The following is a 288,358-nucleotide window of genomic DNA, read 5'->3' as shown; positions in this document are numbered from 1 at the left end:
TGAAGCACAGAAAGGTGAAGTGATTTGTCCAAGGTCACATGGCATGTACTCTTATCTACCTACTACTTTACTGGTGCATACACTGTCCCAGTGGAATAACTATTGGCAGGGTTGAGAGGATGCTAGTGGCACTTCATCCACCACTATAAGCAATTCCCCTAATAATAATACTTGTGGTATTTCTTAAGCACCTACTATCAGTCAATCAACCAATTGATGGTATTTATTGAACCCTTACTATGTAGAGCACTGTACTAAGCACTTGGGAGAGTTCAGTACAACAGGGTTAGCAGACACCTTTCCTACCCACAATGAGCTTACTAGGTGCGAAGCTCTGTACTGAGTCCGGGGGTAGATATGAGATAATAAAGTCAGTCATGTTCCTGTCTCATGTGGGGCTTACAGTATAAGAAGAGAAAGAAAGGCCCATCTTATACTTACCCTCACCTGCTTTGATTCTGCCTTCTCTGCCAACTGGAAGCAATATTCCTCCATCCTTATTGACTCCCACATCCATTGCCCATGACAGCTATTTCAGAATTTTAACACTCTCCTCAAATCCCCTGTCACTCTGCCTCCGGATCTCTTGCCTCAATGCCCTTGCCACATACTTCATCAATAAAATTGAAGCAATAATACATGATCTCCCTAAAATGTGCCCTGCTACTCTGCAGCCCCTCTCTCCTCTTGCCCCCTCTTTAATTCCCCCAATTTTTCTAGAAATATCACGAGATCCCCCACCTCCTCTCAAAATCTACCCTTTCCACTGCCCCTTCCCTTCTTTCTTCCCTGATTGCCATTTTCAACCTGCCACTTTCCAATGGCTCTTCCTCCACAGCTTTCAAAAAAGCATATGTAAGCCCTAACCTAAAAATCCCTCTTCCTTGACCCCTTGAGTGAGTTGTCTAAAATTTCTGCCTTTACTTCCTCTCCTCCAATTCTCTCCTTGACCCCCCTCTGATCTGGTTTCCACCCCTTTCACTCCCCAAAAACCTCCCTCTTTTAGGACAGTAATGACCTCCATCTTGCCAAATCCGAGAGCCTCCACTCCATCCTAATCCTCCTCAGCCTCTCAGGTGCCTCCCCCTTCTCCTGAAAATATTATCTAACCTTGGCTTCACTGACATTGTCCTCTCCAATTCTTCTTCTATCTCTCTGGCCACTCAATCTCAGTCTCTTTTGTGGGCTCCTCCTCTGCCTCCCACCCCCTAAATGTGAGACTCCCTCAAAGCTCAGTTCTAGGTCCCCTTCCATTCTCTACTTACACACACTTGCTCCCACAGCTTCAACTCCCATCTCTCTTTCAACTCACACATCCAAGCTGTCACCAAATCCTGTCGGTTCTACTTTCTCAACATCACTAAAATCTGCCCTTTCCTCTCCATCCAAACTGCTACCACACTGATCCAAGCATTTAATATATCCTTCCTTAATTACAGCATCAGCTTCCTTGCTCAACTCCCTCCTTTCTCTCCCCACTCCAGTCCTTACTTCACACTACTACCCTGATCATTTGTCTAAAAGCACGTTCAATCCATTTCTCCCCATTCCTCAAGAACCTCCAGTGGTTGCCCATCCAACACTGCATCGAACAGAAACTACTTATCATTGACTTTAAGGCACTCAGTGGGCTCTCCCGCTTCTACTTTACTTGGTTGATTTCCCATTACAATCCAGCCTACACACTGTGATGCTCAAACACTAGATTACTCATGGTACCTCGTCTATCTGGTTGCCAACCCCTTGCCCATGTCCTGCCTCAGGTTCTGGAACTCCCTCCCTCTTCATATATGGGAGACTATTCACTCTCTTCACCTTCAAAGCCTTATTAAAATCACATATCCTTCATGACGCCTTCCCTGAATAAGCCCCCATTTCCCCCACTCCCTCTACCTCCTGTGTAAAAGCAATGCACTTGGGTCTGTACCTTTTAAGAACTGATATTCACCCTAGCCTCAGACTCCCAGCACTTATGCTCATATCTGAAATTTATTTTAATGTCTGTCCCTGCCTCTAGACTGAAAAACCTTTATGGGCAGGGGATATGTCTACCAACTCTGTGCTATTGTATTCTCCCCAGCTTTTATTACAGTACTCTGCACACCATTATCACTCAATAAACACCACTGATGAATTGATTCCTGTCCTCTGTGTAAAACTGAATTCTGATTTTATAGGTGTACACATGCTAAACAATGCTTTTTCAGAACAATTTTGTAGAATCAGTGCCTTACGTATGAATAAGCATCCTTTATATATATCACATAACAATCCAGGTTCAACCTATATAGTCAGTGAAAGGGTTGGTAACAATCCAGACTTTGACCTATATAGTCAGTGAAAGTGATTATGGCATCTGTGCTCAAGAAAGAATTCAAAGATCCAGGTAGGAGGGTATTCATCTGATTGAAATATGTGCTGCTGTCACAACTGTGTGTTTCCCATTTTCCCCAGTCAGATGATCAGAAGCATCTTTATCCGTGAACTGTAGCGATTTCCCTAGCATCACTGCCTTATGTGAAGACATGATTATTTCACTGTTTCTATGATCAGAGGTTGTGGTCCCCATTTTTACAGATGATGTAACTGAGGCACAGAGAAGTGAATTGACCTGCCCAAGGCCACACAGCAGAATGGTGGCAGTCAGGAATAGAACCCTGGTCCTTCTGACACCTAGGTCTGAGCTCTATCCATTAGGCCTCACTACTTCCCGAGTTAACAATTTAACATTCTCTTACCTTACCCTTCTTCTCCTCCTCTCCCACCACTCTCTCCTGTTCCTGCCTCCTTTGACCCTAATCTAGTCCCACTTGATTGAACCAGATTCCTTATCATATTATACATTTCTCTGCTAGACTGCAAGCTCCTTGAGGGCAGGGATTGTCTCTACTAACTCAATTACAATAATAATAATGATAATAATAATAATAATGATAATAACAATAATTATTTGGGCATTTGTTAAGCACTTACTATGTGCCCAACACTGTCCTCAAGGTGAGGTAATGATAAGATAATTAGGTCAGACACAGTCCCTGTCCTACATGGGGCTCACAGTCTAAGTATGGCTGAACTCTCTCAAGAGCTTACCACAGTGCTCTGCACAAAGTAAGAGCAGGGAAACCGTGCTGTCTAGTAAAAGCAGCATGGCCTAAAGGGTAGAGCACAGGCTGGGAGTTAGAACCTGGGTTCTAATCCCAGCTCTGCCACTTTGCTGTGTGACCTTGGTCAGGCCACTTTATTTCACTGTGCCTCAGTTACCTCATCTGTAAAAATGGGGATTAAGACTATGAGCCCCCTGTGAGACCTGGACTGCATCCATGATTAGCTTGCATATACCCCAGTGCTTAGTACTGTACCTGGCACATAGTAAAAGCTCAACATTTACCATAAAAATAAAATAAAATAAAATTGATTAGCCAAAATGTCAGGTTAGAACTGTGCATTGGTTCACATTCCCTTTCCTCTTGCTACTTAGATCATGTGGTGCAAAACACAGTAATGTCCTCACATTGGGGACTTTCAGAGTTTCCTTATGAAACACATCCTTATGAAAGAGGATTCTGTAGCAGGAGAAAAGTGTAGTCTATTCATTTGAGACTGCTGCCCAGTTTTCATTAAACTTACTATCCTTCTTTGGCCCTATCCTGATCCCATTCAATTTCTGAGGAGGAGGACACATAATGATTTCATAATGATTGCATAGTGAAATATTATTTGAAAGAAGTAAAAATGGTAATATTCATTTATACTAGCCATATTTTAAAATCTGGACATGTGTATCCTTCTTTAGAAACCTCCACTTTAGCTATCAAAACATTTTTAAACCCTGACAAGTGAATGTACCATCTGTACTTTCTATTTCACACACAGCTTTTCTGCTAATAATAATAATTATTATGGTATTGGTTAAGCGCTTACTATGTGCCAGGAACTGTACTAAGGTGCTGGGGTGGATACAAGCAAATCTGCTTGACACAGTCCCTGTCCCACAGTCTCAATCCTCATTTTATAGATGAGGTAACTGAAGCACAGAGAAGTAAAGTGACTTCCCCAAGATCACAGAGCAGACAGGTAGCATAGCCTGGATTAGAATCCAGGACCTTCTGACTCTCAGGCACATGCTCTATTCATTATACCATGCTGCTTCCTCATGGACATACCTCTTTTGCAATTTCTTTAAGTGTTTTCCCATTCATTTATGGGGAAAAGTTGCTTCCTAATGATATGTTATCCTTGATTCAATTAGAAATTTTTCATTCATTCATTCGACCGCATTTATTAAGCACTTACTGTGTGCAGAGCACTGTACTAACTGCTTGGGAAAGTACAATACAACAATAAACTTCTTAACTTCTATTTGCCACAGGTAACTCATCTGTAAAATGGGGATTCAGCATCTTGCCCAAGGCCACACAGAAGATTCATTCATTGATTCATTCAATCGTATTTATTGAGCGCTTACTGTGTGCAGAGCAGTGTACTTCAAGCACTGCTTGAAATCCTGACTGAATTGGCTGGGTTGTGTGCCCTTGCCTGATGAATGTGGAAATGAATGCAATGGAAAAACCTTCTCCTCAGGTCAGTTTTGTAGTCAGCTCAGGCAAATGGTCAGTAAAAAGCAGGAAACTGCTCTGTTCTCCAATGTCTTATTTGTTGTCCTGGCAATTGCAGATCAATATGACTGGAGCAGTTAGCTTCTCCCACTAGACTGTGAGCTTGTTGTAGGCAGAGAATGTGTCTATTTATTGTTTTACTGTACTCTCCCAACTGCTTAGCACAATGCTCTGCACACAGTAAGCACTCAATAAACACAATCAAATGAATGAATGACAAAGCAGTATGTCACTAATAAAGCAACAGCCCAAATCTCAAAATATGATAATGACCACTAAAAAGCCTTCCTTACATCAACAGTAGTAATTTCTAGATCATATATTTATTGCAGCTCCTCATCCAACAGTGTTGAAGATGGACAGGATTCTGGAACAGAAACCCTCTTCTAGAAACCATATTGTAGGGCAAGTGAAACAAACCGAGAGTAGATGCCTGAGCCCAGTTTCTTATGAGAAATGGCCGCCATAGATCTCTTTCCAAAACAACAGGACAGTGAAGAGTTATGGATGAGGATTCACACACATCTTGGAGAGGGACTGCCTTAGTCGAGTGCTCTGCACACAGTTAAGCACTCAATAAATACCACTGATTGACTGCCTCAGATTGAAGAGTCATGCTCTAATGTGTTCAGTTTGGAAGACCACCCTTTCAGAAGCCCAACACCTGCAGCACGATGACAGAATTGCTGTCGTGGGAAGTTTTTGTAATGATGCTGATGACATTCACAGTCCAACATTTCAAGAATTAATTTACAGCAAAAATGAATCTTTGACCAAAGAATAGATCATTGCAGTGAATGATTGATATCCAGCTAATCAGCTATAAACCATGTGGCCCTACCCAAGTCAGTGTATACACAGACCTTACAGGCATTATTCACTGCTGTGTTGGTTTCATAACTCATGGTGAGGTGATTTCTGAAGGCCAGAGTATATATTTCTCTGTGATAGAGCTGGGAGACAGGCAGGGAAAAAGTAAACAGCATGGGCTGAAAAAGGGTCTTGTAAGCAACATGCTTTAACATACTTCACAAAAGACAAAAACATGTATCCTTGGGAGGAAATAAGGATACATTAAGGATGGCTACACAAACAGGCTTCTACATATGAGTGTTTCACCTGTGAAGTCACATTATTATTGAGATGCAGGTGGATATTTAATAACTGAATGTGGACTCTAGACTCTAGACTGTTAGCTCATTGTGGACAGGGAATGTGTCTGATTATTGTTGACCTATACTCTTCCAGGAGCTTAGTACAGTGCTCTGCACACAGTATGCACTCAATAAATACAATTGAATGAATGAATAAATAACTACCATTTATCTATTTGGCAAATAAAATAGAACAGGAAGGATTAGATTGGAAACCTGATTGTGAGGCCCATGTGGGACAGGGACTGTATCCAATCTGATTACCTTCTATCTTCTGCCTCAGTGCTTAGAACAGTGCGTGGCACAGAGTTAACACTTTTCAAATTCCACGAGTCAGTAGTGGTAGTAGTAGTATTTAGCTTCTGAGCTCCCTCCTGAGGGCTCTACCTTGCAAAGCCACAAGAGGTCATCAGTGACATCTCCTCTTGCCAGTTGTAGCTCCAAACATCCATCCTCAATCGTATTTATTGAGCGCTTACTGTGTGCAGAGCACTGTACTAAGCGCTTGGGAAGTACAAATTGGCAACATATAGAGACAGTCCCTACCCAACATTGGGCTCACAGTCTAAAAGTCTAAATCCATCGCATTCCCTCTGTGCATCCACTTCACTGCTTTTCTTACCTTATATTGTTGCCTGGAGGATACCACCAATAACACACTGCTTTGTCACCTCATTGCACATTAGAGAGTAAAATGTGGTCAAATCCTGCGGATACTGGCTACTGGCTATGTATTTCTCTCTGTTTCTTTTTCCTCCCTCTCTGCCTTTTGGTAGCTGTTTTCTTTTCCCCTCTTTGTCACATTTCCTGTATGGACAGTTATTTTTTTCTTTGCAAATATTTATTATTGAGGTTAGCTGTCATATGACACTTTCCTTTTCTGTCTCCTTTTGTTAATCATAGTAATTGTGGTCTTTGTTAAGCAAATACTATGTGAAAAGCACCATATTAAATGCTGGGGTAGAAACAAGATAATCAGGTCCCACATGGAGAACTGGTATTGAATCCCCATTTTGCAAATGAGAGAACTGAGGCACAGATAAGTTAAGTAACCTACACAAGGCCACATGGCAGATCGGTGGGGAGCTGGGATAAGATTCCGGATCCTCTGACTCCCAGGCAAATGACCTTTCCACTAGGCCACCCTGCTTTTGTTCTAGAGTTCTTGCTTTTACCATACGTCTTTAACACCCTCATTTCCATAATGGGAGAAGACCTGGCTCATTTTCATTTATTTTTTTTTTAGTATTTGTTAAGTGCTTACTATGTGCCAGGCACTATACTAAGCACTACGTTCCTGTGGCTAAGGAGCCTAGATAGCAAGGGAATTTGCAGCATTGGAAATGAGTCTTTAGGGTTAGGTTCTGACATGGCTTTAAAAGAAATGTGTTCTTTTATGTTATCTACTTATCTCCTTTTTCTATCTTTAACCACTCTTTTTCTCCCTCCATTTTCCTCTCCTTCCCCTTTTCACCATCATCTATGATCTCTTCTTTCTTCTCTGAATATACGTTTCAGATCTAGTTCAGTTTGTCACATATCCTTTCTACTTTTAATAGGTCTGTTTCATAGACTCTTTGATTGTTTTTCTCCTCTGTGCTTTGGCATTCTGAAGTCACTTCGTTTTTCAGGACCTCAGTGCCCTTATCTGTAAAATGGAGAATAAGACTGTGAGCCCCATGTGGGACAGGGACTGTCCAACCCAATTTTCTAGTATCCACCTCAGCGCTTAGTACAGGGCCTGGCACATAGTAAGCACTTAACAAATACCATAATTATCATTATTATCATTACCCTTCCCCATGATCTGCCAGTCTTTAACATTCCTACTCTTCCGCACCAAAGCAGCATCCCTCTCCTCTCCTCTCGTATTTATTGAATGCTTACTATATGCAGACCACTGTACTAAGCATTTCGGAGACTGCAATATAACAGAATTGGTAGACATGTTCCCTGCTCACAATGATCTTACAGTCTAGAAGGCACAGAATGGGTCTGTTATACTGTCATATTGTACTCACCCAAGAACTTGGTACAGTGCTCTGCACACAGTAAGTGCTCAATAAATACGAATGAATGAATGAATGAATGAATGAATGAATGAATGAATGAAAATTCTTATTCCGGGTCAATGGGGGATAATTTTCAGTTTAGCCTTTTGATTGCTTTATCTCCTTTTCTCCATCAGTTGAAAAATGAAGTAATTCATCTTACAGTCTCTGTACCATGAGCTTGTCTCTCTAGACTGTGAGCTCGTAATGTGTCTATTGTTATATTGTACTCTGCCAAGTGCTTAATACAGTGCGTTGCATACGGTAAGTGCTCAATAAATATGACTGAATGAATGAATGAATGAATTACAGTCAGGATCATTATGAGGATGAATGAGAAGCCCATCAGGAGAGATCCTCTATAATGGCAAGTATGATTCAAGAATGGATTTGAAGAGAACCATATGACACAAAGGCTGAATTCTATGGTGAGGTTTCTTAACAACATTCTAAGATTTTCTAAGGTCACTACTAAGATTTCCATTACAAAAAATACAAACGGATTTGTTTGACTAAAACTGGAAAGTTCTCACAAACTGTTAGTTCCAGGACATTCTTTGATGGATTGGGCACTAAGGATCTAATCCTTTTTTTATGGTTTATCACAGAACTGGGCAATTTGTGCATACTTAGTCATAATCACTTCTAGTACAGTCCTCTAGCATATACTTGTTGAGTGAGAGAGAGAGACACTGCCATCCAAAATGACAGATAGACCATAGTCCCTTTATTCTGGTGTTTTAGCAAGAGGCTTAAAGCTTTGCCAGTTGCCAACTTTGTGACCTTGTGCAAATACTTCATTTCTCTGTGCTTCAGTTTCCTCAACTGTAAAATGGGGATTCTAGGCCTAATTTCCCTCCTACTTAGACTGTGAGGCCCATTTGGGACAGGGACTGTTTCTGAACTGATTAATTTATATCTACTCTAGTGCTTAAAACAGTGATTGACACATAATAAGCTCTTAAATACTATAACAAAAGGCATGTGGCACAGATGCCAACCTTAAATGGGTACCTGCTGGTGACCACTGATTATTGTAAAGGGCTTAAAATCACTTGTCACCTAGCACATTTCTCCTTTACTGAGGCAATGTTTTTGTCTCAAAAGACTTTATAACACAATGGTATATACTGCACTTGGGTCTGTGACCTTCAGGCATTTGATAGTCACCCCACCCTGAGCCCCACAGCACTTATGTACATATCTATAAATTACATATTACAAATTGTTCATTTATATTAATGTCTGCCTCCCATCTAACACCTTTGAGCAGGGAAAGTGGAAGCAGCATGGCTCAGTAGAAAGAGTACGGGCTTTGGAGTCAGAGGTCATGGGTTTAAATCCCAGCTCCGCCACTTGTCAGCTGTGTGACTTCGGGAAAGTCAATTAACTTCTCTGTGTCTCGGTTACCTCATCTGTAAAATGGGGATTAACACTGTGAGCCCCACATGAGCTCCTGATCACCTTGTATCCTCCCCAACGCAAGCGCTTAACAAATGCCATCATCATTATTATTATTATTATTATTATTATTATTACAAACTCTGTTGCATTGTACTCTCCCAAGCCTTTGTACAATGCTCTGCACAGGGTAAGTGCTACCACTGATGATGATGATGATAATAAAGATGTTGATGATGGTAGATGTAATATCAGAATAACAATCTCAAGCTCATGTTCCCAATTCTTAGTATCAATGGAGTAACTTTAACCTTCCTCGGGCCACTTCTGCAACGTGTTTAGGTGATAAGCATGCCATAAAAGATCATGTTGGAGGTATTAATAATAATAATTATGGTATTTGTTAAGTGCTTACTATGTACCAGGCACTGTACTAGGTGCTGGGGTGGATACAAGCAAGCTGGGTTGGACACAATCCCTATCCCACAAGGGGCTCACATTCTCAATCCCCATTTTACAAATGAGGTAACTGAGGCAAAGAGAAGTGAAATGACTTGCCCAAGGTCACAAGGCAGATGAGTGGCAGATCTGGGATTAGAAATCATGGCCCCTGACTACTGTGCTCTTTCCACTAGACCACACTGTTTCTCTGCACCTGCAAATCTGCATCTGAATCTGCAAATAGTAGCTCATGGATAAGAATCTATACCACGTTTGATCTTCAATCAATCAGTGGCATTTATTCAGCACTTACTATGTGCCGAGCACTGTTCTAAGCACTTGGGGGAGTACAAGTGATGTTATATTGTTGTCCTCCAACACCCAGCAGTGCTCTGGAAAGGTTCAACATGATGGTTATCCTTTGAGGCACAATTACACTTCCTCTGATGCTCATGGACATTCCTCTGGTCTGTGTGCTTGCTGTGGGCAGGGAATGTGTCTGTTTGTTGTATTGTACTCTCCCAGGTGCTTGGTACAGTGCTTTGCATACAGTAAGCTCTCGATAAATATGCCTGACTGAATAATAATAATAACAATAATAATGGCATTTATTAATAGCTTACTATGTGCAAAGCACTGTACTAAGCGCTGGGGAGGTTACAAGGTGATCAGGTTGTCCCACGGGGGTGCTCACAGTCTTAATCCCCATTTTACAGATGTGGTAACTGAGGCCCAGAGAAGTGAAGTGACTTGTCCAAAGGCACACAGCTGACAATTGGTGGAGCCTGGATTTGAACCCATGACCTCTGACTCCAGAGCCCAAGCTCTTTCCACTGCACCACGCTGCTTCTCTTAAGAGTTCTGTCTCTCTTGTAGAAAACCTTGAGGTCCCTCCACTCCAGGAAGCTGCACATCTTGGGCTTGCGGGCCAGAATCACCTGCATCAGCTCCCCGGACCATCTTCTTGTGTTCCCTGTCAGACGTGGCCAGGTACCACTTTTGCAGTCGCAGCTTTCCTTGCCGGGAATGAATGAATGAATGAACTCCTAAGGCTCTTGTTCCTGACTCCAGATTCTGCACAGTAGATCAGTAGGCTTTCTGGTGAGTTTGTGCCCACCATTATTGCTTACCGTGAACAGGAGTACCACCTGACCCAATGGCTTTTCACTCTGAAGTTTGAAGGTGTAGCAGACACAGCACAGGCCTGGGAGTGAGTAGGTTCTCACCCCAGCTCAGCCACTTGCCTCTTGTGTGACCTTGAACAAGTCACTTCACTTTTCGGGACCTCAGTCTCCTCATCGGTAAAATGAGGACTGAGACTGTAAGCCCCAAGTGGGTCAACCTGATTAGCTTGCATCCACCTCAGTGCTTAATACAGTGCCTGGCACATAGCAAGTGCTTAACTAATAATAATAATGATGTCATTTGTTAAGTGCTTACTATGTGTGAAGCACGGTTCTCAGCGCTGCGGGGATACAAGGTGATCAGGTTGTCCCACGTGGGGCTCACAGTCTTAATCCTCATTTTACAGATGAGGTAACTGAGGCTCTGAGAAGTTAAGTGACTTGCCCAAGGTCACACAGCAGACAGGTGGCGGAGCTGGGATTAGAACCCATTACCTCTGACTCCCAAGCCCGTGCTCTTTCCACTGAGCCACGCTGCTTCTCTAATCAATACCATAATTATTATTATTAATTCTGACATAGCTGGTGCTAGCAGGAGATAATCAAGTGTAGGAAACCGCTCCAGATCAAGAAGGTCCGAGGTAATCGAGAACTTGGTTGAAATGTTCAACCCACCTGATCAGAGCCGTCCCATGACTGATCAATCATTGTGACTATCCTCAATTTTCGCCATCCACTACTTCTCCTAAATCTAATTTCCATGGGCTGGCTTGTAATGTGCTTCTAAATACGCTGGTGTTTTTATTTTTTATATCCAAGTTCCCATTGTTTTGTGTGGTCTCCAGCAGCTGCTTGGCAGCATGATCTTTTCGTCAACCCACTTGCAGTGTTTTCTCCTGGTGAAGCCAAGAACATCTGCAGGTGAATTACGTAGAGTGTCCTTAAATACTGACCATGCTCGAGATTTGTGTGGCTAGAATCTGAGAATGAGTCAAAAACTTGATCTATTCTGCCAACGAGCCAGACTCAAAGCTAGTTTGGTGAACTTTTGATGGTGGCACTGGGAAAGTAGCCACTCAGTGCTCACTCTATTGTCCACGAGGTGATGGACAGACAGCACATATGTATGAAGCAGATTAGCCTAGTAGAAATAGCCCAGGCTTGGGAGTCAGAAGACCTATGTCCTAATCCCATCTCTACCACTGCTGACTAGTTGAACCTGGGCAAGTCGCTTAACTTCTCTGTGTCTCAGTTACCTCATCTGTAAAATGGAGATAAGCCCTTGAGCCCCACGTGGAACATGCGCTGTGTCCTACCTGATTATCACTGATTAGTTTAATACAGTGCCTGGTACATATAAGCGCTTAATATGTACAGTTGAAAAATGTGCTTTGTTGCCACTTGGAACATCTGCTAATCAAGTGAGATAACTGACTGAGAAAAAAGAGAGCATAAGAGAGGGAGCTATTTGAATAATTTCCTCTTAAGAGAGATTAGATTGAGGAATGATTGTAAAGAGTGGGAGGTAGCTGTAATAGGAAGATACACTTAATATGTGGCAAAGAGGAGAGGGGTTGCTCACTTGTGGAGAAAGTTTAGGAAGATTGAGGTGCCAAATGATGTAGGACAAACTTTACCTGAATCCACTGTGCAACAGATTGTATCATGGACTCCATCCTACCTCTCTAATCTTTAGGCAAAAAGCAACGTGGCTAGTGAAAAGAACATGAGCCTAGAAGTCAGAGAACTGGATTCTATTACTAGCTCTGCCACATATCTGCTGTGTGACCATTGGCAAGTCACTTCTTTGTGCCTCAGTTACCGTATCTGTAAAATTGAGAGTAAAACTGTGAGGTCCACGTGGGACATGGACTGCATCCAAGCTGATTATCTTGGATCTACCCCAGCACTTAGTACAGTGCCTGGCACACAATAAACACTTAACAAACACCATTACAAAATATGCATGTTGTCAATTCCTTCCATTCACTTTCATCTATTTTCAACGCTCCCTATCCTCTGACTCTTCTTCAGCTTTCAAACAGGCTCAAGTCTCTCCAGTACTGGTTAAAAAACTATCTGGCTCTTTAATAATAATGATATTAATGATGGTATTTGTTAAGTGCTTACTAAGTGTCAAGTAGTGTTCTAAGCACTGCGGTAGATACAAGCAAATCAAGTTGGACACAGTCCGTGTCTGACATGGGACTCAAAGTCTTAATCCCCATTTTACAGATGAGATAACTGAGGCACAGAGAAGTGAAGTGACTTGCCCGTGGTAACATAGCAGACAAGAGGTGGAGCTGGGATTAGAACCCAGGTCCTTCTGACTCCCAGGACTGTGCTGTATCCACTAGGTCACGCTGCTTCCTCCTTTTATCATACTTTCTAGCTGACATCTTATCTTGCTATCATCATCTGTAATCCGGTCATTCTTTCTCAGTCTCTTTTGCAGGCTCCTCCTCCCCCTCCCATCCCCTTACTGTGGGGGTTCCCCAAGGTTCAGTGCTTGGTCCCCTTCTGTTCTCAATATACACTCACTCCCTTGGTGACCTCATTCGCTCCCACGGCTTCAACTATCATCTCTACGCTGATGACACCCCCCACCACCCGCCCGCCACCTAAAGCTCAACATGTCGAAGACTGAGCTCCTTGTCTTCCCTCCCAAACCTTGTCCTCTCCCTGACTTTCTCATCTCTGTTGACGGCACTACCATCCTTCCCGTCTCACAAGCCCGCAACCTTGGTGTCATCCTCGACTCCGCTCTCTCATTCACCCCTCACATCCAAGCCGTCACCAAAACCTGCCGGTCTCAGCTCCGCAACATTGCCAAGATCCGCCCTTTCCTCTCCATCCAAACTGCTACCCTGCTCATTCAAGCTCTCATCCTATCCCGTCTGGACTACTGCACTAGCCTTCTCTCTGATCTCCCATCCTCGTGTCTCTCTCCACTTCAATCCATACTTAATGCTGCTGCCCGGATTATCTTTGTCCAGAAACGCTCTGGACATATTACTCCCCTCCTCAAAAATCTCCAGTGGCTACCGATCAATCTGCGCATCAGGCAGAAACTCCTCACCCTGGGCTTCAAGGCTCTCCATCACCTCGCCCCCTCCTACCTCACCTCCCTTCTCTCCTTCTACAGCCCAGCCCGCAACCTCCGCTCCTCCACCGCTAATCTCCTCACTGTACCTCGCTCTCGCCTGTCCCGCCATCGACCCCCGGCCCACGTCATCCCCCGGGCCTGGAATGCCCTTCCTCTGCCCATCTGCCAAGCTAGCTCTCTTCCTCCCTTCAAGGCCCTGCTGAGAGCTCACCTCCTCCAGGAGGCCTTCCCAGACTGAGCCCCTTCTTTCCTCTCCCCCTCGTCCCCCTCTCCATCCCCCCGTCTTACCTCCTTCCCTTCCCCACAGCACCTGTATATATGTATATATGGTTGTACATATTTATTACTCTATTTATTTATTTATTTATTTATTTTACTTGTACATTTCTATCCTACTTATTTTATTTTGTTGGTATGTTTGGTTCTGTTCTCTGTCTCCCCCTTTTAGACTGTGAGCCCACTGTTGGGTAGGGACTGTCTCTATGTGATGCCAATTTGTACTTCCCAAGCGCTTAGTACAGTGCTCTGCACATAGTAAGCGCTCAATAAATACGATTGATTGATTGATTGATTGATCATCATCATCAATCGCATTTATTGAGCGCTTACTATGTGCAGAGCACTGTACTAAGTGCTTGGGAAGTACAAATTGGCAAAATATAGAGACAGTCCCTACCCAACAGTGGGCTCACAGTCTAAAAGGGGGAGACAGAGAACAAAACCAAACATACTAACAAAATAAAATAAATAGAATAGATATGTACAAGTAAAATAAATACTTGTATTGTACAGTACTTGTATTGTACTTGTATAAATACTTGTACAGCGCTATGCCCTTTCTTACATAATTCCCCCAGTGGACTCTGAATACCCACTTCCTCTAAATCCTGTTTGCCATTTAAACCCACGAAATTTTATTTTTCACCCTCTTCATTCACTGAAGGTTTCGGCTGATCTCCTTTCATGAAATTCAACGGTCTTTACTCTGTCCTGCACCTTCCTGGCTAATGGTCTTTTTTCATCCCAAACAAACTTTCTAATGTTTATTACTCTCTTCTCTCCTTCTTCTCTGTCCTCCACTTACACTTTCCCCTGCTTCCAGCAACACTATTTGTCCCTGGCTTCCTCAAACAACTTCTGTCCCTTTTCTAAGTTCTCCTAAAAACTCTGCTCCTTCAGGAGGATTTTCCTTATTAATACCACCATCTTTTTGGTCAACAATTCCTACAGGCATCTCAGCACGCATACATTTATCTGTTCAAGCGTGCGTCTATAAGTCATATCAATTTCCTTACTCCTATTTCTGGCATATTCATCAATTCGTGGACACTTGTCTCCCTAATGAGATCCTAGATTATAGAGTTTGAGTCTTACTTCTTTGATGTTTCCCAAGTTCCTAGTATAGTTCTCTGTGTTAGGTGATATCCTCACAATGATATCTTGGATCAAAATCAAAAATGTCATTCCTCTGGGACAGATCCAAATTAATTGAAGTGTTAGCAGATCTCTGAGAAGTACTGAGAAAGGCTTCTATAAGCCAGTTAGTGATCTGGTATACATCTCATAAAGGGGTCAGTATTCACACACCCATATAAAGGGGTTTAATGCAGAGAAGGATGGAAGCTAACAGAAAAAAAGGAAGGACTAACAAAGCTCCAGGTTTCCTAACGCCTTGTCTAGTGTTTTCCACAAAAAAGTTACACAAGGTACTAAAGGACTCATTTGCCCAAATGGAGGTCTTTACAGAAACAACAACAACAACAATAAAAAACCATGGATTTCCCAAAAAACACCCCCAGGCACCAGTAAAGAGAAAGAGTATGAGAGAGAAAATGACTTACTTAATCTGCTTTCTAATGCTCAAGTCTCCAAGGTACCTGGGTTTGAAGGAAGTGCAGGGAAATGCCTTGTGGGAAGTGTAATCTCTGAAGGTGGGCTTGTTTCTTCTGGTTCCTCTTTAGGAACTGGCCATGACCTTTGCCTCCTGGGAAATGTAGTTTCCTTAGGGAAAATTACCTACTTTTCCTCTCAATCCCCCAGGTCCACCTCCAAACAATATATTAGTGCTTTGTTTGCAAGGCAATGCAGCACAAAGCACTACACACAATAATAGGTGCTCAAAAAATTGCCCAGGTGAGCCTCATGCAGGACAAGGACTGTGTCTGACCTGATTGACTTGTATCTACCCCAGTGCTTAGATAAGCGTTGGTCACATAGTAAGTGCTTAACAAATAAAATAATGATAATTAAAACAAATACTTGTATGCAGCTGTATGAATCACTCGTTACATTGTAAGCAGCACACATGGATGTCTTGCAACAGTTCAACTCTTCCAGGTGCTTAGTAAATGCCTAGCACTGAGTCCTAAATAAATGTCATTGATTGATCCATTGATCAATTGGTGGTTGCAGTGAATTGTTTGCCTTTCGAATCCAGGTGGTAGGTTTAGCAGGTCTGCTAAATGTTCTACTATACTCTCCCAAGTGCTTAGTACAGTATTCTGCACATAGTAAGCACTCAATATATTTGATTGATTTATTTTGTTGATTCATGTCACTGTTTGGGGCACATGTACTGGGAAGCAGCAACATGGGATGGAGGTGGGGAGTTCTGGGAGAGATGTGTCTATTGAGTCGCTAGATATCGGAGACAACTCAACGACATAAGACAGGACAAGCCAAACTGATGAGAGTAACAGCAAATTGCTCTGTCTTAGAAATAAGCATTCAATCCTTCATTTAAGCTTCTTACCAGTTATGGGAGGACAGAGACAATACTCTTGACTCTAGACATTTGAGTCTCAGTGACCCTGGTACCTTTTAAGCCAACCACACTGCCCTTGAGCTGCAAAATTGTCAGATAGAGAAATATAGTGAAATAAAATTCAACCTGGATGGAAGCTGTTTAAGAAAGAGCCATGAGTTCGCAGGAATCTATTCCAAGTGATGAAGTAGGTGGCATTCCTCTTAATGAATCACTGCTCCACCAACGCCTCAACCTGGTGTCAGAGCACTGGCCTGTTTGAAATGTATTTTTCACATGATAAGTAATAGTAATATAGGCAACATTTGTGGTCATAAAGGATGTCCAGGAACCTTTCACCAGTATAGAGTTATTGACCCTTGTGTGCTGGCCAAAAACTAATTTTTGTTTTGTGCTGCTCTCTTTTGAATCCCTCTTTCAATTGCCTGAGGCTTTCTCCTTTACTTCCTGTTTGATTCTGTTGTTTAGTGTTGCTATGCCTGCTTAAACAGCTGCTCCACTCTACCCAAAAGGTGGATGTGATAATTACCTCACTGATTCTTCAAATTGCAGCTCATTATTTGAAAGCCTAAATCAGTGACTATATAACTGTGTTCATGGCCAAACTGTAATTTTACCCAAATGCTATTTCTTTGTTTTCAGTTTTGGGGGTACTTTTTCTTGCTAATTCTGTCAAAAGAGTCCTCTGTGCTGCTGTAAATAATGATGATGATATTTGTTAAGCACTTACTATTTGTCAAACACTAAGTGCTGGAGTAGATAAAAGCTCAATTGGGTTTGATACGATTCCTGTCCCACATGAGGCTCACAATCTTAATCGCCATTTTACAGATAAAGTAACTGAGGTACAGAGAAGTTAGGAGACTTGCCCAAGGTCATGCAGCAGACAAGTGGCAGAACCGGGATTAGAACCCACCTCTTCTGACTCCCAAGCCCATGTTCTTTCCACTAAGCCATGCTGCTTCTCTATCAATGGTACTTATTGAGCACTTGCTGTGTACAGAGCACTGTACTAAGCCCTTGGAAGAACACAATGTAACAGAGTTGGTAGAACAAGCCATGCCCACCGGATCTTCTTCTTCTTCCTCTTAACTGAAAATGAATTTACTGTTTTTCTCCCTTGATTAAATGGTGAGCTTCTTGAGAATCAGGATCAAGTTTATTAATTTTCTTGTACTTTCTTGAGTGCATAGAATAGTGCTCTGGACACAGTAGGCTCTCAGAAAATTTTATTAAATCAATACCATAGTCAGTGGGATTTATTGAGCATTTGCTGTATGCAGGGCCTTGTTCTTAGCACCTGGGAAAGTACAACAGAGCTGATAGATCTTATTCTTGCCCACAGCGAGTTTATGGTCTAGAGCTATCACATTTGTATCTCTAAGTAAATTTCACAGTATCCCCAAGTTGAAAACCAGAACCTGTCCAACCCCTGGCAGAATCTTGATTAAGGATGTTGGCAAGGAGCAAACATATTTTTCCGCAGGAAGTTCCAATTTTGCTCCCAATCTCCATTCGGAAGGTTCACACTGAGTACATTTCCAAAGATGCCAGATATTAAAACTTGAGACTCATTAAGACTCATGCTTAGGAACCTAGTAACACTACAATGAAGCCTGGGTTCACTTTGGTGCATCAGCTGATAGAATTTCAGGCTTTGCTATTTCCCAGACTGGTTTCTTCACCTCCTTCCAAGGTCCTAATAAAATGGCAAGGATATACTGGATCAGAGTGTAGGCAAACTCATGGAAAAGTCAGGACACACTCATAGAGAAGCAGTGTAATGTGGTGGATAGAGCCTGGGTCTGAGAGCCAGAAAGACTCAGGTTCTAATCCTTGCTCCACAACATAATAATAAAGGTATTTGTTAAGCACTTACTGTGTGCCAAGCACTGTTCTAAGCGTGGGGGTAAATACAAGGTCATCAGGTTGTCCCACGTGGGGCTCACTGTCTTAATCCCCATTTTACAGATGAGGTAACTGGGGCACAGAGAAGTGAAGTGACTTGCCCAAAGTGACACAGCTGACAATTGGCGGAGCTCAGTTTTGAACCTATGACCTCTGACTCCCAAGCCTGTGCTCTTTCCATTAAGCCACGCAGCTTCTCATCTCTGCTGTGTGACATTGGGCAAGTCAATTCACTTCTCTGTGCTTCAGTTACCTCATCTGCAAAATGGGTATCAAGACCGTGAGCCCCGTTTGGGACAATGAATTCTTGTATCCACCCCAGTGTTTAGTACAGTGCCTGGCACACTGTAAGTGCTTAACAAATGCTATCATTATTATTACTCATGACGACGCAATGTACACATCCTCAAACTACTGCTTTTCAGCCCTTTGGTACTACATTTTGTTTTTCCCTTCTGTCCATTTTGTTTACTAGCTGTTGAAGAAGACAGTCAATCAGTCAATCAATCAATGGATTTTATTGAGCACTTATTATGTGCAGCGCACTGTACTAACACTGTGAGAAAACAAATAGGTACCATAATCCTTTTGGATTCAGATTTGCCTCTGTTGCACACAAGCTAAAAGGTTCTGGGCTTTTCATGAAGTTTGTGATATTTGTAGAGGTGGGGGGCACTTTGCCATTCATTTGGGATTATCTGAAGTCATAAATAGCCTCCCTATAATGTCATTCCCAGAAATACCACAACCAGAAGTCAGTGCTGCAGGGAATCAAGTTACTACAGAGTCCAGTAACTTCTCTAACTCTAGAGGGATAATTCCAGGAAGTATCACTTTCTGAGTCAGGATTTGAAGGAATGTCATCTTGAATGGTGGAACCAAAAATACCCCTTAGATCTCCTTGACTACAAAATGTGACTAATTTATCTGTCCTTTTCAGATTAAAAACAGTAATAATCTATGTCTTTTTTTCCCAGGGATTTCATAATCCTTCATAGAATATCTATAAACACCAGGTGACTCGATATTGTCACTCGTCTCTACTCAGACACAGACCTGGTTTCGGCCCTCAGTATTCACTACTTCTGAGAATTTGGCCATCCTCATTGAAACTTCTTTTGCACTGTGTAGCAGGGAGTACCTAAACATAAATGTAATTATAATTTACAGAACCCCTCTCAGGGTCACTCCTCAAGAGTGTACAGTACTCTACCAGTCTCGACTACGGGAGGGAGAGTCAGGCAGAAGCATACCCATTCCATTCCTAGCTTGGACAGTGGCTAGGGAATGGAAGGCAAACTGCTGCAAGTCAAAACTCATCTGTGCTGGGCAGTAATGGCATTGGAGAGAGTCGAGAGTGGAGACTCAAGTTTACTGCATGTAAGGAGGCAATGGTAAACCACTTCTGTATTTTTAGCAAGAAAACTCTATGAATACACTACCGAATGATTGCAGATGGAGGTGGGGTGTTCTGGGAGAGATGTGTCCATGGAGTCGCTATGGGTCAGAAACAACTCGATGGCATAAGACAAGACAATTTATAGAAAGAAGCTTCTGGGAAAATATTGCATTATTTGCAGGGTATCATTTGGCAAGCAGCATGGCCTAGTGGAAACAGCATTGTCCTGGGAGTCAAAAAACCTGGGTTCTAGTCCTGGATCCTCCAGTCACCTGCTGGGTGACGTTGGGCCAGTCCCTAACTTCTCTGTGCCTTAGTTCCATCATCTGCAAAATGGGGATTCAATACTTGCTCTTACTGCTACTTACTCTGTGAGCCCCATGTTGGACCTGACTCTACTGTCCAGTGCTAAGGACGGTGCTTGGCATATAGTAAGCACTTAATGTATCACAGCTATTATCATTATTATTCAGTCAGTCAATAGTATTTATTGGGCATTTGCTGTGTGCAGAGCACTGTATTAAGAACTTGGGAGAGTTCAACAGAACAATAGAACAGACATATTCTCTGCTCACAATGAGCTTACAGTCCAGAGGGGAAGACAGACATTAATATAAATAAATAAAATTACAGATATGTTTGTAAGTGCTGAAGGTTGTGGGGAGAGGAGGATCAAGAAAGGGAGCAAGTCAAGGTGGTGTAGAAGGGAATGGGAGAAAGTGAAAGGAGGGCTTTGCCAGGGAAGGCCTCTTGAAGGAAAAACATAAGAAAGCATCCTGGATATGGCTCAAAAATCTCGTTCGTTGGGTAATAGTGCATTTTAGCAGGAGACTAAAGTGGATAAGTAGGAGAGGGAGTGTGGACTGAGAAACTGAAAGTAAGTGGTCAGGAGTTTCTGTTTGACGCAGTGAGATTAGAGAACAAGTGGAGGTTTATGAGGAATGTGGAGATGTGCAAAAAATCTTCTGGAAAACAATGATCTGGACAGCAGCACGAAGTATGTACCAAAGAGGGGAGAGACTGGAGGCAGGGAAGATCAGGGAGGAGGCTGAAGTGGTAATCAAATTGGGATATGACGAACTAAATTTATCTTGGAAGATTAGGAAGATAATAAATAACAGTAATTGTGGTATTTGTTGAGCATGCACTGTATGCCAACCACTGTTTTAAGCATTAAAATAGATACATGATAATCAGGTGGGATACAATCCCTACCCCACAAGGCACTCAGACAATCCCTGCCCACAAACGGCTCACGTTAGAACCAGGATTAAAACCCTTGTCTTCAGACTCCAAGATCCATAATTTTTCCTCTAGGGCACACTGCTTGTAGTCTCCCAAGAACATGGTGCAGTGCTCTATAGGCCCCTTAAACCGTAATAATAATACTAATTGATAGTTACGGCATTTGTTAAGCACATTATAGCAGAAATAACATTAACCAGTGAGAGCAGTAACACCCTTTAAGAGCAATATCATCATTCATTCACTCATTCAATCATATTTATTGATCACTTACTGTGTGCAGAGCACTGTACTAAGCATTTGGGAAGTACAAATCGGCAACATATGGAGATGGTCCCTACCGAACAACGGGCTCACAGTCTAGAAGGGGGAGACAGACAACAAAACAAAACAAGTAGACAAGTGTCAATACCATCAGAATAAATACAATTATAGCTATATACACATCATTAATCAAATAGAGTAATAAATATGTACAAATATGCACAAGTGCTGTGGGGAGGGGAAGGGGGTAGGGCAGGGGGAGGAGGGAGGTAGGGAGGAGAGGAGGAGGAGAGGAAATAGCAGATTGTGTTGTATTCCTGCTAATCAGGGTTTTGTATATGTCCATGGTGGTGGAAATGGAGAAGCAGAGTGGCTTAGTGGAAAGAGCACAGGCCTAGGAATCAGAGGATTTGGGTTCTATCCCGATTCCAACATTTTGCTTGTGTCACCTTGGGTAAGTCACTTAACTTCTCAGGGACTCAGTTAGTTCATCTGTAAAATGGGGATTAAGACTGTGAGTCCTCTGAGGGACTACTCCAGCGCTTAGTACAGTGACTGGCACAAACCAAGCATTTAACAAATATCAATAAAAATAAAGTGGTTTTGGCCTAGTACGCAATCACCAGCATGCCCTTCTTGACCCACTGCTTTCGTCTGCTTCTTCTCAGTTCTCTCCACAACATGTTCTCATCTTGGAGGCCCAAATCCCTTCCAAACTGCTGCTCTTTGCTGCTGCTGCTGCTGCTGCTGTGTGTGTGTGTGTGTGTGTGTGTGTGTGTGTGTGTGTGTGTGTGGTTTGACACTTTAGTGAATGCCAATCTTCTGCGAGAACTTGCCAAAACATTTACAGTATTCTGTATTTGAAGACACTCTTTGGCCTTCCACTCTGGCATAGAGAAATAGTCCCAACATGCTTTAAGAAGATAGTCTGAACCTGGATCCCAATCATCAGTAATGACCTTTGCTCTGACTCTTTAAAATGTCTCCAAGCCAAAGAGAAGTATATATTACTTCACGTGATTTGTTAGTGCTCCACTGCATACTTGCTAGAAGGTCACTTTCCAATGGAAACATGACAAGTTCAACCACCTAATTAATATGTAATTCAATGTAACTGGTTAAATCATATTTGTCAGCACATGTATTAGAAATGTCAAAGAACTGTATATTAATTTAGTTGCTCATTTTGTGAGAAAGTAGTCTAGAGGTAAAGCAAATATGAGAGAAGACATTTTATTTGGGGGACTTGGACAAAAGTATTCCTCATTTCGCTTCTTTACCAAAGTCCTATCATGGAATAAACTCATACCAATTGTCAATGACTAATTTTTTTCAGAAAACAATGTTTTATCATATGTAATCCATTAAAATAACAAAGCAAGACACTAGGGATAATCAAGTTAGTGTCTACACAATGAAAATGAAGTTCAAATGAACTGAAGTGGTTATGTGCTCAATGAAAACAGATTCTCTTGAGAAATTGTGGCAAAAATTCAGGTTTCTACTTGGTGCCTCAGAAACTGTTTCTCCTCCATTTTATATATTCTTCATAACTTATCTGGTTATCTCACCCCTAGAGTTTAGCACAGCGTCTGACACACAGTGAGCACTTAATAAAATACAAATTAGCTATAAATGAAACTGTGGGACAAGAAGTTAAGTAGCAAGTCTAGGTGAGGTTCCTCTATTTTTGTTCCATGTTTTTCAAGAGAAAGTTCCATTTTAACTAGAGGGGTGGTGAGGGGCACACGGGAAATCAGATCCTCAGAAATGAAGTGAAAACAGGGTGGGTGGTAGTACTACACCAGATGAAAGCGGAGGCAGACACTATTAGTTCCACCTCCGAGTCTGTTCCAGATATCCTGACATCACCACTTCTCTCTGATTGAATGGGAGCACTTGGATTGCCCTCCCTTCACCCCTGCTCTCTGGGGGTGGCTTCCAAACAGACTTCAGTGTCTAGAAGGAAAGAGTACTTTGGGGGATTCGTTCATTCAACTGTATTTATTAAATGCTTACTGTGTGCAGAGCACTGTATGAAGCACTTGGGAAAGTAAAAGACAACAACAAACAGTGACATTACCTGAGCTCACAGCCTAGAAGATATATAGGCTTGGATGATTCTCTTCCCAAATTAGCAGTTGTTAAGGAAACCTATATCTAGGCCTTTTTCTTTTGGCATTTGTTAAGCACTTACTATGGGCCAAGACACTGTACTAAACACTGGGGTAGATTCATTCATTCATTCACTCATTCAATCATATTCATTCATTCATTCAATCATATTCATTGAGCACTTACTGTGTGCAGAGCACTGTATTAAGCGCTTGGGAGAATACAATATAACAATAAATGGACACATTCCCTGTCCATAATGAGTTTACAGTCTAGAGTTTACAGTCTTTTAGACTGTGAGCCCACTGTTGGGTAGGGACTGTCTCTATATGTTGCCAACTTGTACTTCCCAAGCGCTTAGTACAGTGCTCTGCACACAATAAGTGCTCAATAAATATGATTGATTGATTGATTGATTGATTAGAGGCAGAGAGACCGACATCAATACAAGTAAATGAATGACAGATATGTACATAAGCGCTGCGGGTCTGGGAAACGGAAAGAACAAAGGGAGGAAGTCAGGATGGCACAGAAGGGAGTGGAAGAAGAGGAAAGGAGGGGTTAGTCTGGGAAGGCATCTTGGAGGAGATGCACCCTCAATAAGGCTTCAAAGGGGGGAAAATAATTGTTTGCCGGATTTGATGAGGGAGGGAGTTTCTGGCCAGAGGCAGGATTTGGGCTAGGGGTCAGTGGTGAGATAGGTGAGATATATTTATGTATTTATTTATTATTTATGTATTTATTTATTTATTGAGCACTTACCGTGTGCAGAGCACTGTACTAAGTGCTTGGGAGATTATAATATAACAATAAACAGTCACACTGACCACAACGAGCTACAAGGTAGTCATATTGGACATAGTCCCTGTCCCACATGGGGCTGACAGACTTAATCCTCATTCTACAGATGAGGGAACCAAGGCACAGAGAAGTTAAGTGACTTGCCCAAGGCCCCACAGCAGAGAGATGCAGGAGATGGGGTTAGGACCCAGGTCATTCTGACTCCCAGACCTGTATTCTATCCACTAGACCATGATGCTTCTTTTAGGATGAGCGGGACACAAACAAATGACACGATAGAACCATCAGCTTGCTTCCGTAAGCCTTAACTTGAATTGATCTTAAATGGAATAAAAACCACCGGCTGTCAATCTTCCATCTGTTATATTGGAAATGAGGCTTAGGTTGGAAGGACTGTGAAGGAGCAGACAATATTCCAATTTATTTAACCTGCGGCACAGCTCATTTGTTAACTGACCTTATTCTAGTGAAACTGACAGACCTATTTTCTGAGCAATTTCGTGCTGTGAAGCAAATTTCTTGTTCAGTCAATAGCACTGTATGTGTCCATGTTACCTCCCTTCTCCAAAAGGTGCTTGCCCGTGTTTTGTTCAGTTTTCTGAGATTAAATTGAAATATTACAAGCAGGTTGAAAGTTTCAGGTAAAGATGTTATGGGATTTAACAGTATTGTATTTACCTAAGTGCTTAGTTGAGTGCTATTCACACAATAAACACTCCATAAAATACTACTGCTTGATTTAACAGTCACATACTAGTTACATGATGTCTGAGCAAACCTTATTAAAATCACATTTCTCCCAGAAGTCTTCCCTGACTTAACCCTCATCTGTTCCTCCCTCTCCCTTCTGTGTCACCTATGGACTTGGATCTGTACCCTTTAAGCACTTAAGCACTTATTCACCCCACACTCTCCCCTTCAGCACTTTGGTACATATCTGTATTTTATTTTAACATCTGTCTCCCGGTGTACCCTGTTAGCTCTTTATGGGCAGGGAATGTGTCTACCAACTCTTGTATTGTACTCTTCCCTAGCTCTTAGTACAGTCATTGTATGCGCTCAAGAAATATAACTGATTGATTAAGGATAATAGGTTCACCTTTACAATATTGCATAGATCCACATTTTGTAAATGCTTTCCATCCTTGGATCATGAAGCTAAATTGATTAGTAACTTCCGTTTCCTTGTGATACATTGTTAAAACTATAAAGCAAGCTGATTTGGAAACATGGAAACGTTTCTGTATTTGATTTCACTAATGACAGTATTTTAATTATAGAATCCTTAGCACTGGAGATTTGTGCAGAAACAATCATCTTCCCTTAAAGAATCACACACCTAACCAAATGCTAGTTGACATTTCCTTTATTTATAGTGGAACTTTCAAAATTTCTCATCTTTTGAAGATATCCACACAAAAATGTTGTTTCGGGTTTACATTAGAAAGATGCATTTCACATATATATATAGTACATGTATATATATATATATATATATGTATAAAGAGCAAAATATATAGCATTAGGCAGTATCATTCTCTTAAAAGAGTTAAACCGAAGGATTTAAGGAAGCAAAAGTTAAAAAGATTTTAAGTCCCCTGCAACTTTCTTCACTGTTCTCGAGATTTGAAGACTAAAATGCAGATAGATTCACCAGAACTAACATATTTGGCAAAAATATAACTTAAACATTGAAAAAAGCTACATTTAACACCTTTCTTTCAAAAATCATATCATAATCAAACATCAAAAGCAAAAAGCGATTGTTAATGCAACGACAGCTTTTAAATACGTTTTCTTGTAAAGTGGCAAAAGAGTGTTCACAAATATACAATTCCGATGAAATCCTTATATACAAATTGCCCGAGCTTTAGCCTTCCGCTTCCCCATTTGAAAGATCCTGCTCTCAAGCAGCTGGGGCTGGAGGGTGTGTGGGAAAGCAGTAGCTGGATTTGGACTCCACAGTTCATAGCACGTGATAGATGAGCCTGGAGTTAGGGGCTCCCGGTGTTCCTGGCTGGGAATCAGTGCTTGCAATTGGAGAGAGGGAGGCATGGTCCGGGAGAGGAAGCCCAGGCTGATCACATGAGGAGATTCGATCCACTATACTGGATAAACAGTCCAAGCTGGACAACGCAGAACTTTTTTCTGTGGAGTAGACTGCAGAGAGGCAGAGAGATAGACAATGTAATGTATGTCACAATAGATCCTGGTAGCTGCCTCTTGAACTCTCTGTCCCCTCTTCTGAAGCTCAAAAGCTGTATTTTTAAGGCACGGTCTTTGAGTTGATTTAGAGCAAAAACAACAACGACAAAGCAAACTTTGATGATTCAGGAAAAATCTCTATTTTTCTTCTCTAAATTTCAGAAACACTGTCTTTGAGTCACATGGCCATCAAGGGGAAAGAAACATAGTACAGAAAGGTGATGCTTAGTCTACAAGTTTTCAGTTTGTTAAACTGTTGGACACCTTCATGACAACTCAGTAAGCAGAGACCAGGCGAAGTGTCCTGCTATTTGCTGATACGGCATAGCAAGGGACCCACGTGTATATGGGTCATGTGATTCAGGTAATCCACTGAGAAATTGAGAAGCAGCGTGGCCTAGTGGATAGAGCACAGGCCTGGGAGTCAGAAGGGCCTGGGTTCAGCTCTGCCACTAATCTGCTGTGTGACCTTGGGCAAGTCATTTCACTTCTCTGTGCTTCAGTTACCTCATCTGTAAAATGGGCATTAAAACTATCAGTCCCATGTGGAACACAGACTGTGTTTGACTTGATTTGCTTGTATCTACCCTAGTGCTTAGTTCAGTGCCTGGTCCACAGTAAGTGTGAGACACAAGGACACCAAAAATGTCAGATTCAGGATATCCAATACTTGAAGATTTTTTTCCAGAGAGCTCCAACTTAGTCCAACTGCAGGAGGAAGAGAGACAAAGCACACAGAAGGGAGATGGGCACAGATGATCAGGGAAAGGTAGAAATCTGCTGATTTTCTCCAAGGACCAGGCGAATCAGAGAAAGGACATCATTGGGCCTTGGTTGAAGAGCCAGAGAGAGAAGAGAAGGGAACAAGGAGATGTAATTTCAAATAAAGTTTGAAAAGGGATTAAAAAGAAGTAGAAAGGGGGAGGAGGAGTGTGTCAAGGAGCTACATAAGAAATGATGGTGGGAAAACTAGACTGTGAGCCCGTTGTTGGGTAGGGACTATCTCTACATATTGCTGACTTGCACTTCCCAAGCGCTTAGTACAGGGCTCTGCACACAGTAAGAGCTCAATAAATACGATTGAATGAATGAATGATGAAAATGGGGCTCTGGGTTTGAAGGGAGAAGAAGAAAGAGGAGGTGCAGAATGTTAGATCCTAAAAGCCTTGACAAACAAGCAGTGCATAAAGAGGGTCAGAGAGGGAAAGAGAAGGGGAGAAGGGTGGGGGAGGCAGAAGCTGGGCAAGGAGAGGGTGTAATTAATAAGAAAAATACTTTAAAAATAAAAAATATAACTCAAATGCTTCAGAGCAGAATAGATTGAGGAACTGATTCATTGAGGGACACCACCAGAGTAAGGTATACAATCAGAGTCGTTGCCTTCAGCAAAAGGTCTTTTCCCAAAAAATCTATGTAAACAAGCAAATCCACCAAGAAAAACAGAGAGGGAAGCAAGGATGCTGTCCCCCAAAGCCTTTGCAAACAAACTAGCAGGACATCCTAGTGCTAAAGCTGATGGGCTCTCGGAGACATAGCTGAATGCTGATGCTTCCCTGCACCTCCCCCCTCGCTCTCCCCAACCCCATCTCCCCAACTCTTGCCTTTTTGAAAGTGTTTTCATTCCTCCCTCCTCCTCCTCCTCCCGCTGAGTATGATCAACGCCTTCTCCCTCCCTACCCCCCAGTTTGCTTTAGCTTTGTTTATTGTGGGCCTTGAAATAAGAGTGTGGTCCTCTGAGCTACTTACCCTACGACCTTTTGTGGAGGCCCTACCTGGGATCGGATGCCTTATTCTGGCCCTTCCCGGCATAAACAACTCTGTATGCATTCTGATTCTAGAGGGTTTTGACTGTATTTTTCCACTCTGAAGAGCTCTTTTTATTAGCAGCAGCATCCACTCCCTCTCCTCCGTCCTGAGAATGAGCACACCTTCCACCCCCCAGCTTTGCCAAGGTGTTGCAGTTTTCTAGACAAATGTCAGGAATGGTTTCCTTGAGCGTAACCAACCTCAGTGGTTCTTACCGTTAGGAATTTCTGGGCAGTAGGAACTGTCAAAGCTGCTGTTTCTCCTGGACCAGACGGGACTGTTGCATTCAGTCTGAAACAAACAAGGGAAGACATTTGCATCTGTCGGTCACTGAACTGAGCCCCTGAGCCTACACATTCTCAACCCTCTGATTAAATGTCTCCTATTCAGGTCTGCCAGGCCCAGGGTAGACCTGGTTCTGAGATGGGCTCAGTTTCAATGATACAGAACATGATGTGAGATAATCAAGGACGCAGAGAGGACAGAAAGAAAGTTGAAGCCCACAGGTCTATGCACCAATTAACCACAAAGAATGGATTGGAGCCAGCAGGAACCCACAAGAATTTAGCAGTTCTGCACTTTCCCAGGGTAAATGTCGCATGAAAAACTGGCACTGAAGGAAGCAATGTGCTGAGGAAAAAAATTCATTCAATCGCATTTACTGAGCGCTTACTGTGTGCAAAGCACTGTACTAAGTGCTTAAGAATGCAGCCGCTGTCCCTTCTCGACCAGGCTGGCAGTGCAGGGGCTGGGATTATATGTGGGTACATGGTTTTTTTTTCCATTTCTTCATCAGACCATAAAATGTGGGCAATCAAAATGACAGTTCCCCTTCTCTCATTCTCCATGGGTGGCAGGGCAGGTGACTCTATTTTGGAAATGAACTGTAGTGGAGAAAATATCTAATTGCTCTCAGAAAGCCACCTGGAGTTTGGTAATTTAAGCGACTTTCCTTCTCAGCAGTGGCTTCACAGAGTTGCACCTTTTGATTGAAAAACTCTCCCTGCCCTCCTCTCCCCCAACTACCGCATAAGCTGCTCCTTCAGTAAGTGCATGGCAACTTCCCGTTTGGAAGCCGGCTGCAGTCTATGCGCATTCCTGGAAATATCACTAAGTTTGGAGTCACTGGACCCATTAAAACTGCTTAATGGTCTTAAAAGGAAAGGGGGAAGAGGACCAAATATTCCCCATCCCATCCCTCTCCCGTTCCTTACCATCCCATCGGAGCAATTGGAGGTGGGGCTGGTGGGTTCGGAGCAGCTCTGCCCCGGAAGGCTGTAGTAGTTTTCAACCTGTTCTCTCAGCAGCTCCTGCAGGCTCTCGATGTATCGGATGGCATTTCTGAGGATCTCCACCTTGGGCAGTCTCTGGTTGGGGTTGGCCGTGGTGCATCGCTTCAGCATCTCAAACGCCTGGTTCACTTTCTTCAGCCTCCTCCTCTCCCGCATGGTGGCTGCCTTCCTCCTGTCCATGGTGGTGGACTTCCTCTTACATGCTTTGCAAGCCCACATCAGGCAGTGGCCTGCCTGGTGGTGGCCCACGGGGGCCCTGACGTGCTCCTCTTCATCCGAGCCTTGGAGGTCCACTTTGTGGGCTTCGAACGCAGACATTCTGGGCTCAAACCTGTCCCCAAACTCACCCTCAGGGGAAGGGATGCAGGATCTGTCATAGAAGTACTCAGAGGGAGAGAACTGGCAACTATCCATCATTTCCATTCTGGCCCAGAAGAGATATGGTTTGCGCCTGGACCGGAGAGAGCGAGTCTAAAGGGAAAATCACACCGGAGAGAGCGAGTCTAAAGGGAAAATCACACCAGCGTTCCAACTGGGCAATTTCCTCAGTAATTAGTGAGCCGGGAGGGCTAGTGTCCCAAGCACAGATGCACGGGTTCCTTATATATTCATGGAGGGGTAGGCTGGTCCACAGTGGCTACTCATTATTAGCATATCCCACTGCAACCCCTACTGGGGACTGTCTGGGTAAACCTCAACCTCCAGCCCCAGGAGACAGTTTGCTGTTTACTGCTCCTTTTGACTACTTAATGATTTTACTGCATTTCTTTTGAGTGGAAGGGGATTTTTGCTTTCTTTTCCTCAGTTCCTCTAATCTCTCACAGGTTAACCCAGACAAGAGATTAATGCTGGGTAAAAATCTGAACAAAGAAACTTTATGAACTGGAAAGTTTAGGCAATTTTCCACATCCATGAAACTGGCTACTTTTACAAGCATCGATGGAAAAACTAGATATTCAGGGGGCCTGAATGTCTCAAGACTCGTGCTAAATACCTAAACTGGATGTTTCTTTTTCCCAGTTTCGTCAGTTCTAGGGAAATAGACTGAATAACTTGGGTTCAATCAATGTGAATTGATGAGAGGTTTTCCCTTTCCTTATGTGGGTTCGGATGTGTCATATTCCAAGGTCTATACCATGCTGGGAAATGTATTCCTTTCTGAATGATAAGAAAGGGGCAGTATTCAAAGGGGAAAGGGAGCAGAGTAAGCTTCTAGTGTGGAATGGAAGAAAGTAGAGGACTGTTAAGTTATTATATGAAATTCAGGGAATCAAGCACAAAAAAGTATGCTCCCATAAAAGCCCCCCACTTCTAGTTTCTTGCCCCTTTACCGCTCTGACCTGGTGTTTCTACAGACATAACAGTGGAGCTGTGCTTAGAGTTGGCTAATTTTCTGCTTTCAGGCAAACTTTCACCGTTACAGATGTGTCCCAGCTGCCAGAGCAAGCCCTCCTGCTAGTGTAAAATTTCTAACCCCACAATCCCTGAGTAACTTCACACATAGCGGTGACAAAAGCCTGCCAGAAAGCTAGCCACAGACCACCGAAACTGTGTTGAGGAGAGAGGTTCTAGGAGAAAGACGACATGTCATTAAAGTGGTAATGAAACCATTAACAAGCGTTTGTCAGAGCACAGGACCCTTTGACCACATTCAGATACGTTTTGGTTTTTTTTGTATTTTTTTTTTTTTTACTTTGAGACTAATGAGCATTCGAGGGTAAAAATTAGTTATGGGCACTATCTGTCAGAAGTCCAGTTTCCTGGGTTGCTCTGCAAACCTAGAAGAAGAGGGGATGACTCACTTAGCCATCCTGTCCAGTAAGTGTTCCTTCATGAAGTTTTGTTTGGAGGATTTTGTTTTTGTTTTCTCAAACTCTGTTTTCCTAAAAGTGTCTAGGCTTGGGGGGCTCCTGCATCAGAAATAGTAAGAAAACTGCTGTTTTGTTCTGGTTTTCTTTTTTTCTTTGAGAGTTAAATCTGTCAGGGAGGTACAGGTTGCCAAAGAAGAGGCTAGCCAGTTCCAACAGTTATTGTCGATTGCAGGGCTTCCACTAGCCCAAGCAAAGCAGCTCTTTGCCCAAGAGAGAGCCATCCCAAGGGCCATGCAATCCTCTGGCTTGTTGTGACTACATCTGCAGTTTATTTAGGGCTGTAAAAAGGGACAGGGTCTTTGAAATGAATCCTGTATTAGGGGAGCATAAACCTGATGAAGGAATAGTTACAGAAAACCAAGGATCCGAGTTCAGCCTGTTCCCTTGAAGTCAAGAAGAGCAAGAAATGGGCTTCATGATGTTTGAAGTCCTAGAATGAAGTTTCCAGCACTTCCCACCCTGGGATCATTGAGCCCCCAAAACTGATTCTGACCGGGCTGCTTTGCTGGATCGTGGATCCCAGAAAATTTGATTTAGCACATGCGACTGAGCTGCTTATAATTTATGCTGTGGGAACTAACTACCTTGATCATTTAGTTTTAAGCCTGGGCCAGAGTTCACACTTCCGGCTTAGTCACCTTTCAGCAGACTCCTCCTACCAAGTAGTTGTATTGAGTACAACACTAAAATCTCAAGACTCAGAATATTTTCTGTCTTCTTTCATTTGGAATGTGAATGTCCCATCTGCAGGTGAGAGAGCTGCTTAGCTGGGCAGTCACCCTAGAGATTTGGGAGATCTTTCTTATTCTTCCTCCTCACCTCTTCCTCCCCCTCACCCTCCTTGCCCTTTTCATTCTCCTCCTCTTTCTCCATTTCCTCCTTTCCCTTCTCCTCACTCTCCTTCACTCCCTTCTCCTCTTCCTCCTCTTCCTTCTCTTCTGCTTTCTTCCCCTCCTTCTCCTCCTCTTCCCTTCCCTTTTCCTTCTGTTCCTCCTCTTCCCCCCTCCTCTTCCTCCTTCCTTTCCTCCTCCTCCTCTTTTCCTTCTCCGCTTTTTCTCTTCTCACTCTCTCCTGCTCCTTCCCTTTCCTTTCCTACTCTTTCTCCTCTATCCTGCATGCTCTTGGGGATGAGAACCCAGGGTGGATGTGAGGATGGGGGAAGGGAATTGGGGAGGGGAGTTGAGGAGGGCGGAGACACTGTCACTCAGAGGTTGTGTCATTAGTAACCTCAGAGAGTACAGCTCTTTGGTAAAGTGATCCCACAACAAATTTGCCAAGAGTACAGAGAGTGAGGGGAACTCAAGGAACAGAGCAAATACGAACCCCAGCCTGGTTAATGGGGCTTGAGAGATTTGGGAAGGGAAACAGAGTCTGAGGCTGCAGGACTCCAGAGACCCAAGTGCTGAAAATGGAATGGCAGGACACCAAAACAAGCTCTAGACAAAACTTTAAACTGCTGTCGAAAGCGAGGAGAGAAAGAGATCAAAAAATAGGAGGAAATCTTCAAAGAGGAAAAGAAGCCAGAATTTCAAAGACAGAGGGGCTCTGCAGCTTTTTGCCTCTCTAGGGAGACATTAAAAAGGAAGAAAAAAATGGGGAGTTGCAGGTTGAGCAGAGTTTTTTTTTTTAAGTGTGTTATTTGTACCACCTCATTATTCCAGACCTTGCTCTTGTCTCTTCTGAAATTGTGTGGTGCTTTGTTTCACTAAAAGGAAAGTGTTATTTGGATGAAGAGGATGTTCAATCAATGAAGTCAATCTTTTCCTGTAGGAAAACAGCAAAAGAACCCTGCCACTGAGTTAATTGAAAAATGAAAAACTCAAATGCATCTAAAACTGCTAATTTTGAACAGGAGAGAACAGGTTATGTGGCAAAGGAGGCACGAAAAATGATAGTTGCTTTATTTTGATGGCCTGTACTTTTTAAAAATAATTTCTAATAACTAATAATCTTTAATTTCCAAAAAGTACATGATTAAAAGAAATCTGATTCCGATAATAACCTTAGAGCTGTATACTGTGAGGGTACCTACATACCCAGAACATATTAAAAAGTCTCAACTTTCACTAGTCGACTTTGGGCTTCAACAATAAGAAATATATCTCCCTGTGCTTGCTTGGATGTTTTTTAGAACTAATTTTTGATGGTCTTTGGGAATACTTCCAACGCCTGCTTTCCACCCCGCCCCCCCCCCCACCAACAAAATTTGGTAACCAGAGAGATGATTGGGCCCCCTGATTCTTGTAAAGGAAAATGTCAAAATGTCAAAAAAAAAAGCTACCTAAAGCTTTGGATGGTTAGTTTTGTTAGGGACAAAGGTCACTTCAGCCCCCTAAAACCAGAGTGACAGCCCTCAGAACTATAGAGAACAGGAAAAAGAGGTCTATTCAAAACTCACTAGGAACTCCACCTAATGAGTCAAACCTTATTGGGGGCATAAAAAATATGCACCATTTTAGTGGGTATTAGAGAATTTCAAAATGCCAAACTGTGCTAAACTTTTGGCTTCTTCAAGCTCTGGGAACCAGGGACACCTATGTAAACACATTAGTACCTGCAAGAGCTGTTGGAAGAATTTGTGGAGAAGACAGCTGAAGAAGGCATTGGCCTCTGCTTGGATACTGGGACTCCCAAGAGAGATCAAAAGAATTAGGACACTTAGCATCCTTGAGAATGGAAAAAGTAGCTAGTTTCTGCTGAAGAATTGTGCGTAAGCACATGGCACAGTATTCACTTTCTCCCCAAATCACCAGAATCTGGATTCAAACTAGACAAACCTTCAACTGTAACCAAAATATCGAGGAAAAAATGTACAGCATTTGATCTCTTGCCATTATATTTGGAAATTTCTGGGGGCTGAGAAAAAAAAGAATCTCAGCCTTTTGGGGAAATGTTACTTGTCAGTCTAAAACATTCCAGCTTAGTTTAATGAATGTGGAATGTACACAAATGGCTTGAGCTCCTTATTCTGACACAGGCAGAAATGAATATGCAAAACAATGCCAGCTCCACCACTTGTCTGCTGGGTGACCTTGGACAAGTCACATAACTTATCTGTGCCTCAGTTACCTCATCTGTAAAATGGGGACTAAGACTGTGAGCCCCATGTGGGACAGGGACTGTGTCCAAACCGAGTTTCTTGTATCTACCTTGGCGCTTAGTACAGTGCCGGGCACATAGTAAACGCTTAACAAAGGCCATTAAAAAAAAGGCACTAAACACTTTGGTTGGTTAGGTTGGTTAGGGACAAAGGACACTTCAGCCCCCTAAAACCAGAGTGACAGCCCTCAGAACTATAGAATGTCATCAGGGAATGAAAGCCCAGAAAAAGTGTCAACGTGAAAGCTGAATAGGGATCGGATTTTTTCAAGTGATAGAGAAAAAGGCAGCTGGGAATGGATTCAAGAAGCTGGGGTTCATCTATTTGTTTTTTTGAAGTTAGTGATCTAGAGCAGAAAGAAAATTGCTTTCACTGCTTTAAACTTGATAACTCTGCACCTCATCCCCTTTTGAAAGAGACTGAGATTAAATCACAAACTTCTTAACTTTATCAACTGATATTACTTCTAGATTTTCATCTGCCAGAGCCCAGTTTGCTTTGGTTTGGATTTAGTAAAGATTATCATTATTAATATCAAACAAAAACATTTAAATTACAGCCACACTGAGAACTCTCACTAGAAAGCCTTACATGGCAGCTACAGCCATGGGGGTCATTTAGAGTCTTTGGGAAATATTTGCTTTATTTAACGAAGAACTTTCTATAAAGAAACTTTGTCCAAACAATTTCTCATGTTGCTCTGCTCCTGGAGAAACAGTAGACTTAATTTGCAAATGCAGAACCAGAAAACTGACTTAAATCCCGTAGCAATAATATCTCTCCTACACAGGACAGCACAGGGGTCCTTTCATGTGTTACACTTACATAAACTTCATAGAGTAATCTCAAGAATGAATGCATATCCATTTGCACTGCTAGCTGTCATTTACAAAACAGGGTGTCTTATCTTAGATATAGGCTAGCAGGGTGAGTCCACACTATTTCCAAAGGAAGATATAAAAAATATATGCATTTAGATATGCAGTTTGTACATTCCCTTTGCTTCTTTTACTGCAAAGACTGATGCATTAAAGAGACCCTTGCCATTTGCCCTCTAGTTGGCAGCTTGCAAACTTCTCACTCTTGTAAGTTTGATAAAGTGCTTTATGGAAGCACTTATCAGGGAGAGAAAAGTTCTCACATATTCTCTTGTCAAATGACTATTCCCCTACATGAGAGGAGGAAAAAAAGTGTTTTTGAATTTCTTCCCTTCTGCAAAGAGATCACAATGATCACCATGTGTCCCAAACCACCTTAGTTCAGTTTGTTTTTCCACGGCTGGTCTTAACTACTTCTTCTTTTACTGCCTCTAACACGCTAAAGCACTGTTGGGTTGGATGAGCTGACCCTCAAGATTTCCTGAAAGGGAGCCTTCTGGTTTTATCTCCAAAACTTTGAATTTTTACCGCAGTATATGGATCCTGAAATGTTCTCCTTCACAAAATTATAAACAATCTGGTGCAAAGCATTATATTTTGAAAGATGGGAATGTTGGTGACCGAGCATTTGAGGAGGCAGCTGACAGAGGGCAATGAAGACCACCACATCCAAAATTCTCCTTAGAACTACAAGCGGAGGAAAATGGAATCCCTAGTCCTAAATTTCATTATATATCTTTAGTGCTGAATTGTACTTTCCAAGAGTTTAGGACAGTGCTCTTCACACAGTAAGTGCTCAATAAATATGACTGAAGGAATGACTTAGCAGATGCACCTCACAGGATGATGTGCTGACAGGAGAATATAAATATAATGGTAATAATAATTATTATTATTGTATTTGTAAACGCTGTGTGCCAGGCACTGTACTAAATGCTGGTTTGGATGCATACGTAAAAAGCTGAAATTGCTGGTATTTCTCCTGGCATTATGAGCAGGTATTTTTCTGGTAAGGGAGTCAGGAAGTCACAGTAATAATATAAGGAGACAAAGATGTCACATAATGGCAAAGACTATCCCTGCATCTTCACTCCCTCATTACCTCAATTTCTTGGTGGTCACCTCTTCCTGAGATTATAAACAAATCTGACCCACACTGTTAAAGCCTTACTAAGAAAAGTTCCTGGAATTTCCAGCCCTCACTCAGGCTTTGTAGTTTGGACCCACTAAAGGGCTTCATGTGTTGATGCTTTTGTTGTTGCTCTTCCCTTTCAACAATTAACTCTTTCTTCTCCTTAAGATGCTTCTAAGAAGCAACATTCTTCCCAGCCGTCTAATTTTCTTTTTCTTTCCCTGCAACCTGGAGAGGCTGACTTCTCAGATCCTTTGATTTCAATTATATTAGGCAACAAAATGTGTCAGACTGCCTGGGTTCAAGTTCTTTAAGAGTCTAGCTGAATTCAATAATAATAATAATAATAATAATAATAATAGTATTTGTTAAGCACTTACTATGTGCCAGGCACTGTTCTAAGTGCTGGGGTATATACAAGATAATCAGGTTGTCCCACGTGGGGCTCACAGTCTTAATCCCCATTTTACAGATGAGGTAACTGAGGCACAGAGAAGCTAAGTGGCTTTCCCAAGGTCACACGACTGACAGGTGGTTTAGCCTGGATTAGGACCTCTGACTCCCAAATCCATGCTCTTTCCACTAGCCATGCTGCTTCTCTTAAAACTTAAAAAAACTAAAAGAAAAACCTAAAAAGAAAAGGAAAAGAAAAAGAAAACCTAAAAGAGACCTTAAAAAAATGTAAAAGAGGAGGCAGGGGGATGGGTCAGATATTGAAAAGTGACAGATAAATAAGGCCGGTCAGTTGTTCTGTAAAAGTCAAATCGTATAAGAAATATAACTCAGTTAAAGGGTAGGTTAAGGAATTGTGCAAGTAAAAACTGGTGAAACAGTTTGTGGCTGGTGGAGCTGTGAATTCCTTGATCATTAAGGCAAATTGGCCCTGCCAGAAGCAGTATATGTTGTAACACCATGCCTGAGGCACACTTAAAATTTGGCTTGGAGTAACAACCATAGCACAATAACTGTGGTATTTGTTAAGCACTTACTAGGCACCAAGCACCACGCTAAGTACTAGGCTGGATACCACATAACCAGGTCAGACACAGGTAACAGGAATTGAATCTCCATTTTACAAATGAGAAAACTGAGGAATTGACAAGTTAAGTGGCTTGCCCAGGGTCATGCAGCAGGCAAGTAGTGGAACCCAGAACTCCTAACTCCCAGGCCTGGGTTCTTTCTATTAGGCCAGGAAAAGCCAGAAAGATGTAGATTCTCAATTTTTAATGCTGCAGTTCTAATCAGGAAATAATCATAATCCTGAGGAAATTTTTCAAACATTGAACTAATTCCATTACAGTAGATTTATTCAGAGCCCCTCAAGTCACTGTGATGTATCTAGGAACCAAATTGAAGCATGGTGGAAGAGGCAAATCTTAGTAATGGAAATCCATTTTATTTCAAAACACAAGAATCCTCTAGCATTGTACGTACAATCCCATGTTGCACATTTTCAATATATTTGTCGTGTTTACAAAAGAAGTACTAAAATTATTTACAAAAATACAAAGCCATTAAATAACACTAATATTGAAATATAACTTTTCCACTTCAGTTTATTCAGGAATGAATCTATCTTTGTGTATGAGACAAAAATATATTACCATGACAAAAGTAAATATATCAAATAAAAAGACGTAGGTGGTCTATGCAAATGAAGTTCAAAAGATAAAAATCAGAGGCATCAATCTGAATGCTCACAAATGTTTGAGGAAATTTTCTCTTCATAGGAAATTTCAGATCTATTCAGCTTTTTATCAATTTTTGCGGACAATTCCCTAAACGTTGGCTTAATATTTCAGAGTAGGAAAAAACAACCTGTCTTCTGTGTTCAAAATAGGACCAGAGATCAAGTAGATTTACTTCTCCGCCACATCCTCCATGCTAGGTAACTTAGAGTCTTCAGAGGAAATACTGTCCACTATTGAAGAGAGGCAGCGGAGGCTGCTGGAGCCCGAGGATTCAACCACAGAGCTTCCTGATTTAAGGAAGAATAGTATTAAAGTGAGGCAACAAGTCCCACTGAACTGAACAAGCAAGCGAAAGAGATCTCGATAATTCCAAACTCCAGGGCTTTATTAGATTAGGAAGTTCTAATGTAAGGGGACGTGAAATATTTCACCCATTTAATAATGACGATAATTATGGCATTTTTTAAGCATTTACTATGTGCCACACACTGTTCTGAGCACTGGGGTAGATACAAGGTAATCAGATTGTCCCACATGGGGCTCAAAGTCTTAATCCCCATTTTACAGATGACTAAGGCACAGTGAAGTTAAGTGACTTACCCAAGGTCACACAGAAGACAAGTAGTGGAACCAGAATTAGAACCCACAAGCTCGTGCTTTTGCCACTAGGCCATTTCTCTTCCCTTACCAGTCTCCCTTCCAAACGTACATGCATGTGTGCATGAGCACGCAAACACACACACACACACACACACACACACACACACACACACACACAGAGTTTTACTTTACCTTCCTTGGGCCTGATTGCTAGTACTCTGGAATGATCTGAAGCATTTTGCCAATCAGAGCTGCAGGTACTCAGGAAATCAGAGCCGGGGAGCTGGAATAATAATAATAATAATAATAATATGGACAGTTAATAATTATGGCATTTGTTTATTATGTGTCAAGCACTGTTCTAAGCATTGCAGTAGATGCAAGTTAATCAGAGATACAGTCCTTGTCTGAAATGGGGCTCAAAGTTCAAGTGGGAAGAAGATCACATATTGGATCTCCATTTTACAGATTAGGAAAATGAGGTATGGAAATGTGAAGTAACTTGTCCAAGGTAACACACACAGCAGGAAAGTGGCAGAACTGGAATTAGAACCCAGGGCCTCTGGTTCCCATGCCTGTGATCTATCCCTTAGACCACACTAAACAAAAAACACAAAAGTCAGGGACACAGTCCCTGTCCCAAATGGGATTCACAGTCTAAGTGGGAAGGGGATTAGATATTAGACCGCATTTTAGAAATGAGGAAAATGAGGCATAGAGAAGTGAAGTGACTTGTCCAAAGTCATTCACAGAGCCGGGAATTGGCAGAGCTGGGATTTGAACCCAGGTCCTCTGGTTCCCATGCCTGTACTCTTTCCATTATCTCCTAAATAGAAAGCACACACAAAAAAAACTCCAAAAAATGCAACAACCCCAAACCAGTGATTAAACATAGACTCTACTTCTCTGCTCTTGCCACTAAGCCATTGTGGATGATGGAGAAAGTAGCCCTGCTCTCTAAACTGGGGATTCCATTCCCCATTTCCAAGACTAAGGAGTCCCCCCATTCGTCATCATCATGCCCACCTGGGAATGGGCGGGAAGGGGAGGCAAGTGGAAGGAAAGTGGCATGAGCGGCCGAATTTCATCATGAGGCAGGGACTCAGCGAGAGCGTGGTCTTACGTTTCCGAGCTTGGGGCTGCAGTTGAAGGGATCTGCCCCAGCCTCCTGCATCTTGTCCTGCTGATCAAGCCGGTGGAGCAGGTCCTGCAGCCGCTCGATGTAGCTGATGGCACTCCTGAGGATCTCCACCTTGGGCAGCCTCTGGTTGGGGTTTGCCACGGTCCGTCGCTTCAGGGCCTCGAAGGCCTCATTGATCTTCTTCAGCCTCCTCCGCTCGCGCAAGGTGGCCGCTTTGCGTCGGTCCGTGGGGGCAGACTTCCTCTTGCATGTCTTGCAAGCCCAGATCAAACACTGGCCAGGGCAGTGAGGGGTCTGCAGGCCGGGGGGGGCCAGGACGTGCTCCTCTCCCCCGCTGTCACTCCCGGCCTCGGGGGGCATTTGGTCCTGGCAAGGGGACAGGGGTCCGTCGCTCCCTGGGTACAAGGGCGAGCCCTCTGCCATCTCCAGTTGCTGCAGAGCTCCATTTTCTCCATCCAAGTAGAAGAAATAGGAACCCGTTTCGAAAAGGTCCATCATCATGCTCTCCCTGCTTGCCTGTAGGTCTGTCTGAGTTGGGTGCTGGGCTCAAAAACCCAGAGGAACCACCCAGATGGCATTTAATTAGTGCAGTGACATAAGTCCCCTAGCTTTATATATAGTAGCGGCTGAAACTCAATCCAGCTTTTAGCTGTTGCAGTGTATCACCCCCTCTCAGCCTGATCCACGACCCTTGTCTTCCCAGCACCCGCCTTGGGAAGGAAACTAGGACTTTTCATCGACCAGAACTAGAAGCAAGTCTCCACCACTGAAATTCCAAAGCCTGACAAACCACCGGGTGGATCCGCTCCCAATTCCAAAGGGTTTGAGCCTACTTGCTTTTCTGAGTGACCCTAAAACAGTCAGGCCTTTAACCCTGTTCCTCTCTGCCCCCTCCCCCATGTGCCTGCTAAGTATAGGTCAACACAGAGAGGTTTCAAAGGCAATAACCATTACTCCAAATAGACCAGATAATATTTTCAGAATGGTTCCATCTATTTTCTCCTTCCCCCTCCCTTTGAAAGATGCCATTCCTGTGATTAAAATCATTAGGCTCCTCCCAAGGTTAGAAATTGTGTTCCGATTTCAGCCCCATTAACAGAAAATAAGTCTCTCCTCTCTCTTCCTAATAATTGTGGTGTTTGTTAAGTGCTTACTATGTGCCAGGCACTGTACTAAGCACTGGCATAGATAATTGAGTTGGACACAGTCCCTGTCCCACCTGTGGTTTAGACTTTTAATCCCTATTTTACAGATGAGGTAACTGAGGCAAAGAGAAGTGACTTCTCGAAGGTCACACAACAACACATGTATAAAACGATATGAAACATATATATGTTATTTATTTATATGCTCATTTATATTAATGTCTGTCTTCCCCTCTAGACTGTGAGCTCATGTGGGCAGGAATGTGACTGTTGTTGTACTCTCCCAAGCTCTTAGTACAGTGCTTTGCACAGAGTAAGCCCTCAAAAACTATGACCTATAATTAATAATCTGCCTTCCCTTTTGATTGAATGAACAACAGACACATGGCAGATGTGGGATTAGAACACAGGCCCTTCTGGCTCCCAAACCCCTACTCTATCCACTAAGCCACACTGCTTCCTAGGATTGTTAAATGATTTAAGGACTTTGTCTTCCTTAGAATTCCAGTGTGATGTGTCTTCCTGACACCTACAAGGGAGGTGAGTATAGGAAGTGGTACTTGTGGGAGAATTAGGAAGAGACTAGGAGGAGGGCAATCAGCTACATTTCTGTTTATTCACGTCCAAAATGCTTTGGAATCTTGTACCAGGTGGTTGGGACAGGCAAGAAAGGGCTCTGGAGCAGGTGTCAGGATGGATATCCTCAACAGCTGAGTAGAATCTATTTTTCAAATGTCTGTAGGGATTTCACCTTAGTAGCCACCTTTACACAATTGAGGGTGGGCAGGAATGCTGAGTTGTCTGAGATGCTCAGTGGCTAAGTGATAGACTAAAAACTCAGGTAATTAGGAATCTAATCCACACTCTGACATTAATATCCTTTGTGACCTATAATTAATAATCTGCCTTCCCTTTTGATTTATCAGTTGAATAAAGAGCTCTGAAGCAACATAGCCTAGTGGAAAGAGCACAGGTCTGGGAGCCAGAGGAACTGGGTTCTATTCCTGTTCCTGCCACTGGTCTGCTTTGTAACCCTGGGCATTCATTCATTCATTCAATCGTATTTATTGAGCGCTTACTGTGTGCAGAGAACTGTACTAAGCGCTTGGGAAGTACAAGTTGGCAACATATAGAGACAGTCCCTACCCAACAGTGGGCTCACTGTCTAGAAGGGGGAGACAGACAACAAAACAAACCATATTAACAAAATAAAATAAATAGAATTAATATGTACAAGTAAAATAAATAGAGTAATAAATATGTACAAACATATATACATATATACAGGTGCTGTGGGGAGGGGAAGGAGGAGGAGGTTGGGGGGATGGGGAGGGGGAGGAGAGGAAGAGGAAGGACGGGGCTCAGTCTGGGAAGGCCTCCATGGAAGGCATGGTGTAGTGGGTAAAGCAAGGCCCTGGGAATCAGGAGGTCATAGGCTCTAATCCCAGCTCTGCCACTCATCTCCCGTGTAACCTTGGGTAAGTCACTTAATTTCAATGTCCCTCAGTTGCCTCATCTGTAAAATGGGGATTGAAACAGTGACCCCACGTGGACAGGCACTGTGTCCAACCCGACTTGCTTGTAACTACCCCAGCACTTAGTACAATGCCTGGCAAATGGTAAGCACTGAACAAATACCATAATTATATTATTATTATTAATTTCTTTGTGCTCCAGGTTCCTCATCTGTAAAATGGGACTGTGAACCCCAGGTGGGACAGAGACTGAGTCCAACTTGATTATCTCATATCCACCCCAGCACTTTGAACAGTGATTGACTCATAGTAAGCATTAAACAAATACCATAATAATTATTATTATTTTGAAAGGCTCACCTATCTAAGAACCCAAAAACTGTGGAACCCAGGAACCTAGACACAGCCATCTTTGGCAATGACAAAGCTCCATTAACCTCTCTTGGTGGCTTTCTAGATTTTGCTTGTCTTTCATTGTACTTTCCTGGAGGTCTAACCATTGGAATGCTTCCACTTCCTCCTATGATATTTGGGGAATTTTTTTTATAAGATTCCACCTCCTCCACTAGAAGTTTCTAGAAACAGTTCAAATAAGAACTGCCCTGTTACCATTAACACTCGAATGCTGGAACACTACAAAATGGGATACAAATTACCATTGGTTTGGTATTTCGATGACGCTCAAAAGGAGTGACATACTATAAAAAAGTCTCAGCGTGGACATGCCTACAAGGGTTGCATGTGGCAATGTCAGCCCCTTTCACCTCCTTCCCCTCTCTCCCAGCTAAGGATGCCAGAGAAACATCTGGCTTTCTGATACAACCTGCTTTGTACTTTGTTGTAATTGTTTATTGGGTTCACTCCCATTTCAGATGGTCTCAAGCAGCTGAAATGCTGGAATGGGAACAATCTGTAGAAACATCTAAACTTGACTGTACTGGGGCAGGCATGAGTCAAATTATTTTAAAGACACTAGTCTTCTCAGGATCTCAAATAACTTTAAGGATATGATTGCTTTATTCTCCCATCAGCAATCTGAGTAAAGGATATGTAAAATTATTTCTCCTTTTGCATTGTGGGCAGGGAACGTTTCTACCAATTCTGTATTTTCTCAAGCATCCAGGAAGTGCTCAATAATTATGATTGATTGATTTCATATGGGAAAACTAAGATGCAGTTGGTGACTTGTTCACAAGGTACCAGATTTCTTCAAAGAAGAATTGTAAAAAAATGGAATAAATTGATTTAGGGGGGTACAGTAAGGATCATTAAATGATTTTAAGTTCCTACATCTCATTCAGTGAAAAGCAACTGAGACCAAATCAGTAATTAAATTGAGCTTTTACAGTTTTCAAATATCTACAACCATATTGTTCTAACTTTATGTTTAGATTTGGAAAATGCGCTTTTCCAACATGTCAAAGGCAACAGCTTCAGTGAAACTAACCAGGACTCATTAAATTTTGTTTTTCATTTGAGTGAAAAAAACAACAGTAAGACACCATTTTTTTCACACTTCTAAAAATGATCATTTCTGGGTTTGAGAATTAAAGAGAAATTTCAGACCAGGAGGATTTTTCCAAGGGGTTATATTTTTCCACCTGGAAAAATGCTATAGGAACTTTAATCTCTTCATAAATAATAATAATATGCATAGCACAAAATATATAGCCCCCCATGACTAGGTTTTACAACTTTAGCTGAGTTCAGAAATCTTATACCTTTTTACAATGAGTGTTTTCCTTATAGTTATGACCTTCAATGTTTATGTGTGCACTTAGTAATTACAAAAAGTATGTATTTGTTTTCAATGGTTTATGTTGGATATGTATCTAGCTATCTGAATCTGTATGTTTATTCAGGAGAATTTTTATTGGAAGATGTTAAATCATCATGGAAGTTCATCTTTGGAAAGGTTTGAAAAAAGTTTATCATAGATTCTTGTTAAATATATCAGATAATTTTTTTTCTTCATTGCTTTTACATTTATGCCTTTACGAACTTCATTTGTTTTACAGGTTCTAGTCTTTGACTAAAAGTGCTGCCATTGAAGTGAAGTAGATGTCTCCAGCCTGGAATGGTATTTCATTACCTGTCTTTGTTTGGGTAGTTATGACATACAGAGTCCTCAATGGCAGATGCTACACTATCTGTCAAGGCTGCAATGGCAAATAGTCACCCCTGAAAAAACACATTTATTTTCCTAAAGTTTTTCTTTTGGGAATCATGTATCCAGTCAGACAGAGAGAGCAATCTCATTGTATATTACAGAAGGCAGATTTTTTTTCTTGCGCTGTCTGCACTATTTTGGCAAGTTGAAGGTAGCAATTATTTTAATTTTCCTTAGAAAGGTATGTATACAGGACAATGAAGATATTTTATACATGTGCAATAAGAACCTGCACCACATATGCTGACATGGGGATAAAACAGGAGATCATGTTGATTTTGTCCTTTTCTGATGCCTATTATCAGTCAGTAAGAGCTATTGTTAGTTTTTCCTAATAAACATAATTTTGTTATTTATTTGCACTCAAATAAACTAATGTGAAATAGTGAAGGACAAATGTAATATCCTCAGAGTGATTCAGATCCATTTTTCTAGACAAAGAACTTATTTAAAACCTGAAGTTTTGATTTAAAAAAAGAACTTAAAGTGATTTTTTTCTACGATATTTTACAAAACTGAGGCAATTCTGAATTTCGACAGGTGGTTCTTTTCATAAAAATACCCGTGTGCTGTTTTCCACAGAAGTAATTGTCATAGATTACTTAGCTCAAGAACTATGCAGCATGGCTTTTTTATGACTTCTTTTCAGTGGAGCTCTAATTAAGAAAAACAAATTTAAATTTGTTTAAATTTAAACAAAAATATCATTTTAATTATCTGGGAATAGATGCAGCATGGCTAGTGTGTAGAGTACAGGCCCTGTGAGTCAGAGGACCTAGGTTCTAATCTCAGCTCTGCTGCTTGCCTGCTGTGTGACCTAGGGAAAGTCACTTCAGTTCTTGAGGCCTTGGTTTCCTCATCTGTAAAATGGGGATTCAATATCTGTTCTCCCTCCTGCTTAGACTATGAACCTCATGTAGGTCAGGGTGGTTTCCAACCTGATTATCTTCTATCTACCCCAGTACTTAGTACATTGCTTGGAACATAATAGAGTTTTAACAAATACCATTATTATCCTTACTATATAGCAACATATAAAATAATATACATATTTAGTGTGATACTAATACTAATAAATAATTATAATAATTCATTGATTTATGCTGTTAGCAAAATTCCATGTTAGATATAAATTTGGGTTGACCCTTCGTAATAACGATTCTGGTATTTGTTAAGCACTTACTACGTGCAAGGCACTGTGTAAGTGCTAGGGTAGATACAAGATTATCAGATTGGACACGGTTCCTGTCCCACATGGGGCTCACTGTTTTAATCCCCATTTTAGAGATGAGGTTAATAAGCCACAGAGAACTGATGTGACTTGCCCAAGATCACACAGCAGACAAGCAGAAGGAGACTTAGAACCCAGGTCGTTCTGATGCCCAGACCAGTGCTGTATCCACTAGAACTTGCTGCTTCTCATAATTCACTGCAGACACTAACTTGTCAGAATATGGCCTGTAACCCTCCATTTTTTAAGTTTATACTTAGCACATGACTTTTGCCATGACTTTTTCAAACCAGAGTAAAATCTTTTTGGTGTTTTGTTTTCCTGGAGACTGTGGTGCAATGACCCTCAGCACCTCTGTAACTTGTCTTTATCTTTCTATTGCCTGTAATTTATTATAATGTCTGTCACTCTTGCTAGTTTTTAAATTCCTTTGAGGGCAGCAGATCCTGTCTGCTTACCGTATTCAATCGTATTTATTTACTGAACACTTACTGTGTGCAGAGCACTATACTAAGTGCTTGGGAGAGTACAATATAACAATAAACAGACACATTCCCTGCCCACAACGAGCTTACAGTCTAGATAGGAAGAGAGACATAAATATAAATAACTAAATAAATTACAGATATGTACATAAGTGCTCTGGGGCTAGGAGTGGGGGTGAATACTGTACACATCCCAATATGTGCACAAGAAACTGCTCAATAGATCGCACTGATTGATTGAGTGATAATTCTCCCAAGGAACTAATAATCACAGTATTTATTGAGCATCCAACCACTGGTTGAAAAGCACTGTACTAAGCTCTTGGAAAGTACAAGATAAAGAAGTAAGTTCTCTCTTTGTACTCTAACTGAGGAAATGAGACCTTGATAGAATCACTTCCTTAGTCACTGCTCACCTGCCCATCACCTCCTTACCCATATGCCAACAACTACAGGCCTTCTGTTTGCCTCTGCATAGCCACAGATGGGCAAGTGGTCAATTGTTGTGGATGAGAAAGAGAACACAAAGAGAATTCTGCAAAAAGCAACTGTTTTAAACCAAATACAACCCTTGAGCTGATTCAGCTCCTTTTCTTTCAGTTGTTTTCCTTACTGTCAGTTTCAGTACTGATCAAATCATGAGTTGTTTTCCTGCAAAAATCTCCTAAAATACCAAGATGAATTTTGCCATTTCCTCTGCTGGCACAGATTGTTAGTGGTTTGTAAGAAATCACTATGATGATACGGAAGCATCAATCCTTAGCGATAACTCCACTTTGCTGGTTTGGAAACAGCATGTATTAATTATAAATTTGAACATACGTATATGTGTATAATTATAATATAGTATGGTTTACATCTAGGTTTTGTTATGTTAACTAGGTTTTCTTCCATACTCTTATTTTATTCGTGATATCTCAACAGGCCAATAGTATTATATCACAGGCCAAGTAAGTGACAATCCCTCTCTCAAGCACACAAATGAGATCATATAATACTGTGGAGGCAGATTAAGGTCCTAGTGGCCCCAAGTTAGTGTAAGCTAAAAAAGCCTACCAAAATAAAATATAGTATTAAAATATAATTGTTTTGAATTCAGACAAGCAATAATCCACTTAAGCATTTTCAATTCTTTCCCTTAAATGCATTCTGCTAAACCTTTCATCATTCTTTCAGTCCCTTTGGCCTGACTCTTTGCTTTCCTATCCCTCCTTGTCATCAGTCAATTAATCAATCAGTAGTATGAATTGAGTACATACTGCGGGCTGGGCACTGTATGAAGGAAGACTTGGGAACTTACAGTAGAATTAGTACATCTGATCTCTGCTCACATGGAGCCACAATCAATAAATTACAGATAAGAGGAAGAAATATGTACAAAAATTCTGTAGGGGATTGTGAGTCCTTATGTGCTCAGATGGCATGGAAGGGTTAAAGAAACAGCATTGCCTAACGGATTGAGCACGGGACTGGGAGTCTGAAGGATGTGGGTTCTAATCCTGGTCCACCACTTGTTTGCTTTGTGACCTTGGGCAAGTCACTTCACTTCTCTGGGCCTCTGTTATCTCATCTGTAAAATGCAGATCAAGACTATGAGTCTCATGTGGGACAGGGACTGTGTCCAACCTGATTAGGTTATATCTACCGCACTGCTTAATACAGTGCCTGGCACTTAGGAAGCATTTAACAAATACCACAAAAAATTGGTTGTACCTGTTCTACATATTTTTGGCAATAAATGAACACACTAGCACAAGCATTGCTATTTTTAGGTGAATATGTTTGGGGAACCTAAGTGAGACAAAAATATGATCTTTAGGAAGACCATTTTCTGTCTTCTTTCTTGCCTTTCAGCAAAGACAGCAAGAAAAACAGAGACAGAGGAACAAGGAGAGAAGAAGAGGGGTAGGAACTGGGAGGCCAAAGCAGTGGAGACAGTGGGTCAGAGAAAGAAAATGGGACCAAAAGAGAGGGGGTAGTGAAAAGGAGAGGAGCAGAAAGATGGAGGAGGATGACACCTACACACACACAAACATACACAGGGAGACATACACTAACATGCATCCTTAGGGACATGGACTGTGTCCAACCTGATTATCTTGTATCTCCCCCAGTGTTCTGAGCAGTGCCTGGCACATAGCAAGTGCTTAACAAATACCATAAAATAAAATGGGGAGTCCATACCTCTTTTCCTTCCTAGATAGATTAGGCCTTATGTGGTACCTGACTATCTTGGATTTAGCTCAGCACTTAGTACATTGCTTGGCACATAGTAAGCACTTTCACATTATTGTTACATGAGGTACACAGCCAGGGGAAAGGGAGGACAAGTATTGAATCCCCAGCTTACAGATTTGGAAACAGAAGCACAAAGACATTTAAGTGAGATACGCAGTCACACAGTAGGCAAGTGGCAGAGACTGGATTAGAAACCAGGTCCCTTGACTTCCATACACATACTTTTCCTACTAGACCACTCTGGTTCCCCTAGAAGCCTTCTTGGACCACTTGATCATAATGGATGTGGCCATATTTCTGGGCTCGAATGGCCCCTGTGATGAGGAGGAGACAGTTCCGAGTGCTTGTTCTAAGGAAGGGCAAATCTTAGCCTGGAGGGCTTTTTTAGCTTTCACTAACCTGGGGCCACTAGGACCTTAATCTTCCTCCACAGTATTACATGATCCCATGTGCGTGCTTGAGAGAAGTACTATCACTTACTCAACCTGTGATATAATGCTATCGGCCTGTTGAGATTTTGCATCACATTACAAACTCAGATATGATTTACTGCTCACTAACACCGCTAGGCTTCTTTCAGCATTTTCTCCTTTTCATGTTTCCTTGGCTCACCAAATGTTTCAGGTTACTTGCCTGGGAGGGCGTTAGATTTTTATTTTTCCAAGGTGAATTTCATTCTGCTGCTTCTTTAAAACACTTATTTTCTCTAGTTCTCAGATATCACCAGGGTCATCCTTCAATTGAGGTTCTCATTTTATCTGTAAAATTCTGTGTGTTTGACATTGGAATGCTGGTGAAATTTGTCAGCAGGAGAAGTAAGAAGAAGTGGCTTGAAGAGACATTGAATTTCTTAGGAAGTACTTAGGAAGACATGTGATCTGAATACTGCCTTAGACGGGATCCAGTTGGAAAGGATCATTCTATACTCGATGTTTGTCTCCCTGATTTCTAGTTCACCTCATTGTTGAAACGAATTAGAAGGGAAAATATTTTCCCTGATAACCCAAACAATCTTTCTGAGATTGCATGGTCCTGTCTTGTTCAAGAAAACCCAGGAAAATGGACTCTAGCTATTAGAGTGCATGCTATAATGACTTTCACTATTCAAAATGTCTTGAGGGAGATGTAAGAGCTGAAAATGATATCCCAAATTTAAGCTTTGAATAAAAGCAGCTATTGGAATCCCAATTCTCTAATATAATGATTCTCTGAGACATAACAAGACCAGCACAAAAGGTTAGATCAGTTTTAACGCTGTAACAACACAACACTGCTTTAAAATCCAAAGGCCTTATATACAAGAATCAGGAACTACTGAACTCTAAATTTACCTTTTGCTAGTGTGGAAATAGAAAAAGCAACTCTTTGTGGAGTTTATGGGGAGAAATCAGGGTGAAGACTAAGCGTTCTCTTCATTCGCAGGTAAGATGGCTATTTTTCTGACTTCATATATGACAATCTAGGTTTCAGCCGATCCACATTGTGAAAATGGCAGCCAGGCTATGAGGACGTTGCGGGGGTGGAAACATGACTTTGGAGGGGCACAGTGGCCACCATAAGCACAGTGCCTACTGCTGGGCCACGGGCAAATCTTTGGGCAAAGCTTAACGTGGGCATACAGAATGCACAGGCCCTGACCTAGATGAAAACCTTGAGGTACATACGTAAGCCCAAGCTTGCTCTCTAGAGTGTAAGCTCGTTGAGGGCAGGGAATGCTTCTGTTTATTGTTGTAGTGTACTCTCCCCAGTGCTTAGTCCAGTGCTCTGCACACAGTAAGTACTCCATAAAACTGTGTTATTTAAGCACTTACTGTGTGCCAGACACTGAACTAAGCACTGGGGGTTGAATACAAGCAAATGAGGTTGGACACACTCCCTGTCCTACATCGGGCTCACAGTCTTAATCTCCATTTTATAGATGAAGTAACTGAGGCACAGAGAAGTGAAGTGACTTACCCAAGGTCACACAGTAGACAAGTGGCGGGGCCAGGATTAGAACCCATGACCTTCTGACTCCCAGGCCCGAGCTCTATCCACTAGGCCATGCTGCTTCGAATATGATTGACTGACTAACTGATCCCTTATTTTGTGAAGCACACAGGCAGTATGTGCTAAATTAATAAAATTGATTGATTGATTGATGGTGACTCTTCACCTTCTAAAATAGGAAAATAATACTAAAGGCATTTGATAAGCACTTACTATACACCAAGCTCTGGGGATTGATCAATCAATCAATCAGTGGTAATTATTGAGAACTTACTGTCTGCAGAGCACTGTATTAAGCACTTAAGAGAGTTCAATACAACAGAGTTTGCCTACAAGTTTCCTGCCCATAAGGTTATGGTCTAGAGGGGGTGATAGATGCTAAAATAATTTACAGATATGTATTTAGGTGGTAAGTTCCCTGCCCACAAGGAGCTTACAGTCTATGGGGGGTGATAGATGCTAAAGTGATTTACAGATATGTACATAAATGGCATGAGGGTGAGGTGAATAACAAGAATTTAAAGGATGCAGATCTAATTGCATGGGTGAGGCAGAAGGAAGAGGAAATAGGGGAAATGAAGGGTTAGTTGGGGAAAGCTTCTTGGATAAGATCTGATTTTATTAAGTCTTTGAAGGTGGGGAGAGCTGTGGTCTGTCACATATGAAAGGTCGCTATCACACGTGTGGTTCACAGTGTAAAGGGGAAGGGAAAAATGGGATTTAATCCCCATTTTACAGATAAAGAAACTGAGGCACCGAAAACTTAAGTGACACTTAAGCAAAGCGGCAGAGCCAGCATTAGAACCTAGGTCTCCTGACTCAATCAATCAATCAGTGGTATTTATTGAGAATTTACTATGTGTAGAGCACTATATTAAGCTCTTAGGAAGGTACTAGCAGATACGTTCCCAGCCTAAAATGAGCTTACACCAGTGCTCATTTCACTAGGTCACACTGCTTCTCAAGGAAAGGGACCAGAACCCTCCCAGACTGGTGGCTGATCTAATAATAATTCATTCATTCATTCAATCATATTTATTGAGCACTTACTGTGTGCAGAGCACTGTACTAAGCGCTTGGGAAGTACAAGTTGGCAACATAGAGACGGTCCCTACCCAACAGTGGGCTCACAGTCTAGAATAATAATTGAGGTATTTGTTAAGTGCTTACTATGTGCCAGACACTTTACTAAGTGCTGGGGTGGGTACAAGCAAATCAGGTTGGACACAGTCCCTGTTCCACATCAGCTCACAGTCTTTATCCCCATTTTGCAGATGAAGTAGTTGAGGCACAGAGAAGTGAAGTGACTTGCCCGAGGCCACACAGCAGACAAATAGCAGAATAGGGACTAGATCCCATGGTCTTCCGACTCCCAGGCCAGTGCTCTATCCACCAGGCCATACTACAAAGTCCATATCAGGCTCGTGTCCTTAGAGACTCCTGGGACAGTATGCTCATCGATTTGGTTTATGGATTCATTAGAGCCACTAGTTCAGCATAGAAAAATGTGTCCAATATTCGATCTTCACCAAACCAGTAACAATCTTATGCCTTCCACTTCTTACAACTACAAAATTCTCAGCCAAACGTCTGAGCTGTATTGCTTTGTGACGTTAAAACATTAGACAGCATTCAAAAGGTTTTCTTGATTTTCCTAAAGACACACTTTGATCGAAGAATCAGTACCGCGCTGAGGGGGGAGTTACTTTATGAATTTGTTCAAAGAAAAAAGAACCGATTCTCTGCTGTTGGATATCAACAAAATCGGGGCCTGGCACAGTCCATTAATACAGCATTCTTTTCCGCTAAGCACGTTAATGCACACTGTGACAAGCATGACGCCTATGATGGATTTTTTTGGGTAAAGTATGAGACTTTTTTCATCCAGACAGGGGCTCTATTAACATGGTTTCCTCAAGTCCACTTCTAACTTTCAAATCCTCCAGGCATTGACACCAACTGTCCACTCTGACACTTGCTCATTATTTTGTTTTCAATGGGCCAATTCTCCTTTTCTCAGCTGTTGCTGAAATGTTATGTTTTACAACGCCTCCTGATAAGACTCTTTGTTGACCGTCCTTTCATTTTTCAGACACCCAAATAACCCAAAGCCTAAAGTATTTACCAGATTCATTAGAACAGTTTACCTCTTGTTCCAAGTCAGCCCTCAAAAGGAAAACTTCCACTCGAACCCTTGAAAAGTGAAAAAAGCAATATCAATTAGTTCTATAGATCAATACTTAATGGTTCCAACAAGAGTAAATCCATGTCACATTTATTTTCCCAACCTGTATCCTATCACACCCGACTCCAGAGAATCGAATAGGTTTGTGGTATTTATTTACCCTGGTACATAGTACGTGCCTAATAAATGTCACTTAAAAAAAGCACTTAACTCTGTGTCAAGCACTATAATAATCACTAGGATAGATACAAGATCATCAGGTTGACGCAGTTCATTCTTTCACTTGGGGCTCACAGTCTTAATCCCCATTTTACAGATGAGGTAACTGAGGCACAGAGAAGTTAAAGGACTTGCCCAAAGTCACACAGCAGACAAGTTGCAGAACAGGGATTAGAACCCAGGTCCTTCTGACTCCCGAGCCCATGCTCTATCCACTAGGCTACTCTGCTTCTCAATAGATTTCCAATTCTAAAGCATCCACAGAAAACCTTTGTTTCTTTGGGGATAGCTGTGTATGTGGGGACATGAGATCATTTGACAGCAGCAGTTGGGTGAATGAATATGTCTCTGAGCAAACAAAGAATTGTCACTTTATTCCTGTTTGCCCTACTAATTTTGCCCTCGTGATTGTAAGGCCCTATGAATTTTGAAGTGTGCAGGTATGAAAACTGATCATTCTGCTTAGAAAAATGTCAGTAAATTTTTGGGGGGTTAATAAAAAGTGTAATAAGGACTAGAAAGCAAAGTGATCATTTTGTGCAGAATAAAGGTGATAATTATGGCATTTATTAATTATGTACTAGCTGCCAAGCACTGTGCTAGCTAGAGGCTGCAGAATAATTAGATTGAAACATAGCCCCTGACCTTCAAAGGACTCAATTCTAAAAAGTAGCTAAAGGAGTAGTGTAAACAAGTGGGTAGAGCATGGGCCTGAGAGTAGGAAGGATCTGGGTTCCAATCCTGTTCCTCCATTTTTCTCCTATGTAAACTTCTCTGTGCCTCAGTCATCATATCCGAAAAGTGGGGATTAGGAGTGTGAGACCCATGTGAGACAGGAACTGTGTCTTGTATCTACTCCAGTGCTTAATACAGTGCCTGGCACATAGTAAGCTCTTAAAAAAATCATTAAAAGTAAAAAAAAAAAAAAAAAAAGGCGGGGATAACAGGAATAAAAGACTGCCTGACTCCTGAAATCACATCTCCTCTAGGAAGCCTTTTGTGATTTGTTTCCCATCTTCCAGTTCTATGTGGGGAGATGGATACTTGTAGTGGGGCATCCTGGGGACTGCCATGGGGCCTGCAGCTGCCACCCAGTTCAATCCAGCCCTGGAGCTGAGTGACACAGGTTGTTCTGGAGAGAATTTGGTGGCCGAGGGGGCACAGTGCTATCACCCTGTGGTCCAGGCAACCAGCCTCCTTCCCAGGGCTGGGGCCGGGGCTTTCGTAGTGGAGCAGGGAGCGTGTCCCTGCCCGCTGACACTGCCATCACCACCACTGGTGGACGGTCCACCCTTGTTTCCTCTCTCTCAGGATATAGCCAAGACCTGGACAGCAGAGAAAACTCCCTACTTCAGCTTCTTTTCCAGAGCCTTTTGGGGTATCCTACCATCACTCAGTTCCTTCACACTCCCACCATGTGAAGCTGTGTTCAGGTGAGCATAGTTTAAATGCTCAGAGACTGACTTCATTCCAGTTGGATGTTTCCATCCTGCCTTGCTCCTTGATTTTGGCTTGGCCCTCAAGTGACAGTACTGGAACAGCTTCAGAAGCTGGAGGGGTTTTTCGTACTGAGTCCAGGCCCCACAACCTTATAGAAAGACAAGGAAGCATTACATTAGCTATAAGGCACTGAATCAACTCTCTCCCTCAAGTGGAAAGAGCACAGGCTTGGAAGTCAGAGAACCTTGGTTCTAATCCTGGGTCTGCTACTTGTCTGCTGTGTGACCTTGGGCAATCCACTTACCTTCTCTTTGCTTCAGTTGCCTCATCTGTAAAATGGGGATTAAGACTGTGAGCCCCACATGGTACAACCTAATTACCTTGTATCTACCCCAGTGCTTAGAACCGAGCTTGGCACATAGTAAACACTTAACAAATACCATTATTATTATTATTATTATTATTATTATCCCTCTCCCACTATACCTCAGTTTGTTTGCATCCTTTGCGCCACTCGTGGCTACCTGGCCACTGTGCCTGTAATGATAACAATATTAATGATAATAATGATAATAACATTTATTAAGCACTTACCGTTTGCCAAGCACTAAGTGCTGGAGGAGATACAAGATAGGTCCAATAGGGGACTCATAGTCTAAGGAAGAACAGGTATTTGATCCTCATTTTACAGATGATGAACTGAGGCAAAGAGAAGGTGAGTGATTTGCCCAAGATCACTTAGCAAACAATTGCCTAGTGGCATTTATTGAGTGCTTCTAAGTGGCATTTCTCTAAGTACTTGGGAAGATATATCTTAATCAGGCTGGATACAGTCCCTGTGCCACATTGATCTCACAGCCTAAGTAGGAAGGAGAGCAGGTATTTAATCCCCATTTTACAGAACAGAAAATTGAGGCATAACAAAAATTAAGTGACTTGCCCAAGATCACTCAGCCAGCAATTGGAAGAGCCAGGATTACATCATGGCCTTTCTCACTGCCAACCTCTTATTCTCACCCTCCCTTCTTCCTGGTAATCCTCTTTGCTTCGCATCTTGCAGACTACTGTTCTCCCCATCTTCAAAGTCCTTCTGAAATCACATCTCCTCCAGGAGGCCTTCCCTGATTAATCTCTAGTTGTACCAACCTGTTTCCCAACCTAATGCCACTTCAGGCTTCCCTGGCACCTAGACATACACCTCCTCCCGCCACCACCACCACCCCCGCCGGCCCCCTCCCTTACTATAGTATTTAGGTATATATCTTTAGGATCTGTTGCTTCTGTCTACCTATAATTTATATGTGTTACCTCCCCCATTAGATTTCAAGCTCCTTAAGGTCAGGGATCATTTCTTTTAACTCCTATTGTACACACCCAGGCAGTTAGTACAGTACTTGGCATAGAATAAGTGCATAGAGTAAATGCTATTAAGTGATAGATACCACTCTGTAACCTTCAGTATGATCTGAATAGTAATACTAATCATGGTATTTGCTAAGTGCTTACTATGTTCCAGGCACTGTTGGGACTGCTGGGGTTGGACACAGTCCCTGTTCCAAATATGGCTCACAATCTTTATCCCTGTTATACAGATGAGGGAACTGAGGCACAGAGAAGCTGAGTGACCTGCCCAAGGTCACACAGCAGACAAGTGGCAAAGGTGGGATTAGAACCCATGACTGTGAATCTCAGGACTGTGCGCCATCCACTAGGGCATGCTTCTTCTCTAATTATAATTGTGGTATTTGCTAAGTGCTTACTATATGAGGAAGCAGATTTTACCCAAAGTTCCACCGTCCCTTCAGCTCTGTCCAGATTTAGCCCTTGGCTTTCATCACCTTGCTCACTCCCTGCTCTTCTACGGAGCATTTGAACGTGAAGCAGTCAGGGAGGACTGGGGTTTCACTGGAGGTTAATTTGGTAGGCATCAAATACAACAGAAGTTTTATCTCAAAGCCCATGTTTTCTATAGTTAAAAGCATGCTGTTTTTTTCAAGCTGCCATTTGAGAAGCTTTTTTATGGTATTTGTTAAGTGCCTACTATGTGCCAGTCACTGCATTAAGTGCTGGGGTAGATAATAATAATAATAATAATAATGGCATTTATTAAGTGCTTACTATGTGCAAAGCACTGTTCTAAGCACTGGGGAGGTTACAAAGTGATCAGGTTGTCTCACTAGGGGCTCACAGTCTTAATCCTCATTTTACAGATGAGGTAACTAAGGCCCAGAGAAGTTAAGTGACTTGCCCAAAGTTACACAGTTGACAATTGGAAGAGCCAGGATTTGAACCCATGATCTCCGACTCCAAAGCCCGTGCTCTTTCCACTGAGCCACGCTGCTTCTCTAGATACAAGCTTATCATGTTGGACACAGTCCACGTCCCATGTAGGGCCCATAATCTTAATCCCCATTTTAGAGATGAGGTAATTGAAGCACAGAGCAGTTAAGTGACTTGCCCAAGGACACAGAGTAGACAAATGGAAGAGTTGGGAGTAGAGCCCAGGTCCTTATGACTTCCGGGCCTGTGTTCTATCCATTAGGCCACGCCGTTTCAATACTTCAAGCGTTCTAGGAATTATTCGCTGGCTAATAAATAAAATCACAAGAAGCACCTGCAAAATTCTTCCATATGATTTGTCAAAATTGGTTTAAGTACATGGACACTAAAGGAGCAACACTAAAGCTCCAACATGAAATTGGAGCTCTGGAGAATGATTTGCCATTGATTGGAACAGCTGTGTGACTTGCCTTTCTGGCTCTGCTTTAGAACACATTTTTGTCCATTACATTTGTAGTTGAAATACACGGTGAATTTTCCTGCAAAATCCTTTGCCAGCTACTCATTAAACTCTCCCCTGTTTATAAAGCATGACGGTTCATGACCAATTTTCTACTTAACTGCATCAATTTGGTAAAGGAATTCAGGATTGAAAAGAGAGAGGAATGATAATCATAAGGGCTTGCCTGCATAGTGCCTTTTGGCTGGATTAAATTGCGTATTACTTGGCATGAAAAGTTCTGACATTTTCAGCAAACACTTCAGAAATCGGAACATAAGCATACTTTACCCATATCACAGTCTTGAAAATGCAACTTATTATTCACCTATGGCCATGGGACAACCTACATTTTACCAACTATTTGCACTTTGCTGTGGAGAGCAATCAGCTTTTAGCAAATTTTCTGGCCTTCTACATGTTTTTTGGAGGCTGATATAGTTAGCATGATAAATGTTCTTCATCTTAGGGTTTAGAAATTAAAGAAGCTAATGACTAAGGAAGGATAATGACATTATAAACACAGGTATGTAGTGTTTACTCCAATGAAGAGTTGAATTCCCTGTTCAAGATAAGGGCCATCTCCCCATCCCCATTCTAACGCAGCCTCACAGAAGGTATACATCTAAATTTTAAATTCACTCCATCATCTTCTCATAAGGCACAGGGAAGGAGAGGCAGTGTTGCCTAGTGGAGAGAGCCTACAGGCCTGAGAGACAGAGGACCTTGGTTCTAATCCCAGCTCCACCACTTGCTTGCTGTGTTACCTTGGGCAATTCCTGGATGTCTCTGTTTCATCATCTGAAAAATGGGAGATAAATACCTATTCTCCCACCCCCTTATACTTTGAGCCACTTGTGGAACAAGGAATGTACCCAACTGGATGAATCTGAAGGTACCCTAGCACTTAATACAGCTCTTGACACTTGGTAAGAGTTCAACAAATGCCACATTTTTTAAGTGACTTGCCCAATGTCACACAGCAGGCAATCGGCAGGGCTGGTATTGGAACCCAGGCCCTCTGATTCCCAGGCCTATAGGTTCTTTCCACTAGGAAACACTGCTCTTCATGTACCTGCTCTTGCTGTTTATGTAGAAGAATTTCTCCTTCATTTACACAAACTGAAAGAGGTTGTGGATGCAATAGACACTTTCCAGACCTCTTTGGTGGTGTGTTACAGAAACATAATTCCTCAAACTGATTTCTTTAATCATTGTCAGCTCAGGGACTCAGGAAATATTTCATTATCATTACTGAGCTGACAATCAATGTTAATCAGTAGTATTTATTGAGCACTCACTGTGAGTAGAATACAGTACTAAGCACACTAGAGAATACAGTAGAACAGAGTTGGTAGGATTCTTTAGGGGATATGAAAAAAAGTGGCTAAGGTTTAGCTTAAAAGACCCTAAAGAGTCTATAAAAATGCCCACACAATCAAAATACGACTACATTTTGATATTCTCTCCTATTAAGATCAGGAAAATACAAGGAAATATAAATATATATATATATATATATATCACATTTTCAGTGGCCTTCAATCCAGGTTCAGCATTGACACAAAAACAACTGCACTTTGTATAAAAATTTCCCAATCTGCAAACCATTGTTTCAAATCTAACTACAAGATTTTTCAAAAACAATTTTAAGTAACATCACAATGAAACTCCATAAAATTTCATTGAATCATTCAAGCCTAATAATTGAATTTATCTTCTATTACAGAATAACTGGACGTTAAAAAAAATCCAATTTTACTATTCAGCTCCCATACCTGCATTTACTAGAGTCTGTTAAGCATTATCCATGACTGGGTGCAGCATTGAGCATCATTTTTGTGGAAAAGGGACTAAAAAATCTACTTAGATTTCAAATGAGGGAGAAACTATTAAACAGTGATGCTATTCTGAATTGACATTTAAATCTCAAATATTTCAGGGACAGAGGAAAAGCAACAAATGATTTACTAAAAAAAACCTTAGGGTTCTTAAGAATAATTAGGTTTTAAATTCATTTGTTTGTGTTTCTTGTCAAGGTACCAGAATAGTTTAGTGGATTGAGGATGGGCTTGGGAGTCAGTGGACCTGGGTTCTAATCCCAGATCTGCCATTTGTCTGCCGTATGACTTTGGGCAAGTCACTTAATTGCTCTGTACCATCTGTAAATGAGGACTAAGACTGTGGGCCCTAAGTGGTGCATGAACTGTGTCCAACCTATTTACTTGTAGCTACCCCAGATTTTAGTACAGTGCCTGGCACATAGTAGTGCTTAAGAAATAATACTTAAACAATAAAAGGAGCAAGGCAGAACCAGCTGAATTACCTCCTTGGTCTGCCTTTGTCTGTGCCTGGGGAGAAGCCAGGTTTAGGAAGGTTTAGTCAATCAGTTGATTCTGAATCAAGTTGCCTACACTTTCTGTTCTTTGTCCTGGTTATGGAATAATAGCACTTTTAACATAGTCTTTATATTGTTTCTCTTTCCTGTTTGTAGTCCAGGCTCTGTTAAATGCAACTTTCTTTATGCTGCCGGTGACACCAGCTTTGCCATAAATGGTGGGATTTATTAAAGCCTTAAAATTTAGCACTAACCCTTCTCCCTGTGATTTCCATTAACATATACTTTATTTTGCTAAACCTTATAGTCATGCAATCTTCAGAATATTTCTATTCTTGTTTTAAGATTGTCATTGATCTAAGACTCATAAACAAGAGTAGTCAGTATAAATCCCAGTCCCCAGAATTTCTGATCCTTGGAAGCCTAGGCTTACTCCAGTGTCCAAAGTGAAATGTGAACATGTCAATAAATGGCATTTATTGAAACTCCTTGTGGCTAGGAAACATGTCTACTAACTGTTGTATTGTACTCTCAAAAACTCTGTATGCGTTATCCAACCTTGGCTTCACGGACTCTGTCCTCTCCAGGTTCTCCTCATCTCTCTGGCCGTACATTCTCAGTCTCCTTCATGGGCTCCTCCCCCCCTTCCTATCTCTTTACTGTAGGGGTTCCTCAAGGGTCAGTTCTTGGTCCCTTTCTGTTCTCCATCTATACTCTATACTCACTCCCTTGGTGAACTCATTTGCTCCCACAGCTTCAACTATCATCTCTATGCAGACGACACACAAATCTACATCTCCCCTGTACTCTCTCCCTCCCTCCAGGCTCGTTTCTCCTCCTGCCTTCAGGACGTTTCCACCTGGATGTCTGCCTGCCACCTAAAGTTCAATATGTCCAAGCCTGAGCTCCTTATCTTCCCTCCCAAACCCTGCCCTCTCCCTGACTTTCCCGTCACTGTGGATGGCACTACCATCCTTCCTGTCTCACAAGCCCGCAACCTTGGTGTCATCCTTGACTCCACTCTCTCATTCACCCCTCACAACCAATCTGTTACCAAAACCTGCCAATCTCACCTTCACAACATCACCAAGATCTGCCCTTTCCTCTTAAAAGACAAAATCAATCACATTTATTGAGCACTTACTGTGTGCAGTGCACTCTACTAAGCGTTTGGGAGATTATAACAGCAATAAAACAGGCACATTCTGGGTGCACAATGAGCTTACAGTCTAGAGAGGGAGACAGACGTTGATATAAATGAATAAATAAATGATATGTACCCAGTGCTGTGGTGTTGGAGGGGTGATGGTGAATAAAGGAATGAAGTAAGGGTGATGCAGAAAAGAGTTGGAAAACAGGAAATGAGGGCTTAAGGAAGGCTTCTTGGAGGAGATATGCCTTCAATAAGACTTTGAAAGAAGGGGGAGTAATTCTCTGTTGGATATGAAAAGGTAGGTTGTTCCTGGCCAGAGGCAGGACGTGGGTGAGAGGTCAGAGGTGTGATAGAGGAGACTGAGGAACAGTGAGTAGGTAGGCATTAGAAGAGCAAAGTGTGCAGGCTGGGTTATAGTAGAAGTGTAGTGAGGTGAAGTCTGAGGGGGCGAAGCGATCGAGTGATTTAAAGCCATTGGTGAGGAGTTTGTGTTTGATCCAGAGGTGGGTGGGCAGCACCTGGAGGTTCTTAAGGAGTGGGAAAACATGGACTGAACGTTTTTGTAGAAAAATGATACATACAAAGGTATGAACTTTGTCCTCCATTAAAGGGAGGCCTGAGTTTCCTTTTCAAGTTGGGAATGTCTTTCGATACCCATTTCACTAACACACTCCCTTGTAATGGAGGGTATCAAAGTAAAATAATAAAGTAATAATAATAGAATAATATTGTTACATTTTAAAATGATCATTTTAGTTGTCTACCACATGCCTATACCCAGTTCCACCATACTATGATACACATTTTGGCTACAAGTTTTTTTTAGGGACACAGGATTCCTAGTCTGGTAAGGTGAGTCTGTTGGGATAGAGTGTGCTATGTCACAGTCAGTGAATATTAGAGGTGATTTTTCTTTAGTGCACATTTTGGGGACCACCATGGCTTAGAAGAAAGAGCCAGGGACTGGGAGTCAGAGGCCCTGGGTTCTAATCCGGCTTTCCCACTTGAATGCTGTGTGACCTTGGGCAAATCACTTCACTTCTCTGTGCCTGAGGTTCTTCAACTGTAAAATTGGAGAATAAATGCATGTTCTCCCTCCTACTTAGACTGTAAACCCCAAACGGAACAGGGACTATGTATGACCTGTGCTTACTACAGTGCTTGCCACACAGTAAGTACTTAACAAATATCACAATTGTTATTATTATTGCAAAAGCACAATCCTCACCTTATATGAGAACTGGATATTCTCACCTATATATAAATAGTTTAAAAGAATGGTCAAAAATGTTTTCCACTCTATTTGGACCATCAAATATTTGAACAAACTTTCATCGGCATGGTACTACTGAGTAATTTTTACTGAGGAATCTATAACATGAGTTATCAATATACACATGTCCTAGTAAATGACTAAATCAAAGAAGATTTGAATAATGCTACATGTTTTCAGAGTCTGGAATTGCTCTTTCTTGTCATTACCTAGTGTACTGTAAACTCATTAAGAAAAAGGAGTTCTAATCAGCAGCACAAGTTTGGGAGTCAGAAGGTCATGGGTTGTAATCTTGACTCTGCCACTTGTTTGCTGTGTGACCCAAGGCAAGTCACTTAACTTCTCTGGGCCTCAGATTCCACATCTGTGAAATGGGGATTAAGACTGTGAGCCTCATTGTGGGACAGGGACTATGTTCAACGTGCTTGACTTGTATCTACCTCAACAATCAGAACAGTGCTTGGCTTAGGTCATGACTTAGATCATGACTAATAATAATAATAATAATTACTGTTGTTATTATTATTATTATTACTATTAATCATAATCTAAGAGCCAAAGATTTACTCAGTTCCCATTTTCTTACAGGATTCCTAGCTCAGTCTACACTATTAACAAAAACCCATGTAATTCAAGGTATTTAGAATTAACCTAATCCTCACTGACTGGCAGACAACTATTGGCTAGACTATTTCAAGCCACTAGTGGAAGAGAGAAACACTATTTGGATAAGATTTTTTCGAGCCACATCATGGTAAATAGTAATTGTACAAGCAAATGATAGTTGTTTGTTTTGTTTTATGGTATTTGTTAAGTGGTTACTATGTTCCAGGCACTGTAATGAATGCTGGGGTAGATCAGGTTGGACACAGTCCATGACCCACATGGGACTCACAATCTTAATCCCCATTTTACAGATGAGGTAACTGAGGCACAGAGAAGTGAAGTGACTTGTCAAAGGTCACACAGCAGACACTGTTCTACACCCATGAATTCTATATTCTTCAGCTATGACGTATGAAGCAGCGTGGCTCAGTGGAAAGAGGCTTTGGTGTCAGAGGTCATGGGTTCCAATCCCGACTCTGCCAACTGTCAGCTGTGTGACTTTGGGCAAGTCACAACTTCTCTGTGCCTCAGTTCCCTCACCTGTAAAATGGGGATTAAGACTGTGAGCCCCATGTGGGACAACCTGATCACCCTGTATCCCCCCAGCGCTTAGAACAGTGCTTTGCACATAGTAAGTGCTTAACAAATACCATTATTATTATTATTATTATTACACAATCTACACAAGATATGAAGTAGTTTTACTTTCATACATCACCAAATACTTTGCTGTAATTCCTTTTGCGGGGTGAAAAAGATCAAGCTCTCACTTTGGTGAGAATCCCATATACAGTATTATTTGAAATGAGACTGAGATCCTTTTAAATTAGTTGAGAAGAACAACCCATAAAATGAACACTGTCTAGTATAAACATTGCATTTATTAGACATGAAAAATTTGCCTGTACGTACATTACGGCATCTTTCTAAAGTGGAATTTTTAATGGAAATTTATTTTGACATTTCCATTCAAAATACAGTAGCGTGCAACTCACATTAAAATGACTGAACAAACTTTAAAATATCTGCAGTTCAACAGAGTCAGGTTATTAGTTTTCATGAAAAAAAAAACCTGCTTCTTAGGAGAAGCTAAGGACTACATAGAGCAGCTTCATGGTAATACCATGCAAGCCTGTACTTAGTGCAATGGAGTGAAAAAGACATACTTTTGTGCCGCATCTTTTAAAATCTATGTTTTGCCTCGAGAGCTGAAGTTCCTCACTTTTCCTCCTGACACCCTGGAGCATTAACATTAAGGCATCCAGTTGAGATGATTTCATTCAAACTTTTCTCATAATCTCTTTGGCACTACTGAGCACATTAGATGATTAAATCAAGATTATTAGTTTACAAATATATACCACACAATATATTTTTATTAGTCCTTCTATATGTTTCTGGAGAAATTCTTCAAAAATATTAAGAATAAACCCTAAACACAATGTACAGCACTCCAATAAATGCATTTTGTGTCTGAAATATAAAAGGAAACAACTAATGGTTACAGCTGAAAAGTGATAAAAGTTCATGGGAAGGAGAGATCCTCCTTTATCACTCACAATGTGTAACTGCAAACACTTTTTTTTTCCAACTGATGATCACAAAGCAGTTTAAATAGCCCTAAGTGTCCCTGAAGAGCTACTGTGTGTTGTGTAAAAGCGGAATAATCCCTAAAGTGTCAGGGGGTAACAGTTCAGCTGTTCAGGATCAGGAGATACATCTCAGCACTCATAAAATAGAAGATTCAAAACCCAAGAACATACATTTAAGGAAAGATCATTAGGCAGTACTGGAAGGAATTCACCAGAAATGTCAACAACCTGGCAGTCGCAATATCTCTACTGGATAATGTTGATCATTTTAAATTTAAAACCAAGCCCAAAGAATAGGACAAATTCACACTGAATAATTTGTGCGAAGATGACTTGATTTATTTGGCTTATTTTTAAGATTTTAGAAGAGAACTGCAAAAAAACTCATTTTTTTCAGAGAACCCAATCTCCTAAATATGTATCATAGAAGCTGTGCAAAACATTTTAGACTATGTGCAAAATTCCTTAACCCTGCAAGAAGTTTCTTTCCTGAACATTCTCATTAACTGAGTATTCCATTTACCAACGCATATTAAGAAGAGAGGATACATCCGTTTGTTTTTAAGTTGGTGAATACTAATTCAGATTAATTGGGAAGTCATTTTGGCCCATAAAACTCCAGATGTTTTCTCTTCCTGAAAATTTACATGGTGGTTTCTTCCCATTCGAGCTCAACATCACCTAGAGTACAAAAAGAAAGCATTAAAAGATAGATCAGATGAGAATGTTTCCAAAATTTTCAGTGATTAAAAACACATAGAGAGCATTGCTTCAGCCCTAACTTAGGTTAAAAGGAAACAGAGGGTTTGATGATTGTCCTAATCAAGGTTTTAATTCTTGTTAATGTGCACTTATTGATACTAAGAATGAATAGATCTGTTTGGGGAAAAAGTTGCTGGAACAGTATGTCTCTGCATACCCTCCATAGCGTCCAAAGAATCCATCTTCTGAAGTGCAGAATAATTTACAAAACAGATGGACTGGTTGCTTCCTTTGCTTGACAACAGGTCCAAGATGCACTGGTGCAAGAAAATATACTGGGCCTAGATGTAGAAGGAAAGATACAAATTATGTAGTTGGTTGGGGTAAAGGAAACTGTTACAAACTGAGATAACTGGGGTATTTGTTAAGTGCTTACATGTATCAAGTCCTGTTCTAAGCACCGGGGAACATACAAGAAAATCAGGTTGGGCACAGTCCCTGTCCTACATGGGGCTCACAGTCTAAATAGGAGGGAGAACAGGTATTGAATCCTCATTTTACAGAAAAGGTAAATTAAGGCACAGAGAAGTTACGGGACTTGCCCAATGTCACATAGCAGGCACGTGGTAGAGCAGGAATTAGAAGTCAGGTCCTCTGACTCCCACGCCCATGCTCTTTCCACTAGTCAGCACTGCTCTTCAGATTACTTAAAAAAAATACACAGCCTAAAGTTATTGGATTCATGTGTAAGTATATAATATATACAATATACAACATGTGATATGTAAGTGAGAAATATGTGCTAGTGTTACTCTATTATAATCTATCCTTTCAACATATCGAAGGCAAATCTGGGAGCATAATCTGGTAACGTCTGCCTTTACAGACATATCCTGACGTGAATGTTTCTTCCTCAGCTGGACATGATGATTAGAAAGACGTTAGACACATTAATCCAAATGCATATGTGTTTCACCGGTTTAATTTGATCTCCTTGAGAAACTAAGGAACTCTTTCTAATTGTGTCTGGCAGAGATGTGCTAATTATAGCACAGAAGCATGAGATCGGGCCATGTGAAGTAGTGGATCCTTCTGGAAGAAGCATGGGCCTATGAGTCACAGGACCTGGGTTTTAATCCTAGCTTCACCGCTTGACGGCTGCATGACCTTGGGTTGGTTACTTAACTGCACGGTGCTTCTGTTTCTTTCTCTGTAAAATGGAGATTTAGTACCTGTTCTCTCTAATAGACTGTGAGCCCCATGTGGGACAAGAACTATGTCTAATCTGAATATCTTGCACTTACCACAGCATGTAGTACAGTGTTTGGCACATAGTGCTTAATAAATATTATCATTATTTTTGTTGTTGTTATTATTGCAATCATGCAGTGCATAACCCTTGCAATGAACTTATGAATAGAGCAATAATACTATACAATAAAATGCAAGTATCTTTTCCAACCTCACATCAGGCTATGTAAACACAGCATGTCTTTCCCATGTAAGCAACACTATTTTATTTTATTGAGTGATATCATGTCCATTTCAGAGTGTCAAGCAGTGTTAAAAGGGCTTAGTGTAGCTAGTCACACCAAGGATGTGGCAGAGGATAAATGGATGTCAATCAGTCAATCGTATTTATTGAGAGCTTACTGTGTGCAAAGCACTGTACTAAGTACTTGGGAGAGTATGATACAACAATAAACGGACACAATCCCAGCCCATAACAGTCTAGATGGGGGATGCCTTAGAGTGGCATCTTCGTTCAACTTCAGGTCTACTGGAAATCTTCTAGGAAGAGAAGAGAGTAATGAGGAAAATTTGGTTTCAAGCAAATTGATTGCAGAGTGAAAGGAGGACACCAGACGTCATGGCCATCATCTTTAGCTCAACCACAGCAGATGGCTGATGTCACTGATTTCCTGTTTGAATTACTGATGAATGAGTGCTACTGGGAAGCTGGGTATTCTGCTGTGTGCTCTACACACACTCAATAAATACGATCGAATCACTGAATGTATTTTGAAGGGAATTGATAACCCAGGCCAGGGAATATATTTCATGTTGTATTTTCTCACTTTAGTACATGCACTGTACCCAATGGCATTCAAAACTCGTAACCTGGTGGAAAAAGCATGGGCCTGTATATCAGAAGGACTTGCGTTCTAATCCCGACTCTACCGCTTGCCTGCTATGTGACCTTGGGCAAATCACTTCACTTCTCTGTGCCTCAGTTCCCTCACCTGTAAAATGGGGTTTAAGACAGTGAGCCCCGTGTGGGGCAGGGACTGTGTCCAACCTGATTAGCTTGTACCTACCCTAGCACTTAGAACAGTGCTTGACACAGAATAAGCACTTAATAAATACCATCATTATTAAAGCACATCAACACTATTACCCACATGACATGGCTTGAAATGACCTGAAAATCCACCGCGACACAAACAAAAACCCCTGCAGTTATTTCCACTCTGTTATTTTTACTATAATACCATAACCCACTTAGCTTTTCTGAGGTGGGTTTTATTCAAAGGATACATATAATGATGACTATAAGTTTTCTTTATAATAAAATTGTGCAAATCACAAGCTGTGATTGCCCATCTGCTGTTAAATTGTCCACTTCTTATCCTGCTGGAAACAGAGTTATAGAGGGACAAACCTGGGAAGATGGGCATCTGATGGTGACAAAGAACATGCGGACACAAGAAAATTGGGGCCTTCTAAGTGTGGTTCTGCTCTTTGATGATAATTCTGATTTAGTTAATCACTTACTTTGTGTGTGTGTGTGTGTGTGTGTGTGTGTATGTTTGTGGGCTCATGTGTGTTTGTAGGAAAAGGGGGCAGGAGGAGGGGAAGAAGAAAGGAACAAACAGAAAAATAAGGAAAGCAGAGAGCAGTTTCATTTCCAAACATAATTCATTTGGGGGTTTTTTGTTGGTATTGGTTAAAGCACTTACTCTGTGCTAGGCATAATGCCGAGATAGTGATATCCTATCTATGCAACAGCTACTTCACCACATCTAGTCCTCAAATTTGCATTTTTCCCAGTGCTCAGTATAGTACATTGCACCCAGTAGGTGTTGACTAAATATTATTTCTACTACGACTACAATTTGGGTAAGTAAATCATGTTCTTTGCTGAGCTGACATCTTATTGTCTCCACGGCCTGTAGCCATTTTAGAGACTGCTTCTCCTATCTCCTGCCCAAAGTCTCTGCTCAAAAAAGACAACCCAACTCCTGATTGCCAAAAGTCATTTCAGTGAAACACCACCTTTCCAGGAAGAAAAAATGAAGGAGAGATATTAGCGCTGCAGAATGTTGGGAAAATTCTGTTCTTTTTTCTCTTTACCCACTGTGAAAGGGGGAAGGAGAATGGGATGGCCTTTCTATTCTGAGCCAACTTGTTCAGCAGCATTTTTCGAATTTCTGAGGTGCAATTGTTATTAGTTTCTGTCTTTGTCTTCCCCTCCGGACTGTGAGTTCCTTTAGGCAGTTCAGAGACACGTAGAAAAAAGTGAGCAATTAACATGATTCAGCATGGCATAATGGATAGAACATGGGCCTGGGAGTCAGAAGGTCATGGGTTCTAATCCTGGCTCCTCTGCTTGTCTGCTGTGTGGCCTTGGACAAGTCATTTCACTTCACTGGGCCTCAATTACCTCATCTGTAAAATGGGGATTGAGATGATAAACTCCACAGGGGCAGGGACTGTGTCCAATCTGATTTGTCTGTATCCACCCCAGTGCTTAGTACAGTGCCTGGCACACAGTAAGCGCTTAAATACCATAATTATATTATAATTCAGAACAAGGAAAGAAAAAGTAAAATCAACAGCATCAGCAACAACCAAAGAAAAATAAGTTAGTTTCTAGGTGTTCTCTGGTTCCTCACCACTCATATTGTGAGCCCCTAGAGGGTCAGGAGTACTGTCTAATTCCCACCTGTGTTTCTTTCCCATCTTAGTACATGCTGAGTACGTAGTAATCACTTAAGTACTACTACTACTTCTGCTCCAGGGAAATACTTATTTGGGAGAAACTGCCACAATAACCCACATACATTTGGAAAGTTTACGAAGGACAGGGCTTCAGCCCCATTTGAGGCAGGTCTGCCCCCTGGTGACAGTGGACTGGGAAGGAGGGAGTTCTCAGGGTTTTCAGGGGGTTCCCCACTGTGGATTCTGCATCTCTGGTAGCCAGGGTAAATACTGCTAGTCCAGACTACAGCCTGGTTTGATGATCACTTCAAGGTCATTTGTCATACCAATTCCCAGGTAAGTGACTGGAAGGCAGGAGCTTTTATTCCTATAGTATGCTCCCAAGAGGCTGGAACAATGCTCTGCACAGAATCAATACTCAATAAATGTTGCTGCTGATGATGAGGATGATTACAGTGCTCTGCACACAGTAAGTGCTCAATAAATATGGTTGAATGAATGAATGAGTGACTGTGAGATTGGGAACTGCACTGGCCATTTTTCAGAAGTTTGTCAGTCAAAAGGCGCAACTGAAAGAAGTAACTTGCATCTATCTGCTTGGGGATGTTACCCTCAATCTATCAATCAATAGTATTTATTGAGCCCTTACTATGTGCAGAGCACTGTACTAAGAACTTGGGAGTGAGTGTACAGTACAACAGAATTAGCAGACACGATCTCTGCCCATTAACGGGCTTACAGGCTAGAGGGGGAGACATATGATAATATGAATGACGAAGGAATTTATAATATATAATTTAAGGATATGTACATAGTAGCTGTGGAGTTGGGAGTGGGGAGAATAGCAAATGACCACAGATCAAGATCCAAGTGCATAGATGACACAGAAGGGAGAGTAAGAGTTGAAAAATAGAGCTTAATGGAAAGACCTCTTGGAGTAGATGTGATCTTATGATGCTTTGAAGGAGGAGAGAGTGGTAATTTGGTGGACTTGGAGGGGGAGGGAATTCCAGGCTATGGGGAAAATGTGGGGAAAAAGATGGGTGGCAAATTAGACGAGATCAGGGCATACTGAATAGGCTGGCACTAAGGGAGCAAAGTGTGCAGGCTGGGCTGTAGTAGAAGATCAGTGAGGTGAGGTAGGAGGGGGCGAGTTGACTGAGTGCTTTAAAGCCAATGGTAAGGAGTTTCTGTTACATGTGGAGGTGGATGGGCAGCCATTGGAGGTTCTTAAGGAGTAGGGAGACATGGACTAGACGTTTTTGCAGAAAAATGATCTGTGCAGCAGAGTGAAGTATAAACTGGAGTGCAGAGAGACAGGAGGTCAGCGAGTAGGCAGCCAAGGCAGGAAAGTGTGTTTGGATCGGCATGGTAGCTGTTAGTATGGAGAGAAAAAGGGTGGATTTTAGCAATGCTGTGAAAGTAGAACTGAAGGGATTTGGTGACAGGCTGAATACACCATTATTGAAGGCACATCTCCTCCAAGAGGCCTTCCCACACTAAGCCCCACTTTTCCTCATCTCCCTCTCCCTTCTGCATCACCCTGACTTGTTCCCTTTGCTCTTTCACCCCCTCCCAGCCTCACAGCACTTATGTTTGTATCTGCAATTTATTTATTTGTAATGATGTCTGCCTCCCCTGCTCTAGACTATGGTCAGTGAATGTGTCCATTTATTGTTGTATTGTACTTTTCCAAGCACTTGGTACGGTGCTCCCCATACAGTAAGTTCTTAATAAATATGACTGAATGAATGAGAGAAATGAGTCAAGCATAACGCCAAGGTTACAGACTTGTGAGACAGAAAGATAGTGGTATTGTCTACAATGATGGGAAATAGCGGGGAGGACAGATTTGGGGTGGGAAGATAAGCAGTTCAGTTTTAGACATGCTTAGTTTGTGGTGTCAGCAGGACATCCAGGTTGAGAGATTCTGAAGTAAGGAGGAAATATGAGATTGCAGGAAGGAGAGAGGTCAGGGCTGGAGATGTAGATATGGGAATCATTGCATAGAGATGGCAACTGAAGCCATGGGAGCTTACTCCTACTGAAATTTGGCTTTTTAAAAAATTTCCAACACTACGTTTCATTGTTTTGCACACAGTAAATGCTCGATAAATATGACTGAATGAATTGGTTTGCTAAAGATGGATAGAAACAGAAATATTATCCTGGGAGAAAAAAATGGAGGCCTTCCCAGACTGAGCCCCCTCCTTCCTCTCCCCCTCCTCCCCACCCCCCCAACCATACCTCCTTCCCCTTCCCACAGCACCTGTATATATGTATATGTTTGTACATATTTATTACTCCATTTATTTCTTTTATTTGTACATATTTATTCTATTTATTTTATTTTGTTAATATGTTTTGTTTTGTTGTCTGTCTCCCCCTTCTAGACTGTGAGCCTGCTGTTGGGTAGGGACTGTCTCTATATGTTGCCAACTTGTACTTCCCAAGCACTTAGTACAGTGCTCTGCACACAGTAAGCGCTCAATAAATACGATTGAATGAATGAATGAATGAAAAAGGTGAACCAGGTTTTGAAAATACTTATTTGGTGAATGATGGTGAAACCTATCTAGGAACCATTAAACAATGGAACAAAAGTCCCAAAATGTGTGTTCTACAAGACCTTAGAGTCTCTAACGCCATATTTTGACTATCTCTGGTCTTTGCCATTGAGCTCCTTAAGTAAAATCTCAGTTTGAAAAATTACTCTTTTCCCCAAAGAATGAGATGATAATGAGTTCATCGCTTCTAATATCTTACCAGATTCTGTACAATGCACATTCTTTCACTTCTCAGTTCAGCAACAAGACCATATATATCCACAAAATCATGGTCATTTATATGTTGAGTTAAGTGGTCCAGAGCAATAAAAACCCCAGTTCGTCCAACTCCAGCACTAAAAAAAGGAAATAAAATATATTATTAATGCTTTACTTTTCAGTACTCTTGCTATGTATACAATATGATCTCAGTAAATATGTGAGCTGGAAGAAGAGAGAAGACAAACACACATTCTGAACATGCTAAACATGCTAATCTGTCTTGTTTTGAAGAGTTAGCCTGGAAGTATCTCTCTAGGCTAGGTTTTGAAGTAATATTAAGGATCTTCTCTTTTTCTACTTAGACACTGAAATGTCAATTGCTTTTCCTGTGGGTCATGAAGGCAGAAGACAGTGATGCGTAAAGATAGGTTGATTCAAGTGCTAAAATGCAGTGGGTGCTTAACACAGAGACAAGCCTAGGTTCCATTCTCTCAGTTAACAGAAACAAGATGAAGTAGCTGGCAAAAATCTAAGGTGATGATGAAATCCTACCAGAAAGAAGCATAAAGCAGTTGTGACAACAATCTGGCCAACAGCAGCCATTTCCAGCTGTCTTCAGGAAAGTTTGGGGGGTGAAGTGAATTCTGAAGAGAAGTTTGAAGGAGACTAGACAAAAAAACTTAGGAGAAGAAGCACGGTCTAGTGGAAAGAGCTTGGGTCTCGGAATCAGAGTCAGTCAGTCAGTCAATCATATTTATTCAGAGTTTATTGTGTGTAGAGAAGTCTGTATTGTACAATACAATATATTGCTTGTATTCACACCAGCACTTAGTACAGTGTGTCACATGGCAAATGCTTAACAAATACCACAATTACCACTATTATTATTAATATAACAATATGACAGATATATTCACTGCCCACAGTGAGTTTACAGTCTAGAAGGGGAATCCAGAGGCCCTGAGTTCTAATCCCAGATAATCAGGTTGCTCCATGTGGGGCTAACAGTCTTAATCCCTATTTTACAGATGAGGTAACTGAGGCACAGAGAAATTAAGTGCCTTGCCCAAAGTTGCACAGCAGACAAGTGGCAGAGCAGGGATTAGAACCCACGTCCTCTGCCTCCAAAGCCCGTGCTCTTTCCACTAAGCCATGCTGCCTTGCCCTTCAAACTGTAGGCTTCTGGTAGGCAGGAAATGTGTCTACTGACTCTGTTTTGTGGTACTCTCCCAAGTTCATACTACAATGCTCTGCATAGAGTAAGCAGTCAATAAATATGATTAACTGATTAATAATGTGCCTGCCCAGTTTTGTCCTTCCTGATTGAAAAATCTGCCTCCATACATTCAACTGAAGATCTGGAACCTTTGCATAGTCCCTGAATATTACTAAAAATACCTATTTAATTTGAATTGTTACATAATCAACATTTGAGGTATAAATTAATGGAGCATACACAGAATTATTTTCTATCATATTTAACTATTTTATGGTATTTGGTAAGCACTATTTGCCAGGCACTGTACTAAGTACTGGGATAGATACAAGCTAATCAGGGTGGACACAGTCCCTGTCCCAAGCGAGGCTCACAGCCTTAATCCCCATTTGACAGATGAGGTAACTGAGGCACAGAGAAGTGAAGTGACTTATCCAAGATCACACGCAAATGGCAGAGTCAGAATTAGAACCTTCTGACTCTCACTCAGGCCTGGGCTTGATCACTTAGACCACGTTGCTTTCCCATTTTGATTTAACTTGATCATCTTGTTACAGATATGCTGACCCTAATTTTGTCTGTTCCATAAACACCACAGATGGACTGAGATGAAGGAGTGATTGATACCTAATAGCTCAGTTTCCATTAGTTGCATCTACAATTTATTGAGGACAGTGCAATTGTGGAAAGCTCCTTGTGGTAAAACAGTAATAATAATGATGGCATTTATTAAGCGCTTACTATGTGCAAAGCACTGTTCTAAGCGCTGGGGAGGTTACAAGGTGATCAGGTTGTCCTACGGGGGGCTCACAGTCTTAATCCCCATTTTACAGATGAGGGAACTGAGGCACAGAGAAGTTAAGTGACTTGCCCAAAGTCACACAGCTGACAATTGGCAGAGCTGGGATTTGAACCCATGACCTCTGACTCCCAAACCCGTGCTCTTTCCACTGAGCCACGCTGCTACTCTTAGGGAACATGTCTCTTCTTAACTTTGTATTTCCTAAACGGTCAGTACAGTACACAGCATCAAGTGGACGCTCACTAAACGCTACAATGGACAAAACTGAAAATGCACATGTTGCAATCCTGCAAGATTTTAATGGTGACTATTTCTGATCACTGATTAAAAAGTCAGCAAGCCCAATGTCATATTTAAATCTAAAGTCCTATTTATAAGGGTTTATAAGGATTTATTATGCAAGCAATCACCAAAACCTGCCGGTCTCACCCCCACAACATTGCCAAGATCCGCCCTTTCCTCTCCATCCAAACCGCTACCCTGCTCGTTCAAGCTCTCATCCTATCCCGTCTGGATTACTGTATCAGCCTTCTCTCCAATCCTCCTGTCTCTCCCCTCTTCAATCCATACTTCACGCCGCTGCCCGGATTGTTTTTGTCCAGAAACGCTCTGGGCATGTTACTCCCCTCCTCAAAAATCTCCAGTGGCTACCAATCAACCTACGCATCAAGCAGAAACCCTCAGCTTCAAGGCTCTCCATCACCTCGCCCCCTCCTACCTCACCTCCCTTCTCTCCATCTACAGCCCAGCCTGCACCCTCCACTCCTCTGCTATCCCCAGCCCACGTCATCCCCCTGGCCTGGAATGCCCTCCCTCCGCCAAGCTAGCTCTTTTCCTCCCTTCAAAGCCCTACAGAGAGCTCACCTCCTCCAGGAGGCCTTCCCAGACTGAGCCCCCTCCTTCCTTTCCCCCTCCTCCCCCTCTTCATCCCCCCCGCCTTACCTCCTTCCCCTCCCACAGCACCTGTATATATGTATATATGTTTGTATGTATTTATTACTCTATTTATTTATTTATTTTGTACATATTTATTCTAGTTATTTTATTTTCTTAATAAGTTTTGTTTTGTTCTCTGTCTCCCCCTTCCAGACTGTGAGCCCACTGTTGGGTAGGGAACGTCTCTATATGTTGCCAACTTGTACTTCCCAAGCGCTTAGTTCAGTGCTCTACACACACTAAGCGCTCAGTAAATACGATTGAATGAATGAATGAATAACCAATGTAGACATGCTTACCTGCAGTGGATGATCATAGGTGTGGTGTCATGGGCTCTGTTTGCACGAATCAACTTCACAAAGTGAATTAATGGCGTGCTGTTTTCAGGGACTCCATGTTCAGGCCAAGCTGTGAAGTTACACTGGCGAACCATCATACAATCCCCATGCTGGAAAACATATGGAATTTTTAAGTATTACAAATATCACACAATGAAATTGGGAAGACTTCAACTATAGTAGGTAGAATTGTGCCCTGCAAATTACCCTCTGTTAAAAACGCTGAACTTGCTCCCAATAATTTTCATTCAATCATATTTATTGAGCACTTCCTGTGTGCAAAGCACTGTACTAAGCACCAGGGAAGGTACAATAGAACCACAAACAGGTGCATTCCAGCCCACGACGAGATCTTAGACGAACCTACACTTCTTGGACTACAGAATCCTAGGGAAGTCTGGGTAAGAGGACACATAGACATAAGTAGGAGTAGAAGGAGGGGTGGAACTCCATCAATCAATCAGTAAATCCTTCAATTGTATTTATTGAGGACTTACTGGATACAGAGAACTGTACTAAGCATTTGGGAGAGTACAATATAACAGAATTGGTAGACATGTTCCCTGCCCACAAGAAGCTCATGAGGGTGACCAATTGATAACAGGAATCCTGAAGTGGGCTCTGAGATGTGATTGGTGGTTCATGGCTACACAGACATTTCTCTTGTCTGTGCAGAGCAATTCTTGATATTACTAGTGTAGCATCAAAGGTTAGGCATGGAAGGTGTGTATAAGACACAGTATTTTTTCTACTCAAATGTCCTTCCAAAATATTCCTGGCTTGGGTATTTTGGGACATGATATCATTGAAGACTTGCTATCGCTTCAACAAAGGGAAACTATTTTCTCACATAGTAGAAATAATTGACCTGTATTAATTCATTCATATTTATTGAGTGCTTACTCTGTGCAGAGCACTGTACAGTGCTTGGCACATAGTAAAGCACTTAATGAGTACAGGAACTATTATTATTATTATGATTACAAGATTACTTAAAGCAGCATCTACAGTTTTTCATCCATAATTGTGATGTAGGAAGGTTATGGGTTGAAAATCAGAGAAAGGGTGCTTTGGAGAAGGGATTTTAATGGAATTATGCCTGAGGGTCGATTTGTAAAAATTCAAATTCAAAATTCAAAAAGTATCAAAAACTCAGTTTGCTAGTAAGATAAAATGAATCTGACAGCTTCATGAATGGGATATTGCCTGGGTACAAGTATATTGAAAGGCACATGGCTGAAAAATAGTATACAACCTTCATTTCAATACAACTTTTGTTTAAATAAAGGAATTTAAATACTACTGAAAGTTTTTATTTTATACTGCTTTCATTCCATTGAGAATTCGCCCTTAGCTATGTGGGTGAGAAATATTGAGAAGGGGAGCAGAGAAACATTGAGGAGATCTGAAATTTAGCTCTAGCTCAAAAAGGCTTGGTGGAAGTGATGCTTAATTTAAAAGAAGGCTATTCAAGAACAGCTGTTAGGAAATACTTTTACTTGAGACCCTCTCCCCCGCCTCTTCCAACCCATTTATTTTATGATTCCAGGTTTTCTTTTTTACCCTTTCAATTTTCAGATCTCTGATGGTCCAATCTATTTGGATATCTTCCAGTAATTTAGTAATCACTATATCTCCAAAGACTGTTACTGGTTTGTTATCTTCTGGCCAGTACTGGTGACATCTGATCTATATTCAAAAGGAAATTATCGGTCATAACAGGAATTCAGAACATACCTTGTAGTCTTATCACACTGAAATGACACAATGAACTAGAAGTGCTTTACACATTTTTAAAAAGTAGTGATAATGTATTATTTGTACACTCATTAATAAAAAAGACAATTAATTCACAAATAACTTACCCGTCCTTTTTCAAAGCACTGTGTGAGCATTACTAAGGTTTTTGCTCTAGTTTCCCAGACCATTCTCCAAAAATCTCCTACAGTTCCTGGCAATGGGCCTTGGGTAGCAATGAATTCATTTGGACACAGGTAGCCCTAGAAATTGTGAAATAAAGACTGGCAATCATTGAAAAGACTTATATAGAAAATCTAACTCTTGTGTTCTTACCTACCTTCTTAAAGTGGCCTATATTGAAAATTGCACATTTAATTATAGATATGGGTAATCACTCATGTCCTGTTTTCCCATTCCCTTCTGCATCACCCTTGCACTTTTTTTAATGGCATTTATTAAGTGCTTACTATGTGAAAAGCACTGTTCTAAGCGCTGGGAAGGTTACAAGGTGATCAGGTTGTCCCATGGGGGGTTCACAGTCTTCATCCCCATTTTACAGTTGAGGTAACTGAGGCACAGAGAAGTTAAGTGACTTGCCAAAAGTCACACAGCTGACAATTGGCGGAGCCGGGATTTGAACCCATGACCTCTGACTCCAAAACCCGGGCTCTTTCCACTGAGCCACGCTGCTTCTCCTTGGATTTGCACCTTTTATTCATCCTCCCCTCAGCCCCACAGCACTTTATTAATTCCATCATATTTAGTACGGAAACTGTACTAAGCGCTTGGGCAAGTACAATAATATACAGACACATTCCTTGCTCACAATGAGCTTAAAGTCCAAGTACATATCCATATTTTATATTAATGTCTGTCTTCCCTTTTAGACTGTAAATTCCTTGTGGGCAGGGAAAGTGTCTATCAACTCTGTTATACAATTCACTTCCAAGCATTCAGTATAGTGTACTGCGCACAGTAAATGCTTAATAAATATGATTGATTGATTGACAGAGAAAAGGAGAGTTGCTCTTCATATACAGAAATATTGTTCCTGATGGTGAGAGTTTAATCTGAAACATCATGGGCAACCAACAATCCTTTTTCATGTTTGTACTAGGTAGTCCCTGGCTACACTGCTGCAACTGCCCCTTGCACTTGCAAATCTTCAAATCTGCTTCCTGAAACCATGGTCACCCCACACCTAGATTGAAGGAGGTCTATCTTAAGTACAGAGTGGACTAAGTGCTTGGGAGAATAGAATAGCGTAAATAAGCATGATCCCTGTCCTGGAGGGGCTTACAATCTAGTTGGGGAGACAGATTTTAAAATGAATTATAGATAGGAGAAATCTGCAGAGTATAAGGATATGTTTATAAGTGCTGTGAGGCGGGTGGCGGGGGCGGAGGGAAGCGGAGGTGCATATATAACAAAGTGCCTGATTTTTCTGAGAATCTGGGATATTACATGTGCCTGGACAAGCACTGTGGTTATTTGGATGGAGAAATAGATGGAGAGCCTGGAAATGTTGTGAGGGCAATTCACAGGACTCAGCGACAGACTAAATGAGCAAACAATAAGTGCTCAACATATAAAAAATTGATTGAATTAAAAGGCATAGAGTCAAATATAATTCCATGGTTCTGGGCTTCAGAACCTGGGAGGATAAATCGTGTTGTCTACTGTGATTGGGACAATATGATTTGTGGATCTGGGAGGAAAGATGAAAATTTTAGTTTGGGATATGTTGAGTTTGTGGTGCCAACAAGATGTCTTAGAGGCAGTAGAAAATGTAAGATTACAGAGGAGTGTGAGGTCAAGGATAATGAAAAAGATATGGGAATCATCTGCATAGAGATAGTTAAAGCCATGGGAGGAGTTGAGCTGCCCAAGGGAGTTGTTCTTAAGATACAGGGGCCCAAATCAGAGCCTTGCCGAATATGCACACTTAAGAGGGTGGGAGGCAGAGGAAGAACCTGTCAAAGAAACTGAAAAGGATCAACTAGCAAGGCAAGAGGAGAGCCAGGTAAGAACTGTTTCAGTAAAATCAATTTTAGATATGTTTTCCATTGGGGAATAAAAGAGTTAACACTGAGGTGCCCCTGATGGGGGGGGTTCCCGTTTATCAGAGGGAGCAGCTTCCCCAGATAATAGCAACAAATTATATCCTGTGTATGTGCTGGGGAATACCTTGAGACACTTCACAGAGAGACTTGCTGGCGCGAACTGGAAATTGACCAAGAACTCTATCGTGATGTATCACGTATAAACTGACCTGGGGTCTCACCATGGTGACAGAACATAATCGGTGACAAAGATGACAATTATTATGTAGCAAGAGACTCATTTGAATAGGCAGACCAAGTGTACTGTGAAGTGGACCACGTGGGTGAGAAGGGATGTGACAAATATCACTCTGCCTTCTGTGTGGCATTAACACGAACTGTGGGCAATAAGACAAGAGCCCAGGTGCAGGACAGGGTTTTGTTTTTTTCAGTCTGTGTGCAGAGCACTGTAGTAAGTGCTTGGGAAAGTACACTGTGACAGTAAATAGACACATTTCCTGCCCACAGCAAGCTCTCTACTTGGATGTCACACTGTCACCTCAAACATTTAAAACAGGACTTCTTATTTTCCCACCCAAATCCTGTCCTCCTCCTGACATTCCCATGACTGTAGATGGCACCACCATCCTTCCTATCTCTTAATCCCTTAACCTTAGCATTATCCTTGACTCCCCTCTCTTCTTCAACGTACATATTCAATCCATCACTAAATCTTGTCAGTTTCACCTTCACAACATTGCTAAAATCTACCCTTTCCTCTACATCCTAACAGCTATTTACGTTAATCCAATAACTTATCCTATCCTGCCTTGATTACTGTATCAGGCTTCTTGTTGACCTCCTAGCCTCCTGTCTCTCCCCCACTCTAGTCCATACTTGGCTGTGAGGCCCTGATCACAATTTTGTGATCATTTGTGATCACAAATGATCACATTTTTCTACAAAACCGTTCAGTCCATATTTCCCCTCTCCTTAAGAACCTCCAGTGGCTGCCCATCCACCTCCGCATCAAACAGTAACTCCTCCCCATTGGCTTTAAAGCACTCAATCACCTTGACCCCTCCTACCTCACCTCCCTACTCTCCTTCTACAACCCAGCCTGCACACTCGCTCCTTTAATGCATCACTAATGTTCACTCAAAGAGAAGACAGTTACTGCCAGGAAGAATGAATTTGAGGTTCCCTAAGTAGGCCTTGCACTAGGATTTCCAACAATGGAACTCCACAGCAGGGAGAATGTATACTGTGGAGATGATCCGGGACTGAGATGTGGGGTATGAGATCAATGAAGGGACAGGAGTGTGAGGGAGCTGATTCTGGTGTTGGAAGTGGAGCTGAGGGAATAGATTTGTGTTAGCAGGAGAGTGGGGACTGAGTAAGAAGTTCAATTGAAGTTCATATGATGGCTTGGGATAAGCACAGGTCTAGAGATGGGAGATCTCTGCATGCACAGAGAACAGTTTTGAAAGGAGAGAGTGTGGGAGAGAAGGCAGAGTTAACTCTTGATGTAACTAGCCACACTGTATGGATGAGCTTTCTCAGGCCAGTCAAATGTGGTATAAATGCCTGAGCCCAGTTAGTTTTGAGCTATTACTGTTCCTGGCATTAAATTGGTGATTCTGATTTAATTTATCAAAGTTTAATTTTTAAAATGCTTCTGAAGGAACATCTTGCACACTGTTGTTCAAGCGACAGTACTGGCTTAATTTATTTAGATAACAGAGTGCTTCATTCAGCAGGAATGGGAAGGTGGAGAAAGATATGAGTTTGGCTCACAAGTGAATTGTACAAATTCAGCTGTATAATGTAAAGGATAAGAGGTGAGAACAGTACTATAATTGAAACTGTGCAACTCAACCATAGTTAATTCGCTATTACTATAACTAAGTTAACTATTACTAACTTGCACAGTCTGGCCTGAGAAAACTATTTATTGCCCTTTAGCTTTCTACAAAGGACAGAGATAATGCTACTCACTTAACTCATGTTAAAGAAAAACAAATACATTTTCTGAGTGCTTTTGAAACCCTCTCCTGTCCCCAAAGCATTTTGCAAGGATGAGATCATTTCAGAAGTTTAAAAAATAATTTTGTCTACATTAGGCACATTCTAATTGGCTTTTCTTTTTGAAAAAAGCACGTACCATTCAAAGTCAGATAAGATTAAGACATTAAAAACATTGGGAGCAACAAGATTTCCACAGCTTAAAATGACTTATTGTAGTAACAGTATTAGAGGCTTAAACTAAACATATTGCATGACTATAAATGGTAACTTACAGAAACATAGCTGGCATTGATATAATCAGATCCTGGTATACTTGGATCAGCCAAAAGCTTCACCCTGTTATTATTATCTTTCAAAGAAAAATACAGAGAATTAAGGAAAAAATAGAATTCACCATTACAGAAATTAGCCTTCTAATTATTTAAATTGAAGTCCCCATTTTTCAATCTGTTTCAGGTAATCAAAACTATTTGACTTCATATAAGAGGATGTGGAAAGTTTAGGAGGATATTACAAACTGAACTTGAGCCGAATAAGGATGCTTGAATAATTTCAAGTTCTTAAAAATGAGTTGCCTACATAACAGTTGATGCTATTTCTAGTTCATTCATTCATTCATTCAATCATATTTATTGAGCGCTTACTGTGTGCAGAGCACTGTATTAAGCACTTGGGAAGTACAAGTTGGCAACATAGTTGGCCTTCTACCCAGTTCACCTCAATTGAATTGCATACCAGTCAGTCAATTAGTTGCACTTATTGAGCTATTACTATGTGCAGAACACTGTACTATTTATTTTGTTAATGATGTGCATATAGCTTTAATTCTATTTGTTCTGACGATTTTGACACCCGTCTACATGCTTCGTTTTGTTATTTGTCTCCCCCTTCTAGACTGTGAGCCCGTTGTTGGGTGGCGACCGTCTCTATATGTTGCTGCCTTGTACTTCCCAAATGCTTAGTACAGTGCCCTGCAAACAGTAAGCACTCAGTAAATACAACTGAATGAATGAATGTACTAAGCACTTGGGAGACTATAACAGTAATCACATTCCCTGCCCACAACGAGTTTACAGGACCACCAGCCTGCCACTTTTCCCCCAATTTGTGGTGCTAATTAAAATTTGGATTCATTAACTTAGAAAAACTAAGGGAGGAAGGAAGGTATCAACAGGTGTTTTTAATCATCATTTCACAGTGGGAAAGAAGGGTGAGAGGAGAGCTATAGTGGCAAAGAGAAGCTGAGCAACTAGCCCAAGATCATATAGTGCAGCTGTGAGTCCCTTAACCCACATCTAATGCTCTTTTCACGAGCCTTTGTCTCACATACTAATGGTATTACAGAAATTGCTGCTGATGTAGAATATACTGCTGGCTTTACCCGACATGCCAGAATACTAAAATTCTACATTTCTGGAGCATAATTGAAACTATTTAACAAATTATCAACAAGTATGATTAGCTGTCATCTGTAAGGCACAATATAGAATACGTGTTGAATTCAGGAGTAGATACTAGGAACAGCTGTTGGAAAAATTTAATATAACAGAGTATACCTACATTAACAGAGGAATGTTTTGTAACCCCTTTCACATCTCTGCTAAGTCTTGAAACAATAACGACATTTCTCATCTTATTAACTGAAAAATGAGGCAGTATTGACGAGAGAGAGAGACAGATTCCTGTTTCCTTTGATAAAATCTATCCTGGCTTTTGAAATCATCATACGTTAAGCCAAGATCTTTAATGGAAGTCAAGGTAAAACACTTGTAAGGAACCAAAAGAAAGCATCACGATGCTGCTAAGGAAAACTAATAAACACACATGTCACACGTGGATTTTACACTTAAGAAAACCTTTCTCTTTTCATTTGGGTAAAAGCCAGAGAAGAATGTTAAAGAGGTTAGTTACTTGGGTTAAATTACAAAGCTAAGAAACTACTAGGTCTACAGTTTCTTGCACCTGCATAACTGAAGTCTGCGGAGCAAGTTAAAAGTCATTTACATATCCTAAACTTTAGTCTCCACCCCATGTCCAATGAAAGAAACATTATTTGAAAATCAATGTTCTAAGAACTGTCACTGTAATTTGTATTCATTTAACAACCTGTTGATTTTTAAAAAATAATAAGCTCCAGATTAGTGACAAAAGAGTTGAAAAGCAAAGAAGGGAGACTCAATGAACTCACATACATGGCTTAATGTTTGGAAATCGATTCTTTGCCCTGTTCCAGGGAAGATCAGCATCCGTTGAAGAGAGATCCTGGAGGAATTTGGGTAGTTCCTATGGAATATATTTATTTAAAGGTTTACAATTATGTAAAATATTTACAATGACACAACAAACGGACTAACCCAATACCATTCTATTATGTGGGAACAATTCTCTGGCCTAAATATTTTATTTACTTGCACAGATGGAATTATTAAGAAGCATTTCACAGTCTCATCCACCTTCATCACACCAACAGTGTCAGAGACAAAGCTGTCAGGTTGAACAATATGAGCTTACTTGAACTTTCACCTTTAAAATCTTGGTTAAAGTCAGACTATCACCTTCTGTGAGTTTTTTTTAGTCTTCATGAAGCCATATAATGTGGTAACCAGGTTAGCAACTCCACTCTTCATTATGAAAAATGTCTTTTCTCAGCTTCTGTAGCTTAAGAGAACTGTTTGCCACACCATGGTGATTACTAAGTATTTTATCAGACAGAGACAACAAGCAATTATTTAATGCCCACTGATCAGTCTGGGAAGGAAGGTACTAAGTGATTTATTTGTTTATCCTCCACGGGCAGCTTGGTTTTATGGCTGTTACAGTGACACTATCCATTGCCAATTACAGGAGATAATAACATTTATTTTCTGTACTTGCATCCCTAACCTGAAAGAGAAATACTTATTGTTTTCAATTATTTGACCCACCAGATATCAAGTCACTTCACTTCTCTGTGCCTTAGTTACCTCATCCGTGAAATGGGGATTAAGACCGTGAGCCCAATGTGGGACATGGACTGTGTCTAGCCTGATTTTCGTGTACCTACCCCAGGACTTAGTACAATGTCTGGCACTTGGTAAGCACTTAATAAATACCATTAAAAAATGAGTGACTCTGGGTAAGTCAGACCTTCTTTGGGCTCTTATTTATGTGTAAATTTGAGTTATTAATAAGTGTTGGGAGAAGAACTATATTTAAGTTTAAAAACCTGATTTGATATTATTATAATTATTAGCTTTCTTCATGCAATTCAGCTGCCTACCTGTCATCAATCACCATTTACTCAAGTGACCAACTAGCCCTTCAACCTAGTATTTTTTAGAAATTGGCAACTTCCAAGTAAACCATGAAAAAATTCCCATAGACTGCTAAGGTTTAACTTGTTTTAAAATGTTTTGCTTAGCTTGGACAGTGGGACCTTCAGGCAATCAATCTGTAGTATTTACTGGTATTGGAGAAGCAGTGTGGCTGGGTGGAAAGGGCATGGATCTGGAAGTCAAAGAGCCTGTGTTCAAATTCCTGCTCTGCCACTTGTCTACTGAGTGACCTTGGCCAAGTCACTTCACATAGTAAGTACATATATAATAATATATTGAGCATTTACTGGTTGCAGAGCACTGTTCTCTGAGAGCTAGGGAGAGTAGGATAGAGTAGAGATGGTAGATATGGTCTCTGCCCTCAAGGAATTTACAATCTAGTGGAGCACCTTAAAATCTACTGCAAAATCTTCCTTATGTTCCTTAACCAGCTCAATTTCTATTGACTAGTTCCATCTGGGTTATGGGAACCTCATCAGTAGTTACAGAGTGAGGAAGAGAGTCAATTAGCAAGAGGAGAAGAGGACACATTCTATGATCTCTACTTGCTTACCCTATGATCGAGACATGATGGAGGAAAATCCAACGTAAGCATAAGATGCACAAAACTAGGTACAAAGTGTCAAGCTGAATACTTTCTTGGTGAGGAATCAGGTGGTGGGAGGCCTGCTGGCTTTGAGAAAGTTGTAGGATGGATATGAGGCTGTAATTTCTGAGCTTCCAAGTGTAGCAAGAGAGAACATTTGGAGAGAAAAACCTTGCTTAGGCAGTTGGGCCAAAAGAGTAAGCTAATCCATAAGGGATATGGTGCAGATCAGACAGACAGACAGGAGGGAGTCACTGTTGGGTTTTGATAAGTGTGAGCCGTGACTAAAGCAGCATGAGAAGATGAATTTATCAGCAGCTTCTAGTGATGTTAAGAATAAAAAGGATGGAGGCACAGAGGACAGAAAAGCAAAAGCGTTCAGATGATAATCAGGGCCTAAACCATGGCTGATATCAAAATTAAGATGGAATTTGCATTTTTTTTAATAATGAGAAGTTTAGAGGATATGGCAAAGTGGAGGAGGCAGATCCAAGGTTTCAAAGCCAGTGGTAAGGAAAATGGACAAAGGGGAAAGTTCAGTGGGAGGTCAAGTAAATCCATCTTTCCTACAGTGCAAATGAGAGACTGGAATTGATAAAAATTGATCATAACTACTAATTACTTGTCTGTTGTGTGACCTTGGGCAAGTCACTTAACTTCTCTGTGCCTCAGTGAGGACTAAAACTGTGAGCTCCTCTTGGTACAGGTACTGTGACCAACCTGAAAGTTTGTATCTACCCCAGTGCTTAATACTAATAATGTTGGTATTTGTTAAGCACTTGCTCTGTGCAAAGCACTGTTCTAAGCACTGGAGGGATAAAAGGTGATCAGGTTGTCCCATTTGGGGATCACAGTCTTAATCCCCATTTTACAGATGAGGGAACTGAGGCATACTTGCCCAAAGTCACACAGCTGACAATTGGCAGAGCTGGGATTTGAACCCATGACTTCTGACTCCCAAGCCCATGCTCTTTCCACTGAGCCACGCTGCTTCTACAGTTCCTGACACATAGTAAGTGTTTAACAAACACCATTTAAATAAAAAAGAAAATAAAAAATTAAGGGCCACTGCTACTAAACATTTTGTCTCACTATGGCTAAACTTTATCTGGTAATAAAATTGATCAATCAGTCAATGATATTTATTGAGCACTTACTGTGTGCAAAGCCCTGTACTAAGCACTTGAGAGAGTACAGTACAATAAAGTAGGAGGAGATAAACCCTTTCAAATTGTAGCTTGCAACCAGTCTTCATCTTAGAAAGCAGCTACCGATAGGAAATTAACTCACTAACTTTATCACATATAGTAAAAGGCACTAGAGAGATATCTGTGTTGATACTACCCATTAAAAGGGAAAAAGACTATTAGACAACTTCTCTCACAGCACTTTTCTCATCTGAAAGTGTTGAGCATTTCCTGAAATAAAAAGACAAGAGTGGAAACAGTAAACTTGTCAATTGATGGGATAGACACCAAGTGGAGAAAACAAATGAGGTACTGAGAATATTAAGAAATGCCCTTGACCTGGTTCATACATGGCTTATTGTATCTGTACTGGGATGTGTTGCTAGTAGCAGCCAAGGAATGTGATTCACCCTCAGAACTCATCAATCTACACTTTAGCACCTTCTATACTCATACTTCTCTCTATCAGAATACATCCAAGCCAATGTTTTCTTTTTAATATAGGCTCAATAGCACAAATAAGTGTATAATAATGGAACAGCTTCATGCAAGATTCACAGATCATTGCTGGGAAAACTAATACCGGGTAAAACATACCCTTTAATCCCTATATTGATGAAAATTATAGTGCTAAAAAGCAGTACCATAAGTTTTCCTAATATTATAGAAGTTAAACATACTTTGGAGCCCCCATATCGTATGGAAATTCTAGTGCTGAAATTAGTTTTAGATGTTTCCCCCAATACGTGAAGATGCTATTGCTAGTAAAACTTTTCAACCGCTGTCATAATGTAATCATAAGTTCTCCTGTTTTATTGAAAGTACAATTCTAAGCCTTAAAAAAAGGAAGTTCTTCCTGCATTACTGCTAAGAAGAATTTTATGGTACCACTGGATTTATTAAGTCTAGATTAATATCACTAAAGTGGCAAAACCAAAAAGCTGTGGGAAATACCATTAATTTTCTCAATTGTGTTATCATTCTGGGAGGCTAAAACATTATAAATAATGAGTAGAAAAGTCAATTATTTGATGCTTCAGTTTCATAGGTTGCAATAAGCAGTCTGTGAAAAATAATATGAACCTTAAATGAAAATTTTGGAGATTGGAACTTTTTTTAGGGAAAGTGGCAGGAAGTTGTAAAATGCCAAAGATACTTAAAAGATGTGAGTCAAAATATCAGATAGCCACATTAAAATGAAATATAATAAAAAACACAATATACAAATTAACAAAAATAAAATAAGATTTAAACATGACCATTCTATTTGCACTTAAGGCTTTGCCTTTATAAACACTGAATACCAAACTACAGTAACTTGAAGTATTTCAAAGCCATAAAGTTGGCAGGTTTCTCAATCACATAATATATATATATCACACACAGAATGTCCTCTTTCCCTGTTTACCCCTCCAAAATGATTGAAATATATTTAATCAAATATCACAGTTTTTGGAAGATATACTGCATAAAATTTGGGGTTGAAATACACATACCCTGAATCTCCATGATGAAACCCTTCAAAACCAACCAAAACATAAATGGAAAAGAAGATTAAATCCAAAACTAAACTGTAAACATTGACCTGCAGAAATAACGAGAATGTTACTCAAAAACTGGCTTCTGCAGTTGCTTAAAGAGTACAGAAGAATCACAAGTATGCTGTCATTGCAGGGAGGTCTAAAAAAGATCACCTTTGCTGACACACTAGGTGAATAATTCTGATCAGGTTGCAGTAAGGACTGCACAGTCCAAATCAGTGTAACATTACTATCTAAACAATCAACCTGGTAATTGGGTATTGATTATCAAGGCCAGAGTCCTTCATGCCCTCGCATGCTTAAAATGGACATGAAATGTGTCACATGAAACGACTGGAAGCCTTGCAATGTTGTGACAACTGCTAGTAACATACCGAAAATTCTTCTTGAAACTTTAGGTTGTTGTTTGTGCAGAGCTCTTCAACATGTTGTAGGAAGGATTTCTTGCTTATTGGCCTCAAAGTAAAGAAAGAGATAAAATAGACATGTTTCCAGTTTCACTTGGTTTGTACACACTGCTTGAAAATTGCAAAACAGTGGGTCTGCATGAGTTCAATGCCATTTCACCGCATTTAAGAATGGGCCTCGTTTTCTTCCTATCTGATTCAAAACGTTCGCTTCCATGCTACAAACAAATATCATTCTACGTGAACCTGCAAATAATTTTAGTTTAAAAGCTTAATATTCCATCTCCCTTTCTATGCCATTATAAATGCATAAAGTTGTTATCACTGAATCTAAAGTACATAATACCTCTTTGTCACACAGAAAACATTTTATACATTTCAGGGTTTTAGAAGTTATAAAATATTGCAGTGACCTCATTCTCATAATGACATGGTTTTTAAACCCCAACGAGTTTAAATATCCCTGTATTACTTCCCAAGCTAAAACACAGACATGCAGGCTTCACCCCAGAGAGAGAGAAAGCATTTCTCCAGTTACCATGCAATTAGTCATGCTTTTATGATTTATACCCAGTGTGGAAGTTTCTCTAATAAACACCCCAGGAGGAACCACACATTAAGATTCATCAAATCAGCGAATCCAAGCCAAAGTTAATATATTTAATCAACTTACTTGATGGATTTTCTATAGCTAAGTAACCTGTAACAGAAATTATGTTAATGGATAAGGAGTTGGTGCAACATGGCAATATTTTAGAGGGGAAACAAAAAACTGTAAAGAATCAGAACTAATCTGAAATCACAGTTAAACATGTTGGCTTCATAATTCAATTCTTGAATAAAAATATATTTTACTGTATTCACCTAAGTTATGCATTTGTAGGGGTGTGCATCATGTAAATATTCCTATGCCTTTTGACGATATACTGAGCGTATATATTGGCATTCCATTACTTTGTCAGAATGGCTTACGCCTCTGTTTAACTACATGAAATGTACAGAAAATACCCAAAAGCAAAAGGAGTTAAGTTCCTAAAGTGATTAACTTTATCAAGTCCAAAATTAGTTCCCTATTTCAGATGTAATCATCAATATATTTCATTTGTATAACTAGACAACAACCTTGTAAACAGTGAAAATCATATTCATAAAAGTTCTCCAGTTATATATTATGTTTTGCTACAACTAAGATAATTTATTTTTTGTACAGTATTTGTTAAGCACTCACTGTATGCCAGGCACTGTTCTAAGTGCTGGGGTAGATATAAAGTAATCAAGTTGGACACAGTCCTTAGCCCACCTAGGGTCCAAACCCCCATTTTACAGATGAGGTAACTGAGGCACAGAGAGGTGAAGTGACTTTCCCAAGATCACACAGCAGACAAGTGGCAGAGCTGAGATTAGAACCCACGTCTTTCTGACTCCCAGGCCCAAGCTTTACCCGCTAGGCCATGCTGTTTCTTTTCATTTTTAATAAATACTTAGAAGATAGTACCAAGACATCTCAGGTTGTATACCAATTTATTGTAAAGTAGACAAACAGTGATAATGAATGATCATCGCATTCCCTTGTCACAACTTACTTTTACAAGTCAGCTATTCTCTGCCATGCTAGCAACTACTAGAGCTTATTTAGTCTAGTCTCCTTGGCACTCATGTAAATGTTTCTTTATTTTGACTCTTCTATTTGTAAATATTTTTATCTTTGCCAGGCCATTTGCTACTTTCCAAGCACCTAATAAAGTACACTGTACCAAATAGGCACTTAATAAATGCCACTAAGATTTTCCCTTACAGGATTGAAATTCCTTTGGCCTGCTACCAGAATATATCAAAATAAGATGTGACAAGGATGTTAAAGAATAATGAAGGATAAAATGTTTTATTGGAACAAAATATAGTCAAATGCCACGGACAGTTGCCTGACAATATTTGGTAATGCTATACCCACAGTTTCACTTAAGCATACTGGTTCAAATCTGAGTAGTTGAGTGTTGTATTCAGAAGTTTATGGGAAATAATTTAGTGCTCCAAGCTCAATTTCTAGTTCCTATATTAAAACCCACACTATTTTCCTTTCTGGTGTCAAAAATGAAAAAAAAAAAACAGGTAATGATTTGTTATGAAGCCACTGGACCTGCTCTGTGACCTTGGGCAAGTCACTTAACTTCTCTGAGCCTCAGTTTCCTCATCTGCAAACTGGGTATTCAATATCTATTTTCCCTCCTACTTAGACTGTGAGCCCCTTATGGGACCTGGTAATCTTGTATCTACCCCAGTACTTAGTAGAGGCTTAATAAATGCCACGATTATTTTTAGCATTCTTATAGAAAATAATAAGAGGTCCAGGTAGTGTTCTCGGTCAGAATTCTCCTCTTTCTTCTTGAAACATCTTTTGGTCAATCATGCTTTAGAGAGGATTAAGGAAGCCAGATACCCAAAACATCCTGATTGCTAATCATATAATTCAGTAATGTCACTCCGAAGAGGGAAAGACTTTTTCGAAAGTGCATCCAGCACCCTTTCTCTGTGAGAAGTATTTCATCAGGTACACCTTGGGCTCCTCAAAGGCTGGAATTGTGTTTATTAATTTATATTGTACTCTTCCAAGTGCTGAGTACTTAGTAAATATTATTGTTGGATTGACTGATTGGTTTAGTTCTGCTGAATGCCACAATGTTGACTTACCTGATGAGTTTAGGGCATCAAGCAGTATTGAGGTTTGAATAACTATTGTTATCCCAGTCAAGTAATGGAGAGACATTCTTGTGGTTTTCTTTTTATTCATTAGTTTTCCATTTGTTACAATGTTACACAATGGCAGTGACTACACTGAATCAAGATAGCAATCAATCATATTAACATATAAACAATAGCATGGAAACTTTCTGCTTTAGCTAGGGAAATGACTTTCTTCCTTTCCAATTCATCTATAATTCATTCATTCAATCAGAGAAGCAGCGTGGCCCAGTGGAAAGAGCCCGGGCTTTGAAGTCAGAGGTAATGGGTTCAAATCCAGGCTCTGCCAATTGTCAGCTATGTGACTCTGGGCAAGTCACTTAACTTCTCTGTGCCTCAGTTCCCTCATCTGTAAAATGGGGATTAAGACTGTGAGCCCCACGTGGCACAATCTGATTATCTTGTAACCCCCCGCGCTTAGAACAGTGCTTTGCACATAGTAAGTGCTTAACAAATACCAAAATTGTTATTATTATTATTATTATTAAATCATATTTATTGAGTGTTTACTGTGTGCAGAGCACCATACTAAGCGCTTGGGAGAGTACAATACAACAATGAATAGACACATTCCCTGCTCATAATGATCTTAAAGTCTTGGGAAGGAGGAGGAGACAGACATCAACGTAAATAAATTACAGATATGTATATAAGTGTTGTGGGGCTGGGAGTGGGGAAGAACAGAGGGAGCAAGTCAGGGTGATGTAGAAGGCAGTAGAAGATGAAAAGGGTAGGGGGGCTTAGTCTGGGAAGGCCTCTTGAAGAAGATGTGTCTTCAATAAGGCTTTGAAGTGGGGGAGAGTAATTGTCAGATTTGAGGAGGGAGGGCATTCCTGGACAGAGGCAGGATGTGGGCTAGGAGTCAGTCACAATATAGGTGAGATAGAGGCACAGTGAGAAGCTGAGCACTAGAGGGGTGAAGTGTGCAGGCTGGGTTGTAGAAAGAGTAAAGAGGCAGATGCTTCTAAGATCCTTGATTATTGTCTCCTTTTGATTCTATACACTACTGAATATCCATTCAATCACTGAATCAAGATATCAAGGCTCTTGGAATTGTGAATGTAATATGTGCTTAGTACAGTGCTCCGCACACAGTAAGCACTCAATAAATATGACTGAATGAATGAATGAATGAATGAAGAGAGAAAAAATCACTATGTTCAAGAAGAGGAGACTTCTGACTGTGAATACTACCTATAGCTCTTATTGCTTTCCATAATAAAAATAAAAATAATTATGGAATTTGTTAAACCCTCATCCATGCTGAGACAGCAAAAGCTTAGTTACCAATTAAGAAATCAATATATATGGAGATGTTTGGTACTAGCAATATCACTAGATAGCAAACAATTGCATTCATTTGCATTTGGCAAAACCGGGTTCACTGAAATATTTTATATATTTTTAAAATTTTAAAAAAAGAATATTTGGGGTTCCTCAATCTGGCAATCACATCAATACTACTACATCGAGGTGCTCATTCCCATACGTCAATGACAAAAGTTAATATTTTAAATAAAAAAGGAAAATAAATCTATAATAAAGAAATATTAGCTTTCCTAAATTGTGATATTTTTTAAGGGCAGTATCTCATGTCTGGGACTTTGTGTTTTAAATCCATCAAAAACCCAAATTCCACTCAGATTACTCCTGATAGATCTAGTAAGAAACCATTTATTTTTGTTGGCAGTGGTGATTGAATACTATATTGTCACAGACTCAGCTTTCTCTCAAGGTCAAACACTTGAAATCTATGGGGAACTAAAATATGATCCAAATAAATAGCACTGATAGGAGCCAACAGGAAGAATGCACTGAGCTTGGGAAAAACTAAACATCTATTTAATCCATCAGTTGTATGGGGGTTCAATTGATTAAAAGCAAATAAAAATGATTGTTTAATTAAACAGTGATCTTAGATAAATTTAATGAAATGGAAAATTAAGATTATATTCCATTGGTAAGGATACGATTTTTGCCAGAAATGTATTTTTCCCCTACATCTCACTAATCAGAGCAGAAGAATAGTGTCTTTTTTGATGGAATTTGTTAAGTACTTACTATGTGCCAAGCACTGATCTAAGCGCTGATACATGGCTATCAGGTTGGACACAGTCACTGTCCTGCATAGGGCTCACAGTCTAGGTAGGAGGGAGTAGGATTTAATTCCCTTTTTTACAGATGAGGTAACTGAGGCACAGAAATGTTATGTGATTTGCCGAGGGTCACACAGCAGACATGCTGAAGAGCCAGGATTAGAATCCAGGTTCTCTGACTCCCAGGCCTGTGTTCTTCCCATTAGGCTATGCTGCTTTCCTCTGTTCATCTCCATTCCTTCCATTAATCAATCAAATAATCATACTAACACCTAAACAATTCCACTGAAACTTCCTGATTCAGTACTGAGTCTTGACTTTTGTCCTTTCCAATGCATCTGTTCAGACATGAGCTTCTAAGATCCTATATTATTCTCCCTTTTTTGATTCTATACACTGTAATGAATTTCTATTCAAAGTTGGTCATTTATCATCAGTATTTGAGCACTTTCTCAAATATCTTTTACTCTCCGTCTTTACACCATGGTAATCCCTTGCTTTATTCAAACTTTTCTTCTTTTTCCATTATATCGATATTCATGATTTAATTTTATCTCTAAACTTGAAGAAAGCTCTAAAACCAAACTTCACTAAAAAGTTTTGAACTTTGAAATTGACATATTCTTCTCTTTTTTAATGACCTACTGGATTCTAAGAGCTATTTCTTTCCAATTCAAGAATTAACAAAGTATTTTCTTTAAATATCAATTCTTTTTAGAATCAAAGGCAGCCCAACAGACCAGGATATATCATACTCTCCAATTCTTTAAAAACCTCAAATGGTTGCCCGTCTACCTCACATTAAACAGAAACTCCTCACTCTTGGGTTTAAGGCATTCAAATCGGCTCTCTTCCTCCTACCTCACCTCACTGACTTCCTACTGTAAGCCAACCCATACATTCTGCTTCTCTTAAACAAGCTACTCTTTGTAAATTGATCTATTCCACCATCAACCTTACTTTCTCCCTCAGGCCTGGAACTCCCTCTTACTTGCTACCGAACAGTCCACCACCATTACTTTCAAAACCCTCCTAAAGGCACATCTCCTCCAAGAGCTCTTCCCAAACTAAACAGTTTATTTTTCCTATTCACCCTCTCCTCTGGAGCGACTATGAACTTGTCACCTCGATAGTGCTGAGTTCTAATCTCAGCTCCACCACTTGTCTAATGTGTGATCTTGGGCAAATCACTTCACTTCTCTGTGTCTCAGTTCCCTCATCTGCAAAATGGGAATTCAATACCTGTTCTCCTTCCTACTCATTCTGTGAGGCCTTTGTGGGACCTGATTACCTTGTATCTACCCCAGCCTAGGTACATTTCTATTACTCTATTGTATTGTATTGTTTGTGTCTATATGGGACACAAACATTAAAATAAATTACAGATAGTGCTGTACTGTGGAGTGCTGTGGAGTTGAGGGTGGGTGAAAATAGTGTACAGATTCAAGTTCAGTGGTGATGCAGAAGGGATATGGAGTAGGGGAAATGAGGGCTTAGTCAGGGAAGGCCTTTTGGAATAAATGTGATTGTACAAAGGTTTTGAAAGTGGGGAGAGGAAGGGATCATCTGTCAGATACAAAAGGGATGGGGGGAGTTACAAGCCAGAGGTAGGACATGGTGAGGGGTGAAGAGAGGCAGAGAGATAGAAGAGATGGAGGTACTTAAATAACTAGGCTGGTGTGAGGAGTTAAGTGAAAGAGGAATGAAGTTGGTTCAACCTTCACAACCTCTCTAGAATATATCTCTTCCTCTCCATCCAAACTGCTACCATGCTGATCCAAAACACTTTTTCTATCTAGTCTTGACTTGATATGACTCCTCTAGATTGTACACTTGTAGGCAGGGAATGTGTCTACCAATTCTGTTTTTATTGTATTCTCCCAAGCAGTGCTCTGCATATAGTAAGCATGCAATGAATATGACTAATCGATTGATTGACTACTGATCTCTTCCTTGTCTCCAGCCTCACCCTTCTCCAGTCCAAACTTCACATTTGTTAAATGCTTACTACATGCCAAGCACTGTACTAAACCCTGGGGTAGATGCAGGACAATCACATCCCAAATAGGGCTCAGAGGATGAGTAGGAAAGAGAACAGGTATTGAATTCCCATTTTGTAGAAGAGGGAATAGAGGCACAGAGAAGTGAATTAAGAGAAGCAGTGTGTCTAAGTGGAAAGAACCCGGGCTTTGGAGTCAGAGGTCATGGGTTCAAATCCCGGGTCTGCCAATTGTCAGCTGTGTGACTTTGGGCAACTCACTTAATTTCTCTGTGCCTCAGTCACCTCATCTGTAAAATAGGGATTAAGACTGAGAGCCCCCCGTGGGACAACCTGATCACCTTGTAACCTCCCCAGCACTTAGAACAGTGCTTTGCACATAGTAAGTGCTTAATAAATGCCATCATTATCCTTATTATTATTATTATTTGCCCAAGATCACACAGGAGACAAGTGGTGGAGCTGAGATTAGAACCCAGCATATCGGACTTCTGTGATCTTTCCAGTAGGCCACGCTGCAAGAATTGTTCTACACAGACTTTCACTCTTCTTAAAAGCCTTCAATTCATTCATTCAATCATATTTATTGAGCACTTACTATGTGCAGCGCACTGTACGAAGCGCTTGAGCACCGTTATCTCTGCATCAAAAAGAAACTCCTCACAATCAGGCTTCATGGTGCTCAATCAGCTCTCTTCCTCCTATTCACCCTGGCTCCTCTCCTACTTCATCCTAGGCTTCACTTCACTTGTCTAACACCCATCTACTTCCTGTGCCTTCCTCTCATCTCTTGCCATCAACTCCTCGCTTAGGCCCTGTTCACTGCCTATTCCTCCCCCATTCCTATCTGGCAGACCACCACTCTTCCCATTTTCCAAACCCTACTAAAATCATGTCTCTTCAAGGAAGTCTTCTTTAACAAACCTCTGATCTTCCTACCTCAGTAATCCTTCCTTCCACATCATCAATGCCTTTAAGTCCATACAACCCTTATATGTACATATCTTTATACTCTGTGGTTTACCCGTTACTTGAAATTGAGCCCAGGAAGTGCTCAGTAAAATACCACTGACTAATTATTTGAGAAAAAGGGTCTAAACTATAGAGCTCTCTTCCCAAGCGCTTAGTACAGTGCACTGCACATAGTAAGCGCTCAATAAATACGATTGATTGATTGATTGATTTTGCAGCCCTATACTAGGTACCTGGATATTCAGAAGATAGAGTCATTCATTCATTCAATCATATTTATTGAACGCTTACTGTGTGCAGAGCACTGTACTAAGCACTTGGGAAGTACAAGTTTGCAACTCATAGATGACTCATTGCTTTAATTATTTTTTCAATAACCCTAATAATTTATTCAGAAAACATGACCTTAGTCGTATGTTGGATCAGTGCTCTATCAGTCTTCAATCAATCATATTTACTGAGTACTTACTATGTGCAGAGCATTGTAGCAAGCACTTGTGAGAGTACAATATAACAGTTAGTAGACCCGTTCACAGTCCACAATGATCTTACAGTCTAGAAGGGAATATAGACATTAATATAAACAAATGAATTACAGGTATGCCCACAAGTGTCGTGGAGCTGAGGGAGGGGTGAATGAAGGGTGAAATTCCAAGAACAAGGGTGAGGCAAAAGGGAGGAGAAGAGGAAATGAAGTCTTAGTAGGGGAAATGCTTCTTGGTGGAGAGGTGCTTTTAAGAAGGATTTGAAAGTCAGGAAAGTGATCATCTGTCAGATATGAAGAGGGAGGGTGCTTCAGGCCAGAGGCAGGATGTGGATAGCAAGATAGATGTGATCAAAGTACAGTGATCTGATTAGCACTAGAGGAGTGAAGTGTGTGGGCTGGGTTGCAACAGGAAATCAGATTGAGTCATTTGACTTATTGATTGATTGATTGAGTACTTTAAAGGCTATGGAAAGTAGTTTCTGTTTGACGCAGAGGTGGAGGGCAACAATTGGAGGTTCTTGGAGATTGGACTGAACGTTTTTGTAGAAAATGATCCAGGCAGCTGAGTGATGTATGGGCTGGAATGGGGAGAGACAGGAGGCAGGTAGATCAGCAAGAAGGCTGATGCAAAAATCAAGGTGAAATAGGATAAATGCTTGAATTAATGTGGTAGCAGTTCAAGTAGAGAGGAGAGGGGAGAATTTAGAAATGCTGTGAAGTTTGAACTGACAGGATTTGGATACAGGTTGAATACGTGGGTTGAATGAGAGAGATGAGTCCAGGCTAATGCCAAGATAGCAGGCTTGTGAGACAGGAAGGATGGTGTTGCTGTCTACACTGATGTTGGTTCTACCTAATCCTGTCAGTTCTACCTTCACAACACTGCTAATATCTGCCCCTTCCTCTCCATCCCAATTGGTACCACATTAATGCAAGCACTTATTCTATCCCTCCTTGATTATTGGATCAGCCTCCTTGCTGATCTCCCTACTTCCTGTCTCTCCCCACTCCAGTCCATACTGTATTCTGCTGCCCGGATCATTTTCCTTCAAAAATATTCAAACCATCTTTCCCCACTCCTCAAGAAGCTCCAGTGGTTGCCCATCCACCTCTGTGTCAAACAAAAACTCCTCATCATTGGCTTGAAAGCACTTAACCTTGACCCCTCCTACTTCGGTTCGTTATTCTCCTACTATAACCCAGCCCACACACTTTGTTCCTTTAATATTAACTTACTGTACCTTGATCTCATCTAACTCATCACTGACCTCTTGCCCACATCCTACCTCTGGCCTGGTGAACCCTCACTCCTCATATCAGACAGATAATGATAACAATAATAATGATGGTATTTGTTGAGTGCGTACTTTGTGCCAGGCACTGTACTAAGTGCTGAAGTGGATACAAGCAAATCGAGTTGGAACCCGTGCCTGTCCCATGTGGGGCTCAAAGTCTCAATCTCCATTTTACAGATGAGGTAACTGAAGTCCAGAGTAGTGAAGTGACTTGCTCAAGGTCACACAGCAGACAAGTGGTGGAGCTGGGATTAAAACCCATGACCTTCTAACTCCCAGGATTGTACTCTAGCCACTACAACATGCTGCTTCTCAAGCATACAGATAATTGCTCTCCCGCGTTTCAAAGCTTTATTGAAGGCATATCTTCTTCAAGCAGCCTTCTGTGACTAAGCTCTTCCCTCCTCTCCTCCCATTACCTTCTGCATCACCCTGACTTGCTCCCTTCATTCATCCTCACTCCCATCCCTACATAAGTACATATATGTAATTTATTTATTCATTTGTCTGTCTGTCTCACCCTCTAGACTATGATCTCGTTGTGGCAGGGAATGCATCTGTTCATTGTTATATTGTACTTTCCCAAGCACTTACTACGTGTTTTACAGACAGTAAGTATTCAATAAATATGCTTGAATGAATGAATGAAGATGGGAAAGTCATGGGGTGGACAGGGACAGGGTTTAGGTGGGAATGTGAGGAGTTCTGTTTTGGACATGTTAGTTTGAGGTGTTGGCAACTACAAATGTCCTGAAGGCAGGAGAAAATGTGAGACTGCACAGAAGGAGCAATATCAGGCTGGAGCTGTAGATTTGGGAGCCATCTTCCTAAAGCCAAGTTCTGACCATTTGGGTTCATTTTTATTTCTCTGACTAGTCTTGCCTCATTGGGCCAAGTTTTTCCTAGATGATATGTAATATCGCATAATACAGCATATGGTAAATTTTGAGATGTATTCTAGTTTCAAAAGAAATATGGTCATGATCTTGTAATCTACAGTGGAATGAACAAATCAGAAGATGTAAAATCTAATAACTATTCTCAGTAAAGTAAAGAAAATATGAGATCTGGGATATGTAAAAGGAGATGGATTGGATAAACGTAACGTAATTTAAAGATACACATTCCAAAGGCAAAATAAAAACTGTAAAAATTGGTGTGAAAATAGGAAAAGCATCAAAAATACAATTTGGTGCCTTGTTGGATACTCACAAATGTACTAAATTCAGTCAAATTGATTTTAGTCTAGCTGCTCAATTTGTAGAGTACAAAACACTAAAAATGATTTCTTGATGCAGTGTTTGAAGTGAAACTACGATTTAATAATGCTAAATTAGAAAGCACAGTCCATACTTGCAGATATGGTCACTAATATGAATCACTGAGGAGTAGAAAACACTTCATATCTAACTCTGAATTCATATTACTGAATCTGAAGTTCAGTAACTCATTCTGAATGCTTCATGATATAAGGAAAAAAGATCATCTCAAAACTAGTGTAGCAAGCTTACTTCTACCACTAATAATCTCATAGTCAATGTGACTGTTATCTAAACAAATGTAAATGGTCACAAAACACATCAGTCCGATTTCCAAGGGCAACAGTGGTAAAACTCTAACTCGTACCATGGGCATTTCTTCCTCAGAATATTTGACAGACACTTTATTGCCTTAACAACTGATTTCTGAATTTCAAACAGAAGATACAAACTAAGATATCTCCAGGGGCAGAGGGCAGAGGCTGATCCACGAGTTGATGGACAGGATGACGATTCTGCTGACAGAACTGTTTCACCTATTGGATGTGCTAACAATGAAGGTGAAGAGGTGGACATGAAGTCTCTCAGTGAGAACTTAATGAAGAAGAGCTGGGTGACATATGACAGCCCCAGGATCAGCGGGAGTCAATAACTGGGGTTCTTGGGCATCTTTAAAGAGTCTTATTGCTTCTGTCTGGACGCAATGCCTTTCCTGAAACCGACTCCTCTGACAGGAAATCAAAGGAGTGGAGACTCTGGTGAACTCTCCTATGTCCTTGGTTGGACGTTTTACAAGTAAACTAGAGAAGCAGCGTGGCTCAGTGGATAGATCACAGGCCCGGGGGTCTGAAAAACCTGGATTAATCAATCAATCAATCATATTTATTGAGCGCTTACTGTGTGCAGAGCACTGTACTAAGCGCTTGGGAAGTACAAGTTGGCAACATATAGAGACAGTCCCTACCCAACAGTGGGCTCACAGTCTAGAATATAATAATGTTGGTATTGGCTAAGTGCTTACTATGTGCCAAGCACTGTTCTAATAATAATAATATAATAATAATAATAATAATGTTGGTATTGGTTAAGCGCTTACTATGTGCCAAGCACTGTTCTAAGCACTGGGGTAGATACAAGGCAATTAGGTGGTCCCACGTAGGGCTCACAGTCTTCATCCCCATTTTACAGATGAGGGAACTGAGGCCCAGAGAAGTGAAGTGACTTGCCCAAAGTCACCCAGCTGACAAGTGGTGGAGCTGGGATTCAAACCCGTGATCTCTGACTCCAAAGCCCGGGCTCTTTCCACTGAGCCACGCTACAATCCCAGTTCTGACACTTGTCTACTGTGTGGCCTTGGGAAGGTCACAACTTCTCTGTGCCTCAGCTATCTCATCTTTAAAATGGGGATTAAGATTGTGAGCCTCATGTGGGACATGGATTGTGTCCAACCTGATTTGCTTGTATCAACCCCAGTGCTTAATATAATGCTTGACACATAGTAAATGCTTAACAAATACCATTAAAAAAACCAACTTCAATTTGGATGACTTTTAGATGGCACATAAAGGACCTAACAAACTAAAAGTGTTTGGGCAAAGGGAGGGAATGCCCTCCTTTTGCCCATCCGCCAAGCTAGCTCTCTTCCTCCCTTCAAGGCCCTACTGAGAGCTCACCTCCTCCAGGAGGCCTTCCCAGACTGAGCCCCTTCCTTCCTCTCCCCCTCGTCCGCCTCTCCATCCCCCTCATCTTACCTCCTTCCCTTCCCCACAGCACCTGTATATATGTATATATGTTTGTACATATTTATTACTCCATTTATTTATTTATTTTACTTGTATATATCTAGTCTATTTATTTTATTTTGTTAGTATAGTTTTGTTCTCTTTCTCCCTCTTTTAGACTGTGAGCCCACTGCTGGGTAAGGACTGTCTCTATATGTTGCCAACTTGTACTTCCCAAGCGCTTAGTACAGTGCTCTGCACACAGTAAGCGCTCAATAAATACGATTGAATGAATGAATGAACGCCGGGGTGGCTCCCAAGGAGATCGGGTTGGACGCAGGCCTTGTCCCGCAGTGGGCTCTTACCATGTGTATTACTCTATTTATTTATTTATCTTATATTACTCTTTATTTACTTATTTTATTTGTACATGTTTATTCTATTTATTTTATTTTGTTAATATGTTTTGTTTTGTTGTCTGTCTCCCCCTTCTAGACTGTGAACCCACTGTTGGGTAGGGACCGTCTCTATATGTTGCCGATTTGTATTTCCCAAGCGCTTAGTACAGTGCTCTGCACACAGTAAGCACTCAATAAATACGATTGAATGAATGAATGAATGAATGAATGAATGAATGAAAGAGTGCTTACTGTAGCCTAGAATATATACCCCAAAGTTCCTAAGAGTAGCTTGGATGAAAAATTCTCATACCATGCACAAACTATTCATTACAATAATCTCATTCAAATTCACCCATAATTTGAAGGTGGTAGACTGTGAGGGATTAATAATATTATTAATTATTAATATTAATAATTACAGATTATTAATATTGTATTTGTTAAGCGTTTACTAGGTGTTAAGCACTGTTCTAAGTTCTGAGCACTATTCTAAGTGCTGAACACTGTTTAAATTGTGATCTGGGTAATTGCATGAGGCAAAACCACTGAACACAAATAAATAATTATATATCTAGTGTATGATACCTTTGCCACACTCATTTTCACAGCTTTAATTTGCACATCTTCAAAATATGGGAGGCTTAAAATTCACTTCAAACTGCTCAATAATTTAACAGTATAACTATCAAACAAGCTGCCAACCCAACAGCAATCACAGCAAGATTCTGCAAAAGGACAATCACTTACTGAATGACAAATATCTCCTTGCGTCTAAAGAAAAATGAAGAGTATCTGGAAATAAAGATCCATTGTTGATTGAACGCACAAAATTACTATACTGCTCTTTTTCAGTCTGTGTGAGAAAGCGTGCTGAATTACTACTTCTCCCAGACTTGTAAGAAATCCAACGTTGGATTCCGAAACACCGATCATTTGTAATAAGTGGAAATTCTGAGACCCAAGTGAAATATCAAGTTTTCAGACTATTCAGAGATCCAATTCTAGTTCATGCTCAAAAGTATATCAAAAAATGTTTCGGTCATCAACAAGCACTGATTTATCATTAAAAAACTAAGATGTCATTGAAAAACATTGCACAAAATGAGGCTCTCACAGAATGCTCTACATATATGGTGATTTCCCCAGTGTGGTCAACTGGAACTCTGGGGGCCATGGGGTCATTTTGGCCCTGTCATTTGAACTAGTTTGAAAATAAAGCCATCTTTTCACATCACAACCCAGAAATCTAAATATCAGGGAAACAAAGGGATCGATAATATCAGATTCTTCTTTTGAAGCGGGCTCATTATTTACTTTGGCTTGCAATTTTCACTTTGGAAGAATATCACGCTTCACTGCTCACTAAGGAAATGGCCAGCCATATGATTTCATACCACATAATGTACTGTACAGTTGTTGTTTTTTTTAAATATTATTTGTTAAGTGCTTACTTTGTGCCAGGCACTGTACTAAGCACTGAGGGAGATGCAAGCTTAGCAGGTTGAACACAGAACTTAGAGCTCACAGCCTTAATGCCCGTTTTACAGAAGAGAGAACTGAGGCACAGCGGAGTGAATTGACTTGCCTAAGGACACAAGCAGAATAGCAGAACTAGTATTAGAACACAGGACATTCAGAGTCCAGGCCCATGCCGTATCCACTAAGCTATACTGCTTAACATAGTAAGATATATTTATGACTTTCAGTATTTTGTTTAGGATTGTCATTTTACTCACAAATTATGTTCCGGGTGGGGTTCTGAGGGTGAAAAGAATGCCATATTTCTTTCTCCCAATTAAAATATGCAAATTTGAAAGATATTTGTGGGTCTTAAAAGAAATGGCCTGAAGTTTTAAGAGGCATTAAATACAATCTGAAAAGGCAAAACTGTTTTGCAAGTTTGATGACATCAGGAGAGTCACTGGTGAAATGGGATTGGAAGACAAATGCTTTGCAGGCTGAAAATGTTCTTAATTTATCTGTAAAGCTCAGTTAAGTTTATATTTTCAAGAGGGGTAATTAACAATTTGCACTTTATGTGCAACTGAGTTTTTCTAAAGCAAAACCTGTTTTAAGGGACTAGCCACAGGATTAGTCTAAATCGCTGCCTATGAAAGTAGGATTTAACCCAAATGTCTAGGAAAGTTCAGGAACAACATTGAGGAAATATTGATTTTTAGATCTGCAAAACTGTGAAAAAAGCAATATGCACATATGCTAACTTGAATTTTAAAATCTGTTGATGTATGTTAAATAATTTTCCTTGACCGAGAATTAAGTTAGAAGATGCACATTAAAACTCTTAGATTACCAACAACAGCATGATGAAATGCAGCAAATAGCTAGTACTGATTTTTAGACATATTTATTTAATGGAGTACAATCCTTTGAGGGTAAACTAAAAATTTATTTTTAAAATTAGAGAACTGACACATTATTGCACTCAAAAGCACACAAAATTTTCTCTCTGGCAACTCTAAATGTTTGATTTTGTGTTTTTATGCCTTATTGTTATTGATAACGAATAATCACAAAAATGTAGAATGAAGAGGAACATTTAATAAAAACAGACTAAAATAGTAGCTTATGAGGATTTGAGTAACTTTGAGAGAAAATAATTGTATATAAATTCTACAGCTGCACAGGTCACTGGAGTTGGGTCAGGGTGGCAAATACCTTATAAGTGATCATCTATAAACTGAACAGATTATTTGACAGGAGCTCAGGTAGAGGTTAAAAATGAAAAAAATAACCTTCTTAAGGAGATTTCCATAATAGAAAAATCCCTGGGTTTTTGGGAATGCGGAAAGGTTAGCATTTAACCAGTAGAAAACACATTTCAGTAGGGCTTGCTAGAATACTTTCATGAGTAGAAATTGTTTCATATGTATAATCACCTACGGTGCTTGGAAATTCTCAATTTACCTTTTCATATGTGTACAATGCTGCCTCTTCACCCTAATACATCTCATTTTGTATCTTAAATGTCTATCTAGAGTTTTTTTAAGATTTGCAATAAAATAGTATTCAATAATGACTTCAAAGTAGTACATTTGCATTAATAGCTTGGACAGCTTTCTCTGCAGCTAAAAATAATATGAACAAATAATTACCAGTGAAATATGGCACAAAGATTACGGCTCTGTAAGGGTTGGATGTCCAGAACCAATTAAGTGTTTTGTGCCTTTTAGGACAATTTGAGAAATTTTAATAATTTGAAAATAACTCGCAGCTCTTATAGGGGCAGAATACTCCCAGGTTTTTTTTTCCTACTCTAAAAATCAGAGAGATTAAGTGATTCTCTGGACACCAGTGAGGAGTGTGTAGAAGCGAGAGGTCATCCTTTGAAAGAGGATCTCAGTGACCTGTGTAAATAGAAGCACCACAAACACTTCCAACAAGCATAGGTCAGGAGTGGGTCATGGCTACAGACTCTTTGGACTACTGTTTGACCAAAGGAGAATGCTTACCTAGTTAATCTCTCATCCTGCAGTTCCAAGTCTGCCACCGTGATGAACTGATCCAGCTTGAATTTAGTGTCAATAATTTCTGCATCCCGAGGGGAATATGTGCCTCCCTCTTTCTGTTTCTGCCGGATTCTAAATGAGAATAACAACAAAGAGCATTTAATACAGAAATTCTATATGTATTTTTATAAGAAGTGAATGTTCTATCACCATTATGGGATGAAATGGCTCTTCAAAATATTTAGTAGAGGAGAGGCAAAATTAAATGGTTAAATCAGAATTTCAGAAATTAGGCCATTTATTTCAAGGCAAAATGTTGTGCAGAAACTATGCCAACTGTCTGTACAATTCACTAAATCGGGCATTTTCTAATATAATAATTTGTTGCACATAGGTAAAATCAGCTGACTGGAATTGCTATTAGTAGTATAAGACTTTAAAAATACTAGGAAGCCAAATACATATTACAGTGAATATCTATTTCTCTTGTGATATATAGTGCAGTGTCATTTTGATAATAATAATATTTTTGGTATTTGTTAAGCACTTAATATATGCCAAGCATTGTAATAAAACCTGGGACAGATACAAGTTAATCAAGTTCCACATGGGGCTCACAGTGTAAGTAGGAGGGAGAACAAGTATTGTATCCCCATTCTGCAGATGAAGGAATTGACGCACAGAGAAGTGAAGTGCCTTGCCCAAGGTCACACAGATGGCAAGTGGCAGAACTCGGATTACAACCCAGGTCCTCTAACTTCCAGGCCTGTGCTCTTTCCACTAGACCACACTGCTTCTCTGATTCAGTAATGCCTCAAACCTAGCTCCTCAATGCTCTAATTGAGAACCAGCACTAGAGAGTTCTTCAGTTTTCCACAAGTCACAACATCAGGGAAATGGGAATTATGGAATCCCAAGTTTTACTGGGAGTGGGGAGTGTGAAAGGTGGAGTGGGAGCTGAGAGAGCCCTGTCCTGCTCCCAAGAAATCAGGGAATTAAGTCATTTCAGCAGAGAGAAAAATTGAGGTATCCTTCACTTAACAAAAACATGAAATTTGATTCACATCAATGAGTGCCCTCCCCCTTTGGTAACATACAAAAATACAAAGCAGTGGAAATTATAACCTGTCAAAAAACCAACAGGTGGACTATAGATATGGTGAGTCATTAAAGGCAATGCTTCTGTAATTCATTCAATTGCATTTATTGTGCGCTTACTGAGTGCAAAGCATTGTAATAATGTAATGCATCAAAATAATGCAATAAAAAGAGGTGAGTATATTACGTAAAATCGGTGAAGTAATCTGTCCAGAATAGTGGGCAAAGGTTATCTCCACTTTATTGTCCAAATAAGTGACTCACATATTGATAGTTGCCAATAGTTGAGAGGTCTAGAGGAGAGCAATGTATATAATTAAAGCTATGGAAAATGACAAGGGGAGGATTATTTCGTCTAAAAAAGGTAAGACTGTATAAATTGAGTCTTTAGTTGTGCAAAGATTGAACTAGAACATCTCCATTTCCTCAAGAGAATTTGGACTAGTTAAAGAAAAGATGGCTTGAAGGATGGGGATAGAGGAAAGCACATAAAGGTATTCCTTCTCCCCTTTGATTTTTTGGGGGGTGCTTAGGTCGTTCCCTTTAGCACAAAGGGGAAACTTAAACTTGTTTGGTAAATTGTGCAGAATTTCCTGTCAGATGATTATTATATTGATAGGCCTGAAGGTATAAATAAGAACATGAACAGTATCATATTATACCTAAACTATACTATAAATATATCTTACCTTGCAAATGCATAAATAGCTGCCCCAAGAAGAATTATGGAAAGGATACACAAAGTAACTGACAGAGTGATTTCGACCATCCTTTCTGATGCTGCATCACCTGCATGGGAAAGAAGAAAATTTTGATATTGAAAATAAGTTCTTACATGCTTTAAGAAAAAAGAAAATCATTTTTCTTCAAGTTAAGCTTACTGCCTTTAAACAGTGACGTGGGGAATGTTGAGTTTTCCAACAGCGGTCATTAATATTTCTATTAAAGTTTTCCAACATATGCTGAGGAGAATCTGAATTGTTTTCTCTTTGGACTTACATCTAAGATACACGCTTGGAAAAAAAAAAACCAAAACAACAAAGCACAACGTGGAAAGGTGGAAAGGAATCTGGATGGCTATGAGGCTTTCTGGTGATAGATATGGACCTTAAAATAGATACCATCGTTATCACCTGGTTCTTCCAAACTGCAATTCAGTTCTACGATTTTAAAGCAAGTTGTAGCTTTAAAGTATTGCTATATTTTGATATAATGAATCAGTCAACAGATATCATTCATTATATGCTTCAGAAGAGTGAATCACAGAGATGTGATGGGGAGAACTGATTAATGGTGCCAGTAAGGAAACTGGGATTACATAGTTGAGGTTTTCTGGACCTCTTCTCCTTCTGAGGGTGGGTGAGACTACTCCCCTTCCCTGCTGGGCATGAGGGAAAACATCCCTGGTTACTGGGGCAGTGGCAGTGGCACAGGATTTGAGATTCACTTCAAAATACTGCAACTGACTTCATCTTGGAATTTTTTTAAGGTATTTGTTAAACACTTATTATGTTTCAGGCACTGTACTAAGCACTGGGGTAGATACAAGCCAATCAGATTGGACACAGTCCCTGTCCCACATTGGACTCACAGTCTTAATCCCCATTTTACAGATTACTGAGGCACAGAGAAGTTTGGTGATTTGCCTAAGGATACACAGTAGACATGTGGCGGAGCCTGGATTAGAAACCAGGTCCTTCTGACTCCCAGGCCCATAACCTATCCAGTAGGCTACATTGCTTTCTTTACAAATATCACCAAAGAATTATAGAGCTGAAGGTGTGTCATTCAATCCAACAGAGTTCTAAGAATCTGCTGCCCACTTCCCACAGTATTTTATAATTTTCACTATCAAGAAGCTATTTCTTTGGTGAAACAAATCCTCTCCAGTAGAAATATAACCCATTTATACTTGTAGTTATCTAAGGGTATGGCATACTACTGTCGTAATAAAAAGGAATACTCTCTGGCCTGTGACCTTATTGAATTTCATTCTGCTTTAATGGAGCTACTTTTTTTACAAAATCATCATCCAAGTTACATTTTGATTTTACAAATGTCTAAAAAGGGAAAAGCTCTTCAGAATGAGAATAAGATAAGCAACTGTTTTCTGACACAGCTCATTGTAGAGGTAAGAAGGAAAAATCATATACTGGGATTATTGCCGGGAAACGACAGGATCTGGTGAAAGAGTTGTTTATGTGGGAGACCCAGTTTTAGTAGTGGCCACCACCCAATGACAATTAATGCTTTTCCTGGGCCATGAAAGAGGAGGTGGGACCCCAAAGCCAACACAAAACAATTTACATTTATTAAAAAAAACTACAAAAAAATGCCAACTTAAATTACGAAGTAGCTAAAAATTTTAGCTAAAAGAAAGAGTACTTAACTAGAACTCCTGAAGCTTTTTAAACATGCTCACTGTCTTATAGGCCCAGGTAAAATGTGTGCTATTGAGACACAAACACCGGAGACCAACAGAAATCCTGCATAGTAGGGCAAAGAATGTGTCAAAGAGACTATATCATCCTTCCCTTATACAGTTCACCTGACTGGGAAGAACATGAAAGTTCATAAAGAGTGACATGCTGGGTAAAAACAGACTTTGAAGAATACTTATTCAAGGGATGTCAAAACTAAAAACAAAAGACTCTCCAAATATATCAGCTTATATACTTTATGATGGGGATATATAGGGATGAAAAGGAGATAGAAGAGAGGCTCAATTAATTAGTTCCATCATGGCTGGGGAAGATGTGAGAGATTTCCCACTTGCAAATTGTTTTTGGTAGCAGACAGGTCAGGGGGAATTGGATCAGACTGTGGTGACCACACAGAATGTTCTACTTCATCAAATTGGTGTAGAAGAGAAAACACCAGGACTGACTGACATTTGAAGTTTTTGAAACTGATGTTGGAGAACACCTTGGCAAGAGTATTTTAATGAAATTACAACTCCTCTAAGAGACCTTCCCAAATTAAGCCCTCTTTTCCCCTACTCCCTCACTCCAACTTCAGCCCCACAGTACTTACGGACATAGCCAAACCATATTTATTTATATTAATGTCTGACTGCCCCCATTGACTATCAACTCCTTTGGAGCAGGAAATGTGTCTACCAACTGTGTTGTATTGTATTATCTCAAGAGCTTAGTACGGTGCCCTGCACACAGAAAGCACTCAATAAATAGCATTAATTGACTGATTAATAAAGTACTGCCACCAACAGCACTGTACTTAGAGAATGATGAATTGCCAATGTACCTCCCTGAAGTGACCCAGGGGATTTTACAGACTGGTGAGTTTTACTCTTCTGTACTTGAACCATTAGTAGGATTTATAATTAGATTCCCAGATCTACCTCTTGCTCTCCTCCAAATGGCTCCAACCCTAGGCCAACTATACTTAACTTTGCTACCCAGATCATTTTTCCACAGAGCCATTCAGTCCACGTTTCCCCACTCTTCTAGAACCTCCAGTGGTTATCCATTCACCTCTGCAACAAAAAGAAACTTCCACTATTGGCTTTGAAGCAGTCCATCATCTTGCCCTCTCAGACATTACCTTGCTGCCCTACTACTACAGTCCAGCCTAGACACTTCACTTCTCTAATTCCAAACTACTCACTGTAAGTCAATCATCTATATTGCCTATGACCCCTAATTCCAAACTACTCACTGTAAGTCAATCTTATCTATATTGCCTATGACCCCTCACCCACATCCTGTCTCTGACCTGGAACTCCCTCCCCACTTCATATCCAACTGACAATCTCTCTGCCTAACTTCAAGGCTTTATTAAAAAACACATCTCCTCCAAGATATCTTCCCAGATGCCTTTGCACTTGGATTTATACCCCACCCTCAGCCTTAAAGCACAGCATGGCATAGTTGATACAGCATGGGCCTGGGAGCCAGAAGGTCATGGGTTCTAATGCCGCCTCTGCCACTTGTCTGCTTTGTGTCCTTGAGCAAGTCACTTCACTTCTCTGGGCCTCGGTTACCTCATCTGGAAAATGAGGATTAAGACTTTGAGCCCCCAGTAGGACAACCTGACTATCTTGTACCTACCCCAATGCTTAGAACAGTGCTTGGCATTTAGTAAGCACTTAACAAATACCATAGTTATTATTATTATTGTGCACATTTCCTTAATTCATTTATTTATATTAATTTTTGTCTCTCCATCTCGACTGTAAGCTCCTCATGGGAAGGGAAGTGGCTATCAACTCTTTTATACTGTACTCTCTCAAGCACTTAGTACAGTGTCCTGTACACAGTAAATGCTCAGTAAATGCGACTGACTGACTGATTGGGAGAATACAATAGAATTAGCAGACATGATCCCTGCCCTCAAAGTGTTTACAATTCTAGCTGCATACAAAGACACCAAAATAAATTACAAGCATTGAGTAGTAACAGAGCAAAAAGATGTGTACCCAAGTGTTATGAGTGTGTTTAAATACATTCCAGTCTCTTTCTTTTCCAGTCTGTATTTCACTCTGTTTTCCTGATCATTTTTATAAAACACAGTTCTGCACAAATCTTTCCATCCCTCAGAACCTTCAATGGCTAGCGATTCTTCAGCACATCATCATACAGACATACAGTCACTTGAATAGCTCTCGTACTTAATCTCTACTGTCTTCTCCCACTCTATCCCAGTTTGCAGTCTTCATCCTCCCAATCACACTTTCCCACTGTGTTTTGTTTCCAACTCTGATCTCCAACCCCTATTCACATGCTTTCTATTCCCCAGCACTCTCTCCTCCTTCAAATCCACCAGACCACAGCTCTCTTTATCTTAAAAGCCCTTCTGAAATATCTCATCCAGGATTTCCCCAGTGATTTACTTTTCTCTCTTCAGGTCCCATATTCCCAAGTAGCCCTTCTGTTATTGTAGTGGAAAGAGCAGCTCTCTGGGTTGACAGATTGTGAGCCCCTCAAAGGACAGGGTTGGACACAGTCACTGTCCCACAAAGGCCCCTTGTAGACTGTAGCTCCTTGGGGAAAGGGAATGTGTCTACCAACTTTGTTATAATGTACCCTCCCAAGTGCTTAGTATTGTGCTTCATGAGGTGCCTGGAACAGGGGGTTGCAATGAATTGCTCAAGTTTATAATACTAAACTCTTTTGGGTGATGAATGCCATTCAGATGATGATAAAATGCAGGTAGAGCTAATAAAGTGAAGGGAGTAGGATGACAAATGGCAGATGAAAGCAAATGCAAAATAATGAATCCACCTAGGGAAAATAATTCAAATTACAACTACCTAGTGGGGAACTCTGAGCTACCTGTCAAGACTCAATAACCAGATCTTTGAGTAATTGTTTGCTTTTTCACAAAGCAGCAGTCTCCAAAAATGCTGGTATCATTAGGAAATGTACAGAGGACAAAATAAATGGCCTGGTTTACCACAATATTAATACGGTGGTGTCCTTAACTAGGACATTGTGTACAATTCTGGTCACTGAATTTTAGGAAGGCTCCCTACCCCTTACACACTTCATATTCACCAATCTCCAGCCCCACAGCAATTAAGTACCTACCCTTATGCCCTCCCATTTTCCCTAACTGTAATTTATTTTAATGTTTGTCTCCCCATCTAGACTGTAAGCTTCTCATTCATTCATTTCATTCAATCATATTTTTTGAGTGCTTACTGTGTGCAGAGCACTGTACTAAGCGCTTGGAAAGTACAAGTTGGCAACATATAGAGATGGTCACTACCCAACAATGGGCTCACAGTCTAGAAGGGGACAGAGATTGCACCTACCCACTCTATTGCACTGTACTTCCCTAAAATCTTACTACAGTGCTCTACATATAGTAAGTGCTCAGTAAATTCTTTGAGTAATAGCATTTCTTCTGCTATTGTCTTTCAAGTACGAGCAACCCAGCTCAAATTAGAACTGTGGAAAAACACAAATCCTCCTGCTCATTACAAGAAAACTGCATCCACGTTCTTGAACAGAATGATTCCTATACAAATGCAAGCATGGGCTTGCATTGAAGCCTGGCAAGGCTTAAATTATTCCATGAACTTACATTTTTCCTTTTTTAGACACAAGACATTTTCCCTGATACAGGGTAATATATCCTGGGAGTGTTTGATTGTAAGCTTCTCAATGGCAAGGATGACATGTACTTCCTCTGTGTACTCACCCAAGTGCTTAGTATAGTGTTCATCACACAATAGGTGTTCAATAAATACCACTGATTGATTTCTCAGTCATACACAATGATATGCACTACGTCTTGGCATTTGTTCTTGCATATTAAAATTTTGACTGGAAAATGAATATTCTAGATCATTCCTAAATCTGAGCCCACACCATGTCTGAGACCACAATTTCTGAGAGGAAGAAAGAGGCACATGTAGTTGAGGCCAGTATCCTCTTGGCAGTTGAACAGGATTTTAGTGACAGGGAATGTCATAATAATAATAACAATAATAATAATAGTATTTGTTAAGTGCTTTCTATGTGCCAAGCACTGTACTAAGCACTGGTGGAGATACAAAGTTATTAGGTTGTCCAGGTGGGGCTCACAGTCTTAATCTCCATTTTCCAGATGAGGTACCTGAGGTACAGATAATAATAATAATAATAATAGCATTTATTGAGCACTTACTATGTGCAAAGCACTGTTCTATGTGCTGGGGGGATACAAGGTGATCAGGTTGTCCCATGGGGGGCTCACAGGCAATCCCCATTTTACAGATGAGGTAACTGAGGCACAAAGAAGTTAAGAGACTTGCCCAAAGTCACACAGCATACAAGTGGCGGAGCCAGGATTAGAACCCATGACCTCTGACTCCCAAGCCCGTGCTCCTTCCACTAAGCCAGGCTTCATGTGTCCTTATTTGTCACGGAGGCAATGAATTCACTATATTAGCTTCCTATTTGTTTTGGCTCCTGGGAATGTCTATTTACCTATTTATTTCTGAGAACTAGGTGCCTTCTAGTGGATAGAGCATGGGCCTGGGAGTCAGGAGGATCTGGGTTCTAATCCCAGCTCTGCCACTTGTCTGCTGTGTGACTTTGGACAAGTCACTTTACTTCTCTGTGCTCAGTTACCTCATCTGTAAAATGGCAATTAAGACTGTGAGTCCAATGTGGGACAGGGACTGTGTCCAATGTGATTAGCTTGTTCCTACCCTAGACCTTACAGCAGTGCTTAATACACAGTAAGCGCTTAATGAACAGCATCATTTTCTTTTCTTTAGGGTCTGCAGGAATCCATAAAGGGAGAGAAAACGGGGGAAAAGAGAGATCTTATCACGGAGTCTGGACTTTAAGAGATCTAGGACAAAGACGGCAAGAAGACGGTAGAGACTAGCAACATCGATATGCATCAGACTTCCCTTCGGGCTTCCTCTTTACCCTTTTCAGGTATCGGATTTCTCTTCTGGATTAATCGCTTTCCCCTGATGAATCCCACCCATTAAAATCCTTCTGTTTGATATTAAAGCTCAGGGTTTCTTGGTATTCCTTCTAAAGGACTTAGTAGGGTTAGTCTAAACATTTGAGTAGCAAGAAGTATATTCCCACTGAAACCACGTGTTTGATCTCTCCTTTTGTTTCATTATAGACCACGCAGACAATCCAAATGGATCAGGGAAAGAAAGTTTTGGAAAAATGAACTCAATATGCTCGGATTTACTTGCATTCTGTTAAGTTCTTCCACAAAGGGTGGGTGATATGGCATTTGTGATAAATGTTCCATATCTCTATAAACACATATCCCCGATAAAAATTTTCCGTAGAGCAAATGAATTTCCCTGTGGGCCTTTGGTTTTCAAAAAGACATCAAGACCATTCAATATCAGGGAAGTTTTTCAAACAAGAGGTGAAACAAGAGGTGTTGTCTCAAAAGAAAACAATCACAGAGTGCCCTAGCCATAGGGTGTTGAATTTCCTCTTGTTCAGATCTACTGCACGTTTAATGAGAGCTCTGCAAGGTGTGGAAAAGAGGATCTGTTTTTCACATCAAAAGCACTCTACTATATCCTGGCTATTTGACCTAAACAACACTAAAACCAGGAGCTCTAAATTCAGTGAACTACGGAAGATCTTAAATATCACTAGTTTTAGACATAATGTTTCTGTGCAAAGTACTGATTGTTGGATGCTGTGTGGAATTATATATTTCACAGATTGAAGCAAGGTTTAAATACCACCTTTGTGTCTGAATGAATAGCATAACATCTAGCAGGAACTCAGTGACTTGCAAATAAAACTGTAAACTGCACATAGTCAAATAAGGAAAATGATGATTTGGAGAAAGGCCATTTAGAAACCTGCAATTGATTCAATTTATAGGCTATATATAGTGGTTAATTTGAACAGAAGTTTATATGGTGAATTTTGAAGAACTATTTCATTTTCCCCATAAGTCATAAAGACCAGTTTTCCTTTATTAAAATTCTACTTGCTTAGATACTTTGTGGAAGGGAATAAGGTGACAATCATTACAACAACATACCAATAGTATTGTATTTCTGGAAAAAGGGCAATTATATATATAGAGGTATATAATTTCACACTCCTGAGAACAAAAGTTTATTTACTCACCCAAAGTACATCTACAGTATAATAGTAAATGTAATGATATATAATAATGGCTTTTATTAAGCACTTGCTATATTATAAGCACTGTGCTAACAGTTAAGTATTTGTTTCTAATTTCTGTTCAACTCAAGTGACATTAAAACCACAGACTGGAGCATGAGCCAGAATATTTCCTTTTATTTCCAAGATTTGAAGTGTGGCCTAGAAATAATAGGACCAGGATTCTAATCCTGACTCTAATACATACCTGCTATGTGACCTTGAGTTAACTTTTCCATGCCGCATTTTCCTCATTTAATAATGATAGTGGCATTTTTTAAATAGTTACTATGTGTCAGGCATTGTACTAAGCACTGGGGTAGATATAAGATAATTGGGTTGGACACAGTCCCTGTTCCACATGGGACTAACAGCCTTAATCCCCATTTTACAGATGAGGAAACTGAAGCACAGAGAAGTGAAGTGACTTGCCCGAGGACATTCAGCAGACAAGTGGCAGAGCTGGGATTAGAATCCAGGCCCTCTAACTCCAGGCCCATGCTTTTTCCACTAGGCTACACTGCTTCTCAAAATGGGAATAAATACCTGTATTCTAATAATCTGAACTCTGGACAGGGACTGGGTCATATCTGCTTATTCCAGCACTTAGTATAGTATTTTGCACATGGTAAGGGCTTACCAAAGACAATTATTATCTTTATTATTATTATCATTCTAAAAATCAAACAAGGACTAATAGGGTAAAAATCAAAAAATATTTCATAATATAAACATTTATCTAAAAATGGATTTAATTTCAGAAGAGGATATGCTGTTTAAATATCTACCGTGATTGCCACCAACATTATCGTCCCCTTAAATTGTACTCAGTCCTCTCATTCTATCCCTCCCACCTACATTTTTCTGTGTAATACACTACAGGTTCACAAATCCCTCAATACCTTCCACAGCCATGATTAAAATCAAGCTCCTATCCTCTCCTGCCTCCAATATAATGATAGTCTTCTTGTGAACTTTCCCACCTTGTTCTCTCTCCTCTAGAGTCCATCTTACATAGACCAGTGCAGATAATATTTCTGAAATGCCAGTTAGATTGCCCTTCATCAGTTAACACCAATTGTTTTTCAGATTCTACTTAATCTCCTAAATGTTGGATTCCTCAGACCTGCCTGACCTCTTCTCCTTCAACCTCAGCTCAATAGCAGTCATTCATTCAATCATATTTATTGAGCGATTAGAGCATTGTATGCTTGGAAAAGTACAATATAACAATGGACACATTCCCTGCCCACAACGAGCTTTCTATGGTCCTCCTAAACCCTCGCTTTGAATTCCCTTCGCAACCATTCCACTTCAACAAATCACACCCATCTTCTTTTCAAAACTCGACTAAAAACCAAGCATTCACTTGAAGCCTTCTTGACTAAACCTTGGTTACACCATGCCTTAACTAGTGAAGAGAAAGAACATAACCACTGCATTTTGGAACATGTGACTGTACTTAACGACAGCAAGTTTTTTTCAAAAGAAGAATAGCATTCATTGCTTGTGACATGAAAAGATACATCAGTGCTTAAAAGATGGCATTTAAGGAAGCTAGAAGACCTATGTATTGCTCTCCCAAACAGAGTTGGGGTGTACTTCTGAAAAGTCACTTGAAGTTTGGCTTTGCAATCCTTATTCTCTTATTTCCAAAATCTGTCCAGAGCAGCCCTGATTAATGACTTACACGCTGCCTTTAAAGCAAAATGGCTTTCCTAAAATAGATGGCATATGGGCTGCTCAACTGACAAATTGAAATGAAGCTCACTTATTGTTCTGTCCTCTCCCAAATGTTTAGTACAATGCCCTGCAAGCAGTAAGCACCTAATAAATGCCACTGATTGATTGATCTAGGAGTAGATTATTTAGAATGCAGATGGGATCATTATAATAGTTTCAAAACAATCATAATTGTGAGCTCCTGATTCCTAGGAAAGTACTCTTTCCACTGGACCAACTACAGGGCTGGTGATATATGAAATCCTCCACTGTGACTTTGCACATACAACTTAAACTACCCAGTAAGTTTGGGAGAATAACTTTCTCTTTTTTAATGGATAAATATCAAAGGCCCAACCGTTACACAAAATCCTTTCAAAGGTTGTGTCAGAAAGCCATGACTACAGAAAAACTTAGTCCAAGGTAATTTGAGACTAACACATATTTCAACTAAATCATGTTTCACAATGTTCTTCTCAATATGAGGTTTCAGCAATGATTTACCTATCTGGACTGTAGGCTTCATAAAAGTTTCACAAACAAACATGAATTTCAGAAATATTCTTCTAAATAAAACATTACATATTTTTTTCTTCTTATTAGTTGTGATAAACTAAGACTATCACATTAATCCTTATGATAAGTAAATTATGGAATACTGTAATAATACAGATATATGCTCAGTATTTAAAATTGAAAGTAATTTAAAATGTACATAGGTGAGTGACCAAGGCATTTTCCATTTATAACTTTACAAATAGAAGTTTTCTTACCCAGTGTTTTGACAGGATCGGAGTATTCAGAGTCAGTAAACTGTCCTTTAATATTTGTGGCTCTAAATTTAAATCTATAAATGATTAAATGAAATTATTAGCCATGACTTTTTAACAGTCCTTTACCACTTTGAAAATAATTCATTAACATAAAAATCAGTTTACAGCATGGAACCTTAGAAACCTGCCATCAGAATGATATGTGTACAGAAACAGATGAAATGCATACTGATGCATTTCAGTATGTTTTGTTGTGTTTTTTAAATGATTTTTTTAATGCTTACTATTTACCAGGTACTGTGCAAAGTACTGGGGTAAACACAAGATAATCAGGTTGGAAACACAGCCTTAATCCCTACTTTGCAGATGAGGTAACTGAGGCACAGAGAAGTGATTTGCCCAAGGTCACACAGCAGACAAGTCGTGGAGCTGGAATTAGAACCCATGAAAGAAAACCAAATGGTACTTAAATGTAGTCAAATAAAATATCTTTCTTTTTCTATAATACAGGAGATTACATCTATAAAAGTGAAGAATTTCCTTTTTAAGATAAATGAACTTGCTCTTTATGATTTAAATCATAAACCTACCTAGGATACTGTGTAGCATACTGAGTGACCAACTGGTCTTGTAGGTGTGAACAGAGTGCTCTAAAGCAGTTGATGCCTGAATGATAGACCAATATGTCCATTAAAGCTGAGCAACTAAATACAAAAAGACCCACTGCCATGATTGTGGGATGTCATTAAACTGTAAGCTTCTGGTAAGCAGGGACTGTGTCTGTTTATTGTTGTAATGTACTCTCTCAAGCACTTAGTACAGTGCTCTGCATACTCTAAGCTCTCAAAAATTAACTGACTTCCATTTCTGTGCTTCTCTGATGTTTTAATCAAAAGTGAACAAAAGCAGGTAGATTAGTATAGAACTGGGGTTAAACTGCAAATCTGGTCATGTATGTCTGCTTAAAAAGAAAATCTTAACTTTTAAATGACAAAACAAATTCAATATTTTAACCTGGAGAATTCCTTCAGTGTTACCACTCACTTTGTTATTCATTCATTCATTTGATCGTACTTATTGAGTGCTTACTGTGTGCAAAGCACTGTGCTAAGCGCTAGTGGGGTTAGTGGAAAGGTCACGGGCTTGGGAGTCAGAGGTCACGGGTTCTAATCCCACCTTTACCACTTGTCAGCTGTATGACTTTGGGCAAGTCACTTAACTTCTCTGTGCCTTAGTTACCTCATCTGTAAAATGGGGATTAAGACTGTGAGCCCCACGTGGGACGATCTGATTACCTTGTATCTAACTCAGGGCTTAGAACAGTACTTGGCACATAGCAGGCGCTTAACAAATACCAGCATTATTATTAATAGTAGTAGTAGTATAACTCTGGCTTAAGTGCTTGAGTAATTAACTTGCAGAATCATTATCATTATTAGACTAATAGATACTCAATCCATTATTTAGATGAGGAAATAAAAAGTATTTATCACTTAAAAATCTCCCATGGACATAACCATATTCTTTATAAAATCCTGATTTTGCTTCAGCTGCACTTTATCCAAACATTCAGGAAAAGTCTGAAGCTCCAAAGAAACTCCATCTGCAAGTACCTTCCTCAGCAAGCTTCAGAAGGAACAATACAACAAAGTACAACTCAGAAGCACGGTATATATAACACTCAAAATGAATCTTCCATGTGGACAAAAAAGTAGGCCTGTGGTACTCACAAGTACTGTTTTTTGGGTTTCAGGGGGCCATTGCAAATTTGGTCTTCATTCCCTGGTATCATGCATGCATGATCAGCGCCTATGACATATACATCTTCTTTGCCACTCAATAGACTTCTTCCTTCTGAACATGGTGGGTTTGGAAAGCCTTCGTTTGTAAAATATGGCCTTGGTTTCTTGAAGTAGGCATCATACCACTTAGTAACATTTCCATCATGCTGAACTAATTCCATAAAATCAAAGGGGCATTTAAAATCATACAAGTTAAACGTGACAGTAATTTTCCCTTATGAAGACAATTTTGGAGAATAACCACTATTTTAAGAACTAAAGAAACCACTATTTATATGAAATATATATTTTCACAATATTTTGTCACTATTTGGGGTATCAATAACAAGCCTCGATGTCCATGGTATATTCATTAATACATGAGAAACACAAAATCTAATTACATCAAAACTGAAAAATCACTTCTCTATTGTAAGTGGCTGAATTCAAATTAATGGACTCCTTTCCTCTCTCTGCATCTTCTACTATTTCTGTGATCATTCAGGCACAATGAGAGGAAAAAGCTTTTCCTTTTTCCTCCCTACTTTCTAGCTCCAATTCCATGGCAATATTTCAAAATTTTCATGAAATCTCTAATTGGGAAGAAAAGTGGTGGCTATTTTGACTAACTCTAAGCTCAATGTCTAACTGCAAATTGGCCTCGATACTCCTACCACGAATCCAAAAAAGCTCTTCTAAAATCCCACCTCCCCAAGCAAGCCTACCTTGATTAATTCCTAATACCACAACCATGTGATTATTCTCATCTTCCATACTTATGTATATATGCATATTCAATTGTACACTCAAGTATTTATTCTTATTCCTTTATTTGTAAATATGTTTCTAACTCCCATACTAAAGTATAAACTCCTTGAAGACAGAGAACATGGATTTTCCTATTATTATGGCACACTGCAGTCAGTGATTGTTCAAAAAATATCATTGCTACTCCTACTATTACAAATGGCAGATTTTTGCACACACCCAGCTGCTAGTACTGGCCTCCACTACTCTGACATTGTAATTTCCATCACTTCAGGGAGTATTAGTCTAGGCAAACTGTTCCTGAATGTTCAGCAGCTAAACATTCTGGACCAGGTTACAGAAATAGACCTTGGTTTACAAGTGTAACCAAGATGGTGACCAATCCATACGTTGACTCTGACTAGACCTCATTATTCCAGTCATAAATCCTAGTACAGAGGGGTTAACCAGACCGTTGAAGACACTGGGTTAGTGAGGTCTTCTGTGACTTTATGGCAGCCTGCTTTTCCCCTATGGAAAGGGGGATCAATCAATCAATTGTATTTCTTGAGCCCTTACTGTGGGCAATGCACTGTTCTAAGTGCTTGGGAGAATACAATATAATGGAGTTGGTAAAAACATTCCCTATCCAAAACAAGCTTACAGTCTAGCGGGTGAGAACTAGATCCCATACTTAAAAGAGCTCTCACCACAACATCCAATAAGTTATAAGACATAATGATAGTTTTGGGTACCTCCTGCCTCTGCTACAAGTACTTGTATATTTTTGATCGGTCCGTGGTCATCATTGTAGTAACAGACTGGCATCTTGATCGTGAGAGTTGTCGAGGTAACAAGTAGAGTTCCAGATGTATCATATACAGGGATGGGTTTATTTTTGGGCTGTGCTGGTGCTGTAACAGAAGAGAAATTCAAAACGGTGCTTTCTGGTGTGTTAGAAAACAAAACTTACAAATGTGTGTTTGTGGAAGGGATGATGTCCACAAATTCAAAACATGAAATGAACCATTTCCGTAGCAAAATACTGAAGGTAGTTAAAACCCAGTTCAGGACTCATCATGTCTGGCCTTGGAAGTAATGGTAAGGGGAAGCAGCAAAGGACAGCAAAGCAAAGCAGCAAAGTATAGTATAACAATAATAATAATAAAAATAATGGTATTTGTTAAGTTCTTCTTTTGTGCCAGGCACTGTACTAAGCACTAGATAGGCTAGACACCTAGGATATATTAAGACTGTGAGCCCCTAGAGGGACAGGGACTGTGTCCAATCTAATTTGCTTTTATCCATCCCAGCACTTAATACAGAGTAAGTGCTTAACAAATACCACAATTATTATTATTACATCACTGAGATAAGAAAAATACAGAATCAATCAATCAATGGCATTTGCTGAGCACTTACTCTGTGCACAACACTGTACTAAGCTCTTGGGAGATGGTACAATAGAGTTAGTAGACATCACCACTGTCCACAAGGAGCTTATGGTCTAGAGGAGGAGTCAGATATTAACATACATGACAGATACATGCATAAGTGTCGGGATGAAGCTGAGGTGAAATCAAGTGCTTAAGGGGGACAAATTCAACTGCATAGGTGATGTGGAGAGGGAGTAGGGGAAATGAGGGCTTAATCAGAGAACACCTTTTGGAGAAGATATATGATTTTAATAAGACTTTAGAGGTGGGAAGGGTAGTGGTCTGTTAAATATGGAGAGGGAGGGAGCTCCAGGCCCGAGAGAAAATGTGGAGGCAAGGGGTCAGTGGCAAGACGGACAAGATGGTGTTTCAGTGAGTAGGTTGGGATTAGATGAGTGAATGTGTGTGTAGGGAAAGGCACCTAATCAAACATGAACAGTTAAAATCACCTCCTATCAAATTAAAATCAACAGTCGCTGCTGCTCATGAATGAAAATGTTTTATGCAAAAGATTGATTTACTCCTGAGGGTGGGTGGATTAACCTAAAAAAGAATCCTCTGAAGGTTGTGCTATCCCTAAATGCAGGAAAAGGAACTGGACTCAATATTTAGTTGCCTTGATTGATCAGAGCCTGAAAAGAGTCAGTGTGACCCGGTTATCCATAAATTTCAAGAATGTTGTTTACCAGAAAAAAAATAGAAAAAGTCAAAATATTTAAGTACAGTGGAAACTACTAGACAGAAAATTAACCTTTCTCAAACTATATAACAGTGTAAAAAATTTAACTGGAGTTTTGAAACACTACTAGGTTCCTTCACTAAAAGTGGATGAGCAAATTTAATAATCTGTAGTATTTATTGAGCACTTACTGTGCGCAGAGCACTGAACCAAGAAGAGATTGAGATACTACAATATAACAGAGTTGGTAGACATGTTTTCTGCCCACAATGAGCTTACGGACTAGAGGGAAAGACAGAACATTAGTATAAATAAATGAATTATGGAAATGTGCAAAACCATTGAAATGTATCAAGCAACTATAGTTAAAATACTCTAAATAATGATGAGGAGAACTGTGAGTAAGGAGTGTGGAGTTCTTTATTCATTATTTCCCAAGGATCTTGGAGAGTACACTGCACCAAATGGTCACTCAATAAATACCAACATTACTACAATTTGTAGGGAGGAAGATAACCAGATATAACCATGAATAAGAAATCATGTGAAACAGAAATCATTCAACAGTCATTGATGTCTACATGTAACAAATCTAAAAAAACAAAAAAAATCTTTTCATATAATAATAATAATAAGAATAATGATGGCATTTGTTAAGCGCTTACTATGTGCAAAGCACTGTTCTAAGCGCTGGGGGGATACAAGGTGATCAGGTTGTCCCACGTGGGGCTCACAGTCTTAATCCCCATTTTACAGGTGAGGGAACTGAGGCTCAGAGAACTTAAGTGACTTGCCCAAGGTCACACAGCAGACATGTGGCAGAGCCGGGATTCAAACCCATATGAAACCTTGTTCCTTTCCAAAGCTAACCCTAAACTGTGAATATGTTTTGGGATTAAAAAAGAGATTTATTATGGCCACACTACTTATACTTCAAAATGTACTTGCTGTTGTATTTAGAAAATTACAATGACCAACAAAAGGTGGAAAATGTTTGCAGAGGTTATACATTAAGATAAATTATAAAGAAACTAAATAAATGAGGTTCAGTTTGGATGTGTCACAAAGAAAATTATCTTATCCTTTGAGGGACTAGATCATAATTAACTGTAATAGATAAGATATATTTCAAGGGTAATTGGCTAACGATGTCTATTACCCTGAGATTAGACATATTAGTGTGAATACATAAGGGTCACTTCGGTTAAGAAAAATGTAAGAGAAGAGTGAGAGATGTTTTGTATTCCCACAATACAAGTGTACAAATGTACTAAAATTGCATAATTGATTATGTACAAACTGAAATCTTATAAAGCAAATCAAAAACATCAAAGTTGCCTGCGTGAAGATGAAGTTGATTGGGAAGTAGTAAAGAGAGAAGTGGAGAGAAAGAGGGAAATAAATGTAAAGAGAAGTGGCATGGGATTCAGAGGACCTGGGTTCTAATATTGACTCCAAAACATACCTTCTATGTGACCTTGGACAAATCACTTAATTTCTCTATGTTTCAGTTACCTCATCTGCAAATGGGAATTAAGACTGAAAGCCCACTTGGGACCAAGGTTGTGTCCATGCTGATTAGTTTGTATCTACCCAGTGCTTAGTACAATGCCTGGCATATAGTAAAGAGCTTAACAGATAGCATTAAAAAAAAGTAGAAAGATCTTAGTCAAATATGGGAATTGGCATGAAGTATAATATGGAAACCATTTTTAATTATGTATTCCTTCTCAAGTGTAATTATCTCAGTTGCCTACGTTTACAAAATACTTAACACCATCTAAGGGAAGCAGCACGATCTAGAGGGGAAAAAAATGGGTCTGGGAGACAGAGGGCCTGGGTTCTAATCCAGGCTCTGCCACCTGCTTACAGTGTGACTTTGGAGAAGTCACTTAACTTCTCTGTGCCTCTGTTTCCTCAACTGTGAAGTGGGAATTCAATACTAGGTCTTCTTCCTACTTAGACTGTGAGCCCCATGAGGGACAGGGACTGTGTCCAACCTGATTTACTTGTATTTTCTCCAGTACTTAAAACAGCACTTGACACATAGAAAGCACTTAAATACCAAAGTTAATCAGTTGAGGTATGCTATACTAAATGTCATTTCCTGTAGTGAAGTGATTTCCAAGATATTTGTGATACCACCAAATGGTTTAAGTTGAAGACGGGATAAAAATAGCTAAAAATGATTTTGGGCCCCTATTTAGCACCCAAATTTTGATGAGATTAAATTTGGGGAGGAAAGTTAGAAAGTCCTCCAACAACTTTGGAAATGAAATCATTGAGAAGAAAAATACTTAATAAAGACAATTTGTCTAAATTAAAGAGGGATGACAAAATTAGGTTGTAAAATTTGAAATACTGGAAAGATAATGCTAGAGTAATCTGATGAGAAGAGCCAAGGTTGCATGAGGATAAAATGAAAAACGGATCTACAGAAGGATAAGGAAACATTTATCATTGCTTCATACTGAAAATAAAAAATCAAATAAGCTTAGATGATGAGATTTGGGGGGAAAAACCATCCTAAAAGGAAGATGAATGAGTTTATCCTACATAATCCACAATAAAGGTGAAAATGGGAAAAATGGTTTAATGAAATAATAAGAAAATAAGAAAGAAAAGGAGCTTTGAAATTGTCAGGATTAAAAGGCATTCTGAAAGGCTAAAGGAATCATTCAAAATGTAGACATAATGGGAGGAAATGTACAAATACAAAATATACATTACTTTTATTTTCCATAATAGAGTCTATTCCCTTATAAGGGGGATGGAGTTTACATTGTTGATGAACACATTAAGGAAAACTTGAGTTACAAAATACAGTCTTTGATCTACATGTGTACAAACATTTCTTCCAGCATGGTGCTTTGTCCTATTAAGATAGACACACATTGCCCAAAGACAGAGTAATGAAAACTGCATTAATTTAAAGATGATTTTAGGTTCATAGGTCATTCTCTTAAGAATTAGGAGAGCTCCATGAGAAGAAGTCATGTAGCCGAGACCAGCAATCCAAGTAGAGAAGTGTAAGAGAAATGTTCACTGGTTAATATTGAAACCTACACATTACCTTTTTTTTAATGGTACTAATTGAGTGCTTTATGTGTCAAACACTGTTTTAAGCACTAGGGTAGTTACAAGTTAATTAGATTGGACACATAGCCTGTCCCACATGGGGCTCACAGTCTAGGAGGGAGAACAAGAGAACTGAGGCACAGAGAAGTGAAGTGACTTGCCCAAGGTTACACAGCAAACAATAGGCAGAGCTGGGATCAGAACACAGTTCATCTTACTCCCAGACCTGTGCTCTTTCCACTAGGCCATGCTGCTTCTCTTGTTATTGGTTTAATAAAACATGCACAACATGCTGGTTTGCTTCTCACTGAAAGACCAGAGAACAGAATGAATATGGCCCACAAGACTGGACCAGTGCAGAGGCTTTAACAACAATAATAATAATATTAACAATAATGATATTTGTTAAACGCTTACTATGTGCCAGACACTGTAGTGAATGCTGGGGTAGACACATGCAAGTCAGGATGGATGCAAACCCTGTCCCATGTGGGGCTCACAGTCTCTATCTGCATTTTACAGATGAAGTAACTGAGGCACAGAAAAGTGAAGTGACTTGCCCAAGGTCACACAAGAGACAAGCGGCGGAGCCAGGATTAGAACCCATGACCTTCTGACTCCAGGCCCATGCTCTAACCACTACAACACGCTACCACTTGTGTGGCCCTGCCTCCAGTTCTGCCTTGTTCCCTCACTCCCTGCCACAGACCCAGCTATGGGAATGGAGATAGAAATAATTGGGCAGGTTGGGAGCAGCTGTTACTGTAACCGACACCATTTTTTTTTATATGGTTAAGCACTTACTATGTGCCCTAAGAGCTGGAATCAGGTTGGACAAAGTCCATGTCCCACATGGGGCTCGCAGTCTCAATTCCCAATTTACAGATGAGGTAACTGAGGCACAGAGAAATGAAGCGACTCACCCAAGGTCACACAGCTGACAAGCAGCAGAGCTAGGATTAGAAATCAGTTCCTTATCTCTCTATCCACTATGTCATTCTGCTTTTCACCCTTCCCTTCCCTTTCTTTTCATCTGGAAGATGGGGAGTCTGAGGAATTCGAGGTCTACCTCTACTGACCCTGGGGTCTGTGGACCATGACCAGAGCTGGGCTTCTGTAAGGAAAAGCTTCAGACTCTGGGTCCCTACCTTCAGGATGTAAGGTCAAGTTGCCCATTCTAGGGTATAATTGGCACATACATTATTTATCAACATTTTTAGGCATTTTGTTTCAAAGTGTTGACTTTAAGCTTAATTTGAATTGAAAAGTTAGAATATAGTTCATTTTTCATGAGAATTATAGGTATTTCAAGGAAAAATTACTCACGGTACTTACCCTTCATGTCCATTGTTATTTTCATCTGAACTTTCGGCCCTGCGCCTGCACTATTGACAGCATATACCTGCAATGATGAACCATGGCATTTTAATCCTGAAAGTTCCAAATTTCTATGACTTTTGAATATGATATATGTGCTGAATATAGTTTTACCTGAAATATACTTGACTACAAAGAGGAACACAACAAAATCCAAAATGCGTTATGATTATAATTCAAATGAGAGTTTTTGATAATATGCGATAGAATCACTTTTGCTATCTAAATCCTTAATTACAGTAACCTTAATTTAAAACTATCCAAGGTACTGGGTTTTAAATTCAAAATTGAGATCTTTTTAATTAATGTAATCAACATCACAAAAATTACCAGAACAGTGAATGCTAAAAATGCTTGTTGTGGAAGTTATGCATATGAAATCTGTTAAGAGCATTTTCTGGCAGGAAGACTAAACAGTGGATGGAAAAATAATAAAACAGGAATGATTATGAGGATGACTATTGCTCAGGAGAATGTCTAGAGGACATTAGCCAGAGACAAATGTTCCTCCAAAAGTAGATTACAGCTCTCTTCCTCTGCCTGGAGAGCTCTCTCACTCAATCAATGGCATTTACTGAGTGTTTGCAGTAAGCATGGCACTATACTAAGTGCTTTCAAGAGTACAACATAACAGAGTTGAGAGATATGTTGCCCACAAGAAGCAGCATGGCCTAGTGGATACAGCATGGGCCTGGGAGTCAGGGGACCTGAGTTCTAATCCTGGCTCTGCCATTGGTCTGCTGCGTTACCTTGGGCAGGTCACTTAACTTCTATCTGTCTCAGTTACCTCATCTGTAAATGGGGATTAAAACTGTGAGCTCTATGAGGGACAGGAACTGTGTCCAACCTGATTATCTTGTATCTATTCCAGAGCTTAGTACTTAGCTATGTACTTAGCACACAGTAAGTGCTTAACAGATAGCATGAAAAATATGAAAAAAAGCCACAATAACTCAAATCTTCTTAGAAAGGAAGCCTCATTATGGCAACTGTGACCCAAACATCTACAACACCTTATTTTTTTGTCTTGAATAATCATTGAGTATTCTAAGATAAATTACCCAATAAACATCAATCATCACTAATTTTGTTTTGTTTTGGTTTTTGGTTTTTTATGGAATTTGTTAAAATTTTACTATGTGCCAGGCATAGTACTAAGTGCTGGGATAGATTTAAGATAATCAGGTTGGACACAGTCCATGAACCCAGGTCCTCTGACGCCCAGGCCCATGTTCCTTCCATTAGGTCATGCTGCTGCTTTGCTCATCAATGGTATTTGATGTATTCATTCATTTATTCAATCGTATTTATTGAGCACTTACTGTATGCAAAGCACTGTACTAAGTGCTTGGGAAGTACAAGTTGATAACATACAGAGACGGTCCCTACCCAACAACGGGCTCACAGTCTAAAAGGGGGAGGCAGACAACAAAACAAAACATGTGGACAGGTGTCCAGTCGTCAGAATAAATAGAAGTAAAGCTAGATGCACATCATTAACAAAATAAATAGAATAGTATGTACAAGTAAAATAAATAGAGTAATAAATCTGTACAAACATATATACAGGTGCTGTGGGCAGGGGAAGGAGGTAGGGCGGGGGGGGCGGGGAGGGGGAGAGGAAAAAGGGGGCTCAGTCTGGGAAGGCCTCCTGGAGGAGGTGAGTTCTCAGTAGGGCTTTGAAGGGAGGAAGAGAGCTAGCTTGGCGGATGTGTGGGAGGGAGGGCATTCCAGGCCGGGGGAGGACGTGGGCTGGGGGTCGACGACGGCGGGACAGGCGAGAACGAGGCACAGTGAGGAGGTTAGCAGCAGAGGAGCAGAGGGTGCGGGCTGGGCTGTAGAAGGAAAGAAGGGAGGTGAGGTAGGAGGGGGAGAGGTGATGGAGAGCCTTGAAGCCGAGAGTGAGGATTTTTTGCCTGATGCATAGGTTGACTGGTAGCCACTGGAGATTTTTGAGGAGGGGGATAACATGCCCAGAGCGTTTCTGCACAGAGATGACCCGGGCAGCAGCTTGAAGTATAGAGTATATGTATTCATTAAGTTCTTACTCTGTGTAGATCACTGTACTAAGCACTTGGGAAAGTACTGTACAGAGTTGGCAGACATGTCCCCTGCCCAAAACGAGTTTACAGTCTAGACATCCACACGGTTACAACCCAACCAGGTTTTAATAAGAAAACAAATTGGAAATTTCACCTCGATACACTCATTTTCACCTAGGAGGTCAAGAAGAGCAACAGAAAATAAGTGGAAATGTAATTCTGTTCTAGAAAGAATGTTTATAGGATTGTGCTGATGAATAATTTTGTAATTTGATGATGAAAATCTAAACATCATATAACTTACACTTATGTTATATGTATGCCCGCCTTTTAGCCCCTCTAACATTGCAATGACCGAAGAGTTTGTCTTTTGGATAATACTCAGGTTGTGAATCTGGAAAGTAGTGGGATCATCATCTCTGTATACCATAGCTTGGTATACTTGAATAATTCCATCAGATTCAGCCGGAGGAAGGAAGGTTAGCTGAAATTTTGTAACTTCTCCTGGCATCTTCTGATAGGTCATGTTGCTAGGTGGCTCTTTGGGCACTAAAATGAAGTAGGAGAGCAATTACACTAATACATGCAATTTTTCGTTTTAAATCAGAAAACACTATAGGTCTGAAACAGATTGTTTTATAATTTTTATATGTCATTTGTTGAGTGCTTACTATTTGCTAAACACTGTGTTAAGTGCTGGGGTAGATGCAAGAGAATCAGGTCCCATGTGGGGCTCACAGGCTAAGCAGGAGGGAGAACAAGGACCGAATTTCCATTTCTCAGATGAGGGAGCCGAGGCACAGAGAAGTTAAGTGACTTGCCAAGGTCTCACAGCAGACAAGTGGAGGAATTAGGATTAGAACTCAGATTCTCTGACTTCAGAATCACAATAGCTGCCAGCACCATTTACTCCTTCCAAAGCCAAATTTGGCCAAATTGACCAAATGAAGTGGAAAGTCAAGCCAATCATCCAGATAACTGGAACTCTCCAGTTTGGCTGGCTATATTTATCAGGCACACTGGAAAAGTCTCCACTTTACTTCTCCTGGTTATAATGAGAATGAACAAACATAAATATAAAATGAATGTTTTCTCCATGCTGGGAGAAGCAGTGTGCCTAGTGGATTGAGCACAGGCTTGGAAGCAGGAAAAACCAGGGTTCTTAGCCTTGGTCTGCCATTTGTCTACTGGGTGACCTTGGGCAAGTCAATCAAATTCTCTGTGCCTCGGTTACCTCATCAGGAAGATGAGGATTAAGACTATGAGTTCCATGTGGGACACGGACTGTGTCCAACTTGATTAGCTTGTACAATGCAGAGCAATAGTAAGCACTTAACAAATACCACCCCCAATCAATCAATCATATTTATTGAGCGCTTACTGTGTGCAGAGCACTGTACTAAGCGCTTGGGAAGTACAAGTTGGCAACACATACAGTCCCTACCCAACAGTGGGCTCACAGTCTAGAAGAGTGGGCTCACAGTCTAGAAGAGTGGGCTCACAGGCTAGTGGTTTGTAACAATGTTTCATTTGACTTCATGTAAGTGTTTATTATTGAATCATTAGTTCAGAAAAAACATATATTTCAAGTTTAAGGTTTTAATTTCCTGTTAAATTGTAAGCTCCTCCATTGTAGCTTCTCAAGGAAAAGAACCTTGTCATATTCTTTAATTTCATTCTTCCAAGACCTTAATACAGAATTCTGCTCTCAACAGAAGCTCAGTAAAAACCAGTGAATGACTGAATGGCCACAAATATAGAAAATCAAAATAAGAGCATTTTCCATTATATAATTATAAATAATAGCTTACCTGTTTCCAAGGTAGACACAATTATTCTAGCACTTGACTTGCCTTCTATGCGTGCTGCACTGACGTTTCCAGTAAAAGCCGTGATTACTACAGAATATCTTGTAAATGCCTTTAAATCGGTAATTTCTATGGTTTTATTCTCCAAATTTTCTTTGATGAATGAAACATTATAATAATCACTATCTACCTGTAGGGAATAAGAGCCAACATGGAATAAAAATGAAATCTAAAGTAGTCAATGACCCCTTGATCATTTTAAACAAACATCAAACTCTAAATTTTGAATATTCACTCAGATATTCTCAGCATTCATTCATTCATTCATTCAATCGTATTTATTGAGTGCTTACTGTGTGCACAGCACTGTACTAAGTACTTGGGAAGTACAAGTCAGCAACATATAGAGACGGTCCCTACCCAACAACGGGCTCACAGTCAAGAAGGGGGAGACAGACAACAAAACAAAACATATAGACAGGTGTCAAAATAGTCAGAACAAATAGAATTATAGCTATACGCACATCATTAACAAAATAAATAGAATAGTAAATATGTACAGGTAAAATAAATACAAATATATACAAGTGCTGTGGGGAGGGGAAGGGGGGGGATGGGAAGGAGGAGAGGAAAAAGGGGGCTCAGTCTGGGAAAGCCTCCTGGAGAAAGTGAGCTCTCAGTAGGGCTTTGAAGGGAGGAAGAGAGCTAGATTGGCAGATGTGTGGAGGGAGGGCATTCCAGGCCAGGGGAAGGATGTGGGCCAGGGTGGGGGTCAACGGCGGGACAGGCGAGAATGAGGTACAGTGAGGAGGTTAGTGGCAGAGGAGCGAAGGGTCCTGGTTGGGCTGTAGAGGAGAGAAGGGAGGGGCGAGGTGATGGAGAGCCTTGAAGCTGAGAGTGGGGGGAGGGGAGGGGAGGGGAGAGAGAGAGAGAGAGAGAGAGAGAGAGAGAGAGAGAGTAATTCCATTCATTCATTCATTCAATTGTACTTATTGAGCATTTACTCTAGGCATGGCATTCATTCAGTAGTATTTATTGAGCACTTGCTGTGTGCAGAGTACTGTACTAAGCACTTAGAAAGTACAATTCAGCAATAAAGAGAGGCAAACCCTGCCCATACTGGGCTTACGGTCTAAAAAGCACTTACTAAGCATTTGGGAGAGTACAATACAACAACAGACAAATTCTCTGCCCACAATGAGCTCACAGTCTAGAGGGCAACTGCACATTCACTTTTTATTCTGATTACTCCATTTATAAAGTATTTTTTACAAATATACTCTTCTCCCTTGTAAGAGAGTAAGACCATTTTGGAGAGGAGATTTTGTGCTTCGCCTGTATTTCCCTGCACTATTAGAAAGTGTATTTTATCAAGTAGGCACTCAATAAATGAACACCGTTAATACTCTGACTTCTACCTTGACTACTATGACTATTACTACTACTACTAGTCTACTATTATGAGCCTACTACCACTACTAATATTGCTACTTTGACGACAACTACTACTACCACTAGTTCTACTGCATGCATCATGTATAGATTAATACAAGTTATTTAACTTCTGAGATTTTCATTTGACGCTATTAATTCAGACATAGCACATGGTAATTATAACACTGACTTGTTTCCAAGTAAAAAGGGAGGAGAAAGTAAATAACTTTATAATTTTTGCTGCAATATTTTTTAAAGTACACCCGGTGGGCTTAAGAATGTGTGTTCTCCAAAGACATTAAGGTAGCAATACAGTAGTTTCCCTAGTGGGTTAAATGTATATTAAATGCAGCTGTTAGAGAATTATGTTAGTTCAAGCATACTTTTTCTTTGACAGATGTGTTTTCTATTCCCACTGAGAATTAACCTTAACTCAAGTTCCTGATGCATAGAACAGGCATTCATATCCTGAACTGACCATCAAAAGACAAAGTACTTCTTCATATCTCACTATTAGAAACATGACTTGAGACATTTGCAAGCAGGCTGTAAATATAGCACATATTAAACACGCTTTCTGGTCTACCTCCCCAAAAGCGTCAGGTACATCATGATGTAATGGGCCAAATGAACAACCGAATGATAATCTTACACTCCAAAAACATGAATGGCAAATGTTTATTACAACAAAATCCAGATTTACCACATCTGGATTTCTTTTTTCCCCTTGGTAAAACCAAAAAAGACAACAAAATAATATGTACAACTTATTGACAACAGTGAAGTAGTTATGAATTTGGAATTTTACTACCTGATTCTATGATGAGGACAATTCATTTTCCAGCAGGCAATTCTTAATATCCTACAGCAACAGATCACTGTACAAAAGGCATTCACCAGAGCAAGAAGTAATTTCTGGCAAATAGCACAATAATATGAAACATTATTTTCTTAAAAACTGAGTCAAGAGGCTAGGATTCCAGTTCGAGCACTTCTCCGAACTCATGCTACATGTGGACATGCCATTTCACTTCCTTTTGTATCCATATTTCTAATCTAACTTGTCGGTAAAGAAACCCCTTTCTCTCAAACAAGGAAATTGTGAGGATAAATAAAATACCAAAAATGAAGGGCTCTTCAGGAAAGTTCATGTTTAAATAACCTGGGCACTGCCCAGATCCAAGATCAACTGTGTGGTCGTTTTGCACCTATGCCATTATTTTCAGAGCTCCTGCCTTTCCTAACCACATCTATGATAGCAGTGTAACATTTTCTCAGTGTGGCTGGAAGAATTGAGGACTATCTTCTTGAAGCAGGTGTACATGCTTTCTTCAAATAGGGAATAAGGAAGTAGGCACCGTCCCTGATAGAGCACGGGCTTGTGAGTCAGAGGTCATGGGTTCTAATCCTAGCTCCGCCACTTGTCGGCTGTGTGACTTTGGGCAAGTCACTTAACTCCTCTGGGCCTCAGTTACCTCATCTGGAAAATGGGGAATAGGATTGTGAGCCCCACGTGGGACAACCTGATCACCTTGTATCCCCCCAGCGCTTAGAACAGTGCTTCGCACATAGTAAGCACTTAACAAATACCATTATTATTATTATTACTGCTGAGTGACAGGCTGACAAATAATCAAACTGCCCTGAGCCACAGCCCTGGACAAAATATAGTCTTGTTTGATAAAAATGCCCCCAGATTTAGAAGTGGTGTGAATGCAGATCTGACTTTTACTTCAGCAGAAGTAAGCTGTCATGTCAACCTTCCCAGGACTCTGGAGCTGGTGACCAGGTACTTCCCCTACTATTCCCCTCACCACCTCCCACCACCATACACCGCTCCACAGCCTCTCTCATTCTGTTCCCTCCTACACTGCAACCACAGTTTCAGAAAAATGTTTTTCCCAGTTTCCCAAACATGACTCCCCTTCACATTTCCAACCCCAGTGCCCTGAATCTTCTCTCATTCTCCAGGACTTTTCCTACCACTCCATCCTGAAAGTTTTCTGAATTTCTTCAAGGTACATTTCATGGGCAAGGCAGCCCTCATTTTTGTAATGTCATTTTTGAAGCACTTACTATGTGCCAGACACTGTACCAAGTGCTAGGGTAGATAAAAGGTAATCAAGTCGGACACAGTCCCCGTCCCATGTTGGACTCACAGTCTTAATCCCCATTTCACAGATATGGTAACAGGCACAAAGAAGTTAAATAACTTGCACAAGGCCACACAGCAGATTAGTGGCAGAGCTAGGGTTAGAAATCCAGGTCCTTCTGACTCCCAGCCCCATACTCTTTCCACTAGGCCATGCTGCTTCAGTCCCTTCCCCGTTGTACCTTAGAAACTCCAACACAGGTGTGAAGATGGGGCCAGGCTGGGATGGGATGAAGAAGGGGAAGGGGAGGGCAGTCCCCACCAAGAGAGGTGGTCCGGCCTATCCCGCGCAGCTGTGGGGGTCCTGGGGAGGGACCAGCTTTAGCTGTGAACCAGAAATAAGATCAGGGCTGGGAGGGGAGGAAGGAGCTCCCACAGGAATAGTGGTGGGGGGATTCTGGGGGTGGGAGAATTGGGAGGAGGCATGGAGGCTGTGGAACATGGGGAAAAGTGTTTAAAGTGGTGGTGAAGGGCGATGGAGTGGGAGAGGCCGGAAGGGCTGTACAGTGCTCTGCATACAGTAAGCATTCAATACATATGATTGAATTAATGAATGAATGACCAGAGGGAGCAAGATTCCAGTTAGCAGCCATGGATGTTCAACTGGACTAGCATGGCTCCCATACTTCCTATTGTGGAACTGATTAGTAAACTCGCTGTGGGCCAGGAGTGAGTCTACCAACTTGGTTATACTGTATTGTTTTCTCTCCCAAGTGCTCAATATAGTACTCTACACATAGTAAGCATTCAAAAAACATGATTGATTTCATTTGGGATATGAAAAAATTAAGCAGGATATCAAAAAAAACCCAGATGCCAATACAATACGGGCTACTTTTCCAATGTAAACCTCCACTGGTATTAGAACAATGAAGAATGCCAAAACTCCCAGAACTAGACTTTATGTGCTGAGAGCCAGAAGTAGGAAGGGAAAGTGTTGCTTAAATGTTAGCTCAGGCTCTTCTTCAGCATATGACAAAACTAGGAAATGCCTCAGGATTTCAAGTCCTATTTATTTCTGCATATAAGAAGGAAGGGCAGAGATCTGACAGCCTAAGCGATTGTGCGATTTCACTGTTCTCCACCATGGCAAGATCTAAACTGGATTCCTCCTGGATCGACTCCTGAGGAACATAGCTACCTAGTTTTCCCACAATTTGCCATGTGGCTTCCACACACTACTTGAGTCTCCAGAAAGAGCTCTGCTGAACTTCAGTTATAAGATTCTGAGAACAGCATCAGATCCCATTTGGTTTATCCATAGGTCTTATTGAAGCATCTGTCATGAAGAGTAGACCTGGGCTTTGGCAATTACTAAAAAACACTGGCCAACCTGAGAAGTTTAGGGAAAAGCTGGCTAGCAGTTTGGCCTACCAGAAAAAAAAGCACACATTTAAGAATCAGAGGACCTGGGTTCCAATTCAGGCCATGCTTCTTGCCTGCTTGTGTGATCTTGGGCACATCACATAATGTCTCTGTGCCTCTGCCCCTGATATATTATCTATCCACTCCTTGCTGTCACTGAGATCTGTCTTGCTCCTGATGACACTGCAGTGCCAACTACTTTTTCTCAAGATGCCTTCGCCCACTTTTAGCAATTCACATGGCAGGATGGAGGAATCAACCTCCCTTCCCTCTCTAACTACTTTCACACTATCCCACCACCCATCCTTTGCTCAGCATTCAAAGCCCTTGTCACCTACTTTAACTAGTTATTGCCATCTACCACTTTTCTGATCCTACCTCTGCACTACTCTATGACTTCAATGTCTTTCTTCTCCTTCCTTCTGTCACTCATTACTGGCCTTTATTATTATTTTTAAAATAATAATAGCCATAATAGTATCTGTTGAGTGTTTATTATGTGCCAAGCACTTTACTAAGCACTGGGGAAGATACAAGATCAGACATAATTCCTGTTCCTTTCCCACATGGGGCTTACAGTCTAATTAGGGGGGAGAATAGATAATCTTGACTTCAGTATCTACAATGATGACCCCATGGACTTGCGGCTGCCTGTTTTCATACACAAGTCAACTCTGCTGATGTCTTCATCTATGCGCCGTCACCTCTCCAAACCAATTTGGATCCACACTGGACCTCATTCTCACCAGGTACAGGTACACCAGAAAATGGTGCATCACCAATCATATTTATGGAACACTTACTGTATACAGAACATTCTACTAAGTGCTTGGGAGAGTACAATATGATACTGTTGGTAGCAACCTCTAACGGACCATCTCTTCCAGATCAATTTATCCTCAAAAACCTTTTTTGACCCCCTCAGAGACCACAAACTCTGGACTTCTCCTAAATTACCATCATTTTCCTGGGCTTCTTACCAAAGGTCCTTTCCCTTGATGCAAAAACCCATGGCCTCACCACCAATGATCAGCTCCTTTGGCTCTATATTTATGAAGCTGAACACTGCAAGTGTGATACTTACAGAGTCTCCCAGTGAGAACAATGGGTAAGTCTCAGCTCTGACTTTGAGGACTGAAAGCCTGAACAAAATGATAATGGTTTTCATAAAACCATTTGCATTCTCTCTTCCCAGAAACATGAACAAGTAAACTTGATAATCTAGAATCTAGGCCAACTTCTGCCACGAAAAGGTTTTCAGAAGAGAAAACACAGTGGCAATTAGACAAGGTCCCCTTCTCTCTGGGGGTTTACAATCTCATATTATAAATGGGGAGAAAGGACTGGAGACAGCTACATCAGGAATGAGGAATCAATAGAACACAACAAAGACAAATACACAAAATAAAAAGAAAAATCAGTAGGGTGCTGGGGACAGAAGAGCAGGGTTTCAGGTACCTCAGGGCTCAGAATTCAGGGCACACCTACAGCCACCAGTTTTCCTGGGCTTTTGGGGAGGCCTAATGCTATGGCTGTGTGTGGGAACAGATTGTATTCCTGCTCCAGTGGATACGGAGAGTGCCAGAGCTGGGAACCTTGGTGTGGAATGGACGGTGGTGGTTACCATACTGTGTTTCTTAGCTGCGATGGAGGGGTCTGAGAGGCACAGCAACAGCTTTTAACACCAGCCCAGCTCACACAGTGCATCCTGGAGCAGGGACCCTGTGACTGACCTGATTTTCCTGCAGCTTCCTTAGTACTTGGCACATAATAAGACCTTAACAAGTGTTTTTAGGATTATTAATTAAACCCAGGGAGCTAAATTTGCAAAAAGTAAATTTGATTTATGTCAAAGAAATCTAGCCTGTGCAGTTCAGACTTGTTTAGTACCTCCCTACTCCAAAATTCATTTTTAGAAGCACACTGAATTGGCACACAACTACCATGTTTTTTGAGTAGAAATAGAAAGCTTAACAGTCTCCACTTTTGGGCCCAGTGATATCGGATCTACTTTTACAGGTGTGAAAGTTTAAGAAATAGCCAATCATACATTACTGAGTGAACGAAAATAAAAAAAAAGTCTTACTGAGCTAATCTCTATGAGGTAGAAAGTTGGTCCTGTTATGATTGTGGGTTCATTCCAGGTGATGTTAATGTTGTGAGGTGATGTAGCCACTACAATCACGTTTTCCGGAGGACCATCTGGAGCTACAAAAACAGAAACATGGTTACTGAATGTGCAATAGAAATTGTCCACCATCCTCACAGAAGATAAAATCAGACATTGTTATCACACCAAGTTTAAGCAAAGTTTCCATATTTTCCCAAGGTACAGAGGGAACCGTTGAAGCTTTAAGCTCCACTCATTAAAAATTAGCTACACCACACTGCAAGACACCAGAGCTTCCACATGGGAGTTTAGCTATGATGGAGGCACATGATACTTAAAAACCTTGAAAATATGGATTTTTCATGCAAAACCTATTCCCGGATATAGAGAGACTACCCCCCTCCACCTATAAAAAGGGCAGTTTTGGCAACGTTCCATGTAAAAATGGCTTGTGAACTTAGTTGAAGAAAGCGATATCCATTGAGATTAGGGAGAGTGGCAGAATCAAGCAATCAGTTGATCAATAGTATTACTAAGCAGTTACTATGTGCAAAGCACTGTACTAAGCATTTGAGAGTACAATATAACAGAATTGGTAGACATGCTTTCTGCTCACAACAAGCTTACAGTCGTGGTAAATACGATTGAATGAATAAGTAGAAAGAACCAACTGGTATCAGTAAAACTTCTCTTCTCACTTCTCTCCTTCTACAATGGAGCCCGCACACTTTGCTCCTCTACAGCGAACTTTCTAATTGTGCCTCAATCTTGCCTATCTCAATCTATCGTATTTATTGAGCGCTTACTGTGTGCACAGCACTGTACTAAGCGCTTGGGAAGTACAAGTTGGTAACATATAGAGACAGTCCCTACCCAACAGTGGGCTCACAGTCTAGAAGGGGGAGACAGAGAACAAAACCAAACATATTAACAAAATAAAATAAATAGAATAGATATATGTACAAGTAAAATAAATAAATAAATAAATAAATAGAGTAATAAATATGTACAAACATATATACATATATACAGGTGCTGTGGGGAAGGGAAGGAGTTAAGACAGGGAGATGGAGAGGGGGATGAGGGGGAGAGGAAGGAGGGGGCTCAGTCTGGGAAGGCCTCCTGGAGGAGGTGAGATCTCAGTAGGGCCTTGAAGGAAGGAAGAGAGCTAGCTTGGCGGATGGGCAGAGGGAGGGCATTCCAGGCCAGGGGGATGACATGGGCTGGGGGTCGACGGCGGGACAGGCGAGAACGAGGGACTGTGAGGAGATTAGCAGCAGAGGAGCGGAGGGTGCGGGCTGGGCTGTAGAAGGAGAGAAGGGAGGTGAGGTAGGAGGGGGCGAGGTCGCTGCTAAACCCTAGCCTACATACTGCCTCTGGCCTGGAACACCCTCCCTTCTCAAATCCGAAAGCCTCATGTGGGACAGGGACTGTATCCAGCCCGATGGACTTGAATCTACCTCAGCGCTTAGAACAGCGTAGTGACTACTAATACTACAGCTCACAGTGACAAATGGTGCAACTCTATGTCTACAGGAGCATCAATCACTCAAGGGTATTTAGTGAGTGCTTACTGTGTGCCGACCTGTACTAAGCACTTGGGAGGGTAATAATAATACTATAGCAGATGAGAGTTTATCATTTTTAATAAAATTGAATTTGCTATGAATAAAATCTTTTCATGGGCTCTGTATTACTACAAAATAGTTCTTCTGTTTGAAGGTTAATTTCTCAATGTTTTTTTCCTGATTTTAGCTTAGTCAACTGAATTCTCAAATTTAAAAGTGCTTCATTTTTAATTTTAAAAAACCCTGACCCCATGAATTTACAAATTTATTTTCATATTTACATACCACTTAAGTAACAAATAAGTTATGTTTTATCCATTTAAAAGTAGCAGGATAATTTCCACATTGCCAAAAAATTTTCAGAATGCATTATGAAATAAATGCAGTCTACATTTATTTCACCTACTCCATCTGGGAACATACCCAATTTTAAAATTTCCATTAGACAGAAATATTTTTGACTATATTAGAATACGTACATGAATTGTACTCACATAACATTTCCAAGACCTACTGAACCACTGTATAAATGGAATAAAAAGTTAGGGATTACTTCCCCTCAAAAAAGTCCAGTTGTAAACAGAAATTATGTTGCTTAATGCTATCCCCCTACTAGACATTGTTGAGAAACTTTGTCTCACTGGAAACTGTCAAATATTGATTTAAGATTGTTTGTGAAATGAGTCTGGTCAGTAATGGGGTAAGATATCACGATACCCTTTCTCTTATAAATCACAGCAATTTGCTCAGTAGGAGTGACCTATCCGTAGTCTCTCATTCTCTCATAATCCAATCACTTCCTCTCCTAAGCACTTTTCTCCTGGTTTTCACAATAATGCATTTTCTGTAACTAACAACCATCATTTCCTGATTATCATGCTTCTATCCTTGCAGAGGAATGTGGGTCTTATGTGGGTCAGGGTCATCTTTGCCATCCATCTGCGTCTTGATGCGAATGCAGCAGTTAAATGTGTTAGCAGAAAGGTGAGTTTGGATAGCCCATCTTTGGAAAGAGCTTCTTAAAATCCTGATGATCTAGAATGATTTTGATTAAGAATTACGAATCCCTGAAGTGTTTAAAACTGCACTTTAAAGTACATTTAAAGTTTTCTTTCATATATTGACTTGGCTTTCAGTGGAAATACAACTTGAGCTGGAATGTTCTTGTTTTTGTCTAAAACTCTCTCTCTCTCTCTCTCTCTCTGTGTGTGTATGTGTGTGTATGCATATACATTATAAATAAAATAAACAGAGTTAAATGATTTAAAAGCAATATGTATATGCATACGTGTAGACTGAATAGGTCACAGTATAGATACAATTCCTGTGACTGAGAAGTTGGGTAATTTCCACTATGAAAAACATTTTAAAATGTGCCCTTGATAAACAGATAACAATTTGATATGACGGATTTCACACAGAAAGCAGCCAAGAATTTCTCAGATGAGGTTATTGAGAAACTTGTTGAGTTTGGAAAATGATACACACTATTAGTCAGCAATAGATCTGTTTTCATGTCAGCTTTCCTCCATGAACTTAGTTAGGATCCCAATCTATTTTACACTGAACAAAATCCATCTTTATTTCACTTCTGACATCAGCTAGTGCTGATTCAGTGATCTAACCATGCAAAATCTTGTACTATATGGTTGGATAATTAAACACCAAAATCATAAAATTCTCAAGGTTCTCTTTGGATGCACACCTACCACAGGGCAGAGCTGCTTTGGGGTTGCAGAGATCCTTTCCTCACTACAGGTAACTTCCCAAGACTCTTTTGCTGTACAATGGGATTCTGGGAGAGCATCATCAAATTTAGGGATTCACTCCAGATTTTTTTGGCCTGGGTTGGGGAGGATTTTGGTAGCTCTGAAACAAATTGGACTCTGGAGTTTTCTCTCCCTTTTCATATCCTGTTCCTCTAGACTGTAAGCAAAATCTTGTACTATATGGTTGGATAATTAAACACCAAAATCATAAAATTCTCGAGGTTCTCTTTGGATGCACACCTACCACAGGGCAGAGCTGCTTTGGGGTTGCAGAGATCCTTTCCTCACTACAGGTAACTTCCCAAGACTCTTGCTGTACAATGGGATTCTGGGAGAGCATCATCAAATTTAGGGATTCACTCCAGATTTTTTTGGCCTGGGTTGGGGAGGATTTTGGTAGCTCTGAAACAAATTGGACTCTGGAGTTTTCTCTCCCTTTTCATATCCTGTTCCTCTAGACTGTAAGCTCCTTGTGGGAAGGGATCATTTCTACCAACCATATTGTACTATACTTTCCCAAATGCTTAGAAGAGTGCTCTACACACAGTAAGCACTCAATAAATACCACTGATTGACTAACGTCCTATTAGAATGTGTAGCATTAGTTTTTTTAAAGTCACCTAAGTGCTCAGCACACAGCATATACTCAATTAATTGATATACATTGAATAATTAATTAGTAATCAGTTATATTTATTGAGCATTGACTATGTGTAGAGCACTGTCCTAAGCACTTGGGAGAGTAACTACCAACTCTCATATTGTTTAGTAAATGCCAACTTTGTTATATTGTACTCTAATCATCATCAACATAATAATAACAATTGTGGTAATTGTTAAGCACTTACTATGTGCCAAGCACTGTACTAGGTGAGGGGGTAGATATGAGATAATCGGGGTGGACACAGTCCCTGTCCCACATGGGATTTACAGTTTTAATCCCAGTTTTATAGATGAGGAACTTGAGGCACAGAGAAGTGAAGTGACTTGCCCAAGGTCACACACCAGACCAGTGGCTGAGTCTGATTAGGATCATGCTCTTTCCACTAGGCCACGCTGCAGTGCCCTGTACCAGGTAAGTCTTCGTAGAGAAGCAGCATGGCTCAGTGGAAAGAGCACGGGGTTGGGAGTCAGAGGTCATGGGTTCTAATCCCGGCTCCACCACATGTCTGCTGTGTGACCTTGGGCAGTCACGTAACTTCTCTGAGCCTCAGTTACCTCATCTGTAAGATTGGGATTAAGGCTGTGAGCCCCATGTGGGACAACCTGATCATCTTGTAACGCCCCAGCACTTAGAAGAGTGCTTTTCACGTAGTAAGCGCTTAACAAATACCATCATTATTATTATTCATGTACAATTGATTGATTGATTGATAAAGTCTTAAATGGTCACTGCAGGGAGCTGCAGCTTGTGCCATAGCTGGGAACGATAGACAGGTATTACTAGGGAAAGATAGGTAAAGACTCATGAAACATGAAAGCATCAGAAAAGCCAAGTGGGCACTATATGAAAAGGATAAAGTCTCCCCACCTAGACTGTAAGCTTGCTGTGGGCAGGAAACGTCTGCTAATTCTGGTGTACTGTGCTCTCACAAGCACTTAGTACAGTGCTCTGTACACAGTAAGCACTCAATAAATACAATTGATTGATTCATAAAGATCAAATTATGAAGTGGGAAGACCGATCTGACTCACAAGAGACAAGAGAAGTTTTGAATGGAGTGGCAAAGAGCAGGCGGTGGATGGATCAATCAGGCAATCATACTTATTGAACACTTATTGTGTGCAGAGCACTGTACTCAGCGCTTGGGAGAGTAAACTATGACAGAGTTGGTAGATACGTTCCCTGCCCACAACGAGCTTACAGCCTTATATGATGACAACATGGATTCTACTGAACCCTGGCGAAGACATTTACCTCTTTCCTGCTTACCACCACCATTACCCACTGCCTGAGACACATTCTGGATCCCTTTCTGAGTTTTCCCAGATGAACTAATGGATTGCTTTACCTGAGAAAGCACAGTGCTTTCACAGAGAACTCAAGGAATAGGGTTGACTTTTTTTTTTTTTTAAGAGAAAAGACTTTTCTAAATTTGATAACCACCAGAGAGTCTCTTGCTGGCTGGGGGGTTTGCTCCTGTAACTAGTTTTTTTTTTTAATAGAAGGAGATTTCATTTAATGTTTTACATCTCTCATTGCGGGTGGATTTCTAGATTGTTGAGACCATCTTTTACTCACATCCATAGACGGCTGTATAGTAACGTCAGAAAACTCACCTGGAATCCAGCTTAAATGTTTAGGTTGTCATTATATGGCTCTATCTGTCCTTAGATATTGACATGAGATCTTGGTATTTACTCTCAAACAGCTTGATTATTTTCAAGTTATAATAATTGAGATATTTGTTAAGCACTTACTATGTGCCAAGCACTGTAGTAAGTATTGGGGTAGATACAGGGAGAACAGGTATTGAACCCCCATTTTGCAGATAAGGGAACTGAGGCACAAAGAAGTTAAGTGACTTTCAAAAGGCCACACAGCAAATACCTGGAGGGGTTAGGATGTCAGTTGAGGGTCACAGCTAAACCTGAGTCAATACATGTTTTTCAATACCTCTTTCAATTTTAAAATCTCATCAGTTTTTTTGTGCATTTGGTATCGGTAAAGAAAACAAAACAGTCTTTAACAGTCTCTTTTCATCATTTCATTTCTTTCTGATTCTATCCCTTTGAATTTAATATAACATTGGCATTTCAATAGCATTGGGTTATTCTAAATTTCTCAAAGATCATTTATAAGAAGAAAATCTCAGAACTATTGAATAGAAAGAGAAGCTGAAGATGTGAAAAGATTAGAGAAACTAAAACATGAAATGACTGGTTGAGGTTTATTCGAAAAGTCAAAATTACCATGAGGAAAGAATAAGATGATGCTTCTGATTATTCAAAATTGAGCTTCCATGGGAAATGGTGGTAGAATACAAGTAAAGTTTTTCTAATGTGGAAGGATTTAGCAGAGGTGCCTTCTCCCAGAAGAGTGATCAAAGTCAGGGGCAAGGTGGGAAGTCAAAGAGTGCATGGGAATCCAGAACTGGCCCTCTGACGCCCTCTGAATGGAAATATTTTATAGCATTTACATGATTTAATAGAAATACAGCCAATGTTCCCAGAGTAAATCATTTCCAATCTCACTGCTGGCAGCAGCAAATAGATCCTTCTCGGGTTTCCTGGAGGTGGCATGACAGAATGAGACTTTTCTGGTTGTGTATTAATCTCTTTCAATAAGTCAATAGATGCACCTTTTTGCATTTACCTTTTGAATTTATATTGTAGTTCCTTCAGAGAAGGGGTCAATTCATCTCCAGAAGTTTTAAAGAGCTACCTCTATTGTATGGCTCTACTACATTTTAATTCAAAGTATGGCTATTATTAATATCCATAAATAATTATTTTGATACTTCTATTTTTTCTTTTCCTCAACAAAATAGAAAGTTCTTGGAAAACTTCTTTCTGTTTGGGGTCTCTCCTTTTTAGATCATGAAGTTACATTCCTTAGAAACTTCTTTGATGAGACATGTTTTGTTGAATTTTTTACCCAACAGATGTTTGGGTAGTTAAAATTCCTCATGAGTATGGTATCCTGTGGTGTTCACAACCTCAAGTGTTGCTCCAGGAATTTGTCCTTGTTTCTGTCTTCCAGTCTTGGTGGTCCACAATAGATTCCCATCAGATTTTTTTTTCACACCACATTTCACACCTAAACTTCTCTCTCTCAAGACGTATAGGTCCTTTAAACTATAAATAATTCTACTCTACACTGGACAGGGATCCTACCAATTATTCTCCCTTTTCAATTTCCACCATTATTACATTCAACTCAATAGGTTTGAGGACTCAGAGCTTGGTAAAAATTTGCTGGGCTTCCATTCTCTTAAAAGAAAATTTATACCATTAAATCATATTTTAATTTTGATGGTATCTACACTTGAGCCTGGACACTTAAAAGTTTGAGTCCTTAAATCTAGCTTTTCCAAAAGTTATTTTTCCTTTGAACTTCTTTCATAACTTTAGATGAACTCCCTAGTCTGGAATATTAAAGTGACCATTTAGGTTAAACAAAAATGTCTGTTTTTCCATCTGTGTAAAATCCACAAAATTCCTGATAATTTGTTAAACAAACTGTGGTAATTTCAACTGAGAAGCAGTGTGGCCTAGTGGATAGAGCACAGACATGGGACTAGCTCTGCCACTTGTCTGCTGTGTGACTTCAGGCAAGTCATTTAACTTCGCTCTATCTCAGTTACCTCATATATAAAATGGGGATTAAGACTGCGAGCCCTATGAGGGAGGCACTATATCCAACCATACTAGCTTGTATCTACCCCATGGCTTACTACAGTGCCTGGTACACAACAAGTGCCTAACAAGTACCATAAAAAACCTAAGAAAACAAAACTGCATAACAAAATGGATTATCTCAAAATGCACTCAATTTCTTCTGATAGAGTCCTTTATTACTAATGTTCATTTTTAAGAATTTTAAAAAATACTTTAAAAAATAAGATTTGATCATGATTTTTGCACCATCACTTTCCTACAAAATTCCAGATATATGGCTTTTTTCTTAATCATTAATATCTAAACACCTTTTCCTTTTTGAAGTCACTTCACCTGGATATGCTTATTCCTTTCTTTGTCAAGTGCAAAATATTGAAGATCATTGTGTGAATTCTATATTTGTAGCTGCCTACTGACAGTGAGATCCTGTGTGCAAGTAGGCTAAAAATAATATACATAGTAATATGAATATACATATGTACATACCCCTCCCCACACACATATACGGTACTCTCCCAAGCACTTGGTGCAATGCTCTGCACAAAGTAAGCACTCAATAAATATGATTGCTATATATACATATATATGTGTGTGTGTGTGTGTGTGTGTGTGCATGTGTGTGTGTGTGTGTGTGTGTGTCTGTATGTAAATGTCCTCCTGCACTGACTGCAAGTAAAATATTTCTAGAGTGCTCAGGATTTCTCTTAAATTTCAAATTTCTTTTTTAATCCAATACTTTTTACCTTCCCAACATCCTCCATTATCTTTCTTCCAAATCAGTCTCTTAGGGATTATGAAATCCCTAATCTTTGAACCAGTAAAGTCATATGACTCAGAGACTGATTACACCTGCCATAGCACTCTTGTATATATTGTGTCCTGAATTATTCATTTGGACAACTCCAGTTGTAAATATTTTTATAGCTCTCACTTCCATTGGAATGTAAACTCCTTGTGAGCAGGGAACATGTTGTATCTTTATTTTGTACTTCCCAAGGACCAAGCGCGGCAAACCATACCAAGAGAATGTTCAATCCTCACCCTGGGCTTCAAGGCTGTCCATCACCTCGCCCCCTCCTACCTCACCTCCCTTCTCTCCTTCTACAGCCCACCCCGCACCCTCCGCTCCTCTGCCACTAATCTCCTCACCGTACCTCGTTCTCGCCTGTCCCGCCATCGACCCCTGGCCCACGTCATCCCCCGGGCCTGGAATGCCCTCCCTCTGCCCATCCGCCAAGCTAGCTCTCTTCCTCCCTTCAAGGCCCTACTGAGAGCTCACCTCCTCCAGGAGGCCTTCCCAGACTGAGCCCTTTCCTTCCTTTCCCCCTCGCCCCCCTCTCCATCCCCCCCATCTTACCTCCTTCCCTTCCCCACAGCATCTGTATATATGCATATATGTTTGTACATATTTATTACTCTATTTATTTTACTTGTACATATCTATTCTATTTATTTTATTTTGTTAGTATGTTTGGTTTTGTTCTCTGTCTCCCCCTTTTAGACAGTGAGCCCACTGTTGGGTAGGGACTGTCTCTATATGTTGCCAACTTGTACTTCCCAAGCGCTTAGTACAGTGCTCTGCACACAGTAAGTGCTCAATAAGTACGACTGACTGATTGATTGATTGACTGATTGATTCAATACATGCTTAGCTGTGTATTTGACGACTACCTGCTTAGTGTGTCATGCATCTACTGGGTTACTCAGATATAGATTCCAATGAAACAAAGAGGCCCCTTTTAAAATGTCTCATTATCTGCAGCAATGAGTGTAGCTCATTGTATTGGGTTGAGTAGACCCCCACAGTCTACTTTCCCTACCCACTCACTGCTGATGAACGGTTCTGAGACTGGAAAGAGAATGACTCGACAAACAGCCCTGATGGAGAACCACCAGGGTATGTGTCATCACTGTACAGCTCATGACTGCCCATTCCCATCCCTCAATCTGTTCTATGCCCAATTTAGAAAAATGTTTGTCAGGCTCTCTCTGCTTTAGGATGAGAAAAACATGTAACCACTTCAAGAAGACTGTACATGTGCATCAAACCCATCCATCCATAGCTGGACGAAGACATGTATAAAGAAAGTTTTTCACTGTTCCATCCCCCTGCTTTTTTATAATAATTAAATTAGAGCATTACCATGAAACAGGAAAGGAAAGGTAAGCAGAGGCAAAGCCTCTGGAACATTTAGGGCTTAGGAACAAGAACATAATCTGGGTAAATAAGGTGCATGTAGTTAAAGAGATGTGGCTCGGATGTGCTATTAGGGACTATTCCACTATCCCAAATAGAGTATCAGACATACTCAGAAAGTCAAAAATATACATCTGTTTTTCTCTATCACCCTCCAGTATGTACCCTAACGGCTTTTTTATTGACAAAGAAAGTGAAACTTTTTAATCAGTGGCTATTACTGAATTCATGTTGCTTGCACTGCCAGCCATTTCTTAAGCACATAAATGGATCCCAGGGGTAATGGGAGATGAGTTTAGTGTCATGCTGCAATTCAGCAAAATGTTCAAAAGGCCATTTTGTGTTAGTTACAGGATTTAATCTAAAACTTTCAAGAACTGTCCCAAACTAGTTAGGGCCTAGTAGGAAAATCTTGTAAAGCTAAAAGGAAACAAAGATTGAATCCCACTTACACGGTTCCACCCACATTCATATTTTCTCAATGCGCATATTTTTCGGTGCCTGAGTTTAGCACTGGGAAGTCCTGAAGCAATCAAAACAATTTTAATGTGCCTTTCAAGGGATTCCCATTGTAAAACAGCCACAAAAATTTTGTTATACTTAATAGAGAACACTGATAATCAGCATAACAAAGCTCCAAAAACATGATACATACATTCAACCATTTGGGATATGGTTAAAGTGAAGGCCAGAGTGAATACACACACACACACACACACACACACACACACACACACACACACACACTTTTATATATATACTTATACATATATGCATATTCGTGTGTGTGTGTGTGTGTGTGTGTGTGTGTGTGTGTGTGCGTGTATATAATATACATAGATTGAAGAAGGTTGGAAACATCACTTACAGCCAGGTAAAGTTTGTGTAGAAATCCAAACTGAGTTGTTTCCATAACCGGCATTTGTGCTCGCAGCTACTTGGAATCTATACCATCTGAATTTCTTTAGTCCATGTACTGTTTCCTCTTCAAAGTTAACTTCAGACACGTATTGGTTTTCCTGATATTCAACACATTCATCAGATTCCCAATCATTGCAGCTGAGGGATCTCAATTGTATAGTGATCTTATAGTTTTGAAAGTAGCCAAGAATAGTTTCTGGTTTGAGCCAGGTCAAAGTTACACTAGTTGATTGGATGTCGGAAAAAGCAATATCTCTGGGAGCACTGGGAACTGAAAAGTAAAATATACAAAATTAAACAGGATGTAATTAGGTTCGTTAGACATTTTATAAAAATCTCTCTGCAAATACAAAGCAAAATTTGTTCCATTACCTCTAATTTTAAGAGATTGTCCATTACCTATGTATTAAATTTACTATTACATTCTAATTTAAGAAAATACTGCACATGTACACAGTTAACAGGATATGTAGTTGGGTAAAAACCGAACAATTCTGAATTGCACTGATGCTTGCATGTCATTCCTTCCATCAGAGACCTTCCTTTCTTTCATCTCTAATGACCTAGAAGCCTTATGCAGTTTTCCAGGAAATACTTAGTGGTAATGTAGCATTTTCAAAACTCTATAAATTGTTATAGTTTAAATGTATTTGGAGAGAAAAATGCATATTCATGAGGGTCTGTAAAAAGCAACAGATATATTACTTTTTAAATCAGTAAAGGTGATTTAAATTGTGTAGGAAGTCATAAATGTAGTAAGACAATTGTAGTGTAAGCAAAAACAAATCGTTTTCATCTGTTTGCATGCATGTGAACATACAGACTTTTGCATATCATATTTATTTTAAGCCAGCAGAATTCTTCCCATCACTGGAGCACATGAGATCTTGTTTAGTGACAAAAACTTAACCAGTGAATCAATACCATGAGTGATAGATACTATTAAACAACTTTTGGTGCAGCCTTAAAACCACTATGAGCATGGTGAACACGCTGTGTTTAATACTCTTGCTCTTGCATACCGAAGACAAAGTCTAAGTGTGCAACACTGGGGTAGTGTATGGGTTAAAATGAAAGGAATAGTTAAGAGAAACTGCGAAATAACTATGAGAGGTAATAATTTCATGTAAACTGTATGTGAATTTCATACTTAAATACACTGGGACCTCCTGATGATTCTATAAATGATTGCAATTCTCTGCGATTTCCTAGTTTCACTGTCACATTCCCCATGGAAATGAACTAAAATTCTCCCCGTGGAATAAGCCCAAAACAGAAATAAAAGTATTCCTTCCCTCACCTAAATTTGTAAAAGTCACTGCTGAGATGAACCCATGACACACTCATAAATTAAGAAGGAAATCTAAAAAATCCACAACAAATAAATCATGACTTTCTCCTTAACTTTGTTCTTCACAATGACCGATTTATATACAGTTAGCCTCAGGATCAAAGACAACATTCCTAATGATATTTTTTCCCCTCTCCAAGACAGTCACCCCAATTCTGATTACCAGAAGTCAAATGTGATAGAGCAAATCCAGTTCTCCCAGCAACAGAGATGGTTTATAACAACAACTGCCCTGTGTATCCTGAGTTTGGTCAGAATCTTGATGTCAGGCTGATATTACATTCTATTATTTAAGCTTCCCCATTTGCACTGCCCTTATTCCTTTGGATTTCTATCCCCTTTTCTACCCATGAACTGCTGGACAGGATGCTACTAACAGAATTCAGTTATAGCAATTAACTCTGTGCAAGTGGTGTCTCTCCTTGATGGCAGATTTGTAAAATGTCTTGGCCTTCTCTATGCTAACTGTCAGTTCTAATACTTGGATTCTTCTGAGAAGCGGTTTCCAATCATCTGCTTGTTGTCTTGTGTGTTTGCTTTTAGAGCACTGAACACAACATGTAGGAGTTCCTGTATGTGTGATTCAAGAATTTTGATAAGGCTCTCAGCCTGCTAAACTGAGATAGTCACTCAGATGATGGAGAAAGTAGTCTGCCACCAACTTTCAGATTTCCTTGTTGCTTTAAAAGAGAACAGGGACAGCTTCAATCAATCAATCAATCGTATTTATTGAGCGCTTACTGTGTGCAGAGCACTGTACTAAGCGCTTGGGAAGTACAAGTTGGACACAACCACCCAAGACAGGGATATCATTATAGTTTACTATTTCCCTTATTTGTCATTTATTTTAATTTCCACCTCTTCCTGTAGACGGAAGCTCCTTATGAGCAGGGACCATGTCTATCAACTATATTTCTCTAAACTTTCCCAAGCAGTTAGTTCAGTATTCTGCCCCCAGGTGGTGCTCAATAAATACTATTGAGACATCATTACACCATGCTATGCATGCATGATTTCACATGACATCACTTCACTGTGCTGCATGTTCACATGGCATAACATAATGACATAACATACAACATTTAGGGTTACTCTGTCAGAAGACTTGTTTCTCCTCTCCTGCCCCACAAGGGGCTCAAGCAAATTGTGTTGGACCCAGTCCCTGCCCCATATGGGGCTCACAGTCTCAATCCCCATTTTCCAGATGAGGTAACTGAGGCACAGAGAAGTGAAGTGCCTTGACGCAGGTCACACCGCAGACAAGTGGTGGAGCCGGGGTTAGAACCATGACCTCTAACTCCCAGGCCCATCATGTATCCACAATACCATGGTGCTTCTCTAGTACAGTACTCTATACACAATAACCACTCAATAAATATCATGGATTAATTATTTATAAATACCACACCGAGGCCCTGAATTTCTCCTATCTGAATTGTGGTAAAGAAATCCTCTGAGCTCCATGGTCACTTGATGCCAAAGTGGAATTCTGGTAATAATAATAGTAGTAGTAATAATAATAATATTTTTAAGCATTTACTATGTACTATGCACTAAAACTCTGGGATAGTTACAATATAATCAGGTCCCACATGGGGCTCACAGTCTAACCAGGAGGGAGAAAAGGTACGAAATCCCCATTTTGCAGTGGAAGAAACTGAGGCATAGGGCGGCTAATGACTTGCCCGAGGGCACACAGCAGGCAAGTGGTAGAGTCAGGATTAGAACCCAGATTCTCTGGCTCCCAGGCCTATGCTTTTTCCACTATGACACCTTGCTTCTTATTGTGCATGATGAATGATATTATTCAGTAGTTGGTTCAGGAGAACTCTACCTCACTACAGAGTAATAAGATTTCACTAAAGCATCTGGAGTCAACAATCTCTTCCTTCTTGAATATGGTGATAATGATGTGTGAAGTCTTGTGACATTTTCCCAGTAATTAATACACTGACTCTCAGACTATGTTGTCAACTGATGAGAGCACTTTCTCTTACACATTTCATACGTTAGTTTATAACAGCTTAGAAAGTATATTGTCCGGCCCAGAAGCTTTGTAATTCTTCATGGTCTGAACTGCATTCTTGGTAAGCTCACCGTGGGCCGGGAATGTGTCTACAGGGAGTGTCTTTACTGTAGTCTCCCAAGCACTTAGTACAGGACTCTGCATAAAGTAAATGCTCACTAAATCTGTCTGAACGATTTCCAGTAGAAGAGTGAAACATCCTGGACTGGCAATCAGTATTTGTTTATTTGTACCTGTTTACCTTTTCCACGTTTACAGATAGAATTATAATTTGCTAATGGGTAACGCTCAGTACATTTAATTAGAACCTGCCCGATATTGAACATTATTTCTTGGGGAACCAAAGAAGAGATAAGAGCATCTCTCTATTCCACCTCCCCTTAATTTCTATTTGAACTCACTTTAGGCCACTGTTTCTAGTGGGGAATGTCTGCCTTTTCAAACCACATTTTACAGTTGCCAGACAGCCAAGCAGTTCTATCTACTGTACAATGAGCTTGGAAAGCCATGGCAAGGCTGGGTGGGAAGACAACATCTTGCTTCTGTTGAAACATCATCCAAGGTCATGAACAAAAGAAAAATTGGGAACTTTGGCCAGCTTGCTCAAGGATGCCCAAATCCCCACAATGTTTGAATCCCTGAATAGGGTTAAGCTGCACTGGGCTGAGCTGATTGAAAATATAAACTACTGCACAGGCTTAATGGGCAATGAATGAGATTTTGGAAGTAAGAAGCAGTTGGGATGGCGTTGCCTTGGTCCTCTAAAGATGTCTGAATGATAACTATAATAATAATAATGATAAGAATAATAACAATACTAATAGGGGCATTTGTTATGCTATTACTATGTGTCAAGACTGTAAGCTTCTTGTGGGCAGGGAATGTGTAATGTAATTGTAATGTTTATTGTTGCTCTGCACTCAGTAAGCACTCAATAAATATGCTTGAATGAATAGATGAATATATTATGCACTGGGGTGCTGGATCAGCTTGCAGTATGACCCTGAGCAATTCCCTTTACCTCTCTGAGGCACAGATTCCTCATCCATAAAGGGGGGATAAGATACCTACACTCCCCACTTGTTAGATTGTGAGCCCCTTATGAGACTGGGACTGTGACTTAACTGATTATTTAGATCTAGCCCAGTACTTTCAACAGTCACTCATAGCATTTGGGTATTTCACTCCTATCCTCAGCACTAATGTACACATGTATTTTAATTTGTATCATCAATAATTTATTCAAGTATTCCCTACTGATTGGTTGCTAATACTCAATGCTATATTAGAAAAGCAGTGTGGCTTAGTGGAAAGAGCATGGGCTTGGGAGTCATAGGTCGAGGGTTCTAATCCTGCTCCACCACTTGTCTGCTGTGTGACCTTGGGCACGTCACAACTTCTCCATGCCTCAGTTCCCTCATCTGTAAAATGGGATTCAAAGTGTGAGCCCCATGTGGGACAACCTGATTCCTGTATCTACCCCAGTGCTTAGAACAGTGTTTGGCACATAGTAAGTGCTTAACAAATAACACAATAATTCAACGCTTAGAACAGTGCTGGACACATTATAAGCGCTGAGAAAATGCCATCATTATTATTACTTAGTGGAATGCCTAATAAATTCCATTATTATCTCCACAACTTGCTTCCTTCATTCCTGTGCACGAACTACAGTACGCTGCTTGCGGAAATCCAGATATCCAGCCGCCCTCATCCACCACAAGTTCTTCCTTGGCTGTTCTAACTCTGCCCTCTCTACTGCCAGGCAAAATTATTTCTCCATCTTTATTGACTCCTATGCCCATTGCTCTCACCAATTGTTTCAGATGTTCAACTCCCTCCTCCAAACCCTCACCATGCCCGCCCCCGCCCGCCCATCTCTTGCCCCTAATGACCTGGACACACACTTTATTGAGGAAACTGAAACCATCAGGCATGACCTCCCTAAAATCTCCCCTGCTGCTCTCCAGTTCCTTCCTCCTCCTGCCCCTTCTTCAACAATCCCATCTTTCCCAGCAGTATCTCAAGAGGAGATCTCTTGTACTCTTAAAATCCACCCACCTCTACCTGGGCCTCCAATCCTATCCCATTGCACCTTATCAAAGCACTTGCCCACTCCTTTCTTTCCTCCCTGACTGCCATCTTCAACTGTTCACTCTTCAGTGGTGTTTTCCACACTGCTTTCAAACATGCTTATGTTTCCCCATCCTAAAAAAAACCCTCCCTTGACCCTACATCTCCCTATCTCTCTCCTACTATTCCTCTCCAAACTCTTGAGCGAGTTGTGTACACCCACTGTCTGCAGTTCCTCTCCCCAATTCTCTCCTTAACCCCCTCCAATCTCACTTCCAACCCCCTTTTTCGACAGAATGTGCCCTCTCAAAGGTTAACCATAATCTCTTTCATGCCAAATCCAATGACCTCCAATTTCATTCTAATCCTCCTCAACCTCTCAGCTGCCTTGGACAATGCCAACCACCCACTTCTTCTGGAAACATAATCCAATATTGGCTTTACTGATACTGTCTTCTCCTGGTTCTCCTCCCTATCACTCTGGTCGCTCATTCTCAGCCTCTTTCACTGATTTCTCCTCTACCTCCCACCCCTAACTGAGGGTGTTTCTCAGTTCTGCATCCCGTTCTATTCTCCATCTACACTTCCTCCATTAGAGAACTCATTCAGTACCATGGCTTCAAGAACTGTTTCTATGTGGGCGATTCCCAAATCTACATCTCCAGTACTGATCTCTCTCCTCTTTAATCTCACATTTTCACCTGCCTTCAGAACATCTCTACTTTGTTGTCCCGCCAACACTTCAAACGTAACTTGTCCAGAACAGAACTCCTTATTTTCCCACCCAAGCTCTGTCCACCCCATGATCTTCCTATCATTGTAGATAGCACTACAATTCTCCCTGTCTCACAAGCCCTTGGTGTTATCCTCAACTCATTGCTCTAATTCAAATCACATATTCAATCTGTCACCACATACATTCGGTGAAAACTTTACATCACTAACATCCAACCTTTCCCCTCCATCCAAACTGCTACCATATCAATCCAAGAACTTATCCTATTCCACCCTGATTCCTACTTCAGCTTCCTAGCTGACCTCCCTGCCTCCTGTCTCTCCCTACTCCAGTCCATACTTCACTATGCTGCACAGATAATTTTTATATAAAAACGTTCAATCTATGTTTCCCCAACTCCTCAAGAAAATCCAGTGGTTGCCCATCCATCTCCTTATCAAACAGAAACTCCTTACCATAGGCTTTAAACTACTCAATCATCTTTCCCCTTCTTATATTACCTCACTGGTTTTCTACTGCAACCCAGCTTGCATGCTTTGCTCCTCTAATGTCAACCTACAAACTGTTCCTCCATCTCATCTACCTAACCACCAATCTCTTGCCTATATCCTTCATCTGGCCTGGAATGCCCTCCCTTTTCATATCCAACAGATGATCACTCTCCCCAACTTCGAGCCTTATTAAAAGCACATCTCCTTCAAGTAGGCTTCCCTGACTAAGCACTCATTTCCTTTTCTCTTCCCTCCCTTCTGTATCACCCATGCACTTGGATTTGCATCCTTTATTCATCTCTCCCTCAGCCTCAGGGGGATTATGCACATATCTGTAATTTATTCAAATTAATGGTTGTCTCCCCCTCTAGACTGTAAACTTGCTGTGGGCAGGGAATGTGTCTACCACCTCTGCTATGTTGTACTCTCCCAAGTACTTAGTACAGTGTACTACACACAGCAAGCACTCAATAAATATGAATAATTGAATGATTGATTTTTAAAAAGTTAAACTAAGATGGTCACATGAAGCACTCAGCAAGTTGGATTTATTAACAAGTGTCTGGATCAGAATGAATGTAATCCGTTTGCTCTTGTAATCTCTGTTCTTGTGCATCAGATGCAATTTCAATATTTCCTGTTATGTCAAGGGTAGTCAAAATACATTCAGAGAAAAGCGTCTTTCAAAACCACCATATTAATTTCATGAATTACTAATTGTGATGATGAAAACTCCAGAGGATACTATATATTCAGTTCAGTGACATCTCCCAGCAGCATTTCTAACAAATTATCCACAAAATCTAATGATATGTTTTCAGATAGAGACACCCAGTATCTAAATAACTCTCTGATGGAAAATTACATTGCTTCTGAAGATGCCCTTGAAAGTAGCTTTAAAGATTTAATGCAGTAGCCAACAAGACATACTAATGAAGTACAACTGGCTCAGTAGATGTTACAGAAAATCTGATAGACAAGCCAAATAACGGTGGAAAATATATTTGTCTCTCATTTATTTTAAAAAACCCCACATTTCCAATTGTCTTTGCGCATCTCTGTATGTTTTATATTGGCCATTTCTCTATATGGAATGGAACTTTTCTCCAGCAGCAATGGAATGAAGCAGAAATATATATTAGGGTTAGTCTTTTTTAACCTTTCCTATGCAACCATGCTTGAAGCAATAATAAGCCATCTAGAACCTGGTGTCAGAATACAATTCCAACTTTCTAGGAAATTCTTCCAAATCTAAAGGCTGACAGCAGTATCATGTAAAGCCATCATATCCATAGGATAAAGCATGTACACACATGCAAGATGATGTGAAGATAATTATGACCCATTTTTCAGGATTCCCAAAGCATTACTGAGCATATGAGGCAATATACCACCTTGACCCTAGCCAAGAATCTCATCTGTAATGGCGTTCAACAATGTTGCTGAATTATGTGATTCCTGTGTCAAACAGGGACTGTGTCTGATCTGATTACATTGTACCTACTCTGGCACTTAACACAAGCCACAGTTATCACTATTATGTTACCTTTTCGAAGGCTGCGAGGGTAGGCAAAGGGACAAAAGTGAAATGACAAAGGGCATGTTCTTAGACGCAGACATAATTGGTACCAATGTGGCATCAAACTGGATATCTACAAAGCAATGCCTCTTCCTCCAGGAAGTATTCCTCACAATTCACAGCACCTCCAGTTGCATCCAATGCAACAGTCACTCATGGCATGTGGGTATTTCACTCCTATCCTCAGTACTAATGGTCTAATTTGTATCATCAATAATTTACTCAAGTATTCCCTTCTGATATGTTCCTAATACTATGTTATATTATCTTGTTCTTACTTCTGCTCCCATTGATTGAGAAAACCCAAGATTTTACAAACAGCTTTCCAGGGTTCATGGCTCCATTGGTAATTTCAAATGGAAAGTGGCTGCCAAAATCACTAGGAGGGATAACCAAAATTACATTAAACACCACAAGGCAACGTCACCCAGTAGAGAGGTCACAGGCCCAGGAGTCAGGAGACCTGGGTTCTAATCCTGGCTCTGCCACTTGCCTGCTGTGTAACCTTAGACAAGTCATTTAACATTTCTGTGCCTCAATCAATCAATCATATTCCTTGAGTAATTACTGTGTGAAGAACACTGTACTAAGCACTTTGGGACAGGACAATGTAACAGAGTTGACACATTCCCTGCCCACAACAGGTTTACAAGTCAAGAGGAGACAGACATTAATATAAATTATGGATATGTACAAAAGGTTTGTGGGGATGAAGGAGGGGTGAATAAATGTGCAAGTCCAAATGTAAGGATGACATAGAAGAGAGTGGAAAAAGAGGAAATCTGGGCTTAGCCAGGGAAGTCCTCTTGGAGGAGATCTGCTTTTATCAAGGATTTGAAGAAGAGAAGAGTGATTGTCAGTCAGATATGAAGAGGACAGAGTTCCAGGCAAGAGGCAGGATGTGAGTGAGAGGTCAGGGATGAGATCGAAGTATAGTGAATAGGTTGGCATTAGAGGAGTGAAATATGTGGGCTTGGTTCTAGTAGGGAATCAGAGAGGTAAGGTAGGAAGGGCTAAAGTGAGTGAGTACTTTAAAGTCCATGGTGAGATGTTTCTGCTTGATGCAGAAGTGGATGGGCAATCACTGCTTCTCTGAGTTGGTAAGCACTAATCACTCAATCAGTGATAGTCATTGAGTGCTTACTGTGTGCAGAGCACTGTACTAAGCTCTTGGGCGAAAGCAGCTTTTTCGTACTGTACCCTTAAAATATAGTAAAACACTTTCTCTGGCCTCTTAGAGTGAGCATTTCTTTAAGGGAAAAGGTGTGTCCTACCAACATAGGACATATGATGGAGTTGTTTCTGCAAGTAGTGGAGATGATCTGCATTGAGTCATCCAAACTCTCTCACCTGGTTCCCCTTCAGACTGTAAGCTCTTTCAATCAAATCAATAGTATTTATTGAACATTTACTATGTGCAGAGCACTGTAACAAGTGCTTAGGAGAGAACAAGCAGCTTGGCCTAGTGGCAAGGGTATGGGCTTGGGAATCAGAGGATGTGGGTTCTAATCCCTACTCCTCCATTTGCTGTGTGACCTTGGACAAGTCACTTAACTTCTCTGTGCCTCAGTTACCTCATCTGGAAAATGGGGATTAAGAAAGAGGCCCATGTGGGACAACCAAATTACCTCATATCCAGTGCTTAGAACAGTGCTTGGCACGTAGTAAGCACTTAAATACAATTATTACTATTATTATTATAATACAACAGAATGAGCAGACACATTCACTGTCCATAACAAGCTTACAGAGAATATGTCTACCAAGGATGTAGTATTGTACTTGCCCGAGCACTTAGTACAGTGCTGTGCACACAGTAACCACTCAATAAATACCACTGATTGATTGATTACTCAAAGAAAGCACTGGGAAAGGGCTGGTAGGGAAAAAGGCATGGACTGTGATCACAGAACAGAATGTCCTGGTAAGGCATTTTTTAATATGGTACTCAGATTAGCCTAGTAGGTTAAGGAAGGTCTTTTTGACTGACTTGAAAAAAAGCCTAATTCAATCCTATATTCCTATTAACTTAACAGCACTCTTAAAATGAACTTGAAAGCACGTTTGCCTTTTGATAATGTTGAATAAACAAAATTATTAACACTTGAACATACCTAAGAATAATAATAATAATAATTGTGATATTTGGTAAGCGCTTACTGTATGCCAGGAACTATTCTAAGTGTGGGTTAGACACAAGCTAATCAGGTTGGACACAGCCCCTGTCTCACATAGGGTTCACAGTCTTAATCCCCATTTCACAGATAATGGAATTGAGGCACAGAGAATATATGTGACTTGCCCAAGGTCACACAGCAGACAAGCGATAGAACAGGGTTAGAACCCATGTCCTGACTTCCAGATCAGTGCTCTTTCCATGCTGCTTGCCTAATAATGACCATATGGGGGAGATTTTCATACGTATTACAATTTATAAGCCATGTTGATTATTAACAGTTCCTTAAATTAAATCTAGCGTAAATACCGACCTGTTCATAGAACTTCCTAAATTGAATATTTTACAATGTGAAAACTATCCTCCAAATGGAATAAAATGCATCATATTAACGGGCTAATTTATATTAATTACTGAGTAGGTTTCTGTCCATCATTCAGTGGTACTTAATGAGTGCTTACAGCGTGCAGAACACTGTACTAAGCACTTTGGAGAGTTCAACAACAAAGTTGGTAATCATGGCTTCTAATTGGCCAGACTTCTAAAATATTTTTTATTAATTTACCTAAACTCTACTCTACAATTGCCTAATAATATTTTAGAAGAAATGGGAAGGAGTGTGGCCTTGTGGAAAGAACTCAGGCTTGGGAGTCAGAAGGACCTGGGTTCTAATCCTGATTCTACCACTAGACTACTGGGTGACTTTGGGCATACAACTCAACTTTGCTGTGCCTCTGTTACCTCACCTGTAAAATGGGGATTTTACTTAAGACAATGATAATAATCAACATAGTTTATAAATCACAAATATCCCTATATATACACATATAAATATATGTACATATATGCCATATTATATATATGAAAATGATTCCCCATATGGCCATTATTAGACAAGTAGCATGGCATAGTGGAAAGAGCATAGACCTGGATGTCAGAAAGTCATGGGTTCTAATAGCAGTTCTGCCACTTGTCTGTTGTGTGACCTTGGGAATGTCACTTCACTTCTCTGGCTTCAGTTACCTCATCTGTGAGTCCCATGTTGGACAGGGACTGTGTCTCACTCGATTTGCTTATATCCACCCCAGTGCTTAGTACAGTGCCAGACGCATAGTAAGCACTTAACAAATATTACAAAAAAGTTTATGTTGATTGACCAATTCCTTTGAATAATTAGGTTGAATCCATTCAACCTGATAGGTCATTTAAATAGATCAATCAGAAGTACATAGTTACACAAAGGCTGTATTAGCAATATAAAAATGAGGCTATTTAGACTGCACTTACAAATGGCAAGTGACCCTCAATGATTACAGCATCTTCTTGCTTTGATGAACTGCATGTTGGACCAGACTATTTCAAGACAAGAGCCCTATTGGGTTACACATACAAGCAGGATTACACCAACTTTAGCATGGAGAATCAGATTTCCATTCTTCAAGAATGACTAAAAAAATCCAGTCTTTTTTCTACCCACAGATGGTACTAATTTGAAGACGTCATTCCATGCTTCCTAGAGTAATCATGCAGCTTGTTTAGATTTTCTAAACATGACTGAACTAAGATGAAGTGATCAATGTTCACCGTGAAGGAAATTGACAAGTTTCTTATTCAGAATTGATCCACATTACTTACTTGAATCATAGTTAAAACAAAGCTCTTTATATTAATTTACAAATGATTGTTTCCATTGTCACAGATCAGACTTTAAAAATGCAAATGAAGGAGCATAAGCCTTATTTCTCACCTTCTCTTATAAACTTACTGAAGAATTGCACAGACCTATGTGAAGAGAGAAAACTCTTTCTCATCCCATGCCAGTCTCTATGTCAAAAGCAAAATAGAAAAGAAGTTATAGTAATAATAATAATGATGGCATTTATTAAGCGCTTACTATGTGCAAAGCACTGTTCTAAGCACTAGGGAGGTTACAAGGTGATCAGGTTGTCCCACGGAGGGCTCGCAGTTAATCCCCATTTTACAGATGAGGCAACTGAGGCACAGAGAAGTTAAGTGACTTGCCCAAAGTCACACAGCTGACAACTGGCAGTGCCAGGATTTGAACCCATGATCACTGACTACAAACCCCGTGCTCTTTCCCCTGAGCCACGTTCTCTGCTAGAAGCTGCTTCTTTGCTTAGAAGCAGCATGGCTCAGTGGAAAGAGCATGGGCTTGGGAGTCAGAGGTCATGGGTTCTAATCCTGGCTCCACCACATGTCCGCTGTGTGACCTGAGGCAAATCACATAACTTCCTTGAGCCTCAGTTCCCTCATCTGTAAAATGGGGATTAAGACTGTGAGCCCGACGTGGGACAACCTGATCACCTTGTATCCCCTCCAGTGCTTAGAACAGTGCTTGGCACATAGTAAGCGCTTAACAATTATCATCATTATTATGATTACTACTACTCAATCCGCTCCCTGTGCACAAGTTCCTTCCTCCTAGGGAGCTTCACGGAAAATCCCACCTTCCACTTTCCGGACTTCAAACCCTGCTTGGAAAATTGGGTAACCTAGTAATTTCAACTGTGAGCCGATCATACAGTAGCGACTAAAAACCATACTTCTGCCAAATCATCTTGTAGGAGTCCTACGGAATAACACTTGGTAGATAGAGCAAAATGTGCCAAACCTTCTCGAAAGCAGCATGGCCTAGCAGAAAGAGCTTGGGTGTTGGAGGACCTGGGTTCTAATCCCTTCTCTGCCCCATTCCTGCTGTGTGACTTTGGGCAAATCACTTAACTTCTCTGGGCCTCAGTTCCCCCATCTGCAAAATGGGGATCCAATACCTGTTCTCTCACCTACATAGGCAGTGAGCCCACATAGGACAGATTATCTGTTTCTACCTCAGCACTTAGTACAGTGCTTGACACATAGTAAGTGCTTCAATAGCCCATTTATTTTTGATTATTATTATGGGGTCATTGAAAGGTCCTTGAAAGGTTCTTCACCACTTGTACAACCTTAATAAACATGGACTGTTTATTAATCATTTATTAATAATGACTGATATCAAAAAAGATGGAGCAATGGCTTAAATTGTCAATGGCAACAAAAGCAACCCACAAAACTATAAGTACATGAGCACAACAAACCTCATTTGGTGAAAATAATCATTTAATCAGATAAAAATACCCCATAAACAGACAGTGTGAACCTTTGAGGGCCAAGGACCGGGTTTACTTCCTACCAATTTATTCTTTCCCAGCACATAGTACATTGTATTGCATAGAATAAGAGCCTAATTACTATTTCTACTAATACTTTGGCATACAAAAACCTGACAAAGGAAATCAAAGAACATTAGATATTCAGGTAAATGTAATGTAGCACTCTCAAATGCTTGTCTCTAAAATTGAAGGCTCAGGACTACATAGAATAATAGCATTCAATATTTCAGTACAAAAGATTGTTTGACAGCCATGAATGTCATTAAATAAGACAGTATCATTTAATCCCTTGAATTTCTCCTTTCTTGAATTTTAAATCTCTATAAAAATCATAATGCCTCTCCGCTTCTACTAACCAAAGAGTAACTGTGCATACAAATGCAGAATAAAATAAAAAAAATGCTATAACCATCATGATTATAGAGGTTTTGTGAATACGGTGAGGAATTACGGCATTTTAAGTTTCTTCTTCTTAAAGAATATAATTTTCACTTCATTTCAAGCTACTAAAATCAGTGAAAGAAAGAGGCCAAATGTCTCTGAAGTGCATAACAGAGCTCTTTGGAAAAAAGGTGTGGAATGTCCCCAGTGAAATTCTGCAACCAGATCGACTATTCCCAACTTAATTTGCTATTGCTCCGTCTCCTTTACCCTTCAATGCACTTCCACTCTGTTTTCCTTTTCCTCTTTTCTTCTTTATTGCTCTTTGAGCTATGAAATTGCCTTGAACTCATGAGGGTACGGTGCCTTTTAAAAGTCCCACAAAGGAAGGAATACATGTAGTGATCTCTAAGGTAGTGGCTTTCACAGAGAAATCATGTTTCTTTTAGGTTTTCTCCTCTCAAATAACTGGAAGATTCTAATCACCCCAAAATATCTGGATTGGTTCCAGATCATATTTTACAATTCAAAGACAAATATTGGCATAGCAAATGAATTAGTTAATCGGATAGCCACATTCTGAATTAGGCTAGCCCTGTCAAAGAGAACATGACTGCAAGTAATAATAATAAGAAGGATTTATTAAATGTTTACTGTGTTCCAAGCACTGTACTACTGAAGGGGGTAGGCATAAGAAATTCAGGTCAGACAGCTCTGAAGTTCTGAAATAACAACGTATTTTGAATCACAAGTTATGGTTCATAATGCTGTGAGATTTTGAAATGTAGCTTAAGGTTCTGCAAATTTTGCCACAGTTTTTAATCATCTTTTGTTGGTACACTGTTATTATTCCCATGATTCCATATGCTTGGAGATTATTCAGGAAACATACAGGCCTGATCCCAACCTTCCAAAATCTTTGTAATCTAATGGGGAAGGTGAGGAGACACAAATTGATCCACAGCTCACTGATAAATCATTAGTAAAACTTAACGTAAATATGTGAGTGTTCACAGCTTGGAAGAAGAGCAAAACCACAATGGTGCAGGAGTCAGTTGGGGAATATCTTGTGGCGAACGATACTTTTTAGAAAAGCTAAAAGTCCAATGTGCTTTTCACTGGGCAAAAGAGCAAAATGAGTTTTTTTAGTCATTTTTCACTAATGAGAATTTGGACACAAATTTATTAATCAACTTGCTCCAGGTCACTAAGTAAATGCAAAGGTATCATAGCAATTTTCACTCACTGAATCAATTGTAATTATTGCATGCTTACTGTGTGCAGAGTACTGTACTAAGCACTTGGAAAAGTGCAGTACAGTAGAGTTGTTAGAAATGATCCCTACCCTCAAGGAACTAAAAGTAAAATCAGCCTGTGTTTCTTCTTGTCATTAAATATTGAAGCCTTTTGCATACTACTACTACTACTATTAATCATTATTCGTTAAGTTCTTACTATATGCAAAGTACTGTACTAAGCTCTGGAGTAGATTTAAGATAATCAGGTCCCACATGGGGCATACCGTGTAAGTAGGAGGGAGATCAAGTATTAAGTCGCCATTGGTGAGCTGAGATAACTGAGGCAAAGAGAATTGAAGTGGCTTGCCCAAGGTCACACAGTATACGAGAGGCAGAGCAGGTATTAGAATCCAGTCCTGTGCTCTATCCACTAGGCCATGATGTTTCTCCTTGAGTTTATAATTCTTTGTTGTCATAAATATGTATTTCTTATAAATGAAGAATCTTAATTATTGGGCACTTAATATGTGCTGAGCATGAGCTCTACGGTGAATACAAAATAGTGAAATTCAGACTAGGACCCTGCTCCAAACACAATAAATTCTAGCCAGAATCTTTACATTGCCAGAGCATCAATAATGCTTACTTTAAATATTAAATATTGGCAGCTACTTGTATAGAAACAGCTTTCATAAACAAATTACATCTTACTGAATTTACCAATAACTTGGTTTCTCAAAAAGACAAAGACTCACCTACCATGGAAAAGGCAGAATTCTGTATGTATGTAGGCAAATCAATACAATGAGTCACAGAAGACAAAAGGATCAAGAGACTGTGGCTAACATTGAAGATTTCAAAAAAAAAAAAATGGGATGACGGTCAAAACTGCTCTGGAAAATTCTGACTGCAGCTGGACCGGACAGGAATGGTAGACAGAGTAATAGGATATGCTCCAGTTCCTAAATAAGTTAATAAAAAGTCAGCCTACTGAACAGCTGGCTTTATCTGGAGTTTGGATGAGGAGAATAGTGGCAGCCTGTGAGCATGGATAGTGGTAATGGCATGGGTTAGGGGTTGAAAAAATAGAGTTACAGAATCATGGAAAATGGTTTTCGAAATGAACTTGGATTTTCTAATTTTTTTTTTAATTTGTATGCTCTGAAGATTTGTTAAAGTTCAGGTTTCTAAGCTGACATGTAACAGTGAAATGAACAAATAAATCAGTGTTCTGGACACTAAGTGCTCTGCACACAGTGAGTGCTCAGTAAATACCATCGACTGACTGGCTGATGTAAATGAAGAACTTTCTGCAGATTTTACTATATCTGAGTTTAAATGGTTTTGGTGATGGAATAGAAGATTTTAGATATATTTGCATAGATTATTTACCTAGATTATTACCCTCACAACCACCAAAATCCACCTTTTCCCCTCCAATCAATCACATTGAATGCTTACTGTATGCAAAGCACTGTATGAAGCAGTGGGGGAATATGATATAACAGAGTTGGTAGATACGGTCTTTGCTCACAAGGTTCTTATAGTAACTTCTACCGCAGTGATCCTAGCACTTATCCTATCCTACCTTGACTACAGCATCAGCCTTCTTGCTGACCTCCTTGCCTCCTGTTTCTCCCACTCCAGGCCATAACTTCACTCTGCTGCCTGGATCATTTTTCTATAAAAATAATCCCTACTCCTCAAGAATCTCCAGGGGCTGCCCATCCACCTCTGCATCCAACAGAAACTCCTTACCTTTTGCTTTAAAGCACTTGATCACCTTGATCTCTTGATTTCGTACTACAACCCAGCAAGATTACTTCTTTTCTCTAATGCCAGCCTACTCACAGTACCGTGATCTCATCTATCTCACCATCAACCCCTTGCTTACATCCTGCTTCTGGCCTGGAACTTCCTCTCTTTCAGAGCTTTATGAAAATCACATCTCCAAGAGGCCTTCCCTGATTAAACCCTCATTTCCCCTATTCCTGCTTCCAAGTGGAAGGGCAACGCAGAAGGATTTGTATCCTTCACTGACCCCACCATCAGTCCCTCAGCACTTTTGTACATATTTAGAACAGTGCTTGGCACATAGTAAGTGCTTAAATACCATCATGATCATCATATTTGTAATATAATGTCTGTCTCCCCCTCTAGACTATGAGCTCCTTGTGGGCAGGGACTGTGTATACTAACTGTGTTATATTATACTCTCCCAATGTTTCTCATAGTGTTCTGCACACAGTATGCACTCAGTGAATATAACTGAATAATTAGAAAACTTTTGAATGCATTTTCAGGGTCTCACAAGGTGTACTACGAAATTACTTGGGGATGTCTAAAGAAATCTGTCTATGAGACTACCCTAAATAAGCACTTAAAACAAATGATTTTACTGTTAAATCCAATACTATAAATGCTAATTAAGTCTTCGCTTCTCTTCGGCCTCTTCAGAACACAAAAATGCAGCCTAACAGCACAGGGGAGAATTCCTTTTCTCCACTCTCATCTTGTATTCTTTGCTAGAACCTGGCCTCCGTCCAGCTGGCTCACATAGAGAATTCCCTCCTGGCATCTGCCACCAACCTGATCATCAGGAACACTGTTCAAAGGGATGCATATGGAAGCTGTCATACAGTGGGGCAGAGATGCATATGGGAGTTGTCATTCAGTGAGCAGCTGTGGGCTTTGGGATTCACTAGGCGCAGTAGTCTGCCTCCCTTCCTAGCTGCCATCCTACCCCAAAATGGCTCATGTCCCAAAGTTTGCACTGGATTTTGTATTCATGATCAGAGATCCTCCATGTTTCCATGTTTAGAAGAGAAGCTAGGCATAGTTGCTCCTCAAATAAATCCTCAAAATGTCACCGCTTTTGCATTAATGTGAGCCTACTCTCTGTACACTGCAGATAAGAGATTGCTCTTACCAAATTGGTAAGAAGCATGAGAAGCAACAAGTTCTAGTGGATAGAGACAGGGCTGGGAGTCAGAAGGATGTCACTTCTCATCCCTGCTCCACAACTTGTCTACTGTGTGAATATGGACAAATTGCTTAACTTCTCTGGACCTCAGTTACCTCGTTTGTAAACTGGGGATGAAGACTGTGAGCCCCATGTGGGACAGAAACTGTATCAAACCAACTGTTTGGCAACTCACAAACCTCTTGTGTACCTTCACAGCCATGTCAAAGGGGGGCATGTTAGAGCTACTGTACGGGAAACCTAGAAACCACCACCAAATTTCCGGCAGGAATGCTGCAATGATCCAATATCAGCCCACTCCTATACTGAAGTAACCAGTAAAGCAGGTGCAAATTTGGGGCTACCAACCTACCACGTGAAATACAGTCAATTAGGCCAAAAATAGTACCTTTGAGTCCTAGAATAGGGAATCCCATACCTGCAGCATCTAGCACTAGATAACAGAGCCAACCATAGTCCAGTGCAGTTGAGAGAAAGAGGCAGCCACAATGCAGCCTTCTCCAACATTGCCACACTGAATTATTGACAGCAAAAGGGATGAACTCCTGTTATTTCCACCCCTTCCAGCATCCTGGTCAGTAGCTAACGTTTTGTATTTGTAAGTAGAATGAGTAGTAGTAATAGGAAGAAAAGTGTTCATTTTGTGCCCAATGAGTTCAATGCACCATACCAAATGCTTGGGAAAGATTTTATCTCCATTTTATAGATGAAGAAACAGACAGAAAGATTAAGTAACTTGCTTAAGGCCACAGAGGAGACTGGACTCGAACCTAGATTTCCTGATACGCAGTTCTGTGTTCTAACCATTAGGCAATTCTGCCCCACATTGAGTGAGAATGAGTATATGTGCCAGTGCTTTGCTCAACGCTGCCTACATGTATTTCCTTTTTTGCATCACTTCTTTCCCTTTCTGTCTCTTTCTAGGATTTTTTCTTTATGGTGCTGGTTCTTTTTATTTCTGGCTTTGGCACTTTCTATCCCTTAATCTTCTCCCTCTCTTTTCTCTCCTTCTCCCCTTTTTCTCTCTCCCTCTTTTCTCACAGTTTTTCTTCTCTGACCATTCTGACTCTTTCTCTTTATTTACCTCTGTTTCCCTAATCTACCTATTTTAGACAATCCTCCAAAAGGCCCAGTCCAGAAATATATGATCACTTAGAATTATTCTCTGCACAGTGGGGCTCTAGGCTGTATGTGGTCACATAACACAAAGGTTTCAGGTCTGAGCTCATGTGACATTGTGACATTAGAATATCACAATAAATGCTCTTTGCACTGGATTAGGTATTCACAGAGCAAAAAGATTGGCTATTGTACTCAGTCATCTGATTATCCAAAAAAAAGCGAGAATCCTGTTTTGTGGGTTAAAAAAATTGAAGAGTTATCCTACTTTTTGTGTATTTTATTCCTGCTTGTGGACAGGGAATCTATTATATTGTTATTCTGCACTCTCCTAAGTGCTTAGTACCTTGCTCTGCCCACAGTTAGCGTGCAATAAATAGGATTGATTGACTGATTGACTATAATGGGAAGACAAAAGGAGCATGAACTGAATCTGAACTCAAATTTTCATGAAAAAGTATATTTTTGTAGATACTTGAAAAAAATAAACTCTTACTGCATTCCCATTAAGTCATCTTGAGCTGAGCTTCAATAATGTATTTCATTTCTTTCAACTTTAAATGTACTAATTTTTTCTGGGGGGTTTTTCCTAAGCAATTCAATATTGAAGAGCATATTCCATTAGGAGAATTTTTTTTAATACAACTTGAATTTCCAAACTTTCTAAAATCTCAAATTATACATGGATTATTATAGTCCATGCATATCTCTTGGATCAATGCCAAATCTTAAAAGTCTAGATCATTCCTGCATAAGTATTTACTACTTGGTCTTTCTTGGCACATATATAGCATTTAAACCTAAAATACTGTTTCAGCAACCCAGTCTGTAGTTTACTTAGTCTCAATCAATCCCTTCCTGGTTTAAGGTTTTACTGTGACAATGGAACTGACTTGGATACCAAAGACTAATCTCCTCATAATTCAATCTTCATGACCCATGCTTATAGCTGTGCTGAGATAGAACCAAGTTTACATTAAAAATCAAATAATCTTCATAAAGAATGTTAAGGTCAGACACTATGCAATGAGACAGTGAACCTAATTTGATTTCACTTTATGTCAAAAATAAATGCATTGTCAGTGACTCAACGCTGGCTGTATGTACCATGACTAATTTCAAGCAACCATAAATAAAAAGTTGACAAAAGCTAAAAAACTGCTCTCATTCTCAATAACAAATCTCCAATACCTACTTGTTGCTCATCAATAAATAATGTGAATGTAGAACCCAGAAAGTGTTTATATGAGTGACTATTTATCATAAATTTGGCTGAGTACAAATTTTGATTTCAACATTTTAAAAATATCACTAGCTAAAATTCCTCAATTTAAATGCATATTTTGTGTTCTAAATCAGCAATTCTCTGGCAGTTTAGAGGGTGCAGAACTTTCACTCCTCTAAGCAAATATCCACAACTGTTTGGAGGAAATTTATAAATGAAGTATTTGTGAACATTTATTATTTTTGAAAATGAGATTGCAATGAAATGTTAACAGGATATGTGCCACACACAAGGTGAAGAGTTGGGATTGGCAAACTTTCTGGGCAGAAGAGACAACAAAATGAAACTCCTGAGTAGCTGGGGCACAGAGAGTCAACACAGTTTATGTATCCCCAGGTGACACTACTACAGCACAATGTGATAATGATAATACTAATAATACTTTTCGTATTTGTTAACCGCTTACTATGTGCCAAGCACTGTTCTAAGCACTAGGGGAGATACAAAGTAATCAGGTTGTCCCACATGGTGCTCACAGTCTTAATCCCCATTTTCCAGATGAGGTAACTGAGGCACAGAGAAATTAAGTGACTTGCCCAAAGTCACACAGCTGATAAGTGGTGGAGCCGGTATTAGAACCCATGACTTCTGACTCCCAAGCCTGTGCTCTTTTATAGTCACTCTTATATGAACAATGATGCTAGCTTGTGCATAGACTGCTTTCAATCAATCTATCAATCAATCAATCGTATTTATTGAGCGCTTACTATGTGCAGAGCACTGTACTAAGCGCTTGGGAAGTACAAATTGGCATCACATAGAGACAGTCCCTACCCAACAGTGGGCTCACAGTCTAAAAGGGGGAGACAGAGAACAGAACCAAACATACCAACAAAATAAAATAAGTAGGATAGAAATGTACAAGTAAAATAAATAAATAAATAAATAAATAGAGTAATAAATATGTACAACCATATATACATATATACAGATGCTGTGGGGAAGGGAAGGAGGTAAGACGGGGGGATGGAGAGGGGGACGAGGGGAGAGGAAAGAAGGGGCTCAGTCTGGGAAGGCCTCCTGGAGGAGGTGAGCTCTCAGCAGGGCCTTGAAGGGAGGAAGAGAGCTAGCTTGGCGGATGGGCAGAGGGAGGGCATTCCAGGCCCGGGGGATGACGTGGGCCGGGGGTCGATGGCGGGACAGGCGAGAGCGAGGTACAGTGAGGAGATTAGTGGTGGAGGAGCGGAGGGTGCGGGCTGGGCAGTAGAAGGAGAGAAGGGAGGTGAGGTAGGAGGGGGCGAGGTGATGGACAGCCTTGAAGCCCAGGGTGAGGAGTTTCTGCTTGATGCGCAGATTGATCGGTAGCCATTGGAGGTTTTTGAGGAGGGGAGTAATATGTCCAGAGCGTTTCTGGACAAAGATAATCCGGGCAGCAGCATGAAGTATGGATTGAAGTGGAGAGAGACACGAGGATGGGAGATCAGAGAGAAGGCTAGTGCAGTAGTCCAGACGGGATAGGATGAGAGCTTGAATGAGCAGGGTAGCAGTTTGGATGGAGAGGAAAGGGCGGATCTTGGCAATGTTGCGGAGCTGAGACCGGCAGGTTTTGGTGACGGCTTGGATGTGAGGGGTGAATGAGAGAGCGGAGTCGAGGATGACACCGAGGTTGCGGGCTTGTGAGACGGGAAGGATGGTAGTGCCGTCAACAGAGATGGGAAAGTTAGGGAGAGGACAAGGTTTGGGAGGGAAGACAAGGAGCTCAGTCTTCGACATGTTGAGCTTTAGGTGGCGGGCGGACATCCAGATGGAGATGTCCTGAAGGCAGGAGGAGATGCGAGCCTGGAGGGAGGGGGAGAGAGCAGGGGCAGAGATGTAGATCTGGGTGTCATCAGCGTAGAGATGATAGTTGAAGCCGTGGGAGCGAATGAGGTCACCAAGGGAGTGAGTGTAGATTGAACAGCAGAACAGCAGTGTGACCCACTGGAAAGAGGGCAGGCCTGGAGTCAGGACATCTGGGTTCTACCCCCAGTTCCATTACTTTCCTGTTACTTGAGCTGTATCACAACTTCTCCAGGCCTCAGTTTTCAACCTAAAGAATGGGGATTAGACACCTGTTCTGCTTCCTCATTAGTCCGTGAGTCCCAGGTGGGAAGAGGAGGGGGCAAGTGGGATGGAGGAGGAAGAGAAGGAAAAGGGGAGGAGGAGAAAGAGTGAAGGGAGAGGGTAGGAGGGTAAAGAGGAGAAGGAAGAAGAGGACGAGGAGAAGGGGGAAGAGAAGGGGAGAAGCAAAGGATAAGGACAAGGGGAGGAGGAGGAGGTAGAAAAGTAAGGAGAAGAGGCCAAGAGAAGAGAGAGCAAGAGAAGGTGAGGTGAGGGGATGAGGAGGAGAGGAGGAAAAGGAGAAGAGGTGAGAAGAGAAGGAAGAGGAAAGGGGAGAGGAGGTGTGGGGAAAGAAGATAGGATGGGCAACAAGCAGGCACTGGCATTCATTAGTCTGCTACCCATTCCATTCCCCTTCCCAGCACGTCCCCTTCTCTCCCCTCACCCCAGATGTGAGAGATGCCAGTGCCCTCAAGTCAGCACCTAGGTCCCAAAGCATAGCCCCTCCCTTGTCTCTACAACCATCAGAGAAATGTAGAAGCTCCCACCTCTACCCCTGGCTTGGGCCCCTATCCTCCATGGGGCTACACCAGGATGGCATAGTGCTTAGACCACAGGCCTGGGAGTCAGAAGGTCATGGGTTTTAATCCCGGCTCTGCCACTTGTATGCTGTGTGACTTGGGCAAGTCGCTCTACTTCTCTCGGCTTCAGTTACTTCATCTGTTAAACGGAGATTGAGACCATGAGCCCCATGTGGCACTGAGACTGTGTACAACCTGATTTACTTGTGCCCACCCCAGCTCTTAGTACAATGCCTGGCACATAGTAAGTGCTTTAACACCACAACAATTATTATTATTAGAGACAGATGGGTCTTGCTCTTCTCAGCTCAGATTAGGTCCCTGCCTGTCTCTGACACGCTATCACTGATGGGTTTAGGCCATGCCACTCTGGCATGGCAGGGGGGAGGAGGGCTTCCTGGGGCTGCCTGGGGGAGTCTAAATCCTGCTCTTCCTCTCCTGTCCTTGCCCCTTCCACCTTCCCAGCTCCAAAGTGCTTCCTTCCAAAGTGCTGCCAAGAGCTCCCGGGGTGGCTGGGGATTCTCCTCTGGAAATGCTTTTCCAGAACACTGGAGGGAATGTTTTTCCTCGGTGGAATGGAGAGAGGATTCCTCAACTCAACAAAACTGTAAGATCGTTGTGGGCAGGGAATGTGTCCATTCATTGTTGTAATGTAATAATAATAATAATGGCATTTGTTAAGCACCTACTATGTGCAACTCACTGTTCTAAGCCATGCTGCTAATGGATTTTTTTTTCTTATTCCCCATGGTATTCTTTTTTGTAAAGACAGTGCTCATGTCATGCTCTGCTGACAGCACATAACAGGTTTTTTCCTTCTCCACCACCCCTTCCAACTAAAACACCAGACCACATTGACAGCATGAACTGGCCTACTCCAGTTCCCAAGAAATATCATCATCATCATCATCATCAATCGTATTTATTGAGCGCTTACTGTGTGCAGAGCACTGTACTAAGCGCTTGGGAAGTACAAGTTGGCAACATATAGAAACAGTCCCTACCCAACAGTGGGCTCACAGTCTGAAAGGGGGAGACAGAGAACAAAACCAAACATACTAACAAAATAAAATAAATAGAATAGATATGTACAAGTAAAATAAATAAATAAATAGAGTAATAAATATGTACAAGCATATATACATATATACAGGTGCTGTGGGGAAGGGAAGGAGGTAAGATGGGGGGATGGAGAGGGGGACGAGGGGGAGAGGAAGGAAGGGGCTCAGTCTGGGAAGGCCTCCTGTATATGTATACATATATACATATATATAGATATAGATATATATATATACACCTTGGCCAGGTAGATTCGACCATATTAACTGGATATTTTACAAATTACGCTCTTTCACTTTCCCCAAAATGACCCAAATCTCTCTATATATAGCTAGCTCGAGGCAGGCAAAGAGTCCTTCAAAATTCTCTTTGGCATCAATCATCCAGATACTCTAGACCAAACAGTTATCATTAGTCCAAAAATTCTGCAAAAAAGAATACTAAAGTATCAGTCCTTTCCAGATAATGTCAAATATATCTGTTGATAGGGCATTTATTATATGAAATGCAAGTACTTATGAATTAAAGATAAGGTAATTTTGCAACAAGTTACCTGTTTCATATAATGTGCTGGCATTGCATATCCTTTCTTTGCCTTCCCCAGCAGACGTTACAGCTTTAATATTAAATGTATAGGAGGTATTTGCTAGAAGTTCTCTGAAAGTATACTCATTATCTTGAGCGTTAACTTTTGAAGAATTTCTTTCAAAGGCTAGGATGTAATGAATAATTATTCCATTCGTCTTTTTCGGTGGATCCCACCACACTAGAACTGACTGCCAACTCGTTGCCATGCACCGAAAATTCTGGACGACATCTGGAGCTTAAAAGAAACATAAATACCAAAGATTAACATTCCCACAAGTATGAAAGGGCAGTAATCATGTTACTTTACACCAAGTGTGGGCACCCAATATTTATGAGGAGGAGGAGGAAGAGGTAGGGAGGAGGAAGGGGAAGAAAGGAGGAGGAGGAGAAAGAAGAAGGAGGAAGAGGAGAAGTAGGGGGAAAGGAAGAAGGGGGAGGAGGACAGGGAAGGGGAGGAGGACAGGGAAGGGGAGGAGGACAGGGAAGGGGAGGAGGAGGAAGTGAGGAAGAGGAGGAGGGAGAGACAGAGAAGAAAGAAGACGACTTGTTAAGTGCTTACTATGTGCCAGGCACTATACTAAATGCTGGGATAGATTCAAGATTATCAGGTTGGACCTAGTCCCTGTCCCTCATGGGGCTCACAATCTTAATTCCCATATTACAAATGAGGTAACTGAGGCACAGAGAAGTGAAGTGACTTGCCCAACATAACGCAGCAGATGAGTGGTGGAGCCGGAATTAGAATCCAGGTCCTTCTGACTCCCAGGTCTGTGCTCTATCCAATAGACAAATTGCTTCACAACTGATCACTTTATTAAATTTCAGGAAAGAGGGTGAAACTAACATTAATACTTTCATGTTCACAAGTTACTTTATGTCTGTCACTTAGCCTGTCTTCCACTGTCCTCATGAAATTGGTCATAATCATGATAACTGAGAGTCACCAATGATCTCCTTCTTGACAAATCCAATAATCTTTACTTTATCCTAATCCTGCTCAACTTCTCAGCTGCTTTCAATACTGTCATTGTCAACACCCCCCTTTTCTGAGAAACATTATCCAACCTCAGCTTCACTGATACTGTCCTCTCCTGGTTCTCCTCCTTTCTCTCTGGCCACTCAGTTTCCTTTGCAGGCTCCTCCTCTGCCTCCCACCTCCGAAATGTAGGGGTCCTTAAGGCTCAGTTCTGGTTCCCCTTCTATTCTCCATCTACACCCACCTCCTTGGAGAATTCATTTGCTCCCAGGGTTTCAACTACCACCTCTATGCAGATGATACCCAAATCTACATCTCCAGTCCTGCTCTCTCTTCCTCTCTGCAGTCATCATTTCCTCCTGCCTTCAAGAATTCTCTATTTGGATGTCCTCCTGTCACCCCAAACTTAAATTTCCTAAACTTCTTACCTTCCCACCCAAACCCTGTACTCCCCCTGACCTTCCCATCACTGTAGACAGTACCATCATCCTTCCTGTCTCACAAGCCCATAACCTTGGTGTTATCCTTGACTCATCTCTTTTATTCAACCCACATATTCAACCCATCACTAAATCCTGTAGGTTCCACCTTCACAATATCGCTAAAATCCACCCCTTCCTCTCCATCCAAACTGTTACCAGGTTAATCGAAGCACTTATCCTATCCCGCCTTGATTACTGTATCAGCTTCCTTGTTGATTCTCTGATTCACATCTCTTCCCACTCCAGTCCATACTTCACTACTGCCCAGATCATTTTCTTACAAAAGCACTCAGAGCATGTTTCCCTACACCGCAAGAAATTCCAGTGGTTGCCCATCCACTGCCACATCGAACAAAAACTTTTCACCATTGGCTTTCAAGCATTCAATCACCTCACCTTGCTACTCTCCTACTACCCCAAAGCCCGCACACTCCTCTCCTCTAATGCTAACCTTCATGGTAACTCGATCCCATCTATCTCACTGCTCCTATATCTTATAATAACCATTCAGCACCAAAAATTATTTTTTAAGTTACCAAAAGAGATTTCTAAAGTCTTCTAACAATAATACTAAAACAACAAATTCAGTCATAAACTTTCTCTATGCAGAGATACTAAGAGACCAGGAAACAGAGATTGATGTAGAGCTATTCACTTAACAAACATTAACTGATGACAACAATCATCAAGGCATTTCTTCCAGTTCAGAAGGGCAGTCTGTCAGCCCCAAAAGAGACATATGTAAAAAACTAGGCACACTAATGCACAAAAATCTTGCATCACGTACATGTACGTGATACAAAAGACAAGCAGTTAATTAAGCCAACTGTATTCTGCAACATTTTCCAGATGTCACAAATGGTGAGTGATGGAAAATCTGAATGCTTAAATAAGTGACCGGCTTTTTGCAACTTCATTACTCGTAACTCCTCTTGCTTAAAAAAAATGCTATAGTTACCATTTCAGAAAATTAATCAACTTGTTAAAAGTGGCCGCTTGTCCATTTTCCTCCCTCATCCAGCTGTTCTTAGGGGAGAAGCTAACTTCATGCCTGAACAAATCTCCTATTTCAACTCTCTTATTTCAAGAAAGAAATACGCTTTGTTCCGGATTTCTTACAAGAGACAACCTTATTTGTAATCCTTGAATTAATTAATTAATGGTCAATTTGATGATAGTGCTATTAAGTCACTTAAAGTCAATAGCTGTTCTGCCTCCTATGTAGACTGGTAACTTAACTAGTCCAGAACAGAACTCCTTATCTTCCTCAATAAACCCTATATTCCCCTTGACTTTCCTGTCACTGTAGACAGAACCCATATACTCCCTGTCTCACAAGTTCATACCTTTGGCAATATCCTTGATTCAATTTGATGATAGTGCTATTAAGTCACTTAAAGTCAATAGCTGTTCTGCCTCCTATGTAGACTGGTAACTTAACTAGTCCAGAACAGAACTCCTTATCTTCCTCAATAAACCCTATATTCCCCTTGACTTTCCTGTCACTGTAGACAGAACCCATATACTCCCTGTCTCACAAGTTCATACCTTTGGCAATATCCTTGATTCATCTCTCTCATTCAACCTATCTTTTCAACCTGTCACCAAATCCTGTAGGTTCAAACCTTCACAACATTACTAAAATCCACCCTTTCCTCTCCATCCAAACTGCTACCACATTAATCCAAGCACTTATCCTATCCTGCCTGGACTACTGCATCTCTTCCTGGCCCCTGTCTCTCCCTACTCCAGTCCATACTTCACACTGCTGCCCAGATCATGCTTCTACAAAAATATTCAGTTCATTTTTTCCCCCACTCCTCAGGAACTTACAAGGGCAGCCCAGCCACCTCCACATCAAACAAAAACTCTTTACCATTGGCCTTAAAGCCTTCATTCATTCATTCATTCAATCGTATTTATTGAGTGCTTACTGTGTGCAGAGCACTGTGCTAAGCACTTGGGAAGTACAAGTCAGCAACACATAGAGAAAGTCCCTACCCAATAACGGGCTCACAGTCTAGAAAGGGGAGACAGACAACAAAACAAAACATGTAGACAGGTGTCAAAATCGTCAAAACAAATAGAATTATAGCTACATGCACATCATTAACAAAATAAATAGAGTAGTAAATATGTAAAAGTAAAATATAGTAATAAATCTATACAAATAAGCAGCGTGGTTCAGTGGAAAGAGCACGGGCTTTGGAGTCATAGGCCACGGGTTCAAATCCCAGCTCTGCCACTTGTCAGCTGTGTGACTTTGGGCAAGTCACTTAACTTCTCTATGTCTCAGTTACCTCATCTGTAAAATGGGGATTAAGACTGTGAGCCCCACATGGAACAACCTGATCATCTTGTAACCTCCCCAGCTCTTAGAAAAGTGCTTTGCACATAGTAAGCGCTTAATAAATGCTATCATTATTATTATTATTGTTATAAGTGCTGTGGAGAGGGGAAGGAAGTAGGGCGGGGGGGATGGGGAGGCGGAGAGGAAAAAGGGGGCTCAGTCTGGGAAGGCCTCTTGGGGGAGGTGAGCTCTAAGTAGGGCTTTGAAGGGAGGAAGAGAGCTAGCTTGGCGGATCATCATCATCATCATCAATCGTATTTATTGAGCGCTTACTGTGTGCAGAGCACTGTACTAAGCGCTTGGGAAGTACAAGTTGGCAACATATAGAGACAGTCCCTACCCAACAGTGGGCTCACAGTCTAAAAGGGGGATGTGAGGGGGGAGGGCATTCCAGGCCAAGGGGAGGACGAGGGCCGGGGGTCGATGGTGGGCAGGAGAGAATGAGGCACAGTGAGGAGGTTAGCGGCAGAAGAGCAGAGGGTGAGTGCTGGGCTGTAGAAGGAGAGAAGGGAGGTGAAGTAAGAGGGGGCAAGGTGATGGAGAGCCTTGAAGCCGATCATCTTGCCCTTCGTACCTTACCTCCCTGATTTCCTACTACAACCCACCCTGCACACTTTGCTCCTGTAATGTGGGCAGGGAATGTATGTTTGCTGTTACAGTGTAGTCTCCAGGTGCTTAGTACAGTGCTCTGCACACAGTAAGCACTCAATAAATATGACTGAAATAATGAACCTTCTCCTGCATCTTGTCTATATCACTGCTGACCTCATGCCCACATCCTGCCTCTGACCTGAAATGTCCTCCCTCTTCATATTTGGCAGACTATCATTCACCCCTCCTTCAAAGCCTTACTGAAAGCACATCTCCTCCAAGAGGCATTCCCTGACAAGGCTCTCATTTCCTCTTCTCCCATTCTTTTCTGCATCGACCTTATACTTGGATTTGCACCCTTTATTCGTCCCTCCTTCAGCCCCACAGCATTTACTTACCTGTCCATAATTTACTTATATTAATGTCGGTTTCCCCCCCAGTCTGTAAGATCATTATGGGGAGAGAATGTGTCTACCAATTCTGTTAAATTGTACTCTCTCAAGTGTACATGATGATGATGATGGTATTTGTTAAGCGCTTACTATGTGCAAAGCACTGTTAAGCACTCAATAAATATGATTGGTTGATTCACTGTACCCTACCTGGGACTGTATCCAACCTGATTAACTAGTATCCACCTCAGCATTTAGAACAATGTTTGACATTCAATAAACACATAATATAATAACAGTAATTGTATTATTAATAATAATAATAGTAATAGTCATAATCATAATAGACTAAGGGTGGAGAAAAAAAAGAGAAGAATGTTTTTTCATAGGGAACATAAGGAAACTGGATCTCACCTGATTCTTCTGTTGTGAATCTTATAATATTGCTATATTGGTTGCCATTTCCAACTCTTGTAAAAGCTGATACACTGACAGAATAAGTATTCATTGGATCCAATCCAACAAGTTTTCCATCAGTTTGAAAACCTGAAACATTCTGAAAATCAAATCAAGAATTATTTTCATTTGTTTCTTAACATTGGAAAACAATTCTTGGCATGCAAGAGGCAGACAGATCTGGTTTCTATTCCCAGCTCTGCCACTTTTCTGTTGTGTGACTCTGGACAAGTCACTTAACTTCTCTGTGCCTCAGTTACAGTAAAATGGGGATTGAAACTGTGAGCCCCATATGGGACATGGACTGTGTTCAACCTGAAAAGCTTGCAATCTGCCTGAGTACTCAGTACAGTGCCTGGTACACAGCAAGCCCTTAACAAATATCATAAAAAAGTTTACACATATTAGATAACCTCTGCTCATTAAACATAATAATAATAACAATAATAACTACGGTATTTTGTTAAGGGCTTACTACGTTCCAGGCACTGGATTTAGCTCTGGGATAGATACAAGCAAATTGGCTTGGACACCATCCCTATCCCACATGGGGCTCACACTCTCAATGACCATTTACAGATGAGGTAACTGGGTTACAGAGAAGTGAAGTGACTTGCCTAGAGTCACAAAGCAGACAAGTGGGGGAGTGGAGATTAGAACCCAGGTCCTTCTGACTTCCAGGGCTTGTGCTCTTTCCATTAAGCCACGCTGCTTTTCAAAGGGTTAATCTGCCCGAACAAGGACCTGAACTCTGGACTATCCATTTTGATCTTTGGCCTTGGCATTATACTTGACTATCTCCACCAAAACCTGTCAGTTCTCCAATCAAAACACTTCCAGGATATGTCTCTTTCTCTCCATCCAGACAGTCACCACATTGTTGTAGGGCTTTGTCATAGATCACAGGATTTGACTACTTAATCAGCCTTTCACTGACCCCTCTGTCTCCAGGTGCTCTCCAATCCATATTTCATCTTTTGTCTAGATTATTTTCTATAACGATATTCTCAACATCTTTCCACTCCTCAGAAGCCTTCAAATCATTGCCCTTTTTCTCTTTACAACAAACGTAATCTCCTGAATATGTAGTTTATGTCAGTCAAATCAACTTTCTCCTTTGTACTTACCCATTCTCTTCTCCCACTACTCCCCAGCTCGCAATCACCACTCCTCTGAAGTAGACTACTCACTAAGCCTTATTCTCATCTTTCCCTCTTGCCATACATTTGCTCATGCCTTCCCCACTGAATCAGTCAATCAATCAATCGTATTTATTGAGCACTTACTGTGTGCAGAGCACTGTACTAAGCGCTTGGGAAGTAAAAGTTGGCAACATATAGAGACAGTCCCTACCCAACAGTGGGCTCACAGTCTAGTAGGGGGAGACAGAGAATAAAACCAAACATATTAACAAAAAAAAAAAAAATAGAATAGAAATGTACAAGTAAAATAAAGAAATAAATAAATAGAATAATAAATATGTACAAACATATATACAGGTGTTATGGGGAAGGGAAGGAGGTAAGGCTGGGGTTGGAGAGGGGGATGAGGGGGAGAGGAAGGGGGGGGCTCAGTCTGGGAAGGCCTCCTGGAGGAGATGAGCTCTCAGTAGGGCCTTGAAGGGAGGAAGAGAGCTAGCTTGGCGGATGTGCGGAGGGAGGGCATTCCAGGCCAGGGGGATGACATGGGCCGGGGGTCGACGGCAGGACAGGCGAGAACAAGGCACGGTGAGGAGATTAGTGGCAGAGGAGCGGAGGGTGCAGGCTGGGCTGTAGAAGGAGGGAAGGGAGGTGAGGTAGGAGGAGGTGAGGTGATGGAGCCTTGAAGCCGAGGGTGAGGAGTTTCTGCCTGACGCGCAGATTGATTGACTGAAGCTCCCCCTACCTTCACGTCTACCAGACCATAGCTCTCCCGATCTTGAAAACACTTTTGAAATCACAGCTCTTCCAGGACGGCTTCCCAGATCAATTTCTGATTTCTGATCTCCCCACCTTTTATCCCCCAACTCCTACAATGAAACGCTGACATCATTTAAGGACTTAAGTACATATCTTATATAATCTACTAGCTTCTCGCATCTGTAATTTACTTCAGTGTCTGTTTCCCCCTGGATATTGAAAGCTCCTTGGGAGCAAGGATCATATCTACTAATTCTGTTGTTCTCTTCCAAGTACCTAATACTGAGCCTTGTACATAGTCGATGTTCTATAAATTGTTATTATTAGTAGTAGTAGCAGCAGTAGAAGCATGGCATTTGTTAAGTGCTTACTATGTGTCAAGTGTTGTTCTAAACACTACAGCAGATATAAAATTTACTACATTGGAGACAGTCCTTGTCTCACATGGGACTCACAAAATAGGTGGGCGAAGTTTCTTCAAACATAAAATGGGAATTAAATCTTACTCCCTCCTACTTAGACTGTGAGCTCCATGTGGGACAGGGACTGTGTCCAACCTGATTAACATGTATCTACCCAGCACTTAGAACAGTTCCTGAGACATAGTTAGCATTCAACTAATACTATAAAAAACAAAAAACAGTGCTTGACACATATTAAATGCTTAGCAAATACTATTGTTATTAACAATAATAACAGGAATTTAGTCCCCATTTTACTGATGAGGAAACTGAGGCACAGAGACATCATAATTAGCCCAAGGTCACACAGCAAGCAATTGATAGAGCTAGGATTAGAACCTAGGTCCTCTGACTCTCGGGCCCATTCCCTTTCCACTAGGCATGCTTCTCTTGACTGATAACTGAAAGATTAATGAAATACAATGCACATGAAATACAGCAAACCTACCTGATAAGATACAGTTTCACTTCTGTTTTCATAAATTTTAAAATTGTACATAATGACAATACCACTGGGCTGAGGACTTGGTCTCCATTTGAGCCACACAGAATCTGCAGTGTAGTTGACTAAAGTCAAATTCTGAGGTGGAGCTAGTGGCTCTAGGGTAAAAGACATTTGAAAAAAGTTAATCTCCCAGAAATGAAAAGTCAAACAATGCCTATTTGAGGAGAACATTAAGTACAAATGGGTGATTCCATTACATTTTAACTTAAATGATTTACCTCTGTTTGGGATTTTTAACTTCATCTTTCAAGCATAAATGAAACGCAAACAGTCTCATTACATTGTGATTGTGTCTGCCAAGAAAACTCAGAAGGTCCCTAAACGAGATTTAAGTAGAACCTTGGTACGAAGTGCTGATCTTAGAAAGTATGTGCAGGCTGCATCAATAAGCCCATTGCAACAAGACAATAAAATACTCTTTTGAGTTCCCGTTTTTTTCCTGCAAAGATTATACTGAAATGATAAAATGAGATCTAAATGACAACTTACCAGACTCATCAGTATAAAACAAAACTGTAGTGAATGGACCAAGTCCCTTTATAGTTCGTGCGGCAGCAAAAAAACTATACAGTGCAAGTGGTGAAAGATCTTCCAAAATTATATAGTTATCAGAGGTATTAACAGAATACTTTTCAACTGATCCATGTAAAGTTAAATCATAACTTATTATAGCACCATTTGGCTGTATTGGGGGATCCCAAGATAAGAGAACTGAGGTAGAGGACAGATTTTTGAAAGTGTTGATTACTGGTGTAGTCTCTGGAACTATGAAAGAGAAGGGAACAGAAAACAAGACAAACTTTAGTTAAAAAATATTAGACAACTCTCTCAGCCTGGAAACTGATTTTTAATGATATCATGATAGCTTAATGAAGAATCAGCCAATCAATCGATGGTATTTATTGATCACTTACTAAGTGCAGAACACTGTACTAAGTGCTGGGATCAAAATACTATCTCATTTGTGATTATGGGAAGGCTTATTCCTTTCCCACATTGGAACTGGCATAATTCCAACAATAACACCCTTTCTCGTCAAAAATATCACATCTGTTCAAATGCCAAAAAAAATTTGCTTTAGAGACAATAAAAATTTCCTGAGCCTACCATCTTCATCAGTTTTGATGTGTAGCTTTGCTGTACACATTTCAGAGAATCCTTTCTCTGTTGATGGAGTAATTTTTAAAATATAGTCAGTGTATTTTTCCAGGTTGTCAAAATAAATGCTTCTCTCATGAGTAATAAGAGATGGTTGTTCGTGGTTTGGTAGAGTATTCTGTGAGCTCAGTGAAACATAGTAGAAGACTATACCATTTGGTTGAGATGGCGGAAACCAGCTTATGTTTACAGCAGTTGAAGAAATAGTTTCATAGGTCATATTTTCAACAGGTCCTTCTGGTACTATGGTGTTTAATGAGCAAAATATGAAAAGTAATGTTACTATGATTGAGAGGAAGCAATTCAATATTCAGATATTTTTGTACATATGACACATTACAACTATAAAGTCATTTCATTATATTTTGAAATGGAGATTTGAAAAGCATCGTGTGCAAATTATCTTCTCAGTCATGGTTTAATAGCATTCAAAATAAATCAAATCCTCATATGCAATTTGAAATGGGTGTGTATGTTTGTCAGCTTGCTTTTTTTCAGGGTTTGAAGTAAATGGAACATATTTTTAGTATTTACAGGACAAGAAATATTACACTCGTGATCTCAAAGAACTGAAGCCCATCCATAACTGTTCAACTTATTCTATGCCCAAACAGGTTGGGGAACCATTTGGAAAAAGAAATGGAAGTCATTCTATTAATTCATAATTGAAATGGGTTACAAAATTAGAAGCCAGATTACTGAAAACAATACACCCTCTGTTAATCTATAAAGCTCCTTATTACTCATGTGTATCTCTAAGAAAAACACTTCAGAGTAGAAAGGACATTTCCTGCCTCCTCTGATACAGGGAAACTAATGTCACAGCCATCTTGACTGTAACTGCATGAAAAACTTTGAGAAAACTGCCTATTTAAGCTCATTTAACATGATCCTCTACAATACCTCTACCCTGTACAATAATTCCAATTGTTTCAAAAGTAAATCAGAAATGGTATGGATTTTCTAGGATTTAACATTTCTGTGATGGAGCAGGGCCAACTGGAAAAAAAACTACATCAAACTGAGAAGGATGCTTGAGTGGTAAATGTGCATCCATTCCTTTTTACCAACCTCCTTCCAGATTGCCAACTGTCCCAACTCTAAGATTCCATTCTAACATATCCGCAGCCTCAACAATACATCGTTATTACCTGAGCCCCACAATGGAAACCAGAAAATGAAAGTTGTGCCAGTGTAGGTGTGTAGGTATGAGTGTACCTCACACCTATATTTAAACGTTCACACATCCATATACACAAAGCCTCATCGTGCAGACACACCCATAAGTGTGCCTAAATAGGTTGCACTTGGGCCTGACCTGCCCTTCCCTCACCTCTGCGTCCCCATTTTGGCCAGTAAGCACTGACCCCAACCATCTCCTTCTCCATAGCCACTGTGGCTTGCCCTATTGTCGCAAGTGTTTCTGTTCCAATTGAAATGTAGTGGTGATAGCAGCAGCAGGACCAGCAGCACACAGGCACAATGTGCTTTGCCTTTCTACTGTTCCCCACCCCCATTCTATTTCCCACTGTTGATCTCAACTTCTTCCCTCACTTCAACCTGAAAAAAAGTCACGGCAGAAATGACTTTGAGATCAGAGCACAGATCGAGCCCAGGTCTAGATGTAAGAAGGTCATGGGTTCTAATCCCAGCTCTACCACTTGTCTGCTGTGTGTCCTTGGGTGAGTCACTTCATTCACTGGGCCTCAGTTACCTCATCTGCAAAATGTAGACTGTGAGCCCCATATGGGACAAGGATTGTGTTCAACCCGATTTTCTTGTATCTACCCCAGCATTTAGTATAGTGCCTGGCACATAGTGCTTAATAAATGCCATAATTATTGTTATTACTATTATTATCAACGGTGGTGGTGGGGGAACGGGACTATAGCAGAAAAGTAATGAAACAGACACCACACTGCCTTCTCTAGTTGGGTGTGCTAGCATTCTAGACTGAGCTCCTTGTAATAATAACAATAATAACAATTATAATAATAATAATATTTGTGAAGCACTTACTGGATGCCAAGTTCCCTACTGTAGCCACTGCAGCAAAAATGGCACCCAGATAAGCCCAGGAAGCCAGAGTTTTGATGGCAGGATGGGTCATTTTAAGTGGGAGGTAGAGGGATCATGATAATATTAACCGTGGCATTTGTTAAGCACTGACAGTTTGCCAAGCACTGTACCAAGCACTGGGGTTAGATATAAGATTATCAGGTCCCACCCAGGTCTCATTCATTCATTCATTCAATCGTTTTTACTGAGCGCTTACTGTGTGCAGAGCACTGAACTAAGCACTTGGAAAGTACAATTCAGCAACAAATACAGACAATCCCTGCCCGACAATGGGCTCACAGTCTAGAAGGGTGGAGGGGTGCAGGAGCGAGGGTCTCACAGCCTAAGTAGGAAGGAGGCAGGGAATGTGTCCATTATTATATTGTACTCTCCTAAACGCTTACTATAATCCTCTGCACTCAGTAAGCAAGCTCAGTAAATACAGCTGAATGAATAGGTATTGAATTCCCATTTTGCAGATGAGGGAACTGAGGCACAGAGAAGTTAAGTGACTTACCCAAGGTCACACAGGTGGTAGGTGGCAGAGCAGGGATTAGAACCCAGGCCTTCTGACTCCCAGACCCCTTCACTATTCACTAGGTCACACTGCTTTGCCTAGTGGAAAGAGCATGGGAGTGCTTAGGGAGATCTAAATACTTCATTTCTGAGGAACAATGTCTCCTACTCAAGGCCTGTGGAGCTACAGGAGGGAAGGAGGGAAAATTACTCCATTAGAATCAATAGAAACTGGAAAAATGTGGTCTGGAATTAAGAGGTTTTCCTCATACTTGCACGGATGATTCATCTATTTGTATAGCAAAATTAGCCACTCCATTATATAAGGGTCAAATAATTTGTCAGTTCAATTCGCTTCCAGTCAAATGTTTCTGACCATGAAAGTGTACACATATTTTGAGTTGAGATATTATGTCCATTTTTAACGACACCCAGTTTGTGTTTTTCAAAGCATTTTTATGTTTATCTCAATTATAAATAGCAATCTGGCAATAGTTTCCACATCCTAGGCAAATGTTTCTATTTGCTAACATAGAATAATGAGGGGAAAGAAAAAAAAAACACCCCTGAATTACGTGCACTGAAAAATAAATCAACAACATTCCCCAACATGACAACTGTTTCAATCACTATCTTGAAGAAGAATCCTAAAAAGTTCAATTGCCCAGTCCCAACACAGGATGCTACTGAATGTAAACTCTGGAATCCTCTGGAAATGGAACCTGAAATGAAATTTCCTGTGAATAGAGTTAGGTTTTGTATTGTCTGCAATGCTGGATTTATGGAAAAATGTCAGAGGAGGAAATAAAAGATGAATCTGAGGAAGGAAATTCTACACGGTGTCCAAAGGCACTGAAAAAAAGAATTAAAGATTCCTATGACTCAAATATAAATTCCAACTGTAGTGGCTTTTCTTGAAAATGATGGGCACAAGTATAATCTCATGACTGATATCTTCTTTTTCCAAGAAAATATTTCTGCTGAATAATGCAAAAGTTATTTCAATTCCATCTCAACTTTTGATGTTCTTCATATCCTTAAAGGAAGATGACAGTTCATGTTTTCTATTTTATGCCATCTTCACTTCTTAGATATTTCCAGAATGAAGTATAAAACTTCAAATATGAAATATATTTTTCACATAATTTTGTCATTCACTTCAAAAAATGAGAAAGGAAAACAAAGGGATACACCATTATTTTACATCACTTTTGAGGTTACATAAAATAACACTGATTTTTCCATTGTTTATAATAATAGTATTCACTGATCACAAGCTTTCTATAATTTGATTTAAGCAAAAAGTGTATGGATAAAACTGTCACAAATCAAAATGAAGTGCTAATTTTCATTTACTGACAAAATGTCTGGTTCTTTTATTTTCTCAAAAAAAAAAGGACAATCAAGCATTCTTGTATAAGGAAATCCTTTTTCAAAAATTTTCTATCAAAAAAATTCCAGAAAATCTAAGAAAAAATGTTACAGGAAAATACTGCTCACAAATGAAATTATTTGTTTTTGTTTACATACTGTCTTGGTCTGTGAACACATGTATCATGTCACTGGTTTGGTTCCCATTTCCAAAGGCAGTACTTGCTGTTAGCCAGAACACATAGTAGCTGAAAATTGCTAAATTTTCAATTACAGCGGATAAGGTTTCATTATCAAATTCATTGCTTATTTCATGGAGTGCCAAATTCTGAAAAACAAGAATTTTATATTATTAAACTACTGCTCTCTCCTAATATCCTCACAGTATATTGAATTCACACTACTTTTTATTAGTGGCATTTTTTGAGCACTCATTTGTTGCACTGCCCCATATTACGCAGTTAAGTACAAAATTATGACGTGACACATTCCCTCCTCACAAGGAGCTTACATTCTAATGGGGAAGACAAATGTAAAAATATTTACAACTAGAGAGATGAAAAATAGATGGTCAGGAGGATGTAAATATGTTTATAATGGCTAAAATCGGTCAAAGGGATGATATTCATTCATTCCATCATATTTATTGAGTGCTTACTGTGAGTAGAGTACTAAGTGCTAAGCGCTTGGAAAGTACAATTCGGCGACAAATAAAGACAATCCCTACCCAACAACAGACTCACCGTTTAGAAGGGGGGCAACAGGAAACAGAACAAAACAAGTAGACAGGCATCAATAGCTTATATGACTCATGGTGATGAGAAATTAACTGGGAAAGCATATTGGAGGAGATGGGATTTTAGGAAGGATTTGAATATTCATTCATTCATTTATTCAATCATATTTATTGAGCGCTTACTGTGTGCAAAGCACTGTACTAAGCGCTTGGGAAGTACAAATTGGCAACATATAGAGACGGTCCCTACCCAACAGTGGGCTCACGGTCTAGAAATGAATATGGGGAAGCAGTGTGGCTCGGTGGAAAGAGCACGGGCTTGGGAGTCAGAGGACATGGGTTCTAATCCCAAGTCCATCACTTGTCAGCTGTGTGACTTTGGGCAAGTCACTTAACTTCTCTGGGTCTCACTTACCTCATCTGTAAAATGGGAATTAATAATAATAATAATAACCATGGCATTTGTTAAGCACTTACTATATGCAAAGCACAGTTCTAAGCACTGGGGAGGATATAAAGTGATCAGATTGTCCCACGTGAAGCTCACAGTTTTCATCCCCATTTTACAGATGAGGTAACGGAGGCACAGAGAAGTTAAGTGTCTTGCCCCAAGTCACACAGCTGACAATTGGCGGAGCCGGGATTTGAACCTATGATTGAGACTGTGAGCCCCGTGTGGGAGAACCTGATTACCTTGTATCCCCCTCAGCGCTTAGAACAGGGCTTGGCACACAACAAGCGCTTAACAAATGCTATTATTATCATTATTATTACTATTATTATTATTCTGAAGAGGGGAGGGAGCGCGTTCCAAGCCAGGGGAGCAGCGTGAGTAAACAGAAAGGTAGAGAGTGAGGTACAGCTAGAGGTTCCCTAGGGAAGAATGGAAGCAATGTGCCCTAATGGAAAGAACACGGGCCTGAGTTCTAATCCCACTCCCCTAATTGTCTGCTGTGTGACCTTGGGCACTTCATCTCACTTCTCTATGCCTCGATTCCCTCATCTTCAAAATGGGGATTCCATATCTGTTCTTCCTCCTACTTCCTTCCTCCTCCTAGAGAAGCAGCGTGGCTCAGTGGAAAGAGCACGGGTTTTGGAGTCAGAGGTCGTGGGTTCGAATCCCGGATTCGCCACGTCTGCTGTGTGACCTTGGGCAAGTCACTTAACTTCTCGGAGCCTCAGTTAACCTCATCTGTAAAATGGGGATGATGACTGTGAGCCCCACATGGACAACCTGATCACCTTGTATCCCCCCAGGGCTTAGAACAGTGCTTTGCACATAGTAAGTGCTTAACAAATGCTATTATCATTATTATTATTATTATTATTACTTAGACTATGACCTCCTTGTGGGACTTGATTATCTTGTATCTGCTCCAGTGTTTAGTACAGTACTTAGCATATAGTAAGCACTTAAATACCACAATTATTATTATTATTACTATTATTAACATAGCAAAGTAGAGAATATAGGGAGAAGGCAGAAGATATGTATGGTGTAGCCTGATGGTGAAGAGTCTTAGAGCTAAGTGTAATAAGCTTTAGTTTGATGTGCAGAGACACAAGGTGCCATGGTGCCCACTCACTGTGGGCAGGGAATGTGTCCGTTTATTGTTGTATCATACTCTCCCAAGCACTTAGTACAGTGCTCTGCATACAATAAGTGCTCAATTAGTATGACTGAATGAACAAATGAATACCAAATCCATTCCAGTGTTAGGACATTCCCCAGCACCAAAGTTATCAAACAAATCCAGTTTATACTGGAGGTTTTGCCTTAAGTATTACAGTTATCTTGTCCTTGAGGTAGTAGTATTGCCTGTCAGTAAAATCTCCATCTCAGGTTAAAGCTAAGCTATGGACAGTTGTGGAGACTGACTGCTCTGTAGTTGTGGCATGGTGGGCTGGAGTCACCCTCCTCTGAGAGTATGATCGAGAAAAGAAAAAAAAAATTAGGAGAAGGAAATGGGGAAGAATTCTGATTTTGGGGGGAGGTATTTGTTAATCTCTCTCTAGACTGTGAGGCTGTTGTGAGGAGGGATTGTTTCTATCTGTTGTTGTAGTGTACTCACCCAAATTGTTAGTACAATGCTTTGCACACAGTAAGCGCCCAAAAAATACAAATGAATGAATGAATGAATGAATGAAGCACTCATGTGCCAGACCCTGTACTAAGAGCTGGGGTAGATAAAAGCTAATCAGACTGGATACAGTCCATGTCCTACATGGGGCTCAAAGTCACTTGCTCAGGGTTACACAGCAGACAAGTAGCAGATCTAGGAATGGAAAGATGATCTGGAAAGCAGAATGGAGTATGGACTGGAGTGGAGAGAGAAAGAAGGCAGTGAGGTCAGCGAGGAGGCTGATACAGTAATCCAGGCAGGACAGGATGAGTGCTTGGTTTAATGTGGCAGCAATTTGGATGGAGAAGAAGAGGTGGATTTTAGCAATCCTGTGAAGGTAGAATTGACAGGATTTAGTGATGGCTTGAATATGTGGGTTGAATGAGAGAGAGGAGTTAAGGACACTGCCAAGGTTATGGGCGTGTGAGACAGGAAGGATGGTGGTGCTGTCAGCAGTGATGGGAAAGTGAGCAGGAGGACTGGGCTTGGGTAGGAAGAAGTTTATTTTCCTCCCTGTGATTGCTTCTCTCCCCTCCCTGCCCGCCCTCCTCCCCCACAGCCAGGGTAAATTGCACTATATCTTGCATATTCCTAAAATGCACTATATCTTGCAAAATGTTTTTAAATACAGAGTAACATTTACCAAGCTGATATTTTTAAAATAAATTTTAAAATCAATGTAACACAAACTAATACAATCTGTTGATAACTGGAAAAGTTTGATAAAGCCATAAAATAATACTCGATAGATGACTGAAGTGTGCCAGTTCTATTATTTAAGCTCATTTCATGTATGCCAATTGTAAACTGTAATCTTGACTTCTACATGCCTGCTATTAGTGCAATCCAAAATTAGGTAGTGACTATATCGCTGCTGTTTGTTTAATTTTAGAAAGGAAAGAGACCAGTGAACCTTCAGGAATATGAGACTATATCTCCGAATCCTTTTTAATATACCCAGCTCATGTATTGTTGCAGCTGTCCCTTCAAAGCATTCTTAAAATTATTTGAAAACTTTTGCATGCTACAAAATTAGACAATAGTGAGTGGTATCACATTGTTTTAAAAAACAGAGCCCTGAGTGTAGGCAGCAACTTCTAAAAGCTAGCTGAAAATATTTACATAGAATCCATGGTTATTTCATAATAATACTGCTACTATGATTTTCAGGGAAAATCATAATGGGTTAAAGCATTAACATGGATAACCCAAATCCTGGATAATCTACAAAATGGGCACCATGAATTACAATATGCAAGTCAAGCAACTGTTTGCAATAACCACCTACAATTTCTGTGAATAATACTGCAGTAGAAGAGACAGCTGATAAGAGACATAAGGGACACAAGGAAGGCATAAAGACAAAGACTGTAAGTTCATCACGGGCAGATAAGGTGTCTGCTAATTCTGCTGTATTATTCTTTCAATCATTTATTGAGTGCTTACTATGTGCAAGCTCTGTACTAAGCACTTATGAGAGTACAATATAAGAACATATAGACACATTCCCTGCCCAAAATGAGCTCCCCAGTGCTTAGTACAGTGCTCTGCACATAGTAAGTGCTCAATAAATATGATTTTAAAAAAGTTTGTCTAAAAGTGTAGAATTTCCAAGTGTTTGCTATATAAATGTCAATATGTGAAATAAAGAAACACAGACCCCAGGGTGCCGGCCTACAGTAAAATGAAAATTTTTTTATGGTATTTGTGAAGTGCTTACTGTGTGTCATGCACTGTGCTAAATGGTGGGTGATACAAAATAATCAGGTTGGGCACTGTGCCTGTTCCACTATCATTCAGTGGTATTAATTGAGCACTTACTGTATATGGAGCATTGTATTAAGCGCTTAGGAGAGCACAATATGATAGATTTGGTTGTCAAGATTCCTGCCCACTGGGAATTTACAGTCCAGAGGGCTAATTAATAGTGGGTTTCCTTCTGGCTCACTCACCCCTCCAGTAATAGTAATGATAATGATAATAATAATTATGGCATTTGTTAAGTGTCAGACACAGTTCTAAGTGCTGGGGAAATACAAGATCATCTGGTTGGACACAGGCCCTGTCCCACAATAGGGCTCATAGTCTTAATCCCTATTTTACAGATGAGGGAACTGAGGATCAGAGAAGTGGTGTGACCTGCTCGAGGTCACACACCAAACAAGTGGCCAAGTAGGGACTACAACCAGGTCCTTCAGACTACTGGCCTGTGGTCTATCCACTAGGCCACACTACTTCTCAACAGTGCAACAGGAACAGCATCACCCCATCCCACCTTCTCTGAAATGGTAGAGGGCCTTCTGGCCTTTTCTGAACAGATAGTCCAAGTCACCACCAATATAACCTAGCTCTTGTTGCTGTTCAAGAGCTGGGGTGGATCTCCCCTCCCCAATCCCCTTCTCCACCCCTGGCCTCTCTCCATAGGGAAACATGGGCACTAGACACATAGTAAGCACTTAAATAGTAAAAATTATTATGCTATCATCTTCCTGATAAGCAGATAACTAGGCCAGTTGGATTTCCGTAAGCCTGAAGGTTCTAGTTTCTCTTATTTCCCCACTAGATCACACCTTTGTGTTCATCAAGGGCTGGTTTTGAAGAAAGAGTTTTACAGAACTGTGGCTTAGTGGACAGAGCACGGGCCTGGGACTCAGAAGGACCTGGTTTGTAATCCCAATTCCTCCACTTTTCTGCCGTGCGATCTTGGGCAAGCCAATTCACCTCCCTGGGACTCAGTTACCTCCTCAATAAAGTGGGGATTAAGACTCTTGAGCCCCATGTGGGATAAGGACTGGGTCAACCTGCTTAACTTGTATCGGTTAACAAATACCATTATTATTATCATTATTATTACTATTATTCATAGCTGCACCAAAATATAACAAATGAAGTGTTACCTTGATAAACGTTCCTGAATTATTTTTGTAATAAACTGTATAGTGTTGTATAATCCCATTAGGCTTTGAGGGAGGATTCCAAAATAAAATTATTGATGAGGAACTGAGGTTGGCGTAATGGACATCTTTTGGTGGATCACTTGGTGCTAGAAAAACATCCAGAAAATAACTTTTGTCAGTCAAACTTCTCTTTACAGAGATATTTTTCATACTTTGTAACACTAGGTAAATGATTCTATATCTTTAACATTGAGAAAGATACTACAGTCTAAATAGTTCAAGATATACGACTGTAAGAAAAGCACCTAAGATGGCATAAGATGTATATAAAACAAATGAAAGTTCAGAGTAAACCTGATCAGATCTTGTTTTGAAGAATTATATATAATTGGCCTAAGATAAAACACATTGTATTAGGCAGTATTTGGACTCTCCATTTTACCTGGGAGGAAATGCACTTTTAATGTGACATGTTTCCATAGAAACCTACCTCCTTCAGAGGTTCTGAAACTAATAATGCTACTTTTCATTTTTCCATCACCAAATCTGGTGCTTGCTGTTACATATGCATTATATTCAATGTTATTTTCCAGGTCTGTGATTTCCAACGTTGTTTCAGTTGCATTAATAGTTCTGGGAGGTGAAGTGTCCCTGAAAATCATTAAAATATATTCTTTATGCAAATAATGGTACATTAATCTTTGAAGTTGCAAAATTTCAAAATTCAGCATTTAACTATTCAGCACCCCCCACTCCGCCTGGCCCCGAGTAGACAGGAGAGAGATGTAAAGGATAAACTAAAAATTGCCCCAGTTTTCAAGGATCTCATGATATAAAAAATAAGATAAATTCAAATATGTAGCATAAATACATATTACATTCACCTAGATATGGGGGGTGTACATGTCCTTGGTGTTCAGATTTGATTCTAATGTCCAAATCCAAGTACACAAATGTGACTGCAAAAGACCCCTACTGGATCAACACACTCTCCAATACCACTTCCAAATAAGGACAGATCCTTATTGCCCTAATAATTCTGTCCCAGGGCCTATTTCTGTTTTCCACTCTGCTTGCCTATCAATCAATCAATGGCACTTATTGAGAGCTTACTGTGTGCCAAGTAATCATATGTATTGAGTGCTTATTCTATTTTGAGCACTGTGCTAAGCGATTGGGAGAGTACATCATATTCATTCATTCCTTCAATCATATTTATTGAGCGCTTACTGTAAGCAGAGCACTGTACTAAGCAGTTGGGAAGTACAAGTTGACAACATATAGAGACGGTCCCTACACAACAACGGGCTCACAGTCTAGAGTTGGTATACATATGCCCTGCCCACAACTTACAGTCTGTAGAGGGAGACAGATATTAATACAAATAAATGAATTACAGATATGTACATAAACATATCTGAGGGAGGGGCTGAGGGAGGGATGAATAAAGAGTACAAACGCAAATCCAAGGGAACACTATACTAAACATAATCGCTTGGGAGAGTACAGTAAACAGTAAGCTCTGCACACAGTAAGTGCTCAATAAATATGATTAAAACATGATTGAATGTATGGTATAACAAATTGCACTTGAATTTGCACCCCTTACTAATTGGCTTAGATTAATATCTGTCTCCCCCTCTACACTGTAAGCTCACCGTGGGAAGGGAACGCATCAAACAACTTTGTTATACTGTATTATCCCAAGCACCCAGTATGATGCACTTATACAGACTACAGAGATAAAATACAAAGAATACAGAAACACACCCCTCCCTCAGCCCCACAGCACAGATCCATAATGTATTTATTTATATTAATGTCTGTCTCTCCTTCTAGACTGTAAACTAATGGGCAGAGAATGTTTCTACCAACTCTGTTATATGGTGCTCTTCCAGGAGCTTTGTACAGTGCTTTTTATAAAGTCCAGCGCTCAATAAATACCATTGATTGATTGATTGATATTCCTTGTCCACAAGGAGCTTGCAGTCTAGAGGGGGAGAGACATTTAAATAAATTAAGGATATGTTCGTAATTCTGGGGGCTTATGTCCTGATCTTCACAAGCTTCCCACTCTAGGAGAGTAAACCCCTCTCCTGATTTGATCTCACTAGAGTTATCTGCTGCAGTGGTCTGTAGGTAGTCTGCTACCATGTCACTTTGTTTGAAACTGTGCTTCAGCATGTTTTAAAGTGTTTTTGCAAGCAGCATGGCATAGTGGATAGAGCACGGGCCTGGGAGTCTGAAGGTCAAGGGTTCTAATCCTGCCTCTACCACTTGTCTGCTGTGGGACCCTGGGCAAGTCACTTCACTTCTCTGTGTCTCAGTTCCCTCATCTAAAAAATGGGGATTGAGACTGTGAGCCCCACAAGGGACAGGAACTGAGTCCAACCTGATTTACCTGTACCCATCCCAGCACTTAGTACAAAGCCTGCCACCTAGTAAGAGCTTAACAAATACCATAATTATTATTATTATTCCCATGGTGGTGTGTGCATTTGTCCCCTCTTTGAGTTCCCTGTACAGCAGCTGATTGGCTAATCCTACTGCAATCCATTCTCCTCACACGTCAGGCCCAGCAGAGCTAGTAAAATGACTACATTTCAAGGTGTCATTCTTGTCTGTTGCTTGCTTTATGGTACTTGTTAAGCACTTACTATGTGTCAAATGCAGTTCTAAGTGCTGGGGTAGGTGAAGTCCATTAGGTCAGACAGAGTCCCTGTCCTGTGTTGAGTGAGAGATTTATAGATAAAACTAATGACCTCCAGGACCTGGATGTACCTCATATGTCTCACAGTCATACAAAAAGTCAGGCTCGTTAACAGTCTTGGAGTCCTTCAATTTGCCAGGCACTGTTCTAAGCATTAGGGTGGATTCAACCAAATCGGGTTGGATACAGTCCATGTCTCACATAGGGCTCATAGTCTCAATCCCCATTTTACAAATGAGGTAACTGAGGCACAGAGAAGTAAAGTGACCTGCCCAAGGTCACACAACAGACAAGTGGCAGTGACAAGTGGCAGAGCCAGGATTAGAACTCATGACCTTCTGACTCCTAGGCCTGTGCTCTAACCACTATGTCATGCTCCTGTCTCACAAGCCCATAACCTTGGTGTTATTCTTGACTCCTCTCTCTCAGTTAATCCACATATTTAAACTGTCACTAAATCCTGTCAATTCAGCCTTCACAACATCATCAAAACCCTTTACTCTCTACATAAACTGCTACCACATTAATCTGCATTAATTAATTAACCCACATTAACAGAAACACTTTTCCTATCAGTGAAGCAGCATGTCTTAATGGAATAAGCATGGGTTTGGGAGTAAGAGGTCGTGGGTTCTAATCACAGCTCTGCCACTTATCAACTTTGTGACTTTGGGTAAGTCACAACTTCTCAGTGCCTCAGCTACCTCAGCTGTAAAATGGGGATTAAGATTGTGAGCCCCAGGTGGAACAATCTTGTAGCTACCCCAGGGCTAAGAAACAGTGCTTGGCACATAGTAAGCACTTAACAAATATCATCATCATTATTATTAGTATTATCCCACCTTGACTACTGCATTAATCCCCCTTTCTAACCTCCTTGTCTCTCCCCATTCAGTCAATGTTCACAGTTCACTCTGTTGCCTGGATTATTTTTCTACAAAAATGTTCAGTGCATGTATCCCCACTCCTCAAGAATCTCCAGTGGTTACCCATCCACTATCAATCAATTGTATTTATTGAGTGCTCACTGTATGCAGAGCACCTTAATAAGCCCTTCGGAGTGTGCCGCCCCCTCTCCATCCCCCCCATCTTACCTCCTTCCCTTCCCCCCAGCACCTGTATATATGTATATACGTTTGCACATATTTATTACTCTATTTATTTATCTTACTTGTACATATCTATTCTATTTATTTTATTTTGTTACTATGTTTGGTTTTGTTCTCTGTCTCCCCCTTTTAGACTGTGAGCCCACTGTTGGGTAGGGACTGTCTCTATATGTTGCCAACTTGTACTTCCCAAGCGCTTAGTACAGTGCTCTGCACACAGTAAGCGCTCAATAAATACGATTGATTGATTGATTGCCTCAGTTACCTCATCAGCAAACTGGGGATTGAGACTGTGAACCCCACAAGGGACAGAGACTGTGTCCAATCCGTTTTGCTTGTATCCACCCCAGTGCTTAAGACAGTGCCGGCACAAAGTAAGCAATTAACAAATCCAATTATTATTATTACCACACAACAGTATAGAAAACTCATTTCCTGCCCACAATGACCTCTGTATCAAACAAAATCCTTACCATTTGGCTTTAAAATCCTCAATCACCTTACCCCCTCTTACCTCACCTTACTTACCTCAAAGCCCAAACACTTCACTCCCCTAATGCCAACCTACTCACTGTTTCTAGATCTCATATATCTCAACTCTGACCTCTCGCCCACATCCTCCCTATGGCCTGGAACACTCTCCCTCTTCAGATTCAACAGATGATACTCTCCGCACCTACAAAGCCTTACTGAAGGAACATTTCCTCCAAGATGCCTTCCCTGGCAAAGCCCTCATTTCCCCTTCTCCCACTCCCATCTGCATCACCCCTGCATTTCAATTTGCTCCTTTTACCCCTCCCACAGCCCCACAATTCTTATGTATATATCCATAATTTATTCATATTAATGCCTGTCTCCTCCTTTAAACTGTTAAGTTGGTTGTGGGCAGAGAACATGGCTACCAACTCCGCTACACTGTAGTCTCCCAAGCCCTTAGTACAGAGCTCACACACTGTAAGCCCTCAATATGTCATGGGTTCTAATCCTGACTCTGCCACTTGTCTGCTGTGTGACCTTTGGCAAGTGACTTCACTTCTCTGGGCCTCAGTTACCTCATCTGTAAAATGGGGATTAAGACTGTGAGCCCCATGTGGGACAGGGTCTGTGTCCAACCCGATTTGCTTGTATCCACCCCAGTGCTTAGTACAGTGCCTGGCACATAGTAAGGGCTTAACAGATAACATAATCATTATTATTATTAATAAATATGATTGATTGATTCTCCTCTAAGGGACCTTCCATGACTAAACCCTCATTTCCCCTATCCACCCTCCCTTCTGCATGGCCTATGAATTTAGATCTATATCCCTTTAATACTTCATATGCACCCCACCTTCAGCCCCATAATGCTTATGTATATTTCATTATACCTTACATCTGTAATTTATTTTCATACCCATCTCCCCTTCTGAACTGAAAGCTCCTTGTGAGGAGAGGTGGCGTCTACCAACTCCATTGTATCAGTATGCACACAATAAATTCAATTGATTGATTAGCATTGATGAATGTCTGGAGGCATGATAAACTCTTTTCAGGACCACAGAAAGCTTGATCAACAGCTCTTAGCAATGGCAGTAACCGCAGTTCCATGACTTGGAGTCGTGATCCAAGGCATCTTGAAAAACGCAGCGTACACAGTTCCAAAACAACAGGGTTGGGGAAATTGTGGATATTCTGACAAGACTATGTAGTCTATCATTACAAATGGTCACGATATGGGAGGATTTTCAGTTTCCTCTTGCAAATTCATTCATTCATTCCTTCAATCATATTTATTGAGCGCTTACTGTGTGCAGAGCACTGTACTAAGTGCTTGGGAAGTACAAGTTGGCAACATCCAGAGACGGTAACCCTACCCACAACAGGTTCACAGTCTACAGAATGGGGAGACAGACAACAAAACAAGTAGAAAATCCCAACTATAAAAAAGGGTCCAGAAAGCTAGTTAGTTTCCCTTCTATACCTAGCTGATTAAGGGATTTAACAATTAAATTTAGGATGAGTATGAGCAAATGCATTGTACTGCAGATTAAGAAAAATGATCCAAAATGCTACTACAAGAAGATAATGGTCTTTCAATCATGACTCAATAAAGTGACATATGTTTGGAAATATAGGATGCGGTCTTGTTCTGTATGAGAGGTACATGGTTCGTACAGAAAATGTGCTTTCTTTCAGTGTCTGTATCTTAGACTGTGAGCCTCCAGAGAGACAGGACTGTGGCTGAACTGATTATCTTATGGTTTTCCTAGTGTTTAGCATTTAGTAAGCACTTAATAAATACCACCTTTAATAATATTGGGGTACAAAATTTTATAATGGTGAAAGCTAGCTTTCAGGCCCAAAGATTGTTAACCCATTGACGCAGATGTCTGTGTCTTCCATCTCTATTGTATTGTACTCTCCCTCGTAGATTTTTGAACCCCATTTAGGAGAGGGATTATGTCCAACTTGCTTATGTGTACCCCAAACCCACTCAACAAATAGCACTGATTGGATAATTAACCAAATTTGGATCCTTTCAAAATCATGTTTTCCAATCGTCAAGATGTTTTGTGAAATTAATATTTCTATTTCCAAGGAATAAGGATAAATTATTATAGGAGAAGTTAGCATCCCATCATTTTAGCACTTTAATAACTGCCCTCAGTACTGCTTCAAAAAATGAATCTTACCAGATATAAACTGTGTAATAGAGGATAACTCCATTTGGCTCCAAAGGTGGTTGCCATGACAACTTCACAGTGACACCAGACAACTGCTTAACTGAAAAGGTTTGTGGAGGAGAACCAGGAGCTGAAAAGTGAGAGCACAGGATGCATTTTTTTAATTAAAGATCATGATAAGAGTACAAAAGAAATATTTCAGTGTCTTTACTGACTGCTCTAATGAATACATCCTCTCCGATGTGGTAAATAGGTTTGTTTCTTTTTTTAACCTGATTATGATGAAAGACCATTTTGCACGGTGGGGTTACAACATCTGCTTCTGTGATTGAATGGAAAAAAATATTTCATGAGAACATCGAACAGCAGTTGTCACAGTGATTCACCTACTGACCAAGGAAGGACATTTCGGTTAGCATTTTTTCTTCTGATAAAAACAAAAGCTTTATAGATGTGAATAAATATAAAATACAGTAAACTAATTTTCCAGACCAAAGAGATTTGGCAAAAATTAATAAAGAGCATGAAGTTCAAAAGTGACAAGCATAATACTGAACGACGATAGACAAACCAGGGGTCACTTCTAACCTCAAATAGGAAACAGTCAAACATTTTACATTGGTCATGAAATCATGAAATTAATAAAAGGAAAAATGCCATTATTACTAAGTAATTAAATTCTCAGGAAGTGAAGAGTTTACATATGATGCTCAATTCCATCCCGGTTAAAATCCTATGAATTTTGGGGGTAGATTAATACCTTTTCTGCATTTTACTAAAGACACTCTATTTTGGGTTACTATATCTTTCATTTGCTGGAAAGGAAATGGCACTGAAAATAATCTGTTTTTCTTGTAAAACAATGCAGCAAAATAATTTCTTCTAGATAGCAGCATAGATAACATGATTTGATATTATAGTAATTATATTACTTTATTTCAAACATTTAATATAAAATGATCTAATAGTTTAGGTCACATTTGTAGTCATGCATGGAAATTGAAAGCATTGTATGGTTATTAGAAAATCTGTGAAGCATTTGTTCTGATCTCTGAACAGTGTGTACTCTGTAGAAAGGCATATGTATAGTGTTGTGAACAGTGTCTTTCCAAGTTATTTGTGCTTCACTCACACTTTATTTCTATGAACTGGCTTAAAATGTGCATGTTTCAGCATTGGGGTAATGCTAGATTTTCTAAAACAAAGGTTTATTGAATTCGGTAAATGTCTATAATTACGAACTGTAGAAAGATGGCAGCAGCTGTAGTAGTATTTTAATTTTACGTTATCCTCAATGGCATTACAATAAAACTGCTATCAAATATTGAATGTCACCAGTCACTGCATCTCTTTTTGGGTATCTGGTTTCAGAGATATTAATTCCCTGGCTCTAAAAAACACTACTTCAAAATAAAAGATAATAAATATTTGCTTCTTTGAAAGAGATTCATGAAATTAAGCTTAAACTACCATCTCTATGTAGATTTCCCAAATCTACATCTCCAGGCTAGATCTCTCTGGTCCATTCCCAGCCCATCAACTTGTAGTACCAAGATGAATCAATCAATCAGTGGTATTGGTTGAGCAATTACTGAGTGCAGAGCTCTGTACTAAGAGTTTGGAATGGTGGAAATGGCAGTTATAATAATAATAATGGTACTTGTTAAGTGCTTACTATGTGCCAAGCATTGTACTAAGTGCTGGGGCAGATACAAGTTAATCAGGTTGGACACAGTCCCTGCCCCACATGGGGCTCACTCTTTTAATCCCCATTTTACAGATGAGGTAACTGAGACCCAGAGAAGTATTGTGACTTGCCTAAGGTCACACAGCAGACGTGGCAGAGCATCAAGGTTCTTTAAAATTGCATCAAGGTTCATCACATCAGAGCTTTAGGAAAAAATAAAGGTTACCTGGACACAGATTACAGTAGGGCACAGGAAGACCAAGGAGATAGAGAGATAATTCAATGTACAGAGAGGAAAGCTGCAAAACACTAGGAATACAAGGGAGAGGTCAGTTGTATAACTTTGGTGGGATCTGAGTTATCTTTACAGGAAAAGGGTGGCATAAGTAACTTCTGAGGTCCCCTGCTCTAATGGGTGACTTTGTGAATATCTCTCTGGGTGTCAGACCTCTGTACATGCCCTGTTCTGCACCCACAATCACTTCCTTAATGATTTTATAAGTCTGCAAATGCCCAGCTGGAAGGGGCACTTTGCATATATAGAAGAGGTGCTAAAATGGTGCAATGGTGGAATGGTGAGATGATGCCCTCATGTCTTCTCCCACCCCAATCTGTGTCACCTTGACTTCCTCTCTTTATTCATTCCCTCTCCCAGCCCCTCAGCACTTACATACATATCTATTATGTATTAGAGAATCAGTGGAAAGAGCATGGGCTTTGGAGTCACAGGTCATGGGTTCAAATCCCAGCTCTGCCAATTGTCAGCTGTGTGACTTTGGGCAAGTCACTTAACTTCTGTAGGCCTCAGTTCCCTCATCTGTAAAATGGGGATTAAGACTGTGAGCCCTCCGTGGGACAACCTGTTCACCTTATACCTTCCCCAGCTCTTAGAACAGTGCTTTGTACATAGTAAGTGCTTAATAAATGCCATCATTATTATTATTATTATCCATAATTTATTTATATTAATGACTGTCTCCCACTCTAGACTGTAAATTCATTTGAGGACACGGAATGTGTCTGCTTGTTGTATTCTACTCTCCCAAGTGCTTAGTACAGTGCTCTGCATACAGTAAGTGCTCAATAAATACAATTGACTGACTGACTTGAGCACAACTCACTATCCATAGATCCAGAGGGCAAGCGAGATTTTAAGCGACTGAAAGAATAGCAGGGGGCAGGGGAGTGATGATACAATTGTGAATGCTCTTATTGGGTCACCAGCGAAGTTGGAAAATCAAAAAACTTTCTCCTTCTCCTGTACTCTTATCCTCCACTCTCCCTGATGGACAGTAAGCAATGGTTTATTCAAATGTGAAACATAAATAGCAGAAAAAAGGTCATACTCATCTTAAAACTGAATGGGGCATGGAAAGATGGAAATCATCATTGATTCAAAAGTGTAATGAGATTCAAAATTTGAATTGTACCTTCTAATAGGAACTCTCTTGGTACAGAATCTACAGTTAGCCATGAGCCTATCATCCTACAGGGAGTAATAATTTACCTTAAGACAAAAGACTGTTAAATGTATTTTTATCACTGAGCAGTAGGACAGTGACCACTGCAGGAAAAGCAGAATAGTATATAGACTACTGAATGGAGCTAGAACCATAAAAGAGAAAATTCCAATTACAATAGTTAAGGCCTGCTCTTTTTGTGCATATCTCACCGCCACCTTCTCACCTACATCCTACCTCTGGCCTGGAATGCCCTCCCTACTCATATCACCAGATATTTGCTCTTCTCCACTTCAAAACCTTATTGAAGGCACATTTCCTCCAAGAAGGCTTTTTTTAATAGTATTTGTTAAGCGCTTACTATGTGCAAAGCACTGTTCTAAGCACTGGGGAGGTTACAAGGTGATCAGGTTGTCCCCGGGGGGTGGGGGGGGGTCTCACAGTTTTAATCCCCATTTTACAGATGAGGTAACTGAGGCAGAGAGAAGTTAAGTGTCTTGCCCAAAGTCACATAGCTGACAGTTGGTGGAGCCGGGATTGGAACCCATGACCTCTGACTCCAAAGCCCTGGGTCTTTCCACTGACCCATGCTTCTTCTCTTGCTTGACTAGGCCCTCCTCTCCTGTTCTCCTACTCCCTTTTGTGCCGCTCCTACTTGTTCCTTCATTCATCCTCCCTCCCATCCCCACAGCACATATGTATATATCTATAATTTACTACATAATTTATCTATTTATATTAATGTCTGTCTCCCCCTCTAGACTGTGAGCTCATTGTGGGCAGGAATGTGTCTGTTTGCTGTTACAGTGTACTCTCCCAAGTGCTTAGTACCGTGCTTTGCACACACTAAGTGCTCAATAAATGCAACTGAATGAATAAATAGAAAAGCCCCCCTTTTCCTCAGCTCCTCCTCCCCTCCCCATCACCCCAACTCATTCCCTTTTCTCTACCCCCCTACTCCACTTGCATATATATGTACATATCTACAATTCTATTTATTTAGATTAATGCCTTTTTACTTGTTTGGATGTAGCTATAATTTATATTGATGCTACTGATGCCTGTTTACTTGTTTTGATGTGTGTCTCCCCCTTTCTAGAATGTAAGCCTGTTGTGGGGAGGGATTGTCTCTGTTGCTGAATTGTACTTTCCAAGCGCTTAGTACAGTGTTCTGCATGCAGAAAGTGCTCAAAAGATATGACTGAATAAATGAATGAATGAAATAGAGAAGCAGCATGGCCTAGTAAATATAGCATTCATTTATCCATTCATTGAATCGTATTTATTGAGCACTTACTGTGTGCAGAGCACTGTACTAAGCACTTGGGAAGTACAAGTTGGCAACATATAGAGATGGTCCCTACCCAGCAGCAAGCTCACAGTCTAGAAGGGGGAGACAGATAACAAAACAAAACATGTGGACAGGTGTCAAGTCATCAGAATAAATAGAAATAAAGCTAGACGGACATCATTAACAAAATAAATAGAATAGTAAATATGTACAAGTAAAATAGAGTAATAAATCTGTACAGGTGCCGTGGGGAGGGGAAGGAGGTAGGGCGGGGGGGGATGGGGCGGAAGAGAGGAAAAAGGGGGCTCAGTATGGGGATGAGGAGGTAATGACAAATGGAACAGAATGGAAGGGAAATAGCAAGTGGAGAAATTCATCCTAAATACCAAGTTAAAAGCTGAGACATTGGGGAGGGTCAGAGAAATGAGGCAGAGTTTGCTAAAAGTAAACCTGAAAATATCAATTTTTTGTCATGAGAAATCAGTTTAAGCACAGTTCTGGAGGTAACTGAAGATTGGCTGTGTACTTGCATCTGTAGAGGCCTGGGAGTCAGAAGGATCTAAATAATAATAAATAATGATGGCATTTATTAAGTGCTTACTGTGTGCAAAGCACTGTTCTAAGCGCTGGGGAGGTTACAAGGTGATCAGGTTGTCCCCTGGGGGGCTCACAGTCTTAATCCCCATTTTACAGACGAGGTAACTGAGGCCCAGAGAAGTTAAGTGACTTGCCCAAAGTCACACAGCTGACAATTGGCAGAGCCAGAATTTGAACCCATGACCTCTGATTCCAAAGCCCGGGGTCTTGCCACTGAACCATGCTGCTTCTAGATCTGGGTTCTAATCCTGACTCCACCACTTTTCTGCTGTGTGACCTTGGGCAAGTCATTCAACTTCTCTGTGCCTCGATTACCTCATTTGTAAAGTGGGGATTAAGACTGTGAGCCCCATGTAGGAGCTGGGCTGTGACCAACCTGACTAGGTTTTATCTACCCCAGCGTTTAAAACAGTGCCCAGAACATACTCAGCATTCAAATACCAAAAAAAAAAGTCAGCAGCAGCATAAAGGCATAGCAATGACACTAACACTAACCACTACGATCTTTTATACGTACCATCTTCTTCAGTCAGGATAGTTACAGGGGCACTTTCAGCTCCTTCACCTTTGATAGTACTAGCAGATACTCGAACCAGGTAGTGGGTATATCTCTTCAACCCTAAAAATAGTATAATGAATAATTCCTCTTAAAAACATTGTCTAAGGCACAAATTGCTATCAGCAGGTGAAATAATCTTACAAATAGGTTTCATTGCCTACTGTGAGGAAAATGAATTATAATGGCAAATTAGAGAAGGGAAGATTCATGGGATTATTTGAAATGGCTTGAATGCCCATTTGAGAAAGTAAACAGTGCTTAATACACAATCTTTCCATTTGCTTGTAACTAATGAAATCTAAATTAATTTAATCTATTGGAAAACTTTTTTTAATTGAGGGTACCATGAAAATATGATCACCTCCAATTTTCTGTGACAGAGAAGTAGTATTTATAATTCTTTCTTCATTTTCCTTATTCTTCCTGAGATATACTGTATACTTCAGAATTATTCCATTAGGAACAGCTGGCGGAAGAAATGATAACTCTATTTCCGTAGAAGAAATATTTCTGTAGGTGATATTTTCTGGAGGACTATCAGGCACTAAAAGAAATGAAATAAATCTGAGTAACCATTACAATTGCCAGCATTCTTCATTTTCATGAATAATGACAGAAAATTTAGGAGAAAAATAATGTTGTTTAAGATGGGATTCTAGTGTGACGCTTAAAAAAAAACTGGTACAAGCTTAGGAAAATGAAAAAGGTCCATAACACGATATTGTCTAGGAAGGGGTACATTTGATCAAAATGAATTTCATAACTTTTTTATACTTCTTGAACACGAAAGAGGATGGAATAAATATCTAAAAATATTTTCTCTGGATTTCACTCCACTACACAGCTCTATCACTGCCCTCTCCTCCTCCTATTCTTGTCTAAAAATCAGGATTCTGTCATCTTACTCTGAGATCACTCTTTCAGGAGCCTCATTCTTGCCAAATATAATGGTTCCTATTCTTACTCGACTTTCAGGTCTCTCCCTCCTACTAGAGTACTACTGTACTTTCTTTCTTCACTACATCTCAGATCACCATCTTCCTGTCTTTTAAGCTAATTTCCTGTGCCTAATTCATCTCTTCAGTATATTGAAGATTAATTGATTGACTGAAGTATGCCATAGGACTACTGCTGCTTCCAGAGGAGCACAACTTTATAGTGCCTGTTTTTGAGATTGCCTTTTGATGCTGATTGTTTAATCTTTCACTTAAGAATCAAGCCATGGTATCTATTGAACTCTTACTGTGCTCAGAGCACCACACTAAGTGCTTGTGAAAAAGAATAGTATCCACTCTCTCAGGCTCAGCTGTCTCCAGGGATATCCCCCAAAGGTACATTGCCCTGCCTGAGACTGCCTGAGTGTGCTTAGCACACACTGGGTGCTCAATAAATACAACTGAATGAATGAATAGTATTTCTTGAAGCCTTCTATGTGTCCAGCACTATTCTAATAAGCATTTGGGAGAGTAAAAGAGAGTTAGTAGAAATGATACCTTCTCTCAAATATTCCTTCTTCCTTCTGTGCATGCCCTTTCTGTTCAACAGCTAAGCAGCTGCCTTGGAATCATCATCATCAATGAAATTTATTTAGTGCTCACTGTATGCATGGCATGTACTAAGCACTTGGGAAAGTACAATAAAAAAGAGTATTGTGAGCATGGGTATCAATAAGGATGGAGAAATAACTTTGCCAGGCAGAGAAGAGAGCAGATTTAAAGTATGCAAGGATAAACTTGAAGTGGATGAGGTTGGACTGATTTCTAGATTTTCGTCTCAGTAAATATCATTGATTGCTCACAACTAGACAGTCTAGAAGGATGAATTTGAAGTCTAAGGCTACAATTTGCAGAGCTACAGTCTTTGGAATCCTAAATATGGTCAATATCCCCGCTATTAAAGCCTTAATATCCACCCCATCCTCATCATCACAGCATCATCATCATCATCAATCGTATTTATTGAGCGCTTACTATGTGCAGAGCACTGTACTAAGCGCTTGGGAAGTACAAATTGGCAACATATAGAGACAGTCCCTACCCAACAGTGGGCTCACAGTCTAAAAGATGTACATATCTTTATCCACTAATTTTTTAAAAATGATGAGAATTCCTACATCTTTCTTTGTGTATTTTAGCATTTTAGTTAATTCTCTTTACTTATTACTTGAACAGGATGCATTTTTAAATACAAAACTCAAAACTAATTAAGGTTTTAATCCATAATGTCATAGTTTTATGTGCATCACAAAATCTAGATAGAAGTAAAACCATTCTAAAAAATTAGATATGCAAAATGAAAAATATTTGAAAACCTCACAAATATATGACCACAGCATAGAAAATTAATTTTATTTTATAGAGATTGCATGTGTGCATTAATGGGTCTACCGTTAGCTAACTTTTAGCCCATTAATTTGAGATAAATATGCTTCTGTTATATGTCATTATAAATTAGCACTATAGCCCTCAAAAAATTAGATTGAGGTAGCAGAAAATGTCTTGTCATGAGACTTTTTCCCTAATAAAAACCTCAACTAGGCAGAGATCCAGGTTTGTCAGGTGGTGTGCATTAGGAAAAAAAATCTCATGGCAAAACAATATCTGGTAGCTCAATCTAATTTCTTTGAGGCCTATGGTGCTCAAATACAAAGAACTATAATAGTAGCATATTCCTCTTAAATTAACTGGATAAAAGCTAGTCAATGTTTGCCCATTAATGCACACATTGGAATCATAGATGCTCACACTATGTACTTTTCCCCTCTTCCCTCACCTGGCCAGCCTCCTGACCCAGTAGATGGCAATGTGTTAAATGTTCCCTATCTTCTCTGGGGAATAGACTCCAACTGGACAAACACATTACGCTTCCAATAGGAGATAATATCCAGTCACTAACAGGACAATTCTCTAGTCAGATGTGATATCTGAACTGAATTGATTTTTCTTCCATCAAAACCCCTTTTTTTCCTCTTTCTTCCTCATCCTTCCTGTTTGGGTAGAGGAAAGTCATTCTGAGTAGGGAACAGGAAAGTAAAAACCTAAAAAGTAGTCCGTCACTTTGGCAACCTTCTTACCATCACACTCTTCTTAAAAAGAAAACTAGTACTATGGGTTCTAAAGACATTTATCCTGGTTACACAGCACAATCCACAATCCTGTTGGATTAGTGAGTCATATTTAGATGTGTCCTATGTAGATTCAAAAATCTACCTCAACCTACCTCAAAATCACCTTCAAAATATTCTTGCCAATGCAGTTACAGACCATGTAAAATAGTGAAACATTAATAATATGACAACATCAGTACTTTAGGGCACTTTTCAATTTGAGATATTGTTAAAAAAAATCTTACCAGTTTCAGATGTTCTTACTGACAACAAGGAAGAAATCTGATTCCCATGGCCAAGTCTTGTATATGACCGGACAGAAATATTGTAAAGAGTGTAAGGTTTTAGGTCACTTAAAATTGCACTGGTTGTTGAAATGTTTTTAGTAAGTAATTTTTCTGGATTTCCATAAATTACTTCATAGGCGATGATTATCCCATTAGGTTTTTCAGGTGGTGACCATCTCAGGTTTATTTCTGTTGCAGTAATATCAACCAATTCAACATTCTGGGGTGGGGACTCTGGTTCTGTATGGAGAGTAATACAAAATCAGTAGCTTAGATTACTTTATAATAATTGATAGGTTGAAAATTAATAAAACTTTCTTCAAGTCAGTGATAGTGGGCTAGAGTACAAAGCATTAGGCATTGAGAAATATCTCTACCTGGACTATAAGCACCATGTGGGACAGGGATTGTTTCTCATCTGATTTTATTATAAATACCCCAGCGCTTAACACAGTACTTAACAAATAGTAAACTCTTACTAATTGTAGTATGACCTAATGGATAGAGCACAGGCCTGGGAGTCAGAAGGACCTGGGTTCGAATTCCGGCTCTGCCACTTGTCTGCTGTGGGACCTTGGGCAATTCACTTCACTTCTCTGTGTCTCAGTTCCCTCATCTGTAAAATGGGAATGAAGGCTGTGAGCTCCATGTGGCACATGGACTGTGTTCAACCTGACTGTCTTGTATCTACCCCAGCACCTAGTACAGTGCCTGGCACAAAGTAAGTGCTTAACAAATATTTTTTTTAAATCCACAATTATTATTATTATTATTATTATTATTATTATTATGTTATTATTAAGGATAATAATGATTGATTTGACCTGAATGCAATTTTTGCTTCATTCTTTGGGAAGGCAAATGGTGTCACAAGTTCCTAAAATAATCCAAATTCCCCACAGCATACAAGAACAGCTGTCCATGCTGCCAAAGAGATTCTCGAATAAAATTTGATACATCTGCTCCTAACGGCCAAGATTCTCTCCCTGCTCTCCCCTTATTAGGTTTTTGTTCTTTACCTGCTACATCCCAGCTTAGGCCTCCTTCCTTATCACACCTCACTCGTTACTTGCCCACCCCTACTACCCATGCTTTCTTTCCCATCTCTAAAACTCCCCACTCCCTTCCAAACTGACAGGCTCAGTCTTACTCACCCTCAACTCCCTCCTAAAAACCCGTCTCCCTCAGAAGGCATTCCCCAGTTACTGTCCAACTGCCCTGATCATATCACCCCAACAGTCCCCTTTGGCACTTAGGCTTCGACCAATTTACATACTAAATGTAATCATTCATTTTTTCATTTTTCTGTACTCTTGCTGTTATTGATTGTATCATCAGTGAATCGATTAATAGTATTTATTGAATGCTGACTGTGGGCAGAACACTGTATTAAGTGCTGGCAGACATGCAATACAGTACACAGACATGACACCTAACCCCTAGGTAGTGTGATCTATACTCTTACTTCAACTCCCAATGCATTATTATCATTATTATGGTATTTGTTAAGAACTTACTATGTGCCAGATACTATACTAAGTGCTAGGGTGAATACAAGCAAAATGGGTTGGGCACAGTCCCCGTCCTATGAGGGACTCACAGTCTCAATCCCCATTTTCCAGATGAGGTAACTGAGAAGTGAAGTGACTTGCCCAAGGTCACACAGCAGACTAATCGCAGAACCAGGATTAGAACCATGACCTTTGTATTTCCAGGCCCATGCTGTATCCACTACACAATGCTGCTTCCCCACTGTATGTGTACTTAGATGGAAGCTGTTGTCTTAGCATGCTATCTGGCAGGGATAGCCACATGGAGTTTTCCCAAAATGGTAGCAGTTCAGGCCCTTCTCAGAGAAGGGGGCTGTGGGCCTTCTCTCATGATCACTTTCCAACTCAGAAACACTGGTGCGGCTGTTTGCATCCAAGAAGACTTCACTGCTGTCTCCTCAAAGGCAGCGGTGGTACTATGCTTGTCACTACTGGCAGTCATTCAGCTTCTTTCCAAGATGGTAAGATGGCTACTAGAGGGAACCACTCTGTTAGTGGAGCAAAAGTCAAGGTCTTGGAGCTGAACTGCCCAAGCGTTCGGACACAGAATAGTATGGATGTGAGGATGGGAGGGTGTGGGGGAAACAGCCCACAGGGATCAAGATCTATATTTTCCTCTGACATTAACCTCACTGAAAAAAATAGGATATTTAAACAGCTACTGAAAAACACCCAAATTCTGAAGCTCACAAAATGCCGAATAGCCTTACCATCTTCAGGAGTTCTCACAAAAATGTCATTTTCATCTGACAGGGAACTTTCTCCTACATTGGTTGATGCTGCCACTCTCATTTTATAATTTGTATATTTCTTCAGATCTAAAATTATGACAAATAAAATGAAAATGAATCACTACAAGAAGATTACTGTGTCAGGTTTTTAGCACAGCCTGAAGAAGAAGGTTAACCATGATCTTATTTGACACTGAACTGTGATATATGGTCATGAAGTATACAGGTCTGTTCACTAGGTAATTGTCAATACACCACTTGACTTTGTGTGTTGAAGATTTGGTCTAAAACTGTAGCCTTGGTAATTTTCAATTCCCGTTGAGAGAAAAAAATGGTAAACTTTAAACAAATAATTGACATTCTCTTTTTAAAAAGTTTAATTGCCAGCACAAAAATAAAATATATTTATTCTAAAGAAGTTAGCATGTGTCTCCAAAAGACTGATGTGGTGTTGAATTATATTTTTTCAGAAATTTAATAGGAACTAAGTAGTTATATATTGCTTTTAAAATTTCCTTTTACAATGTATGTCAACTACTCTGTTTTCTAGACTGAAGGAAAATCCACTTCATTCATTCCTTTAGGTCTTTCAGTATTAAAAATTAAGTAAGGTTGAAATAACCTTATGCATTTTCATCAGCTTGAGGTAAAACTAATATTCATTTGGATTTAAAAAGCCCAAGCCTGGATATTTCGTAACAGCAATCAGCTCCACTCCTGCTGTTTTGTTCAACTATATCAATCAATCGTATTTATTGAGCGCTTACTGTGTGCAGAGCACTGTACTAATGTCTGTTCACATTCATGTTTATATACAGATAGTCTATATATATGATGTAAATATAGACAGACAAGATATCAAATATATAGGCACATATTATAATTATAATAGTAATTATAATAATAACAATGGTATTTGTTAAGCACTTATTATGTGCCACGCACTGTTTTAAGCACTGGGATAGATATAATTTAATCAGGTTGTCCCACGTGGGGCTCACACACTTAATCCCCATTTTACACATGACATAACTGAGGCACAGAGAATTTAAATGGCTTGCCCAAGGTCACATAGCAGACAAGCGGCAGAGCCAGGATTAGAACCTATGTTCTCTGACTCCCATGCTTCTCCAGCATATCTCCAACATATACAGTATCACAGTGTAATCATAGTGTAATGAACATATATACACACAAGAATGTGCGTGTGTGCGTTTGTGTGGTCTTCATTGTGTAAGAGTCCATTCACTGAGAGTCCATTCATGTATTACAACCTATCAACAGCATTCATTGAGCATCTACACCTTGAAGAGCACTCTACAAAGCATTTGGGAGAGTGTATTACTGTGGAGTTGGTAGACAAATTCCCTGTCCACAAAGGGCATGCAGTTTAGAGGGGGAGAAAGACATGGAAATAAATTATGTACATAAATACATATGACTAAACCGTAAACTCACTGTGGGCAGGGAAGATGTATACCAACTCTGTTACAATAATAACAATAAAAATAATGATGGTATTTGTTAAGCGCTTCCTATGTGCCAGGCACTGTACTAAGCACTGGGGCAGATACAAGCAAATTGAGTTGGACACTGTCCCTGTCCTATGTGGGGCTCACATTCTCAAACCCCATTTTACATATGAGGCAACTGCGACTCAGAGAAATTAAGTGACTTGCCCAAGGTCACACAGCAGATAAGTGGTAGCATGGGATTAGAACTCATGACTTTCTGACTCCCAAGCCTATCCACTAAGCCATGCTGCTTCTCAATCTCCCAAGCACTTAGTACAGTGCTCTGCACATAAAAAGCGCTCAATAAATACCATCAGTAATGATGATGATTGATGAGTTGCTGAGCAGTTGAGGGTAGAGTGAATATCAAATGCATAGGCATATTTTATCTATTTACATTAACGTTTGTCTCCCCCTCTATCACTAAGCTTGTTGTGGGCAGGGACTGTGTCTGTTACATTGTGTTGTATTCACCCAAGTACTTGGTACAATGCTTTGCATGCAGTAGGCACTCAATAAATATGACTGATTGATACATCGATGGTGTCTGGATCGTCATAGAAGAAGTTCGGATGGAGAGGAAAGGGCAGATTTTAGCAATGCTGCAAAGGTAGAATGGACAGGATTTAGAGACAGATTGAATATGTGGATTGAATGAAAGAGATGAATCAAGGATAATGCGAATGTTACAGACTTGTGAGACAGGGAGGATAGTGGTGTTGTCTACAGTAAAGGATAAGGCAAAGGGATGACAGGGTGTGGGTGGGAAGATGAGGAGCTCTGTTTTGGATATGTTAAGTTGGGGTGTCAGCGGGACATCCAAGTAGAGATGCCTTGAAGGCAGAAAGAAAGGCAAGCTGAATAGAAGGAGAAAAGTCAGGGCTGGAGAAGCAGATTGGGGAATCATCTGTGTAGAGGTGGTTGTTGAAGCCAAGGAAGCAAAAAGAGTTCTCCAAGGGAGTGGGTGTAGTTGGAGAATAGAGGGGGACCAAGAACAGCCTTTAGGGACTCCTGCAGTGGGTGGGTGGGAAGCAGAGGAGGACCCTGCAAAATAGAAGGAAAAGAAGTGACCAGAGACATAGGAGAACTAGAAGAGGACAGTGTCAGTAAAGCTAAGGTTAAATAATGTTTTCAGGAGAAGGAAATGGAAGGAATGGGAGGAATCGAAGACAGGTGAGAGGTAGAGGAGGATCGGGGGTAGTAGAGGTTGTTGGATTTGGTAGGAAGAAGGTCACTGTTGACCTGAGAGGGACAGTTTTGGTGGAGGTAAGGAGGTGGAAGCCAGATTGGAGGGTGTCAAAGAGAAAACTGGAGGAAAGGAAATGGAGTGGAAGCAGCAGGTGTAGATAACTCGCTCAAGGAGTTTGGAGAGGAATGCTGGGAGGGAGATGAGGCAATAGTAACTGTTTTTATCTATTCCTTCCCCAAACACATGAAGCACAACCTCTCTCCTATTGAAGCTTGCCAGAGAGCCTTGTCAGTTGCTCTGTTTGTTCTCTCCCATCAGTTCACTGTTTCCTGTGGCCTAGCAGAAGGAGCATGAGCCTGGGAGTCAGCAGGGGTTCTAATCTTAGATCCTGCAGTGTTTTGTGCTGAAGCTATACAGTGATTAAGAAAATGCATTCTTATAATAACATTGTAAATCAACAGTTCTCCTATTATGCTTATTGGAGAAAATCCCATTTCCTAGAGTTTTTTTAAAATGGATTACCAGCTTACTCTACATGCCTCAATCTCATCTATCTTGCCACCGACCCCTTTCCCACATCCTCCCTTGGACCAGGAAATCCCTCTCCTTCCATATACTCCAGACCACTACTCTCCCCACCTTCAAAACCTTATGAAAATCACATCTCTTCCAAGAGGTCTTTCTCAATTAAGACTTCTCCCTTTCCCATTCACTATGCACTGGGATCTGTACCCTTTGGGCAACTGGATTTCACCCTACTCTCATCCCCACAGCACTTATGTACATAACCATAGTTTATACAGAAATAGACTCTCCTTGTGGGGAGGGAACTCATCTACCAACTCTGTTGTATTGTACTGTTCCAAGCACTTAGTACAGTGCCCTGTACACTGTGAGCACTCAATAAATAACATTGATTGGCTGTGTAAAAGAATAGTTCTTAGGGAGGTTCAAACAGCCTGGAAAGCAACGTATCAGGAATTATTCCTGAAGCAGGAATAGTAACATGTAGTAATATTATATCTCATGGGTATTTGTTTAGCACTGATTTGTTTTCATCTAAAAAGTTTCTGTCAAAAAAAATCTTCTCAAATAATACATCTGACCCCATCAGACTCCTCTAGTAATTAACTCTAAGGTCAGTTATTGGACACTCAATGGGGATGGAAGTTTTGTCCATAGTAACGCACTGCTCAAGTCAATGTGCAGTTATTTTTCATGGCAAAATATCAGTTATTTTTCACAAAACCTTGTCTTACCTGTTATAAGGAATCTGTTATCTTTAGTAGTCATTTGAAAAGCTCTGTTTGAATGTAATTCCATTGCATAAATAGTGTAATGAGTTATTTTTCCATTAGGATATTCTGGTGGATCCCAATATAGCAAGATAGATGATGAACTAATATTTTTATAGTTCATATTCTGCACTGCACTTGGAACTTTAAAAAAGCATAAAGGGTTATAATGAATGAGGGAATTTTCAATCATTATAAAGATCACTGGGTAAAGGGATCTTTTACTTGAAGAAATCTGTACCCTCTTTCACTTTACCTTGCTCTTGTGTCCTGACATTAAGAATAGTTGGTGGTCCTTCGCCCATAATGGTGAAAGCAGACACGGTGATTGTATATTCGGTGAAAGGTGTAAGTCTCTTTACAACATACGACAGCTGCTCAGCTGAAATGTTAGTCGTATACTCCTTCCCTGTTTCTGGAAATCAGAAAAAAAATCCACTCCTTTACCACAAAATTACTTTTATTTTCACATCATTGAAAATACGACTGATTTTCAACGAGGTTGCATCTAGTCTGTAACGCACTAACTATCTAGGCTTACTTTCTGTATACTAACTCTACTTGTGCTTCCATTTTGTCGGTTATGTAATTAGAATTTTATGAAGAATAATCAATGAAAAAATACAGAGGCAAACACTAATCATAATAAAACAGTTCCTTAAATGTCAAACTTGGGAAATTATACTTGAACAACAGAGGGAGAGCTACAGACTTCTCATAACTAAAATCCCACTGATGTAAAACTTCTGAGGATGAGAAATATCTCAAATAATAGGACTTCAAATAGGTTCACATGGTACTGATGGTGAAAGCCATAAGATATAAGATTCTTTACTGCACTCTGTTACCATAAGTCACAGTAGAGAATGCTAACAATCAATTTAGAGATGATGTCTCAATCTCTCTATCCAGTATATGGAAAGTGGCTATGCACATAAAGCCTAATGGAGGCTGAAAATAACACTCTCCCTAGGGAAAAGCTAGTGCTAGTGCTTTCCAGGTGAAAAGACCGCTGGGAAGCTGTGAGGTCTAGTGGAAAGAGCAGGAGCCTCATGCCAGATGACTTGGATTCTAATTCCAGCTCCTCCACTTGTGACCTTGGGGGGAAAAAAAAAATCATGTAACTTCTCTGTGCTTCAGTTACCTCATCTGTAAAATGGGGATTAAATCCTCCACCCTCTGATTAAGACTGTTAGCCCCATGTGGACCAACTTGATTAATCTACCCTAAATATTTAATATAGTGCTTGGCACATAGTAAGTGCTTAGCAAATACCAAATTATGAACACTATCATTATTACCATTATCCATTAGTATCTAAGTCTGAATAACTAGGTATTTTTTCAGTGCTGTCATGACTTAAAGGTAAAAAGCAAGGACAAAGAAAATAAAGGCATTATTAAACTTTTTGGGAAACTGACCAAGTTATTTGCTACCCTGGTGATTTTAGAATTTTCCTACTCTCTTCTAGTAATTTGGAATCAAAATCTAATAGGTGATCCCTGCTGCTTGGAAATAAGTGATTAATACGCTTTGCTTATGATAGTCTTGGCATCCACAGGCATTTCAAATACAATACAGGCAGTCCTCAACTTATCAATTGGAGTTACGGTAAATGGAGTTCCAAGATTTCTATATTTACACCCTGTTTCAGGTTTTTGACAAATCAGATTCAGCTTCTCAACACCCACCAGTCTTATCAAGTAAGTAAAACCCACCCTCTTCTTGCCACTGCTTCCCTCACCGAGTCCTTCCCTAGGCCATGGACCCCGGCTTTAGCAAATGAATTTCCAGCTCTCACTCTCTATTCTGAATTCCCCATCCCTTCTTTCCCCAACCCACACACATATACCTCATGCCCTCTGAAGCTAATAATAACAATAATAGTAATAATGATAATAATAGTAATTTTGGTATTGTTAAGTTCTTACTATGTGCCAAGCATTGTATTACTCATAGGTACAAGATAATCAGGTCAGACACCATCTCTATTTCACATGAGAATCCATCTAAGGGTGACAGAGTCCAGGTATTTACAGATGGGCAAACTGAGGCACAGTGAAGGAACTTGTTCAAAGTCACACAGCTGGCAACTGGCAGAGGCAGGATTAGAACCCAGGTCCTCTGCTTCCCAAACTGATGGGACAGGGAAATGGACTGCCCAAAGTTGTTACAGGCTGTGGTAGAAGGGACTGTTGCCAACTTGTACTTCCCAAGCACTTAGTAAAGTGCTCTGCACACAGTAAGCGCTCAATAAATATGATTGATTGATTGATTTATGGTGGCAGCAGCTTTCAAGATAAAAAAAAATGCAAAAGCCAAACAGAACTAAAAGAACCAAACAGAACAGAAGGGAGGGCAGGGGAGGTGTCAGGTTCAGAGTGCTGAGAAGTGGGAGGCAGGAAAGGCCTGGGGGCTAGAAAGGGTATCTTCCTTCAGGCACCAATTCCTTATTTATAACACTGTTCCTTTCATTAGATTTGTTGCTATGATGATACCTGTTAAGCACTTCCTATGTATCATATACCGTTCTAATTGCTAGAGTAGATACAAATAATTCCATAATGCAGTCCAAATAAGTGGGAGAACAGGGACTGAATCCCATTTTACAGTTGAAAAAACTGACGCACAGGTAGTTGTGCGACTTGCCCAAGTTCACACAGCAAGAAATTGGCAGAGCAGGAATTAGAATCCAGGTCCTCTGACTCCCAGGCCTATGCTCTTTTGATAGTTAAAATGCAGTTTTCATGAACCAACTATGTATGAGGACTGTTTGTATATAGCCTGGAGGTTATATTTTTGGTTTGTTCAGAAATTTTACTTTAAACACAAACTCTACAAAAAACTAGTTTTCTTCCTGACCTAACTGCCAACAGAAAACCTAAGTCTCTTAGCATTTAGATCAGTGCTTAGTTCTATTTGAAAAATTCAAATATAAACCTAGGTGATTAAAATTGATTAAAATATAATTTCAGAAAAAAAATTAAAAGTATATGCCGATCATTTTGAAGAGGAACTAAGAAAACTGACGACAGCTAAAAATAGGGTCTGCTGTTTAAGTACTTTCTTTTAAAAATTCAGAGATAAATCAAGACAGTACCTGTCAAACAAATCTTGTTTAATGCATCGAATACCTACACTCACTTAAGAAACAATAAGTTGCATTGACACTGCAGAACAAGTGTATACACTAATGACATCATCATGTCACAGGGGTCAGCTCCACCTGTTTGTCAGCCACACACTAGAGTTGTAACTTTTTGACCTATTTACCTTCAGTGACATTTGAAAACCTATTAGTCAAAAGCTGCCGAGGCCTGAGAAGGATTTGAAGATACGTTAATCCCCTGCAATCACACCTGCTTTGGGCAACTGTAATAACTGATTGTCTATGCAGCTCGGCTGATGACTCTAGGGTGCTACTTTCTCTGAGAGGAAGGGTCACATGGGTGCAAATGTCTGCCTGTGTGGCATTCTCATTTGCTGGATGAGGTAGTAATGAATCTGATTACAGCTCATGACCCATTCATAATTTAATAGAACGCAGTGCTCAGGTTCACGCTTGTGAGTGTGGTAAGCGCCGTTCGGATAAAATTTAAAGAAAATAAAAGAGATACCAGTTGTGGAATAAAGTTCTTCGACTCCATTCACTATGGGAATGTTATCACTGGGAAGACTAGGGAATAGAATCGGAGACTCTGCTTTCTCTGCGGAAAACATCTCAGCTGAACCTTCGTATAATCCAGCCACTGCTTCCTTCGCATTATTTAGGAAAGGTGCTTTAGAATTTCCTTTCCACATATCCGGGGCCACAAAATCATTTTTATACTGAAATAAAAAATATGAATATATACAAGTAGATTTAGTAGTTACTTTATATTAAATGTCAGAATAAAAGCTGGAGATTTAACTAATGATATAGGTATCTGAAGGTTGGTGGATTTCTTTCCAGGATCTATTTTTTTATCATACATTTTTACATGTCATTCTCCAACTTCTTAAAAGGAATGTTACCATCATACTCTCCCATTATCCCTATCTGTAATTTATTTCAATGTCTGTCTCCCATTTTCTAGACTGCAAGCTCCTTGTGGGTAGAGAATCTGTCTACCAACTCTACTGTATTGTATTTTACCAAGCACCTACTAGTGTGTTCTGCACAAAGTAAGCACTCAATAAATACCACGGATTGACTGATTGAAATACATCTTTGGGATTAAGGGCAGTCTACATAGCGTAAACTCCATTTTATGAAGGTAAAGTCCTATGGTCAAGATGCTACTTAAATTATTTCTAAAGGGTTTTTACTTATCCTCAGTTGAACGCTGTACCAAAGTCAAATGGAAAGTTGACAATTATCTTAAGAATTTGGGCTCTGTGGCCACTAAAGATCAATCGTATTTATTGCATACTTACATTTTCCCCTGAACACTCAGTTATAATGAGTTGAAGAATGCAGGTGTTCAGGCTTTCCATGCTATTGATCATATAATATGAATTTAAAAAGCCTTATCCTAGGTTAACTGCCTGGCCAGCCCTAATTTACTGACTCATTCCAAAACTCTGTATTTTCTACTTTACTTATCTATTGTTTCATAAAAGAAAAGATAAATAGGATTTTTAAACACTTATAATGCAATAATTTTTATAATGTATAATGTTTCTTGGATCCATTGATATGATTCTCATTTTATAGGCCACTGAAACATAGAAAGGATCATGAGCTACTGTATGGATAGCAGCGAACTCCTACCATTCTGAGAAAGTCAATATCTGTCAGAAGTCCAACAAAGGCAATATTCAGGCCAAAAAAAAAATTTCATTTAAAATACAAAATGCAAAATTGTTTGGTTTTAAAATGATAACATCTAAGATAGTTCCAATATGTTACTAACATATTTTCCTAACTCTAGGTTAACTGTCTAGGAAGCAATGGTAAATGAAATTTGACTCTCTGGATCTTTATATTTATTTCCGTAAGTACTGTTTTGAACAATAAAGCTTTGCATGCATGTGTCACACATCATACCATTTAATCTGCAAAATAGTTGCTGTACAATATTAGTTAGATTACATCTACTAAAATCTAGTTGGTTTATTCATCTGGATGGCCAATATGACCAACAAATGAAAATTACTCTTTCAGGTCCTAATTTCAGTAAGGTAACATGGACCTCAATGACCCAGCCCTCCCATCGTGGGATATAATCAGATAGTGCAGCCCTAAGGAATGGTTCATGTAGCGTCTCCAGGTTACTTCAATGCTGCAGATTTGAGACTGTCAAAAATAGTGCTAAAGCAGCTGCTAGGTTTAATGCCAGGGAAAACAGCGAGTGAATCGCTCAATCGATGGAAGGCATTTATTGGGTGCTTTCTGCAGGCAGACCCCTGAACTGAGCACTTGGGAGAGTATAACAACATTGGTAAATAAGAATTAATTAGTACATCCAGATTTTTTATGACATGAGGGGGGCATTCTTGCAAAACCCCATTCTAAGGATAGTTGACATAATATTATCTCTTCTAATTGCATGTGTATATATGCACATGCACCATTTCTTCTGAAACTGAAACCACAAATATTTCGCTAAAAATCTTCTAGCCAAAACATATAGTAAAAGCATGCACTATGGGGAAACTGAATGTATTCACATAAATGAAAACATAGTACCTCAGCTTTTCCTGTGAGAATGATATTTTCCAAAATTACTCCTGTTTCCCTTTCAAGCACTTTAACTCTATACTGGCTAATGATTCCGTTTGGTTGTCGTGGTTTCTTCCAAGTAATCCGTATTAATGTGGCTTCTACTTCTGTTATTTGCAAATCAAATACAGCACTTGGAACTAAAAAAAAAAACCACAGAGGAAGACTTGAGTAATTTGTCACAATCAAATTTCATTACCTTCTAAATTTTCAAATTTAATAGATTTCACCTGCTAGGACTAGAAGAGAGGGAAAAGGATTGAAATTCAAATTTAACACAATATGAGATGTTTCAACCATGTTCATTCTTCCAATGATTTCTATAAGGTACACTCAGTATTGTATTAGTAAGGAAGCATGCAATACAATAAATGCAAAATATTCCCATTTCTTTTTAAGGTTCTTGGGAAAAAACTAATGAAAAGTTGTTTTATGAAGACATTCAAATTAAAGAAATAGATCTTAAATGAAATATTCTTGTTCTTATTAAACAGGGTGTATCTACACACCACCTAATTAAACAGAAGTCAATGTATTTGGGAAAATGACCAATAAGATACAAGCTAATTCTTATTTTTAATGAATTTAAAAATAAGTTCTCTTTATATTTTATTTCAATTTAATTGTCGGTCTTCCCTTTTTACAAATTATTTAAGATGCATTTTATACAATCACAATGTTTTTGTGTTGGACTGTGTGTTGTGCTATATGCATGCATTAGCCTATGGTCCACAAACTCTATCTCCACCACATCTAGCCATCTGGAGCCTTTTCTTCCTCTGGTGATGCCAAAAGTTCTTCAGTGGTCTCCAGAGCAACTGTTTCAACTTCCAGTTCAGCTTTTCAGACACTTGTGAGAGACCTGATTTTCTGTTTCCACCAAGTCTTCCTAATCTTTCCAATATCATCAGCAACTGGCTATCGCTTCTCCGATCTCTAATTTTCTGTCACCAGGATAATTATGGTGATAACTAATTATTCCACTCTAGCAAACTTGTGAGAGGATTTCATTGATGAGACCTTAATGGAAGTGATATCCCATGGACTTTTAAATGGCTGAATACAAGAAGACAAAATCTATTATGTGTGGCTATGAATTATGGAAATGAGAACCAAGTCAGAAGATAGAGTAAGGATAAAATGATCCTAAATTCTTTGTTCACAAAATTCACAAATCTGTTACCAAATTCTGTCAGTTCAACTTTCACAACATTAAAATCCTCCCTTTCCTCTCTGTCCAAACTGATTCCATGTTGATCTAGGCACTTGCTCTATCCCATCTTGGCTACTGCATCAATGCCCCTCTAGATTGTTAACTCATTATGGACAGGGAACGTGTCTACTAATTCTGTTATACTCTCCCAAGTGCTTAGTACAGTGTTCTGCACGTAGTTAAGTGCTCAATAAATGCCACTGACTGACTGATCACCCTCCTTGCTGCTCTCCTGCCTCCCGTCTCACCTCACTCTAGTCCATAATTCACTCTGCTGCCTGGATTGTTCTTCTACAAAACCATTCAGTCGATGTTACTCCACTCCTCAAGAACCTCCAGTGGTTACCCATCCATCTCAGCATCAGGCAGAAACTCCTCACCACTGGCTTTAAAGTATTCCATCACCTTGCCCCCTCCTACTTTACCTCTCTGATTTCTTAGTACAACTCAGCCCACACACTTTATTCCTTGAACACCAACTTGCTCACTGTACCTCATTCTCATTTTTCTCACTGCCAACCACTCACCTATATCCTGCCTCTGGCCTGGAACTCCCTCCCTCTTCATATCCAATGGACCATCACACGCCCCATCTTCAAAGCCTCATTAAAAACACGTGTCCTCCTTCAAGAGGCTTTTCCCAACCAAGCCCTCATTTCCTCTTCTCCTGCTTCCTTCTCTGTTGTCCTTGCACTAGGACTTAAACCCTTAATTCATCCCACCTTCCACCCCACAACATTAAGCCATCATTTACTCATTCATATTAAATATTATTATGGTTATTATTATTATTGTACTTGTTAAGTGCTTACTGTGTGCCAAGTACTGTTCTAAGTGCTGGAGTAGATATATACAAGCTAATCAGGTTGGACACAATCCTTGTACCATTTCAGGCTCACACTCTTAATCCCCATTTTAGAGATGAGGTAACTGAGGCCCAAAGAAGTTAAGTGACTTGCCCAAGTGACTCTGTAGAAGAGTTGGAATTAGAACCCAGGTCCTTCTAACTCTCATGCCCATGCTCTATCCAATAAACTACTCATTTTGGTCTGTTTTTGCCCCCCTACACTGTAAACCCCTTGTGAGCAGGGAATGTGTCTATCAAGTCTATTATATTGTACTCGCCCACATTCTTAGTACAGTGTTCTGCACACAGTAAGCACTCAACAAATACGATTGCTTGATTGATTCTCATTTCATGTTATGTGTCTCCCAAGATGTTAGCCACTTCTTAATATGGGCAAAAATTGCAAAACTGTTAGCCTTACTGAAGGATGGTATTTGAATACATTTCTACTGTAGTGCCTTTTTTGGTACCCTTTATATAGATGTCATTAAGAGTTCAACAATGATCACTAATCCCACCTTTCGTGGCACAGCCCTGAAATTTAAGTCTATCCCCCCAACTGACTTTAGAAGTTTACATCTATGACAATTTAATGTCCTTAAAAACCTAGCAGGGACCTCCTGCACTTATGCACAGATCTGTAATTCACTTCAATGTCTGTTTCCCCCTCTAGACTGTAAGCTCCTTGTGGGCAGGGAATGTGACTACCAACTCGGTTGTATTGTACTCTCCCAAGCGCTTAATACAGTGCTCTGCACACAGTAAGCCCTCACTAAATACCACTGACTGAATGAGTACCATCCCCCAGCTTTTCAGAATGGTCAACTGAGACAGGTGCACACTTTAGGTAATATGAGGTATGACATATGTGTCCATGTTGAAGTAGGGAAGGAGAGTAAAAGAGGCAAGGAAGGAATCCCACACCAAACCTACTTTTCTGTGTAATTACATACAAGGATCAAACTTTGCCAATGCAGGATCCAATTACTAAGCCCCAGTTGTCTATGTCTGAACCAGATTCACAAATAGAACATGATCAAAGTAGGGATTGAATTAATACCACAAATTGGAAAAGACAGCGACAAAAAATTCTGAAAATAATAATAATAATGACGGCATTTGTTAAGTGCTTACTATGTGCAAAGTACTGTCCTAAGTGCTGGAAAACAAAGCTGGGGGTAATATTTACAGCTACTGAGGACACAATGGTTGTCAGGAAAAAAAAAATCCTGTTTGGTCTGAAATAATGATCAAATTAACTTGCTCTGGCATTCTTTTTACCTTAGGTGTATCTTAGGTCAAGAGAGATTCAGTGTACAACATGGAGTTCTCCTCTGATGGGGTCTCTGGGGAGGAGACAGGCACATGTCTCATAGCCAGTACATAACTCCTAACCTCCTGTCTTCACTTTGCTCTGGGTACAGGAGAGCTCAGCTCTGTCCTCTGGGAAGGAGTTCCTATTCTACTTTTGGCAGAGGAGCCAGCCTCCTCCCAGAGGGATATCTAGCCCTCTGCCAGGCATGTGAACTTGACCTAGCAGAAAAATCACTGGATAGGGAATCAGGAATCAGAAATCAGACTTGAATCTTGGTTCCAGATCCACCACTTGCCTTTTCTGTGACTGTAGGGAAATTACTTGACTTCTTTGTGCCTCAGTTTCTCCATTAATAAGATGGGGATAAAATACTGGCTCTCTCTCTAAGACTGTGAGATGCATGAGAGGCAGAAATTATGTCTGATATGATTATCATATATCCTAGTTTCTGCCATTTAGGCCTTGCTCTCGTGGAAAGTGCAATCAAGATCACTAATGTTGAGATTCTGATCATTAGGATTTGGATAATTGATGTTTAACTATTCATGGTTTACGAAGAAAAACAGGCATGGTTAAGTCAACCCAATAGTTAATTCAGTATTTATTTTAGCAGACAATGATCAGGGACTAATAATAATAATAATAATAATGGCTTTTGTTAAGTGCTTACTATGTGCAAAGCACTGTTCTAAGCACTGGGGAGGATACAACATGATCAGGTTGTCCCACATGGGGCTCACAATGTGAGCCCACTGTTGGGTAGGGACCGTCTCTATATGTTGCCAACTGTACTTCCTAAGCGCTTAGTACAGTGCTCTGCACACAGTAAGCGCTCAATAAATACGATTGATTGATTAATCCCCATTTTACAGATAAGGTAACTGAGGCACAGAGAAGTGAAGTGACTTGCCCAAAATCACACTGCTGACAATTGGCGGAGCTGGGATTTGAACCCATGACCTCTGACTCCCAAGCCCATGCTCTTTCCATTGAGCCATGCTGCTTCTACCAAAACAATTCACAGAAAGCAAAATTATTTTTGGAAATATTAATGGTGAGGCACCACAATTATCACTAGAAAAATCACCCCTTCAGTCTTTTAAGAAAATATGATGTAAGAAAAAGATTTCAAACCAACAATTTATCTGACAGAATTTAAATGGATAAAGAAAATGAAGTGAAAGCAATTTCATATGTAGAAAGTCATTTAACATAGTTACCAAGCCCAAGCTAATAAGGACTCTAGGGGACTGTGGATCAGAGCTGACTACTGGAACATTGATACAAAATTAACAAGGAAAAAATTGGGTACACAAATAAATTATTCATGGTTCACTACTGAGTTTAAAAGTGTTGTAAGCCGGGAATTGGAAACTTTATTTCAAGTTAATATAAATATGTATTTTACTACCTACTTGGAAGATGGATAATCAAATAAAGGAACCTGTAAGTGTTCAGAATGGTTTGGATCATTCAGTTGAAAAACATTTCGATCTATGAACTAGAAAAATGAAGATTTAAAAAAGACATGAATTTAGACTGTAAGCTCATTGTGGGCAGGGAATGTGATGACCAACTCTATTATGTTGTATTCTCCCAAGCACTTAGTACAGCACACTGCACATAGTAAGCATTCAATAAATAATATTGAATGTTTGATTAGTAAAACCTAAGGATAAATTTTTTTGATAATAATAATAATAATGATGGTATTTGTTAAGTGCTTACCATTTGCCAGGCACTGTACTAAGTGCTGGGTGGATACAATACAAGCAAATCGGGATGGACACAGTCCCTTTCTCACATGGGGCTCACAGTCTTCATTCCTATTTTACAGATGAGGTAACAGACCCAGAGAAGTGAACTGACTTGCCCAGGTCACACAGCAGGCAAGTGGCAGAGCTAGGATTAGAACCCATGACCTTCTGATTCCCAGGCCCTTGATCTATCCTCTATGCTACGATGCTTCCCATAATATAATGATATACTGAATAATTGAGTTCCCTCTAAAACCAATTATGAAAATACATTTTGTAAGAGAAAATGTACAGTTTGGGCAAAGCATGACATTCTTGCTCAATCAATCAATGGCAACCACGCTTTTCTCTTCATTCAGACTGCTACCACATTGATTCAAGTATTTAACCAATCCCACCTTGACTATTGCGTCTGCCACCTTGCTGACCTCCGATGCTTCCTGTCTCTCCCCATTTCGGCGCATACTACATTCTGCTGCCTCGATCATTTTCCTAAAAAAAATTTAATCCATGTTTCCCCACTCCTCAAGAACCTCCAGTGGTTTACCTAACCATCTCTTCCACATCCTCCATCTGACCTGGAATTCCTTCCCTCTATATAACAGACCACGACTTTCACCACCTTCAAAGACTTGCTTATTTAAAGCACAACTCTTCCAAAAGGCCTTCCTCGATTAAGCCCACATTTCCCCTAATGATAACAATAACAGTTGAATTTGTTAAGCACTTACTATTTACCAGCCACTGACCTAAGCTCTAGGGTAGATACAAGCAAATCAGTCCCTTTTCCAAATAGGGCTCACAGTCTTAAACCCCATTATACAGATGAGGTAGTTGAGGCACAGAGACTAGTTCAAGGTTACCCAGCAGACAAGTGGCGGAGCCAGGATTGGTTCTTCTGACTCCCAGGACAATCTTGCTCGAGCCACTAGACCACATCTCTTCTGCATCACCCTTGGACTTGGATTTGTACCCTTTAAGAACTTGATATACACTCCTTCCTCAGCTCCACAGCACTTATGTACAGATCTGGAATTTATTTTAATACCTATTCCTCCCTCTAGATTTGTGATGTCTCCTTCGCCAAATTGTAGCCCTCTCCCCATGGACCTGTCAAAGGGCGGCACAGGGCAGGTAGACAGCTATGAAGGGGCAGAAAACCTGTGCTAGCAGCGGCTAACAGAGAGGGGAGGGCAAAAGGGAGGAGAGCTGAAACCGGGAAAACAGTTTACATACTGGGCTAGAGGCGTAATCGGCAACACACAATGCAAGTCACTTCAGCAAGAAGTGACTGACCGGCTGTTGTGGGACCTTTAAAGTTCACAGGTCAAGAAACATGACAGAGGGATTAATTCATCTATTTTCCATCACCGCTTCAGAATATAGCATGTTAACTGTCGCCAGCCTTGACATTCAGATGGAGGAAGTGGGAAACTAATCACAAGGTTTCTTTAAAAAAAAAATGTATCCATCTTTCCCATGACACATTGCACAGTGTATTTCTAAGTAGAAGCACATCGCGGGTATTTGAATTCACTGCAAGAATTGCTCTACATGTAAGTTGTCTGACAGCAGGCAAACGCAGAATATAGTTTCAAACTGGATGAATGAATAACTTCTCAGTGGATGTTCAATTCACTGATATATACCAGCAGTTTGCAAAAGTAGTGGCTGAACGTTAGGGGAAACATCTTTGTTTGCAAAACCTTTACTTCATCTTGTTAGTGTAGAAAAGGCTGTAAGTGAAACCTTAGGGAAAGTGGGACAACCCTATAACACTAGGCAGGTAAGCAGGCTTGGTTGTTGAATTTGTAGAAATGATCAACTGTAGACTTACAATGGGCTGTTCAGGCTGTTTAAGGGATTCATTTAACTAGTAATTGCAGAGAATAGACAAGGAAACATTTTATAAAGTTTCTAACTCCATTGCAAAAATGAGTTTAGAAAAAATACATCTCAGAGGTAAACAAATGAATTTCATTTGTATTTATTCATTCAATCGTATTTATTGAGCGCTTACTGCGTGCAGAGCACTATACTAAGCGCTTGGGAAGTACAAGTTGGCAACATATAGAGATGGTCCCTACCCAACAACGGGTTCACAATGCTAGAATCTATAGAATATATTTAGACTCACGTGACCCCTGAACTTAGTACAGTGCCTGGCACATAGAAAGCACATAACAAATACCATTTTAAAAAAAAATCCCAATTCAATTTGAACAAATTCTAAGTTTTTTGGGTGTGAAATCCCAAATGTCTCAATTTCTGGTGCTTACTTCAATTCCAATACAATCAGAAGGAATGGATCACTAAATGATTTTTGAATTGACATTGTTCTTCAAAAAGGTGTGGTCACGAGCTCTATTTAAATAATCAATGATATTTATGGGACATTTACTGTGTGTAGAGCACTGTACTAAGCAATTGGGAAAATCGAATACAGTACAGTTGGTAAATACTACCCCTACCCATTTTGGAGCTTATGAGCTGCAGTTTATTTTATTTGCTTTTTTTAAGTCTGTTTTGTTCATTCTTTCAAACAGTGAATCTAAAGTAATAATTAAAGTGAATATCTTTTGATGCTCTTTATAAAAATTTACCACAGCAGTAAACCTTATGTTTTATAGGCAAATAACCTTGTGCCATTGTCACAAAAGAAATCACTAAGAAATCATAAGAAATTTCAGAAGCATATGATATAAATTCTTTAATAAGAAAATATCCTTACTCCCAAGCAATGACTTCCTAATACCTACTGCCATCTAATGGCCAATACTGACAGTTTTTATTCATTCAATGGTATTTATTGAGTGCTTAGTGTGTGAAAAAGCACTGTATTAAGCATTTAGGAGAGTACAATATAACAACAAACACACACATTCACTGCCCTCAACAAGCTCACAGTCTAGATGGGGAGACGGACATTAAATCACCTGTAATTGAAAAACGTCTAGGTATATTCTCTCAATAATTTGAATTATGTCACTTCTTTGAATGGCATTCACTTGAAAACGTATGTGTCTACTAAAAATATCATATTTCTTCCATTTTATAACTATTCTTACCTTCTGGAGGGGTGAAAATGGTGAAATTGGATTTGGGTCCAATGCCTGCACTCGTCTCAGCAGCCACAAATACACTGTATTTTGTAAAAGGTGTTAGATTTGTAAATGTAAACTTCAGCTCTTTTGTACTGTTGTCCAGAATGTGACCTACAAACACACCGAAAAAAATGAAACACCATCTAATTGCTTCTTATGGAATATACATTCCTAATTGACCATAAGCTTTGTATGTTCAAAGTGACATTAAATTGGACAGGGTTACTAATACTCTGGAAGACAAAAATGACTGCAAAGCAGCATTAGAAAATCTAAATGGTTCATGAAAATCAGGATAGAATTCAACAGGGAGAAGTGCAGGCAGAAAATTTAGGAATATCCAAAATCATAAATTCATGTTGGGGAAAGTAAGCGTCATCTATCAACATCATCACTGGTATTTATTTAGTGCTTACTGTGAGCAGAGCACTGTACTAAAAGCTAGGGAGAGTATAACACAATAGAGTTGGTAGACATATTCCCTGACCTTGATGAGCTTACAGTCTAGAGGGGGAGAGACATTAATACAAATGAAAAATATAAATTATGATATAATGTATAATAATAATTTATAATGTACAAGTATAAGTTAATGTAATATAGCTGCTCATTGTAGGCCATAAGGTAAAGGCGAATCAACCATTTAGTGTCATCATTTAAAAGTAAATTATGGTACCAGAAGGCTCAAGAGAGGTCTGACTTGCTAAAACACAAAAAGTAACTGATTCATCAGCAATGGTTTAGGGCCCGGACAGTTCCAGAACATTCTACCAGGAATAATAAAGAAGGGGTTTAGGGGATGGGAGGCAGAGGAGGAGCCCCCGAAAGAGAATGAGAATGAGAAAGGTGGAAAACTGGGAGAGGACAGGGTCAGTGAAGCTGAGGTTGGATAATGTTTTCAGCAGAAGGGGGTGGTCACCACAATCAATGGCAGCTGAGCGATCAAGGAAGATTAGGATGGAGTAGAGGTATATTTATATCTGTCTGATATGAATGTGGAGAGAGATTCAGGCTGAAGAGAGGACATGAGCAAAAAGGTAAAAGGTGAAAGAGACAAGATCAAGCTATAATAAGTTGGTGTTAGAGACGCAGTGTGGCCTAGTGAGTCAGAGGTCAGGGGTTCAAATCCTGGCTCCACGAATTGTCAGCTGTGTGACTTTGGGCAAGTCACTTAACTTCTCTGTGCCTCAGTTACCTCATCTGTAAAATGGGGATTAAGACTGTAAACCCCCCGTGGGACAACTTGATCACCTTGTAACCTCCCCAGTGCTTAGAACAGTGCTTTTCACATAGTATTTTTTCACATAAATGCCATCATCATTATTATTATTATTATTATTATTATTATTAGTGGAAAGAGCACGGGCCTGGGAGTCAGAGGAAGTAGGTTCAAAATCCCAACTCTGCCAAATGGTTGTTGTGGGATCTTGGGCAAGTCATTTAACCTTTCTGTGCCTCAGTTCTTCTGTTCTCCTTCCTAGTTAGACTGAGCCCAATGCGGGTCAGGGGCTTTGTCCAACCTAATTAACTTGTATCAATCCCTATGCTAAGAACAGTGTCTGACACATAGTAAGGGCTTAACAAATACTGTAAAAAAATTTAAAAAGTGAAGTGTGCAGGCTGGGTTGTAGTGAGAGAGGAGCTAGGATAGGTAGGAGGGAGAGATCTGATTGAATACTTTAATTCCAATGTTTAGTTGTTTCTGTTTGATGCCAAGATGAATGGGCAATCATTAGAGGTTTTTGGGGACAGAGGCGATGTGCACAGAAGAATATTTTAGAAAAATGATCCAGAAAGTAGACTGAAGCATGGACTGGAGAGGGCAGAGACTGGAGGAAGGGAGGTCAGCACTGAGGCTAATGCAGTAGTCAAGGTGGGATATGATACATGCTGGGATCAGTGTAGTTGCAGTGTGGATGAAAAGGAAGGAATATAATCTAAAGATGTCATAAAGGTTGAATGAGAGGATTTGGTGACCGACTGAATATGTGGTTTGAATCAGAGAGATGAGCTGAGGATAATACCTACCTTGCAGGCTTGTGAGACAGGGAGGATTGTAGGGTTGTTTACAGTAAATGGAAAAGTCAGGTGGAGAAGAAAGTTTGGGTGAGAAGGCAAGGAATTCTAATATGTTAAGTGTGAGGCATTGGCAGGACATCCAAGCAGAGATGTCCTGAAGGCAGCAGGAAATATAAGATTGCAGAGGAGAGGAGTGAGGGATAGAGAGGTAGATTTACGAGTCAACCCATAGAGACGGTAGTTGCAGCCATGAGAGCAAATGTTCTCCAAGGGAATGGATCTAATACCTGTATATATGTATATATGTTTGTACATATTTATTACTCTATTTATCTTACTTGTACATATCTATTCTATTTATTTTATTTTGTTAGTATGTTTGGTTTTGTTCTCTGTCTCCCCCTTCTAGACTGTGAGCCCACTGTTGGGTAGGGACTGTCTCTATGTGTTGCCGACCTGTACTTCCCAAGCGCTTAGTACAGTGCTCTGCACACAGTAAGCACTCAATAAATACGACTGACTGATTGATTGATCTAATCAGAGAGTTAGAAGAGAAAGGAAAGTAGAGGCAGTGAATGAAACAATTTGTTTGAGGTGTTTGAAAATAAATAATAGGAAGGCACTGGGCCGATACCTGGAAATTGCAATGAGAACAAGAGAGTTGTTTTGTTTATTTGCTTTTTTTGTTGCTGTTTTTATAAGGACAGAGATTATGTGGTCACGTTTGAAAGCAGAGGGAAAGGAGTCATTGGAGAGTGAGAGTGAGTCACTAAAGAATAAGAATAATAATGATGATGGCATTTATTAAGCACTAATTATGTGCAAAGCACTGTTCTAAGATGATGGTCTGCGGGGGAAAAAGAGCGGGACCAAGTATTTTAATACGGTGAGAAAGGTCAGCTTGATGTCTGGATTTCTGCCAGAAGTGCTACATAATTGGAGGAAACTAACAGCGGAGGAGGCCCAAGATGGAGGGAGTTAAATCCACAGGTCGTGGTTGAATTGAGGGCATAGATTTGTGTCCTGAGATGGTACGCTGTGTAGGGACACTAAAGGATGGTTTGGGATAATTGGAAGGGGTTGAGAGATACTGTTTGCAAATTTTTATTCCCCTTCACAAACCTGTACATTATTAGCAATGGCTGGTTTTGCTTTCATTAAATTAGAAAAATATTTTGAGAACATTGGTTAAAAATAATAAGGTAGTCACAAACAGAATGGCTTTAAAACTTTGGAAATGCTTCTACTGTTCCAAAGAATATCTATATGTTCATGTTTCCCCTTGCTATTAGAAAAACCAGTTATCATTCACTGAACAAATGTGCAGTGGAAGAATTAACGAATACAGCCACTGAGGTGGTCAAGATTCCTTACTTCTTCTGTTCTACAGGGAAATTAATCCTTGTCGAGGAAAAAAAATCAATACAAACTGATTCAGGCTTACCTGAGGGTCCGTATAATTCAACTCGGTAACTAAATTTTCCTGTTATTATTGTTGGTGGATCCCAAGACACTGAAAAGGATTTTCCTGTAATATTGCCCTTTGCAAAATTTTGTGGTGAATCTTCAGGCACTGGAATCATTAAAAATAAAACTGTGATTTCAAAATTGTTATGCATACAAAAGGAAATAGCATTTAATTTATTAAAAATCCACATTAATCCCAGCTCTGAAACTTGCATGCTATGCAATCCTGGGCAAGTGACTTTATTCATTCATTCATTCAATCATATTTATTGAGCACTTACTGTACTAAGCGCTTGGGAGAGTACAACAGACACATTCCCTGCCCACAATGAGTTCAGTCTACAGGAGACAAACATTACTATAAATACAGATATATATATATCTGTATATATATATACACACACATATATATGCTGCAGGGCTAGGAGGGCAGATGAATGAAGGGAGCAAGTCAGGGTGACTCAGAAGGAATGGGAGAAGAGAGTTTAGTCAGGGAAGACTTCTTGGAGGAGATGCACCTTCAATAAGGCTTTGAAATGGGGGACAGCTTATCTGTCTGATTACCTGTCTGATACAAGGGAGGGCATTCTAGGCCAGAGGAAGGATGTGGGCAAGAGGACGGCAGTGAGATAGACTGTGCCTTCCCTGTGCCTCAGTTTCCCCAATGGTATAATGGGATTCAATGCCTATTCTCCCTCCTAATCAGACCATGATCCCCAAATTTAACCTGATTACCTTAGAACAGTGCTTGACAGATAGAAAGAGTTTGACAAATTATTATTATTATTATTATTACTTTCACTTCTAGTGGAGGAAATATATGTGAGTTTACAAAATTCTGGAGGTATTACTAGAAGTATACTATAGTAAAATAAGAAAATATTTAGAGATGGGACAGGATTGAATCCAGGGCCGATTAAACTGGAGGAACCATAGAGAAAGAAGAAAGAAAAATAACAGAGATAATACAAGAGGTGAAAAATGTGATGAAGAAAAAGAGGAAAAGAGTGAGAAAGAGAGGGAAGAAAAGAAAAAATATAGAAAGGAAAAAAGGTGAAGTGGAAAAAATACTTCCTCTGTTACTGTCTCCCCGCCCTGACTTAGGCATCAGCCTCCTTACCGACTTCCCTTCTCTCCCCACTCCAGTCCATATGTCATCCTGCTGCCTGGATGGTTTTTCTACAGAAACGTTCAGGCACTGTTTCCCCACTCCTCAAGAACCTCCACTGTTTGCCAGTTCACCTCATCATACAGAAACTCCTCACCATCACCTTTAAAGCAATCAATCACCTTGGCCCCTCCTATCTTACCTCACTGATTTTTTACTACAAGTCAGTATGGTCACCTTACATCTCTAACACCAACCTACTCACTATACCTCAATCTCATCTACCTAGTTACCAATCCTTCACCCACATCCTGCCTCTGGTCTGGAACTCTCTCTCCCTTCATATCTGACAGACCATCACTCTCCCCAGCTTCAAAACCTTACAAAAATCTCATCTCCTCCAAGAGGCCTTCTCTGACTAAGCCTTCTTCTCTCACTCCTTTCTGCATCACTGTGGCACTTGAATTTGCTCCCTTTATTCACCCCTCACTCAGCCCACAGCATTTAGTATGTATCCTTAATTTACTTATAGCAATGTCTGTCTCCCTCTTGAAGCTGTATGCTCATTGTGGCCAGGGAACGTGTTCACCAACTCTATTATATTATACTTTCGCACATGCTCTGCACATAGTAAGTGCTCAATAAATACCATTGATTGATTGTCTCTGCCACCTCCAGCCAGTCACACCTGGGGCACTCAGTCCAAAATTGTCCGACTGATCCAAGGCTACTGGCACATGAGGACAATGTACAGCTCAGAGGATGCTCTCAGGATGCTAAACCCAGGCAACTACCTCCCAGTTTATTACTTTTGACAGTCTAATAATAATAATGATAGTGGTATTTCTCAAGCGCTTACTATGTTCCAGGCACTGCACTAAGCGCTGGGGTAGATACAAACTAATCAGGTTGGATACAGTCCCTGTTCCACATGGGACTCACAATCTTAATCCTCATTTTACACTTGAGGTAACTGAGGCCCAGAGAGGTGAAGTGACTTGCTGCCCAAGGTCACAGAGCAGACAAACTGAAGCAGCTTGCAGTGTGGCTCAGTGTAAAGAGCCCAGGCTTTGGAGTCAGAGGTCATGGGTTCAAATTCTGGCTCTGCCAACTGTCAGTTATGTGACTTTGGGCAAGTCACAACTTTTCTGTGCCTTAGTTACCTCATCTATAAAATGGGGATTAAAACTGTGAGCCCCCGTGGGACAACCTGATAACCTTGTAACCTCCCCAGTGCTTAGAACAGTGCTTTGCACATAGTAAGCACTTAACAAATACCATAATTATTATTAATTATTATTATTAAAGGGTGGAGGCAGGATTAGAACCCAAGTCCTTCCAGCTCCCAGGCCCATGCTCTATCCACTAGGGCACAGTGCTGTTGGAACATGCTGGGTTCTCAGCTTTCGATCAATCAGTGGTATTTACTGAGCACTTACTGCGTGCAGAGTGTTGTAATAAGTGCTTGGGAAAGTACAACAGGGTTCACACTGAACTCTGGAACCAGGAAAGATGAAAGTCTCCTGCCTAATAAGGAGCCCAGCAGGCACAACAAAAATCTTTCCTGGCTCTATATCCAAGCCCAGTTGCTGGCAAGGGGGAAAAGGTTCCAATCCTCTTGGGTCTCTATGGCCTGGGGCCTCTTTATGGAGGCAAGGGGGAACCCAATGGCATTACGGCATTATGGATGGGTGGATAGTTGTGTCTAGCCTGCCTTGCCCAGAACGACGTTCTGTAGAGGGAATAACTCCACTACATGGAGCAGCATTCCCTGTTACACCCCATGGAATTTGTGTCTCTGATTGAGGGATTTCCTCAACCAAAGTGCCCTTAATCCTGCCCCAATCCAGCCCCACATAGAGAGTTAACAAAATGACACCAAAGAAAACACCTTTAGAAGACTCTAGCCTCCTACTGGCTGTATACAGTCACATTTTCCTGTGATTACATTATTACTGCACACTTTGAATTGTCTCTGCTAACTATAATTCTCTGAGAACTAAAAGGGACCATACTGGATTGGCCAACAGGGTCAAAGCAATTTTTATCTGGTGGGATCCCTGTCTTCTTTGGAAAGGGAACTGCAATAATGATAAACAGAGCCTTTCATGGTCATCTCTGAGAATGGAGACATCCTACTGGCTGTATGTTTCTTTTAGTGCTAGGGAAAGGAAACAGGTCTTAAAGATTGGTAGTGGAAAGTATCAATTAGATCTCTGTCACTAAGGACATGAGGGATCTTAATGAGAATATCAGGTTGAAATTTATTTGCTACTTTACAAGGCTCTTTCCCCCACCACAGACGGTTTTTTGTTTGTTTGTTTGTTTTTTCCCTTTTCCCTCAGGAAGAATGCATACCTGACTCTGGTGTTCTGACAATTGTACTGTCAATGTAACCTGCTTCAGTGGTAACAGCTGACACCTCGAAAAGATACGTTGTGTATGGTCTCAGGTGAGTCACCACGAAACTGATAGGCTCGTTCCACACAGAGTTTATCTTACTTAGTGCCAATAAACTTGCTGCATATGGAGCACGGGAGGGAGATGTAGCTTTGCCAGATGTTGGTGAAGGGCTAGTTGTACTCCACAAAAAAGATTCACTTTTCTCCTATTAAGACAACCAAATAAATGGTCAGTGGAAGAAGCAGCATATGAATGTGCAGGTGGATGTATTGTAAATGGATGTCAGCCAATCCTATTTCAGTCCTTACTGTGTGAAGAGCACTGTACTGAGCGCTTGGGAGAGTAAAGTATAACAATAAATGGACACAGTCCCTCCATTTTCCCATAGACTTACACACACACACACACACACACACACACACTACATTTTGTTAGACTCTCCCATTTCCCCTACCAATAACTTATTTTAATGTCTGACTCTCTCTCTACCTGGAAAGCTACTTGAGGGCAGGGATCATGCCTACTAACTCTGTAAGCCTCATGTGGAACAGGAATCATGTATGATCTGCTTATAGCCTATCTACCCTAGCATTAGCACAATGTCTGGTATACGATAAGTGCTCTGCACACAGTAAGTGCTCAATAAATATGATTGAATGAATAAGTGCTTAACAAATACCACAATCATTTATTATAGTTAGGTTCCATTTCAGAACCAGCTCAGACATGACCTAAACGTAAGTAAAAATTACACTGTAGTTCACTCCTCATTACTGCTACCACCCGACTTAATACCCTCCACTAATCATAGAAACTTTAACCTCTGTGCACCCCAAATTAAACAATCAATAGCATCTACTAAGTGCCTTCTATGTAGAAAGCACTGTGCAAGGACCTTGGGAGAATAAAATTGAAACTAGTACAGGTAAAGGAGTCTGGTCCACTGAGGGGAGATAGACAAATAAATTAATAATGATAATAATAACTGTGGTATTTAGTAAGTGCTTACTATGTGCCAGGCACTGTATTAAGCCCTGGGATAGAAACAAGCAAGTCGGGGTGGACACAGCCCTTGTCCCACACGGGGCTCACACTCTTAATCCCCATTTTACAGAAGAGTAAGCTGAAGCACAGAGAACTGAAGTGACTTGCCCAAGGTCACGCAGCAGACAAGTGGAAAATCTGGGATTAGAACCTAGGTTGATCCCAGGTCCTTCTGACTTCCAAACCCGTGCTCTACCCACTAGGTCATGGAAGGAAGAAAAATAGTACACAAGTAGTCTCTTGGTATTTATAGTGGGGTGGGCAGGTTACAGAAACCCCCATGAAAGGGCTGAGACCATTTGTGCTCTATCCACCACACCACTGTCATGCAAGGGAACATACAATGGCTGGTTTCTGGTTATCATAACATTGAGCTGGGTCTCGCAGTGCTGATTAAATCATAACTTTTGTCATTATCTGGTCTGGGAATCTGATTTGGTCATGGTCACTGGAACCTAGTGGAAGGATCACAGACCAGGGACCCTGAGGAGCTGGGTTTTAATCCTGCCTTTGCCACTTGCTTGCTATGTGACCTTGGGCAAATCACTTAACTTTTCTGTGTTCCAGTTTCCTTTTCTGAAAAATGGGGATTCAATACGTTTTTTTTTTTTTTATGTACTAGGTGCTGGGGTAGATATTCAGCCATTTAGCTCCTACTTACATTGTTGAGCACTGTGTGGGACAGGGACTGTATCTGAGCTGATCTCCTCCAGCGTTTAGTTCAGTTCTTGGCTTCCATTAAGCGCTTAACAAATACCACAATCATTATTATCATTGACTTTCTCTGTGGCCTGGCTGGATGTTCCTTGGATCACCCAGAACATAGGGAGGAGACTCATTCAATTTCAAGAAGCAGAAGTTCTGAGTTTAATATTCTTACCATTTTTTCCTATATTTTACCCAATGTTTTATTCCTGATAGCCTGTTACCACCAATCCCATGATAGCTCAGTTAAAACATAACCTTTAGAACTTGGGAACAAGGTCAAAAATCTTTAAAAATAAAACACATGCAGAGAAACTGAGATGAAACTAAATGACACAGTTTTCTGGAAATCTAAGATCTTTCATGACACTTACATTACATTCAGGTAGTTTTCCATTCAGAATGTCCTCCACTTTAATTGAGACATCTTTGACCACTATCCCACTTCTTGCATGTTTGACACTAATCTTGAAACTGGTAATCTTGCCGTTTGGTTGTCGAGGTAGATACCAGATCAGATTTACTGCAGAATAATTGAAGGCTTCAACTGTAAGATTCACCACTTTACCTGGAGCTAAAAAGAAAAGGAATTAGAAGAAAATACATATTATTCAGGAATTTAGGAGCAGTTCAGTTTCCATATTATTTGGGGCTAATTTTGGTATGAATGGGTACATAATATGAAGTCTTATTGAAATCATTTTATAAAGGAGGTCTACTTATAAAAATCCAAGAGTGGAATTGAGACCAAGTGGCAATTTTAAAGTACTAGATTAGATTTAAATAATTTTAGAAATGAAAGGCACTATGTTTGGGAGGAAGCGCACGGGCTGCAGAGTAGTCCTGAGTAATCCTGGCTCTGCTGCTTGCCTGCTGTGTGACCCTGGGCCAGTTACTTAACTTCTCTGTGTCTCAGTTTCCCCATCTGTAAAATGAGTATGAAATACATGTTCCTCTTCCTCTAAGATTGTGAGGCCCAAGTGGAACAGGGACTATGTCCGATCTGACTATCTTCATGGCTCAGTGGAAAGAGCCCGGGCTTGGGAGTCAGAGGCCATGGGTTTGAATCCCAGCTCTGCCACATGTCTGCTATGTGATCAATCAATCAATCAATCGTATTTATTGAGCACTGTGTGCAGAGCACTGTACAAGTTGGCAACATATAGAGACAGTCCCTACCCAACAGTGGGCTCACAGTCTAGAAGGGGGAGACAGAGAACAAAACAAAACATAGTAACAAAATAAAATAAGTAGAATAAATATGTATAAGTAAAATAAATAGAGTAATAAGTACGTACAAACATATATATATATATATATACAGGTGCTGTGGGGAAGGGAAGGAGGTAGGGCGGGGGGGGATGGAGGGGGGAGGAGGGGGAGAGGAAGGAGGGGGCTCAGTCTGGGAAGGCCTCCTGGAGGAGGTGAGCTCTCAGTAGGGCCTTGAAGGGAGGAAGAGAGCTAGCTTGGTGGATGTGCGGAGGGAGGGCATTCCAGGCCAGGGGGATGAAGTGGGCCAGGGGTCGATGGTGGGACAGGCGAGAACGAGGCACGGAGAGGAGATTAGCAGCAGAGGAGCGGAGGGTGCAGGCTGGGCTGTAGAAGGAGAGAAGGGAGGTGAGGTAGGAGGGGGCAAGGTGATGGAGAGCCTTGAAGCCGAGGGTGAGAAGTTTCTGCCTGATGCGTAGGTTGATTGGTAGCCACTGGAGATTTTTTAGGAGGGGAGTAACATGCCCAGAGCGCTTCTGGACAAAGACAATCCGGGCAGCGGCGTGAAGTATGGATTGAAGTACGGAGAGACAAGAGGTTGGGAGATCAGAGAGGAGGCTGATACAGTGTGATCTTGGGCAAGTCACTTTACTTCTCTGAGCCTCAGTTACCTCATCTGTAAAATGGGGATTAAGATTGTGAGCCCCATGTGGGACTCTCCCCAGCTCTTAGAACAGTGCTTTGCACATAGTAAGCACTTAACAAATGTCATTATTATTATTATTATTATTTTATCCATCCAAAGTGTTTAGTAGAGTACTTATCCCATAGGGAGTGTGTAATAAATACCACTATCAATCAATGGTATTTATTGAGCATTGTACCAAGTGCTCGGGAGAGTACTCTAAAACACAGTTGGCAGACACAGTCCCTGCCCACAACGAATGCTATTATGTCCCCCTCCCCATCCCCCCCCCGGCCCTACCTCCTTCCCATCCCCACAGCACCTGTATATATGTTTGTACAGATTTATTACTCTATTTTACTTTGTTAATATGTTTTGTTTTGTTGTCTGTCTCCCCCTTCTAGACCGTCTCCCCCGCTGTTGGGTAGGGACCATCTCTATATATCTCTATAGAGAAGCAGCATGGCTCAGTGGAAAAGAGCCCGGGCTTTCGAGTCAGAGGTCATGGGTTCAAATCCTAGCTCCACCACTTGTCAGCTGTGTGACTTTGGGCAAGTCACTTCACTTCTCTGGGCCTCAGTTCCCTCATCTGTAAAATGGGGATGAAGACTGTGAGCCTCACGTGGGACAACCTCATGACCTTGTAACCCCCCAGCACTTAGAACAGTGCTTTGCACATAGTAAGCGCTTAATAAATGCCATCATTATCATTATTATTATTATATGTTGCCAACTTGTACTTCCCAAGCACTTAGTACAGTGCTCTGCATACAGTAAGCGCTCAATAAATACGATCGAATGAATGAATAAATTATTATTATTACTATTATTTTAGTAATCATAGAGCCAATTTTACAATTTTTTTTAATGTATTTGTTAAACACTAACTCTGCATCCAGCACTATTCTAAGCACTGGGGTAAGTTCAAGTTCATCAGGTCAGACACAGTCCCTGTTCACATGGGGTTCACAGTCTAAGTAGAAGGAAGGACAGGAATTGAATCCCCATTTTGCAGCTGAGGAAACTGAGACACAGAGAAGTTAAGTGACTTGCCCTTGATCACACAGCAGGCCAGTGGTGGAGTGGGGCTTAGAACCCAGGTCCTCTGACTCCTAGGCCCATGCTTTATAAACTAGGCCATGCAGCTTCCCAACCTGATAACATGATCAATCAATCATCATCATCATCAATCGTATTTATTGAGCGCTTACTGTGTGCAGAGCACTGTACTAAGTGCTTGGGAAGTACAAGTTGGCAACATTTAGAGACAGTCCCTACCCAACAGTGGGCTCACAGTCTAAAAATCTAATCTAATGATCAGATTTATCTCACTTAATCAAGCCTTACCCAAGTATGTTTTTGTCAGGTCAGTGTATTGGAATGCTTTGGAATTCCCTAAAAGTAATAACTTAGGGCATGTATTGTACAACAAAAATAGAATTACTGACTTTACGTTTGAGCAGTTTAGTGGTTACGATCATGGTTTTGTTTCAGTGCCTCTGCTCACTAAATGTGTTCATCTAAATAACTCACCACTCTCCAGAATTCAGTGTCTTTCTAATTACACCTAGGAAAGTAGTTTCTAATTTCGCTTTTCATCACTTTATATTTGATGTCCTTTAATTGGTGGTGTTATTTCTTTCTTATATATAAGGCTTTTATTGTAAATGGAGAAACAAAGCAAATGAGGTGAAGACATTTTGGGAGATAATTTGGGAAAAAGGCCATTGTGACTATTTTTCAGCATTAAAAAGGAAGAAGTCATGAGAAAGAAGTGTAAATTTACTTTTCCCAAATTGAAATCAGGGTGAAATAGTTAACCAGTTTAAAAAAAAAATAGATTACTAAAATATGGAATGGGATAACAAAAGAAAGCAAGCCCATGAAAAGAAATATTTGAATGAAGAATTAATAAGGAATGTTGTGTGAGAAAAAGTGGGAAAAAAGTATATGAAGTATTCCCAAAGGGAAAGTATGCCATAAAGTTTTAGGGATGTGAGAAGGAGGCCTAGAAGAAGCTGAAGTAAGATTTTCCTTGATACTTAAGCCACCTGGAAATTAGGAGAAACATATGCATTTTGTCAAACATAAGTAATTCTGAACTATCAAAGGAAAATAGGAAAAATTGTTTCAGGGTCAAATGATGGGAAATAAAGATAAATCAGAACAGTTTCTGATTTAGATGTTCTAACCAAAGGACTCTGGGAACTAAAATCCTAGAAATAGGGGCTTCAATATATAAACAGGATCTGCATTTTAAATGACTAATAGAATTTAAGTAGAATCTTTTATTTAAAAGACTCTGAAATCATAGACTATCAACCAAAATGTGGAATACATATGCAGACTAGCCCTTCTTTACAAAATCTACAGTACAGAGCAGTTGGAGACAGACAGACACACACACACACACACACACGGCATCCAATAGAGGCAGTCCCAGATGACCCTGAGACACACGTCAATGATTCTGATCAAGCTATATCATCCTCCGTTCAGATGCAAAATAATGAAAATGGTCAGACGTGAAAAGCACTTTTATATTCTTTTTAGAGGGGTGCTGAGGCCTGGATTATATTTTTATATCTAAATTGGAAATTGGACATCTAAATCATTGTCTTCTCACACTAGATAAAAATAATTGTTGCTGAAATTGTGATACAAAAGGTCAAATAAATCTGTGAACTGGTAAAATGATTTAGCACCTAGTGATCCTTCATTGACCAACTCCCATTTCTATTTTACAACTGGCTCCAGTCCCTTTTCTTGCTCCCCTTGACCACTCTTCTCCAGGGCAACTTTTTGGGGCACTCTATGTGTCTGTGTGCAGATGGTACAGATGGAAGATTCAAGACACCCCTTGCTAGACTATTTGTAGAGAAGCTCTAAACAGGAGTTGGACCAGTGAGATTCTTCTCCCTTGCTCCTTTTCCTCTATCCATCCTTTCCCTCTATCAGCTGGTAATTAATCATTTTTTCGGAGGTCTCCTGAAAAGTATTTTGAGCATGAGTGTACAGTATTTATACTCTCTTTAGGTTCAATAACAGAAAAGCAAAAATTAAATAAACTAGACTGTGAGCCCCATGTGGGACAGGGACTGTGTCCAACCCGATTTGCTTGTTTCCACCCCAGTGCTTAGTCCAGTGCCTGGAACATAGTAAGTGCTTTAAAATGCCATAATTGTAATCATTATTAATAATATATATAAATAAGTATTAATATTAAAAGATGGAAATAATGACTGTCAAATAGGAAAATGCTATATTATCAGTGATGGAAAGCAATATCTGTAAAAAGATCATACTTGTCCAAAGGGATCAATATTCCTATTCTATACAACCACTGCTATTAAATATTTTGTATCAACATTAAGGGGCAAGAAAGCATGAAAAATATGCTAAGTAGGTAATCTCATTCAGAATATGATGCTTCGAAATGTCAGAACTTCTATACCATTACTTGAGCTGTCAAAATATAAGCTAATAGTGAATTTAGATGATTTAAGAGCATTACCACTTTCTGCAGTTTGAAAGAGAAATGGATCACTAAATATTCCGACCCCAGCACTGTTTTCCGCAGCCACCTAAAATAACCCAAAAGAATTTCTGCATCATTCAACAGGTTAATACTCTGAGTTTCTCACAAAGTAGAGCTAAAGAAATTCAAAGTTCCTTTCCCTTTTGTAATTATCCCGACAATACTAAAGAGAAGCAGCATGGCTCAGTGGAAAGAGCATGCGCTTTGGAGTCAGAGGTCATGGGTTCAAATTCCAGCTCCGCCAATTGTCAGCTGTGTGATTTTGGGCAAGTCACTTAACTTCTCTGGGCCTCAGTTCCCTCATCTGTAAAATGGGGATTAAGACTGTGAGCCCCACGTGGGGCAACCTGATCACCTTGTAACCTCACCAATGCTTAGAACAGTGCTTTGCACATAGTAAGTGCTTAATAAATGCCATTATTATTATTATTATTATTAATAAAGGAAATAATGAAGTTACAAGAGCTGAAACGGCTTGGTTAGAACCTCACAGTGAAGAAACGTAGAACCAAATTTGGAGTTTTTGGTGTCTTCTTTCCTAGCCTCAAGCTCTATCATTATAACCTTTTCAGGCAATATACATATAAACATATATGTAATAATAATAATATATGTGTGTTAATATTAAATGTAGAAATTTTGATTTTATCTATATATTATCTATAAAGGTAATATATTTGAGTGTGTGTGTTTGTATACATACATATGGAATATATGGGAGGAGGGGTGTGCATATATACATTCCATATGTATGTATACACACAAAAAATAAATTATCATTTTAGATTATGTATATATATATACACCATATTACCATGTCCATATATATCTTCGTGTGTGTGTGCGTGTGTGTGTGTGTGTGTGTGTGTGTGTGTGTGGAATCCATTATATGAGCAAATTTTCAATAGGTCAAACTTCCCTTGGGAGACTACACTGGCTCTTCCTTATTCCAATAGGACATGAACATCATTTACAAAGATGAGAGAGGAAAAGGTTAATCAGAAGACCTCCCTCACAGACTCCAGGGTTGCAAGAAAAGACTCTGACAATGACTCAATATCCCTAATACTCTCTGTCCACATCAGTTCCTCAGATTAGCTGCTAAAAATATCCAAAGGAACAAATGATCCTCTAAAGTTATGATCACAAGTGAGTTTTCCTTTTCAGCTTATTCTGAATTTGCTTTTTAAGAGAGCCAATAGGAGACTTTAGGTCTCTATGACGGGCAGGACCATTTTTCTCTTCCAACATCACATTACTTAAAGGATATATATTTTGATGACCCCTTAAGGAACTCTTTAAATTTCATACAACTCCTTGGTGTGACTAAATCCATCCTTGTTTTAGCAATAAACTTAGAAGACATAGCTATAAATTTTGAAAAGAAATGTACACTTGGGAGTTTTACATGTCTCTCTGAAGTTTATAGAATGGTAATACAAAAAGACATAAAATGTAGAGACAATCTTCCAGTTATTCCCAAATATATGGGATGAGAATTGCTAAAGTAACTCTCTAGAATTTGACAGAATAATTTTTCATTTACTCCTATGGCTTGCTTCACTCAGATTTACTAGGCAATATGTTGAAACAGTCTAGAAAACATTCTGGTTCAACCACAGATGGCAGACTCTTCAATGATTTTCCTGAGTTCTCCATCTTTCAATAGATTATTATTTTCTGGGTTGGTATATGGGTCATATATAATTTTGTGATTTTTTTTTATCAGCCTCCTTACACAAACAAATACAACATTTTAAATTGTGCTATTTGACTTAAATGTGAAAAAGATTTCCATGTCTAAAATATATCAAAAATGTATGTTTAATTCAACAAAAAATGAAATAATTGATCTCATATCTTAGAACATCTCACTCTATAAAAGGTGCAGTATTATAATGATACCACATCATCAAGAAGGAAAAACAGATAAATTTAATAACTCACTGACCAAAAGAAAAGTAAATTTTACAAAATATGGTTAGACACTAGTGATAACTACATCATTTAGCAAGGTCTCCAGAAACAAAGGAAAAGCCAAGAATTGAATTATTCAGTTCAGTAGTATTTTCTCTTTTGGCTGAAGAGATCCGTTTCCAAACAGGCAGTTATTTTGAAAATGTATTACTTTTATGATAAACATACATGAAAAACTGAACTCAAAAAATATGGGATCCCCAAAAATAAAAACTACCTTAATTTCATACGTTGTTCCAGGATTAAGATTGGTAAGAAGAACTTCCAAACTATCTGGGTTTGCTGTAACTTGGGTGTACGTCATTTGCATCCATGGACAAACTTCCTTATATTTAACAATATAAGATATAATTCTCCCATTGGGGTTAGGTGGTGTGTTCCAGGAAAGAAGGATTCCAGCAGATCCAACTCTTTCACCTGCAAGGAACACAGGAGGCCCTGGATCTGGAAAACAAAATGCCTTTAATGTCAAAACGCAATTTGGGTATTTTCACAGTTAATATAGACAGAAAGTATTTTCCAGTGCAGGCTTTTGAAGTTCCCAAAGACTAATGGAGTGTTAATGTAAGACTGTTCTCCCTAGAGCTCTGCTGCACAACATGATTAAATGTTTTGGGGAATACCAGACACATTCTTGTACAAGAATTTCTACAATGGAATGTTCAAAACTTCAAAGACCAAAGAGGTAGATACCAACTCAAGGAAAACCCAAATAAAACCAAAGTGCTTATTTTGATAAAAGACAGAATTCCAACCTAAAAGTGGACAAGGGCATAGGAATATTTAGGATGTTTTCCTCATCCTTCAGCAAATTGATATTCTAAGAGAAGAAGTGTGACTTAGTGGAAAGAGCACAGGCTTGGGAGTCGGAGGACATGAGTTCTAATCCCGCATTTGCCACTTGTCTGCTGTGTGACTTTGGGCAAGTCACTTAACTTCTCTGTGCCTCAGTTTCCTCATCTGTAAAATGAGGATTAAGACTGTAAGCCCCACATGGGACAACCTGATTAGCTAGTATCTACCCTAGCACTTAGAACAGTGCTTGGTTCATAGTAAGCGCTTAAACACGATAATTTTTTATATTGTTTGGCATTTTCATCATTCAAATTTCCTAACAGCAAGAACTTCTGAAATTGCATAAACCATGAAATATATATGTGTATATATATATATATATATATATATATATATATATATGTCTATATACACACACACAAATATATGTCTATGTGTACATATGTATGTGTGTGTGTATATACATATGTATACAGATATTTACTACTGTCAATTAAAGTAAGCTAAATAATTTAAGTGCAATTATAATGGATCACATTCACAATACCATTACTGGTTTCAGTTTATAAACATATAATCTCCGCTGTTGAGTGGATAAATACTTCCAACAATGTAAATTATTTTCTATACATTCATTAGTATTTATCAGAAATCAAAAACAAAATAAACATCTTATGTCTTCTCAGCTATATCTACCCAAAAACAATACAAATGTATTAAATCACATACTCACTGGTTACATTGGTGGTCACTGTTCTACTGGCAGGTGAACTGTATGTAGCCGCTGAAACTGAAGAAACTGTTACATTGTACCTAGTACCAGGAGTCACACCAGAAACATCACCCTGAAATATCAAGTAGAAATTATTATTTCGATCATATTTTAGCAAACAAAGAAAAGCATTGTCATCCACAAAGCAAAGGTAACTCTTGATCAGGACTATCATCAGAAACAAAAAGCAAAGCAACAAAAAGCAAAGCTTGCTAATAATTTTCCAATACCAATGTGATTGTCATCCTGGTAGTATACATGATTTTATTCTATTTGAAAAAAGTAATACAGAACCAAATCAAATAAAAAATAGCCTTCATTCGGGCAATCGGAAAGAATAACTTTACAACTCATTTTTCAGTGCCATTTGCCTTCTACATTTTATAATAAAGCCCTGCCTTTTAAGGATATAGCCAATATACCTGTGTCTTTGAAGTTCCAATAAAAAGTAAAAGAAAAAGAAGAAAAATCATTATTAGATTATTCCGACAGTGGAATCACACTGGTGGCTGTACAGGGAAATGCTGCCGGCATTAATTATTTAAGTTTAGCCCTTCCTGGCAAGTACACAATTAATGAGCCTGTATTAACTCAATAGCCCAGTTCTGCCCTTCTTTTGTTAAACTATTCATGAACCCTTGGATGACTGGCTTCAGGGTGAAGGCAGACTTAAAAAAAAAAGCTATAGCTGTTGTTAAGGCAACAACCATAGATGTTGAAATTGAATCCTCAATTTGGCAGCACTTTTGCTTTCGTTCTTCGTTACCACGCTAAAGGAGCAAGCTTCACAGTGGGTCAGCTTTGCAGAGAATTATCCCACTGGTTCTTCACATAAACAAAAGTTGGCCATCCCAAACCATAACGAAAATTATACCTGATACTCCCCACCTCCAAGATCTCTGATAGTAACAAAGCCACAGTCAGGGACAAGATCCACTTGATACCTTTCCACGTGACCGTAAGGTATCCTCCAGCGAAGAGAAAAGGAATTTGATGAAATATTGAAAACTTCAAGTTCCTCGGGCGCTTGAGGTTCTTATATAGGAAAATTAAATTTCAAATATCATTATATTCAAAGTTTCAGCATGTGAAATACAAAGCAGAACTACGACCAAAACAGGTTTTAAAAAAAAATAGGTTGCCAGGTTCTATATAATCAGACAGAACTTCTATAACCTCTATCTTTAGTTACATACCTAGCGTACCCACCTAACCTAGAATTCATGTTCTTTTTCATGGAATGTAAGCACACATCCGTCTAACCATTTACTTCAAATTCTTAGCACCTGTCTAATTTCTGTCATTATGGTTTTGTTCAAAATTACCCCTTAGTTTAAGTATTGGATCAACATGTGAAGGTTGAAAAATTATAGGTAACTTTCATTAACTCAATCCCTCAAATACACAGCAGAGGGAGCAAGGAAATGAAAAGACTGCTTAACACAAGCCTGTTAACATAAAGCCTGTCCATTTTCTGATTTCCAAGCAGCTTTTTAGATTAAAAGTTTGATGAAAAGCAATTTCCAGTTACTGGGGAAAAAAGAGGCTCGAGGCATTTATACTGGATTTCATTTCTGTGTTATAAAAACGAATCAAAATAGTTGTTGGTACTGAAGCAGCGTGGCTCAGTGGAAAGAGCCTGGGCTTTGGAGTCAGAGGTCATGGGTTCAAATCCCAGCTCCACCAATTGTCAGCTGTGTAACTTCGGGCAAGTCAACTAACTTCTCTGTGCCTCAGTTCCCTCATCTGTAAAACCGGGATTAAGACTGAGCCCCCCATGGGAAAACCTGATCACCCTGTAACCTCCCCGGCACTTAGAACAGTGCTTTGCACATAGTAAGCACTTAATAAATGTCATTATTATTATTATTACTGCATAGTTCCCTTTGTTCAGAATGCTAGCATGCTGATTTTCTTAAAATGTGTTACTATGGATAAAGCTGAAAAGTATTATGATCATTTCTACGATTTCCTATAGTTTTTTTAAAATAGCCCATTTTCCTTGACACCCAATTTTGGTGCCATTATTTCCCTGTAACTAAGTACATCTCCTGCATACCCCTCCATATTTTCTACTAAACTGGAGTTCCATTTAGTTCCAAAGAGAATGTCTGCTGTTTCTGAAAAGGACATGAAGAACAGTGACAATCACAGAACCTTCAGTAGAATAAAAATCACACAGTTTCCACAGTTTTCAAATCACACTTTAGTTAGACTCAATTCAATAGGGGTCTTCATCCTGATAATAAATCTGAGGAGAAATGGAAATAACTTCCAGAAATTGGGTTCCTTCTATTAACAAGTTACACCTTAGGAATAAATGGGCAATTTTTAACAATTAACAGATAATCCATTTGCAGATGAATAAGATACATCAAATATACGAAAATGATGCATAAAATCAACATTTTCATTAGCAGAACTCTTCATAAAATCTTTTTATTACTAGAATTTTAAAAAAGAAAAAATGAAGACTTTTATTTTCTTTCTTTAACAGTTCCATTTTAGATTTGATTTCTTTAGCCCTGATCATAGGCTTTGAAATAAGGAAGGAATAATTTTTTTCTTGTTTTCAATCACTCATTTCTTGATAAAAGATCATTTCAAACATCAGGATCTATCTACCCAAAATATCTTAAAGAAATGTTATTTTATAAGACATTATTAAAAAAATAGAGTAGTATATCCTTCTTCTTCTTCACAAGTTTCCCCATTCTTTCTTTCATATTTATTGAGAGTTCATATGTGCAGAGCACTATACTGAGCACTTGGAAAAGTAGAATACAACAGTAAGCAGATACATTCCCTGCCTACAACAAGCTTACAGCCTAGAGGCTGTATTTCCCCAGCAAATCTCTCTGAAATTGAAATTTCTAAAATATGACTTCTAAATTTTGTGCCTGTAAATTTGGTCCCCTTTCTTGACTGTTGCATTTATTACCTGCGTTGATCGGGGCCATTTCTGGTCCCCTTTCGTTCTGTTGCAGTCTTTCCAAAATCTCTATTCTGAGATTGTCACCCAATTTGCTGTATACCCAGAGCTAAATGTGTGTCTCGACTGAGGCCTGGCACCTGTGGATTGAGCACTACCACTTTTAAGGACGATTCCCAATCCCCACCACTTATATCTGGAACCTCTAGCCTCAGAGTTGGAGGGATTAGTGTTGCAAGATTGTTCCATCTCTAATCTTCTCCACCTTTCTAATTTGTCACACCCAAATGAGAGTAGTCATAGTAATAACAACAACAATAATAATAATAATAATTATGGTCTTTATTAAGTACTTAATATGTGTCAGGCACTATACTAAGCAATGGGGAAGATACAAGAAAGTCGGGTTGGACACAGTCCCTATCCCACATGGGACTCATAGTCTCAATCCCCATTTTACAGATGAGGTAATAGGCACAGAGAACTGAAGTGACTTGCCCAAGATCACACAGCAGACAAGTGGCGGAACCAGGATCAGAACCCATGACCTCATGACTCCCATGCCCTTGCTCTATCCATTACTCCATGCTGCTTCTCATAGCAGTAGTACTACTACTAGTAGTAATGATAGTACTTATTAAGCACTTACTTTGTAAGGAGCACTATATTAAGCCCTGGTAAATAATGGTTGGGTGAGAATTAAACCTTGTTTTTAGCCCTCAAGGGTCTCACAATGAAAAGGTAGAAGAAACTACTCTCCCAAGTGCTTAGTACAGAGCTCACTGCACACATAAAGTGCTCAATAAATACGACTGATTGATTGGGACTAGTGGCATACACCTAAAGAAAGATATATAATATCTTCAAAAACTGCATAAAAGATTAGGGCAGGAGCAAACATGAGGATAAAATTTAAAACATGGGATACTGTGGCTAGAAAATCAGAGTTTCAGCTTTACTGATCTCCTACTATAACACAGTATACTCACTTCGCTCTTCTAATGTCAACCTAATCACGGTAGCTTAATCTTATCTATCTCACGAGTGATCCCTCACCCGTGTCCTGCCTTTGGCCTGGAACTCTGTACCCCATCACATCCAACAGACCATCACATCTCCTACAAGAGGCCTTCCCCAATTAAGCTCTCATTTTCTCTGGGCCCTGCTCACTGACTTTATCCAGGGAAAAGAAGCATCATGGCCTAGTAGAAAGAGCATGGGCCTGGAAGCCAGAGGACTTGGTTTCTGATCCCAGCTCCGCCGCTTGTCTGCTGTGTAATCTTGGGTAAATCACTTCACTTCTCTCTGCCTCAGTTATGTCATCTTTAAAATGGGAAATAACACCATAAGCCCCAAGGGGGACGTATGTACTGTGTCCAACCTGATTTCTTTGTGTCAACCACAACACTTAGTACAGTGGTTGGAACATGGTAGGTACATCTCAAACACCATTTGAAAAAAGGAAATGATCAGAGGTACAGATTCTCAAAGCTCTTTTGGTGCCACTCCTTGTTATCTTTCAGGTTGCGAACCTGTGGAGGCCTAGAAGCACGCAACTTTAATAAACACTAAGGATCTGGGGATACTACAGTATGGGGGAGGGATCTCAGCGCTTAGAACCAGCGCTTAGAACAGTGCTTTGCACATAGTAAGCGCTTAATAAATGCCATCCTTATTATTATCTCTCTGATCTTTACTCCCCTTCATGTGAAAAGAACACCTATTAAACACCTTTCTAAACTCTATGGATACACTACCAGAATGACTGCAGATGGAGGTGGGGTGTTCTGGCAGAGATGTGTCCATGGAGTTGCTATGTGTTGGAGACGACTCAATAGCATAAGACAAAGCACAGACTAGAACAGGACCATTAAACTCTAGACTAGACTCTTCCTCTAGACTTTAAGCTCGTTGCGGGCAGGGAATGTGTCTGCTTTGTTACACTGTTCTCTCCCAAATGCATAGTACAGTGCTCTGCACATAGCAAGCGCTCAATAAATGTGACTGATTGATTGACCACTGTCCCTTTACTCCATTCCTCCTTGATAATTTCTCTTTTAGCCAGACTTCTGAATAAACCTCTTACTGGAAAAATTTTGTTTATGCTCAGATTGATACTTGTGTTGATCATTATACTAGGCCTCACTGTTTAAAGCAGCATGGCTTAGTGGCAAGAGAATGGGCTTGGGAGTCAGTCAGAGGACGTGGGTTCTAATCCTGATTCTGCCACTTGTCTGCAGTAGGACCTTGAGCCAGCCACTTAACTTCTCTGTGCCTCAGTTACCTCATCTGTAAAATGGGGATTAAGACTGAGCTCCACGTGGAACCACGTGATTACCTTGTATCCACCCTAGCACTTAGAACAGTGCTTGGCACAGAGTAAGTGCTTAACAAATATTATTATTATTATTATGTATTAATTGCACTTGGATTTGCATACTTTATTTACCCGGCACTCAGCCCCACAGCACTTATGTACGTACCTGTAATTTATTTTAATGTCTGTCTCCGCCTCCAAACTATAAGATATTTGTGAGAAGGGATTATGACTACCAATTCTATTATATTGTATTCTCCCAAGAATTTAGTATAGTGTCCTGCACACAGCCAGCACTCAGTAAATACAGTTGATTATGGAGATGGCAAAAAAGAGAAATATTTTACCAACCTGCAACCATCTTAATCAATGTGAGCGATCCTTCCACATCTCCTCTTACTCTCTGAACTGTGATATTATACGTGCCTCCAGGAGTCAAGTCTATTATTGTGTAGTCAGTCTTGGTTTCCATAACCTTATATTCCTTTAAGAATGTATTATTTGATAGATGAATCTTGTAATATGAAAAATTGGTCTTTGTTGGATTCCAGATTAAGGTCGCAGAGGAAGTATTTACCTCTTTTAATAATAAACCACATATTCCAGCTGGTTCTATTTGAAACAAAAAATACATAAATAATAATTATGATGGAATTTGTTACATGCTTACTATGTGCAAAGCACTGTTCTAAACACTGGGGAGGTTACAGCGTGATCAGGTTGTCCCATGTGGGGCTCACAGTCTTAATCCCCAATTTAAAGTGACTTGCCCAAAGTCACACAGCTAACAAGTGGCAGAGCCATGATAAGAACCCATGACCTCTGACTCCCAAACCCGTACTCTTTCCACTGAGCCCGCTGCTTCTCTAATATATACGTGTATATATATATATATATATATATATATTGTGTGTATGTGTACATATGTGTGTGTAGGTATATACATACGTATATGTATATATCTACGCAAAATTGTATGAAATTGTTTTCTTTAGGCACTTACTATATGCCAAGGAAGATACAATACAATCAGATGAGATACAGTCTATGTCCTACACAAGGCTCACAGTCAAAGGGGGAGGGAGAACAGATATTTAACCCCCATTTCATAGATGAAAAAACTGAGGCACAGAAAAGTCAAGTCACTTGTCCAAAGTCACAAAGTAGGGACACAGTTCCTGGAAAGAACGGAATGGGAGTCAGAGATCAGGATTCTAATCCTGGCTCCATCTCTTTCCTGCTGTGTATCCTTGGGCAAATATGTGCCTCAGTTCCCTCATTTGTCAAATGAGGATGAAATACCTGCTTTTCTTTGCCATTAGATTGTGAGACTCATGTGGAACAGTGACTATGGCTAATCTGTTTATACTGTATCTATCCCAGTGTTCAGCATATACTAAGTGCTTACCAAATACCACAATCATTATCAAGAAATCAGTTATTGAAAGGTTATAACTGAAGAAATTGAGTTGTTTGTGCTAACAGTGTAAAAGTCAGCATTAGCCAATCTCTATCTTCAGGCTGTTGCAACGCCACATAAATGAGAATCAGTATTATTCCAAAATGTCATTCATTCAATCGTATTTATTAAGCACTTACTGTGTGAAGTGCGCTCTACTTAGTGCTTGGGAGAGTATAATACAATAAACAGACACATCCCCTGCCCATAATGAACTTACAGTTTAGAGGGATATTAATGCCACTTTTTAAGCACTTACTATATGCCAAGCACTGTTCTGAGCGTTGAGGTAGATACAAGTTAATCAGGTTGACTGTGAGCCCATTGTTGGGTAGGGACCGTCTCTATGTGTTTCCTACTTGTACTTCCCAAGTGCTCAGTACAGTGCTCTGCACACAGTAAGCACCCAACAAATACAATTGAATGAATGAATGAAGCCTCTTTACCAATATTTTTAAGCAGAGGGATTATTAACGTATTGCTTACTTGTAGTCACTTCCTTCTCCAGAGGTACACTGTAATCTTTGCCTTTAACCGTCTTCACTTGAAACATGTAATCCATTCCAGGAGTAAGGTTTTTGACTACTGCTCTGTTACCATATGTAGTCATTTTAAACAGTGTTTTGTTTCTGGTCAACAAATAGTAACAGAGCTATACAGAGACAGAAAAACAATTTAAGGTAAAATGTTTTCCCTGCCAGAATTATTCTTTCATTTATGTATTTTGATACCGGCTCAAATATGAGTACTATATAGTGAGTCCATTTTAAAATGTGAAACTTTTAAAACTGAAAAAAGTATCCAGATTACACCTATGTCTAACAATATATCTGGTTAGTAAATTAACAGTAAAGGATTAGCTTTTACTATACGGTCATGATTCAACGCAGAGGGCCTGAAAAGTAGTAGTTGGAGTTTGCACAGATTTTTTTTTTCATTCATTCAATAGTATTTATTGAGCACTTACTGCATGCACAGCACTGTACTAAGCGCTTGGGAAGTACAAATCGGCAACATACAGAGACAGTCCCTACCCAACAACCGGCTCACAGTCTAGACTGGGGAGACAGACAACAAAGCAAAACAAGTAGACAGGTGCCAATACCATCAGAATAAACGCAATTATAGCTATATACACAACATTAATAAAATAAATAGAGTAATATGTACAAATATACACAAGTGCTGTGGATATGGGAAGTGGGTAGGGCAGAAGGAGAGATGGGGGCAATGGGGAGGAGATGTAGATTTGGGTGTCGTCTGTGTAGAGATGATAGTTGAAGCCATGGGAGCTTCTTTTTGTGGGGCAGAGGGGGCAGAAAGGTCTGCATCATTTTTCAGGCAGACAAAGGAGTCTTCTCAACTGCCAACTGTTACCCTCTGCTTCATCATTCTCACACCACCTTACACATAAATGGACTCTGAGGACTACCATGAGGATATCCAACACGGGGACAGGAAGGCAAGAAGAACAGAACTGGAAAGATTTCTCCCTCAAGACTGTAACTCATTGTAGGTGGGCAACATGTCTACCAACCTGCTGTACTGTCCCCTCCCAAACACTCAGTATAGTGCTGTGCACACAGTAAGCACCCAAAACATACCACTGATGATGATTATTTCTCCGGGAACTATAAAGTAGAAATGGTAGGTAGCTCCAAAAATATTAGCCCCTTTCTAAATAATTGTGGTATTTGTTAAACATTTACCATGTGCCAGGTACTGTACTAAGCTCTGGGGAGGATACAAGCAAATCAAGTAAGATACAGTACAGTGAAATCTCCACCAATTCATTCATTCATTCATTCAATCGTATTTACTGAGTGCTTACTGTGTGCAAACCACTGTACTAAGCACTTGGGAGAGTACACTATAACAATAAACAGGCACATTCCCTGCCCACAACAAGCTCAATGTTATATTTACCCAGCTCCACCTTGGATGAAAATATAACTTCTCATGGAACAGTTCCCATTAAAAAGTACTACTGGCCCTCGCAGATATGGGTGGCCTCTATCACATTCCACCCACTGAATTCCGTTCAGCCAGTGCTGGGAAAAAATGCTGTCTTTATCTTGCATTGTTTTCTCCATAGCTGGCATGGGCAGCTCTCTTCAGTCACAAGTCCATACCAGAAAGGACCCAGAATAGTCACTTGTCTGCAGCTCCTGGATCTGCCCAAAACACACTAGATTAGAATATTTTTTAATGGTATTTGTTAAGCGCTTATTATGTTCCAGGCACTACTGTACTAAGCACTGGGACAGCTAGAAATAATCAGGTTGGACACAGTCCCTGTCCTGCATGGGGCTCACAGTCTGTGTGGTGGAAATAGGATTTAACCCCCACTTAACAGATAAGGTAACTAAGGCACAAAAGAGTTAATTGTTGTGCCCAAGGTCGCACAGCAGAACGCAGGTCCTCTGCCTTTCAGGCTCATGATCTTTCCACTAGGTCACATTGCTTCCCATGCTGCTTGAACTGGTAATTCTTGGAGCCTAAAGCCAATTCAGGCTTTCAGTGGCTCTTGAATTAGATTTCTGAGGATAAAATTGAGGTTTTGGGAGCAAACCACACACAATAAGCTCTATTAGGGCCAGGCCTATAACAGCAGCTGCTTAGGAATGCTACTATTATCTGTTCTCCTCACATATCCTACTGAGCTAAGCTTGGATTTACACCCTTTATTCACCCTACCCTCAGCCCAACAGCATTAATGTACATATCCATAATTTATTTATATTAATGTCTGTCTTCCCTTCCATACTTTGAGCTCGTAGGCATGATAGGGATGGTATCTATCATCTCTGTTGGATTGTACTCTCCCAAGGGCTTAGTACAGTGCTCTGCACACAGTAAGTGCTCAATAAATACAACTGATTGATTGACCCATTTCTGGATAAACTAAACTCCCCAACTTCCCTCATCAAAAGGAGCACATTAAAGCTTATTTTTGGAAGCTTATACAATATAAATTAAGCAGATAGAGTGTGGGAAATTCTTCATTTGTTATTGTAAAAGTAACTCCAATCAATCAACGGTATTCATTAAGCACCTGTGGACAGAAAAGTTAACTAATCCTTGGAAGAAGACAATAGAATTAGACATGGTCCCTTCCCAAGAGTTTACAAGTTAGTGGGGAAGACAGATGAGGAAGAAGCAGCATGGCCTACTGGATCGAGGACAGGTCCGGAAGTCAGAAGGGACCTAAGTTCTAATTCCAGCTCCTCCACTTGTCTGCTGTGTGACCTCAAGCAAGTCACTTCCCTTCACTGTCTAAGAGTCTAAGCTACCATCTGGGCTCCTGGGAGAACAAATTGATTGATCAATCAATGGTATTTATTGAGCATTTACCCTGTGCAGATCACTGTACTAATTGCTAGGGCAACAGCAATGTAACAAGTTGGTACACATTCCCTGCCCACAATGAGCTTACAGTGTAGAGGGGGAGACAAATATTAATGTAAGTTCTGGATATGTACTTAAGTGCTGTGGGACTGAGGGTGGGGTGAATATCAAGTGTCTAAAGGGTATACATCAAAGTTCATAGATGAAGCAGAAGGAAGAGAGTTGGGGAAAAGTGGGTTTAATCGGGGAAGGCCACGTGGAGGAGATGTGACCTTAGACTGTGAACCTCATGCAGGACTGACCTGCTACTCTTGTATCTACTCTGGTGCTCTGTACAGTGCTTGGTACGTTGTAAGTGCTTTACAAATACCACAGTTATTATTATTGTTAGAGGCTGCTCCAACTGGCTCTTTCCAAAGCAAAAAATGAAGGGAGAGGGCAAAAGAGTGGTTGGGGGTGGAGAAAAGAAACGAAAAGGCAGGACTTACTTTAGATGAAAGAAGAAAGGTAAAAAAGCAGGAAATATGGATGAGCTAAAGGAACTTGTGGACAAAAATAATTGGATTATTTTGCCATTTTCATTTTTTTTAATCAATCAATGGTATTTATTACATGATTTCTGTGTGCTGAGCACTGTACTAAGTGCGTAAGTCAGTGCAATACAACAGAGTTGGTAAACGCTCCCTGCTCACAAGGATCTTACATTCTCAGGGAAAATATGTAGTTGGGTGCATTAGAAATTAGGGTAATATCATGTAAAGTCTAGATTCTATGAATCAATCATATTTATTGAGCACTTACTGTGTGCAGAGCACTGTACTAAGCGCTTGGGAAGTACAAGTTGGCAACATATAGAGACAGTCCCTACCCAACAGTGGGCTCACAGTCTAGGAAATCTAGGAAACTATGCTCCCTTCTTTTAACTCTCTGGGAAACCACAGTTTGTGCCTTAGTGACATTAACCAATAATGAAGACTCCAACTCTCACGCCTGTCAATGGACCTGTCCATAAAAGCCTGATCTGATCACCAGATATTTGGGAAAGGGCTGAAGTCTAATCAAAAGGAATCTCTTAAGGTTGTAGATCCAGCCCTACTTGCCCAAGAGGATCACGCATCTCTGACACACATATCAGACTACTAAATCATGTGGATCGAAAAAGTTGTTAAAGATATTTCTAAAAAAAGTTATGAAAAAGTATTCCTTTGTAGGCAGAGTAGACACAAACTACCCCCCGCCCACACACCCCCCGCCAGAAAAATCAACATTCTACTGTTTGTTTTATTTTGTAAGCTTAACTTGGAAAGATGGAAATAGGGAATGATTAAATTTAAATGATTAGAAAAATGATTCCAATTATGCAGGTACACTTTGCTAAGCAACTGGTATTCTGATGCCTTTCTCATTAAACTTTAATAGGTGATCTCAATTAGAAAGAACATACTCTGTTGACAGAGCTATGATTTGCTTGAAAAAATAGTATATGGTAAGAAGTAGTGTTCCTGTTAGTTGTTTTCTACACATTAATATTTATGCCTCTCCAGAAATCAGAATAATTGTACATTAATTTCACAGAATATGGTATTTTCATCCAGTTCGTCTCATCCTCATCAAACATTGAAAACTGAGAATCTGGCCAGATATATGGTAGTAAGAAATGTGTACTAAAAATGTTTTCTTATTGGTTAATGAAAACAGTTTAAGCCTTTCAACATACTTTATCAGTGTGAAATGTGGAGAAGGGTTTGAAGGCTTATGGATTACTCAAAATATTTTATCGAATGTATCACTTTAAGAACCCTCCCTCTATCCTGGCTATCCTGCTGTATATCCTGGGATAAGAACTCCTAAAAAGAAAAGACAGGTAGAAAAGGCCACACAGCAAGGCTAACAGTACAGTAATGCTATGAGACATGGCCAGGAATAGTTTTTCCATAAATGATGATAAAAGTGACTCGGGCAATAGGTTCTACATGTCTCCACGAATCGCGAACAGTCGTGGGGTGATTTCCTCTAATCTAGAGTTTAGCCAGGAGCACCAAAACCTGCAGGTTCCACGGGATACAAGCCTGTGTGGCTAAGTGTGATCAGGCGGACAACTCCCCGGTCCTCCAACTCCTCTTGGGGGTGGGCAAGGTGGGGCTAAACAGAAAGTCCATTGCATTGCCTAGTGGATAGACCACGGGCCTAGGAGTCAGAAGGACCCGGGTTCTAATCTCCGCTCCACCACTTTTCAGCTGTGTGACCTTGGGCCAGTCAATGAAGGCTCGCATCTCCTCCTGCCTTCAGGACATCTCCATCTGGATGTCTGCCCGCCACCTAAAACTCAACATGTCCAAGATGGAACTCCTTGTCTTCCCTCCCAAACCCTGCCCTCTCCCTGACTTTCCCATCTCTGTTGACGGCACTACCATCCTTCCCATCTCACAAGCCCACAACCTTGGTGTCATCCTCGACTCCGCTCTCTCATTCACCCCTCACATCCAAGTCGTCACCATAACCTGCCGGTCTCAGCTCCGCAACATTGCCAAGATCCACCCTTTCTTCTCCATCCATACCGCTACCCTGCTTATTCAAGCACTTATCCTATCCCGTCTGGACTACTGCATCAGCCTTCTCTCTGATCTCCCATCCTCGTGTCTCTCCCCCCATCAATCCATACTTCATGCTGCTGCCCGGATTGTCTTTGTCCAGAAACGCTCTGGGCATGTTACTCCCCTCCTCAAAAATCTCCAGTGGCTACCAATCAATCTGCGCATCAGGCAGAAACTCCTCACCCTCGGCTTCAAGGCTGTCCATCACCTCACCCCCTCCTACCTCACCTCCCTTCTCTCCTTCTACAGCCCACCCCGCACCCTCCGCTCCTCTGCTGCTAATCTCCTCACCGTACCTCGTTCTCGCCTATCCCGCCATCGACCCCCGGCCCACGTCATCCCCCGGGCCTGGAATGCCCTCCCTCTGCCCATCCGCCAAGCTAGCTCTCTTCCTCCCTTCAAGGCCCTACTGAGCGCTCACCTCCTCCAGGAGGCCTTCCCACACTGAGCCCCTTCCTTCCTCTCCTTCTCGTCCCCCTCTCCATCCCCCCCATCTTACCTCCTTCCCTTCCCCACAGCACCTGTGTATATGTGTATGTGTTTGTACATATTTATTACTCTAGTTATTTATTTATTTTACTTGTACATATCTATTCTATTTGTTTTATTTTGTTGGTATGTTTGGTTTTGTTCTCTGTCCCCCCCTTTTAGACTGTGAGCCCACTATTGGGTAGGGACTGTCTCTATATGTTGCCAACTTGTACTTCCCAAGCACTTAGTACAGTGCTCTGCACACAGTAAGTGCTCAATAAATACGATTGATGATGATGATGATGATGATTTCACTTCTCTGGGCCTCAGTTTGATCATCTGTAAAATGGGGATTAAGACAGTGAGCCCCATGTGGGACAGAGCCTGTGTCCAGAGTATCTTGTATATACCCGTTGACTAGAACAGTGCCTGGCACATAGTAAGCACTTAACAAATACCATAATTATTATTCTCTTGCTCAAAGATCAATCTCACCTAGATCACAACCCCTTAGTCACGTAGTACATAGGGTTTTCCACGACTACAGAATTACCGCTTCCCTATCTCATAAGTCAGAATACTTAGCTGAGTAAACCATCATCATAAAGAATAAGGAGATACCGAGTAACTTAACATACAAAGAGTGAGGAGAGGAGTCACAGACTTCTCTGAAGAATGCAGGGCACACTATGTGCTATTATTCTATTTTCTGTCCTTTCAATCATAGTCATGCACATCCCTTCGGTTTCAGTGGTTGACTCCTTCATCAGCATTGTCATGCACAACAACCAGTCCCCGAACCTTGTGATTTGACTTGCCCCCAAACCCACATAATTTCAGAGGTAATTGCTTTTGTGCCTTTGCAAAATAGGAGGCCCAGAAAAGATGCTTTTAAAAGCCAAGGGAATGAAAACAAATGATTTTAATCACCTGAAACTTTTCAAATCCTCCTTGTGGCAGTTTCCAAGATAAATATATAGTGTTTTCTTCCTGTCCAAAAAATTGTAAATCTGAAGGTGGATCTGGATCTGAATAAATTTATATATGAGAATATTAAGATTAAAATTGTAGATTTTACTATAAGATATTGATTCCTATCACTGTGTTACCCTTGTTGGCAATTCTATGAATAAAAAAATCATTTTTTGTTTTTAAATATCACTACACAGAATGAAAGTATTGCTACTAGTGTTTGGATCTCAATTGTGGACCAATCTTCTCATACACTTTGGTATAGCTGATTTCTCCTCTTCAAAGCCAGTGACTTCCTTTTACCTGCCCAGGATTTTGAAGGAAAGCCTTCAAAGAATTATTTCTCTGCTGATCAACCTTCTGGGTGGAGAACTGTAGTTCTTTCATTTTAACTCCAAAGATCAATGAGCTCGGACGCTTGCCATGTGCAAAGTTTTATTTTATCTACAATTATATTTTGCTATTTTAGATTACTTTAATAATTTCATGTACTCAAACCAATTTTTGCTCAAGCCCATACTGTTACAGCTATACATTCTAGCTGTAGTCAACAAATCTTTCCTAAAAAATGTTTGGTGAATAAACATTATTTTTCCCCTCCCTCCCTTCTTTCCATCATTGATTTTTAATGTCATTTTTTGTCTATCTTTTAATAGAATTCTTTGTAAATTTGTGATTCATCCCTTTTGACATTTATGGGTTAGTAATTAAAACCATGAATAAAGGCATTCTAAATTTTAAGATACTTCTATTGATTACTAACATTTTAACATCTCTATGTCCATTAAGGATATGTTAATAGAGGACTATATTTTATGATACACCATCATTATAAATCACTAGCTCTATTGTCTTAAATTACACAGCCTGGAATACCAATCTTTTTCTGTCTTTGTTATCAAAAAATTGAATAGGAACGTACTTACAGGTACTAATCTTGAGAACAGTAGATTGACTTTTCTTTGACCTTTTGATGGTAACAATTTTAATTAAAAAGTCAGTTCCTTGCAAAAGCCTGTCAAACTTGAACAGCCTATAAATAGATATAAGAAGCAGGTTATAGTTGAAATTAATCCCAGAAGTTATTATGAAAGCAACATTAACATCTCAGATTATCCTCTGAAAATGAGTGTTAGATCATCATCAACGGTATTTATTGAGCACTTTTTGTGTGCAGGAGCACTGTACTAAGCACTTGGGAGAATACAACAGAGTTGGCAGATCCTCCCAATAAGCTTGAAAATACAAACAGAAATATAATTTTCTATAGGTGAACCATAAAATACTACTATCTCTTAGAATGTACTACACACTGCACTTTCACTTAAGTTACTGAAAGTTTAAAGGGCATTCAAGCAATGGGATTGGTGCAACTGAAATTACAGCAGAACAGACTTGGGAAAGTTGTATACAAATTTCCCCAAAAATATTTACTAGGGGAAAAACAAAAAGCCCTTTTCTCAATTGGGAGTTTTATTCTAGAACATGCAATACACATGCAAAACTAATGAAAGATATTCAAATACACACCTTTCACTGGAAGGAAGAACTTCTTCTTTTGAAAAACCTTCACTAGTTATTGAAATAATATATCCATCCAGTGAAGTTCTGGCTGGAGGCCAACCAACAGATATTGATGTTGACTCTCTGCTGTGATTCATATATTCAACTGCACTTGGTGCTGAATCAATAAAAAAAAAATCCAATTCAATTCCAGGCAGGAGGGAAGGTATAAGACAGGGGTAAACAGTGAAAAAGAAAAAAACAATTGAGGCATAGCAACTAGGTTGACGTTAGAAGACTGAAGTGTTCAGGCTGGGAGAGGAATGAGGACAAGTAGGTGGGAGGAAGCTGACTGAGTGCTTTAAAGCCTTTATTTGTAAGTTTCTTCTTGATATAAAGATGGATGGAAAAACCATTGGAGAGTGTCCAGAACAGTTTATTAGAAAAATGATCTGCAAAGTAGAGTGAAGCATGGACTGGAGTGGGGAAAGGCTGGGGGTTCAGGAGGCCGATGAAGAGGCTGATGCAGTAGTCGAGGTGGGGTATGTATTATACTCTCCCAAGTGCTTAGTGTAGTGCTCCGCACATAGTAAGTGCTCAATAAATATGACTGAATGAACGCATGAAGTGCTTGGACCAGCATGGTAGCAGTTTGAAAGAAGCTGAAGGGGCGGATCCTAGAGCTGCTGTGAGGGTAGAAATAACAAGATTTGGTGACTGGCTGAATATGTGCATTGAATGAGAAAGATGTGTCATGGCCTGAGTTTTTGTCATTTATTAGAGTAGGAAAAATGCACAGGGAACCGTACTTAAATCAGGAAAATAGAATATCAGAATCATTTACAAATGAAATAAACAAGTAATTCAAGGATCAAATGCTGTTTTCCTACATTGAGGGACTGCAACTGTTTTATGCAGAATGGCCAAATAAATGAAACTTATGGGCAGTTGGTGTGCAAAGAGTCAATAAAACAATTTAAACAGAAGGGCAGGGTGGAGGAAGAAAAATAATGTGAAGGAAAGAGTGTAAGAAATGAGAGGAACAAACTTATTCCTGATTTATTTGGGAAGGGGATGAGGGTTGGTGCCAAAGTGGCAAAACACTACTGCTGGGAATGGTGGGAATCCCACCTGTCCCCAGGCTGAGTATGGTCACAACTTTCAGGTTGGGTGCAAGGAGTGGAGCAGCCATCTTAAATCCCCTCAGGCTCTTTCTGGCTCAAAATGTGCAGTGAATAATCCAAGTTGTGGAGAGAAGAGAGTGGCAAAGCCCTCATGGTGCCAAGTCCTCCCAAACACCGAGCACCTTCACATGACAGCCACATAGGATACAAATAATAATAATAATAATTGTTGTATTTGTTAGGCAGTTACTACATGCCAGGTACTGTATTAAGTGCTGGGATACAAGGTCATTGGATTAGACACAGTCCCTGTCCTAGGTAGGGCTCACAGTTTTAATCCCCATTTTCCAGATGAGGGAACTGATGCCCAGAGAAGGGAAGTAACTTGCCCAAGGTCACACAGTAGACAAGTGGCAGAGTCAGGATTAGAACCCAGTTCTTTCTGACTACCATGCCCACACTCTACCCACTAGGCCACACTGCTTCTCTATGAAAGAGAGACAGATCTAGGTTCCCAACTAGGTTTCCAGATCTAGAGGAAAGCAAATATCTCAGTACTAAAAGTAAACGCCAAAGTTTTACCTGTCTGAATTTCTTTTATAGTGGAGTTGCTGTCTTTGAAACCTTCTTTTTCTGTTCGGATTGAAAAATTGTAAACTGTGGCAGGAGCCAGGTTTGCAAATGTTGCTATTTCCTGTACCACCTTCTGAACCTATTAATCAAAAAAAATTTAAAAAATTACTTGCATTTTTGTTGAAATGTATTTAAACTGAACAAAGGCAAAGAAAAACAGTTTGACTTGTGTTCCCACAGTACAACATTAGCTTATGTATAGAACACCAATACATCAATCAATGGTATTATTGAGAGCTTAGGGTGTGCAGAACACTGTACTAAGGGATTGGGAGAGTACAACACAACAAAGTTGTTAGACAAGCTCCCTGCCCACAATGAGTTTAGAGTCTGGAGAAGGAGTTTACAGACTAGGAATAGCAACACTTCATTCATGAAGGGGTTTAAATCATACCTTGAATGCACTGGCACAATTTGTGCATGTGATCTCATAATGCTGAAAATGTCCATCAACTCGTTCCCACAGAATTTCTATAGAAGTGTCTGTAACTTTACCTTCCCAGATATTTACCGGTGCCTTCAGACCTACCAAGACACACAAAACCAACATGTGTCAGTTATGTTTAAACTGAATTCTTTTCTTTTAACATTCTCATTAAACATCCCAAAGAGAAATATGTGGAGCGGAGGGAGAAAGTACACTAGAGAAAATCAGTTTGTCTATAGGAAAAGTGAAAATAGATTTTTGGAAGTCAAACACAGTGATTTCCACAGTGCCCAAGCTCAGATATTGAAATGATCATATAGTTGCAGTGTAGGGACAATGCAGAATGATGAGAAGCAGCATGGCTCACTGGAAAGAGCACAGGCTTTGGAGTCAGAGATCATGGGTTCAAATTCCGGATCCACCAATTGCCAGCTGTGTGACTGTGGGCAAGTCACTTAACTTCTCTGGGCCTCAGTTACCTCATCTGCAAAACGGGGAATAAGACTGTGAGCCCCCTGTGGAACAACCTTATCACTTTGTAACCTCCCCAGAGCTTAGAACAGTGCTTTGCACATAGTAAGTGCTTAATAAGTGTAATTATTATTATGATGATGATGAAATTGTGGTCTAGTGTTGTAGTGGGGTGTGAAAAACTCAAGAACACTTCCTTATTACAAAGGCATTCAAACAAGTCTGCTATGGATACAGTGGTCAGAATATTGCACTATATACTGACAAAAGAACTTGGAGAGGGAAGTGATGAATTTATAAGTCTAGGGAATGGATTATCTGGAAATCAGGCATGTAAGCTGAAAGCAGCACTCCTCAAAGGGGAGGATGGATGACATTTATATAACTCCAAAATATTGATTTTTTTTTTTTTTTTTGCACAGACCAATCTCTCCTCATGTTAGCTCTTGATGAGCTTGTCTTGGGTGGACTTCGGCCAAGAGTCAGCATTTTCTGTAGGAAAATGATCTTCAAACATTTCCTTGGCAGAAATGGTTAGCAAGTTAGGTACCTCAGGAGGTTCTAAGTCACTCTTTCAGATCATTTAGTTGTAAAGTGTATGTCTGCTAGTGCCTATTACCATGCTCCGCACGTTCTTAACAACAAGTGTTGATGATACTGCTGACATTTTACTGCAATGCTGCAAGGGTCTGACAGAGTACAAGTTCCTCTTAAAGAGCCTACCTGATTATCACTTGAATCCTGTGAAAGTCAGTTTCCAAAGGTCAGGGATAATATTACAAATTTTACAAAATCAAGCTTGATTAAAATGTTCAAAGTAGCTGGCAGAGAAAGTGTAAGATATTTTTCTATGATACTGAAACCAATTCACAAAGGAAAATTCATAATCTACCTTCTATAACTTACATGTTTTCACTGTAGGCACATGGAACATAGTGCTTAGCATGTTTCCACTGACAGTGGAAACAAAAAAATCATATTCTGTGCCTGGGATCAAGTTTTCAATAATTAATTTGTCGTTATTCAAAGGTAGTGTCATATTGGGTCCTCCATTACTTGCAATATAAATGCCATCAAATACTCCACTATCAGGCATTTGAATGAACAAAATCACAGAGTTACTGTGAAATTCAAAAGGAATAACAATTTGAAGTGGTTTGGGTTCTGAAAAAAAGAGAACATATTTCAATTTATTTTATAAAGCTCTTTCGTTTAGTCACGATGTAACATACATTTGCTTAGTTTTGTCCCAAACTGATAATCATTTTAATGTGCTCCTAGACACTTTACATCTAAATTATTTTACCTCCATAGTCTAATGACAAACTGTCCCTTTTAGATAAATCAATCAATGGTATTTACTGAGTGCTTACTATATGCAGAGCACTGTAATACAGTAGAATTAACAGAACTATTCCCTGCCCATAATTGGCATACAGTCTGCAGTGCCGATTGGAGGCCATACCCAATTAATCCCAAATGTTCCACTTTATAGCTGACAACTAGCCCCTTCAGCTTTTCCATGCCACTTAAACACCTCCTATAGGTATGCACTTAGGTATATACCTTACACCCTCTATTACCTCTCTCTCACCTGCTAGATTCTAAACTCCTTGAGGACAGGGATCATGTATTCTAATTTCTGTTGGTATTCTTCCAAGTACTTAAAAATCATTTTCAGGATACCCTAAGTGCTCGATAAATGCTAATGATTTGATGGGTTGATGACACCAGAAGCAAAAGGCATAGTCCCTGCCTTCAATGGACCTTCATTCTAATAGGGGAGGCAGACTATAAATCTTTACAAATAGGGAAGCAAGAGGAAGAACTAGGACATAATAGCTGCGACTGGCCTTCTGCATGACCCTGGAAAAACCACTTATTAGCCAACTGCCCACTTATTTTCTCATCTGTAAAATACAGAGAAGATTCCTACTCTCTATATTTCTTAGACCATGAGTCCCCTGTATCAATTAAATCAATGTTATTTACTGAGCACTTACTATGTGCAAAGCACTGTATTAAGCCTCTGGGAGAGTACAGAGCTAGCAGATACGTTCCCTGCCCACAATGAGTTTACAGTCTAGAGGGGGAGTCAGACATTAATATAAATAATTTGCAATAAATAATTTAAAGATATGTACATAAGCACTGTGGGGTTGAGGGTTGGGAGAATATCAAATGCCCAATGGTCATAGACTGAAGTGCAGAGATGACACAGCAGAGAGAGGGAGAGAACTTAATTGAAGAAGTCCTCTTGGAGATGTGACCTTAGAGAAGAGAATGTGTCTGATTTAGTTATTTTGTAGCTACTTTGCATGGTGATTTCACACATAAGCACTTAATAAATACTACGATAGATGTCAGGTTGAAATAATTGAATAAAAATGGAATATACACTTGCACAGACTTATACAAAAGGAAGATAATCTGGGCAACAGCATGTACTACAGACCAAATGTGGCAAGAAGCCAAAGCCTGAAAAAACGAGTGAAAGAGCTGGTTGTAGCAATATAGTCAAGAGAAACAACAGCAGGAACCTGAGTGGATGTAGGCTGGATGGAGAGGAAATGGTAGATGTCAAAAATTTTCTGAGAAGAACTGACAGGACTTAACAGTTGAGTTAATAATAATAATAATAATAATGGTATTCGTTAAGCATTTATTATGTGCCAAGCACTGTTCTAAGCGCTGGGGTATGTACAAGGTAATCGGGTTGTCCCACATGGGGCCCCCAGTCTTAATCCCCATTTTCCAGATGAGGTAACAGACACAGAGAAGCTAAGTGGCTTGCCCAAGGTCACACGGTAGACCAGTGGCAGAGCCAGGATTAGAACCCACACCCTCTGACTCCCATACCCGTGCTCTTTCCACTAAGCCAAGCTGCTTCTGAAAGCTAAAAAACATTGAGTGGAGGATTACACCAAAGTTTTGGGCTTCTGGGTCAGGGAATAATTGGTGGTATTATTGGCAGAGAAGGGTATGGTGGAAGGAGTACCGGGCTTAGATGGGAAGATGAGAATTTACATTTTAGACATGATCAGATAGTGGTCTAGCTGGTCGGTCAACCTGTCCACATGTTTTGTCTTGTCTGTCTCCCCCTTCTAGACTGTGAGCCTGTTGTTGGGTAGGAACCGTCTCTAGATGTTGTACTTCCCCAGCGCTTAGTCCAGTGCTCTGCACACAGTAAGTGCTCAATAAATATGACAATGAATGAATGAATCCAAGCATAGATGTCCTGGAAGCAGATAGAAATGTAACAGTGAATAACTGGAGAAGAAAAGTTGATTTTGGGTGGGGGGTGAGGTCAGAAGGAAAGGCAGTTGAAGTCAAGTGAGCACATGAACTCCTCAAGAAGGTGAGGGTAAAGCAAAAAGAGAATGAAATCTAGAATAGACCCCTGCAGGACTCTGGCAGTTAGGGGACTAGAGGTGGAAGAACAGCTAGCAAGCAAGACTTAGAAGAAGCAGAGTAGTAGGAAGAGAACCAAGTCGGTATCATATCCACAAAACAAAGGTCTGAGATTGTTTCAAGCAGGGGGCAGGGTCTATGGCAGCTGAAAAATCAAGTAGGATAAACATCTGTGACCTTTAGGCAATCGGTATTTGCCTCACCTTCAGCCCCACTGCACTTTTCTACATATCTAGAAAGTATTTACTTACATTGTCTGTCTCCCCTCTAGACTGTAGGCTCACTGTTGGCAGGAAAAGTGTTCCAAGCACTTAGTACAGTGCTCTGCATACAGTAAGTGCTCAAATACCATTGGTTGATAAGGACCAAACCATTTAACTTTGCTAATTCCTACTCTTCATTTCACTATTTGTAAATAATTCTCACTCTGCTCATCTTCACCAGTAGATTGTAAGCACCTTGAGGGGAAGAGCCTTATCATTTACTACTATTGTACTCTCCCAAGTGCTTAGAACAGTGTTCTGTACACAGGTGGAGATGAGTGAATTATGTCGATAGATTGATTGACCTCAACCAGGAAGGACAGTCAAAAAACCCACATGACATCAGTTCCTGGATACCCAAAACTTGCACTGCTTCCTGTCCACCTCTATGGCGACAGAACCTCACAGGTGTGGGAAGGAATGTGTTTGTTGTTATATTGTACTCTCCCAAGGCTTAGTACAGTGCTTTGCACACAGTAAGCACTTAACAAATATGACTGAATGAATAGTTCCCTGGTCACCTCCCATAGGGCCCTACCACCCACAAGTGACCCTACCCATCTCACTCAGTATCTCCACACTCAACCAGTACTTCTGAGGTAAAATGCTCACCACTATTCATCAGATTGCAGCAGCTCATATTATAACCAAAAATACATGTGGCTGGAATGGACTTATACCTGAGTTCTTACTTTCAGATAAAGTATTAAAGCTGCTTTTTGTTCCTAATGCCCCAAACCATCAAGCATTTATGTTAATCATTTATAAAACAATTTCTTACTTAGAGTACACTGAGTAGTTATCAGTTCACTCATATTTCCATTTTTCACTGTTGCCACTCCAAAGTCATAAGTCATTCCAGGAGTTAGCAATCCAATCTTAAACCTATCAGTGTTCTTCACTAAGTGCTTCATTGCTTCACTTGCACCCGAAGTAGATTTGACTTCAATGTAGAATTCAAAGCTCTCATGTGGAGGTTCCCAGTGAAGAATTATATTATCCTCGCCCACATCTTCAGGATTAACATAAACATTTCGAGGAGGATTAACACCTTAATTTTAAAAAATTACACATTAGTATTATTCAGAAAACATATTATTGTTCACAGACTCTCAGTGCAAAACTTACATTTTCTAAAAGAGAAAAACTAACCAAAGTGAATCATTGTGCTATAAATTTTTAACACTGTGGGGAGGAAACGTTTCTGTTTATTGTTGTATTGTACTCTCCCCAACACTTAGTACAGCGCTCTGCACACAGTAAACATTCAATAAATATGACTGAATGAACTCTCTACATTTTTCAGACACATAATTCTGCTGTGTTCTTTATTGCATTTAATCATAAAATCAGAAAATTCTAATTAGAATACATAGTAAAAAACTTGTTTGTTAAAGCTTAAATTGCTGTAACCTTATTATTTTGACCTTCTGAAAATAAATAGTCAGAAAAGAAACAGTGTGGCTCAGTAGGAAAGAGCCCGGGCTTTGGAGTCAGAGGTCATGGGTTCATATCCCCGCTCTGCCAATTGTCAGCTGTGTGACTTTGGGCAAGTCACTTAACTTCTCTGTGCCTCAGTTACCTCATCTGGAAAATGGGGATTAAGACTGTGAGCCCCACCAGGGACAACCTGATCACCTTGTAACCTCCCCAGCGCTTAGAACAGTGCTTTGCACATAGTAAGCGCTTAATAAATGCCATTATTATTATTATTAGAAAAGAGCCCATTGTTGGGTAGGGACCGTCTCTATATGTTGCCGACTTGTACTTCCCAAGCACTTAGTACAGTGCTCTGCACACAGTAAGCGCTCAATAAATATGATTGAATGAATGAAAAACGTTGACCTCAGGAAAGTCTTGGCACAATTTCCAACACATTAAAAAGTGCTTAGTATGCCCATGGAGATTCAAGTAAAAGTACAATTTTCTTCTGAAATATTATCTTCACAGAACACATTTGTTCCGTGACAGAAATATCCTTGAAATCTAATGTACTTAGTCTTGGATCTAAGGCATGTAGCAAAATTTTTATTTGAAACTGCATATGCTAGCACCTTTGTTCTGTGCTGATTTCCCAAGGTAGTTTTCCCCACAAAATCATCAGCTGACAGGCCACAGAATGTCCCCAAACCACAAATTTACCTCCCACTTGTGACTCATATCCACTTCCAGAAGGGGGCTAGGTGTTTATTCACATTATACACAGTTAACAACTAGGGGCGGTTGATTGGGGCGCAAAGGGGAGGGTTTTCCAAACCGCCTATGCCCAGTAGCCCTTTTGCACGGAGTAATAACCAAAAACATGGTATTCACAGGTATATATAAAATATACAAAAGTGAACAAGCACAAAATAAGACAAAAGGGCCTGGATTGATAAAAACGGTGCCACGTATTCCAAAGTTACTTATTTTAAAAAGATGAATAAAACAATAGTCTCAAAGTAGGGCAAATATCATACTGACCATTTTAAAGTCGAAGATTAGAAAACTCATTATCCCTCCCAAGTCCTAAGAATCCTAGGATTCAAATTATGTTGTTGCCTAGCAGTGGGCTCATACTGCCACCTACAGCTAAAGCAACCACACTGCATGAGGTTACAAATGTGTAGCATTCATTCATTCAATCGTATTTATTGAGCGCTTACTGTGTGCATTATTGAATTGTTCTTAAAATACGTTTAAACTTTTCTGAAGTACAATGCAGGCAATTCTCCCACAACGTATGATTTCTCTGTGCACTCTGATACACACTGTTGGAAAATTGGGGGACATTCTTCCAACAACGTTCACCTACTTGGATAGACTACAATGAGATATTACAAAGAACACGAGGCTTCTCTTAACCTTGGGCTCTTCATGAGCATAACCTCCAATGCTGTAGGGGAACATAGTTCTGGTATTACTGTAAAGATTTTGAGTTAGTGGTTATCTTTCTAATTAGGGGAGGGGAGGTGCTAAGTGAGTTGGCTAAAATGAGTTGGGGGAAAATGTAGCAAATTCTTCTACACATACAATCAATCATATATACTGAGCAATTGCTGTGTGCACATTACTTCATTATGTGCTTGGTAGAGTACACTAAAACAATATAAGAGAATTGGTAGACATGTGCCCTGCACACAATGGGCTACACATTCCTTCACTGAAATCTGATGAGAGAAAGCAGTGTGGCTCAGTGGAAAGAGCGCGGGCTTTGGAGTCAGAGGTCATGGGTTCAAATCCAACTCTGCCAATTGTCAGCTGTGTGACTTTGGGCAAGTCATTTAACTTCTCTGGGCCTCAGTGACCTCATCTGTAAAATGGGGATGAAGACTGTGAGCCCCACATGGGAAAACCTGATCACCTTGTAACCTCCCCAGCGCTTAGAATAGTGTTTCATGCTTAGAACAGTGCTTCGCACATAATAAGTGCTTAATAAATGCCATCATTACTATTATTATTATTATGAGATTTTTGGATTTAGAACCCAATATTGAGGTTTTGGAAAAACACGCTCAAATAGTGAACAAAATATACTGAAGCCATTATTTCCACTAAACAGCAAACATCAATCATATTTATTGAGCGCTTACTGTGTGCACAGCACTGTACTAAGCGCTTGGGAAGTACAAGTTGGCAACATATAGAGACAGTCCCTACCCAACAGTGGGCTCACAGTCTAGAATGGGGAGAAAGAGAACAAAACCAAACATATTAACAAAATAAAATAAATACAATAGATAAGTACAAGTACAATAAATAGAGTAATAAATATGTACAAACATATATACATATACACAGGTGCTGTGGGGAAGAGAAGGAGGTAAGACGGGGGGATGGAGAGGGGGAGAGGAAGGAGGGGGCTCAGTTTGGGAAGGCCTCCTGGAGGAGGTGAGCTCTCAGTAGGGCCTTGAAGGGAGGAAGAGAGCTAGCTTGGTGGATGTGCAGAGGTAGGGCATTCCAGGCCAGGGGGAGGATGTGGGCCGGGGGTCGATGGCGGGACAGGCGAGAACGAGGAACGGTGAGGAGATTAGTGGCAGAGGAGCAGAGGGTGCAGGGTGGGCTGTAGAAGGAGAGAAGGGAGGTGAGGTAGGAGGGGGTGAGGTGATGGACAGCCTTGAAGCCGAGGGTGAGGAGTTTCTGCCTGATGCGCAGATTGATTGGTAGCCACTGGAGATTTTTGAGGAGGGGAGTAACATGCCCAGAGCGTTTCTGGACAAAGACAATCCGGGCAGCAGCATGAAGTATGGATTGATGTGGGGAGAGACACGAGGATGGGAGATCAGAGAGAAGGCTGATGCAGTAGTCCAGACGGGATAGGATAAGTGCTTGAATAAGCAGGGTAGCAGTTTGGATGGAGAAGAAAGGGCGGATCTTGGCAATGTTGTGGAGCTGAGACCGGCAGGTTTTGGTGACGGCTTGGATGTGAGGGGTGAACGAGAGAGCGGAGTCGAGGATGACACCAAGGTTGCGGGCTTGTGAGACGGGAAGGATGGTAGTGCCGTCAACAGTGATGGGAAAGTCAAGGAGAGGGCAGGGTTTGGGAGGGAAGAGCAGCAGCAGCACTTCTAATCAAACATGATTAGAAGTGTCAAAATGAAATTAAAACCTTAAGCTGAGAGTTTCAAATATACATTTGAGATTACCTGTTATGATTAATAATGGCTTATCGTTGCAATTTAGAGATCCTCTTTCTCCTACACTGAAGAGATGTACCAGATACTGATGATAGGGCTTAATGCTTCCAATTTTTGTTGTTGTAGCAAATTTGTCAACTAACAGTGCTTCTGATCTGTTGGTTTCAATATCAAAAATATTCACAAGGTAATGATGAAAATGTGCATTTGAAAAAACATCTGGAGGATCCCAATGTAAAATTATTTCTGTTGATGTAACATGGGTAGCTACAAAATGTTGAGCTTGTAGTGGCCCTTGTAAAAAAAAAAAATCAAAAACTCCAGATTAAATAAAATGCTTGATCTAAATAAGAGGGTACACACAAACCTCTATTAACTAGACCATTAAACCCACTGGATTCAACTTTTAAACCAAAATAGGTCTCTGTATTATTATGGCTGCCCAAACTGTAACTATTGTTACATTGACCTTTCTTCCTGAATTAAGAGTGATGGTCACAAGTTTTTGACCACCACCTGCCACCCAAAATATGGCTTGGAGGAAAGCAGCATGGCCTAGTGGATAAAGCATAGACCTGCAAGTCAGAAGGGCCTGTGTTCTAATCCTGACAGCCAATTTTCTGCTGTGTGACCTTGGGCAAGTCACTTGACTTCTCTGGGCCTCAGTTACCTCATCTGTAAAATGGGGATTAAGATTGTGAGCCCCCGTTTGGGTTCCTATGTCCAACCTGATTAAACTTGTTTCTAGCACAGTGCTTAGTTCAGTGCCTGGCACATGTTAAGTGCTTACCAAATAACATTTTTTAAAAAGCAAGAATTCTTGCAGTAGACAGCTGCACAGAAGAAGAGCAGGAGATCAAGGAAAACTAATCTCCCCATCTTCCATCCCTACTGCCACCTATTGATTCTGCCATCAGGTCTTCTGCAGCGACATCATTTCCTGTCTACCTTCCTCTATCATGGAGCCCTCCCCCCTGCACCCCTTTTTGGCCCCAAATAATCAAACAATGGCATTTCTGGGGTGTTTACTGTGTTCAGAGCACTGAACTGAGTGTTTGGAAGAGTATCCCACATTAAACTCATGCAAATGTAGTCGCCTCAATTCAGGAGTCACAGGGTGGCCTAATATAAAGGGCACAGGTCTTATCTGCTCAGTGACCTTGGGCAAATATTACAACTTCTCTGCGCCTCACTTTCCTCAACTGTAAAACAGATATTCAATTCCTGTATTTCCTCCTACTTAGATGTGAGCCCCATGTGGGACAGGGGCTGTAGCCGACACGATCAGAACCATGCCTGGTACATAATAAGCACTTAATACCACCATTACTATTATTATTATCATCATCAGCTTTGATAGGTGGCATGTGTCCACATACATGTGTATGAATAAGTCAGCCTCCTTGCTGATCTCCCTACCTCCTGTCTCTTCCCATTCCAGTCCACATTTCACTCTGCTGCCTGGATCATTTTTCTACAGAAACATTCAGTCCATGTTTTCCCACTCCTCAAGAACTTCCAGTGGTTGCTCATCCACCTCCACATCAAACAGAAACTCCTTACCATTGACTTTGAAACACTCTATCATCTTGCCCCTATCTACCTCAACTCGCTACTCTCCTACTACAACCCAGCCTGCACACTTTGCTCCTCTAATACCAACCTACTCACTGTACCTCAATCTCATCTATCTCACCTAAGTCCTGCCTCCAGCCTGGAACACCCTCCCTCTTCATATCCGACAGATGATCATGCTTCCTATCTTCAAAGCCTTATTAAAAGCACATCTCCTCCAAGAGACCTTTCCCATTTTCTCATTTCCTCTTCTCCCACTCTCTTCTGCATCACCCTTGTACTTGGATTTGCACCCTTTATTTACCCCTCCCTCAGCTTCACAGCACTTATGTACATATCTGTAATTTACTTATATTAATGTCTGTCTCCCCCTCTAGACTGTAAGTTCATTGTGGGCAGGGAATGTATCTACCAACTCTGTTATACTGTACTCTCCCAAGGGTTTAGTACAGTGCTCTGCACAGAGTAAGCACTCAATACATACGATTGACTGATTAGGAAGACGGCGTTCAGTTTCACAAAAACAATATTTATCTTTCAATATTGCATTACTTATATTTCAATATTCATAAACTCATAATTCTGCAAATAACAGCATAAAAACATGTTATCAAATGATTCAAAACTTACTTGTTTCTATTATAAGAACGGGACTTAAGGTAACATATGCCTCCACTGAGTTTCTTGCTAAAAACAAAAACCTGTAGAGGCGTCCAGGCGACAAGTGTGCAATCGTTCTTTGTGTTCTATTAACTGGCACTTTTTCAAAAAAGTATTCTTCTGTAAAATCCAGAAAATATTTAATCTCAAGCTCATATCTCGGTTTCAGCCAGTTCTCCAAACTATTCCAACCAAATACAACTTCCGTTGTTCTGACATCCTTTATAAAGAACACGAAGTTTTCAGGTAGAGAAGGCACTGGAAGACATTTTGTTTAAACTATCAAACTTTAGCAAGAGTAATTCATCCACAAAATATAAAATGAGTAAAAACAGTAAAATTTAGTTTAAAAAATGTGGTTGAAAATAATTACATTCATATGAACAAAGGTACGGTAAAGAAACGTAGCAGAAAAATCCTGCGAAGAAATAGTTTGGACCGGTCGCGTTTTGCTGCAAAGCATAGCAGTTTGTTTCATTCTTTGGTATCATTGGCAAAGGAAGGACATCATCTTTCTTAAGACTAAATGAAGATCCATCTGTCCACAGCATGTGACCTTCTTTCTATAATAAATAAAAAGTGAAGATGCAATTAATTTGAAAGGAAAAGTATATCCATATACTACTTTTTATAAACTATGCCATTCATTCAGAGTTCCGGCATGAAAGTTTCTTCTAGTTAGCATTTCTGCCATACAAACTCATCTGGCATGGCATACTCAATAAGTCTTCAAATATCTTTGTGGTTCGTTTGCTTATGCTTCAGTAGTAAGTGCACTAGATCCACATGTAGGAAATACAAAGTCTAGCAAAGGAAGTAAAATCTTTATCTATTGACTGTTCCTCCAAGTATTTCCAAGGATGATAAGGAGGCTTTTGCTTTGTTGTTTTTTTTCCCCCGGACTAAATAATCAATCAGTGGTATTTATTGAGTGCTTTCTGTGTTCAGAGCACTGTACAAAGCACCTGGGAGATTACAATATAAGAGTTGGTAAGCATTCCCTGCCCACAGTGAGTTTACTGTCTAGTGGGAGAGACAGACATTGATATAAATAATTTACAGATATGAAACAAAGACCATCAGAAAAAGTCAGACATTAAATTTCATTTAACAGAACAAATAGGGAAATCTTTCATTGCCTCATAATAGTTTCATTTCCCACTAATCATTATCACTTTTAGACTGAAAACAAGCAACGCTGATTTCTGAAACTTTTAACAAGTTACTACTGTTTAACAAGAGTAAGAATACTAAGGCTGCACTGTCTCACTGGAAGTCCACTATTTTAAATGGACCCAAAATCTGCTTATAGAATGCAAAAATAGAGTAAAATTGATGTTATTTTCATTATAATCATACAGACCAAATTATCTTCCCAAAAATTAATAGGTGGGAGAATTATACACTCATTTCTGAAAGTATCCATTAAGGAACAAGTTTTGAGTCACAATCCCTCCCTAGAAAAGAGTAAACTAGAGAGAAAAAAATGCAATAGTAATAATAATATAATGGTATTCACTAATCAACTGATCAACATTTACAATCTTTCAGGGGAGACAGACCCTAAAGTACATTACAGGTAGGAGGAAGAAGTGAGTTATAAAAATATGTGCATAAATGCTAGGTGGGGGCAGGGAAGTAAGTACCTTTGAGTGACACAAAAGCGGGACTTTGGGGGTGGGGGAAGTAAAGGGTGTAACATCAGATCAGGAATAAAATTGAACCATTTTCTGATGGGATCACTCCAATGTTTAACAAGTTTATGAAATGTCAAAAATTTCAAGGATCTTTACATTTCGTTTGTATAAAAACACCAGTCTCATAGAACTGGATCACAGAAAATGAAAACTTTTCAAAGCCCCTACTATTCATTCAATCGTATTTATTTAGCGCTAACTGTGTGCAGAGCACTGTACTAAGCGCTTGGGAAGTACAAGTTGGCAACATATAGAGACGGTACCTACCCAACAATGGGCTCACAGTCTAAAAGGGGGAGACAGACAACAAAACAAAACATGTGGACAGGTGTCAAGTCGTCAGAACAAATAGAATTAAAGCTAAATACACATCATTAACAAAATAAATAGATTAGTAAATATGTACAAGTAAAATAGAGTAATAAATCTGTACAAACATATATACAGGTGCCGTGGGGAGGGGAAGGAGGTAGGGCGGGGAGATGGGGAGTAGGAGAGTAAACTAACTTTTACTTTACGTTTACTAACTTTTACTAACTTTCTGTTCAGAATTGGGTACTGACCTTTATGTCATTAAGACCAGTCCATATCATTATGATTTGATTAACTGTCCTGAGATAGGAAGACAGAAATAGAAATTCCTCCTCATTCTTTATATCCATAAGATGTGCAGGCATTAAGGATGATTGACACACTTGCTGAGCAATATTCCAAGGTTTACTGTCTCTGTTAATTCTATAGCAGTTATTTTTCAGTCCTAGCCATCCTTGTGAACAGGAGCCTGCAAGTGAAGAAATACATTATGTTCAAATACTTTCAGCACCACAAAGGCTGCATAATATTTGCATTCTAGTTGCATAATATTCCATAGCATGTTAATATAGTGGATGCACAAGCTAGGAATAGAATGGGTACGCCTCTGCCCGACTCTCCCTCCTATAGCCAAGAGTACTGGAAACTCTCCCAATGTGATTCTGAGAGGGGTTAACTGCTTCTAGCCATAATATATATTTAAAGCAGAAACCAGAGTATGGGTTATCTACTAGTCAATGGCTGTCACTTAATGGTATTTATTGAGTGCTCACTTGGTGCACAGCACAGTACTAAGTGCTTCAGAGAACAACATAACAAAATTGGAAGACACACTCCCTGCCCACAAAGAGTTTACAGTCTAGTGTTCATAAGGAACAATGCATACGCATATTGTATTGTTATACAGGTATATACGTATATATTATATATATATTATATATATTATATATATAGATATAGATAGATTAGATAGATACCTGTTTCAATTTGCACCTCCAGTTTCTGGAATACATTGATAAAGTCAAAATGCAACTGTTTAAACTCAAATGTAAAATTATATAAGGTTGCTGGCTCCAACTGGTCCCACTCATGAAACACAGCATTCCTTTGCATGATACGAGAAGAGTTATTATGCGATATTGACACTGACAATTCTGTGGGCAGCAAACTCCAGTTAAAAGAAACACTTGTACTTGTCACAAATGTTTTAATGCTGCTCTCTGAGATCCCACCTAAAAGAATATGAAAAATAACATTAGACTCCATTGAAATAACAAGAATAAAAACAAAGGCAGGTTTGTGTCTGGTTCTCATTAGAAAGAATTATGTAACAAATCACCAGTGATTCATTGCAGTGAAAATATTACCTAACAAATTAGGAGGTTGTAGAAATGACTGCTTAATGTTACATTTAAGGCTTAAATAAAACAAATTTGATAAAAGTTATTGGTGGAGTTCACGAAAGATTCTGGAAGCACTGGATTTTTTTAAATAAACTTATTTTATAAGACAATTTATTTTGGAGTTTACTGCTTTTAACAGAAGCTTTCAATCAGGGACTCAATTTTCCCTGGACATAATACTAGAGTCGTCCTTCGGTTTGAAAATAAACAGCCCTGAGAGGGAGACTACTTCTATGGGGGTGAATGTCTTTTAGAGGATCTCTTCCGCACTCTGTCCATGAATATGGAGCTGGGTGCTTCTTCTGTGTCAAGCTGAGAACTGCTCAGACACCAGTGGTTCATTCATTCAGTCACATTTATTGAGTGAATACTATGTGCAGAGTACCGTACTAAGCACTTGGGAGAGTACGATAGAACAATAAACCAACACATTCCTTTGCCTTGCCTTGACATGGCTTAGACCAGCTAATGGAATATATAAATAGGATCACCACAGCAGAGACATGGATAGGGAGATTTGAGAAAAGGAGGAAAGAGACGTTCGCTCTTAATAAAGGAAGCCTTGGGGTTCAGGATTAAGAATGAGAAGTTAAGAGGACTGGTGGTGTGGGCAAGGAAAGATGGTATCGGCCAAGGGAGGATTGCTTGCTATCTTCCCTATGCCACAGAAAAACAGGGAATCTTTCTGTTATATCGTTGGGTCGTACTCTCCCAAGCGCTTAGTAGAGTGCCCTGCACATAGTAAGCACTCAATAAATACGATTGATTGATTGATTGATTGAAAGGACCAGGTTTAAAAAATGGTCGGCTGGTGGGTTTGTGGTAATGATGACGATTATGGTATTTGTTAAGTGCTTGCTGTATGCCAGGTACTGTACTAAGTGCTGGGGTGCATAATCAGATTGGACACAGTCCCTGTCCCACGTGGAGCTTAAAGTATTGATCCCCATTTTGCAGATGAGGTAACTGAAGCATAAAGAAGGGAAGTGACTTTCCCAGGGTCACAGAGCAGACAAGCAAAGGAGCCAGGATTAGAACTCATGACCTTCTAACTCCCAGGCCCACGCTCTATCCACTACACCATGCTGTTTCTCTCGTGGTAGATGTGGAGGGATAAGTGGGAATGGTTGACAGCAAGAGGAAAGGGGGAATTTTTTTTTTTAAAAAAAAAGCTTTGCTTAACTGGTGCAGGGTGACTAAAGAAAGATTTTCTCTGCCACTGGCAGTAGCAAATTAGCCAGATTGACATAGGTTTAGGTGGTGGTTTGTGTTTGGAGAGGAAGACAATGTTTTAGGACCTTTATCTGGCCCCCTCCCCAAATTGAAGTGAGCAGTGACCTATCCTTACTGTAAACCCTGCAGCAGGAGGGTGTGTCGCTCCCATAGGGATTTTTTCAGTCATATTCACCTGCAGGGGAAGACCTCACCCATAGTAGCATCAATTTAGTAATAATGGCACATGTTAAGTGCTTACTATGTGCCAAGCACTGTTCCAAATTCTGGGGTGGATACAGGTTAAGCACGTTGGACACAGTCCTAGGTGGGGCTCACATTCTTAATCCCCATTTTTCAGATGAGGTAACTGAAGCCCAGAGATGTTAAGTGACTTGCCCAAGGTCACACAGCAGATGTGTGGCAGAGCAGAAATTAGATCCCAGGTCCTTCTGACTCCCAGGCCCGTGTTCTATCACCTAAGCCACCCTGCTTTCAATACAAAGGATGTTTAGCTATGATATAAAGGAGGATGTGTATGTATACATACATAATGTGGAAACTGCAAAGCTATGAATTTTTTTAAAAAATTAAGAGCTGCCCATCCCACTGAAATTCCACTTTCTCTATCCTAGAAACATTCACAAAATTAGTAAGATATTACTGTGGCCTGACACTGATTAGTGATTTTTGACACACAATAAAGTATACGACATGCATTCCTTAACTTTCTGAGCATGTCTTGTTTTAGCAGAGTGCTGCTGGCTGAAATCCAGACACCAGGCCAACCTCCTCCATCTGAAACTTTATCCTCACCTGTTTTAACCCTACCTTCTCCTCCACTTGGCAAAAATACCTCTCCACCTTTATTCGACTTCCAAGCCTACTGCTCCAATCAGCTCTTCATACTTTCAACTTATGCCTCAAACCCCTTCTCCTCTTATATCCCCTTAACCCATCCACATCTTGTTCCTAATCATCTAGCCACATACATCATTAATAAAATTGAATCCATTAGACATTATTTCCCTAAAGTCTCCCCTGCTCCTCTACAATCCCATTCTCTCCTCACCCCCTCTTCAACTCGCCCATAGTTTTCCAGCAGTACCTCAAGAGCTTACCTCCTCCCAAAAATATACCCTCTCCACCTGCACTTCCAAACTCATCCCTTCAAATCTTATCATTTCCTCCCTAGCTTCGTCCCTCCCTGACTGCAATCTTCAACTATTCATATGCCAAAGACTCCTTCTGCACCGTTTCAAACATCACATGTATCCCTTATCCTTAAAAAACCCTCTCAAACCCATGACTCCCTCCAATTAACACCCCCATCTCCTTCCTTCAATTCTTTTCCAAACTCCTTGGGTGAATTGTATCTTCACTTCCTCTTCTCCAATTCTCTCCTTGATCTCCTTCAATCTGAATTCATCCCCCTTCACTCCATGGAAACAGTCCTCTCTAAGGTCATCAGTGACCTCCTTCTTGCCAAATTCAATGACGTCTACTCCATCCTAATCTTCCTCAATCACTCAGCTGCCTTTGAAACTGTGGACCACCCTGCTTCTCCTGCATATGTCATCCAACCTTCGAAGTGACTTGCCCAAGGTTACGTTCCCTCAGGCCACGCTGCCTCTCCCTTCCTCGTGTTCTGTCTTCAAGAGAAACGGAGAAGCAGAGTGGCTCGGTGGAAAGAGCCCAGGTTTTGAAGTCAGAGGTCGTGGGTTCAAATCCCTGCTCCGCCAATTGTCAGCTGGGTGACTCGAGCCCGCTGTTGGGGAGGGACCATCTCTATGTGTTGCCAAATTGTACTTCCCAAACGCTTAGTACGGTGCTCTGCATACAGTAAGCACTCAATAAATACGATTGAATGAATGACTTTGGGCAAGTCACTTGACTTCTCCGTGCCTCAGTGACCTCATCTGTAGCCCCTTCCTTCCTTTCCCCCTCATCTCCCTCTCCATCCAACTTACCTCCTTCCCTTCCCCACAGCACCTGTATATATGTATATATGTTTGTACATATTTATTACTCTATTTATTTATTTATTTTACTTGTACATATCAATTCTATTTATTTTATTTTGTTAGTATGTTTGGTTTTGTTCTCTGTCTCCCCCTTTTAGACTGTGAACCCACTATTGGGTAGGGACTGTCTCTATATGTTGCCAACTTGTACTTCCCAAGCGCTTAGTACAGTGCTCTGCACACAGTAAGCGCTCAATAAATACGATTGATGATGACTCACTGACACTGTCCTCTCCTGGTTCTCCTCCAATCTCTCTGGATGCTACTTCTCAGTCTCTTTTGTGGGTTCCTCCTTTGCCTCCTACCCCCTAACCAGGGGAGTCCCTCAAGGCTCAGTTCTAGGTCCCCTTCTATTCTTCAACTACACCCACTCCCTTAAAAAACTCAAACACTCCCTGTTCTCAATTACCATCTCTCTGTGGATGATTCCCAAACCTACTTCTTTTGAGAAGAAGAGTGGCTTAGAGCACGGGCTTGGGAATCAGAGGTTGTGGGTTCTAATGCCGGTACTGCCACTTTGTCTGCTGTGTGACCTTGGGCATGTCACTTAACTTCTCTGGGTCTCAGTTCCCTCATCTTTAAAATGGGGATTAAGACTGTCAGCCCCACATGGGACAACCTGATTAGCTTGTATCTACCCCAGCGCTTAGAACAGTACTTGGCACATAGTAAGCGCTTAACAAATACTATCATTATTATTCCTTCCTCCAGCTTTTGGGACATCTCTACTGGATGTCCCACTGACACCTCAATCTAAACACATCCAAAACAGAACTCGTCTTCCCATTCAAACCCCGCCTTCTCTCTGACTTTCCATCATTATCTCACAAGCAGTGTGGAGAAGCAGCATGACCTAGTAGAAAGAGCACGGTCCTGGGAGTCAGAAGGACCTGGGTGTGAATCTCAGCTCTGTCATTAGCTTGCTGTGTGACTTGGACAAGTCACGTAACATCTCCGTACCTCAGTTTCCTCAACTGTGAAATGGGGAAACCTGTTCTCCCTCCTACTTAGACTGTGAGCCCCATGTAGGACAGGGACTTTGACAGGCTAATTAACTTGTACTTATCCCAGGGCTTAAAACAGCATTTGACACACAGTAAACGCTGAACAAATACCATAAAAAGTCCCAAAACATGGCATTATCCTCGACTCAACTCTATCATTCAATCTACACATTCAATATGCCACCAAATCTTGTTGTTGCTACCATCACCCTATAAAATCCATCCTTTCTTCTCCACTGTTATCCCACTTATCCAAGCACTTCTCCTATCCTGCCTCGACTGCTGCATCAATTTCCTTGCTGAGCTCCCTGCTTCCTGTCTCTCTCCACTCCATCCTTCACCCTGATGCCTACATCATAAAACAAATGAGTTCAGTCTATGTCTTCCTACTCTTCAAAAACTTCAACTGCAGCCCACCCACCTCTGCCTCAAAACAAAAACTCCTTATCATTGGTTTTAAAGCACTCAATCTGCTCTCTCCCTCCTCCCTTACCTCACAGATCTCCCACTACAACCCAGCCCCACACTTCACTCCTTTAACACCAACTTATTCACAGTACCTCAAGCTCATCTATCTCCCTGACAACCTTTTGCCAGATCCTCCCTTTGACGTGGAACTCCCTTCCCCTTCATATCTAACAGACTACATCTCTCACCACCTTCAAAGCCCTTCTAAAATCATATTTTCCCAACTAGGCCTCCCCCGACACTCAGCCCCACAGCACTTATGCACATATCAGTAATTTATTTTGTCTGCCTCCCTCTCTTGACTATGAGCTCCTTACGGGTAGGGAATGTGTCTTCCAACTACATTGTCTTGTGCTCTTCCAAGTGTATAGTACAGTGCTCTGGCACACAGTAAGATCACGGGGAAGCAGCATGGTCTAGTGGAAAAAAGCACAGACAGGGAGTCAGAAGGCCTGGGTTCCAATCGAAGCTCTACCACATACCTGCTGGGTAACCCTGGGCAAGTCACTTCACTTCTCTGTGCCTCAGTTCCCTCATCTGCAAAATGAGGATTCACTACCTTTTCTCCTTCTCCCTTAGACTGTGAGCCCCTGGTGGAGCCTGATTATCTTGTAGCCACCCAATGCTTAGCACAGTGCTTACCTCACAGCCAGCATTTAAATACAATTATTAATAAATACTATTGATTGATAACATCCCTTCCCTGACTAAGCCCTCATTTCCCCTACTTGCCGTCCTTTGTATGTCACATAGGCACTTGGATCTCTTCCCATCTTCAACTCATCTTCTACCTTCTCTAGACTGTAAGCTCGTTGTCATCAGAGAAAGTACTCTTCCAAGCGCTTAGTACAGTGCTTTGCACACAGTAAGCACTCAATAAATACGACTGAATGAATAAACACTTGACAGTCACCCCATCCTCAGTCCCACAGTACGTAGTTTTTCACTATGCCATTTCTTCTACCTTAGTCTACTGTCTGTAATGTGTGTCTATTGCACTGTACTCTCCCAAGTGCTTAGTACAGTGCTCTGCATAGTCAGTGCTCAAATACAGTTGACTGCTTCTCAAACATACACACATACACACACTGATTACTTACGTGTCCTAAATGATTTTGCAGTTAAAATTTCCCCTTTTTTTACTGATTCAATTGAAACATCATAATCCTTATTTTCCTCTAGGAACAATATACAACTCTGGTGCTTTAATTGTCCCGCAGAAATATTTTTTATATTCTGTAAATTGAAAATAAAATGAATTATTTCAATAATTATGAAGTAATACAACAAGTAACCTCACTTTCCTTCTTGGTCATACTTTATTTCACAAAACTAATATCAAAGGAGACTCACAACATAGAATGCAGTCTTCTGAATGTGAAGTAAACACACTGCAGTAAATTCTACACATCTACACAAATACATTTTATAATTGACCGACGAAATGTTTATTCTATCCTTCACTGGTCAAAATCTTAAATGGATAATTTTCAGACTTATTTATTGAATCATTAAAGCACAATATTTTTAATTGTTTTGTTCCATGCCCTCCTAGCAATTTTGTCATGAACAAGTGACACCACCTGTAAAATGGAAGGTTTATGGAGAACAGCAATGCAGGTTCTGCTTGATTCAGGTAGATGCTGGCTTCCCATACAAAATAAAGAGCTGATAGGACATTCTTTTTATTTTAATGGTACTTGTTAAGTGCTTACTTTATGCTAGGCACTGTTCTAAAGGCTAAGGTAGATTCATTCAATTGTATTTGTTGAGCACTTACTGTGTGCTGAGCACTGTACTAAACGCTTGGGAAGTACAAATGGGCAACATATAGAGACGGTCCCTACCCAACAACAGGCTCACAGTCTAGAAGGGGGAGACAGACAAAAAAAAAGAGTAGACAGGTGTCAAAACCAACAGAATAAATTAAATTATAGCCATTTACAACATCATTAATAAAATAGAGTAATAAATATGTACAAATATACACAAGTGCTGTGATGAGGGGAAGGGGGTAGGGCAGAGGGAGGGAGGAGGGTGATGGGGAGGGGAGGAGGAGAGGAAAAAGGGGGGCTCAATCTGGGAAGGCCTCCTAGAGGAGGTGAGCTCTCAGTAGGGTTTTGAAGGGAGGAAGAGAGCTAGTTTGGCAGATATGTGGAGGGAGGGCATTCGAGGCCAGAGGAAGGACAAGGGCCAGGGGTCAACGGCAGGACAGGCGAGAACAAGACCCAGTGAGGAGGTTAGTGGCAGAGGAGCCTGAGTGTGTGGGCTGGGCTGTAGAAGGAGCGAAGGGAGGTAAGGTAGGAGGGGCCGAGGTGATGGAGAGCTTTGAAGCCAAGAGTGAGGAGTTTTTGCTTATGCAAAAGTTGATAGGCAACCACTGGAGATTTTTGAGGGGAGTGACATGCCCAGAACGTTTCTATACAAAGATAATCCAGGCAGCAGAGTGAAGTATAGACTGAAGCAGGGAGAGACAGGAGGATGGGAAATCTGAAAGGAGGCCGATGCAGTAATCCAGTCGGGATAGGATGAGAGACTGAACCAGCAAGGTAGCGGTTTGAATGGAGAGGAAAGGGTGGATCTTGGCGATGTTGTGGAATTAGATATAAGGTAATCAGATTGGACACAGTCCATGTCCCACATAGGGCTCACAGTCTTAATCCACATTTTTCAAATGAGGTAACTGAGGCACAGAGAAGTGAAGTGACTTGCCCCAAGTCACAAAGGAAACAAGTGGCAGAGCTCTAGGTGTGTCTACAGAAGCAACAGACTGGAGAAAAGGACTCAATTTTGATGCTTTATATATTCAATGTTCCTATCCGATCTGTCTTATCTGTTGAGCTCTTATTATGTGCAGATCACTGTACTAAATGGTTGGGAGAGTACAATACAACAGAGTTGGAAGAATCATTCTCTGCCCACAAGGAGTTTACAGTCTAGAGGGACGATTCAGAACTGTACACAAAGACAATAAAAAACAACATTCACAACTGTAATGTTTATAAAGATGCCTTACTTGTTGATTGAAATCATTAATGGCTTGATATTTTACAATATAAAATTCAGGCTTTCCTCCCTCAGGAAACTCATTCCATTGAGTAAACACCACAGCAGTTGTTTTTTCCATCTGTCCACAATATAAACTCCTTGACACCTGCAAGATAGAAACCTGGAATTGAAAGGTTTGAAAAAGAAAGGGACTCTGAGGAAATAGTTCTATTTTTATTCAAAAGGGATTAGTATCAGCCATGCCCGAACCTCTCTCAAAAGATTTTTTATTAAAAGAAAGAAACAGCGTGCCTTAGTGGAAAGAGCGTGGACCTGGGAGTCAGAGGACCTGGGTTCTAATCCTGACTTGCTCCATGTCACGCGGCAGGCCAGTGGCAATCACCACTTCTCTTAGCCTCAGTTAGCCCAACTGTAAAATACCTGTTCACTCTCTCTCCTAAACTGGGATCTGAATAACATGACTGAATAGAATGTTTGAATTCAGAAAAGAAGTATTCAGAGAAGAGAGTATTTGAAGATAGCAATAAGAGGATGGGAACAGCATTTAAGAGATAAGAGGGAATGGAACCCAAGACACGACATAAAAACAACTCTATTTTCCCAAAATAGCATATCATGACCCATCATAACGTAGGAGAAGTAGGATTCTCTTTAGGACAGCAGCAGTAAGACAGAGTTGATGGGCATCAAAAAGAACTGTGGTGGCTCAGATTGAACAAACACTGGGAAGCCTGAGAGAGGAGGGGAAAGAAACTGATTTCCACTGATTTAAAGCCTGATTTGTCACAATTCATGTCATTGATCAAGTCTAGACGCTGCTTTTACAAAAAGTGTATTCTCATTTGCATCTGCTTTTATTTGTATTAAGCACAAGATATAATCCAGAATTCAGCCACAATATACATTTGCTATAACAAGAAATTTTATCATCTTATAAACACATTTCCCCACCTTGAAATGTAGGAACCCTGTGGGGAAAGATTTTGTCTGATCTTATAGTATTGGATCTACCCCAGGGCTTAGGGAAGTGCTTGACACATAGAAAGCGCTTAATAGTAATAAACTGCCCACATCCTCTCTATAGCCCCTTTGAACAGGTGAGGTTGCTGAGATACAGGGGAAATAATTACCATCTTAACCACAAGCAGATATTTAGCAAATCAGGAAATCATATCACCTGACACACTCACTTCTGTCTTGAACTTTCTTCCCTGCCTGGAATTGATGTGAACCCTTATACCAGAATTGAATGAAAAACTGAAGAACTGTGACGAAAAAAGGGCCAATTTTATGATGTTCAATCACATTTATTGAGTGTTTACTGTGTGCAGAGCACTGTACTAAGCTTTTGGGAGAGTACAATACAACAATAAGACACATTCTCTGCCCGCAACAAGCTTACAGTCTGGGGGAGGGGGGGGGGGGGGAACAGGCATTAATATAAACAAATTATAGATATGTACATAAATGCTGTGGGGTGGGGGGGAATGAACAAAGGGAACAAGTCAGGACAATGCACAAGGGAGTAGGAGAAGAGGAAAGGAGAGGCTTAGTTAGGGAAGGTCTCTTGGGGGAGATGTGCCTTCAATAAGGCTTTGGATGGGGCAGTGTCCGGCTGTGGGATTTGAGGAGGAAGGGCATTCCAGGCCAGAGGCAAGATGTGGGCAAGGGGTTGGTGGCGAGGTAGGTGAGATAGAGGCATAGTGATGATAATAGTATTTGTTAAGCGTTTACTATGTGCCAAGCACTGTTCTAAATGCTGGGATAGATACAAGGTAATTAGGTTGTCCCACATGGGCCTCAGTCTTAATCTCCATTTTACAGATGAGGGAACTGAGGCACAGAGAAGTTAAGTGGCTTACCCAAGGCCACACAGAAGACAAGTGGCGAAGCCGGGATTAGAACCCATGACCTCTGACTCCCAAGCCCATAATATTTCCACTAAGCCACGCTGCATAGTGAGAAGGTGGGTTAGAGGATTCATTAGAGGAGTGAAATGTGCGGGTTGTGTTGTAGTAGGAGAGTAGCAAGGGAGGTAGGAGGGGGCAAGGTGGAAGAGGGGAGTCAGTGGTAAAAATCTCACTGAAGGAACAACCCTTAGGACACATTTACTTTTCAAGACATCAATTTATATTATTTGTTGTTCTGCATTCAGTACATTTGATAGAGCTCTAACAGTTCTCATTTTGTTCTATAAATTAAGCTCATAGTGGCCTAAATTTAAATTTGCAAGTCAACTTCGTTTTAACAAATGTTACACATACAGATTTCGGGATTCAAAGAGCATTGTAAACAATACTGCCTGTAGTGTAGTCATTTGGAAAGGCTATAACAGGAAGATAATCAATCCACTGAATATGCTCTGCTCACGTTCAGTGACTTTATCAGTAATACTTTCAGAAACAACTGAAAACATCCAGTATTCAATTGTTCTGTGGTTTTGCTGTTAAATGTAAATAAAAACTTGCTCCTGTTGAAGAGGATTAAAAGTCTGATTTATGTAGCTTTTTGAAGTGCTGCATACCATCACATAGACAGTACCAAATCATGTAACAGTAAAGCTTAAAACTGACATGAACATCCTTTCCCATAAAACTGGAAGCCTGGGCCTTGTGAAAGTGGGATATACCCTTACCATGTCTGTGTGGGATATGTTCTTTCGGAAGGGAATTTTTAGTCAGAGAAACATGACTTGGTCCCAAGTCTGCATGAGACAACTCAATGCCAACCACAAATCAATGGGTCTTAGACTAGGCAGACACTCAACATTTTGGTGTCAAAGACTCGAGCCTTCAAAACTATGATGGGGAACACTAATGTTAGCAGAGCTAACTCTAACGGGGAACACCAATGCTATCAGTGTGGCACAGTGGAAAGAGAATGGGTCTTGGGAGTCAGAGGTTCTTATCTAGGCTCCGCCAGTTGCTTGCTACATGACCTTGAAAAAGTTGCAATTTCTCTGTGCTTCAGTTTCCTCCACTGTAAAATAGGGATTAAATCCCACTCCCTCCTAGACTGTGAGCCCCATGTAAGGCAGGAACTGTGTCCAGCCTGATAAACTTGTATCTACCCCAGCGCTTAGAACAGTGCTGGACACATAATAATACCTTAAATACCATAAAACAAACATGAATCCCTGATGGACAGAAAATTTAAGAAACTTTTGTCCCCTACCTAGTTCTGATCCATCATTCCACTGCTGCCTTAAATGGCTTTGGGTTTATTCTCAGATTCAACTAGCATCTGGGCAACAGCATTTAACTGAACATAATAATAGCAATAATGATAATATTAAGAGTGATATTTGTTAAACATTTAACTATGTGCCAAACACCATAGTAAATATGGAGTTAATATAAGCAGGTCAGACACAGTTCCTCGACATGGGCTCACAGCAAGACTCTGGTTTTGGTCTCCTGGCAAAGATGATGAATGCCTTGAACTAGGAAGAGCCAATGCCTTTTTGACCCACCAAACCATATTGCAGTTAAAAGTACTGCCGCTCCTCTTATTTCCTGGCTTCTGAGGAGGATACAATTAGCACCAGGGGCAGTAGAAAGGCAGTTCCAATGAGGAACATACTGAGAAGGTGGAGAAACAAGTCCCAGGCTCCAAGCTTTAGAAGAGTCCACCCAATCTGACCCTGCAGTAGTGGTTCAGAGGCCAGTCCTGAGAGTAATGCCTCTTGGGCCCAGGCCAGGGGATGAGGAGGGAAGTAATTTAAGGAGCAGCACAACTACATCAACCACTTTACCTCCTTTCAAACCCTCTCCTCC

At 40.3% G+C, this 288,358-nt stretch overlaps 3 protein-coding genes across 3 annotated transcripts; all 3 read right to left on the bottom strand.

Annotated features, from left to right (window-relative positions):
* Positions 1 to 26,355: 26,355 nt before the first annotated feature.
* On the bottom strand, positions 26,356 to 30,115 carry MYF5 (myogenic factor 5). The gene is made up of 3 exons (XM_038756881.1): positions 29,615 to 30,115; positions 28,616 to 28,691; positions 26,356 to 26,549 (listed from the first exon to the last, which is right to left on the bottom strand). The coding sequence occupies exons 1-3, from the start codon at positions 30,113 to 30,115 to the stop codon at positions 26,356 to 26,358; spliced, it is 771 nt and encodes a 256-aa protein (XP_038612809.1).
* An 8,417-nt stretch (positions 30,116 to 38,532) lies between these two features.
* Positions 38,533 to 40,606, bottom strand: MYF6 (myogenic factor 6). The gene is made up of 3 exons (XM_038756954.1): positions 40,088 to 40,606; positions 39,157 to 39,247; positions 38,533 to 38,651 (listed from the first exon to the last, which is right to left on the bottom strand). The coding sequence occupies exons 1-3, from the start codon at positions 40,604 to 40,606 to the stop codon at positions 38,533 to 38,535; spliced, it is 729 nt and encodes a 242-aa protein (XP_038612882.1).
* A 23,662-nt stretch (positions 40,607 to 64,268) lies between these two features.
* Positions 64,269 to 251,995, bottom strand: PTPRQ (protein tyrosine phosphatase receptor type Q). The gene is made up of 47 exons (XM_038756691.1): positions 251,872 to 251,995; positions 250,278 to 250,538; positions 245,552 to 245,712; positions 244,639 to 244,750; positions 243,328 to 243,554; positions 241,110 to 241,179; positions 236,076 to 236,275; positions 233,908 to 234,157; positions 230,419 to 230,547; positions 226,920 to 227,066; positions 218,687 to 218,859; positions 216,633 to 216,843; positions 213,272 to 213,430; positions 212,980 to 213,159; positions 208,997 to 209,104; positions 206,695 to 206,976; positions 203,705 to 203,887; positions 203,302 to 203,403; positions 197,759 to 197,879; positions 191,755 to 191,915; positions 191,265 to 191,410; positions 185,668 to 185,836; positions 181,513 to 181,806; positions 180,895 to 181,170; positions 180,349 to 180,500; positions 177,500 to 177,641; positions 172,260 to 172,529; positions 147,366 to 147,689; positions 136,599 to 136,720; positions 129,565 to 129,751; positions 128,058 to 128,302; positions 125,670 to 125,736; positions 119,897 to 120,055; positions 118,344 to 118,566; positions 116,614 to 116,687; positions 106,196 to 106,295; positions 104,412 to 104,540; positions 88,646 to 88,672; positions 87,940 to 88,021; positions 83,130 to 83,220; positions 81,210 to 81,286; positions 76,993 to 77,127; positions 76,691 to 76,816; positions 75,089 to 75,237; positions 71,834 to 71,969; positions 65,343 to 65,466; positions 64,269 to 65,104 (listed from the first exon to the last, which is right to left on the bottom strand). The coding sequence occupies exons 1-47, from the start codon at positions 251,993 to 251,995 to the stop codon at positions 65,067 to 65,069; spliced, it is 7,425 nt and encodes a 2,474-aa protein (XP_038612619.1). The 3' UTR covers positions 64,269 to 65,066.
* Between the last annotated feature and the right edge of the window lie 36,363 nt (positions 251,996 to 288,358).

The sequence above is a fragment of the Tachyglossus aculeatus genome, chromosome 14 (assembly GCF_015852505.1).
Source record: "Tachyglossus aculeatus isolate mTacAcu1 chromosome 14, mTacAcu1.pri, whole genome shotgun sequence".
Taxonomy (NCBI): domain Eukaryota; kingdom Metazoa; phylum Chordata; class Mammalia; order Monotremata; family Tachyglossidae; genus Tachyglossus; species Tachyglossus aculeatus.
This window is presented reverse-complemented; position numbering and strand designations above follow the sequence as displayed.

Excerpts from the sequence above, each read along its gene's own strand:
- MYF5 (XM_038756881.1), bottom strand. The coding sequence starts at position 30,115 with ATGGAAATGATGGATAGTTGCCAGTTCTCTCCCTCTGAGTACTTCTAT. Across the intron at positions 28,692-29,614 it reads CCAATTGCTCCGATGGGATG|ACTGAATGCAACAGTCCCGT; the intron begins GTAAGGAACGGG and ends TGTTTGTTTCAG. Across the intron at positions 26,550-28,615 it reads CTGCCCAGAAATTCCTAACG|TCTACTCCACAGAAAAAAGT; the intron begins GTAAGAACCACT and ends GCCTCTCTGCAG.
- MYF6 (XM_038756954.1), bottom strand. The coding sequence starts at position 40,606 with ATGATGATGGACCTTTTCGAAACGGGTTCCTATTTCTTCTACTTGGAT. Across the intron at positions 39,248-40,087 it reads GCAGCCCCAAGCTCGGAAAC|CTCCCCGGCTCTGATTTCCT; the intron begins GTAAGACCACGC and ends TTATTATTCCAG. Across the intron at positions 38,652-39,156 it reads AGCAATCAGGCCCAAGGAAG|GAAGCTCTGTGGTTGAATCC; the intron begins GTAAAGTAAAAC and ends TCCTTAAATCAG.
- PTPRQ (XM_038756691.1), bottom strand. The coding sequence starts at position 251,995 with ATGACTACATATGGTAACAGAGCAGTAGTCAAAAACCTTACTCCTGGA. Across the intron at positions 244,751-245,551 it reads TTGGAGGTGGGGAGTATCAG|GGTGATGTTTCTGGTGTGAC; the intron begins GTATAATTTTCG and ends TTGATATTTCAG. Across the intron at positions 213,160-213,271 it reads TGTCAGGACACAAGAGCAAG|TTCCAAGTGCAGTGCAGAAT; the intron begins GTAAAGTGAAAG and ends GCTTTTTTAAAG.